This window comes from Thunnus maccoyii, chromosome 4 (genome assembly GCF_910596095.1).
Source record: "Thunnus maccoyii chromosome 4, fThuMac1.1, whole genome shotgun sequence".
In the NCBI taxonomy this organism is placed as follows: Eukaryota; Metazoa; Chordata; class Actinopteri; order Scombriformes; family Scombridae; genus Thunnus; species Thunnus maccoyii.
This window is the reverse complement of record NC_056536.1, coordinates 28,474,184-28,760,924: the sequence shown is the minus strand read 5'-3', so window position 1 is coordinate 28,760,924 and position 286,741 is coordinate 28,474,184. Positions and strand designations below refer to the sequence as shown.

The following is a 286,741-nucleotide window of genomic DNA, read 5'->3' as shown; positions in this document are numbered from 1 at the left end:
TCTTCCTCTATCTTCTCTTTCCTTTTCACCCCTACACAAAAAAGCATCCATTCCCTGCTCATTGGTGTTGAAACAGTCCTGCCGTTAGTTTTCCTGATCACATTCATGAAGATACGGGAGGTTGTGCAAGGAATGACTCTTGACATCTCATAAATCTGTTTTCTTATCAGATAACCCTAGTTTCACTCTTATTTGCACTACACTATCATGTTTGGAACAACTGCACCGCAGGCTATAAAACCATAAATGTGTAGAAGTAGTAGTAGTGGTCACAAGTCTGTGTAGAAACACGTGCAGTATTGTGAAACTGGCTTTTTATCAAAGAGGAGAATCCCACAAAAGTGAAATAACCAATAAAAAAATACCTGAAACATATTTTAATTCTCGGCTTTTGTCACATGAAGCCCAGTTCAATTCCTGACTGATGAAACACCTTTTTCTTTTCAACCTCCATCATATCAAAAGCGTATTATTCTTCAGTCTCTCCTTTGATCCACAGCACTGCATTGATTTCTCAGTGGCACAATTCCTGCCTGTCATACTGGTGGAATAGATTTGGTTTTCAAACACTGCACCAAGCCTTTCAACCTCTGTCAGATCAGAGCAGGGTACAATAGGAGCAGGCTCTAGTGGTCTTTTTATTTGCTGTTTTGGGTCTTCCCACATATCCCAGCTGTTTTTATACTCAGCTCAAATCTGTCTGAGTACCTATTTAATATGACAACACCGAAAAATCCTTATTTATCTCCATATTCTATGTCAAATATGTCTTTTTCACAGTTCCATTAAGTATCCAGGGCCATAGCTGGATTTTAGAAATACAGAAGTCAGACTGCCAAGAAAAAGAAAGTGACATCTTATGGTTATTTGTGTTTTTCACATTTCATTTATATTCAAGTTCCAATTCAATGTTTCAAATATATTTTCTATACATTTCACTTTCCTACATGAAGGTCTAAATGCTGTTGTCTTGTCCACACTGCTTTAATAAATTCTGGTATTAAAAGTAGTGAAATTTAAACCTGTAATCAATTGTCATACTTGAGGATTTGGATTAATTATTCATACATCAAGCAGCAGCATTATCAGTCATTTGGAGTTGTGTTTCTGTTCACCTGATGAATGTGAGTCTAATATTCACTCTCTTTTAACTCTGTTTTGGTCTTCACCAACTCCTGAGGGAAATATCTGTCTCTTTAGCTGCTAAATGCTAAATGCACCATGTTCACCAGCTAGTCACTAACTTTGTCTGTCTGCTGTGTGGTGCCGAGCAGGTAGCGTACAGCGGATTTTTAGAGTTTTTGTTTGCTGAAAACGATGCTGATTAGAGCAGTGAGAGTTAATCAAAACTACCTGAGTTAAAAGACACTAAAACACTTTGTAGAGTTGAGGGCAATTGATAGGTTAGTTAGTTCATTACTACTTATTACACATTACACACATTACACACATTCATTTGATCCATATTTTAATAAAACTATTGATTAGAGCCACTTTAAATAGGCTATGTCATATTATTACAATACCAATACCCACCAATTCTACAATACCCATTGTAGAATGAAAAATTCCTCCTAAACCTTTCGTATAACCTTCCTTAAAACCCCTTGAATTAAAAAAATATGGACATGACCTCAGTGTACTCAACATGAGTTATGGCCCTGTAAGAATCCCAGAGAGAATGGGAAAACCACACACTTAAAAAAAACAGACTTATTTCAATAAATGAAGATCAGTGTTTCTGCAAACCGCCCTCTTCAGGATGAAATACAACAGACATCTGACTGGTCGAGTCAGGACAGGTGCTACACATCAGGCCAATCAACCTAAGAGGTCAATCTAAGGGAAGCCTGAGACCAAACACGAGTCCACATCAATCAAAAAATCAACTTATACAAACCAGAAAAATACAGGACAAAGGTCAAGATAGAAAACATCTTACATTCAAGTAAGAAACTACACAATACAAATCTATATCTATGCAACAATGCCACAATTAGATAGTAAAGGGAAAGAAGGCAAGATAAAATGTATCACATATTTGAAAATTATGTGAAAAATAACTTACGATGGCAAAATGGCAAAGCAAGCAAGTATATACATATAAAAACATGGGTATGTGTATATATAAATATTAGATATAAAACATGTCATTACAGTACATTAACATTTAATCTCACCTACATGAATCCCCACATGAACCTGTTATCAAAAAGATGTTTAAAAATTATATGTATATACAGTAATGTACAATTTTTTGGGCATTTTAGATGTTTATATTCTTATTCATAATGCAATACTAGGCACACGAGGTGTCTGATCGGTCCCAAATTTATTCTGCAGCATGACAATGAGCTCAAACATTCAGCCAAAGTCATAAAGAAGTATCATCAGTGACAAGAAGAACAAGGAGTCCTGCAGCAGATGGTTTGGCCTCCACAGAGCCCTGATCTCAACGTCATGGAGTCAGTCTGGGATTACATAAAGAGACAGAAGCAGCTGAGACGTCTAAATCCACAGAAGAACTGCGGCAACTTCTCCAAGATGCAGAAACAACCGATCTGCCAAGTACCTGAAAAACTGTGTGCAGTTGTATCGAGGAGAACTGGAGCTGTTTTAAAGGCAAGGCTGCTCACACCAAATATTGATTTGATTTAAGTTTCTTCTGTTTACTGAACTTTGTATAAAGTTAACTAATGAAGAAAAACTATTCATGGCATTATTTTTGAAAGCATATTCAAAATATAACTTACAAAAAAAAGCTCAGAAAATCTAAAGTCAAGCCATCATTTAGGCCTTGACTGTATATAAAGATCGATTGAGATATTTTGGCTCCACTTCTGGGGAGCTCTCATGTCGTCCATCTTTATATACAATCAATGAGCCTAAAAACTTCTAGCAAGGAGTCGGAGCACAGGAGTGATTTAGGAAAACTCTCAGAGCAACTCTGAGCAAAGAAGGGACAGAAACTTTTACCTTAGTGAGGAGGTGTCATTGATCCCGTTGGTATGACTTTATGACTTGCTCTTTTAAAAGGTGTGATTGGTTGATCAAAAAAAAAGAAAAGAAAAGAAATAAAAATGCACTCTTAGTGATAATGTGCATAGAATAGACAGTGAAATCGACAGGCCTAATCATAGAATATTTTAAAGACATGGTGTAATTATGAATACTAATTTATGTAATGAACATCTGTTGAATAAGTTGTGAGCCATACTTTAAAAGTAGCCTATGAAATGTTTTAAAACACAAGCTTCCTTGCTCAGTAGCCTATTCACATACTGATAGTTATTATATTTATATTCCTTTGTTTATTTACCATGCTGGTCAGTACAGTACTTAATCTATTTGATATTAACAGGGGAACAATGGCTCAGCTTTTATCAGTTTCTGTGACTGATGGTCAGCCTATATAAGCATTTTTTTTCCCAGATGACAGCAAATTCCAAATTTTTCCATTTGCAAAATATCTTAGTGTTGTGATCACTTTAATTTCTTATAGCTGTATTGTGTTGCACTGGAGATGTGAGCACATCTCTAATGAGATCAACCACAAACATTATCCCTGCATGATCTAATCTGTAGCCTTTCATTAACTCACTGTCATTCAGTGTTTGGAGAATATTTCTCCCGCCTCTTTGTCTTTCTGCCATTTTCTCCTCTGCTTAAGAAACTCTTAAGCCTCTTAGAAGTCCTCCTCCCTACTCCTAACAGTTTTTCACCTTAGGAGTTCTCTTAAGGTCTAAGATGCTTTTAAATAGCTTTTATCTTTACCAGGATCTCGTCTCTGTAAGGGGAAATTTTTTGTACTCTTTGCACAAGGAAGCTTAATGACTACGGCCACTGAATGTGATAAACCCGCCATAAATGTTATTAATTACTACTGTGCTAAAGGTCATGACATCAAAATGTATGCCATGAATAAGGGGAGGATCAGATTATGTGTTAATAATTGTTTTAAATATGATAAGTTTCACGGACAAAGCTCTCTTGATACATGTAAATTGATGTTAAGGGACATTTTTTACTGCAGTACATGGATGTGTGATATAAACATATGAAATTTAAGGGATAATAAGGAAAACAGATATGAAACACTGATAAAATAAGAATAGTAATCAGTAAGTAAGTGTGTTCATAGTTGAGTTCAAGCAGCTATGATGAAATGTCAACTTTTCTGCATTGTAAACTACCCTTACTTGACCACTGGAGGTCTCTCTGACCATATGAAAAGACACTGAGCAGCATCTGGTATATATATCATTATATCATATTATCAAAAACAAAATCATTATATTCTATTGCTTACTGGGTCTGGTTACTAAAAATGTTCATCAAAATGCAACCTAGAAAAAGGAACTTTATCCCCATATATATATTATTTCCACATCAAAATATCCTCATTGTAAAAGGGTCCACTGTGTGGAGCCCATACTGCACCAAACAGGCCTGTATGTCTTATCAAGAATACACAGTTTCAGTGCTGCTTGGTGCTATTGTTTGGAGGGAAACTCAGACTTATTTCATAAACATAATACTCCTGCAGATGTGTAGCTTCATATATAAGAAAGAAAGAATATTGGTCAGAGTTTCTGTTTTTGTGCCTCTCAGTGTTGCAGTAAAACAAGGTTGCTTCCCTTCTGTACCTTATAAGTACATTTACCAAAGTACTGTACTGAAATGCAATTTTGATGTACTTTTTACTTAAATATTCCCATTTTGTGCTACTTTCATACTTCTAAGCCACTAAATTTCAGAAGGAGATATTATACTTTTTCCACTACATTTAGCTCACAGCTTTAGTTATTTTACACATTAATAACAAATAAATAATAAAATCCACCTCACCTCAGATCCGCCTCGACATTACATGTTAATGCATCAATCATAATAATCTAATATAATATAAAATGTATAATAATAAGAATGTAATGCTGAGTGCTCTTACTTTTGATACTTGAAGTACATGTTGTTGCTGATACTTACATACTGAGTAAAATCTTTGGTTTGGAGTATTTTTTTTTACAGTAGGGTTTTGCTACTTTTACTTAAATAGAAGATAATTGCTATATAATCTGGAGCAGACTGAGAGGAAGTGTTGAATGAAGACATGTTTGGGTGAGATCATCCTCATCTTTCTGTATTTTGGATAATAACACATCAATGGCGGCAAGTTACACGATTTTAAACAAGTCTCTCAGCATTAAAACCTCCATGACACATTCACACACATATTACAGGATAAAACTCTTTACTCAAACTAAACTAAAAAAAAAAAAAAAATCAAACAAACATTGTGAGAAGTTACAATGCACGCTTGACTGTTTCCAAATTACCACTGGGAAAGCAACAGCACATCCTGACTACTCCCACACGTTGGCAACTGCAACATCATGCCATCACTGAACCATTTCACCTTATAATTCGGTTTTGGAGCGCTGTGCTGTGTCCAACACCCGATGTTTATCTCAGAGCTGTGGTCAGTCTGTTACGCTCAAGGACACTGAGCTGCATTCAAAATGTTATTGGTGTTGCCTCTGGAAAGTTATTGGAAGAATTAACACATGCGGAATTATTTCTATGATGTATCCCCTGGCTCCCAGAAAGCAGATAAACCGATCAATCCTGTGTTGTGATGTGAGCAGAATTCTTTCTAAATTAGTAGAAATGTTCCTCCAACATTCCCTCATGAGTCATGTGTCGCATGATGTTATTCTCAGTAAGCAGTACTGTAAAAATAGTCTGCAATTACATCCTGTCTTCATTAAATTCACCAGAAGAGACTAGCATGATTAAAAAATCCTCAGTGGTCTTCCAGTGTCTCAGGTGTCTCCAGCTGTCTGCAGAATATATCTTTCCTTTACCTGAAGTTAGCGCACAATCTCAGCTAAAAATATTGACACTGTGTACCATGGTAGGAAGTGGTTGTCTACATGACTTGAGTCCTTGTTCCTTATTTATTTGTTGCCATTTATTTTTAGTAACTGAAGCCAGAAATGAATGTGTTTTTTGGTTTAGGTGTGTCCACGAGTGCAGAAGGCTATTTCTACTCTGTGTTGCTGCAGCTCTCCACAAACACCTCCTGAACCCAGACTCGGACGAAAAAGTGTGTATAATGGTGGGGATGATATAATAAAATCCAAGTCAGGTCAAGCCGATGTCAAATCCAATGGGCTTTGCAACAACAGTAAGACCTAACTCAGAATAAGGGCTCTATACAGACAAAGAAAAACTCTCCTCTGAAAACCTTACATAAATATAAGTGAGAAAAATGGAAAAAAAATCTGAGGGGAAAAGATTCAAATAGATCCTTTATACTGCGGACACATCAAAAATCCCCATTTCAGCACTATAATTTGACTCCTAACCAAACTCACCTATGAAGAAATACAGTTTAAAGGGGACATTTCATGCACATTTCCAGGTCTTTATTTATATTCTGGGGCTCTACTGGAATATCTTTGCATGATTTACAGTTAAAAAAGCTCCTTATTTCTCATAATGATCCTTTATGCAGCCCCTCAGATCAGCTTGTATCTGAAACAGGATGTTTTAGCTCCTGTCTCTTTAAGGCCCCCCCTCTCGATGAGTCCGCTCTGTTTTGATTGGCCAGCAGCTACATAAACAAACAGTAGCATTAGGATTTCACTTCTTTTTCTTGTTCTTTACTTAAAATGGAAACTTCTTAGATACATCCTTACATGTTCAAGCCCAAATCTGATCCGTAATATATCCATGGACAATGTAAACAACCCGTGGAACAACCTTAGCAACAAAGGCTACAGATGGCTGTTTATGGGCATGCACGAACAATCTGATGTCATCACAAGGAAGAAGTAGAGGTGACATTACAAATGAAGTGGTCAGAGCAGGCTGAGTCTTTGACCATGTTTAACACAGATATACAACATCATAACAGTATACAAATGAAAGATAATTACAAAAAGCAGGGTATGTCCCCTTTAAGTAAGCTGTCATTTGATACTTGAGCAACATTCCTTGGGTTTTGATACAACATGTGATGCCGTACAGACAGTTGTTTCTACCTTTGCTGATACGTCTATCAGTGCAGCTGTCATGATGAGTAGGTGCGAATGAATGTCTGGACGGTGCGTGCTTTTCTTTTGTCGTTGTAGACACGGCAGTGACCTCGACCCTGTGTACGTCAGGAGGCGACCTTTGGTCAAAACGATGTCCTTATCGACGGCTCTGGGTGTTCCTGTGGCAACACTGTGGGATTTTCACACATTGAGCTGGAATGCCTGGAATTTTAGGTGTCAATTTAGGGAAAACATTTTGGCCGTGGCAGGAGTTATCCATGTTGGAAGAGCCCTGGTGTGTGTGTGTGTGTGTGTGTGTTTGTGTGTTTGTGTGTGTGTCTCTTACTACATCTGGACCACATCTTGACACATGAATCATATTAGAAGCAGTAATGTGCACATGCACAAAGACCTTACACAATCAGTTCTTAAAAAAAAAAAGAGAAAACATTCTCTGACAGGTTTCCATTTTGTGGTTTTCAATTCAGTCCTAGGACATTTTTAGACTTTTAGTGAGGAATTTAGGTAATTACTGTATTTAGTCTCTGGCTGAGTGGCTAGGTGGAATTAAATCATGTCTCAGTCCCTTGTTTTGGATATATTTAGACCACTAATTACTATTTAATATGTATATTACGTAATATAACAGCGGTGCACCTGTAGTATTTCCTCTTCAGTTTTGCAAGAATGGATTTCAGAGGAAACACCTGGACATGTGAGGGTACGTTTGTGGCTGTTCAGTATGTTATGTAAATGTTCAACAAATCTTCCATCTGCTTGGACATTTAGCTCTTCATCTTGTCTTTTTCCTCCCTATTAAAAATTTTATGACTTAGTTTGTTTAAAAAGGCACTTACTCTGCTTTTCAGGCTACCGCCCAGATTCATACCAGTGTGTTGGATGAAAATGGATGACTTTAAGACCTCCTCCAGTCACATTTTAAGACATATAAAAAATATCCTGCCTTGAATAATGATTTATGTCTAATATGTTTTTTCCACAAAGAAGTTCAATCACCTCATTAGAAATTCTTAAAATGAAGTCTCCTCCTTCTCCCTCACTAAAGAATCTGTGAATATGCAAATATTTTTTTTCAAAACTAGTTGTGATGTCCACAAATCATGCTCATAAGTACACCTTAAACTGGGATTTAAGGTGAGCACAGAGAAACTTTCCTTTTTCTGCAGATGAATGTAAAAACATCCCTCTAGTGTCAAACTACACTTACATCATTCTGCACAGTGAAGCTCAAACATCCAGGTGAAGTAACAAGAAGCAAAATACATTTCTGAGTGACTCAAAACTTCTTGCTCTACGTCCCCTACATGAAAAATCTGACCAGAAGTCTGAGCCAATGTTAATCAAAGACAACATTAACTACAGTCTCTGTAAGAGGAAACTATTTGCCCTGAGGTGTGTTGAGGGAGACTCACAAGGAAAAGACGGAAGAGAAGCAGACAGAACAGACACAGTGCCGTTTGAGTGTTTATTGTGTTTTAAATGGATCAGGATAACTCAGTCTGTGACCTCTACAGGGTGTGGTGGTGATCCAGTGATGCCCGTCAGTACATTACATATCCAAAATCCTTACTGGAATAATGAGTCAGTATAACTCAGTACATCAACATCGTGAACAGACAACAAGTCACACATGCTTTCTGACTTTAGGCTTCGGAGTTGGCTCACTTGCCTGTTTTTTGCTATTTCTGACTGTTCCAGCAGTCATGACTAATCTGCCGTCTTCACTGAAAGGATACCTGCAGATCTGGCAGAGCCAACCTGCCAATGACCGGAAAAATTTCAGCGACACATGGTGCCAAAACCTCAGACACCAATTACCAAGTGCACTTGGAGCTGCTCTGTGTGTTATGTGTCAAATATTGTCCTGTGAGAAGATTTGAGTATTATTTGTGGCTGTTACAGACCACAGCCTGTTTATTCTGGGTTACACTCAAATCAGTCACAGCTTGTTGGCACCACCTGAACCCACAGACTGGCAGACTTGAATATTGTCTGGGCTTGCTAAGGTCACAAATGTTGGGGGTATGAAAATGGACTTGTCAGAGAAAGCACTACCCAAGAGCTTGGTTGAATGTCATTTGGTTGTTAAAAAAATTACAACAGCCAAAAATCAACTCCAGAGAAAATTTAGAAAAATTATACACATTTACACATATTTAATCTGCTTTTTTGTCTACGCTAGCGGCTCGGCTCTTTGACAGTTCTGTTTGGTCAGTCAGTTCATTAGTTCATAATTAACTGACTGTTGGATGAAATTTTGTACAGACATTCATTGTCCCCAGAGGATGAATCCTACTGACTTGGATGATCCACTGACTTTCTCTCTAGCGCCACCATGAGGTTCACATTTGTGTTTTTTTTGTGAATTGTCTCAGCAACTATTAGATAGTTTGCCATGAATTTGAAAAAAATCACTTTAATCACCAAATACCTTAGATTAGATTAAATTAAATTAGATTAGAGTCGATTCGATTCGATTACATCACATTACATTACATTAGATTACATTAGATTGCCATGAAATTTGGTACAGACATTAATCCCCGTCAGGAAGAATTGTAATAACTTTGGTAATCCTTGAAATTTCCTGTTGCATCATCATCAGGTCAATGTAGTTTGTCCAACAGAGCCTTTAGCATGGCAGTAGACTCTTACTGGTGATCAATATCAAAAGAAAGACATCAAAACCGCTACTGAAGCTTTAAGTCTGTTTAAACCACACTGACTGCGACCTCCATCCTCCATTCTAAACTGTCTTTACCAGTCTGACTGATATCAGGAAGCTCATAGTGACAGTGGGCCTCGATCAGTCATGACAGATAGCCTACCACTAATAAATTTACAACATATAAACAACAGGAGATTTGTGGGAGCTGTCTGTGGAGATTACACTTCACTATGTCGCGCCAGAGTGAAAAAAAAAAAAAAGATTTGGAGTAAAAAAATGAAGGGGGTCCCAAAGTGATGAATGAATGACCTATGTCTCTGAGTCACTGTGGATCAAATGGAAGCAGATCTATTCTGTGGTACGTGGGTATAAAAAAAAAAAAAAAAAAAACGCTTCAAAAACACTTTTGTGTCCAGATGTGATTTAATACCAGCATTTAACTGCCAAACGTCCCAGAAGACAAATAACTTGTAAACTCTATTTACAATAGTAACAGTTACCTAGCTAACAACAGAAACACAAGGATGAATCACATTTATGAAACTACGAGCAACACAATGGTTTCAAATCACACAGATTCAGAAAAAGTACGTTCTGCATGACTAAGTGTGGTGAAATTGCCCCTATCGCTTGAGACAGGGGGCGATTATCTCTCTCCCAAGGGAGAAATTTCAGCATAACGTCAGCTGCTGTTATTTCAGGGACAGACCAGAGGCTAACAGACCACTTACTGGCATAGTCACAATTGGAGAATTTGTGGGCGTAAAGATTATGTCACGTCTTGGAGAGACGGGTGCATTACACCCTTTCAACATCTGGATAATGCATCTAAAATCACCTCCCAAGTTGGTTTTAACAACTGGATTTGAATGAGTCTCAAATGCTCACTGGATGCAGTTACACTGTTGTGATTAATACGTGTAAATGGGATCTCAGTCTTGTTAATAGATTTATTTTTAACAAGTTCTCAAATCTATGTTCCATATATCAGCGCTGATTTCTGCCGATGATCAATGATTTTACTTGTTGAGTATAACCAATTTCAACAAATTAAAGAAAAATATGTCAAATATACAGTAGTAATAACAGAAATTAATAACATTTATTAATCCTCCTTTTGGCAGCCTTTGGATATTCAATGAGCATGTTACTGTTTGATTTCACTGTGAAATGAATCTCAGAATATCAGAGCAGAACAACAAAGTTTCACATCTGTAAATGTCACTTAAGCAGTGCATAACTTCAGCAGAGTGTCACCTTAGAGTATCGTTACAGCAGTCAGAGTCTACAATGTATCATCTGCTACTTCCACATTTTTGCTCCATAGTGACAGATTTGGTAGAACAATTTTCTCTACTCTCAGCACTTAGATCAATGCATTCTTTCCTAACATTTACAGGACAAATAATATTTTCCTTACTTTGCCATGCAGTTTATGCATGCATGAATCAACAAGGGATCCAGTGGGATTTTCCTACATACCATCACATACCAAAACAATATTCACTCAGACTGAAAGGGAGTCATTGTACAGGATTTTGGGGTTTCTTCAAAAGAGAAGTGTCCACTGTTAGAGTGATACTTTACTGTCTGGGAGCTTTCAAACATCTGTGTGCTCGCTGGAAAAATGAGTCGAGCCTTCTGTGCCTCTCTAGGTTTGCATTGGCAGATATGATTTCACTATGGCTGATACTGGCTGCAGTTGTTGATGTTATGACTTGGCTATATCCTTTTCACACAGTAGTTGCTCATGGACAAGCACAGTGAATCTAGTATTCATGCAATGGGTCCTACCAAGTATAACTATGTAAGTATAACTACGGTATGTTATAGTAGGCCTGTTGCATGTTATAATGCAATCCTTCCAGCTTCTGTCATTCTTGGAGAGCATGGAAAACACATGTAGAGGTGGCCAGGAAAGCATAGTTTTCGGAGAAATCTGAATCTGAAGCCTTTCAGTACTCTAGACTGGCTGGCCACCTGGAGGCCACCTGCCGGGACACACATACTTTCCTCTTTTCTCTATCTTTCTGTCTGTCTCCTTCTATTTATAACTCATCACTGGATGTCTTTACTGCCCACTTAGCTCTGAAATTCAGGAATCTACTGTTACTTTCGATGGAATTCCTTTGACCATGAATAGTTTAATTCCTGTTTCAGTGACTGCAATCTTTTTACTTTAAATATTTTTGTAGTGTCATTTTATGAGTTTTTATCGGCCACGCTGTAGAAGCATGGCTTTATGGACGGTCTGTTTGCCCACTACTTTGGTCTAGACTGAAACTTCTCAACAACTACTCTTTTATTGCCATAAAATTTGGTACAGACATTCATGTTCCCCAGAGGATGAAGCCTCCTGACTTTGGTGATCCTCTGACCTTTCCTCTAGCGCCACCAGAAGGTTCATATTTTTGGTTTTGAGTGAAATGTCTCAAAAACCATTGGATGGATTGCTATGAAATTTGGTACATACATTCATGTTCCCCTTAGGATGAACTGTAGTAACTTTGATGATCTGCCTTTTCCTCTAGTGAACAACCTATCATCGGGTTGAAATTTCAATTTACCCAAAATGGTGATCAAATTACATCCAAAGTCTTGAAAGATTATATATACTTTTTTATCTTGTGCACAACATGTGCTCACAAGTTTTTAATACATGCAAAGAAGATCCATATCTTGTGTGCACAAGATAAAGAAGTCACATCTTTAAGGACTTTGAGGGCTCTGTACCAAATACCTGCATGACTAATGACTTCCCCTCAGCCTCAGCTGTACTTTGTGTTCAGAGCTTATTAGCAAATATTAGCATGCTAACATGCCAAACTCATATGTTGGACTTGGTAAACATTATACATGTTAAACATCAGCATGTTAACATTTCCATTGTGAGCATAAGCATTCAACTCAAAACACTACTGTGCCAGCCTCACAGCGCTGCTAGGAAGGCTGACTCTTTTGGTTAATCACAACAACAACAAACAAACTGTGTGGTTTAATGAAGATGGCTGGTACACCGTGTATCCTGAGCTGAATCAGTCTCGTTGCCAGAACTGCTGCCTGTGCAGCAACTATTTGGTAATGAAGCAGCTCAGTTATGTCTTTGTGGCCTCTGAGGAGTCCTTTGAAACTGTTTGCTTCCAGGTCCCTGTTTGAATTCTCTTCGGGGGGAAAGCTTTTCTCTCACAATGGAAGAGATCATGATGATTCAAGTTCATGCTAACCTCAGACATGCTGCCCTGACACCATGGAAACCAGGGGGAAGAGGAGGATTAAATCTCTTTTAAGTCTGGCTTCAGATGTATTTTAGGTTACGGGATGAGAAATTAAATAGTGGAAATATCTGATTCATATTCGTCCGTTCAAAAGATCAGCTACTATATCTGACTGACCATACAGCAGCAGCAGCTTGCAAAAACATCAGCATGATAAAATCTCACCGCCTTAAATCGGAATCGTCACCACAAAAGCCCCGGAGGTTGTTTGACTTATAGACAACTGGGTTTATGTATTTTTCTCCCCTCAGCTCGTGTTAAGCTGTGTAAACTTAGAACGCCACAAGACTGGAAAGAGAGGGAGGAGAGGAAAAAGAGGGGGACGAGTGGAGGTGAAGGGGTGTGTGTATGTGTGTGTGTGTGTGTGTGTGTGTGTCTGGAAGTGGAAATGGGCAGCAGGGAGGAGGAATGTGAAACATTTCTGACGCTGATCCAGTGGCTGTTTACACGGTAGTCAGCCCGTGACATCAGAGTCCAGACTTTATAAATGTCAGCAGGCGCAAGAATGAGCAGTTAGCAAACAGCTGCACTGTTAGCACCACATCGTCACACAGGTTAGTGAGACAGACTGACTTCGCCCCCATGGACTGTGTGATAGCTTTGGCTGTACTGCTGTGTGTGGCAACACAGGTGAGGCCTGTTCCTTCTTATTTACAGTAGTTAGTTCTGAATGAGATGATTCAAACAATGAAGCTTATTTTCCTGTGATTTTTCTTGGCTCTTGTAATTGTTAGAATGTTGATTAATATTGTGGAAGAAATCATAGAAACAGGGTTTTAGTGTGGTCAAGTAATGATAAATGATAGTTATTTCATGTTTGTCCTGGATGCTTGTCTTGAGTTGAAAGGAAGAGTGATCATAGCCATCACATCTGGGCAGAAGTAAGTTTACAGACAGCCCTGTGTTCAAGATATGCAAATATGATCTTTAAAATAAGTAGGACTGCAATGCAACTAACAACTGTTTTCCTTATAAATTAATCTGCCAATTGTTTTCTTGATTAGTGGATAAAATATTTGGTCAATCAAATGTCAAATATTATTTAAAATGCTCATCACAATTTACTAAAGCCCAAGGTGATCAAATCATCTAATGTCTTGTTTTGTTGGACCAAACCCAAATATATTAGTTTATGATCAGATAAGACAAATAAAAGAATAAAAGAAGCTAATCCTCACAACTGAGAAGCTGGAACTAAAGATTTTTTTCATATTTGCTTGAAAAATTACTTAAATGATGAATTTATTAATCAAATGTTGCTGATTAATTCCATCTCAGCCCAGAAGATACTTGATTACTCAAAATCATGTTGACATACAGAACCAGTCAAAACTTTGGACACACCTTCCCATTCAAGTGAATGGGAAAGTGTGTCCAAACTCTTAACTCTTAAGACACCAAATTCAAGGAAACACTTTTCTCTTCCACATTGTCGTCTTGCTTCTTGGTTTAAAGTTGATTAACAGTAAATCTGTGTACATGTTTGTAGATTTACGGTAGAGTAGCATTATCTTGTTGCATGAAAAACAAGTTGTGGACTGTATTTGTTTACATTTTCCTTGTATAAAAGCAATGAGGGGATTATTCTCCTCTGGTTAAGTGAGGTTTGGCTGGTTCAGCAGATCTGGCCTGCGTTTTGGCTCCATCAGATACATGTAGGCTAATTGAAAACAGTGATGTGGCCTGACAGTGTTGGATACCAACGTGCAGCTTTGGAGAATACCAATAATATTTTCTCTGCTCCTTCACATAATACGAAAATGTGGTCAAGAGGATAATCATCTGGATGGTGAAAATTGTTGTGGTGGTGATAACAATGCTCTTCATATTAGAGGCTTTTGTTTTTTGCTCATTCTACTGTAGCCTTCCTCTAACTTATTCCTGTGTATTGTCCCTCCAGGTGTTGTGCCAGCTGTGTGACAGGCCCTGCCTTTGCCCTGGTCCTGTCCCTCAGTGTCCCACAGGAGTCCCACTGGTTCTGGATGGCTGCCGGTGCTGCCAGGTGTGTGCCCGGCAGCGAGGCGAGCCTTGCACTGAGATGTTTCCTTGCGACAGCCAGAGAGGGCTGCAGTGCGACTACAGCGCCAGCTTCCCCGGAAGCCCTGGGGAGTGTGTCGGTAAGTGCCTCTTCTAACAAGCAAACAAGCAGGCCCATGTCTATGTTGGTGAGACAGAGTGGAGGACATACAGGAAGGGTGTGATAGAGCCTCAGTCAGCGCGCATGAGCGGCACAAACAGACAGTTAATGTTTAGAGTCTGCTCAGCCAAGCAGGACTTCTATTTCCAGGGCTGCTGTTGACACATTTTACTCTAATGACTACCTTTTGAGCATGATAGATTGCAGAGACAACACTCATGGATTGAAAACAGACTCCTTGGTTTCTCAGTAGAGAAGCCTGGTTTCCCATAAAACTACATAACCATTGGCAGGGACAGTCACTCCTGTGTCCTCACCCCTCTCTCTCATTTTCCCCTTCTGTGTCCCCCTGCATCCATCCACCTCCCCTCCCCATCACCCAACCTGATCCTCTCAATCCAAGGTGCAGGTGTGGTTGAGGAAGTTAAAGTGGTGTCTGTGCTGTGTATCCGACAGGTCAGGAGGATCTGGGCTGTGAAGTCAATGGCATCACTTACCAGGAGGGCCAGTCCTTTCAGCCCTCCTGTGATGCCTACTGCCACTGCAGAGGTGGAGGGGTGACCTGTGTGCCGGCTTGTCCCCTGACTGTCCGTCTTCCCACTCCAGATTGTCCCAACCCACAATTTATCCGGCTACCGGGGAAGTGCTGCAAGGAGTGGGTGTGTGAAAACCTGGAGAACACAGTCATCCAGGATGCCATCACAGGTAAACCCCACAGGTGGAACTCTTTAAGGAGGAACACAAACATTTCTCTCATACAGGCATTTATTTATGTTTGAGAGTAGATTTTATACTGGCAGCAGCAGTGAGTAGAGTTTAAAGGAACAGCTTGACATTTTAGTAAATATCCACTTTTTAGCTGAGAGTTTGATGAGAAGATTGATAAGAGTAGTATAAATCTTCTCATCCAACTCTCAGCATGAAAGGAAATATGTGTATTTCCCAATATCACAAACTATTCCATTAAATTCTGACACCTGAGCCATACTTTGGCCATATATCTCCATATATCACTGGACTCCCCACTTACAATTGTTGCTCAGTGATTACCAGTCCATATGGCAACATAATACTTCATTTATATGAGCTTTGTCACTGGTGGTCATGTCTGGAAGTTTTTATTGCTGCATTTTGCATTAAAGCGGGGTGTGTCTAGCCAAAGGAAAACTCCCAAAGTCCAAATATAACCCACATTTCTTTGGAAAAGTCAAAACATTTTTGCTTGTTGCACAGTTACCAAGGTCCCTAGTTCATAACAACAACCACGTCTGTGCAAAAATTAAACATACGAAGCCATGTGGAGATTGCATTACTCCATTAAAAGGGAAACGTGTGTGTGTGAGAGATGGAGAGGGAGAGAGGGAGAGGGAAAGAGGGAGAAAGGGAGAGAGAGAGAGAGAGAGAGAGAGAGAATGGGCGTTAGGGACATGAAGCCACTCTAAAAAACATGTGGAATTCCAAACAATGTCTGAGTCAAACTACGTTATGAGAACAGCAATGGAACATTTTGTTCTTGGATACAAAACCTGCTATGTCATGCCTGAAGATCAGCTGATTATTATGACTTATACATGTTGGTTTTGGGAGGAACAAAAGCTTCCAATCCAATCCAATACTTTGGATTTTTATACTTACAAAAATTCAAAGCATTGGATTGGAAATCTTTGTGAACAAAAAACAATCAGAGATCAGAGACACTACTGGAAGTGAATTACTGAGTTGAGTGAGTTCAGTTTATTCATTTCTTATCCCATTTCTATGTTTTCCTCTAGCCATGAGACCCAACAGGCTTTGGCCAGCCCTCCCGAGGGATCATCCTCTAAACAAACTGGTCTCACCTGCCCCCACCTGTATAGAGCAGAGCACCCAATGGAGTGCCTGTTCCCAGAGTTGTGGGGCTGGGGTCTCCACACGGGTTTCTAACCAGAATCCTTCCTGCAAGCTGCAAATGGAGACTCGACTTTGCAAAGTGCGGCCTTGCCATACAGTCCTGCCTGCCCCAAGGAAACCCAAGGTGAGTCTTGCTTCTACTGTCTGCCTATTCTCAGTTTCTGTCTTTACAGAATATCCCATAAAGCTCCAGTCATGGCTTTAAATTCACTCAAATCACAGAAAATGGTTTTGTTTTGTGGAGTTTTGAGATATTAGTCTCTAAAACTTCTGTCATTACTACAACACAATAAAAAAGTATGCTCTCAGAGATTAATATCTCAAAACTTACATAACTGTCTGCATGGCTAGATACAAGGAGTAAACTAAATATATGTTTATGTGGTTGGGGTGAAGTTAAAACAATGCACTTTTTCAAACATTTTTCAGACACAGAGCTGCTGTGCACAACCAACTTTAAAGTTTAAGGTACCATGTGGAGTTGGAGTTCCATGTGGAACTATCAGTTTGACCACTAGTAGTGCTATGGAGCACTGTTTTTACTGTGTGCACTCTTGAGCCTGCACATGTGTGAGCATGCAGGTGACCTGATAAACATTCCTGCTGCTTGTTTCATGCTTTTTCACTGATCAACAGTTGTTGATGGTTATGCACCACTAAACCCAGAAAATTGCTAACAAAGGCAGAAAAGAAGAACTTTGCAAACAGCATGGATATAAACAATGTACAATTTAAAATACATTTTAATATATCTGCTCTGCAAACCTTTCCTTAATTGCTGAACCCTGATGTAAAAAGGCAATAAATGAATTAGAGTTTCCATAGTCATGAAGGTTGTGCTGTGAAATGTGAAATTAGTGATATGTCATTGCCACTTCTGACCAGATTGTCTTCTATGCCATTCAGACTTACTGGTTAGTTAAGCTGACCAGTGAATTTCTATCTTCCTCGATAGCATCTCTGCAGCTCAGATGTGTTTATATTACTACACCTGTACTCTTAGTAAAGCATTGATGTTGCAGGTCAAAAGACATTATGGAGTCTATGTAAATAGTGGGCTAAATCTGGGTGAGAATTCAATAACAATAACAATAATAATACATTGGTAACATATATAACTGTAAACTTTAACAGCATTTTAATGACTATATTTTAAAATGTAGTTTGCACCTACTTCACAATAAAATATTGCCACTGAAATCCTCTTAGACGTCTAAAAAATAACTTTTCAAACAATTGAAGCCTAGCTTTGACCTAGACATCTAGACGTTTTCTGCATTAACGTGCATCTATGTCTGTGCGTGTGTGTGCATGTTGTTTTCCCAGTGGGGACGGCAGGGTCAGTGCAAGGCCAGCTACACGTCACCGGGGCCCATTCGACTCGTTCACCAGGGCTGCTACAGCACTCGTGCCTACAAGCTCCGGTACTGTGGACAGTGTACTGACTCCCGCTGCTGCATGCCTTACCAAACCACCACTGCTGAGGTGACCTTCCGCTGCCCCACCGGCAGACTGCTACCGCGAGCTGTGATGATGATCCACACGTGTGTCTGTCATAACAACTGCCCCTACTCTCCGTACAGTAACCCTGCTCTTTGGGGATACCGTCCTTGATTCACTTATAACACTTCAGACTTCACTGACTGACTCTTCATCTCTGAGGCTTGCCACACATGTGGACTGGACATTGAGAGAAACTTTTTGTATCACCAGCTGGATCCACATAGGCATCCTCAATGGACCTTGAAAGAGAAAATGACATTGTAGATAAAAAAAAACTGTGATTGAGTGTGTGGGATGAATCCTGATCTTCACACACAACTTCTGTCTGCACTTATTCACAACTCCAGCCCCTTGGAAAGCCAGTATACTGGTGTTTTTTGAGCATATCTAAGATGCAAAAGATAGAAAGAAAACTTTATTACATAGCACTTTTCAAAACAGAAGTTACAAAGTGCTTTACAGGAAGAAGGAAAAGGGAAATAGGGAGACAGAGGAGACAGAGAAGACAATATATAAATACGAAAAGGTTATAAAACCAAGACAAAGAATAAGTAGGTTTCAAGATGAGATATGCACTGATTTGGCTTCTCTGAGACTTTGCATAATCACCTTTGTAGTTTTCAGCATTGACTTTGAAACAGCATCCAAACGTCCCTGCTGTGAGGAACTGAGGCTTCTCCCATACCGACGTGCCTGATCATGTAATGCCTTGATTGTCAAAGGTAAAGTTTCGAAATCAGTCATTCAAGAGACAGGGATCCAGTGCAGAGAGACAAAAACTGGTACAATGTGTGATTTATGTTAGGTTTCTGCAGAGTTCTGCACCTGCTGGTGTCAAGATAGAGAAGATTTGCTTGAGCAGCAGAACAAAGTGTGACATGATAAAGGAAGGATAAGGAAGATTCTGGTTCATGCAATGTTCCTTAGTTCATTAATTCCTTGGTTAGAAAGCAGGACTGAACCCGAGATTTCATGCGGACGAGGCTGGGATCAAAAGTAATCCAAAGATTTTTCATACTGGGTTTAACATTTGGGGAAAGCAGGGCCATTAAACTGTTATAGTTATTTGCATAACAGTATCTGGGCCAATAAAAAGAATTTCTGTTTTGACACAATTAAGCTGTGGAACGTTTTGAGACATCCATTTGTAGGAGAAACAAAAAATGTGATTTTTTTTCTCATAACATTTCATAATACTTCAAAAAACTAAACAATGACTTGATGACATTCAGACATGGTGTCAATTTGGTTGTAAATACAGCTTTAAAGACACATTTACACAACTGATCTGTAAATATGTCAATAACAAATTTCAATGATATAAAAGTATGTACTTGTATCCCACAGAATGATTCCAACCTTTGTGTTGACAGATATTATTTCCTGATGTGAGCAATGCAATTTTTAACTTGTACAGTTTTGTCTGTGTGTTTGTAATTAGATGATGTTGCACTTATTTCTTCATTTTCTGTTTTGTTGTAAATAATTCTGAACATGTCTCTTATGTACAGTGAAAAATATTTCAATATTTTACATATGGCCTGCATTGTTACAATGATTTCTTTGTTTTTGGTTTATATTTTTCTTTCGATATTACATCATTGCTTCATAAAAACATTTTCTTTTTCATTTAACTTCATTTAAATCATATGCATCACATTAGTTTTACCTCAATCTGTACATACTGCAGCTTTTTACATATCTTTCCCAAATATTATACTTCATTATTGATCAGTATTTGTACAATTTTCACCTTGCAAATGAACTGTTAAAACCATTTTTGAAGCACCACATATGCCACTTTGGGTATTTGATATGAAAAATGAAAACAAATTAATGACTACTACTAATTACTATTATTACTAAGTTTTTGGTTTTTTTTTACAGTTCTTCACTATGAACAGACCACAAGTCAGTCAGACCACACAATCTTTTTAAGGCATCCTGACATCTAGTGGACTACAGGGTCTACTGCTGAGACTAAAGGCAGTGCAATAAACATATCACCAGCATCATTAGAACATAAGACAACATTTTGAAGTAAAGACTGCTTGTTATCAAAAGTAATCATTTTGAGGGTCGTTGTAATGTATGGTTGTGGGTTATTATCTTAGATGGAGGACTGTTTCAAATTGTATCTTGTCCATTTCTGCTTGTTACCATATGACCTTATCAATGGTGGCTGAAATTCAACTAGTACACTATTGTCAAACAGTCAGGTCAGGAAATGAATTTATAAATATAAAGCAGAACAACTCAGTTTGTAGCGTATCAGAACGCACTTGAAATACACTTCAGTAAAGTCATTCTTCAACAAACAAACAAACAGTCACAGTCATGCTAGCAGCTTTGTGGAGTTGTATTTAGGCACAGCACTTTGAGTTAAATGCAAATATTAGTATACTAACATGCTCATGCTTGGCAAGTATAATGTCGACTATGTTCACATGTTTAGCATGCTAACATTTGCTAATTTGCACTAAACCAACAAGCCCTCCAAATTAAATGAACAAATATGTTGTTTGACCATGTGCACTCCTGAAGGACACATAGGAGCTTTTTCTAATCTGGCGCCTCTATTGGTAGTGCTTTCCAAAACCATAACAAATCACTGTTAAAAAATAATTATGTTTTATTATGTGACAACTGGTTAGGTTTAGGCACAAAACCATGCTACATCCTTAAAGTTATTGTAACCTCTGTTGTCATGGCTACAATAGTAACAATGAATTTACTGCTAGGGGACAATTGTAGTTACAGTAATTGTAGTTGGCATCCGTCACTCAAATGTAACAATAGGTTGTTTTGGGGTGACTGTCACTTTTCTTAGGAGAACAGTCTCTACTAAACACAAAATACAGCTCAGGCTGATGGGAATGTCTTAGGTTTTGCAGGGTTTTTTTTAAAAATCATAAACCAAAATACTAGACAAATCAAATTTTTTACCTGATGATGGCGCTAGAAGAAAAGTCATAAAGTGATTACAGTTATCCTGAGGGGGACATGAATGTCTGAACCAAATTTCATGGTAATTCATTCAATAATTATTGAGACTTTTCACTCAGTACCACAAAAGTCAACCTCATAGTGGTGCTACAACAAAAAGTCAGGGGATTACAAAAGTCAGTAGGATTCATCCTCTGGGAGTCATGAATGTCTGTACAAAATTTAGCTGCAGTCCATCCAATAGTTGTTGAGAGATTTCGGTCTGGACCGAAGTGATGGACCAACCGTCCGACAACAGACATGAGCCATACCGCTAGTGTGGCTAGAAATCTACAGAGAAACAGTCTCAAGTCTCAAGATATTAGACCATTATTTTTGAAAGATGTATTCTGTAACTCTCTTTATTCATTATTCACACATAATTTATAATTGCTATAGATTGGAAATAGGTCATTTCCAATTACAAGTACAATATTTGGGTTGTCAGTTTTTAAACAACATTTTTGGTTGGAGTGTATCCAAACCAAACACTGTTATTATTAAAAGGCTTATTACTGATCTACAAAGCTAAATGATTTGATTGTCAGAAAATAAAGCTATTAACGACAACATTTGAGATAATCAGAGGTATACTGCCATACAAATCAAACATGTCTTGTTATATTACTATATATTGATAACATATCAGAACAGTACAATCAACTCACCACTACAATAGAAACATGCTTTACTACAGGAAGTGGTAAACATTATGAAACCCTGCCAGATAGTAGATACTTGACACCTCAGGTTACTCTAATAGCTTAAAAGCTTAAGTAAATATTTAATGCCCTCATGTTAGAAATGGTGCTACACACATAGGCTACTAAACTAGAGTTAAACTTCAGTTTCCATTTATCAAAAGGTATTGTCAGAGGAGTCACAAAAATAAAGACAGACAAGTACATATTAGCCTGTCATTGCAGTCTAAGCTGTGACTTGGTTTGAGCATTGATTCACTTTCTATTTTCAGTTTTAAAAAATGACAAACGAGGCAACCAATGAAATTTTAAGGGTCCATTTCCTGTAAACTCGCAGGTGCAGAAACCCTTATCTAGTATTCAGAAGCCAAAGCTTAAAACAGGAAGTCTTTTCTGAACTGCTGAACTGTTATTCTGTTTCATACACTCACCGAGGGAAGGAATTACACTAACAATGAATAACACAACTTGTCAACGTGTCAGCCTTGAATTTACAGACAGATTCCTGCCTCCTGTTTTCATCTTAGTATTCATCGTTGGCCTGGTGGCTAATGGATGGGGACTGAAGTCTTTGCTGCACAACTGGAAGAAACTGGGGGACATCAACGTTTTTGTTCTGAACCTTGGTCTTGCAGATATTTTGTATCTGCTCACACTCCCATTTCTGATGGTGTACTATTTTATGGAGAAGATTTGGATCTTCGGAGACACATTCTGCAAAATCACAAGATTCTGCTTCAACCTGAATTTATATGGCAGCATTGGATTCCTTACTTGTATAAGTGTGTACAGGTACCTGGCCATTGTCCATCCAATGAGAGTGAGGGGAAGATTAACTGTCATCCACTCTGTGGCTATTTCAGTGATGGTTTGGCTGTTGGTGAGTGTTCAAAGTCTTCCGGACATGTTCTACACCAAGACATCTGAAAACAAGACTGCATGCTACGATACCACCAATAATATATACGTTGAGGATTACCTGAAATACAGCTTCGGATGGACACTCACTGGGTTTTGTCTCCCATTCCTCATCACACTGGGCTGCTATGGACATGTGATTGTCATTCTCTGCCGCCAAAATACCACTGACAAGGTACTGAAAAAGAGATGCTTGAGATTATTAATCATCTTGATTGTTCTCTTCTCTGTTTGTTACATCCCCTATCATGTATTTAAGAACCTCAACCTCTGGTCAAGAGTTTTATCAGAACAGCAGATATGCCGTGAATGGTCTAATGGAGTCTACATTGCTCAACAGATAAGTCGTGGACTTGTGTGTCTGAACAGTGCTCTCAACCCTCTGGTTTATCTTCATGCAAATGAAGATATTCATTCTCAGCTCAGACAGCTGCTCCAGCGAGCTCGTCAAGCTGTCTCGCGGCTGTCCAGCACCCCTACTCAGTTTTCCCAGTAAGTTGTCTGCTACGTGAATGAATTGTATTGCATCATCTGCAACTGTAAAACATTTATTGTACTGGGTCAGTGTTTTGTCTTATATGGTTTTATATTTTGCTGTTAACATGCTAAAAAAAAGAAGAAGCTAAGATTAGAAAATGTACTGAGACAATTCTGAAAACACCACTGTTCACTGTGATTTTTTTTCTCATAACATTTCATAATATTTTTTATACCTGAAAAAACTAAACTATGACTTGATGACATTTGAACACGGTGTCAATTTGGTCGTGAATACAGCTTAAAAGACACATTTACAGCACTAATCTGTAAATATATCAATAACAAATTTCTAATGATATAAAAGTATGTACTTGTATCCCACAGAATGATTCCAACCTTTGTGTTGACACATATTATTTCCTGATGTGAGCAATGCAATTTTTAACTTGCACAGTTTTGTCTGTGTGTTTGTAATTAGATGATGTTGCACTTATTTCTTTCTCATTTTCTGTTTTGTTGTAATTAATTCTGAACGTGTCTCTTATGTACAGTGAAAAATGTTTCAGTATTTTACATATGGCCTGCATTGTTACAATGATTTCTTTGTTTTTGGTTCATATTTTTCTTTCAATATTACATCATTGCTTTATACAAACATTTTCTTTTTTTATTTTATTTCATTTTAATCACATGCATCACATTAGTTTTACCTCAATCTGTGCATACTGCAGCTTTTTACATATCTTTCCCAAACATTTCACTTATTATTAAGTAAAGATAGGGGAGGATTAATTGATATTTGCATGGAATCCTTGATCAGGTTTGAAGAGAAATTAAATTATGGCTATGTTCTAATTGATGATATTTCATTATTTAATACCCTCATGTTAGAAATGGTGCCACACACATAGGCTACTAAACTAGAGTTAAACTTAAGTTTCCATTTATCACAAGGTATTGTTAGAGGAGTCACAAAAATAAAGACAGACAAGTACATATTAGCCTGTTATTGCAGTCTAAGCTGTGACTTGGTTTGAGTATGGACTCACTTTCCATTTTTAGAGTCAACCAATGAAATTTTACGGGTCCATTTCCTGTAAACTCACAGGTGTAGTAACGCATATCTAGTATTCAGAGGCCAAGGTTTAAAACAGGAAGTCTTTTCTGAACTGCTGAACTGTTATTCTGTTTCACACACTCACCGAGGGAAGGAATTACACTAACAATGAATAACACAACTTGTCAACTTATCAGCTTTGACTTTAAAAACAGATTCCTGCCACCTGTTTTCATCTTAGTATTCATCGTTGGTCTGGTGTCTAATGGATGGGGACTGAAGTCTTTGCTGCACAACTGGAAGAAACTGGGGGACATCAACGTTTTTGTTCTGAACCTTGGTCTTACTGATATTTTGTATCTGCTCACACTCCCATTTCTGATGGTGTACTATTTCAAGGAGGAGATTTGGATCTTTGGAGATGCATTCTGCAAGATAACAAGATTCTGCTTCAACCTGAATTTATATGGCAGCATTGGATTCCTTACTTGTATAAGTGTGTACAGGTACCTGGCTATTGTCCATCCAATGAGAGTGATGGGAAGATTAACTGTCATACGGTCTGTTGCTATTTCAGTCATGGTTTGGCTGTTGGTGAGTGTTCAAAGTCTTCCAGACATGTTCTACACCAAAACATCTGGAAACACCACTGAATGCTATGATACCACCCATGATACATACGTTGAGGATTACCTGAAATACAGCTTCGGATGGACACTTATTGGGTTTTGTCTCCCATTCCTCATCACACTGGGCTGCTATGGACATGCGATTGTCATTCTCTGCTGCAGAAATACCACTGACAAGGTACTGAAAAAGAGGTGCTTGAGGTTATTGCTCATCTTGATTGTTCTCTTCTCTGTTTGTTACATCCCCTATCATGTATTCAAGAACCTCAACCTCTTCTCAAGAGTTCTGTCCAAACAGCATATGTGCCGTGAATGGTCTAATGGAGTCTACATTGCTCATCAGATAAGTCGTGGACTTGTGTGTCTGAACAGTGCTCTCAACCCTCTGGTTTATCTTCATGCAAATGAAGATATACCCGCTCAGCTCAGACAGCTGCTCCAGCAAGCTCGTCAAGCTGTCATGCAGCTGTCCATCACCCCAACTCCGTTTCCCCCGGTGTAAATTGTCTGATATGTGAATGAATCATATTGCATCATCTGCCACTGTAAAACATTTATTCTATTGGGTCAATGTTTTGTCTTATGTGGTTTTATATTTTGCTGTTAACATGTTAAAAACAACTAAGATTAGAAAATGTACTTAAACAATTCCGAGAACTTCAATGTTCTCTGTCAGAAAGGTTTGCAGAGAAAATAGGACGACTTATTGTGGTTGTGGGGCGGGGCTCAGTAATCAGTGTGATGTGTATGTATAAAAACAGGAAGTTCACTTGTGAATGTGTAAAAATAAAAAGGATGCAAATTATATGAGCTTCACTGTTTTCAACACCTCTGCATGAACTGCACATCACAGGTGTAAATAGCACAGGAAGCTAGCGGTACAAGCAAAGGTCACACAGTGTTTTCAAACTCACCAACATTACTGAGCTACTGTGTGACTATTTTATACAGGGAGTTAGGATATTTCCACTGCATTTCCCTTTCTCTGTCATGACCACAGAGACGGGTCATGACAACACACAGACTAGTGGCTGAAGACTTTTCTGTTTGCTGCTGCCTTTCATTAAACCACATTAAGGGTTAATATGTTACACTGCACTGTTACTTTTATTCTCTTGTTTTATCTGTCTTATTCCCTTTTTAGCTTCTTTTTTATTTCCAGATGTAAAACTTTTTTAATTGTTATGTCTTTTTACTTGTGTTGCTTTTATATTCTGTTTTAATGCCTTTTATGCTCTATGTAAAGCACTTCGAATGGCCTTTTTGTTGAAATGTGCTGTACAAATAAACTTGCCTCACCTTGCCATGTGACAGATGTCAGTGTTATTACCGTGTTTTGGGACTTGAAGGTTAGTGCTTCACAACTTTTATAGTCAAGTAGGCAAACATCAACAGTGACAAATAAATAGGGCCTTTCTCTGAGCTCATTTGCAAAAGATAAGGCTCTTAGTCAAATGCTCTCCACAAACCACCAAACATGCATTATGCAAACCCTGGGTTCTCTCTTCCTCTAAATTAATTCAAAATGACTAATTTGAATTATATAGTATACCTTACATTATAGCATATACTTATATAATAAGATAATTAACTGTAACTAAACCTGTGAAAGTATTTGTGGTCATGGATCTATAAGAAGCCATTCAAAGAGCTGATGAGGCCTTTTACCAAAACATAGGCTACACATTATTGTTCAGATTAAATAAGAACAGCAAACATTATAATGATGATTATGATAAGCCAATGTATGTTATGATTTGGGGATGATATCAAGGCCTATGACTGATGTAGTAAGAAAAAGCAGTTAAGGGGGATTCCGACCTTTTGATGAGATGATGAATGACGAATGATTCTTTCCTGTATCTCTGACATTTCTGCCTCTTCCTGTCAGAGATACTGTTGTCAGTTCTATGTATAAGGAACATATACAAACTAATTGGCTTTCTCAACAAGTGTATGGAAATTATAGATGTGGAAAATACGCACGCTGTTCAAACACATTAAATTAAATAAGAACAGCAAAAATTATTATGATTATTATGATAAGCCAATGTATATTATGATTTGAGGATGATATCAAGGCCTATGACTGATGCAGTAAGAAAATGATGCCTTGTTGATGTGCCATCAGAGATATCAGAAACATAGATGAGAGAACAGTGCGATGTCAACAACAGCACAAGCAGCACTTCTATGTGACAGTTATAGCATCTGATTAACAAGCGCAGATATTGTATAGTATTTGTATTTATCTCTTATCTGGATCAAACAAGTGGCATGTTCATATCACCAGCACCTGTAATAATCATAATCCAGAATTTACAGACTGTGAGAAGAGGAGTGTGGACTTGAGCAATTCCAGAGTCTGATGGGGCCCCAGGTAGAAAATCCCACTGGGCCATTCTGACCAACTTTCGCTGCCATTATGTTTCCCAGAACACCTATTAAATAATCAGATATTAATCAAAAAGCATTTATAGAATCTAAACATTTGACACATTTGCTGAAAAACGAATGTAATAAACTCCTTAGTTACAATATAAACAGATAGTTTGATATTAAAGAAATAAGGTAAACATAAACAACTTAAAAGTATAAAAGTAAAATTAAGTAAAATTAAGTCTTTAAAAAGTTCTTTCTCTTTGGGAACGAACCTCACATTATGAGATCAGTGCTCATCAACATCTAGCTTAAACATTTTTCACACTAATGTTAGCAGAAAAAACAAATGTAACAGTCTGTTTCTCTGACTATTTAACAGTAATAAATCAACTCCTTAGTTATGGATCTTGGAGTTGCTGTTGCTAAAGTACCAGAGATGGTGGAACTTGATGGACCTCATAAGAAAAAAAATAAAAGGAAACATATTGTCATGATGATTTTAGAGGACATGGCATATCTCATCAGTACCATTAGGATGCAATTAACTCACATTCATCAGTATCAGGACCTGGAAGGGCGGCTTGTTCCCTTTTTTTTGTTGATAGGAACTTCACCAATGTTCCTGTGGAGAGATAAGAAAGGGCTAAGCCCACACTATGTAACTAAGCAGCAATAGCATATTCACAAAGTATATTCAGGATATATTCAGGCCTTATTAATTAATATTATCCTATCATCTTTTTAAAATGTATTCCATTTGGTTTACTTTAATCAGTTTTACAGGCGGGTATCACAAACCTTAACAGAGCTAAAACTATTTATTAAGTTTACATTAGATTTTAATTAGTCTCATACTATATAATCTCAAGGTAAATAGCTAGCAGGGTAAATTGTTAGCTTGCTAGATAGCAATATCAAGTTCTTGCATTTTTAAAGATCTATGCTGAATTTGACAATATAATTTATAAATGCAGCCTCCTAAAATCTTAGCTAGGGGAGTTTCCTAGTACTGGTTGTTTCTGCAATGGTAAAGCAGTTAAGGGGAATTCCCACCTTTTGACACAGTGTGAGTCAGCCCTGGAGGGGGTGGGGGTGGGGGATGGCCTGAGGGCTGACTCACCTCTGTCAACCATACAGACATATTGTCTCGGTTGGTAGAAACAAATGTGCTAGCTAAACACCCAGCAATCAGATTGTAGGTGTGGCATTGGCCACCCTGGCCACCCCTTTGAAACCGTGCATGCACATCACAAAAGTTTAATAACTAAGACTGAGGTATTATTTAACATTACTCCATGTATGAAGACCTGAGGTTCAAAACACAACATTTCACAAAATGGAAAAGGTAGGGACAACAAATCTAGTTTGTGACTGGACAGAACCAAAGTCAATCCAGAGTTCAGTTAAGATTGGTCAGTGATACTGTAAACTCCCAGGGATGCACTGACTGGCGGTGAAGGTATAGTGAGATGCTACTGGGCCTTTGTCTTCATTGAAAAAGCTATCAAGAGAACCTTGCTGCAGACCAGGTAACCAGGAGTTCCCAGTCCCTGATCCACAAACCAAAATAATTGGTACTGTACCGTGAGGGAAACATATGATTTGGTAAAAAAAGCTGAATAATAATTTTATCACTTTATAGGTTATTATAGGTTAATTTGGGGGTAAATACCTTGAACTCGGTGCAGTCTGTGCTTCATTTTCGTCATCACACCCTGTCAGGTCATGCCTCCCTGTCGATGTCTCTCTCACTATCTCTCATGTACACAGTCTTGTTCTCTGTCTGTGGTGCACGGTGAAATGTCTTTGTGTGTCATGTTAAGGTTCTGGTCATGCTAGAAAAGCCCCTTCACACAGTAATAACAGTATGTGCAAACTTTCTTAAATGCAGTATAAACACTTTACACATTTACCACATTACTGATTACCATAATCAACACTACATTCACGATTAGTGTTTAGTTGAGTGCTATGCCACTGCTATGAGTGACCCTTTTGTTTAAGTCATAAAAATGAGGATGTGAGATTTTACCTGCGTCAAGGATTATTTGTTATATCTTTTAGTTTGTATATTGCACCGCCATTATAACCTTGTAAACAGTGTTTTATTCAGGATTTCTGGAAAATTACGCTCCAAACTGCAAATCATTGACCAGGCTGGACTAGTTGAGCTGCTGCTAGTGCAGTTGAACCGTTATCTCATAACATTACATTAGAAAGGTACATTAGAAAGCAATAAAGGGTTGTGCTCCCAGCAATGTAAAAACAGGAAAGCTTTGACAGGTGCTGCATGCTGCAATCCACACTAGGTGCCATGTCACTGTTATGGGCATGATCAGATGAGACCTGATAGGCTGACATTTTGATTTGCACTTTAAAAAAACATTTTTCTTAAAAAGAACATAAAAACACCTCTGTACAATACGGTGGGAAATTCACACTGAAACACTGATACTGACATGTAACCACTGGTTTTCACATTCTTATCATCTCTTATCACAGTGCAAGAAAAAAGAGAAAAACATGATTACATGCATTCTGTGATATCATGTATTAATACTTTGCATGGTCATGGTTAACATTTTAACATTGTATCTAGCTGCTTCAGGAAATCAAATGAACATTTTCTGTTCACTCCCACAGTGATAACAGTCCAATGAACGATCACAGGAAGTATTTTTAATGACACATTTCCTCAATTATTTCCACGTACCATAGCATACTTGCTTTACATTATTTGCTGCTTTTCAGGAGACAACATGATGAACACCTCCTGTCCTTGTGTCAGCTTTGAATTTACAGGCAGATTCCTGCCGCCTGTTTACTTCTTGGTATTCACCATTGGTCTGGTAGCTAATGGATGGGGATTGAAGTCTTTGCTGCAGAAATGGAGGAAACTTAAGATCATCAATGTTTTTGTTCTGAACCTTGGTCTTGCAGATATTTTGTATCTGCTCACACTCCCGTTTCTGATGGTGTACTATTTTAGGGAAGAGATTTGGATCTTTGGAGACACATTCTGCAAGATAACAAGATTCTGCTTCAACCTGAATTTATATGGCAGCATTGGGTTCCTTACTTGCATAAGTGTGTACAGGTACCTGACCATTGTTCATCCAGCGAGAATGATGGGAAGATTAACTGTCACCCACTCTGTGGCTATTTCAGTCATGGTTTGGCTGTTGGTGAGTGTTCAAAGTCTTCCGGACATGTTCTACACCAAGACATTTGGAAACAGGCCTGGGAAATGCTATGATACGACCCACAAGAGATATGTTGAGGATTACCTGAAATACAGCATCGGAAGGACACTCACTGGGTTTTGCATCCCATTCCTCGTCACACTGGGTTGCTATGGACATGTGATTGTCATTCTCTGTCGCAGAAATACCACTGACAAGGTACAAAAACAGAGAAGTTTGAAGTTGTTGCTCATCTTGATTGTTCTCTTCTGTGTTTGTTACATCCCCTATCATGTATTGAAGAACCTCAACCTCTTCTCAAGAGTTTTATTAAAACAGCAGGTATGCTATGATTGGTTTAATGGAGTCTACATTGCTCATCAGATAAGTCGTGGGCTTGTGTGTCTGAACAGTGCTCTCAACCCTCTGGTTTATCTTCATGGAAATGAAGATATTCGTTCTCAGCTCACACAGCTGCTCCAGCGAGCTCGTCAGATGTTCAAACGTCCACCTCAAACAGACTCTGGTAGTGTGCCCATGAATCAAATCACAGATGAAGTTTAATACATGAAAAATGTGTTCTTACAGTGACATATTAGACATTAGTATATATCTGTAAATGTTTCTCAAAAATAATGTTTTTAATTTAAATTTGTCCCTTTAATTTTCATTGTCCCAGCAGTATGTTGTGTTGTTGCTGAAATGTGCTACATAAATAAACTTGCCTTGCCTAGTAGTTCTGTGTTTGCAATATGCAGCTTATGTAACCACCAAACCTTTGACTTTGCAACAGATTGCAAGTAAGATTTCATTCATGCTAATATTTAACTTTATGTGATATACTGACACAATATTTAGCATAAAAAGACAGTTTACAATGAATAAAATAACTAAAGGTTAATCAAATAAGAATACTGTTCAAGTTTATATATGACCATGCTGTTGTTGTCATCTAAGTATAATTCAGACTTGTACATGTGGAAAATTGTGTTTATATATGCAGAGAAAAACTTTTAAAATCATGTAAATAATAAATCCTCTTAATGTTCAAGTCTCAATATGTTATTATTTGAAAATCAAAATTAACCACCGCACACTGTAATGACTTTATTGTGACTTTATTAAGAGCGAACTATGCGTTTCGCCTGTAGCTTCTTCAGGTTTGCTCAGTACATTTAATATTTACAGTTAATAGCTTCGTTTTCTGGTGACCAAATCATTAGTCATGTGACTCAGATGTATTTATCACACCTGTGAGTACCTGTGAGCAGTTGTACTGAGTGAACCTGAAGAAGCTACAGGTGAAACGCGTTGTTTGCTCTTAATAAAGTCACAGTAAAGTCATTACAGTGTGCGGTGGTTAATTTTGATTTTCATCTTATATGTTCCTCCAACCGACCAGCACCTGACTGAAAATACTGGCTGTGCATGGGGAGTTCTGCCCTTTGATGTTGTTATGATTGTTCAGAAAGGCTTGCAATGTTTTCTCTGCAGTAGGAACCACCAGAGGGAGACTCTTACCTTCTCATTTGTGTGGGTGAAAAACTGGATCACCCAAACTGTTTGCACACTTATGAATAACATCTTTCATGATATGCATAACATCATACAACTGTACTTTAAGTGCTAAAAGTGCACTCCAAAAACTCTATTTCCATGTAAGTGAGATAATCTTATATTTTGATTTCAAAACTTATCTGTCTTGTTTTGAGTACAAATTAGATTATGCTGGCTATGCAGGGGTGTTTGACCTAATTCAACTAAATATCACTTGCCTTGTCTTAATTTGCCATTTTTATCTTATTTGCGGTGTAATGGTTTCTGCTTGACAGACAACTGGTACCCCCTGCTGGACAAAACACTAAGAGACATAGTTTTGTCACAGTATAGTATACGAAAGACAGTGCATATACTTAAGACTGCATGTATCTGCAACAGAGGTTTTATAAAACCACATGGAGGACAACCACACCCCGTGTCTACCGCCTCCGACTGGCGGCCTCTTCACAGCTACCGCCTGTGTGACTGTGACATGTCACAACACTTCACAACGGCTTCTTGCTGGAGACAGCATCCTTCCTAACAAGAATTTATCAAACAGCTAAGTAGAGGCCCCAGGTGGGTGTGTGTAACTGGCATCACCCCTTCTGCAAAATATCACATCACAAGAAAAATTAAACAATAAACACAGGAAATTAATCAAACAGTTGTCACAATGATCTATCTTAAATGTAAAACATGTAAGAACTTGCAAAATAAAACATGAGTATGAGTATGAGTGGCTAGAAATCTACAGAGAAACAGTCTCAACTCTCAAGATCTTAGACCATTATTTTTAAAAGATGTATTCTGTAACTCTTTTTATTCATGCTAAAGACATAATTTATAATTGCTATAGATTGGAAATAAGCCATTTCCAATTAGTACAATATTTGGGTTGTCAAATTTTGAACAACGTTTTTGGTTGGAGTGTATCCAAACCAAACACGGTTACTATTAAAAGTCTTATTACTGGTCTACAAAGCATTACTTAATGATTTGATCACCAGAAAACAAAGCTATTAATGACAACATTGAGATAATCACATTTCTTGTTATATTACTGTATACTGATGACATATCAGAACAATACAATCAACTCCCAGCTAAAATAAAAACATGCTTTACCACAGGAAGTGGTAAACCATACAAAACCCAACCAGACAGTAGCAACCTGACACCTCGTGTTACTCTAATAGCTTATCCACTAACACAGTACCCATCTGTAATACATAAATTGAGTGCAAACTAGAAGTTTATTCATCAAGTGCAAATTTTTTTATTTCATTTCATTTCCGTAAATATGCTCACGGCACGAGACTATTGCAGGTGATGTCTTTTTCCTCACTTACACTTCTTATAATTACATAGAAGATCTCTAACGTTGTGTTTTGCACCGTGTTTCAGCAAAACATCTCTCACTCCCAGTCAGTCAGCCCCACCGCCATCCCCTGCTGTATGTACGTGCACTTGCTCACATACAAACACACACAGAGGTTCCTGCTGCATTGTGGCTGCTGGCCAGTGAGAGCTATGCTGCTAGTGTGGCTAGAAATCTACAGAGAAACAGTGTCAACTCTCAAGATACCAGATCATTACTTTTAAAAGATGTATTCTGTAACTCTCTTTATTCATGCTAAAGACATAATTTATAATTGCTACATTTTTGGTTGGAGTGTATCCAAACCAAAAACTGTTATTATTAAAAGGCTTATTACTGATTTACAAAGCTAAATGATTCGATCACCAGAAAATGAAGCTATTAACAACAATATTTGTGATAATCAGAGGTACACTGCCATAACATTCAAACATTTCTTGTTATATTACTGTATACTGATAACATATAAGAACAATACAATCAACTCACAGCTAAAATAGAAACACAGTTTTACCACAGGAAGTGGTAAACCACAAAGAACCCAAACTTGACAGTGCAAACTATAAGGTTTATTCATCAAATGCACATTTTTTAATTTCATTTCATTTCAGTAAAAATCTCTGTCTTGGTGGAATCTACCCAAGTAATGGTAAATAATGACTTTACTGAAAGTGAGTAAAATTATCATGTAGTCCTGCACTATAGAACTTCTGCTGACTACATGATACAGAAATAATTTCCAATATGTAGTGTGAAACTTTGTGTGGTCACTAGCAAAAACTGCAGCCTTTCTGATATAAAGTGGTGAAATGTAATGTACTAAACATTTCCAACTAACTTTCTCAGTTTTAAATAAAGATAGAGGAGGATAAATTGATGTTTGCCTGGAATTGTTGATCAGGTTTTAAGAGAAATTATATTATAACTATGTTCTAATTGATTAATTTAAATATTTAATGCCCTCATGTTAGAAATGGTGCCACACACACAGGCTACTAAACTAGAGTTAAAATTCAGTTTTCATTTATCAAAAGGTATTGTTAGAGGAGTCACAAAAATAAAGACAGACAAGAACATATTAGCCTGTTATTGCAGTCTAAGCTGTGACTTGGTTTGAGCATTGATTCACTTTCTATTTTCAGTTTTAATAAAAATAACCAACAAGTCAACCAATGAAATTTTAAGGGTCCATTTCCTGTAAACTCGCAGGTGCAGAAACACATATCTAGTATTCAGAGGCCAAGGCTTAAAACAGGAAGTCTTCTCTGAACTGAACTGTTATTCTGTTTCACACACTCACCGAGGGAAGGAATTACACTACCAATGAATAACACATCTTGTCAACGTGTCGACTTTGACTTTTCAAGCAGATTCCTGCCAACTGTTTTCATCTTAGTATTCATCGTTGGTCTGGTGGCTAATGGATGGGGACTGAAGTCTTTGCTGCTTAACTGGAAGAAACTGGGGGACATCAATGTTTTTGTTCTGAACCTTGGTCTTGCAGATATTTTGTATCTGCTCACACTCCCATTTCTGATGGTGTACTATTTTATGAAGAGTACATGGATCTTTGGAGACACATTCTGCAAGATAACAAGATTCTGCTTCAACCTGAATTTATATGGCAGCATTGGATTCCTTACTTGTATAAGTGTGTACAGGTACCTGGCCATTGTCCATCCAATGAGAGTGAGGGGAAGATTAACTGTCATCCACTCTGTGGCTATTTCAGTCATGGTTTGGCTGTTGGTGAGTGTTCAAAGTCTTCCGGACATGTTCTACACTAAGACATCTGGAAACAAGACTGCATGCTACGATACCACCCACAAGAGATATGTTGAGGATTACCTGAAATACAGCCTCGGATGGACACTCACTGGGTTTTGTCTGCCATTCCTCATCACACTGGGCTGCTATGGACATGTGATTGTCATTCTCTGCCGCAAAAATACCACTGACAAGGTACTGAAAAAGAGATACTTGAGATTATTAATCATCTTGATTGTTCTCTTCTCTGTTTGTTACATCCCCTATCATGTACTGAAGAACCTCAACCTCTGGTCAAGAGTTCTGTCCAAACAGCGGAAATGCCATGAATGGTCTAATGGAGTCTACATTGCTCATCAGATAAGTCGTGGACTTGTGTGTCTGAACAGTGCTCTAAACTCTCTGGTTTATCTTCATGGAAATGAAGATATTCCTGATCAGCTCAGACAGCTGCTCCAGCGAGCTCGACAGATGTTCAGACGTCCACCTCCAACAGACTCTGGTAGTGTGCCCATGAATCAAATCACAGATGAAGTTTAATACATGAAAAATGTGTTCTTACAGTGACATGTTAGACATTAGTATATATCTGTAAATGTTTCTCAAAAATTTATTGTACTGGGTCAGTGTTTCGTCTTATATGGTTTTATATTTTGCTGTTAACATGCTAAAAACAACTAAGATTAGAAAATGTACTTAAACAATTCTGAAAATTTACTGCTCTCTGTCAGAAAGGTTTGCAGAGAGGATAGAACGACTTATTGTGGTTGTGGGGCAAAGCTCATTAATAAGTGTGATGTGTATGTACTGAAACAGGAAGTTGATGTTTGCTTGAATATGTATAATAAACAGGATGCAAATTGTATGAGCGTCACTGTTTTCAACACCTCTACATAATCTGCACATCACAGACGCACATAGCACAGGAAGGTAGCAGTACAAGCAAAGAGCAACACAGTGCTTTAAATCTCACCACTATTACTGATCTACTGAGTGACTATTTTATACAGGGAGTTAGGATATTTACACCTCATTTCTCTTTCTTTATCATGACCAAAGAGCTGGGTCACAGACTAATGAGATATTGTCAGATTGTATTATCTGGGACCAGTGTTACAGTGTTAAACATAAATGTTACCATTTGATGTACTGCACCAGAGTTAGCTTATAGCCAATTTTCATCTGCAGTCCCTTCGGCAGATCACAATTAAAACATATAACAGCACAATAACAAACAAAAAAGAACACAGGACACATAATACAAAATACAAAGGTACACATAATACCACATCACATACACTCACAATGTCAACTAGATATTAATAATGTAAGCTTTTCAAATTAAAAGCAAGATTATTTGTGTTCATGAGAAGACCATGAGATGAAATTTAGAGTCAGTGGTTACAGAGCTAAGTAGTTTTTAGCAGCAGTTTTTTCAAATTTGGTTTTGAATGTACTGATGAAACTGCAACTCTTCATACCATCAGGTAGGACATCCCACTGAGTTGTGGCTTTCAGAGAGAAAGCTGCCTGCCCAAATGCAGTGTGACAAAATGGTATGTTACAATCTTGTATAGAGGATATTCTGGAGGATCTAATAGAAATTACTGAACAAGTGTACACAAAGTCACATAGTGGAGGAGGGGCCAAACCATTTAAAATTTTATAAATAGGCACAAATTTGAGAATAATCTAAAATTCTCAAAGCTCAGTAAATTGTATTTCTCCAGTACCCTACAGTGATGGAAATACATTGGCTTTTTTTCCAGAGTTTGTAGAGTTTGTTTGTATAGGGAATCAAGAGGTCTTTTGGCTGTTTCTTCAGCCTGCCCCAACATGTGATAAAATAAGACATATGGGAAAGAATCATAGCATAAATATCTTGGCTGTGTTGAAAGAGAGACAGTTTCTAATATGTCTAAAATTTGCTAAGTTGTACTTTACGGTTTTTAACAATTTTTCTAACATGTTTCTTAAAGTTCAAATTTGGATACAGTGTCACACCAAGATATTTAAAATCAGTGACTATGTCAATTTTTTCACCTTTGATGAGAATATCAGCATTAGGAGGCTGTACCATGGTTTTAGAGAAAAACATACCCTTTGTTTACATTTAGACTCAAACATGATTGATCAAGCCAATGTGTGATCCTTTCCAACGCAATAGTTAGCTTAGCAGCAGCTAACTCAGCTGTTTTTGCATGTGTGTACACAACGGTATCATCTGCATACCTTTGCAGTTCTACATCATGACACTGTTGAGGGAAATCATTAATATGTAGGCTAAATAATAGGGGACCTAACACTGACCCTTGTGGAACACCCATTGTGCACTTCATTTTACTGTGCAGTGCATCACAAATTTTAACACATTTTATCCTATTAGATAAATATGAAGACATCCATGCCAGTGCTCTAGATGAGAAGTTAAATATATAGAGTTTCAGTATTATAACATCATGAATGATTGTGTTGAATGCCTTACGCAGATCTAAAAATACAGAACCAACTACTCCTCCTTTATCAAGTTTTGATTTAATTTGCTCTATTAAGTGCAAGGTAGCAGTTTTGGTTGAATGATTGCTCTAAAGCCAAATTGCATACAATGTAGACCAAAACTGCTTGTATTAAGAAATGTTGTTCAATGACAACTTTCTCAGCAACATTTGAGAGTACTGGCAGTATACTTATTGGTCTGTAATTACTGGCTTCAAGGCAGTCTCCAGATTAAAAGATAGGCGTGACAATGGCACATTTCCAGTCATCAGGAAAGGAGCTGTGTTTAAAAGACAAGTTAATTAAATGAGCAATATGGGAGTGTCAGTGTTATTACTGTGTTTTGAGACTTGACAGCTGGTGCTTCATGAGTCGAACTTTTTAGAAAAATAAAATATGACTACAAATAGCCTAACTATGAAAATAATAAGTATATCACTTTGTAGGTTATTAGTCAGGCAAGTTTATTTGTATAGTACATTTCAACAACAAGGCAATTCAAAGTGCTTTACATAGAACAAAAAAGGCATCAAGACAGAATATAAAAGCAACACAAGATAATAAAAAATACATTTAAATACAATTGAATAGTATTAAATTGGAAATAAAAAATAAGCTAAAATAGAATAAGACAGATAAAACAGTAGAATAAAACTTACAGTGCAGTATAAGATATTAACCTTTAAATTTTGTTTCGTAAAATGCAGTGGCAAACAGAAAGGTCTTCAGCTGTGATTTAAATGAACTTAGAGTTGCAGCAGACCTGCAGGTTTCTGGGAGTTTGTTCCAGATATGTAGAGCATAAAACCTGAACGCTGCTTCTCCATGTTTAGTTTTGAGTCTGGGAACAGAAAGCAGACCTGTCCAAGACGACCTGAGAGGTCTGGATGGTTCATAACGTAACAGCAGATGAGAAATGTATTTTGGCCATAAACCATTCAGTGCTTTATAAACCAACAGCAGTATTTTAAAATCAATTCTTTGACAGACAGGAAGCCGGTGTAAAGATCTGAGAACTGGACTGATATGATCCACTTTCTTAGTCTTAGTGAGGACTCGAGCAGCAGCGTTCTGAATCAGATGCAGCTGTCTGATCAAATTTTTTAGGGAGACCTGTAAAGACTACATTACAGTAGTGGAGTCTATTGAAGAGAAATGCATGGACAGGTTTTTCTAAATCCTGCTGAGACATAAATCCTTTAATGCTTGATATATTCTTCAGGTGATAGTAGGCTGACTTTGTCTTAATGTGGCAGTTGAAATTCAGGTCTGAGTCCATGAGTAAACCAAGATTTCTGGTTTGGTTTGTGGTTTTTATATCTAATCTAATCTAATCTAATCTAATCTAATGTAATCTAATCTAATCTAATAAAACATAATATATTATATATTATATAGGAAATTTGGGGGTAAATACCTTAAAGATGGCACAGTCTGTGCTGCATTTTCCTCATCATGCTCTCATGTCATGCCTCCCTCTCACTGTCTCTCTCACTATCTGTCATGTACACAGACTTGTTCTCTCTCTCTGGTGTGCAGTGTCTGTTTTGTGAAATGTTTTTTTCATGTGTTGTGTTTAGGGTTTGGTTATGCTAGAAAAGCCCACCTGACCCCCCCTCTCCCCCATTTCACACAGTAATAACAGTATAATGAGAAAAGAGTGCTGACATGTTTGGAGATTTTAGATTGAGCAAACTTTCTTAAATGCAGTATAAACACTGTATTACTGATTACCATAATTAACAGTACATTTGCGAGTGTTTAGTTGAGTGATTCAGTTTTTTGCACATTGAGGGTTACCTGAAATACAGCCTCAGAAGGACACTCACTACATTTTGTCTCCCATTACTCATCACACTGGGCTGCTATGGACATGCGATTGTCATTCTCTGCCACAAAAATAGCACTGACAAGATACAGAAACAGAGAACAAACAGAGAAGTTTGAAGTTGTTGCTCATCTTGATCGTTCTCTTCTGTGTTTGTTACATCCCCTATCATGTATTGAAGAACCTCAACCTCTTCTCAAGAGTTTTATCAAAACAGCAGGTATGCTATGATTGGTTTAATGGAGTCTACATTGCTTATCAGATAAGTTGTGTGCTTGTGTGTCTGAACAGTGCTCTCAACCCTCTGGTTTATCTTCATGGAAATGAAGATATTCGTTCTCAGCTCAGACAGCTGCTCCAGCGAGCTCGTCAGATGTTCAGATGTCCACCCCCAACAGACTCTGGTAGTGTGCCCATGAATCAAATCACAGATGAAGTTTAATACATGACAAATGTGTTTTTCCAGTAACATATTAGACATTAGTATATATTTGTAATTTTCTCTCAAAAATAATAATATTTTTAATTTCATATTTGTCCCTTTAATTTTCATTGTCTCAGCAGTAGTAGTGTACTTTGAATTGGTTTGTTGCTGAAATGTGCTACAAATAAACTTGCCTTGCCTAGTAGTTCTGTGTTTGCAATATGCAGCTTATGTAACCACCAAACCTTTGAGTTTGCAACAGATTGCAAGTAAGATTTCATTCATGCTAATATTTAAATTTGTGTGATTATACTGACACAATGCTTAGCATAAAAAGACAGTTAACAATGAATAAAATAACAAAAGGTTAATCAAATTAGAATATGGTTCAAGTTTATATATATGACCATGTTGTTGTTGTCATCTGAGTATAATTCAGACTTGTATATGTGGAAAATTGTGTTTATATATGAAGAGAAAAGTCATAATCATATGTTATTATGATTGTTCAGAAAGGCTTGCAGTGTTTTCTCTGAAGTAGGAACCACCAGAGGGAGACTCTTACCTTCTCATTTGTGTGGGTGAAAAACTGCCCCTGAATAACCCAAACAGCAAAAACTCCATGTAAGTGAGATAATCTTATATTTTGATTTAAAAACTTGTCTGTCTTGTTTTGAGTACAAATTAGATTATGCTGACTATGCAGGGGTGTTAATTTGCCATTTTTATAGTTTGACCTAATTCAACTAAATATCACTTGCCTTGTCTTAATTTGCCATTTTTATCTTATTTGGGGTGGAGTGGTTTCTGCTTGACAGACAACTGGTACCCCCTGCTGGACAAAACACTAACAGACATAGTTTTGTCACAGTACAGTATATGAAAGACAGCACATATACTTAACACTGCTTCTTGCTCGAGACAGCATCCTTCCATATGATGCCCCATATGACGTTGTCTTGAGGTAAATTCATAGAGGCTCCATCAGGGAGCTGCAGGTTTTTCATGATTTGGGCCATGCCATCTCACTATGGCACATTCAGCTCTACAAATCATGCATTCACCAGGTGCGTATAGTGACCACTCCAAAGGTTTCAACTGCTCCTCTCTGAGGTATCCCTGTTTAGCCGTAGCCTCTCCTTGGAGGGCTCTCCCCACCATATGAGACGCCTTGCTTATCCTCAGGGCCACAACTAACAAACCTCCAAAAGTATGTGTGTGTGCAGTCTTTCCCCCTAATTTGTGAAAAATGTACTGGACCGAATTTTTCAAGTACTGCTGTGTTATATGTATTTACCTCTACTATGGTGTCTTCCCCTTCAGTTTTGGATTTAATAGCTTCCTTATTAGGATTCACTTCCTCTCTGCTCACCCAGATTCTATCACTGACCTGAAAAGCAAAAGGGCCTAGGTTCCTTAAGTTGATCAAGTCCCCTAGCACCAGGTATGTCCAGACCTGTGCTCTTTAACCATTTTACCACCCTGTCTCCTCATGACCAGATAGACATCAGTAGATACTCTGATGTCCTGCTTGACAAATTCTACTAGTTTGAATCTAGAATAAAGCTTTCGCTTCTTTTTTCCTTTAGCTGTATTTTGAGTGTCTTGTGCTGCAGAGCGCTGCTCTGTGTGGTCTTGGTATTTAGTGAGAAAAAGAAGGGTGTTGACTTCCTTTTGCATCCTGCAGCTGCTTGGTGAGAGATGGCTGCTTCACTACTCATTGTCCCACGGAATATTTGTGGGTTTAACATGTTATCAGCTCGACTATTTGGTGTTGGTGGCCAGCTAAATTGGGAGCTGGTATCTGTGGTTAAGCTTGGACCCTTTTCTCGTTCCCCCCTTCCTTGATCGTTTCTATATCACTGTGCACTTGTGACCAGCTTTTAGGGTGCTATAGGATACTCTAACGGATACATCAATAGTAGAACTGAGAGGTGCTCTGCACCAGGTACCTTAAAGGCTTAGATTGCTTGGTAACTATCAGCTCCCAGTCATTCCACAGCTTCTAAGTAACTGTGGGGTGCTGCACTCCCGTAAACTGTTTAAGGGCGACCCCTATATTAATGCTGCTACTTTCGTAGGTAAATGTTCGAGTGACATGTCTAACATGGTAGAGCTTTTAAAATCTGGAGACCTCCGAGTTTGCTTTTAACTCTACAGATGTCCGTGGTCAGGCACCATGTAATGGTTTCTGCCTGACAGACAAGCGATGCCCCCTGCTAATGCTGGACAAAACACTAACAGACGCCTGTCCTCTACCTCTGACCTAGATATCGAATGGGTTCCCAAAATCTACATGCAAGACCATCTTAGACTGCTTGGGAACGAGAGTTCAGCCTGGTTTCTATAATCACCAGCTGTTGCTGAACCACACTAATGGGCCTATTTAGTCAAGTATGTCCTGACAGCCGGGTCACAATGAAGGTGTGTGGGTGCAAATAGGTGTTGGAGGTTTGAAAGCACTCCAAGATGGCTTTCTAACAGGTCATCACTGGAGGAGGCCCACTCTGACGGTCTGAGGGCACTCACCCGGTTTTACAGGGCGGCTTCAATGCCCTGGCCCTAACAGTTTAATTAAACAAATATAATAAACCCTTCAAACTGATACTTTATTGAAATAATACTCCTATCACAGATGCATCAGATTGATTACAATCAACAACTCTAAACCTTCCAAAATCTGATAATTAATAAACATTGCATGTTTATCCTTAGCAAAACATCATTATTAATTTTTAATGCATTTTGTTGAAATGTATTAAAATTTTTTAATTTTTAATCTACCCCAGGGGAGGTGTGTATTTTGATTATCTTGGGGACTATGAGAGGACCTTAGAGATGTGCACAAGTCAGGAACTTTGGTTGGAGTGTATAACAATACAAACCTTTACAAAAGTGAGTAATACAAAATATAAAAAGGAGAATACAAAAACTTGAGTATAAAAATGTAAACAAGAGAAGACCCTCTCCAGGACTTAAAGAAGTTATAGAAGTTATAAAAATGCAAAATAAGCAAACTGGCAAAAAGACTTTACGTCACGACCCCAAAAAGAGCTCCCAAAAAAGGCCTTTTGGCTCTCTTGTCTTTACTGACGTCTACTGACTGTTCACTCCTCTATGAAGACTTTTAAAAAATATATGTCTACTTTAAGAAATGACCACAGTTTCCAAGAACCAAGAGACCACATCTTCTGTGGTACGTCATAAATATTTTTCTTTTGTGCTTTTCAATTGATATGATAATGAGCAGTGGTTGTGAGCAAGGAAGCAAATGGACAAAGCATGCATGCACGCCTTTTGCTGTTTCTGATTGTGTGCAATTTTATGAAGAGTAAATGGATCTTTGGAGGTGCATTCTGCAAGATAACAAGATTCTGCTTCAAACTGAATTTACATGGCAGCATTGGGTTCCTTACTTGTATAAGTGTGTACAGGTACCTGGCCATTGTCCACCCAGTGAGAATGATGGGAAGATTAACTGTTACCCACTCTGTGGCTATCTCAATCATGGTTTGGTTGTTGGTGGGCACTGGTATAAATTGTCTGCTATGTGAATGAATCATATTGCATCATCTGCTACTATAAAACATTTATTGTACTGGGTCAATGTTTTGTCTTATATGGTTTTATATTTTGCTGTAAACATGCTAACAAAAAAAGCTAATATTAGAAAATGGACTTAAACAATTCTGAGAGCTTCAATGTTCTCTCTCAGAAAGGTTTGCAGAGAGAATAGGACGACTTTTGATGGTTCTGGGGCAGGGCTCAGTGATCAGCATGACGTGTATGTATTAAAACAGGAAGTTGATGTTTGCTTGAATGTGTACAAATAAACCCGATGCAAATTGTATGAGCGTCACTGTTTTCAACACCTCTGCATCAACTGCACATCAAAGGCGTACATAGCACAGGAAGCTAGCGGTACAAGCAAAGGTCACACAGAGTTTTCAAACTCACCAACATTACTGATATACTATTTTATACAGGGAGTTAGGATATTTCCACTGCATTTCCCTTTCTTTGTCATGGCTGCAGAACTGTGTCATAACAACACACAGACTGGTGACAGATGTCAGTGTTATTACTGTGTTTAAAATAAAATAAAATATGACTACGAATAGCTTAACTGTGGACACTGACAGTAAATAAAACTACTTAGAAAATGCTTAATCTGTTTGATCTGCTGCTGACCAGCTGTGTCTGCAAGAATTTTTAACTGGGGTGGCAAAGGGATGTCTAGAGGTCGCCACAATGTGTTGCTAATGTTCACACACAGCACGAAGAATTTTTTTTTTATATGCATTAATATTCTACTAATAATAGGCTAAAACATAAATTAATAGGCTACATGCATACACATAACTCTTGATGGTCAGTCTCCTATTTTGCAGAACCTTTATAGTCGAGTAGGCTAACATTAACAATGACAAATAAATAGGACCTTTAGGACTCTTAATCAAATGCTCTCAGCAAACCACTTAACAAAAATGCATTATGCAAACCCTGGGTTCTGTCTTCCTCTAAATTGATTTATATAATATACCTTACATTATAGCATATACTTATATAATAAGATAATTGGCCTGGACGTTTTTGGATAAAGAATAAAAAACAGGCTCTGACCATATTTAAGGCTGTTAAAGTCATAAACTTTGTTCTTTTGTGCTTCATGGAAGTGAACTTTTTAGACAAATAAAATATGACTATGAATAGCCTAGCTGTGAAAATAATAATTATCACATTATCACTTCGTAGGTTATTAGTGAGGCAAGTTTATTTGTATAGTACATTTCAACAACAAGGCAATTCAAAGTGCTTTACATAGAACAAAAAAGGCATCAAGACAGAATATAAAAGCAACACAAGATAATACAAAATACATTTAAATACAATTAAAAGCATTAATTTGGCTAAAGTAGAATAAGACAGATAAAACAGGAGAATAAAACTCACAGTGCAGTATAAGATATTAACCTTCATATTTGGTTTATTAAAAGGCAGCGGCAGAAAGGTCTTCAACTGTGATTTAAAAGAACTGAGAGTTGCAGCAGACCTGCATTTTTCTGGGAGTTTGTTCCAGATATGTGGAGCATAAAACCTGAATGCTGCTTCTCCATGTTTAGTTTTGAGTCTGGGAACAGAAAGCAGACCTGTTCCAGACGACCTGAGAGGTCTGGATGGTTCATAATGTAACAGCAGATGAGAAAATGTATTTTGGCCCTAAACCATTCAGTGCTTTATAAACCAACAGCAGTATTTTAAAATCAATTCTTTGACAGACAGGAAGCCAGTGTAAAGATCTGAGAACTGGACTGATATGATCCACTGTCTTAGTCTTAGTGAGGACTCGATCAGCAGCGTTCTGAATCAGATGCAGCTGTCTGATCGATTATTTTAGGGAGACCTGTAAAGACACCATTACAGTAGTGGAGTCTATTGAAGAGAAATGCATGGACAGGTTTTTCTAAATCCTGCTGAGACATAAGTCCTTTAATTCTTGATATATTCTTCAGGTGGTAGCAGGCTGACTTTGTAATAGTCTTAATGTGGCTGTTGAAATTCATATAATAGAACGATGTCTGTTTTGTGAAAAGTTTTCTTGTGTCGTGTTAAGGGTTTGGTTATGCTAGTAAAGACAACCCCCTCACTTCACACAGTAATAACAGTATGTGGAGAGAAGAGTGCTAACATGTTTGGAGATTTTATATTGAGCAAACTTTCTTAAATGCGGTATAAACACTATATTACTGATTTTTGTTGAGTGATTCAGTTTTTTGTACAGGCGTGACAGTGGAATTATTAAAAGGGGAAGGGGAGCTCTTTGTGCTATGCCACTGCTACAAGTGACCCTTTTACATAACACTGGTCATTTGATCTATATTATGGTATAAATACTTATTATAGCATGTTTAAGTCATAAAAAATTAGGATTTCAGATTTTACCTGCATCAAGGATTATTTGTTATGTTCTTTAGTTTGTATATTGCACCACCATTATAACCCTGTAAACAGTGTTTTATTCAAGATTTCTGGAAAATTATGCTCCAAACTGCAAATCATTGACCAGACTGGACTAGTTTAGTTGCTGCTAGTGCAGCTGAACCGTTATCTCATAACATTACATTAGAAAGGTACATTAGAAAGCACTAAAGGGTTGTCGTACCAGCAATGTAAAAACAGGAAAACTTTGACAGGTGCTGTATGTTGCAATCCACACTAGGTGCCACATCAATGTAACTGGCATGATTAGTCGAGACCTGATAGGCTGACTTTTAGATTTGCACTTTTAGAAAACATGTTTCTTAAAAAGAACATAAAAATAGCTCTGTACGATACTGTGGAAAATTCACACTGAAACACTGATACTGACATGTAGCCACTCGTTTCCACATTCTTTTCATCTCTTATCACAGTGCAAGAAAAAAGAGAAAAACATGATTACATGCATTCTGTGATATCATGTATTAATAGTTTGCATGGTCAGGTTAATATTTTAACATTGTATCTAGCTGCTTCAGGAAATCAATTGAACATTTTCTGTTCACTCCCACAGTGATAACAGTCCAATGAACGATCACAGGAAGTATTTTTAATGACACATTTCCTCGGTTATTTCCAGGTACCATAGCATACTTGCTTTACATTATTTGCTGCTTTTCAGGAGACAGCATGATGAACACCTCCTGTCCTCGTGTCAGCTCTGAATTTAAAGGCAGATTCCTGCCGCCTGTTTACTTCTTGGTATTCACCATTGGTCTGGTAGCTAATGGATGGGGATTGAAGTCTTTGCTGCAGAAGTGGAGGGAACTTAAGATCATCAATGTTTTTGTTCTGAACCTTGGTCTTGCAGATATTTTGTATCTGCTCACACTCCCATTTCTGATGTTTTACTATTTTATGAAGAGTAAATGGATCTTCGGAGATGCATTCTGCAAGATAACAAGATTCTGCTTCAACCTGAATTTATATGGCAGCATTGGATTCCTTACTTGTATAAGTGTGTACAGGTACCTGGCCATTGTCCACCCAGTGAGAATGATGGGAAGATTAACTGTTACCCATTCTGTGGCTATCTCAATCATGGTTTGGCTATTGGTGAGCATTCAAAGTCTTCCGGACATTTTCTACACCAAGACATTTGGAAACACCACTGGGAAATGCTACGGTACCACCCATGATACATACGTTGAGGAGTACCTGAAATACAGCCTCGGAAGGACACTCACTGGGTTTTGCATCCCATTCCTCATCACACTGGGCTGCTATGGACATGTGATTGTCATTCTCTGCCGCAAAAATACCACTGACAAGGTACAGAAACAGAGAAGTTTGAAGTTGTTGTTCATCTTGATTGTTCTCTTCTCTGTTTGTTACATCCCCTATCATGTATTGAAGAACCTCATCCTCTGGTCAAGAGTTTTATCAAAACAGCATAAATGCCGTGAATGGTCTAATGGAGTCTACATTGCTCATCAGATAAGTCGTGGACTTGTGTGTCTGAACAGTGCTCTAAACCCTCTGGTTTATCTTCATGGAAATGAAGATATTCGTTCTCAGCTCAGACAGCTGCTCCAGCGAGCTCGTCAGATGTTCAGACGTCCACCTCCAACAGACTCTGTTAGTGTGCCCATGAATCAAATTACAGATGAAGTTTAATACATGAAAAATGTGTTTTTCCAGTAACGTGTTCAATGTTACAATGTTATTTGTAAATGTTTCTCAAAAATAATAATTATGCTTTTCATTTCATATTTCTCCCTTTAATTTTCATTGTGTCAGCAGTATGTTGTACTTTGAATTGATTTGTTGTTGAAATGTTACATAAATAAACTTGCCTTGCCTATTAGTTCTGTGTTTGCAATATTCAGCTTCTGTAACCACCAAACCTTTGACTTTGCAACAGATTGCAAGTAAGATTTCATTCATGCTAATATTTAAATTTGTGTGATTATACTGACACAATGTTTAGCATAAAAAGAGAAATAAAAAAGAGAATAAAAATAACAAAAGGTAAATGAACTTAGAATATTGTTTAAGTTTATATATGACCATGCTGTTGTTGTCATTTGAGTATAATTCAGACTTGTATATGTAGAAAATTTTGTTTATATATGCAGAGAAAAACTTTTAAAATCATGTAAATAATAAATTCTTTAAATGTTCAAGTCTGTGTTATTATGATTGTTCAGAAAGGCTTGCAGTGTTTTCTCTGAAGTAGGAACCACCAGAGGGAGACTCTTACCTTCTCATTTGTGTGGGTGAAAAACTGCCCTTGAATAACCCAAACTGTTTGCACACTTATGAATAACATCTTACATGATATGCATAACATCATACAACTGTACTTTAAGTGCTAAAAACTGCAAAAACTCCAAGTGAGTGAGATAATCTTATATTTTGATTTAAAAACTTGTCTGTCTTGTTTTGAGTACAAATTAGATTATGCTGACTATGCAGGGGTGTTAATTTGCCATTTTTATAGTTTGACCTAATTCAACTAAATATCACTTGCCTTGTCTTAATTTGCCATTTTTATCTTATTTGGGGTGTAATGGTTTCTGCTTGACAGACAACCGGTACCCCCTGCTGGACCAAACACTAACAGACATAGTTTTGTCACAGTTCTACACCAAGACATCTGGAAACAAGCCTGGGAAATGCCATGATACCACCCATAAAACATATGTTGAGGATAACCTGAAATACAGCCTTGGATGGACACTCACTGGGTTTTATATCCCATTCCCATTGTCATTCTCTGCCGCAAAAATACCACTGACAAGGTCAGGCACGTGCACAGATAGACCTCAAAGGGGGCTTGAGCACCTGCCTGTTTGGCCTCTTAGAGAGAAAGTGTCCCTTTACTGGGGAGTTTTTTTTAAAATAAATAAATATATTCCTGTTAATCCTGCTACATCCAGTGTGACACAACAATACATCCCATGCAAAGCAGGTATGGATCAAGTGTGGGCATGTTAAATAAAAAATAACAATGTTTGACATCCATACATTCTTGTCACATTATGCCACGTTGTGATAAGAATTAAAGGTTCTGTATGTAGGAATCAGAAATTCCTTCTTATTAGTGACATCTGTGGCCATTAAATGAGCTGCAGTCAACACACTGGTGCTCGCAGAACAAGACTGCTACAGGTGATGTGTTTTTCCTCACTGACACTTCTTATAATTACATAAAAGAACTCTAACGTTGTGTTTTGTACCGTGTTTCAGCAAAACATCTCACTCCCGGTCAGTCAACCCCACCGCCATCCCCTGCTGTATGTACGTGCACTTGCTCACATACAAACACACACAGAGGTTCCTGCTGCATTGTGGCTGCTGGCCAGTGAGAGCTATGCTGCTAGTGTGGCTAGAAATCTACAGAGAAACAGTCTCAAGTCTCAAGATATTAGACCATTATTTTTAAAAGATGTATTCTGAAACTCTCTTTATTCATGCTAAAGACATAATTTATAATTGCTATAGATCTGAGATAGGCCATTACCAATTAGTACAATATTTGGGTTGTCAGTTTTTGAACAACGTTTTTGGTTGGAGTGTATCCAAACCAAACACTGTTATTATTAAAAGGCTTATTACTGATTTACAAAGCTAAATGATTTGATCACCAGAAAATAAAGCTATTAATGACAACATTGAGATAATCACATTTCTTGTTATATTACTGTATACTGATAACATATCAGAACAATACAATCAACTCCCAGCTAAAATGGAAAAATTCTTTACTGCAGGAAGCGGTAAACCATACAAAACCCAAGAAGACAGTGGAAACCTGATGCCTTGTGTTACTCTAATAGTTTATCGACTAACACAGTACCTGTCTTAGTTATGTTAAATAATTACTTAACTGAAAGTGAGTAAAATTATCATGTAGTCCTGCACTATAGAACTTCTGCTTACTACATGATACAGAAATAACTTCCAATATGTAGTGTGAAACTTTGTGTGGTCACTAGTAAAAACTGCAGCCTTTCTGATATAAAGTGGTTAAATGTAATGTGCTAAACATTTCCAACTAACTTTCTCAGGTTTAAGTAAAGATAGAGGAGGATAAATTGATATTTGCAAATAATCATTGATCAAGTTTGAATATAAATGAAATGAAATGAAATTATAGCTATGTTCCAATTAATGACTTTAAATATTTAATGCCCTCATGTTAGAAATGGTGCCACACACATAGGCTACTAAACTAGAGTTAAACTTCAGTTTTCATTTATCAAAAGGTATTGTCAGAGGAGTCACAAAAATAAAGACAGACAAGTACATATTAGCCTGTCATTGCAGTCTAAGCTGTGACTTGGTTTGAGCATGGACTCACTTTCTATTTTCAGTTTTAATAAAAATAACCAACGAGTCAACCAATGAAATTATAAGTGTCCATTTCCTGTAAACTTGCAAGTGCAGAGACACATATCTAGTATTCAGAGGCCAAGGCTTAAAACAGGAAGTCTTTTTTGAACTGCTGAGCTGTTATTCTGTTTCACACACTCACCGAGGGAAGGAATTACACCAACAATGAATAACACAACTTGTCAACGTGTCAACTTTGACTTTACACACAGATTCCTGCCTCCTGTTTTCATCTTAGTGTTCATCGTTGGTCTGGTGGCTAATGGATGGGGACTGAAGTCTTTGCTGCACAACTGGAAGAAACTGGGGGACATCAACGTTTTTGTTCTGAACCTTGGTCTTGCAGATATTTTGTATCTGCTCACACTCCCATTTCTGATGGTGTACTATTTTATGAAGAGTACTTGGATCTTTGGAGATGCATTCTGCAAGATAACAAGATTCTGCTTCAACCTGAATTTGTATGGCAGCATTGGATTCCTTACTTGTATAAGTGTGTACAGGTACCTGGCCATTGTCCATCCAATGAGAGTGAAGGGAAGATTAACTGTCACCCACTCTGTGGCTATTTCAGTGATGGTTTGGCTGTTGGTGAGTGTTCAAAGTCTTCCAGACATGTTCTACACCAAAACATCTGGAAACAAACCTGGGAAATGCTACGATACCACGAACGTGATATATGTTGAGGATTACCTGAAATACAGTCTCGGAAGGACACTCACTGGGTTTTGTATCCCATTCCTCATCACACTGGGCTGCTATGGACATGTGATTGTCATTCTCTGCTGCAAAAATACCACTGACAAGGTACTGAAAAAGAGGTGCTTGAGATTATTAATCATCTTGATTGTTCTCTTCTCTGTTTGTTACATCCCCTATCATGTATTTAAGAACCTCATCCTCTGGTCAAGAGTTTTATTAAAACAGCATATGTGCCGTGAATGGTCTAATAGAGTCTACATTGCTCATCAGATAAGTTGTGGACTTGTGTGTCTGAACAGTGCTCTCAACCCTCTGGTTTATCTTCATGGAAATGAAGATATTCCTGCTCAGCTCAGACAGCTACTCCAGCGAGCTCGTCAAGCTGTCTCGTGGCTGTTCATCACCTCTAGTCAGTTCTCCCAGGTATAAATTGTCTGATATGTGAATGAATTGTATTGCATCATCTGCTACTATAAAACATTTATTTTACTGGGTCAATGTTTTGTCTTATATGGTTTTATATTTTGCTGTAAACATGCTAAAAAAAAGCTAAGATTAGAAAATGTACTTAAACAATTCTGAGAGCTTCAATGTTCTCTCTCAGAAAGGTTTGCAGAGAGAATAGGACGACTTTTGATGGTTGTGGGGCAGGGCTCAGTGATCAGCATGACGTGTATGTATTAAAACAGGGAGTTGATGTTTGCTTGAATGTGTACAAATAAACCCGATGCAAATTGTATGAGCGTCACTGTTTTCAACACCTCTGCATCAACTGCACATCAAAGGCGTACATAGCACAGGAAGCTAGCGGTACAAGCAAAGGTCACACAGAGTTTTCAAACTCACCAACATTACTGATATACTATTTTATACAGGGAGTTAGGATATTTCCACTGCATTTCCCTTTCTTTGTCATGGCTGCAGAACTGGGTCATAACAACACACAGACTGGTGACAGATGTCAGTGTTATTACTGGGTTTAAAATAAAATAAAATATGACTACGAATAGCTTAACTGTGGACACTGACAGTAAATAAAACTACTTAGAAAATGCTTAATCTGTTTGATCCGCTGCTGACCAGCTGTGTCTGCAGGAATTTTTGACTGAGGTGGCAAAGGGATGTCTAGAGGTAGCCAAAATGTGTTGCTAATGTTCACACACAGCATGAAGAATTTTTTTTATATGCATTAATATTCTACTAATAATAGGCTAAAACATAAATTAATAGGCTACATGCATACACCTAACTGGTCAGTCTCCTATTTTGCAGAACCTTTATAGTCAAGTAGACTAACATTAATAATGATAAATAAATAGGACCTTTTTTCTGAGCTCATTTACAAAAGTTAAGACTCTTAATCAAATGCTCTCAGCAAACCACTTAACAAAAATGCATTATGCAAACCTTGGGTTCTGTCTTCCTCTAAATTAACTCAAAATGACTAATTTGACTTATATAATATACGTTACATTATAGCATATACTTATATAATAATTAGCCTGGATGTTTTTGGATGAAAAATATAAAACAGGCTCTGACCATGTTTAAGGCTGTTAAAGTCATAAACTTTGTTCTTTTTTGCTTCATGGAGGTGAACTTTTTAGACAAATAAAATATGACTATGAATAGCCTAGCTGTGAAAATAATAATTATCACATTATCACTTTGTAGGTTATTAGTGAGGCAAGTTTATTTGTATAGTACATTTCAACAACAAGGCAATTCAAAGTGCTTTATATAGAACAAAAAAGGCAGCAAGACAGAATATAAAAGCAACACAAGATAATACAAAATACATTTAAATACAATTAAAAGTATTAATTTGGCTAAAGTAGAATAAGACAGATAAAACAGGAGAATAAAACTCACAGTGCAGTATAAGATATTAACCTTCATATTTGGTTTATTAAAAGGCAGCGGCAGAAAGGTCTTCAACTGTGATTTAAAAGAACTGAGAGTTGCAGCAGACCTGCAGATTTCTGGGAGTTTGTTCCAGATATGTGGAGCATAAAACCTGAACGCTGCTTCTCCATGTTTAGTTTTGACTCTGGGAACAGAAAGCAGACCTGTTCCAGACGACCTGAGAGGTCTGGATGGTTCATAATGTAACAGCAGATGAGAAAATGTATTTAGGCCATAAACCATTCAGTGCTTTATAAACCAACAGCAGTATTTTAAAATCAATTCTTTGACAGACAGGAAGCCAGTGTAAAGATCTGAGAACTGGACTGATATGATCCACTTTCTTAGTCTTAGTGAGGACTCGAGCAGAAGCGTTCTGAATCAGATGCAGCTGTCTGATCGATTATTTTAGGGAGACCTGTAAAGACACCATTACAGTAGCGGAGTCTATTGAAGAGAAATGCATGGACAGGTTTTTCCAAATCCTGCTGAGACATAAATCCTTTAATGCTTGATATATTCTTCAGGTGATAGTAGGCTGACTTTGTAATAGTCTTAATGTGGCAGTTGAAATTCATATAATAGAACGATGTCTGTTTTGTGAAAAGTTTTCGTGTGTCGTGTTAAGGGTTTGGTTGTGCTAGTAAAGACCCCCCCTCACTTCACACAGTAATAACAGTATGTGGAGAGAAGAGTGCTGACATGTTTGGAGATTTTATATTGAGCAAACTTTCTTAAATGAGGATTTCAGATTTTACCTGCGTCAAGAATTATTTGTTATGTCCTTTAGTTTGTATATTGCACCACCATTATAACCCTGTAAACAGTGTTTTATTCAAGATTTCTGGAAAGTTATGCTCCAAACTGCAAATCATTAACCAGGCTGGACTAGTTGAGCTGCTGCTAGTGCATCAGAATCGTTATCTCATAACATTACATTAGAAAGGTACATTAGAAAGCACTAAAGGGTTGTGGTCCCAGCAATGTAAAAACAGGAAAGCTTTGACAGGTGCTGTATGTTGCAATCCACACTAGGTGCCACATCAATGTAACTGGCATGATTAGTCGAGACCTGATAGGCTGACTTTTAGATTTGCACTTTTAGAAAACATGTTTCTTAAAAAGAACATAAAAATAGCTCTGTACGATACTGTGGAAAATTCACACTGAAACACTGATACTGACATGTAACCAATGGTGTTCACCCACATTCTTTTCATCTCTTATCACAGTGCAAGAAAAAAGAGAAAAACATGATTACATGCATTCTGTCATATCATGTATTAATACTTTGCATGGTCAGGTTAACATTTTAACATTGTATCTAGCTGCTTCAGGAAATCACATGAACATTTTCTGTTCACTCCCACAGTGATGAAATTCTAATGAACGATCACAGGAAGCATTTTTAGTGACACATTTCCTCAGTTATTTCCAGGTACCATAGCATACTTGCTTTACATTATTTGTTGCTTTTCAGGAGACAGAATGATGAACATCTCCTGTCCTCGTGTCAGCTTTGAATTTAAAGGCAGATTCCTACCGCCTGTTTACTTCTTGGTATTCACCATTGGTCTGGTAGCTAATGGATGGGGATTGAAGTCTTTGCTGCAGAAATGGAGGAAACTTCAGATCATCAATGTTTTTATTCTGAACCTTGGTCTTGCAGATATTTTGTATCTGCTCACACTCCCGTTTCTGATGGTGTACTATTTTATGAAGAGTACTTGGATCTTTGGAGACACATTCTGCAAGATAACAAGATTCTGCTTCAACCTGAATTTATATGGCAGCATTGGGTTCCTTACTTGTATAAGTGTGTTCAGGTACCTGGCCATTGTCCACCCAATGAGAGTGAAGGGAAGATTAACTGTTACCCATTCTGTGGCTATTTCAGTGATGGTTTGGCTGTTGGTGAGTGTTCAAAGTCTTCCGGACATGTTCTACATCAAGACATTTGGAAACAAACCTGGGAAATGCTATGATACCACCACCAAGATATATGTTGAGGATTACCTGAAATACAGCCTTGGATGGACACTCACTGGGTTTTGTCTCCCATTCCTCATCACACTGGGCTGCTATGGACATGTGATTGTCATTCTCTGCCGCAAAAATACCACTGACAAGGTACTGAAAAAGAGATGCTTGAGATTATTAATCATCCTGATTGTTCTCTTCTCTGTTTGTTACATCCCCTATCATGTATTTAAGAACCTCATCCTCTGGTCAAGAGTTCTGTCCAAACAGCATATGTGCTGTGAATGGTCTAATGGAGTCTACATTGCTCATCAGATAAGTCGTGGACTTGTGTGTCTGAACAGTGCTCTAAACCCTCTGGTTTATCTTCATGGAAATGAAGATATTCCTGCTCAGCTCAGACAGCTGCTCCAGCGAGCTTGTCAAGCTGTCTCGCGGCTGTCCATCACCCCTACTCAGTTTTCCCAGTAAGTTGTCTGATATGTGAATGAATCATATTGCATCATCTGCAACTATAAAACATTTATTTTACTGGGTCAATGTTTTGTCTTATGTGGTTTTATATTTTGCTGTAAACATGCTAAAAAAAAGCTAAGATTAGAAAATATACTTAAACAATTCTGAGAACTTCAATGTTCTCTCTCAGAAAGGTTTGCAGAGAGAATAGGACGACTTATGATGGTTGTGGGGCAGGGCTCAGTGATCAGCATGACGTGTATGTATTAAAACAGGAAGTTGATGTTTGCTTGAATGTGAAAAAATAAAAAGGATGCAAATTGTATGAGCATCACTGTTTTCAACACCTCTGCATGAACTGCACATCACAGGTGTAAATAGCACAGGAAGCTAGCGGTACAAGCAAAGGTCACACAGAGTTTTCAAACTCACCAACATTACTGATATACTATTTTATACAGGGAGTTAGGATATTTCCACTGCATTTCCCTTTCTTTGTCATGGCCACAGAGCTGAGTCATGACAACACACAGACTAGTGACAGATGTCAGTGTTATTACTGTGTTTAAAATAAAATAAAATATGACTACGAATAGCTTAACTGTGGACACTGACAGTAAATAAAACTACTTAGAAAATGCTTAATCTGTTTGATCTGCTGCTGACCAGCTGTGTCTGCAGGAATTTTTAACTGGGGTGGCAAAGGGATGTCTAGAGGTGGCCACAATGTGTTGCTAATGTTCACACACAGCATGAAGAATTTTTTTTATATGCATTAATATTCTACTAATAATAGGCTAAAACATAAATTAATAGGCTACATGCATACACCTAACTGGTCAGTCTCCTATTTTGCAGAACCTTTATAGTCAAGTAGACTAACATTAATAATGATAAATAAATAGGACCTTTTTTCTGAGCTCATTTACAAAAGTTAAGACTCTCAATCAAATGCTCTCAGCAAACCACTTAACAAAAATGCATTATGCAAACCCTGGGTTCTGTCTTCCTCTAAATTAACTCAAAATGACTAATTTGACTTATTTAATATATGTTACATTATAGCATATACTTATATAATAAGATAATTAGCCTGGATGTTTTTGGATGAAAAATATAAAACAGGCTCTGACTATGTTTAAGGCTGTTAAAGTCATAGACTTTGTTCTTTTTTGCTTCATGGAAGTGAACTTTTTAGATAAATAAAATATGACTATGAATAGCCTAGCTGTGAAAATAATAATTATAACATTATCACTTTGTAGGTTATTAGTGAGGCAAGTTTATTTGTATAGTACATTTCAACAACAAGGCAATTCAAAGTGCTTTATATAAAACAAAAAAGGCATCAAGACAGAATATAAAAGCAACACAAGATAATACAAAATACATTTAAATACAATTAAAAGCATTAAATTGGCTAAAGTAGAATAAGACAGATAAAACAGGAGAATAAAACTCACAGTGCAGTATAAGATATTAACCTTCATATTTGGTTTATTAAAAGGCAGCGGCAGAAAGGTCTTCAACTGTGATTTAAAAGAACTGAGAGTTGCAGCAGACCTGCATTTTTCTGGGAGTTTGTTCCAGATATGTGGAGCATAAAACCTGAACGCTGCTTCTCCATGTTTAGTTTTGACTCTGGGAACAGAAAGCAGACCTGTTCCAGACGACCTGATCTGAGAAGTCTGGGTGGTTCATAAAGTAGCAGCAGATGAGAAAATGTATTTTGGCCATAAACCATTCAGTGCTTTATAAACCAACAGCAGTATTTTAAAATCAATTCTTTGACAGACAGGAAGCCAGTGTAAAGATCTGAGAACTGGACTGATATGATCCACTTTCTTAGTCTTAGTGAGGACTCGAGCAGCAGCGTTCTGAATCAGATGCAGCTGTCTGATCGATTATTTTAGGGAGACCTGTAAAGACACCATTACATTAGTCGAGTCTATTGAAGAGAAATGCGTGAACAGGTTTTTCCAAATCCTGCTGAGACATAAGTGCTTTAATTTTTGATATATTCTTCAGGTGGTAGCAGGCTGACTTTGTAATAGTCTTAATGTGGCAGTTGAAATTCATATAATAGAACGATGTCTGTTTTGTGAAAAGTTTTCATGTGTCGTGTCAAGGGTTTGGTTGTGCTAGTAAAGACAACCCCCTCACTTCAAACAGTAATAACAGTATGTGGAGAGAAGAGTGCTGACATGTTTGGAGATTTTATATTGAGCAAACTTTCTTAAATGCGGTATAAACACTATATTACTGATTTTTGTTGAGTGATTCAGTTTTTTGTACAGCGTATCAGTGGAAATATTAAAAGGGGAAGGGGAGCTCTTTGTGCAATGCCACTGCTACAAGTGACCCTTTTACATAACACTGGTCATTTGATCTGTAGTATGGTATAAATACTTATTATAACATGTTCAAGTCATAAAAAATGAGGATTTCAGATTTTACCTGCGTCAAGAATTATTTGTGTCCTTTAGTTTGTATATTGCACCACCATTATAACCCTGTAAACAGTGTTTTATTCAGGATTTCTGGAAAATTATGCTCAAAAGTGCAAATCATTGACCAAGCTGGACTAGTTGAGCTGCTGCTAGTGCAGCTGAACCGTTATCTCATAACATTACACTAGAAAGGTATATTAGAAAGCACTAAAGGGTTGTGGTACCAGCAATGTAAAAACAGGAAAGCTTTGACAGGTGCTGCATGCTGCAATCCACACTAGCTGCCACGTCACTGTTACTGGCATGATCAGACAAGACTTGATAGGCTGACATTTAGATTTGTACTTTTAAAAAACATTTTTCTTAAAAAGAACATAAAAACAGCTCTGTACGATACTGTGGGAAATTCACACTGAAACACTGATACTGACATGTAACCACTGGTTTTCACCCACATTCTTTTCATCTCTTATCACAGTGCAAGAAAAAAGAGAAAAACATGATTACATGCATTCTGTCATATCATGTATTAAAACTTTGCATGGTCAGGTTAACATTTTAACATTGTATCTAGCTGCTTCAGGAAATCACATGAACATTTTTTGTTCAGTCAAACAGCGATAACAATGAACGATCACAGGAAGTATTTTTAATGACACATTTCCTCAATTATTTCCACGTACCATAGCATACTTGCTTTACATTATTTGCTTTTCAGGAGACAGTATGATGAACACCTCCTGTCCTCGTGTCAGCTTTGAATTTACAGGCAGATTCCTGCCAACTGTTTACTTCTTGGTATTCACCATTGGTCTGGTAGCTAATGGATGGGGACTGAAGTCTTTGCTGCAGAAATGGAGGAAACTTGAGATCATCAATGTTTTTGTTCTGAACCTTGGTCTTGCAGATATTTTGTATCTGCTCACACTCCCGTTTCTGATGGTGTACTATTTTATGAGGCGTAAATGGATCTTTGGAGATACATTCTGCAAGATAACAAGATTCTGCTTCAACCTGAATTTATATGGCAGCATTGGATTCCTTACTTGTATAAGTGTGTACAGGTACCTGGCCATTGTCCATCCGGTGAGAATGATGGGAAGATTAACTGTTACCCATTCTGTGGCTATCTCAATCATGGTTTGGCTGTTGGTGAGTGTTCAAAGTCTTCCGGACATTTTCTACACCAAGACATCTGGAAACACCACTGGGAAATGCTACGATACCACCCATAAGAGATATGTTGAGGATTACCTGAAATACAGCCTCGGATGGACACTCACTGGGTTTTGTCTGCCATTCCTCATCACACTGGGCTGCTATGGACATGTGATTGTCATTCTCTGCCGCAAAAATACCACTGACGAGGTACTGAAAAAGAGGTGCTTGAGATTATTAATCATCTTGATTGTTCTCTTCTCTGTTTGTTACATCCCCTATCATGTATTCAAGAACCTCAACCTCTGGTCAAGAGTTTTATTAAAACAGCATATGTGCCGTGAATGGTCAAATGGAGTCTACATTGCTCATCAGATAAGTCGTGGACTTGTGTGTCTGAACAGTGCTCTAAACCCTCTGATTTATCTTCATGGAAATGAAGATATTCCTGCTCAGCTCAGACAGCTGCTCCAGCGAGCTCGTCAAGCTGTCTCGCGGCTGTCCATCACCCCTACTCAGTTCTCCCAGGTATAAATTGTCGGCTCTGTGAATGAATCACATTGCATCATCTGCAACTATAAAACATTTATTGTACTGGGTCAATGTTTTGTCTTATGTGAATTTATATTTTGCTGTAAACATGCTAAAAAAACTAAGATTAGAAAATGTACTTAAACAATTCTGAGAGCTTCAATGTTCTCTCTCAGAAAGGTTTGCAGAGAAAATAGGACGACTTATTGTGGTTGTGGGCCGAGGCTCAGTGATCAGCGTGATGTTTAAGTATAAAAACAGGAAGTTGGTGTTTGCTTGAATGTGTGTAAATAAACCCCATGCAAATTGTATTAGTTTCACTGTTTCCAACACTCACCCATGAAGCCATGCATCAGCTGCACATCACAGGCGTACATAGCAAGAGGAAGCTAGCGGTACAAGCAAAGGTCACACAGTGTTTTCAAACTAACCAATATCACTGATCTACTGTGTGACTATTTTATACAGGGAGTTAGGGTATTTCCAATGCATTTCCTTTTCTCTGTCATGACCACAGAGACGGGTCATGACAATACACAGACTAGTGACAGATATCAATGTTATTAATTCTGTTTAAGATAAAATATGACTACGAATAGCTTAACTGTGGACACTGATAGTAAATAAAACTACTTAGAAAATACTTAATCTATTTGACCCGCTGCTGACCAGCTATGTCTGCAGGAATTTTTAACTGGGGTGGCAAAGGGATGTCTAGAGGTGGCCACTATGTGTTGCTAATGTTCACACACAGCATGCAGATTTTTTTTTTATATGCATTAATATTCTGCTAATAATAGGCTAAAACATAAATTAATAGGCTACATGCATACACATAACTGGTCAGTCTCCTATTTTGCAGAACCTTTATAGTCAAGTAGGCTAACATTAATAATGATAAATAAATAGGACCTTTTTCTGAGCTCATTTACGAAAGTTAAGACTCTCAATCAAATGCTCTCAGCAAACCACTTAACAAAAATGCATTATGCAAACCCTGGGTTCTGTCTTCCTCTAAATTAACTCAAAATGACTAATTTGACTTATATAATATACGTTACATTATAGCATATACTTATATAATAAGATAATTAGCCTGGATGTTTTTGGATAAAGAATATAAAACAGGCTCTGACCATGTTGAAGGCTGTTAAAGTCATAAACTTTGTTCTTTGGTGCTTCATGGACGTGAACTATTTAGAAAAATAAAATATGACTACAAATAACCTAGCTGTGAAAATAATAATTATCACATTATCACTTTGTAGGTTATTAGTCAGGCAAGTTTATTTGTATAGTACATTTCAACAACAAGACAATTCAAAGTGCTTTATATAAAACAAAAAAGGCATCAAGACAGAATATAAAAGCAACACAAGATAATACAAAATACATTTAAATACAATTAAAAGCATTAAATTGACTAAAGAAGAATAAGACAGATAAAACAGGAGAATAAAACTTACAGTGCAGTATAAGATATTAACCTTCAAATTTGGTTTATTTAAAGGCAGCGGCAAACAGAAAGGCCTTTAGCTGTGATTTAAAAGAATTCAGAGTTGCAGCAGACCTGCAGATTTCTGGGAGTTTGTTCCAGATATGTGGAGCATAAAACCTGAATGCTGCTTCTCCATGTTTAGTTTTGACTCTGAAAACAGAAAGCAGACCTGTTCCAGACGACCTGAGAGGTCTGGATGGTTCATAATGTAGCAGCAGATGAGAAATGTATTTTGGCCATAAACCATTCAGTGCTTCATAAACCAACAGCAGTATTTTAAAATCAATTCTTTGACAGACAGGAAGCCAGTGTAAAGATCTGAGAACTGGACTGATATGATCCACTTTCTTAGTCTTAGTGAGGACTCGAGCAGCAGCGTTCTGAATCAAATGCAGCTGTCTGATCGATTAGTTTAGGGAGACGTGTAAAGACAACATTACATTAGTCGAGTCTATTGAAGAGAAATGCATGAACAGGTTTTTCCAAATCCTGCTGAGACATAAGTCCTTTAATTCTTGATATATTCTTCAGGTGGTAGCAGGCTGACTTTGTAATAGTCTTAATGTGACAGTTGAAATTCAGGTCTGAGTCCATAATATAATATAATATAATATAATATAATATAATATAATATAATAGAATATAATAGAATAGAATAGAATAGAATAGAATAGAATAGAATAGAACGATGTCTGTTTTGTGAAATGTTTTCATGTGTCGTGTTAAGGGTTTGGTTATGCTAGTGAAGACCCCCCCTCACTTCACACAGTAATAACAGTATGTGGAGAGAAGAGTGCTGACATGTTTGGAGATTTTACATTGTGCAAAGTTTCTTAAATGCGGTATAAACACTTCATTACTGATTTCCCTAATCAACACTGCATTTGCAAGTGTTTTGTTGAGTGATTCAGTTTTTTGTACAGGCGTGACAGTAGAATTATTAAAAGGGGAAGGGGAGCTCTTTGTGCTATGCCACTGCTACGAGTGACCCTTTTACATAACACTGGTCATTTTATCTATATTATGGCATAAATACTTATTATAACATGTTTAAGTCATAAAAAATGAGGATTTCAGATTTTACCTGCGTCAAGAATTATTTGTTATGTCCTTTAGTTTGTATAGTGCACCGCCATTATAACCCTGTAAACAGTGTTTTATTTAGGATTTCTGGAAAATTATGCTCCAAACTGCAAATCATTGACCAGGCTGGACTAGTTGAGTTGCTGCTAGTGCAGCTGAATCGTTATCTCATAACATTACATTAGAAAGGTACATTAGAAAGCACTAAAGGGTTGTGCTCCCAGCAATGTAAAACAGGAAAGCTGTTGCATGTTGCAGTCCACACTAGGTGCCACGTCCATTAGTGCTTCTGTGCTGTCCTTCAGTCCAGCCTTTTCCAACCACTGGTAGGATTTCTTGATATCAGCAACTTCTTCTATCTGTCTGTGGTACATGCCGTGTAGGGGCTTGTCCCTCCATGATGGTTCCTCCTCCACCTCTGCATCATCGGGTTTCTGCTGCCTGAGGTATTCACTTAGCAGTTCATCTTTGGGGGCCATCTTCCTGATGTATTCCTGGATGTTGGTTGTTTTGTCCTGGACAGTGGCTCTGACGCTCATCAGTTCTCGGCCTCCCTCGTTCCACTTAGTGTACAGTCTCAGGGTGCTGGACTTAGAGTGAAACCCTCCATGCATTGTGAGGAGCTTTCTTGTCTTGATATCAGTGGCCTCTATCTCCTCCTTTGGCCAGCTCATTATACCAGCGGGGTATCTGATGACTGGCAGGGCGCACGTGTTGATGGCCCATATCTTGTTCTTCCCATTCAGCTGACTTTTCAGGACCTGCCGTACTCTGTGTTGGTATTTGGCTTGTGGCCTCCTCAAGGTTCCCATTTGCCTGCGGGATCCCAAGGTATTTGCAGCTGTCCTGAACATCTGCAATGCTGCCTTCTGGTAGTTCTGATCATCTTCCCTCTCTTCAATACCATCCAACCACACTTATCCAGTCCGAATGACATTCCGATGTCGTTGCTGCTGTAGATCCTGGTGAGGTGGATCAGTGAGTCGATGTCTTGCTCATTCCTGGCATACAGCTTGATGTCATCCATGTAGAGGAGGTGACTGATGGTTATTCCACTTCCGAACCGGTACCCATAGCCACTCTTTGAGATGATCTGGCCTATGCAGAACAGCAGCGGGGATAGTGCATCTTGATGGTAACTTGTACAATTGGCTTTGAGTTGGCCTCCAGAGTTGTTTTCCACAGCCCCATTGAGTTCTTGATGTACAGGCATTCCAAGCATTTCCAAGCATTCCAGTATCATAGCAGTCATAGGCCTTCTTGTAGTCAATCCAGGTGGTGCACAGGTTGGTCTGCCTGGTCTTGGGTGACTGCTCTATGGCCCTGGTATTACTACCTTTCAGGGCCCTGCTCATGTATTGGGCCATGTGCCTATTCATCTTAGCCACTTCCATGTTGTACAGAGGCAGGTTATTGGCTGGTAGTTGAATGGGATTGTGCCCTTCTGGGGGTCCTTCATGATCAGGACTGTCCGCCCTTGGGTTAACCACTCTGGGTGCGTTCATTTGTGCTGTGTTCATGGTTCATGGTTCATAGTTCATGGAGTCTTTAGATCATGTCCGGGCCCGGTGCTGTCCAGCTCCTCATACCTGACACTCGTTCTTGGATGTCTACCATTGTAATAGTTACTGGATCTTGTTCTGGGAGATTGCTGTAGTCTGCTCTTAGATCCACTAGCCACTGAGCATTGGTGTTATGTGATGCCTCCTTCTCCCGTATGCTCTTCCAGTATTGTTCAGTCTCAGCCCTGAGAGGATCTGTTCTTGTGTTATTACCTTGCCACTGAGTACACTTTGGATGGTTCGGTGGAGAACATCCTATTTATTCTCCTGGCACTCCTGTGTATCTCTTCAGGCGGGTAGCCAGAGCTGTGAGTCTTTGCTTGGCAGTCTCCAGTGCCTCAGGTATAGACAGCTTGTTGTACCGGGAGTCGCTGTTGTACTTGTACTTCCTAGGTATCCCTTTCATGTGGTGCTGTAGCTGATTGGTCTCAGTTACGGTCTAGTAGGGATAGTATGTAGCGCTGCATTCACTTCTGACTTTCAGAGGGTACTTTGGGTACTTGGCACGGGGGTCATGATAGTCAGTCTTAGGTCAGTTGCCCTTGTGTTAAGGTCGTAAAGGACCCAATCTTAGGGTGTGGGGAGGATGATGATATCTCCCCTCTGACCTGTTGTCCTGGCTCCCCTTTGCTGTAGCATGTTCGTTGTACCTCATCAATCTCAAGCTAGTAGTTGTTTCTTTGTAAGCTTAGATGTTGGGTTTCCCACAACCTCTGCATGTAGCCCCTCTCAGCAGGATTACTTGTATAGTAGCATTCCAACAGATCCCTATTCTCTGCCCTACTCCATCTATGTCTTGTTCCAGTAGCCCATTTCTCATTAGGATGTCCTGGTTCCCCAACATCTGACACTCCTTGACCCGGGCGATGGGTGGCTCTCGAATTTGCGGTTTCACTCATGCCAAGATAGGCCAGCAGCGAGAAGGACCTTGCCTAAAGGTCCACACTGGATATGTCGAACCTCCGACCTCCTGCGCCAAAGTCAGCAGTGTTGACCACTGAGGTATCCAGCTGCACTAAATAGATATTTCTTTGTTCATGCATAACAGCAGTTTATGTCCTGTTGCCGCCAAGATTCTAGTGCCTAATGGTGATTTATTTGTTATTCCAGACTGATGACAATACTGTGTTGAATATATATATATTGAATATATATTGAATATATATATATATATATATATATGTATATGTGTGTGTGTGTGTGTGTGTGTGTGTGTGTGTGTGTGTGTATGTATGTATATATGTATAGATAGATAGATTTAGATATAGATAGATAGATAGCACCAAATCAAACCACCACCAAGACTCGTTCAAACATAAATATATCAATAGGTATTGCAGTGCCCATTTTTAACAGAACTGGACAGAACCTAGAGTTACATACAAATGAGAATATTACTCCTCTGAGAAATAACCAAACTTCACACATGTATCATTGACCAGGTCACATAAAGTACGATGGCGACACCCTTTGGTTAGATGGGGGTACTACATAATGCACAACCACACAGAATAGATTTTTCCTCCCCATATGGAGACATTATTAACTTAACTTCACAACAGCATAAACAGTACTACTTCAACTTAAACATATGTAGGATCACAACAACTAACTTAATACTTCCTCCAGTCAATTACACCATACGCATCTTGACAATATTGGAAAAAATTCTCATCATGCTGGGCACATGTAAATACATGGTTAACATTATGAGATATAAACATAACAACAAAGTAACAGATACTTACTTCCCGTCATTGACTCAGTACTTGGAACATCACAAACTGGATTGCACAGGAAGAAATAAGGATGATAATCATCACAGGTAAGTGGACCTAAACCATAATGTGGTGCACGCTGAACTTGAGCGCTCACTCTTTCCACACACAATGGCAAAACACTAGTGGGGTACATACGTCATGTCCTATAACCAGATAATGTGAGTATTAAAGTGATATGCACCCAGAAATGTCAGAGCCTTTCAAGCAGTGGTTCAAAAGTTTGGTGTAAAGGCTGATTGTGAGTCAGAATATGAGCAGTGTATGAAAGCCAAGGTTGGGCAGAGCAAATCCTGTGATTCTTAAAAGGAAAAAAAAGACCAGGTAGCAGACACAGCAAATACTGTGACTCTTAAATGGAAAAGATAGCAGGCAACAGCTAACAGACTGCCATAAATTGAAAGCATTGAATTGGAAACCAGGAAAAAGAAAGGGTCTGCATAGAAGTGATGACCTATTGATAATTACAGAGTATTTACAATTAGATCGTCGAAACATGGGTACCAAAAATAGCAAACAGGAAAAAGAACAAAGTGATGTGAAAAATAACAATCTCACCCATAGTTGAATATATGCTGAAGACATATGGTGAACAAAGCTGTAGTCAATTTGAGGTCTGGGTAAAAGATTTTGGCTTCCTTCCAGAATGGCAGGTCACGACAGCTGGAACAATTAAAAAAAATATGGAAAAAAGGAAAAGGAATATGAAAACAAAGCAAAAGGGATGTCAAATAAAGAAAGGAAGAAGTTCACTTCATTTGGAAAGCATTAATGATGTGGCAGGAAGAGGAAAATAAAAGAGATGAGAAAAAATGTAGGAGCAGCAACACAAAAAGCAATAGCAGTAGAGGCTGCAGTATGTCAGGGAGGGGCCTCTAACAAGTCTGTGCAGTGTCTGACCTAGATCCTGACTTAGGCATGGCCGCACTGTGACATCTTCAGCCACAAAACAAGGAGAAGAAGGCCACAATCCTCCACCGTACCCCGGTCCTGGCATCTATTTTGACTTTACCGCCTTTGCGGAATACTCCAAGTTTCTTGAGCCACCGCCACCAACAAGGATAAAGAGTCCAAAGAGAGGCACCAGAATACCCCCTACGGCACCTCCAGTGCAGGTAAACCAAGAGCAAGGACTGCCATATATGCACATTAGAGGCAAGACACAAGACTCCCTCCCAGGGACAGAGATGCCAACAATGTGATCTTCAGAACAGAGGGTGTGTTAAGACCATGGACACACAAAGACATGGTATGGGTGGGAGAAGAACTGCCAAACCCACTAGAAGCTGGAGGAACTGCATATGCACAAGTGCTCCGCCAAATTATTGAACAATATCGCCCCACTACTGGAGAAATCCAGCGCCGGTTGCAGTGGCACTTGAAACTCAAATGGGGAGCAATGCAGGGAGACTGGCCACCAGTTGACCTGAGACCTAAAGAAAATCACAGCCTGCAAACAAGAACCAAACCAAGCAGTGGCAGATTACCTGGTGCGTCTGACCAAAGTGATGCAAAAAGCAGTCTCACAAAACCCACAAACAACTAAGATGACTCGACATGGGAAGCACATCTGAAATCCTACTTCCAAGAACTGCTTCCGGGGATATAGTCCAATGTAAGGAAACATTGTATTGATTGCAACACAGGAAGATTAATAGCTGTTGAAAGATTTGCCAAACATTCTAAAAAAAGATTCAGAGAGAAGGAAAAGAGAAAGATCGAGTAGAGCGAAGACACAGCAGTAAAGATTCAGATGGTGCAGCTGACCATGCTCCAAGGCCAGCCACAAGGAAAGATGACAATGTATCACGGACAAAGTCATAACCATGGCCGTGGTAGGGGATAAGCCAGAGGTGAAGGGAATGGCAAAAGTGGCAAAAAATGTTTTATCTGTGGAAAGTTTGGACATTTCATCCCTGACTGCAAACAAAACCTAAACAACAAAGAAAAAGGTGGAGACTGATGGTGTGCAGGGTCAGGGAAAGGTCGGGACCCTGAAGTCCAGAGGGACAGTGAGAACACAAACACAGACACTCACATATACACAGACATCCACCAATTAATACAAGAAATTATTGAGAAATTAGAACAAAAACAGAGAGATGAAAATGATTAAAAAAAAGACAGACCCACTTATGAAATGTCCTCACACACAGCCTACGAAGCCATGTCCACACTGACACTACAGGTCTTAGACCAAGAGATTGAATTCTTGGTCAACTCAGGGGCAACAGAGTCAGTAATAAAGCAATTTAATCAAACTCCAACTCCAAAAATGAGCGGGAGAACAATGTCAAAACACAGCTCCCTTATCAGTTGTGGATGATGAGGGGAAAAGATTTAAACATTCTTTTCTCCTCTCTTCATTAATATAATAATAATAACAACAATAACAATAACAATAACAATAACAATAACAATAACAATAACAATAACAATAATGTTGCACAAGAAATGCAACTCAAAGTGCTTTACAACAAAGCAACACCAAGTGCTTCACATGAAAGGACATAAAAAGAACATAAAAGCATGTAAAAACATTAACCAAAGATGGAAAATAAAACCCACACCCATGACATAAAATTAGAATATTAAAAATTATAAAAAATAATACATCAAAAATAAAATAAAACAAAGATAGAATGCGTACTTCAGTGCTGGTAATTTGAGACTTATGAAGCGAAAACTCAGAAAGTATTTTGCCACGTGTACACAATTTGTAAATCGGTGCTTAGGTCTCTGAAGCCATAACCAATAAGCAAACAGAACCTCCCTTTACCCAACGGTCACCACTGGTCTTGATGAACCGAAATAAGCTTCTTTCAGCTTACCCCAGAACGTCTTCTCACAGGTTTAACCTCACTGTAGATCTTATCAGTGTCGGGTACAACTGAGCTAACCCAGAAAGAAACCACCATTAGTGGTGCTGTGGGTGTTAAAACCACACATCACAGTCTTCTCTCAAACGTATACACATTTTTTTACAGTTCATATTCATATGCAATCCTTTGCACAGGCTGTAAGTCAGTCAGACCACAGTCATTATTGATCAATATTTGAACAACTCTCCCCTTGCTAATGAATGGTTAAAACCATTTTTGAAGCACCACATATGTCACTTTGGGTATTGACCACACAACCTTTGTTAGGCATCCTGACATCTAGTGGACTACAGGGTCTACTGCTGAGACTAAGGGCAGTGCAATAAACATATCACCAGCATCATCAGAACATAAGAAAACATTTTGAAGTAAAGACTGTTTGAGGGCAAACGTGGCCTCTATTGTTATCAAATGTAATCATTTGGGGGTTGAGCATCATAAGAGCAAATCATTGTAGTGTATGGTTGTAGGTTATTGTCTTAGATGGAGGATGGAGGCAGTTGGAAATGATCACTACGGCCGCTAGATGGCATCTGTCACTCAAATGTAACTAAAGGTTGTTTTGAGGTGAGTGACATTTTTCTTGAGAGAACAGTCTCTACTAAACACCAAGTACAGTTCAGGCTGATGGGAATGTCTCAAGTTTTTGTGTTTTGCAAATTTTTTAATCATAAACAAAAATACTGGGCAAATTTTTTACCTAACGATGGCACTAGAAGAAAAGTCATAAAGTGATTACAGTTATCCTGAGGGGGACATGAATGTCTGAACCAAATTTCATTGCAATTCATCCAATAGTTATCAAGACTTTTCACTCAGAACCACTAATGTCAACCTCATAGTGGTGCTACAATAAAAAGTCAGTAGGATTCATCCTCTGGGAGTCATGAATGTCTGTACAAAATTTAACTGCAGTCCATCCAATAGTTGTTGAGACATTTCAGTCTGAACCAAAGTGGTGGACCAACCGTCCGACAACAGACATGAGCCATACTGCTAGTGTGGCTAGAAATCTACAGAGAAACAGTCTCAAGTCTCAAGATATTAGACCATTATTTTTGAAAGATGTATTCTGTAACTCTCTTTATTCATGCTTAATACATAATTTATAAACAATAATATATAAACAACATTTTTATTTGAGTGTATCCAAACCACACACTGTTATTATTAAAAGCCTTATTACTGATCTACAAAACATTACTAAATGATTTGATCACCAGAAAATGAAGCTATTGACAACAACATTGAGATAATCACAGGCACACTGCCATATAAATCAAACATTTCGTGATGTATTACTGTATATTGATAATATATCAGAACAATACAATCAACTCACAGCTAAAATAGAAACATGCTTTACTACAGGAAGTGGTAAACCATACAAAACCCTACCAGACAGTAGACACCTGTAACCTCGTGTTACTCTAATAGCTTATCCACTAACACAGTACCTGTCTGTAATACATAAACTGAGTGCAAACTACAAAGTTTATTTATCAAGTGCACATTTTTTATTTCCTTTCATTTCAATAAAAATCTCTATCTTGGTGGAATCTACCCAAGTAATGGTAAATAATGACTTTACTGAAAGTGAGTAAAATTATCATGTAGTCCTGCATTACAGAACTTCTGCTGACTACATGATACAGAAATAATTTCCAATATGTAGTGTGAAACTTTGTGTGGTCACTAGTAAAAACTGCAGCCTTTCTGATATAAAGTGGTGAAATGTAATGTGCTAAACATTTCCAACTAACTTTCTCAGGTTTAAGTAAAGATAAAGGAGGATAAATTGATATTTGCCTGGAATTGTTGAATATTCTAATTGATTAATTTAAATATTTAATGCCCTCATGTTAGAAATGGTGCCACACACATAGGCTACTAAACTAGAGTTAAACTTCAGTTTCCATTTATCAAAAGGTATTGTCAGAGGAGTCACAAAAATAAAGACAGACAAGTACATATTAGCCTGTTATTGCAGTCTAAGCTGTGACTTGGTTTGTGCATGGACTTACTCTCTATTTTTCGAGTCAGCCAATGAAATTTTAAGTGTCCATTTCCTGTAAACTCGCAGGTTCAGAAACACATATCTAGTATTCAGAAGCCAAGGCTTAAAACAGGAAGTCTTCTCAGTACTGTTGTACTATCACACATTCACCGAGGGAAGGAATTACACCAACAATGAATAACAAAACTTGTCAAGATATCAGCTTTGACTTTCCAAGCAGATTCCTGCCTCCTGTTTTCATCTTAGTATTCATCGTTGGTCTGCTGGCTAATGGATGGGGACTGAAGTATTTGCTGCACAACTGGAAGAAACTGGGGGACATCAATGTTTTTGTTCTGAACCTTGGTCTTGCAGATATTTTGTATCTGCTAACACTCCCGTTTCTGATGGTGTACTATTTTATGAAGAGTACTTGGATCTTTGGAGACGCATTCTGCAAAATAACAAGATTCTGCTTCAACCTGAATTTATATGGCAGCATTGGATTCCTCACTTGCATAAGTGTGTACAGGTACCTAGCCATTGTCCATCCAATGAGAGTGAGGGGAAGATTAACTGTCATCCACTCTGTGGCTATTTCAGTCATGGTTTGGCTGTTGGTGAGTGTTCAAAGTCTTCCGGACATGTTCTACACCAAATTATCTGGAAACAAACCTGAGAAATGCTATGATACCACCAATGAGACATATGTTGAGGATTACTTGAAATATAGCCTCGGATTGACACTTACTGGGTTTTGTCTGCCATTTCTCATCACACTGGGTTGCTATGGACATGTGATTGTCATTCTCTGCTGCAAAAATACCACTGACAAAGTACTGAAAAAGAAATGCTTGAGATTATTGCTCATCTTGATTGTTCTCTTCTCTGTTTGTTACATCCCCTATCATGTGTTGAGGAACCTCAACCTCTGGTCAAGAGTTTTATTAAAACATCAGATTTGTCGTGAATGGTCTAATAGAGTCTACATTGCTCATCAGATAAGTCGTGGACTTGTGCGTCTGAACAGTGCTCTCAACCCTCTGGTTTATTTTCATGGAAATGAAGATATTCCTGCTCAGCTCAGACAGCTGCTCCAGCGAGCTCGCCAAGCTGCGTCGTGGCTGTTCATCACCCCTACTCAGTTCTCCCTGGTATAAATCGTCTGCTATTTGAATGAATAACATTGCAACATTTATTGTACTGGGTCAATGTTTTGTCTTATGTGATTTTATATTTTGCTGTTAACGTGCTAAAAAAAGCTAAGATTAGAAAACACACTGAAAAAATACAGGAAGTTGATGTGTGCTTGAATGTGTATACTTAAATAAACAGGATGCAAATTGTATCAGCGTCACTGATAACAACAACCCTGCATCAACTGCACATCACAGGCATACCACAGGAAGCTAGTGGTACAAGCAAAGAGCAACACAGTGTTTTCAAAATCACCAGTATTGCTGATCTACTGAGTGATCATTTTGTACAGAGAGTTAGGATATTTCCACTGCATTTACCTTTTTTTGTCATGGCCACAGAGCTGGGTCATGACAACACATGGACAAGTGAGAGATGTCAGTGTTATTACTCTGTTTTGGGACTTGACGGTTGATGCTTCACAGAGGTGAACTTTTTAAAAAAATAAATATGACTACGAACTACTACTGTCGCTGTCTCGCTCACTATCTCTCATGTACACGATCTTGTTCTCTGCCCCTGGTGCACAGTGAAATGTCTTTGTGTGTCAAGTTTAGGGTTTGGTTATGCTAGTAAAGCCCCCCCCCCCCCCCCCCCCCCCCACCCCCCCACCCCCCCCCTCCTTCCCTCTTCACAGTAATAACAGTATGTGGAGAAAAGAGTGCTGACAGGTTTGGAGATTTTACAGTGTGCAAACTCTCTTAAATGCGGTATAAACACTTTATTACTGATTACCATAATCAACACTACATTTGTGAGTGTCTAGTTGAGTGATTCAGTTTTTTGTAAAGACATGACAATGGAAATATTAAAAGGGGAAGGAGAGCTCTTTGTGCTATGCCACTGCTACGAGTGACCCTTTTACATAACACTGGTCATTTGATCTATATTATGGCATAAATACTTATTATAACATGTTGAAGTCATAAAAAATGAGGATTTCAGATTTTACCTGCGTCAAGAATTATTTGGTATGTCCTTTAGTTTGTATATTGCACCACCATTATAACCTAGTAAACAGTGTTTTATTCAGGATTTCTGGAAAATTATGCTCCAAAGCGCAAATCATTGACCAGGCTTGACTAGCTGAGCTGCTGCTAGTGCAGCTGAACCGTTATCTCATAACATTAAATTAGAAAGTTACATTAGAAAGTACTAAAGGGTTGTGCTCCCAGCAATGTAAAAACAGGAAAGCTGTTGCATGTTGTAATCCACACTAAGTGCCAGGTCAATGTAACTGGCATGATTAGTCAAGACCTGATAGGCTGACATTTTGATTTGCACTTTTAAAAAACATTTTTCTTATTAAGAACATAGAAACAGTTCTTTACAATACTGTGGAAAATTCACACTGAAACACTGATACTGACATGTAGCCACTGGTTTTCAACGACTTTCTTATCATCTCTTATCACAGTGCAGTTCATTGAATGGGGTGGCATTTTACACCTTAAGAGAAAAACATGATTACATGTATCCTGTCATATCATATATTAATACTTTGCATGGTCATGGTTAACATTTTAACATTGTATCTAGCTACTTCAGGAAATCACATGAACATTTTCTGTTCAATCCCACAGTGATAACAGTCCAATGAACGATCACAGGAAGTATTTTTAATGACACATATCATCAGTTATTTCCAGGTACCATAGCATACTTGCTTTACATTATTTGTTGCTTTTCAGGAGACAGAATGATGAACACCTCCTGTCCTCGTGTCAGCTTTGAATTTACAGGCAGATTCCTACCGCATGTTTACTTCTTGGTATTCACCATTGGTCTGGTAGCTAATGGATGGGGATTGAAGTCTTTGCTGCAGAAATGGAGGAAACTTAAGATCATCAATGTTTTTGTTCTGAACCTTGGTCTTGCAGATATTTTATATCTGCTCACACTCCTGTTTCTGATGGTGTACTATTTTAAGGAAGAGATTTGGATCTTTGGAGACGCATTCTGCAAGATAACAAGATTCTGCTTCAACCTGAATTTATATGGCGGCATTGGGTTCCTTACTTGTGTAAGTGTGTTCAGGTACCTGGCCATTGTCCATCCAGTGAGAATGATGGGAAGATTAACTGTTACCCACTCTGTGGTTATCTCAATCATGGTTTGGCTATTGGTGAGCATTCAAATTATTCCGGACATTTTCTACACCAAAACATTTGGAAACACCAATGCATGCTACGATACCACCCATGATACATACGTTGAGGATTACCTGAAATACAGTTTCGGAAGGACACTCACTGGGTTTTGTATCCCATTCCTCATCACACTGGGCTGCTATGGACATGTGATTGTCATTCTCTGCCGCAAAAATACCACTGACAAGGTACAAAAACAGAGAAGTTTGAAGTTGTTGCTCATCTTGATTGTTCTCTTCATTGTTTGTTACATCCCCTATCATGTATTGAAGAACCTCAACCTCTGGTCAAGAGTTTTATTAAAACAGCACATGTGCTATGAGTGGTCTAATAGAGTCTTCATTGCTCATCAGATAAGTCGTGAACTTGTGTGTCTGAACAGTGCTCTCAACCCTCTGATTTATCTTCATGGAAATGAAGATATTCGTTCTCAGCTCAGACAGCTGCTCCAGCGAGCTCGTCAGATGTTCAGACATCCACCTCCAACAGACTCTGCTAGTGTGCCCATGACAGAACTCACAGATGACGTTTAATACATGAAAAATGTGTTCTTCCAGTAACATATTAGACATTTACATTTGTAAATGTTTCTCAGAAGTAATGATTATGTTTTTAATTTCACATTTGTCCCTTTAATTTTCTTTGTCTCAGTATTATTAGTGTGCTTTGAATTGCCTTGTTGCTGAAATGTGCTACATAAATAAACTTGCCTTGCCTAGTAGTTCTGTGTTTGCAATATGCAGCGTACATGAAACAGAGATGCTTGAGATTATTGCTTATCTTGATTGTTCTCTTCTCTGTTTGTTACACCCCCTATCACGTATTGACGAACCTCAGCCTCTGGTCAAGAGTTTTATTAAAACAGCAGATATGCCGTGAATGGTCTAATGGAGTCTACATTGCTCATCAGATAAGTCGTGGACTTGTGTGTCTGAACAGTGCTCTAAACCCTCTGGTTTATCTGCATGGAAATGAAGATATTCCCGCTCAGCTCGGACAGCTGCTCCAGCGAGCTCGTCAAGCTGTGTCGCGGCTGTCCATCACCCCTACTCAGTTCACCCTGGTATAAATTGTCTGCTATGTGAATGAATAATATTGCATCATCTGCCATTGTAAAACATTTATTGTACTGGGTCAATGTTTTGTCTCATGTGATTTTATATTTCGCTGTTAACATGTTTAAAAAAAGCTAAGATTGGAAAACACACTGAAAAAATTCTAGAAACTTCACAGTTCTCTGTCAAAAATGGTTTGCAGAATGGATAAGACCACTTACGGTGGTTGTGGGGTGGGGCTCAGTAATCAGTGTGATGTGTATGTATTAAAACAGGAAATTGATGTGTGCTTGAATGTGTATACTTAAATAAACAGGATGCAAATTGTATCAGCGTCACTGATAACAACAACCCTGCATCAACTGCACATCACAGGCATACCACAGGAAGCTAGTGGTACAAGCAAAGAGCAACACAGTGTTTTCAAAATCACCAGTATTGCTGATTTACTGAGTGACCATTTTGTACAGAGAGTTAGGATATTTCCACTGCATTTACCTTTTGTTGTCATGGCCACAGAGCTGGGTCATGACAACACATGGACAAGTGAGAGATGTCAGTGTTATTACTCTGTTTTGGGACTTGACGGTTGATGCTTCACAGAGGTGAACTTTTTAAAAAAATAAAATATGACTACAAACTACTACTGTCGCTGTCTCTCTCACTATCTCTCATGTACACAGTCTTGTTGTCTGTCCCTGGTGCACAGTGAAATGTCTTTGTGTGTCATGTTTAGGGTTTGGTTATGCTAGTAAAGACCCCCCCCCCCCCCCCCCCCCCCCCCCCCCCCTCACACAGTAATAACAGTATGTGGAAAAAAGAGTGCTGACACTTTATTACTGATTACCATAATCAACAGTACATTTGTGAGTGTCTAGTTGAGTGATATTCCTGCTCAGCTCAGACAGCTGCTCCAGCGAGCTCGTCAGATGTTCAGACATCCACCTCCAACAGACTCTGTTAGTGTGCCCATGTCAGAAATCACAGATGACGTTTAATACATGAAAAATGTATTCTTCCAGTAACATATTAGACATTAGTATACATTTTTAATTTTTTTTCAAAAGTAATGATTATGTTTTTAATTTCACAGTTGTCCCTTTAATTTTCATTGTCTCAGCAGTATGTTGTACTTTGAATTGCCTTGTTGCTGAAATGTGCTACATAAATAAACTTGCCTTGCCTAGTAGTTCTGTGTTTGCAATATGCAGCGTACATGAAACAGAGATGCTTGAGATTATTGCTTATCTTGATTGTTCTCTTCTCTGTTTGTTACACCCCCTATCATGTATTGACGAACCTCAGCCTCTGGTCAAGAGTTTTATTAAAACAACAGATATGCCGTGAATGGTCTAATAGAGTCTACATTGCTCATCAGATAAGTCGTGGACTTGTGTGTCTGAACAGTGCTCTAAACCCTCTGGTTTATCTTCATGGAAATTAAGATATTCCCGCTCAGCTCGGACAGCTGCTCCAGCGAGCTCGTCAAGCTGTGTCGCGGCTGTCCATCACCCCTACTCAGTTTTCCCTGGTATAAATTGTCTGCTATGTGAATGAATAATATTGCATCATCTGCCATTGTAAAACATTTATTGTACTGGGTCAATGTTTTGTCTCATGTGATTTTATATTTTGCTGTTAACATGTTTAAAAAAAAGCTAAGATTAGAAAACACACTGAAAAAATTCTAGAAACTTCACAGTTCTCTGTCAAAAATGGTTTGCAGAATGGATAAGACCACTTACGGTGGTTGTGGGGCGGGGCTCAGTAATCAGTGTGATGTGTATGTATTAAAGCAGGAAGTTGATGTGTGCTTGAATGTATATACTTAAATAAACAGGATGCAAATTGTATCAGCGTCACTGATAACAACAACCCTGCATCAACTGCACATCACAGGCATACCACAGGAAGCTAGTGGTACAAGCAAAGAGCAACACAGTGTTTTCAAAATCACCAGTATTGCTGATTTACTGAGTGACCATTTTGTACAGAGAGTTAGGATATTTCCACTGCATTTACCTTTTGTTGTCATGGCCACAGAGCTGGGTCATGACAACACATGGACAAGTGAGAGATGTCAGTGTTATTACTCTGTTTTGGGACTTGACGGTTGATGCTTCACAGAGGTGAACTTTTTAAAAAAATAAAATATGACTACAAACTACTACTGTCGCTGTCTCTCTCACTATCTCTCATGTACACAGTCTTGTTGTCTGTCCCTGGTGCACAGTGAAATGTCTTTGTGTGTCATGTTTAGGGTTTGGTTATGCTAGTAAAGACCCCCCCCCCCCCCCCCCCCTCACACAGTAATAACAGTATGTGGAAAAAAGAGTGCTGACACTTTATTACTGATTACCATAATCAACAGTACATTTGTGAGTGTCTAGTTGAGTGATATTCCTGCTCAGCTCAGACAGCTGCTCCAGCGAGCTCGTCAGATGTTCAGACATCCACCTCCAACAGACTCTGTTAGTGTGCCCATGTCAGAAATCACAGATGACGTTTAATACATGAAAAATGTATTCTTCCAGTAACATATTAGACATTAGTATACATTTTTAATTTTTTTTCAAAAGTAATGATTATGTTTTTAATTTCACAGTTGTCCCTTTAATTTTCATTGTCTCAGCAGTATGTTGTACTTTGAATTGCCTTGTTGCTGAAATGTGCTACATAAATAAACTTGCCTTGCCTAGTAGTTCTGTGTTTGCAATATGCAGCGTACATGAAACAGAGATGCTTGAGATTATTGCTTATCTTGATTGTTCTCTTCTCTGTTTGTTACACCCCCTATCATGTATTGACGAACCTCAGCCTCTGGTCAAGAGTTTTATTAAAACAACAGATATGCCGTGAATGGTCTAATAGAGTCTACATTGCTCATCAGATAAGTCGTGGACTTGTGTGTCTGAACAGTGCTCTAAACCCTCTGGTTTATCTTCATGGAAATTAAGATATTCCCGCTCAGCTCGGACAGCTGCTCCAGCGAGCTCGTCAAGCTGTGTCGCGGCTGTCCATCACCCCTACTCAGTTTTCCCTGGTATAAATTGTCTGCTATGTGAATGAATAATATTGCATCATCTGCCATTGTAAAACATTTATTGTACTGGGTCAATGTTTTGTCTCATGTGATTTTATATTTTGCTGTTAACATGTTTAAAAAAAAGCTAAGATTAGAAAACACACTGAAAAAATTCTAGAAACTTCACAGTTCTCTGTCAAAAATGGTTTGCAGAATGGATAAGACCACTTACGGTGGTTGTGGGGCGGGGCTCAGTAATCAGTGTGATGTGTATGTATTAAAGCAGGAAGTTGATGTGTGCTTGAATGTATATACTTAAATAAACAGGATGCAAATTGTATCAGCGTCACTGATAACAACAACCCTGCATCAACTGCACATCACAGGCATACCACAGGAAGCTAGTGGTACAAGCAAAGAGCAACACAGTGTTTTCAAAATCACCAGTATTGCTGATTTACTGAGTGACCATTTTGTACAGAGAGTTAGGATATTTCCACTGCATTTACCTTTTGTTGTCATGGCCACAGAGCTGGGTCATGACAACACATGGACAAGTGAGAGATGTCAGTGTTATTACTCTGTTTTGGGACTTGACGGTTGATGCTTCACAGAGGTGAACTTTTTAAAAAAATAAAATATGACTACAAACTACTACTGTCGCTGTCTCTCTCACTATCTCTCATGTACACAGTCTTGTTGTCTGTCCCTGGTGCACAGTGAAATGTCTTTGTGTGTCATGTTTAGGGTTTGGTTATGCTAGTAAAGACCCCCCCCCCCCCCCCCCCCCCTCACACAGTAATAACAGTATGTGGAAAAAAGAGTGCTGACACTTTATTACTGATTACCATAATCAACAGTACATTTGTGAGTGTCTAGTTGAGTGATATTCCTGCTCAGCTCAGACAGCTGCTCCAGCGAGCTCGTCAGATGTTCAGACATCCACCTCCAACAGACTCTGTTAGTGTGCCCATGTCAGAAATCACAGATGACGTTTAATACATGAAAAATGTATTCTTCCAGTAACATATTAGACATTAGTATACATTTTTAATTTTTTTTCAAAAGTAATGATTATGTTTTTAATTTCACAGTTGTCCCTTTAATTTTCATTGTCTCAGCAGTATGTTGTACTTTGAATTGCCTTGTTGCTGAAATGTGCTACATAAATAAACTTGCCTTGCCTAGTAGTTCTGTGTTTGCAATATGCAGCGTACATGAAACAGAGATGCTTGAGATTATTGCTTATCTTGATTGTTCTCTTCTCTGTTTGTTACACCCCCTATCATGTATTGACGAACCTCAGCCTCTGGTCAAGAGTTTTATTAAAACAACAGATATGCCGTGAATGGTCTAATAGAGTCTACATTGCTCATCAGATAAGTCGTGGACTTGTGTGTCTGAACAGTGCTCTAAACCCTCTGGTTTATCTTCATGGAAATTAAGATATTCCCGCTCAGCTCGGACAGCTGCTCCAGCGAGCTCGTCAAGCTGTGTCGCGGCTGTCCATCACCCCTACTCAGTTTTCCCTGGTATAAATTGTCTGCTATGTGAATGAATAATATTGCATCATCTGCCATTGTAAAACATTTATTGTACTGGGTCAATGTTTTGTCTCATGTGATTTTATATTTTGCTGTTAACATGTTTAAAAAAAAGCTAAGATTAGAAAACACACTGAAAAAATTCTAGAAACTTCACAGTTCTCTGTCAAAAATGGTTTGCAGAATGGATAAGACCACTTACGGTGGTTGTGGGGCGGGGCTCAGTAATCAGTGTGATGTGTATGTATTAAAGCAGGAAGTTGATGTGTGCTTGAATGTATATACTTAAATAAACAGGATGCAAATTGTATCAGCGTCACTGATAACAACAACCCTGCATCAACTGCACATCACAGGCATACCACAGGAAGCTAGTGGTACAAGCAAAGAGCAACACAGTGTTTTCAAAATCACCAGTATTGCTGATTTACTGAGTGACCATTTTGTACAGAGAGTTAGGATATTTCCACTGCATTTACCTTTTGTTGTCATGGCCACAGAGCTGGGTCATGACAACACATGGACAAGTGAGAGATGTCAGTGTTATTACTCTGTTTTGGGACTTGACGGTTGATGCTTCACAGAGGTGAACTTTTTAAAAAAATAAAATATGACTACAAACTACTACTGTCGCTGTCTCTCTCACTATCTCTCATGTACACAGTCTTGTTGTCTGTCCCTGGTGCACAGTGAAATGTCTTTGTGTGTCATGTTTAGGGTTTGGTTATGCTAGTAAAGACCCCCCCCCCCCTCCTTCCCTCTTCACAGTAATAACAGTATGTGGAGAAAAGAGTGCTGACAGGTTTGGAGATTTTACAGTGTGCAAACTTTCTTAAATGCGGTATAAACACTTTATTACTGACTACCATAATCAACACTACATTTGTGAGTGTCCAGTTGAGTGATTCAGTTTTTTGTAAAGACGTGACAATGGAAATATTAAAAGGGGAAGGGGAGCTCTTTGTGCTATGTCACTGCTACCAGTGACCCTTTTACATAACACTGGTCATTTGATCTGTAGTATGGTATAAACACTTATTATAGCATGTTTAAGTCATAAAAAATGAGGATTTTCAGATTTTACCTGCGTCAAGGATTATTTGTTATGTCCTTTAGTTTGTATATTGCACCACCATTATAACCTAGTAAACAGTGTTTTATTCAAGATTTCTGGAAAATTATGCTCCAAAGTGCAAAGCATTGACCAGGCTTGACTAGTTGAGCTGCTGCTAGTGCAGCTGAACCGTTATCTCATAACATTACATTAGAAAGTTACATTAGAAAGTACTAAAGGGTTGTGCTCCCAGCAATGTAAAAACAGGAAAGCTGTTGCATGTTGCAATCCACACTAGCTGCCACGTCCATGTAACTGGCATGATTAGTCGAGACATGATAGGCTGACATTTTGATTTGCACTTTTAAAAAACATTTTTCTTATTAAGAACATAGAAACAGTTCTTTACAATACTGTGGAAAATTCACACTGAAACACTGATACTGACATGTAGCCACTGGTTTTCAACGACTTTCTTATCATCTCTTATCACAGTGCAGTTCATTGAATGGGGTGGCATTTTACACCTTAAGAGAAAAACACGATTACATGGATTCTGTCATATCATGTATTAATACTTTGCATGGTCATGGTTAACATTTTAACATTGTATCTAGCTGCTTCAGGAAATCACATGAACATTTTCTGTTCACTCCAACAGTGATAACAGTCCAATGAACGATCACAGGAAGTATTTTTAATGACACATTTCCTCAGTTATTTCCAGGTACCATAGCATACTTGCTTTACATTATTTGCTGCTTTTCAGGAGACAGCATGATGAACACCTCCTGTCCTCGTGTCAGCTTTGAATTTAAAGGCAGATTCCTGCCGCCTGTTTACTTCTTGGTATTCACCATTGGTCTGGTAGCTAATGGATGGGGATTGAAATCTTTGCTGCAGAAATGGAGGAAACTTAAGATCATCAATGTTTTTGTTCTGAACCTTGGTCTTGCAGATATTTTGTATCTGCTCACACTCCCGTTTCTGATGGTGTACTATTTTATGGAAGAGATTTGGATCTTTGGAGACGCATTCTGCAAGATAACAAGATTCTGCTTCAACCTGAATTTATATGGCAGCATTGGGTTCCTTACTTGTATAAGTGTGTTCAGGTACCTGGCCATTGTCCATCCAGTGAGAATGATGGGAAGATTAACTGTTACCCACTCTGTGGCTATCTCAATCATGGTTTGGCTTTTGGTGAGCATTCAAATTATTCCGGACATTTTCTACACCAAGACATTTGGAAACACCACTGGGAAATGCTACGATACCACTCATGATACATACATTGAGGATTACCTGAAATACAGTTTCGGAAGGACACTCACTGGGTTTTGCATCCCATTCCTCATCACACTGGGCTGCTATGGACATGTGATTGTCATTCTCTGCAGCAAAAATACCACTGACAAGGTACAAAAACAGAGAAGTTTGAAGTTGTTGTTCATCTTGATTGTTCTCTTCTCTGTTTGTTACATCCCCTATCATGTATTGAAGAACCTCAACCTCTTCTCAAGAGTTTTATTAAAACAGCACATGTGCTATGAGTGGTATAATAGAGTCTTCATTGCTTATCAGATAAGTCGTTGCCTTTCGTGTCTGAACAGTGCTCTCAACCCTCTGGTTTATCTTCATGGAAATGAAGATATTCCTTCTCAGCTCAGACAGCTGCTCCAGCGAGCTCGTCAGATGTTCAGACATCCACCTCCAACAGACTCTGTTAGTGTGCCCATGTCAGAAATCACAGATGACGTTTAATACATGAAAAATGTATTCTTCCAGTAACATATTAGACATTAGTATACATTTGTAAATTTTTTTCAAAAGTAATGATTATGTTTTTAATTTCACAGTTGTCCCTTTAATTTTCTTTGTCTCAGCATTATTAGTGTACTTTGAATTGCCTTGTTGCTGAAATGTGCTACATAAATAAACTTCCCTTGCCTAGTAGTTCTGTGTTTGCAATATGCAGTGTACATGAAACAGAGATGCTTGAGATTATTGCTTATCTTGATTGTTCTCTTCTCTGTTTGTTACACCCCCTATCATGTATTGACGAACCTCAGCCTCTGGTCAAGAGTTTTATTAAAACAGCAGATATGCCGTGAATGGTCTAATGGAGTCTACATTGCTCATCAGATAAGTCGTGGACTTGTGTGTCTGAACAGTGCTCTAAACCCTCTGGTTTATCTGCATGGAAATTAAGATATTCCCGCTCAGCTCGGACAGCTGCTCCAGCGAGCTCGTCAAGCTGTGTCGTGGCTGTCCATCACCCCTACTCAGTTCTCCCTGGTATAAATTGTCTGATATGTGAATGAATAATATTGCATCATCTGCCATTGTAAAACATTTATTGTACTGGGTCAATGTTTTGTCTCATGTGATTTTATATTTTGCTGTTAACATGTTAAAAAAAAAGCTAAGATTAGAAAACGCACTGAAAAAATTCTAGAAACTTCACTGTTCTCTGTCAAAAATGGTTTGCAGAATGGATAAGACGAGTGGGGTGGGGCTCAGTAATCAGTGTGATGTGTATGTATTAAAACAGGAAGTTGATGTGTGCTTGAATGTGTATACTTAAATAAACAGGATGCAAATTGTATCAGCGTCACTGATAACAACAATCCTGCATCAACTGCACATCACAGGCATACCACAGGAAGCTAGTGGTACAAGCAAAGAGCAACACAGTGTTTTCAAAATCACCAGTATTGCTGATTTACTGAGTGACCATTTTGTACAGGGAGTTAGGATATTTCCACTGCAGTTCCCTTTTTTTGTCATGGCCACAGAGCTGGGTCATGACAACACACAGACAAGTGAGAGATGTCAGTGTTATTACTCTGTTTTGGGACTTGACGGTTGATGCTTCACAGAGGTGAACTTTTTAGAAAAATAAAATATGATTACAAACTACTACTGTCGCTGTCTCGCTCACTATCTCTCATGTACACAGTCTTGTTGTCTGTCCCTGGTGCACAGTGAAATGTCTTTGTGTGTCATGTTTAGGGTTTGGTTATGCTAGTAAAGACTCCCCCCCCCCTCACACAGTAATAACAGTATGTGGAAAAAAGAGTGCTGACACTTTATTACTGATTACCATAATCAACAGTACATTTGTGAGTGTCTAGTTGAGTGATTCAGTTTTTTGTGAAGACGTGACAATGGAAATATTAAAAGGGGAAGGGGAGCTCTTTGTGCTATGCCACTGCTACGAGTGACCCTTTTACATAACACTGATCATTTGATCTGTAGTATGGTATAAATACTTATTATAGCATGTTTAAGTCATAAAAAATGAGGATTTTCAGATTTTACCTGCATCAAGGATTATTTGTTATGTCCTTTAGTTTGTATATTGCACCACCATTATAACCTTGTAAACAGTGTTTTATTCAGGATTTCTGGAAAATTATGCTCCAAAGTGCAAATCATTGACCAGGCTGGACTGGCATGATTAGTCGAGACATGATAGGCTGACATTTTGATTTGCACTTTTAAAAAACATTTTTCTTATTAAGAACATAGAAACAGTTCTTTACAATACTGCGGAAAATTCACATTGAAACACTGATACTGACATGTATTCAGTGGTTTTCAATGACTTTCTTTTCGTCTCTTATCACAGTGCAGTACATGGAATGGGGTGGTATTTTACACCTTAAGCGAAAAACATGATTACATGCATCTTGTGATATCATGTATTAATACTTTGCATGGTCATGGTTAACATTATATTTTTTATCTACCCACTTTCGGAAATCACATGAACATTTTCTGTTCACTCCCACAGTGATAACAGTCCAATGAACGATCACAGGAAGCATTTTTAATGACACATTTCCTCAGTTATTTCCAGGTACCATAGCATACTTGCTTTACAGTATTTGCTGCTTTTCAGGAGACAGAATGATGAACACCTCCTGTCCTCATGTCAGCTTTGAATTTACAGGCAGATTCCTGCCGCCTGTTTACTTCTTGGTATTCACCATTGGTCTGGTAGCTAATGGATGGGGATTGAAGTCTTTGCTGCAGAAATGGAGGAAACTTAAGATCATCAATGTTTTTGTTCTGAACCTTGGTCTTGCAGATATTTTGTATCTGCTCACACTCCCGTTTCTGATGGTGTACTATTTTATGAAGAGAAAATGGATCTTTGGAGACGCATTCTGCAAGATAACAAGATTCTGCTTCAACCTGAATTTATATGGCAGCATTGGATTCCTTACTTGTATAAGTGTGTTCAGGTACCTGGCCATTGTCCAACCAGTGAGAATGATGGGAAGATTAACTGTTACCCACTCTGTGGCTATCTCAATCATGGTTTGGCTTCTGGTGAGTGTTCAAAGTCTTCCAGACATTTTCTACACCAAGACATTTGGAAACACCACTGGGAAATGCTACGATACCACCCACAAGAAATATGTTGAGGATTACCTGAAATACAGCTTCGGATGGACACTTACTGGGTTTTGTCTCCCATTCCTCATCACACTGGGCTGCTATGGACATGTGATTGTCATTCTCTGCCACAAAAATACCATTGACAAGGTACAGAAACAGAGAAGTTTGAAGTTGTTGTTCATCTTGATTGTTCTCTTCATTGTTTGTTACATCCCCTATCATGTATTGAAGAACCTCAACCTCTTCTCAAGAGTTTTATCAAATCAGCAGGTATGCTATGATTGGTTTAATGGAGTCTACATTGCTCATCAGATAAGTCGTGGACTTGTGTGTCTGAACAGTGCTCTCAACCCTCTGGTTTATCTTCATGGAAATGAAGATATTAGTTCTCACCTCAGACAGCTGCTCCAGCGAGCATGTCAGATGTTCAGACATCCACCTCCAACAGACTCTGGCAGTGTGCCCATGTCAGAAATCACAGATGACGTGAAAAATGTATTCTTCCAGTAACATATTAGACATTAGTATACATTTGTAATTTTTTGCAAAAGTAATGATTATGTTTTTAATTTCACAGTTGTCCCTTTAATTTTCTTTATCTCAGCAGTAGTAGTGTACTTTGAATTGCCTTGTTGCTGAAATGTGCTACATAAATAAACTTGCCTTGCCTAGTAGTTCTGTGTTTGCAATATGCAGCTTATGTAACCACCAAACCATTGAGTTTGCAACAGATTGCAAGTAAGATTTCATTCATGCTATTATTTAAATTTGTGTGATTATACTGACACAATGTTTAGCATAAAATACAGTTAACAATGAATAAAATAACAAAAGGTTAATCAAATTAGAATACTGTTTAAGTTTATATATGACCATGCTGTTGTTGTCATCTGAGTATAATTCAGACTTGTATATGTGGAAAATTGTGTTTATATATGAAGAGAAAACTCTCTATGTTACTATGATTGTTCAGAAAGGCTTGCAGTATTTTATCTGAAGTAGGAACCACCAGAGGGAGACTCTTACCTTTTCATTTGTGTGGGTGAAAACCTGCCCCTGGATCACCCAAACTGTTTGCACACTTATGAATAACATCTTACATGATATGCATAACATCATACAGCTGTACTTTAAGTGCTCAAACTGCACTGCAAAAACTCCATTTCCAAGTAAGTGAGATAATCTTGTATTTGGATTTAAAAACTTGTCTGTCTTGTTTTGAGCACAAATTATATCATACTGACTATGCAGGAGTGTTTGACTTAATGTAGGTAAATATCACTTGCCTTGTCTTAATTTGACATTTTTATCTTATTTGGGATTATGTTTTTACTTAGATATATCTTATTTTTCTTGAAACAGCATGATATGGTATATTATCAACTTTATATTGGGGAAAAATATAAAATTTCAAGGTTTAAACTTTTGCAATGCGTTCACTTTTTTTTTAACCTGTTGTATTCCATTCCATAACAGTAGCAGTTCGGATCGTTTATGTCACATTCAGTATATTACATAACTATAGTCAGAATAATCAGTAGACCTAACACTTTTCTCTGATGATGAAAATAATATAAACCAAAATAGCACATATTGTACATCTACAGCACACGTGGGAACAGACATTAATATGAAGTAATTAATCATTATTGGTCAAACGTTTCATCAAAGTTGATATTTTATTAATGACCAATAAACAAGACTAGGACTCTACAGCCATGCTAGAAGCTCTGTGAGGCTGTGTTTTAAGATAAATGCTGATGTCAGCATGCTTAACATTCTAACATTTTTTAAAACCAAAGTATTGAAATTTTGTCCTGATGATGATGCTAGATGAAAAGCCAGGATCACTAAAATCAATGAGAGTCATCCTCTGGGGATCATGAATGTTTGTACCAAATTTTGTTCCAATCCATGTAGTTGATATTGAGATATTTCACTAGATACATAGAAACTTTTGTCAGCTGGTGGTGCTAGGAGTAAAGTAAGGGGATCACTATTCATTCAGATTCATCCTTTGGGGACCATGCATGTATGTACTAAATTTCATCCCAATCCATACTGCAGATGTTCAGATACTTCAGTGTATAAGTGCAAACTTTGTGGCGCTAGAGGAAAAGTCAGAGGGTTACCAAAGTAATTGAGATTCTTCCTCTTGAGACCATGAATATCTAAACAGATTTCATGGCAATTCATCCTATAGCTGGCAAAATAATTTCACTCAAAACCAAAAAGGTCAACTACATTGTGGAGGAACAGCCAGGGCATCACCAAAGTCAATGGGAGACATCATAAGGGGAACGTGAATGTTTGTACAAAATTTCATGGCAATCCAACAGTTGATAAGATATGTCAGTTTGGACCAAAGTTATTGGTCCACTGCACCAGTAGTCAGTTGACATGTTGGCTCAGTGCTTAGTGTGCATGACTCTATACCGGTATTCCCTGTGTGATGTTTTGTTGTTTTACCTTTTTTAACACTTCTGGTAATTGGACATTTTGACTCATTTTAAGAAAACTATCAAGTGAAAATCACTGACTGCACTGGCAGCCAAATTTGCTTATTTCAAGCCAAAGAAAGCTCATATCCAAAATGTTTTCATTTAAATTTGACAGGGCATTTTTGCAGCATGCTGTCAAATAAGGAGGTACATATGGAAATTCTGACTGTAATGTTCAACCTTAAAATGTTGTTATATCATGGCACTAACTATATAAAACCATGTTTTACACTTAAGCAGGTCATGTGAACGTCCACTGTCTGTTCACTCCTGTGTAAAGATTTTCAAAAGATATGTCTACTTTTAGAAATCACCACAGCTTCCAAGAACCTAGAGACCACATCCACTGTGGTATGTTGTAAAAAAAATTCTATTGTGCTTTTCAAATGATATGATAATGAGCAGAGGTTGTAAATAAGCAAATGGACAAAGCATGCACGCATGTCTTGTGAAATTTGGCCCACAGATTAATCTGTGATCTCAGATCTGCATGTGAAACAGCAATGCTTCAAACAGGAAGCCTCATTTGAATATAGTAGGTCATGTTCTCTTCCACCTCTTATAAGGAAAGGGTTTGAACTAACTTCTTTTCAGAAGACAGAATGAATAACACATCTTGTCCTCGTGTCAATTTTGACTTTGAACACAGATTCCTGCCTCCTGTTTTCATCTCAGTATTCATTGTTGGTCTGGTAGCTAATGGATGGGGATTGAAGTCTTTGCTGCAGAAATGGAAAAAACTGGGACATGTCAATGTTTTTGTTCTGAACCTTGGTCTTGCAGATATTTTGTATCTGCTCACACTTCCATTTCTGATGGTGTACTATTTTATGAAGAGTAAATGGATCTTTGGAGACACATTCTGCAAGATAACACGATTCTGCTTCAACCTGAATTTATATGGCAGCATTGGATTCCTTACTTGCATAAGTGTGTACAGGTACCTGGCCATTGTCCATCCAATGAGAGTGATGGGAAAATTAACTGTTACCCACTCTGTGGCTATTTCAGTCATGGTTTGGATGTTGGTGAGCGTTCAAAGTCTACCGGACATGTTCTACACCAAAACATTTGGAAACAAACCTGGGAAATGCTACGATACCACTCATAAGACATATGTTGAGGATTACCTGAAATACAGCCTCGGATGGACACTTACTGGGTTTTGTCTCCCATTCTTCATCACACTGGGCTGCTATGGACATGTGATTGTCATTCTCTGCCACCAAAATACCACTGACAAGGTACTGAAAAAGAGATGCTTGAAATTATTGCTCATCTTGATTGTTCTCTTCTCTGTTTGTTACATCCCCTATCATGTGTTGAAGAACCTCAACCTCTGGTCAAGAGTTCTGTCCAAACAGCAGATATGCCATGAATGGTCTAATGGAGTCTACATTGCTTATCAGATAAGTCGTGGACTTGTGTGTCTGAACAGTGCTCTCAACCCTCTGGTTTATCTTCATGGAAATGAAGATATTCCCGCTCAGCTCAGACAGCTGCTCCAGCAAGCTCGTCAGATGTCCAGCCATTTGTTTCTGTCAAACTACGGCTGTGTGCCTGTGGCACAAACTACAGATGAAGATTAATATCAGTTAAGATTTTAATATCAGTTACTTAATAAAACAAATATCTCAAGCAGCTGTTCTTCCAAGCTTATCAAGTAGCTGCCCATCACAACAAGTGCCATTATATTACTACAATATGAATTAAATTGTCAGTCATTCTCTTGTTGCATCCTTTGCCTGGGTATTACTTCTGCTGTGTCAAGTAACATTTTTGATTTTGTGGTTGTTGTGCTGTCATTACCACGTGCAGAAAGATCTTCCAAATAAACAGGAAATTCAGACAACCACAGCTCTTTCATGTGTCACTGTCTACTTTCAGAACACGTTTGTTTGTGGAGTGATTCTGATCATGCAATATGTCAAATGGTGGGGAAACATGGTTCCACACATGCTCACTATTTGTTTAAGACAGGACATAGTTTGAGAAATTAAAATGTCCTATTGATACACAGCTGAAATGGAAACTTATACTCTTATGCTATTGTCATAAGATTGTGTTATTCTGCTTTATAGTCAAAAGCACATTGTAATACTTCTTCTTCTCTGCTTCTCATGTGAAAATGCTCTTAACAGGTACCAGCAAAGGTGAGCTGTGGGGCTCAGTCACTGCAACGTTACTGTACTGTAACTTTACTCATTAGACAGAGGCAGAGAGGGAAAGTTCTTTAGGAGGAAAGACAGTCAAGGATTCGGCTTTCAACTCTTAATTCTCAGAACACCGCGAAAAACTCCCCAGAGAGATTGTAAACTAATTAAAAGAAACATATTAGGATTATGAATATGGGATGATTATGATGCATATGGCTGTATGTACAAATACTGACACTGAACTTCGTACAGCATCTCTTCAGCCTAGCAAAGCGGGGGACCTGCATTACTAAATGTGAACTGGTTATTGCAATAAAACTCTGAAAGACAACTTGCTCTCTGAATTTCCACAACAATTCTGGCGACGAGGATGGGATTTCAACATGTGAACCAGTGGCGGCTCATCGCTGAGGGAAAAACCATGCACGGCAGAGGTCGAAGAGTCCAGTCTGACCCACTTTCACATTTGAGAGCAGTGAAACGCCTTGAATACTTTTCTCATTTGGCCTGATAATGTTGTGCAGCTGATATACACAAATTGGGTTTTCTGGGTTAAATTCAACCCATATTAATCAAAAGGCACCATTCAAAATTGATTTTGTTTTTTACATTCATTGAAATTATTGTGGCTGTCAGTGGCCTGACAGCAGACCATAGTGATATGGTGTGTTCTGAAATAGATAGAAGTGAGAGCCAGTGTGTGTGGTGTGTAGGAAAGAGAGGAAAAATGGAGAAGGAAAAGACAGGATGGGTCGGGTCTTTTCATATAGTGTATTTCATCAGCGGGGCAGTTCAAAGTGTTTGTCATAAAAAATTAAAAGAAAGAAACACATTACAAGAGGATGGTCTTGTTAAAGAGTATGGTCTTGACCTGCTCTACATGAGGGGAGTCATGAGACTGCTTTTGTTGTGATTTGGCACTGTATAGATGGAGCTTGCTTGACTTGATTGAAATAATTAAAAGCTATAGGACAACCACTCAGTGTTTATTGTGTTCATTTGATAACAGCATTATACTATTGACATTTTGATGTAAAGTAACAGCAATTTGTAACAGTGCAGCTGGGAAAGTTGTTTCGGTCTGAATTTGTGCTTATGTTGCCTATGAGCACATTGTGTCATCAAAACATTCAAAATTTAATGAATATCAATGGATTTGATTTATTACAACTCCTACACTCTTTCTTAAAAAAAGGAGTAGTTATAGCAGACTGTTCTTGTGTGTGTATGTGTGTGTGTGTTAGCTAATTAGGTAGGGCTAGCTCGTTTAGGTTTGGCAGTAAACAAGGTGGTGTATCAGTCAAGACACAGGTATAAAGATGAGGAGAAGTAATCTCTTCTCTGAACTGTATTGTGTTCTAACAATATTTAATGGCACAATTCAACACCCAGTATTGTCATCAGTCTAGAATAACAAATAAATCACCATTAGACACTGGCATCTTGAAAACAATAGGACATAAACTACTGTTAAGCATGAATAAAGAAATGTCTATATATATATACAGATATATATTACCAAATAAAACCACCAAGACTCATTAAAATATAGATCTATCAATAAGCATATCTCTCATCATGCTGGGCACATGTAAATATGTGGTTAACCTTATGAGATAGAAACATATCAATGAAGTAACAGACATTTACTTGTTGTCATTGACTCAATACTTGGAATATTACAAACTGGATCACACAGGAAGTAATAAGGATGATAATCGTCACAGGTAAGTGAACCTAAACTATAATGTGGTGCACGCTGAACTTGAGCACTCACTTTTTCCACATACAATGGCAAAACGAGGTACATACGTCATCTCCTATAACCAGATAATGTGAGTATTAAAGTGATATGCACCCAGAAATGTCTGAGCCTTTTATACAGTGGTTCAAAAGTTTGGTATAAAGGCTGATTTGACTGCCATAAATTGAACGTGTTTAACAGCGAAATTGGGAACCAGGAAAAGGAAGGGGTCTGCATAGAAGTGATGACTTATTGATAATTACAGAATAATTACAATCAGACCATTGAGACATGGGTACCAAAAATAGCAAAAACAGGAAAAAGAACCAAGTGATGTGAAATCACTTGTGACTATGCTTGTGACAAGTGACTATGCAAATTACCAGGGCCATATCAATGCACTGCTCACACAAATAGAGGCTAGGTTCACTCCACAAATGGAAACAAGAACCAAACGAAGCAGTGGCAGATTACCTGGTGCATCTGACCAAAGTGTATGATGCAAACAGTGGTCTCACAAAACCTGCAAACAACCAAGATGACTTGCCATGGGAAACACATCTGAAATCCTACTTCATCCAAGGACTGCTTCCGGGGATATAGGCTGGCCTTTGGCCCTCAACTAAATCATACACCACAATTTGTAAAATATGATCCAAGAGATCTAATGTATGCGTATGAGTGGCAGCTGAAAGGAAAAAACCCAAGGGCTGTAAGAGCAGAATTAGTGTAAAAAGCACAGACACATGAAGAGATAGGACATACAATACATGAAGTAATAGGATTTTCACTGCACCACACACATCTCATATGAACAGGACAAAACATATGAACAGGGATGGCTTAAAACAGGTACACAAAGTGACAGATTAAGTATGAGGTGGCTGTATTGGAAAGAGGACATGTGCAGGAGGAGAGAAAGTACTAGAAGACCATAAATACTGCTTTTTCAAAATGCATGACTCAGTTCCACATTTTTCTTTGGCAAAAGGGTCAAAACAGGATCGGAAACAGGAGGGAATTAGGTCTGTGGTGAAAGACTGTGTTGAATCATCATTCTTATCAGAAACAAGCAAGACTTTTAGTCATTGCAACAGCTGACTCCCTAGAGCTGACAGATATTCCTACAACTCTCTGGGCGAGAGTAAATACCGTAAAATGTTGGTCTGATTAAGCATGTGCAACCAACTGAAATTGTTGATTTGGCTAATCCATTTTTCAGTTTTCTTGTGCTCATAGATTTCCAGTACTGGCTTTGCCTTCTCCTTTAAAGGGAAGACGTACAGCTGGACCAGATTAGCACAGGGGTATTGTGAAAGTACAGCAATGTTTTCTGCAGCATTAAAAGACAGGGTTTAACCTTACTCTCTTACAGTATGATTGATGACTTAATGATCTGTTCACCAACAGAAGAGGCCTGTGAAAATAATACAAAAAAATTGTTGCAACATATAAAATGATATGGTAATGGTCACCAAGCTAGTCTTAGCAAATTGGTGCAGCGACAGGTGATCTTTCTGGGGCGTGACCATAGAACAAGGTAAATCCTTATATCCAGAACATGTAGCAACTACATATACAAAATATTCCAAACAAACAAAGAAGCAGGTGATGCCATTTCTAGGAATTACCTCATACAGTACCAGTTAGCAGTCATAATTTATGGTAGAGGACTGACTGCACATAAGAAAGTGACATGGACTTTTACATACTTAAAACAGCTCTACAGAATACAAAGATATTCGGGCTACCAGACATGACGAAACCATTCAGACAGACAGTTGATGAGAAAAATGACCACATGTCCTCCGTGCTACTACAAGAGCATGGAGACAGATAAAGACCAGTTGCATACTTACCTTAATTTAATGGCACAATTCAACACACAGTATTCTCATCAGTCTAGAATAACAAATAAATCACCATTAGACACTGGCATCTTGAAAACAATAGGACATAAACTACTGTTAAGCATGAATAAAGAAATGTCTATATATATATATATATACAGATATATATTACCAAATAAAACCACCAAGACTCATTCAAATATAAATCTATCAATAAGCATATCTCTCATCATGCTTGGCACATGTAAATATGTGGTTAACCTTATGAGGTAGAAACATAACAATGAAGTAACAGACATTTACTTGTTGCCATTGACTCAATACAGAGATCTAATGTATGCGTATGAGTGGCAGCTGAAAGGAAAAAACCCAAGGGCTGTAAGAGCAGAATTAGTGTAAAAAGCACAGACACATGAAGAGATAGGACATACAATACATGAAGTAATAGGATTTTCACTGCACCACACACATCTCATATGAACAGGACAAAACATATGAACAGGGATGGCTTAAAACAGGTACACAAAGTGACAGATTAAGTATGAGGTGGTTGTATTGGAAAGAGGACATGTGCAGGAGGAGAGAAAGTACTAGAAGACCATAAATATTGCTTTTTCAAAATGCATGACTCAGTTCCACATTTTTCTTTGGCAAAAGGGTCAAAACAGGATCGGAAACAGGAGGGACTTAGGTCTGTGGTGAAAGACTGTGTTGAATCATCATTCTTATCAGAAACAAGCAAGACTTTTAGTCATTGCAACAGCTGACTCCCTAGAGCTGACAGATATTCCTACAACTCTCTGGGCGAGAGTAAATACCGTACAATGTTGACCAGTAGCAGCTGCAGAAAAAACCATTATGGCTTCCAGAGATTTGGTAGATAATCAAAACTTGACACTACTGGTACCACATTCCATGTCAATTATTCTGTTGGAGCAAGACTGCTCTGCCGCTAGATGGATGATATATTATGCAATGTTGTTGGAAGCGCCTTACTGTGCTATGCCTAACCCTGCAACTCTTATTCCCACTGCTGATTGCATGGTGGCAACAAATGAAATGTGCAGTCCAAGGTGAGACCTTAAGGACACACCACTGGTTAATGCAGCACTGGAGCTTTTTGTGGACGGATCAGTAGCAGATTTGCTGGATGCTGTACTAGTACCCAAACAGGCAATATGTATAGCGAGGCGCACACAAATAACACAGACTCTGTTTCAACAGGAAATGCAAGAGCAGACGCAGTGGCAAAGCTCTAACCTCTTCCTCTTTACAGATGTTGTACACAGATGCCACTACAGCTGACTTAACAGATTTACAGAGCTACATGGGGACAACAGATGCTGCAAAGCACACACCCTCTGCAAAACGAATCATTTGAACGCCTACAAATGGACTTTATTGAATTAAGTCCAATTGAAGGGAAGCAATACTGTCTTGTCACAGTAGACATGTTTTCCAAATGAGTTGAGGCCTTCCCAACAACAAAAATGAATGCTAGTGACAGCGCAAAGATGCTGATAAGGGAAATAATACTCAAATTTGGTATTCCAAGAAAAATCAGTGGTGACAATGGCACACATTTTGTGAACAAAGCAATCACTTTGCTATCTGACTATTTGGGAATTTACCTAAAACAACACTGTGCCTACCACCCATAGAGTGGAAGGGTAGTAGAGAGAGAAAATGGCACTCTCAAAAACAAACTGACCAAATGTGCTGAGACAGGACTAACCTGGACAAAGGTTCTTCCCCTGGTGTTAAGAGCACATGTCAGACTCAGAATCAATCTCAGTCCTTTTGAAATCCTATTTGACAGACCAATAAACAAAGGTATTGGACCAGCTAAAAGACAACTCCCTGGCACAGAGGAATGTACTAATGAAATGCTGAGGTACTGTGCAAACTTGTCCTCTGTTCTTAGTGCAATCCACACACAGATGAAAGCAGCGCTTCCTCAAGAAAGGCCAGGCAACCTACATAACCTCGAGCCTGGAGACTGGGTGGTGATAAGGACTTTTGGAGAAAATGTTGGAACCAGACCAGGTGGCAAGGGCAATACCAAGTCCTCCTCACCACCATCTCAGCAGAGAGTCGCAGAGAGAGCCACATGGTTGCACACCAGCCACTGCAAACAGGTAAAGATGCCCCACTCAAGACGGAGGCCCAAAGAGATCCTTTACATGTTCCTCTAAAATGATCAAGCAAGCACCTCAGAGCCTGATAACTGAACAGAGAGAGAGATACCCCGAGCTCTGACAGAACACATCTTTAATTACCTGTTGTACATATTGATTAAGCAATGCTGCAATACCCCAGCATTCAAAGACTGCATCTTGAAGGAAGATTTATACGGACTGTTTCTTGTGAGAAACTTTAATGTGACATACATACTAATGAAATATAGGACTCACCCATGGGGGTGCGAGTGATTGTACACACCCAAAGTGAGCATTGATAATTTAGACAAACCTTAAGCACTCACTTGTTTTAAAGAACATGCACTCACAGGTGTTATTTCAGTAACTGAGTTTAAAGTGAGGTATTTCACTATTTAGTCCACACATCCCCACATAGAACTGACAGAGTAACTGGAAGCAGCTAAATTCAAGAATGATTGGCAGATTTTTTTTTCATGTCAGGGAAAACTGACATGATAATAGGCATGATCAGCATTCATATGAAAGTAAGAATCAGTTCCTGCCTTTGTGAGAGGGTTGGCTTTAGATTTCCACATAATCTTCCATTTTTAAACACTGTGACGACAAATTCAAGAGAAGTCTCACCCACAGACTGTAAAGGAAGTCCTCTCAGAAAAAAGTCACATTTTTCTTTCTCTCACTATTTATTCACATCCCATTTCTATAAAACACCAGCACACTCAAAGAAGGAAGGATTTGGACAATGAATTACACATCTTGTCAACGTGTCAACTTTGACTTTTCAAGCAGATTCCTGCCTCCTGTTTTCATCTTAGTATTCATCGTTGGTCTGGTAGCTAATGGATGGGGTTTGAAGTCTTTGCTGCACAACTGGAAGAAACTAAAGATCATCAATGTTTTTGTTCTGAACCTTGGTCTTGCAGATATTCTGTATCTGCTCACACTCCCGTTTCTGATGGTGTACTATTTTATGAGGAGTAAATGGATCTTTGGAGATACATTCTGCAAGATAACAAGATTCTGCTTCAACCTGAATTTATATGGCAGCATTGGGTTCCTTACTTGTATAAGTGTGTACAGGTACCTGGCTATTGTCCATCCAGTGAGAATGATGGGAAGATTCACTATTACCCACTCTGTGGCTATCTCAGTCATGGTTTGGCTTTTGGTGAGCATTCAAAGTCTTCCGGACATGTTCTACACCAAAACATTTAGAAACAAGCCTGGGAAATGCTACGATACCACCCACAAGAAATATGTTGAGGATTACCTGAAATACAGCCTTGGATGGACACTCACTGGGTTTTGTCTGCCATTCCTCATCACACTGGGCTGCTATGGACATGTGATTGTCATTCTCTGCCGCAAAAATACCATTGACAAGGTACAGAAAAAGAGATGCTTGAGATTATTGCTCATCTTGATTGTTCTCTTCTCTGTTTGTTACATCCCCTATCATGTGTTGAGGAATCTCAACCTCTGGTCAAGAGTTTTATTAAAACATCAGATATGCCGTGAATGGTCTAATAGAGTCTACATTGCTCATCAGATAAGTCGTGGACTTGTGTGTCTGAACAGTGCTCTCAACCCTCTGGTTTATCTTCATGGAAATGAAGATATTACTGCTCAGCTCAGACAGCTGCTCCAGCGAACTCGTCAGACACTCAACTCTAGCAGTGTGCCTGCAGCACAAATTACGGAGGGGGTTTAACACAATTTATTAATAGTAATTCTGTAAACATATCTCCTAGTAATTCCAATTGTGGCCCCTCTAGTTTGTTATTATGTTATGATGTATCGTGTGTGTTTTTTTAATGTCACATTGAGTTATTATTTTTGTCATTATTCTAGTGCAATTCTAGTGTGTGTGTGTGTGTGTGTGTGTGTGTGTGTGTGTGTGTGTGTGTGTGTGTGTGTGTGTGCGTGTGTGTGTGTGTGTAAAATGATAACTTATTACCATTGTGGTCCTCCATATATTTATCCTTTATGTTTTAGAGAGCAGAGAGTGTTTTCTTTTTTTATATTCATTTATAGAGAAAATACATTCACAATCACTATATTATGATTTCATGTTATCTAAAACAGGAGAACAAAAGAGCTATAATTATTTATATGAATTTTATTGAAAGTGAAGGATGCAACAACACTTTAAAACCATAAATCAACTCTGCCTGAAAACCACATGCCCTCCTTTGTCAATTGTACACAATCAACTTTGCATTGAGTGTATTAGTCATAAAACAAAACAACACAATGGTTTGCAAATTTCAAAATAAACAAAACTACAAAAAACACTACTTTTACCAACCTTTTTTGTCATGCAGAAGTTGCATCTCCCTCTCTTTTGTCCCCTTGTGACAATTGACTGTGGTACTGCAGATTGATCAGGGCAGGATTAGAGAAGTCACAAGGGCCTCTCTCTCATTTCCTCCATGTTGTCATCCTCTTCTAATACTTCCTCTTCAACTCACTGTCTTCTTTTTCATCCCCTCCACTCTAGGGAGGACTGTGTTGGGCAACCACTATGTTGGTTGTCTGGGATTTGATGAGTTTGTTACTTTGTATGGGCTTGCTTTCAGGTGCAGATGCCCACCTGGGTGGGAACCCTGGCAAATGTAACATATGTAACAATATGGTGGGATCACAGGCAGTTCTTGTGACAGTGTCAAAGTTCCCTTGAGCTCTGTACCCACTGTCCCAATGACAAAAATATACAGACATGTCAGTCTATAATTTCACAGTTTCAAGATTCCACATAACTATCCTTAACCTTGATTTGACCTCCTCTAGGGATTTTAAAATCCTTTTGAATAAATACAGGTCAAACTTGACCCAGAACACCCTATGTAGAAATATTTATATCAGCTGTGCAAAAATAAACAATTTTTAAATATTTCCATTTCTGTACATATATCCTGGGCCACTTTAAGAAAAGTCATAACATTTTCAGACTTACAGAATATCACTCAGGGTGTCTTCACTGCTTTCAAATGTCAAATGGGTTTGCCCCAAACATTATGTAAGGGTTAAAATACTAATAATTTGAACATGTTAAAGGTGTTATCTAATTTGAATTTTCAACACTTTCTCATTAATATATTAATTTTAGTCCTGTATATTGCCCCCTGTTGACATTACATAGTGTATTTTCCACTGTAAATTATGGCCCTTTATTATCTCATTTTTATCAACTTTCTCAAGATTTATTTATCATCAAGTTATCTGTTCACTCTTGGACTTGGATTTGGTCCTTATCAGATGTCGAATGAGACATTTTGTTCTAAAAGAAACCCAAACTAATGCCATGATTAGCAAAGAAAATGCTACAATGACTGCTATCACATCCCCACAGTGATAGGCATACTTATATGACTTGTTGTGCAGTTGTGCTGCACCCTTGTGTCTCATGACATACTCCATCCAAAAAAAATTGGCACTGTCGTTCGGCTATATTGGTTTGTCATGATAACGTTTTGAGAGTTTGAGCATATTTTGTTTAAAGGACTTTTCTGGGTCTAAAATATTCTTCAGAGCACTTGTCAGAGACTTTACATCCAGTTTTGTCACGTCAATCTCAGCCACTCCCCAGGCCTTCATACACGCCATGTTGTCGTACTGGTCAAAGATGAGAGGAACGCCCAGAACTGTGAAACCATGGTAGATGGCCTCGTAAAGGCTGTTAGTACCCCCATTTATGACAAAAACCTTGGTTTTAGAGTGACCTAGTATATCGCAGCCATTCAACTAGCATGGTGTTGTTTCTCAGAGTGACAGGTCTTTCCCTCATGTGTCTCCAAACAACCCTGAAGGAGGTTAGCAAATGCTGAGATGAAGATCTTCGATATCTCAGGGCCAAGGTCTCTAAGCAGGGTTCCCAGAGTCATGATGATCACCCCATGTTCACCAGAATTCTGCATAAATTCCTCTAAATCTAATGGAAGAGGTTTGGAGGGCTTACACTGAAGCCCTCCAATGTAGATGACATTGGGCGTGGTGAGGTGAGGGGACTTGAATGTAAAGTCAACCCAAATTAACCAGAGATAAGCTCCCTGGATGAGAGACATGACGCTAACATCATGTCCAAAATAATGATTGCACACAGCCGGATAAGGTGGATTGGAGACATAGTGGTACATGTAAACCAATACGCTATGATAGATTGTATTATTTATTCTTTGAAAAAACTCAATTTTGTTAGAGAAATGGGAAAACAATTACTGGAGATTGTGTGCCAACAGCATTCCACCTGAACTAGATCATATCCAGTTTCCTTCAGCTCCTTAATTCTCATTCTCAAAGATGCTGATGGCTAGTTTTGCCACAACTTTCTGGTTTTCCCCTATCATGTTGAAAAGGTTCAGAAATGCCCACAGCGAGCCTTGACACTGTCTCTATAGACCTCTTCAAGTGGTCATGAAGGCTTGGCTCTCTATGTTTTGGGACTGCTCCTGGGTGACGGTGATGGAGGTGTAATGGGGTGAGAATTCGGAAATGTACCAGCTGGTGGAAGAATGCAGCACTGTGATTTGATGTCCCTGAGAATGAAGCTCTTCTACTAGGATTTTCATGTTAAGCCAGCTGTTCCATCTATGGGTTACACCATCACAACTGCCGCACAGAGTTGCTGAAAATAGCATGACGAATGCCAAGGTTGGATATGACCCCATCACTGTGGAAGAGACAGAACTTACTGAACAATTAATTGCAGTTCATAGTCTTCAAACTAACCAAGATCTCTTCCTAATCTGTTTCCAGTTTCTCTTGTAAGTATGTTACTTGTATATATATATAACAGCTGCCTGTTGCTGTTGGTAAAAGGGTTAATGAGAGCACTAATAATGATGAATTCAGAGAATGTGCAGGTTGTAAAACCAAAGCCAGTGAGCCAAAGAGGATAAAAAGCCTCATAGAGCTAGATTTGGTTTATAATTCTCTGTGGGCTCCTAATTCCATTCGCATAGTATAGGTTGTCATTTGATTCATTGTTGTTATAAAAAGACTAATTAAGACTAATTCAATACAAAATTCTACACAGAGTACACTGCAGCCAGTATAAACTGCACAAAATGGGACTCACAGAAAATGACACATGCCTACACTGTACAGCTAACACCACAGATGACAAAATTCACGCAGTCTGGCTCTGCCCACTCATACAAGCATTCTGGACAAACATCACACACAAATTATCTTCTATCTTGGGTCGCAGCATCCCACTCTGCCCCTCCATCTGCCTCCTTGGTGACCTTTCCCAACTTGAACCGCCACTGAAATATGAGCAGCCCACCATGGTCACACTAGTAATCACTAAGAAAACAATACTACTCAACTGTAAAAATAGAAATAATCTTACAATATCCCAATGGCTTGATTTACTCTCTGAATACCTATCAATGGAAAGGCTAAAGACAGAAAGAAACAAAAGCAGAAACAAAGCAGAAACATTCAAAAAGCTATGGATTCCTTTCATTCTCACCATCCGTAGGCCCACAAGCACTCACTCACACACTCACCACGCACAAAAAAATGAACACACATACCACACAATACTCAACCACACAGCACATGCACAAATAACCAACAGCATGCCAGCGATGCTAATGCATGTCTCTTTGCCTTCATTCATTTATTTGTTTTTTGAGGTTTTTTCTCTAATAATTTGTTTTGTCTGCATTCTATTATTAGCCTCCCGTTTAATAAGTCTGTCTGTATTTGTTGATATATGTCTCTCCTTGTCTCACCTTGTCATGCCTTGTATGTCATGTCAATCACTTTTTTGCGTATCCTAAAAAAAAAATTTAAAAAAACAAAAAGACATATTAGTCTTTCTTGCTGCCTTTTTACTGTTTATACTTATGACAAAACTGTATGCTCTTTGGCTCAGAATAAACCTTTGACAAACATGTGAACTACATGTCTACATGTGTTTCTTTTAAAACTGATAGGGGTCACTTTAAAGAACAATGTGTGGTATGTGTGTGTGTGTGTGTGTGTGTGTGTGTGTGTGTGTGTGTGTGTGTGTGTGTGTGTGTGTGTGCTTGTTTAAATGCCTGTTGAGGTCCGTGTGTATCGTATTTTGAGCATTCTCAAGTTGATCTTCATCCAGCTTTTCTTCTCCAAACGTTGCCAACATCTACAATATTTATTTAACTTTGAATCTATTAGAGTTATGTTTATGTTCGGCCCTCTGCCACATAGTATGCCTTGTTTCTCATGTCTCAATTAGTTTTTAGGGGTTTGTGTGTGTGTGTGTGTGTGTGTGTGTGTCATGCATCCGTTCTTTATAGTGTGCACAGCATGATATTAAATGTCAAATGCTAAAATTATTAGACCAAAATTGGAGCAAACAAATGCAACATCACAAAACACTCCAGTGTGCAAATCTGTGATTCATCTGGTTTGTACATTTTGTCTATGTGGCAATAATCACCACATCTAGTAATGTAGAGCACAACCACACACCCTTGCAAAAAAGTACGCAGGATATAGCAAAACCACAGATGCACTCCTCACTGAGCTGTCATATAGACTCAAATGTCAAGTGAAGAGGGGCCTGATAGCTTTTGAAATAAATTTAAATGTGTGGTTTTAAGCAGATACAACATATTGTACAATGAAACAACATGTTGTTCTGCAGGCCTGTTTATGTGGTGTGATGAAACGCATCTAAGCAATATTTTCTATTAAAACCACATTGTGCATAAAATGTTTAAAACTGAGCACACAAGCAGAAACACAGAATTTGTCAGTAAAATAGGTCTTCGCGGCCTCTGAGGTTATCATTCGACAGTCCTGCTGAGTCTCTGGTTGAAAGGCAAGTGTGCACTGCAGTTTACTGCTTCTTTTGCACTTCTGGTTAGATGCTAAGCTGTATGTCGTTGTCTCAGTACTTGTACTCTGTGCAATGACAGTAAAGATGAATTAAATCTAATCTAATCTAAGTTAATGTATAACTCTGTATGTCCCTAGCTAGACAGGTCCTTTCTGCTGCCTTTTTATCCAAATAAATCTAATCATGCTGAGGTCCCCCTCTGAACCCTCTGTCCTGATTTTTTGCTGTTACAGCTATTTTGCTTCTCTGCTCAAACACCATCTAGATTTTACAAACTTCCACAATGCACAATTTTAGTGAGCTATTAAATATTAAATGTGCAATCTCTCTATCACTGCGCACCAAAGTAAGTATTTAATATGCTTATTTAGTAAAAAAAAAAAAAAAAAAAAGTCCAAAAAAGTAAAAGATATCCCTCTCTCCCATCTTGAATGAAGAAAATAGAAGAAACAAAGGCATATACTTTATAAATAATTTGTTATGCTGTTGTCAGAAACAATGTTTCTTCATTAAAGAGTACAGTGTTGATTTGGTAATGAATGTAATGTTCTCATGTTGTAGATACTGAGTCAGAGTATATTACCTCACATGCACGTCAGCCATTGGTAAACATTTGGCACATCTGTATTTTTTTCTCCATTGCTTGCAGATTACAGAAGATAACCAAGTTTATCTTCAAACCTGATGGTTTCAGATCAGCACAAAACAGTCCCAAGATAAGAAAGGCACAGACAAACTCAAAACACAGACTATTAGATAGGATCTGCATTATTTTAACCCACACAAGTATGGGCAGTTCCACATGCATGTATTAGTGTCTCTGCTCTGACCTACATGTTTTACAAATGTCTAATTGGGTATTGTTAAACCGGTCTTAAGGTGTGTGCATGATCCATTTATATCTTAGTTTTTTTTAAAATTCATTTATTCACCTTTATTTATGCAGGATGTTTGATTAAAGGGGAACTCCACCACAATTGCATATGTGGAAAAAGTTGTATTGCTTGCATGATCTAATAAATTCTCTTAAGTAACATCACTTGAGTCATTGGGTTGGGGGAGAAGACTACAAGTATATATAAAAATGAAATCTGGGAGTGTAGAGTTAGAAAGAAGTATAGGTGGCTCCTCATCTCTGCTTGAGGTTATAGCAGCTCCAGGCTACATTGGCTGCCTGCTATTAGCTTAACACACCCAAATATCCGACTGAACTGTCGGTAGTCAAGTTGCATTGTGGATGATATATTACTTCCAGTACTTTTTTCAAACTGTCCATCGTGAGTCCAACAAGGTGCAATGTGAAATTGGTGGAGTACTTTTTTAAGAGTTTGTTACTCTCTTTTGCATGTGCACCCTGTGTGCACAGAACAAGAAAAGCAGGGGTGTTGAAAGAGTCTCAAGTTTATGTCTAAAATCCTTGTCATGTCTGGCATGAGTTCAAGTCTTGAGTGTCAAGTCTACAGCTCTGCCAAACTAACACACTTATAGATTCATGTATATATTCTTGAGGAGGCACATTAAGAATATCTCTACGACGCGTTTGCTGCCCCTAAAGACAAACAGCTGCAGGCAGCAGAAATGAAGATCCCAGGACTTTTAACATGATTATTGGAAGACCACTTTTGGTTGTCTAATACAATACATGATGTAGCAGGTATTCAAGAGTCTTTTTCTTCTAATCATCAGTATCCTTTTGTATATCGAAGTCTATGGTCACAATAGTACATTTAAACCATGATTGTTCCATTCTAGAAAGTATAAATACAGTAGTGCATCATTTCAAAGTCATGTCTGGACTTTCAAACTCTCAAATATCACACCCTCCCCACTGAACGTACACTGCACAGCAGACAACAGTGCTGTTACTGCTGTTCTTTAAACCAGACATACACGTTGAGTGAAAGCAGTGTGTAAGCATAAATGTAGCCGTGTCTCCATGTGCAACAACAATCACCTTCTTTGCGACCTTTGCACTTGTTATGACCCGCCCTCTGAGAACTGCTTCTTCCTCGGCATGTGTGTACGTTGTGAACTCTGGCTCTGGCAAACATTAAAGGACAAGCCCAGTCTGCTGCTATCATATGTCTATGTGTCGTGAAAAGAGAGGGCTCGGCGGGTTGGGGGGAGAGGGGGTGGGTTGAGAATACTTTGGCAGAGGGGTTTAGTTTCTTTAAAAAGAGCATCAGTTCTGTTGCCACTGGCCACATTATCCTGTGTGTCGATTGTGCCGATGGTTTTTAGCTGCTTTGCTGGTTTGGTCTGGTCATTGGAGTGTTGTACAGAATGGAGCTTCCCCAGCTGGAACATATGAGGCTCCGCAGGTCAAGGTGTGACAGCGCAGGTGAGATCACCGATGAACTGCCTCCGCAGAAAGCAACCGATATGTAGAGGAAACCTTACAGCATGTTGTCACAACTGTACAGGCCATAGATATGTTCATACTGGCTGTATGTGCAACATGGTTATGAAAGAGTAAAAACAGACATGTGTCTTTATTCAGAAGTGAGATAACTTCCTTGTTGAGTGTAGCAACTGCAAAAGTAATTGGTAAATATACAGTATCAGTCAAAAGTTGGAACACACTTTCACATCCAAGTGAATGGGAAGGTGTGTCCAAACTTTTGACTGGTACTGTAAGTAATAAGAACTAAACAGGAAGTTAAGAGATAAGTCTGTTTTTAATGCTATTTATAGACTTTTCTCAATCTTTCTCAGTTTCTTTGTTTACAGGTAATACATTCTTTGAACACACAGTTATACATGAATGATAACAAAGTGGAGTAACTTCATGGGACAGTGAAAGAGACATGTTGTATTACCAGGGACTGCAACTCACCTCACACAAAAACAAGTGCACAAATATGTAGACTTGATCAGTATGCAATCTGATCTCCAGTTGCCTCTGCAGGTCTCATACTTGGTGTGATTTGCTCACAAGCATTATTTATAGTCCTTGGAAAACTCCTCTCATGCTGTTACGTGTGTACAGTATGTGTGTGTGTACGTAAGAGAGGGGAGACAAATGGGAAGGAAATGTCCCAACTCTAGTCCAGGGACTGCTGTTTTAGGGAGGACGTGCTGAACGCCTGCCGGGGCAAGCACCCAATAAAATAGCATGTACCATCTCTTAGTGGTCAAGTTTATTCCAAAGCAGGAAACACTGACCATTAGTGGCTATTATTGCCGTGATAATGACTACCCATGAGTTAGACTTTGAACATAGGCCACAAACTGGGTATATAGTACTGTATGATGTTCCCTGTTTGAAGTATGGGTGACATTACAGTTTGAGTCGACATAATGTGATGAGTGGTCCTGTCTTTTAAGATCAGGCAAGAAATATTTTAATGAAAAATTTCTTTCAGTTTTCTTGTCTCATAAACAAAAATATTACTATGATTTCCAGTATTTGTTGCGGAAACGTGTTGATTTGACGGTTGTCTGTCTACTCAGACAGCTGATATGTCTCTGGGCATATCTGGTGGTGTAAATTAAACAATCAAATTATGTGGAGTAACCAAATGCATTTATTAAAGTGCTGTACTTAAAGGAAAGGTTCAACATTCTGATGGAGAGTTAGATGAGAAGGTCGAACTCACTCTCATATCAGTCAGTTAAATATGAAGCTACAGCCAGCAGCCACTTATCTTAGATTAAACTGCTTAACAGTTTATAAATAGTTCAAATGCTCCACTTGTTTAAATGTTGTTTATATCAGTAATTGTAATGGTACAATAGTATATTATATACACTCTAAAAGAAACTAATGTGCAGAACTTTTGATGCTTATTGTAAGTCTATTTGCTGATTCTAACACTGCATTTAAACTTAATTCAAATTTCAATGCAGTAATCTATTTTTGTCATTATTTTTTCCCCAGAGTTTTAAAAACAGAAGCCTTTACTTTACAGATATGGAAAGAATTAATTAACTATCATTTGACTGTAGCAAATATTAAGATAACAATAAATCGAAGAAATTCAGTGAGGTACGGAAGTACATTTACGATGCCCTATAAGGCCTATAAGAACTTGTGGCAAAGCTGGGGAGGGGGGCCACAGAGGGGAACACAGGAGAGAGAACTAATATGTCCATGTAAATGTGTGTATTTATATTCATAGAGGGTAGGGGATGGGGATGAGGGGTGTATGTGTCATGTGTAAGGTTGTAATAGTACTTAGAAGTGTGAATGTACATATATAGTATGTCTTGTGTATGTGAATGTATCTACATTTCATGTTATCCTGACATCATTCAAGGATATGTATACATTATCTTGTATATGCAGACATTAGTATTTATCTCAGTTAGTAAGAGATTGATAGCAAACCCCCAAAGTGGAAGTAATATATATATGGTGGAAGTACCTGGTAATAATTCTACAAATATATTATACACAGTATATAGTACTGCGCCAAAGTTTTAGGCACGAAAAGTAAAGTAAGGATGTTTTCAAAAATAATGCCATGAATAGTGTAATGAAATATGAAGTTGATCAATTAACTTAATGCAAAGTTCTCAGTGCACCTGCACACAGTTTTTCAAGGTACTTGGCAGGTCTGTCGTTCCTGCATCTTAGAGAAGTTGCCACAGTTCCTCTGTGGATTTAGGCGTCTCAGCTGCTTCTGTCTCTTCATGTTAATCCCAGACTCACTGATGATGAGATCAGGGCTCTGTGGGGGCTGTACCATCTGTTGCAGGACTCCTTGTTCCTCTTGTCACTGCAGATAGTTAGACTCTGGCTGTATGTTTGGGGTCGTACGATAAATCTGGGACTGATCAGATGCCTCCCTGATGGTGTTGCATGATAGATGAGAATCTAAACAAAAAGTGAAGTGCTAAAGTCTAAGTCTAAAGTGCTTAAACTTTTGTACAGTACTGTATCGATTGAAAAGTAAATGATCTGAATACTTCTTCCACCTCACACTATATCACGCATTGACTTGCCAGTTTATCAGGTACAACTAGATAAAACTAATGCAGTATACAACAGCCCTAGTCTACCCTATCCTCATTCATATAAATGGGATGGACAAAATAATAGGAACCTATCTCAGTATAACCCAATGAAGTTCAACTGCACCACAAACTACAGCCTCCAAAATGACCATAAAATAAATCCATACCTCTCTAATACAAATGAAAGCTGAACATTAAAATCGTTATGAAAATAGGATTTATTGCAGGGCTGTATTATACTGCATTAGATCTATCTAGGTGCTTATTCCCACAGAGAAGCAGGTGTTCTAGGTGTCATTTCACATAAGCAACCTCTCTGTTAGTTACCTGCTTATATGAATTACTGGAGAAGTAAATTGGCTGATTACCCGGATTCAAACAAGCCCAGTTTCCACATGCACACTACATCAATAAAGTATTTTATAGACTTTGGTATGACTAACTAACTTTTATCAGAGCAGAGACTCTTAATACTAACTATCACTTCCTGGAGTATCCCAGATTCAGATTAAGGCTTAAACTGCCCTCTAGTGGCAAGAAAGAAGAAGCACCACTCCACACTTCACAGAACAGCTTGTGCAGTACAAACTGTGCTCATCTGAATTCATGAGAGGTTCCCACCTCTGTTACGCTTGTCTGAAATGTCTTGACTGCTCTTATTCTGACTGAGAAACCAGCTGTGTCACCACAACAGATGTACAGTACAGTGGATTTGGATGCTTCCCTGCTGTCTGACATCACCACAGAGACTTTGGCAGCTCCCCTCGGGCCTTTTAAATCATGAAACAGACGGAGAGGCAGACAAGCAGGATGGCCTCCAGTCCTCCCCCTCCTGCCTACCAAGTACTTCTCCTTAGCAACAGTCAGCTGACCTGCAGTAGGTAGTGTTCAGTGAAGCACACACATGCACACAGATAGAGCAGTGTGCCTCAGCCGCTCACACTCACTCCTCCGCCTGCCACCTAGGCCTCATGGCTCTCACCATTAACACATCCACAGAGCAGAAAAGACTCACACAGACTCCTCTGCTCAAGATCTGGGTGCCATGGATAGGCTGCAACTTGAACCGCAGGAGGGCATGTAAGTGCAATAAAAACCCAACTCAGCTTGAATAGAAGAAGAATACAATACATTACTTATTCTGTCCTCCTGCTGTCTGTTCTGCCTCTACTTTAACTCAGTTCTTGTTTCAACAGATGAAGCTTTTGTTTGCATCATTTTGCATCAACTCCTCCAGCAGTCATAGTGTTGCATACTGACTGTACTGGATCCTCAGCATGGGTCCCCCTCCTGCTGTTGCTTCAGGACTGGTCTCAGTCCTGTCGGGGCATGCAGGTAGGCAGGCACCAGTCTGAGAGAGACAGAGGAGTCAGTCATGGGATACCAGCCAGCCTGGACCAAGCCAGGTCCGAGCTGGCTCTCTGTTCAGTCACTGACGTGGTCCTTTGAGCATTTTGCTGATGCAGCATACTCCATTCATAATCGAACAGCCTGGAGGCTGACACTCTCCCTGTCCCTGTATAGACACACACAGACCATCCGGGTACTTTGGGGGTACAGCTAACTGGCAAGCAATCCTGCAGTGTGCCTTATAAATTACTGGCATTTTTGACCACAGACAGACAAGCATGAATCAACTGAGTGATGACTGGGTAAGAAACGCACAGAGCTTTGAGGTTTGTGTGGAAATGTATGAGCAGGGAAAGCTATTATTTATCTCAGAGGTCATTCTCACAAAGAATAGTTTTAGATAATTGCAAGAAGTGATGCAATCTGAACCGAGGCCTTAGATTTGTCCAGTAAGAATAGTGGTTTTATACTGAGAACATTGTTGTTTTCTGTTTAGTTCTGAGCCGATTTGTAAACATTTGCATGGCAGAAACTGACATATTAACACACCTGTGGATCAGGAGTGTCTGGCTCTTGTTATTGTCAGCCATATGGTGCAATACACTGTGCTGCTCAGGTTGTTTCCAATATGTGACTACCTGAGGAGAAGAATCTGGTACACGTTATTCCTCACTTGAGTATGTATTGCACATTGTTTGCAGAGGATTATTTCATTGTTTTAATGTATTTATGCATCTGTTTCTTTGTTTTTGTTGGTGGTTGGTCTGACAGTTTTCTGTGTGGAGACGTACAGCCAGATATACCCTTGTTTACAGACATTTGAGCTGCACCGCGGAGCTCTTACTCTCTCTCTTAATGAAGATTACCTTGGCAGAGACACCCACACGGCACATGTCCTGCAGCTCAGAACCTCAGAGAATTTTGTGTGACTCTGGATTGCGTTTGACCATTTGCACGAGGCCGACGCTCTACTGCTTAATGATGCATCACATGTGCAACAATAACGCTTAAATTACATCAGCAGCAGCACTCAGTAACTATTGCTTTATGTTATTTTGTCTTTGTTTCCATCTCAGCCTCAGTGCCACAGTTCTGTAACTCTCCTACAATGATTGTGATGGTGGGATTGCCAGCTAGAGGGAAGACCTACATCTCCAAGAAGCTCACTCGCTACCTGAACTGGATTGGAGTCCCTACAAAAAGTCAGTGAGTCCTTGAATGCTGATCATGTAAATGTACAAATGGGACAGGACATGTTTTAATGCTAACTGCAGTGTGAATATTCTGTGAGGAAAAAGAGGAAACATTTTTTTAACCTCTCTGTTGTTCCATTCCCACCAGTGTTTAACGTGGGCCAGTACCGCCGAGAGGCTGTCAAGACCTATAAGAACTTTGAGTTCTTTAAACCTGACAACGAGGAAGCCATGAAGATCCGCAAGTAAGTACAATACAGACCTGATTAGTCACTTAATGATGAGAGTCATTATGGGTAATGCTGATTTGAGTTTTATACCTGTGATATGATTTTTCTTCCTCTATAATTTTCATGTCACATTCATCATTCACTCATATTTTGCAGTGTTTGCTGCTTTGTCTATACCAGTGTAACTTTTCTCTCAGGGCCTGTGCATCAGCCGCCCTCAAAGATGTGACTGCCTACTTCACAAAGGAACACGGACAAGTAGCCGTGAGTAAGAGGACAACTGAAACTGTCCCTCCAATCACAATACAACACAGTGCTTCATTATGCATTTTGTTTTCTTTTACTGACTCCTTACTCAGTCAGGTCTCAATGTGATTAAGGTCATTATGGAGAGGAGGAGCATTTTTCTGCATTAGTTACTTAGTATATTTCCACATAACTGTAACACTGTGTTGTTAAAAGAGACATGAAAGAGAACTTTGATTAAAGAATTAAACCTGAGAACAAAATACACTTTCATAAACATTTGAAAAACTGTGGTGCAGTTAGAAGTCAAACATGCCGGTAGCTATTCGGGAACATGATGAAAAGTAGCCGCTTGCAACCTTGTAAATGTAAATGTATTACTTTAAAATTAAATGGTAGACAGAGAATATAATTGAGATGAGACATTATTAAATTAAAATATGACATTATGGAGCTTTGTTGACATTAACTCTTTGTTTGTTGTAAAATGCAATACATAAAAATGAGACTTTAACATAGTAGACAAACATAGTATGTTGTCTTATAAATCAGATGCTTGATTGTTCAATCATTATGCCAATTATGAATGGTGTGCATAGTGTAAAGTTGTATTGAATTGAATTGAATACTATAAAAATGTACTGATAACACATGTGTCCTGTCCCATCCAGGTATTTGACGCTACCAACACCACCAGGGAGAGAAGAGCAGTCATCATAAGTTTTGCCAAAGAGAAAGGCTACAAGGCAAGTACAGATGTGGACACAGTGATGTTTACACAAAAAGATGTTTTCCAAATGAGACATTTTGGGAAGTATTCACTTATTCACTTTCTTGCAGAAAGTTAGATGAGAAGAAGATAGGTTGGGGAGAACGGCGTAACATGAGCCACTTTTTACATTTGATGATTTTACTGCAAAATGAAAGTGTATTTGTTTCAAATAATAGTAACTATATATACCTCAGGTTGTTGTGTACTCATGGAAATTAAAACAAGTTATCTAATTATTATGGTTTTAGAACAATGAACCATCAAAAAAAGTTAGTCCTATGGCACAACTTACCCCAAGGTAGGGGTAAAATGAGCATGGGGATGAGGTAAATTGAGCATGGGAATGGGTAAATAGTGTTACCATTAAATACGGATATAAAAATTACACAAAATCAAACAAATTTGAGATAATTTCAAACTTTATTAATGCCATCAATTTAACAAAGGCAAAAACTCATACTTTTCAGTAAAATTATATGTTTGCGCCCTGTTGTTCAACATGTTACCTAAACACTTTCAGTAAAGATTAAACTGTGAGCTTTGTGTGTTAGCTACAGAAAGAATGTGTGTGTAAATGTGCTTTTGTTTATACAGACAGGTGACAAATTAAAGGAAAAGCTGGTCCAGGTCTGAATGCTTGACCCCTACAGTGAGGGGATCTGGTGGCTTTGTTATGCTGTGGGGGGCATTTTGCTGGCATGGTTTGGGTCCACTTGTCCCCTCAGAGGGAAGAGTCACTGTGAATCAATACAAAGTTGTTCTGAGGGATCACCTTTATCCTATGATGAAACATTTCTATCTTGAAGGGAGTTGTTTCTTCCAGGATGACTGTAGTGGAAATTTAAGATGAATTCACAGTGAGCAAGTTGTCTTTCAGAGTTTTATTGCAATATCCAGAATACATATTTGCAAGTCCAGATCTCCCAGTTTGCTAGGCTGAAGAGATATTGAATGAAGTTCAGTGTTGTTACTTGCATATACAGCCACATGCATCACAATCATCCCATATTCATCACCCTAACAGTTATTTTTAATTAATTCACCGTATCTCTAGGGAGTTTCTTTCGGTCTCTGCTTAGAATTAAGAGTTGAAGGCTAAATCCTTATCTGCCTTTCTGAGTCCCACACCTCACTTTTGACAGTACCTGTTAGGAACATTTTCATACGGGAAGCAGATCATAAAGTCTATGGATATGTTTCCATTTCAACGACAATGCCCGCATTCAAAGGACACAAGGGGTCACTGAATGGTTTGATGACTATGAAAATGATGTGAATCATATGCTAAGGCCTTCACAGTCACCAGATCTCAACCTATTTGAACACCTATGGGAGATTTTGAACCGATGTGTTGGACAACGCTCTCCACCACCACCATTAAAACACCAAATGAGGGAATATCTTTTGGATGAATGGTGTTCATCCCTCCAGTAGAGTTCAGAGACTTGTAGAATCAATGCCGAGGTGTATTGATGCTGTTCGGGTGGTCCAACACCTTACTAAGACACTTTATATTGGCTTTTCCTTTAATTTGTCACCTGTCTGTATGTACAGCATGTTTGTGTGTGGCTTAAACTTAACATCAATCAACAATTAGGTATTTATTCATCAACATTGTAGCACTTGTAACATGGATCAAACATTAACATGAACACCGTCTCTAGTCTCTAGAATATCAGAAAATATTTTGGGGGTAAATTGAGCCATTGACTCAACTTGCCCCAACATCACTGGCACATTTTACCCCACTACCTCCATTTAGACAAAACTGTTTCACACAGTGGTTCAGATCCACAGTTATGCTAAGTTTATGACCTTGTTTTGTAGCTTACACTGACTTAAATTAACATGTAATAATGTCCAAAACTTATCTTTTTTAATTAAGATACAAGACTGATGAATTTAGTAACATGATGAATAACACTTGGCATGACAAAATGTGCTTGGGCCCAAGATGGATTGAGTAATGTGAACTATACTCTCTTTGTGATCACATGATTACTTTTGTTTATGGTTACCAAGATAAAGGGGGTGGCTCATTTTACCCACTGGCTCTGTTTACAGCATTCTCCCCTACCACTCTCATATCTGTCCTTTGGATATGGAGCTACAGCCTGCAGGCAGTTATCTTAGCTTAGCATAAAGACTGGAAACAGGGAAACAGTTGTCCAAAAATAACAAAATCCAACTACCAGCATCTCTAAAGCTCATCAATAACATGTTTGTTCAATCCGAAATATAAAAAAGCCAGGCTAGCTGTTTCCCTCTGTTTCCAGTCTTTATGCTAAGCTAAGCTAACCTTTTGCTGGCTGTAGCTTCATACTTAATGGACAGATATGACTGGTATTGATCTTCTCATCTTTTTTTATTTAGTGAGATGAAAAAAAACAGGTGATACAAGACATAACAAGACAGAACGTAATCCAACGGATGACATGACAGGATTTGCGTGATAAGACAAACATGCATTGAGGACTTACAGCTGTAACAGCAGAAAAGAAAAATTCAGATGTTAATACTTGTGATATGAAATGTGTGTATTAGGGCAGGTGTAGGGCAGTCTGTTGTACAGGATTGCTGTGTGTGTAGGTGTGAGTGTGTATGTAAGTGTAGAAGAGCAATTGGGGCGAATGGTTGTAAAAAAAGATTAATAATAATGATGATAACAAGTAAATAAATAAAAATAAATAAATAAAAAGGGAGAGGAATGGAGAAATTTGATCTCATCTAAATATCTGCAAGGACGAGATTAAAAACACAAACATGTATTGTAAAATTATTTTAATAAATCAAACTTCTGAATGGCCTTTTATACGCAGGTGTTCTTTGTGGAATCAGTCTGTGAGGACCCTGACATAATTGCGGAGAATATCAAGGTAAGAAGCTCCTTCACACCGTCAGTCAAGGTTGTGTTTTTAATATAAATGCTTACAGTGGCTGGCATGTAGTGTTCTCAACTGAATACAACAGCTGACTGTCCTTTGCAGCAAGTTAAATTTGGGAGCCCGGATTATGTGGATCGTGACATAGATGAAGCCATGGAAGACTTCATCCAGCGCATTGAGTGTTACAGGGCAAGCTACATGCCTATAGATGATGATAAAGACAGGTACTGACCCATGATGCTTTTCTTCATGTAAGATTAAAAAGCAGAATAGATTAGTTATTCCCTAATTTCTGTTAATTTTTCCCCAATGCTGACTTTTAACAGGAAGCTTTCCTACATCAAGATCTTTGACGTGGGCAGTAGATACCTGGTGAACAAGATCCAGGACCACATTCAGAGCAGGATAGTCTACTACCTCATGAACATCCATGTCACACCGAGATCCATCTACCTGAGCCGCCACGGAGAGAGCGAGCTCAACCTAACAGGTCGCATCGGGGGAGATTCAGGCCTGTCCCCCAGAGGACATAAAGTGAGTTTACTACACCAAAGTTCAATCCTTTTATGCAAACGTCGTTTTAAAAGCAGAAAAAGATTAATTCAAAGCAATTTTTTAAAATGTATAATTTGCACTCATTCTCTCCAGTATGCCAGTGCTTTGGGAGTCTTCATCAAGAGTCAGAATATCAATGACCTGAAAGTGTGGACGAGCCACATGAAGAGGACCATCCAGACTGCAGAGGCTGTGGGAGTCCGGTATGAGCAGTGGAAGGCTCTCAATGAAATAGACGCTGTGAGTTTACAAAGTTCACCTTACAATATAATCCTTCAGACAGAGACTCGTGTACAGTTATTTTTAGAAGTTTTCAAATATTAGCCTGCCCTCACGGTTGAATGTATCAGAGTTGTGTATCTTAGGGGGGTGGTTGTAATACAAAAAGTATTCACACTCCAAATGATTTGGTTTCACTTTTCCCACTAAGGGTGTATGTGAGGAACTAACCTACGAGGAGATTCAGGAGAAATTCCCAGAAGAGTTTGCACTGAGAGACCAAGACAAGTATCGTTATCGTTACCCCAAGGGTGAGGTAAGTACTCCCCAGAATATACTGGGGCATGTTTTGAACCTTTATTTAACCAGGGAAGTATCACTGAGAGGTTTTCTGGAACACGCTGTTCACACTCACACGTTAGACACACATTTCACACCTGGAAGCTGTCCAGTACAACCACATTCAGATCTGTTGGCCGCTGAGCAGCTCCACTGGGGCAGTTTGGAGGTTGGAGGAATAGTCTGACATATTAGGAAGTTAATTTCTTTGCTTTCTTGCTGAGAGTCTGATAAGAAGACTAATACCATTTGAGGTGGAAATCATGAATTGCTCTGCTGATTTGAATCACTTTGTTCAGTTAAGTTTAAAGATTTGTAGTCAATGACTATGTATGGCAGTAAGTGAATGCATTTCTCTTCATATGGCCCGACATCCAGCACTGTATCTGACTGTCTGCAGTTCAGTAAAAAGGTTCAACTTGTTGCTAGTTCAAGCTGTCACATCCAGTTCACTACAAAACTAACCTATACAAGCACTGCACATAAATTAAATAGCTCAACAGCCTGTTGTTTAAACCAGAGTTATCAGGTTATGATTGTTCCTGTGGGTTTCATGGTCTTTCAAGGTGCTATAATGAGGATGTAATGCACTCTGAATCACAGCTGAGCTAACAATGGAGCTCTCAATAACCAGTGAGGGGAGCACTGCTGCTAGAAGCTACTGATTCAGTCAGTAACAGTATAGTTCAGTATAGTTCACTTTGAAGATTTGTTTGTACATGTACCGAACACCTCTAGATACCACTGTCATGTCTGTATAGTCAAACCTAAAGCTACCTGAGCATACAGACTGGAAACAAGGGGAAACATTTAGCCTGGCTCCAGCCAAAGGCAACAAAATCTGCCTACCAGCACCTCTAAAGCTCACGAATTTACAGGTTTGCCCAATCCATACAGTTTATGTTTTTTAGGGGGTTTTGTGTGGGACTATTTCTTGGTTGGGTGCGGTGAATACCTGGAGTCTACACTGGTTATCACTGCATTTTTATATAAATTAAACAAACCAGATATAACGTGTTAGTTGGTTGCCGGTAGGCAGATTTTGTTACTTTTGGACAGAGACAGACTAGCTGTTTCTTGTCTTTATGCTAAGCTAAGCTAACTGTCTCCTGGCTGTAGCTTTGTATTTAACATACAAATATGAGAGTGGTGTCAATCTTGTCATCTAACTTTCAGCAAGAAAAAAAAAAAAAAAGCATATGTTGAACTTTTCCCATCTGAATCTATCCTTCCAGACATATTCATTATAAGAGATTCTGACCAAAGTCAGGACAGAAAGAGTCTGGTTGAATAATTAATGAACCCTTCAATTATTCTGTCTCTTGCACAGTCTTATGAGGACCTTGTCCATCGTCTGGAGCCAGTCATCATGGAGCTGGAAAGACAGGAAAACGTTCTGGTCATCTGCCACCAAGCTGTAATGCGCTGCCTGTTGGCATACTTTCTAGACAAACCTGCAGGTACACAAAACCAAGCTCCACCTCTGCAGGGGCTGGCTGCTCTTCTACTTGTACTAATTTGCTTCGTAATACTTTAACAAAATAACTCAACCATGATATTTTCTTCCTTCTAAATCATCAGATCAGCTGCCCTATCTAAGATGCCCCCTTCACACAGTGCTCAAGCTCACGCCAATAGCCTACGGTAGGTGGTTAGTGCTTGACTCTGTGACACATCCAATCACTGTAAATCTTTCCCTGACAGTCTGGCTTTCTCTTCAATTGTAGGGTGTAAAGTTGAGTCATTTTTCCTCAATATTGAAGCAGTCAACACGCACAGAGAGAGACCAGAGGTAAGTTTCCACAAGCACACATTTGTCGTAATACACACTCAGCTTTGCCAACTATTGGTCTGTGGTGCACCACATACAGTACGTCTCATGGCAGCAGTGGTGGAAAGTAACTAAGTACATTTACTGTACTTTAGTACAATTTTGAGGTACTTTGTTCTTTACATGAGTATTTCCATTTTATGCTACTTTATGCTTCCACTTCATTACATTTCAGAGGGAAATATTGTACTTTCTAGTCCACTACATTTATTTGACAGCTTAGTTACTTTTCAGATGAAGATTTGACACAATGGATAATATAATAAGCTTTTAAAATACAACACATTGTTAAAGATGAAACCAGTGGTTTCCAACCTTTTTGGCTTTTGACGTCTTACAAAAAGCAGTGTGTAGTCGGGGTCACATTTCAGATGTCTATGAGTTGTTAACAGCTCCACCAAATAGTGATTTTTCCCTCTAAACTTCTCACATGGTTTCATTTCAATAAATGTTAAAATGATCCAATATTTCACCAAAAATCAAAGATTAGAGAAAAAGTCCAAAAACTGAAAACATATTTGTGTATCAGAACTTCTTCTTTCCTCTCCTATTAATCATCTCATGACCCCTCAGATTAATCTGGTGACCCTTCATAGGGGCCTGACCCCTGGGTTGGGAACCGCTGGACCAAACTAGTTAACTGTATATAAAGTAGTTCAAACTAGCTAGCACCTAGCACCTCCAGCAGCTACAACAGTAACATGCTTTTTACACACTGAACTTCAGTATTAATAATCTAATGATGTCATACATAATAATATATCAGTCAGAGGGACCAAACCACTGCTTTTACTGCAAAACTTTAACTACATCAAGCTGCTAATACTTATGTACTTTTACTTAAATAAAGGATCTGAATACTTCCACCACTGCATGGCAGGCAGTAATGTTAACCCTAACCCTACATATTAATGAGATGAATTTATACGTATAGCAGTGGGAAATTAGCCAATATACAGCTGAACAGATCTATTTTCTTTTTTGTCGTTTTAGAATTTGGAAACAAAAATTTTTAAAAAAAATCACCACCTAAACAAATTGAGTATTTGTGTTGTTGTTGTTGTTGCAGAATGTCGACGTCAACAGAAACCCAGAGGAGGCCCTGCAGACTGTTCCTGATCACATATAAATGCTGTTTTGGGGAAACAGACTACAACCATGTGAAAATGGATGTGTTGCTACTGATAAGCTAAACTAAATGTTCAAGATGCACTCCAGTTAAAGGTTGATTGTGTGGCAACAGAAGTCAAGGGGGCTTCAAGGCAGAAGATGACAAGATGTTAGAAAGTTAAGTTACTTCTGAAGCACACAGATTCCTCCTGCAGTGACTTAAGCTGGTACAGGATGTTCTGTTTTAAACATGTCTGTCAGTTGTTCCTGTGTCTTTTCTGACTATATTACTTTGTGCAGAATTTTGAAAGTGACATTGTTTACAAATGATTTACAGGGGGGGAAAGTACTGTGTATTGAAGCTGAGAGAAAAACAAAAAGATGTAGGGATGTTGTCATTATAACTTGGTCCTACATGCACATGTAACTGTTGTACAGATACTAAAATGTGTTGTTGATCATGTAGGAATCAGCACCATGGACAGCACCCAAACAAAACAAAACTAATTGTTGTAGATTTGACAACTTGGTTGTAACATTTGTAATGTAGATAAGTTGCCAAACTTCAGGAGGGATTGAATGAAATGTATGTATGATTGAATGTAAATAATGTAAAGAAGAAGAAGAAGAAGAAGAAGAAGAAGAAGAAGAAGAGTCACCTCAGAAAATAAATTCACTATACGAGTAAGTGTTCTGTTTGTGGTTTTCTTGGCAGCTTTGTAATGTTGCTCACTCTCCCACGAAGAAGATAAAAAGTTAAATTTAACAACATCATTGCGCAACAGACCAATGTACTGTTCCTTTCAGCCAGTAATGGCTTCTTGTGTGAGAACACTCAAGGGAAATAAAAACTCGCATTTGGGAGTAATTTAAGATGAATTTAAGCACGAATGAAGACTTTTAGGGGCACTAGAGCGGAGAGGAGGAGGAAGAGGAGGAGGAAGTGTTTTGGTCGCGGGGTATTTTTCCCCAAACAGTTGAGCAGGGGTTAATAATCCCTCATTTCCCTCATGGACCTCGGTGGCAGCAGTCCGCGAAATTTCCAGTATGCATGAACACAAGCTGGGAGCTGCTTTCTTCAACCCAGTGGGACTGACGCAACTTTCAGACTGAACTTCACGCCTGTTCGCCTGTTTTGTTTTGTTTTGTGACGGATGTTTAACTCTTATCAGAATATACATTTTTGTTGTCATCACTGCAGTGGAACCGTTTATATTAAGCGGAGGGAGGGGAAGGACTGCCCCGTGCAATAAATAACTTGTGTAAAATGTGAGGTGTGCACCGCGTCCTGCTGTACGAGCCGCTTCAGTCCCGCTGACAACGTGACACCACCGGGAAACTCAGTTTATTTTGGAGCCTAAAACCTGTTTTAAATATGGACACAATGTGTTTAAAAATTCAGTGCATTCTAGTTTTCTTCACTTTTTGTGTGCAAGAGGGATTATCAGCGGATTATGCAGCGCGCTTTGGAGAAAATATACTTTTACAGGTAAGAATATTCTTTCAGTTTTGTGTCAAAAGTCGTCTCTAAATCAAGGCAAATGGGTAATGTACTAATATAAAGCTAAACTTTACTTTGTATTTAATACAACAAGAATACCTGTCAATCATATCAGTCACAAGTGTATGGTAGAACATACAACATACTTCATAATTTTTTTTAAATATTTTTGAAATACCAGGCCCCCCAATAACTTTTTGCAGTACTAATACAGTCAAAACAGTATCATGAAGTGTTATTTGTCATATAAAATATGTGATTTTTATTTTGTCTTTTAAAGGATTTCCATTCTTAAAGTTATTTGTTTGTTCCCAGTAATGTCCAGGATATGTGGTAATGTATTGACACAGCAATGACTTGTGTGCAAAATTAACATTTGAAACCAAACCGTGCACCCTCACCGGCCCTGTGTACAGTGAAAGCATTTATTTCCAGTTCCACTTCCCCTCCATTCATGAATGGCTTTGATTCAGGCTATTTTGACACAAAATCTTGACCCAACCCTCACATGGGCAGATTGTGGAGATTACTTCAAAAAGGAAGCATTTTGATCAAACTGTTTTGCTGAGAAATGACATTGTGCACCGTAGAATAAGTTTCACATCATTGTTTTTCATTACAACTTCTCCTTTTTCCTCTTTCTTAAAAGCACTCACCAAACATTTTACCAAATTACTCAAGCACTTGACCACCATGCTGTCTTGTTTCTCTTCCAGAGAGTAAAACGTCAAAGCAAACCAACAAAACCAGTGGTAAGTTTTTGTGTTACGACACTCATTGTGCAAGATTGGAACTCCTCATGCCACAAAAACACAAGGTTCTCCATTTAGAAAATAACTTCTTAATTTCTGGTGAAGTTTTTCTATTATATGTGCAAATGCATTTGCATGTGATAGCAGGAATATAGAATGAACATAGCTACTTAAACAAAAATTTTAAAAATAGTTGAATTATAGAACTGCTGTATCATTTGGTCCTGGTGTTGCCCCCCCTGTTATACAAAGTGAACTACAGAACAAGCTTCACTGACAGGGAAACAACCCTGAGCACCTCTCAGGGTATCATCAGTAGCTCCACTGTGGTTTGCCCTGGGTTTGCTGCAGTTCCATGAACACATTCTGTCTGTATAGCACAAACCACAACCTTCCTAAATACCAGCGAGCTGGAGGGCTGATGTGGCTTTCTTCCTCATGCCTGTCGCCTCGTCCTGCAATAATGTGGCCAGCACTGACCAGATTGGTCCCAGCAGGCGCCAGCGTTACCCAAGTAAACAAGAGGAGGGAAGAGACACCATGCAGGGAACTGCTTTGTGTTGTTTCGTTGACTTGTCAGAGCGATGCAGACCAAACTGTGATATGGAAAAGAAAGAAAAACAGTCATGTGTGAAGTTTATGATTGTGTTTTTCTTGTGCCTCAGAGTAGTACAGCATTCATGGCTATCTGTTATAGTCAGAGTTGATTGATGGTGTCACATCAGTGTATAAATGTGGCATGAACCCACAGTTATTATGGATCACCCCAGCCTTTTTTTGGATCTAAATAAATTTAATTAAAAAAACTGATGCACCACCAAGCCAGCCTTTCCTGCATTCAATGGATCAGAGTGATGTGTGTTGTCCTTCAAAGTAGAACTTTCACCGATGTTGGCTCCAGTATGTGATAAGAATCTCCTGATCTCTTTTAATCTTTAAAGTGATTTGTCATGTATCTGTTATGTTATTAGCTGAAGGTGACAGACTACCACGTGAAGTGTTCGGTGGTGTCCCGCTACGCTGTTACCACAGTCCAGAGTTCAGTATGGAACCAGCTTGCCATCACTAAAGAGGCTGCCTTTGAGGTGGACCTGCCCTCCTCTGCTTTCATCTCCAACTTCACCATGTAAGTCAGTTCGTCAAGTCTTCCACAATCTCTCTGTCTGTCAATTACAGTATGCGACAGTACATCACCGCTTCCTGCATTTCTTTATGAGTGTGTTTGAGTGTCTCTCTTTCCATCCTTTACGTCTAATCTCTTCTAATCTCTAAGATCACTTTGAATGTCAGTCGTCTCAGTTACCATGTTTTAGATTACAATTCCTGACAGATAGTGTGCACTTAAAAAAATACAGATAAAGTATCTTTCGAAGGGATCTTGACCGTAGGAATAATATTTCCCTGCTATATGGTGATAAACTGTAATAAATATAAGTAACGTTCTTATTGATGGGCAAAATCCAGAAATAAAACTTCAGAGGAATTATGTAAGGAACTAGTATTCTGGTCCAGAGGAGGTGCTTAATTTGATTACTAAGAGGGTCGGTAACCACTCTCCTTTAAAAATGCTAAATATAAACAAAACAAATAAGTCAACATCACAGGCCAAGAAGCAAGCGTGGAGCTGGATTTGGGAGCGGAAGCAGGTCAGGAGGAGGGGGAACCTGAGGGCAGATGAATACCAGGCTTTGTAAATGGAAGTCAGAAATTTAATAGAGAAAATGACAGGAGTTTGCCTAGTCTCCCCTTCTCTCCCCTGCACAGTTTACCGAGGCACCCTGCCAGTTTAGATTTGCTACATGCAGCACACACATGCTTACATCTACTGTATATATGCGTGCCTACATAGGTGCTTGTAGACTTAGATTTTTTAAGTATGTGTGAGTCTGGAACTTGTACAGCTTTTTTACCACCATAATCCTTCACATCTCTCTTTCTCTGTCACTCTCTTTCACAGACACACACACAGCTACGCTTATACATATTTTCCCACACACTCCTATACGGCCGTCTGCACATCACCAAATACCCAGAGGAAAAAAGGCAAACGGATTGCGTTAGTTCTTTGGCATTTCTGTTTCTGAAACTAAGAAGTCTGTGTTCTGTGTGTAGGTCACTGATGTACAGCCATTCCTTTACCCCCTCAGCCAGCCACACATATAAATACAAGCGCCTCCATTTTCCACTCTCCTCTCTCATGCCATTTTGCTCTGTGTCTCAAACAAGACCCGTTTCAAGCCTGTGGGTTTATTTTAGTTAGCCTTGATGTTTTTTCTCTTTGGGTATATTTGTTCAAAGGACTTGACCTGAATTTAGCACCTTGTCATGTGACATAAGAGGCCACCAAAATCTAGGAAGTGCACCTTGTGAATTGGATCACGCTTTTGAGCGTTGGTTTTGGTTTGGATTTTGCTGGGTGTAGCACACAGCGGCACTCCCTCGGAGCGTCACCGGCCTGCAAGATCTCTCTTCATTAATCCTGTTTTCAGAGGGAAATTACTCTTTTCCACTTACCCTGTTTATGACCCGACCTCTCCTTCACATGGTGTGAACGCCATCTGTAAACAAGCATGATGTGTGTTTGTGAAGCGGCTCTGTGATAGTTCTGGAAATACAAGGAGCAAAATAAAGTAAATCATGCCTAACAACTCAATGCAGGCCAGGCATATTTCTGAAATATAATCTAACTACTGTGAGTCAAACAGAGACCTATTTCTTCTTCTTCTTTCCTCTATCCCATCAGCACCTCCAATGGCAAGGTGTATGTGGCCCAGGTGAAGGAAAGAGCCGCTGCCAGGAAAATTTACGACGCTGCTAAGAAGCAAGGAAAAACAGCCGGACTTGTCGCTACCAAGTTAGTCGCAGACAAAATTAGAACTTTTTTTACACCTCACTGAATAAAACCTGTAATGTTATTCCCTATCTTCAATACGCTGTATTATGCTGCATGATTTGTAACGCAAATACAGTTTTTTTTAACATTAGATCGGCATCCCATACATTATTATGAGTTTTTCTTTCCATTTACTCTGCGGTGTTCCAGAGAGAGGGAGATTGAGAAGTTTCGTGTGGCAGTAAGTGTGCCGTCAGGAGCTCGGATGTTCTTCTCCCTGTCCTATGAGGAGCTGTTACTTCGCCGACTTGGCCGCTATGAGCTCAGTTTGGGTCTGAGGCCAGGACAGCCTGTCCAGAACCTCACATTAGACGTCAGTATAACAGAGCGAACAGGCATCAGTTTCATCAAGGTCTTTCCGCTCAAGACAAGCCGACTGCTCTCCAACACCGCTCAAGGTAAAAACGGATCAAGATATAGTGGAGACATTGTGTTATGATGAGCAACTTTCAAAGGACAAAATCATCCGTGAATAAGCATATTTCCCAAAATGTCAAACTATTCCTTTAATGGAAATTATATAGATTATTACTTTAACCATTTTCAGTTACTACTACATAGATTTAACTGACATGTTTAGATGCACCTCTTTCCTACAGGTGATGCAGACGCCCCCGCGTCCACCCATGTTGAGCGGAGTGCCAGCTGTGCTCGAGTTCACTACAGTCCCACTCTGCAGCACCAGAACAGCATCTCCTCTAAGGGTCTTGATGCAGACTTCATCATTCACTATGATGTAGACCTCAGAGACCCCATGGGTGATGTCCAGGTCAGCAACATTCATTTTTGGCTTGTCAAATACACTTAATGTGCATGCATGTGTTAACACAACTGTGAAAGCATCACAACATAAAAATGTGTTTTTGCTACCAGTAAAGGTTGCATTCTCTCAGCTTTTTATTATTCTCTGCCTCTCTTAGGTGCATGATGGCTACTTTGTGCATTACTTTGCACCCAGAGGACTTCCTGTGGTTCCTAAAGATGTTATATTTGTCATTGACGTCAGTGGCTCCATGATAGGCACCAAAATAAAACAGGTAAAGTGGGCAAGAAACCTTCACATAAACTCATGGACTGCCAAAGGTTAGCGCTTTAATTAGAAGTTTTCTAAGATGAGGAAACTTGCTAAACTATCACAATATGGTGCTAAAAATAATGTACATTTTCTGTTAATAATTCTAATCATTTCTGTCAGTAGACCAAGCAGGCCATGAGCACCATCCTCGGGGACCTTAGAGAGGGAGACCACTTTAACATCATCACCTTCTCAGACAAGGTTCACACTTGGAAGAAAGGACGAACAGTGCGGGCAACTCGGCAGAATGTACGAGATGCCAAAGACTTTGTAAAAAGGATTATTGCAGAAGGATGTGAGTTGAAATATGATATTATCTGAGGAAAATGTATCATTGTATCTTTTTTCAACTTCCTTATTATTTGTTTGTTCAACACTGATCGTCCTCATTGCTCCACTCTTTTCTCAGGGACCAATATCAATGCAGCTCTGCTTTCAGCTGCCCAGCTCGTCAACCCAACATCCTCTGGCTCTTCCAGCCATCTCTCATCCCGTCGTGTCCCTCTGGTCATTTTCCTCACTGATGGGGAGGCAACAATCGGAGTTACAGCCGGTGACACCATCCTAAGTAACGCTAAGAAGGCGCTAGGCTCGGCCTCTCTGTTCGGCCTTGCCTTTGGAGATGATGCAGACTTCCTTCTTCTGAAACGTCTGGCTCTGGATAACCGAGGCGTAGCTCGGATGGTGTACGAGGATGCAGATGCAGCCTTGCAGCTGAAGGGTTTCTATGATGAAGTGGCCAGCCCTTTGCTATCAGACATCCAGCTGTCCTACCTGGATGAACAAGCGTTTGACATCACCCGCTCCCTGTTCCCAAACTACTTCCAAGGCTCTGAGTTGGTGGTGGCTGGGAGAGTTAAACCAGGGCTCAAGGATTTAAAAGTGTCAATGTCCGCCACTGATTCAAAGCAGCGTGTCAAGTTGGAGAATGATGTGTTGATTTCTCACACAAAGGGGAATGGGACAGCAGATTCACTAGACTGTTCAGGACGTTTAGAAGGAATTTCCAGCTTTGTGCATCGTCTCTGGGCATATTTCACCATCAAAGAGCTGCTACTGGCCAAACTGAATACAACTGACCCTGCCACTCAGAGGTTACTGGCAGACAAGGCCACAAACCTCTCCCTAAAGTATAACTTTGTGACACCGGTCACATCTTTAGTTGTAGTTAAGCCAGATGCAGATGAAGCAGCTCAAACTCCAACCACTGTAAAACCCACCACTGCAGCTACTATAACCACGACGGCAACTACTACTGCTATGTCCAAAATATCAGCTGCTGGTGCTGCAAAGAAGCCAAACTCACCCTCTAACACAAGGCCAAACAAAAAACCAGACCCTCCTCAGCCACCTCCCAGACACCCTACACCACAACCGAAAAAAACATCATTGCCACTTTCCCCAGCAAAAACCGTGGTTTCACCATCCAAGAAAACCACAACAACTTCAAGTCCCGGCTCCACCAAAACTGCTCCAGCACCACTCTCTGGTAAAAAGCCCACTCCTTCCCGTAATGATTCTAAAACTGCCTCTCCTCCTCCTGCTGGGAAGATATCCACCTCTCTGCTTAATGCTCTAAAAACAGCGTCGCCTCCTGCACCTGGAAAAATCTCCACCCCCCAGCCCATGAAAACAATCCCACCCTCAACAACAACCACCACCACTACCACCACCACAATGCTAACATTCAGCAGCAGCACCACACCTCCTCTCAGTTCAGTCAGAACTGACGCTGCACCCCTGCCCGGGAGACTCCTTACTCCACAGCCCAGTACAGTGAGGACAGCTCTGCCTCTTGTCAAAGCGGCTGCGTCCTCCATGGAGGCAGAGAACAGCACCACACCCGCCACAGGTGTTCCTCAGCCTGAAATCACCACCACCGCTCTGCCCGAGCTGTTGTCTCCGCTCACCCCTCCCACCCCGGCTCCGGCTCCGGCTTTGGAAGACAACAACACAATCTCAGGCGTGGATGTAGACCTGAGCATCGCCACCCTGGTGTCGGCTACTTTTGCTCCCATGCCTGGTGTAACAGATGGGCCAAGACTGTGGGAGGCAGCAGGGCTTCTGGGTAGGTTGTCATAGCCTTCCTGTAGACTGCAGACTTTGTATTTTTATTCCTAATTGAATGTTCTTTATCTCTCCACTAGATGTCTCTACCTCCATTCAGATTCAGAGAAAAGGTGAAACTGAATTTCCTGTTTACATTTTTCAGAGCTTTTAAATGCATTTCATCTGGTACAAATGACTTGAAATGTAATAAGGTACTAATCAACTACATGACAGCATTGGAGATGAATGTTGGGTAGTAATTTTATGTTTCTATCTCTTTTCTGTTAAATAGATATTGACCTTGTGAAAGGTGAGTATCACTACTAATTATTAATGTTCTGTCACTCCCTCTAAAATCAAAATTTCTTAGTGAGCAGCAGAACATGTCCTAAACTTATTCTCTCATTGCTTGCTTCCATCTCCCAGACTATGATGCAACCTATGACTATGACTACGATCTCAGCTATGATGCCTGTAAGTTTTAAATGCTTTTTGGAGGCAATTCTGCACTGTAGCTGCAAAATAGAAAAGTTTCACATCAAATACATGTCTCTGACCTGTTTTCAGGGGATGATAGTGCAGACACGGGATCATTTGGTGAGTATTTAGTGGGTGTTATTTGCAGCTGCATGTCTTGAATAATGTGTCATTTGTTGTAGAGACACTGCTTGCAAAACATGTCTAGTCCTGTGATTGGTTTCAGTGCTTGGGAGTGAGGAGGACTGTCCTTTAGTTGAATGTCTTATGCTTTTAGAGCCTCCGTCCAGGCTGAGCACCATCAGGGTCTTCTCCTCATCAGGTCAAGAGCCTACGTTTGATTTATTGGTTTTTAATTGCATCCTTAAAGTCATTTAAACATTCTATGTACTCATGTCATATCTCTACTCAATGTTGTCTGTTGCAGTCGATGGAGATCCTCATTTTGTGGTCCAGTTGCCAAAGCTGCATCAGAACCTCTGTTTCACAGTAGACGGCAGGGCTAATGACATTCTCAGACTGTTAGAGGACCCAAAGAGAGGTATGCATGTCAATAAATTCAGTTTCAGGTTTATATATATATTAGGATCAGCTAATGCATACTGTCACAAATACTTTTTGGGTGGATTACCAAATGTGAATGTATCGCCTTCCTCTTTAAGGGCTCATTGTGGATGGTCATCTAGTGGGGGCTCCCCCCAAGCACGGCTCAGAGGAGCGCCCCCGAACCTACTTTGACAGGCTCACCATCTCCTCAGCCACGGGCGACTCTGGTGACATTATGATCACACTCTCATTGGACGCTGTAGTGGTGGAAGGGGAAGGGCAGGATATCCTCCCCATCAATCAGCAGGGATCAGTGACAAGGCAGGGTGTGACGGTTGCTGTGGACAACCATCGGAGCTGCTGGATTGAGTTGGCCAAGGATGTGCGCTTCCTGGTTCTGTTCCACCATTACAAACACCCCAGCTACCTACAAATGGCTCACCTGGGTTTTTATATCACACATGGACGTGGGCTGTCTGCCTTAACCCAAGGCCTGCTCGGTATGTGCACATCAACTTAGGGGCTGCAACAAACAGTTATTTTCATTATTAATTATTTTCTTGATTAATCGATTAGTTGTTTGGTCTATAAAATGTCAGAAAATGGTAGAAAAATATCAATCACTGTTTCTCAAAGCCCAAGATGACATCCTCAAATGTCTTCTTTTGTCCCAACCAATAGTCCACAACTCAAAGCTATTCAGTTTACTGTCATAGAAACCAGAAAATATTCACCTTTGAGAAGCTGGAACTAGAGAATTTGGACATTTCTTTCTCAAAGAATGACTCCAAATGATTAATTGATTATTAAAACAGTTGTTTCACTGATAACTTTCTGGTCTCTTTGTAACTATGCATCTCACTCTCTGTCCTCTATCTACCTATAGGCCAGTTTCAGCATGCTGACATGAGCATAACAGCAGTGAACGATCATCTGGATGGAGGTGCTCACCGAGCTAACAAGGAGGGAATGTTAGCCAATTCTGGGATCCTGAGGTGGGGATCGGAGCACATGCCAGTCACTTTGCAAGACAAGACGCTCAAAGACACGGTGCGAAAACGCCACTTAGGAAAGTGTTGGGTGGTGCCCAAGGCAGAAGTAGAGAGACTACTGGGTCATCCGTATGAGAGCTACGTGGTGGATCAAGTGTAATTCTAGCTGAGTCAGCTTTGCCTTGTTGCCTCACTGCCGCACAGCTCAGGTCACAGCAATTATTACGGCATGGTTATTGGACAAAGGATGAGCAAGAAGTAGGACTCCACGGGTCTAAAATGACATGTTGCCACAGTGTAATATTCTGTAAGGAGCAGTGAAACACAGGTGTGGTTGCAAAAGAAGAAAAGTGGGGGTGACAGATTAGAGACTACAGTGAAAGACAAAGCTGCAAATACAGGAATTACGAGGATGGTTGTATGGTTCTACATATAATATGGTTAAGGACTGAGCGATGCCGTTGTGCCTTAACCATCACTGAATTTGAATTAGATTCAAGCTCTGTGTTTCTGTGTATCTATGACAGAGACGCAATGTTCTCCTGTTCGCATGGCAACCACAAGATGTCTATTTGTGTTGCAGCAGTTTGCTCCCAAATATCTTGCACACTAATATTGTTCACAACTTCAAAGATATCCGTCTTATATTTTCATCATGCAGTGATTATTAGGTAATGACAGATTTTTCTATTTCAGAATGATTTGTAATTAAAAATTGTATCATTTTTGTGAGTTGTATTTTTAGTACACAAGTGTATATAAGCTATTATTGTATGTATGTAAAGATAATCTTACCCCTAAAAGGTTACTCACCTGGATGTAGTGATTGCATCTTCAAAAAGTAACAAAATCAGGGTCTTTCCAGGTTTGCCATGTGCTTTTTATTTTTCTATCATTTCATTCGCAGTTTAATTCATTTTATTTGTTACACAAGACATTAGGCATTGTTCACATACTAGTGATCAAACAAGGACAGTAAGTTTTCTACTACTCAGCCTGAACTATTTCTTTTGTCAATTTCAAGGGATATTGTCAATAGTGGTTTTCAAAGGCCAAACTGGATGGAAATTAAAACAGTACAACCACACATGAGGCTTTTTGTTTTCAATAAATAAAAAAAAGAGAGGACAGTATCTGATGTTGAGGAAGGGCGGGGGAAGGAGGGAAGGCTTCAAATATATCTATGTTCAAAGAGTAAACAGTATTCCAGTTTTTATCAGATAACATGTTTCCAGGATGAAGACCACACACAAAGTTGAACGATGCACAGTGTGAGATTGTTGTGAATACACAGCTGTATCGATTTTCATTTCTGCTCGATGCTCAGACTGCTGCTGTTATCCTTCCATCAAAACCTGTTTCTTAAGAATGCTAATAATCATATTAAACCATGATGCAACACTGGAATGATCACTGAATAAGGTAAACATAACACATAACACAGCAAATAACAAAACGAAAACAAATAATTTCGGTGTGCATCACTTTTTTTTTTAAAATCCATTTTATCATCAGAACATAAACTAATAGCATAGCATATTCAGCATTTGACGTAAACCTTCCACAATACGTCAGTGAAATTCGAATAAATAGAGCATAACAATAAGACACGTCAACACCCCAAACACGCAATAACTTTGTTTAGAGTTGTTAAGGGATTGGTCGCGGTGGATAAAGTGAAATGGAACTGCTTCAGTGTTTTAAAAAGGAAACTATTAGATCGTCTCATCTGTTGTTGATGTGTAACAAGCCAAGCCAAAGATCAATCCGGCTGTTAGGGTGCAGCGATATGAGGAAGTGCCTCGACTCCGTTGTACAATAACAGCCCTGATTTGGTTGAAAACAATATCCCTTCTATAGTATTCAGTCAGCTTTACAGAGAAACATACACTACTTAACTGTACTTTAAACGTTGTCAGCAAGTTTTGCCAATAACAGCAACACCATTTTTGGCACAAGACAGACCTGCCACTAACGGTTAGATAAACAAAGCAGTCAATTTTCTTTTTTTTTAATAGGGCCCAAACATTTGAACAAGACCCCAAATTAAGGCTACAACCAATCAAAAAAAAGCTTCTTGGTTCATTCTTATGGGGTGGCACTTGTAACTGTGGCTTCGTACTTATGCTATGCTACAGAATCTTTTAAAGTTAGGGGAGCGTCCGGCTTTTCACTCTATTTAACAACTGCAATTTTTCATAGGATTTTGTCTCTAAGGGATCGACTTTATCTCAATGACATACACAAGGGTTGAAACAACCAAGACACAATCTGGTGCTTTCACTATTAGCCGAAATTTCAGTCTTCGCCCTCTTCACTCAAAAGTGAAACTTTCCAAATATCAAATCCAAAACATTCCCCACATACATTCTTTCCTCCACGGCACACCTTCTCGCATCTCGACAACTTCAATCAGCCGTAATCAGCCTCGTTTCCATCACTCGTTCCAAATCTCACCGAATACTTCACTGAAAGCCTCACCTGACACTAGACAAATCCATTCCCATGCCTCTTTTTGCTCCTGACATTCCCTTTTTTTTTTTAACTTGAAGACCACAGTTTAAACCTCAGCTCTGTAAACGTCATAACTTCAGCCAGTGAAATGTGCACCAAATATATAGAAATAAAACTCTTCAATAATTTAAAATGTTAGAAAGTAAACTATTCAAATTTAAAACTGACATCACACAACAGAGATAAAACAAAGGAACTGTTTTTTGTTTTTTTTTTGAGGGTGGAGGGGTGAGGTGGGGTGGGGGTGGGGGTGGGAGGGGTGACAGTTAATAGCCACTGGTTAGCTTGCCTGCTAGCACAGGGAACACAACAGCATTGCAAAGTGAGCACTATCAGTTGACAGAACAGCCCATTTATATGTAACTTTTCATCACATTTTTTTTGCCTGACCAACAGATTTTGCCAAAAGGAACGCCGTCTATTGAATTAACACAGGTAAAAGACCAAGTAAGAGAAAAGTGAAAGCAGGGTTGACAGGAGCGATGCGTGGAATGGTCCAGCCTTCATACCGCAGTGTCGTTTAAGTCTATGTACAATACTACTGTGTGTAAAAGATGCATGCATGTCAACTGGAGGTGACCCTTCCAGAGGATTCTACACTAAGCCATAATAGATCTCTCATGTCAGAGCTCGCCGTCGATCTTTGCTTCATCCACCCAACCTCTGATATGAGGAGAAAGACGTTACAGAAAGAATGAAATGCTATGAAAATCGGCAACAAGTAATAAATTCACCTCTAATGATCATAGTTAAGACATTAAGACATGATTATAGATTCTACGATGGAATGAAAGACCATATCAACCCTGCTTTTCGGTGACAAAGATAGGGAGTGTAAGTATTTGAACAGTGTGTGTGTGTTTGTGAGCGTTAATGTGTTTGAACGTGTGTCAAGAGAGAGAGGGACGTGAGGAAAAGGAGGCAAACGGTTGAAGGCAGGCAGAGCCCAGAGACACACCCTCCACCACGCTCACACTTCATTGTTTTGTTTTCCCCCCCACCCACCCTGCTCAGGCAGCGTCCCCACCCCCGCCCCCCCCCCCTTTCCCCGGCTCCTCTACCAACAGGCTCTGCCGCCGCTTTCGCCCCCTTTTTAACCCCCGCCTCCTCTCCCGGCCCCGCCCTCTCTCGGAAGCCCCTCTACCGCTCACTGCTCATCCTCCCCAAACACATCGTTCTGTTTGCGTTTCATGTTCTCAAAGTCAAAGTCGCTCCCAGTCATACGTTTGTAGATGTCCTTGATGTCGTTGCAGGTGGTCTCGAAGTGAGTGGTGGCATCGTAGGAACTTGAGGCAAAGATCTGGGAAAGATGAAAGTTTATTGTCATTGTCATATATGTTAGAAGCAGTGGAACGAAAAAGCTCAGGCTAACTCCCTACAATGCACAATAGATGTGCAATTAAACACAAGAATGTACATACACACACAACCGTAGATATGGGGCAAACAATATATAATAAATAAAGATTTTACATACAATATATATATATACATAATTCAAAATACCACCCTGATGTTAACTAAGTGAATAAGTGAGGGTTGTGTCCCTAAAAACAATTGCTTTTTATAGTTTCAATGTTGTTGGAAAAGAAATTCTCTCACCTGGCTCTCAGTACCATCATCTGTGGGCTCATAAAGGTCACTAATAGCCACAAACCTGTAAAAAAAATCCCACATAGTTTCAATAAACTTCCACTGTAATTCATCACACAGGCTCACACACACATTTTTTCTATCATATAAATCCATGAATGATGGCGGTGACAGTTAAATGCGGGACTGACTTTTGGTCGATGGGCTCCAGCAGCTCCAGGGCCGGCTCGATCTCAGCTTCTGGCTCGCTGGTTTCCACTGTGGTGCTGACGATGGCGATGTACTTCCCCTGGGCAGCCACGTTGTGAGCATAGGAGATCATGCACACGTAGATGTCTGGAGAATGGACAAAAGGGTTAAGAGGAGGAAAAAGTTAAGTCAGTGAAAGTATACACTGCTAGTAAGTTATGACTGGTGTATAATATGGAATCTCTTGAGTACAAGCTGTTGTTGTTAACTATGATACAGCTAATAGGGAACATTCTGATATGAGGACGCTGCTGTAATTCAAGCCTGTTTTTCTAAAAAGGACAAACTGAAGAAGTATTTTTAGTCAGGCTTTAATATCAAAACCATTAAATATAACAGAAAAAGGCATTTTTGTGCCATGTCTAAGATCTAAAAGCTTATCAAATTGCATTTTAGCATTTCGCTGACAATGATCCTCACCTGAGTTGCGGTTAACCTGATTCTGAGGAATGATGATCTGGCAGGAGTTGGCGTCATTAGTGTTTTTTATGGGGTGGCTGAGGATGCAGATCACACGGATCACCTGACCCGCCTTACGGACACGGTCCGGGATGTAGCTGGGGTCACAGATGAGCTGCTTACAACGAGCCACCTGCAGCAGCAACGAGACAGCGATGTGCATTATGTATATTTAAGATTTACTTTCTTATCCCTTCTGGATGTGCTTCTGATAGTTAATACTACTAAACTGAATAAATTGCCTGAGCAGCCTTTGTGGATATGTAATACCCATGAAAGAGCTGCAACAATTAGTTAATTCATTAATTTGTGGATTAACAAAAAATTAATTGGTCACTAGTTTGATAATTCTGGACTGTTGCTCGGACAAAATAAGATATTTAAAAACTTCACCTTTGATTCTGGGAAATAATAATGTGCATTTTCATTATTTTCTGACAAAATAAGTGACAGATTCATTGATAATGAAAATAATTGTCAGTTGCAGACCTATTCCACTCTAATGTTTATTATGGCAACGTTGAATTTGCATGTAATCAGCAAGGCCGTACCTCGCCCTCAGACTTCACTCCAATCACATGACCGCCTTCCATCACTATCTCATCCACTGGTTTGTTCAGCATGTAGGTTCCTCCGTAGATTGCACTCAATCTAAGGTGACATGCAAATAAGAACTGTTAAATCATAGAGTGGATTTGTATTTCTTTATTTACTATCGAAGACAAATATTGAAGATAATTTTCTATAAAAAAATGAACAAAAATGATTAAAACACCTGGCGAATCCCTGTGGCAGCTCTCCCAGACCGTACAGTGGGTAGAGGTAAGGGCTCTTCCCATACCGTGCCAGCGATTCACTGTACAGTTTGATACGATTGATAGTGTCCAAACAGGGCACATCAAGGTAGCTGAGAAAGTGAGAGAAAATGACAAAGGAACATAAATATAAACAGGAATAATTAAGCACAGAAATAATGTGATATATCTAATTCTGCATGTATTCACAGCCAAAAATATGATCCTGATCTACAAATATTTATGTGAAAACAAAAAGCTACTCATTGCTGAGTTGTCAATTTATTAGACATCAGGTAGTAAATAACTCACCCACGTTAAAGCATATATTCCTCAATAATTAATTACATGTTAAAATTTTAAATACAGCTGTAAAGTTCAGAAAAACAACGTTATCAAAGACTTGATAGGAGGTTATGGATAACATTATGGTGTCCTTCGCTGTTCTTACTCATCTGTCCTGTAGAGCGCCAGGGCGTGGCCAGTGAAGTCAATGACATCCTGGCCGAGGTCAAACTTCTTGTAAACATCCCTCATCGTTGTGGTTTTGGGGTCCACGCCCTCAAAGGTCTTGGGGTCATTCTCATCAAAGTTAGCCACAAAGACTAAGAACTTCCTAAACCTTCGCTTCTCGAACATTCCCATCAGATCTGGAGAGACAGACAAAGGATTGATGCTGTGATACCTTCCTGATTACCTTAATGTGATTTAATTACTGTCCTTTAGATATCTTCGCTTACAAATTGTGATGCGACATATTTGAGGGGCTTACTTGAAGCTAGTGCCTCGGTCTCGGTTGACGGCACCTTGTAGATCTTTCCTCCTTTGTAGACAAAGCTTCCCTCCACGACCTTAAAGTCCAGGTACCGTGTCACTTCTGTGTATAGCAGCATCTTCACAAGCTGACCTGCGATCACATGGACGAACATGTATTTCATCTTAATATCTGTCATCAACCTTTAACAAAGCACACATTCTGCCTTGACAGTATTAAGATAGAGAATAAAACTCGATCTGCGTATAAGTAGTCTAATTAGTTCATTCTTTATTCCTGGGCCTTATCAGTTATACTAATAATTATCCTGAGAATATGACGCCAGAAAGTTATTAGTTATATATGTGGGACTGACCATTGGCCATGAGAAACTTGGGGATGAGGTCAACGTTCCAGTCCCTTCCTCTGCCCATTGATTCAGGCGGACTATCTGGAAGACTGAAGCGCTTGTACAGCTGAGGAAAAGGACAGGAGGGTCAACAACGTGCTGTGAAGCAGGAGTCTACATAGCTCACAGAATCTAAAGCATGATGGAGGATAAGGCATTTAGCGCATGCAGACAGTAAAAACAGCAGCTGGTGCACCGTGGCACTGGAGGTAAAATGAGATGTACTGGGGGACATAAAATATATTGATTGCTTTTATGTTACCTCCTCCAGGGGGGTGATGGAAGAGCTCTCCCCACCATAGTAAGGGTTCCTGTCCATGTGCAGAACCTTTTTCCCATTCACAGACATGATCCCGGACAGGATGCATTCCTGCGCAAAACAAGATTTAATAACGGACATCAATAACATAACATCACATTAAACTCGGAAATGAATGGACACAAAATACAAATGACTTAGGAAAGATGTCTCTCGGGAGGAAAGAGAGAGACGTGAATGCAAGTTATGAGGTTTTGACAGACGGCTGCAGGGAGGACAGAAGGAACGTAGTGCGCATGCGCCAAAGGATCGTTTCACCTATGTATCTACTGGAATAATAATAATCATTATTGTTATCATTAAAATAATAATGTGCATTTGAAAGAAAGATACAAGAAAGATATTATCACACCAGAAAATACTAAATATTACAGAGATGGATTTAAAAATGAATATTAGATGCATTTTTTTATAAAACTGCCTAAATGTCGACTTTTTAAATGCGAATGCTGTGCAACACTGTGCAAGATCACGATTGAGATCACATTACATGTATCAGGCCCATTCGTGCCGCATAGGGTGTGATAAAGTGAAGGGAAATGCGGCGAGAGTAGCAGCAGTGAAAGGCTCAGTCATTGAATAAAAGCCGTGCTCAGGCCTGCGCCAACCTCAGGATGGAGGCCTGTCTATGCAAAGAGGACCGTCACACAGTGTGGGGTTACGCCTAAAAGATGCTACAGGGTGTAACACAACACTGAGCCGGCTGCGAGAATTAAAAAAAAAATCTTTCCTGGAGCATTATTTGCTTCCTATGATGCACAGGCAGGTCGACAGGTGCATTTGGAGACATTTCTGAAGCGCATCTCTTGTCACAATTTAATAATGTCACAAACACACAAGGAGCCTTTCACTCCTGGGCTCGGACAGAAGGTAAAGGGGCCTAATTGTCCGCCTTAAAAAATCCTTTTGAGAGGTCACACAATCAGTGTCTGTGCAGAGCAAATGAAGCTTGACTACTTACTGTGAGTCCGGTGCCCAAAACGATCACATCATATTCCTCATCCATGTTGTATCACCGCCTCTCCCGTCTCGCCCTCTTTTTGCCTTGAGAAATGAAGGGTATTGAAGGAAAGAATGCCAGTGAGTCCAAAAACCGGGAATCGGTTCCGTCTCTCAGCCCAAGCGCTTTAAACGGCTCGTTCAAAGTTAGATATTATTTATTAATCATTAGGCATTAATGACCAATGGAATAAACTGTCCACACTGTCACCGGCGAGGACGACCAAAGATGGCCCTGATCGTGGAGCACTCTAGAACAATGTCGTTGCGCGTCGGCAAATAGTGCGCATCCTCCTCTCTTCCCATCTTGCCACACAATGGACTCTTAACTGCTGTGTGTATTAGGAAACCCTGCTGCAAGCAGGCTTTATCGAGCGATTATGCACATGTTCCGTTTGGTTTTAGAGTTTGGCTTGTAGTTTAACATTTTTTTTGACATTTTTAATAGCCTTTTTATGCAAGTCTGTGTGTTCTCTATTCTCTTTTCTATCCTTCCTTTCCAGTTGTAGGCGCAGCGTTGCGTGGATGCAGGCAGTGTATCCCTCCGCCACCACAGCTGTGTGGATGGGAGTTGCTTTCACTGACTGACTGAACCACGTAGGCCTTTCAAACAGAAAAAAACTGTCAAACTATTGACATGCATGGTTTTTTTTTATTTTTATATTTTTTTAGCTTGTTTCTTTCTGTTTTATAATGTTTATTCATGATTCACACGTGGACGATGAGATGATGACACAAAAGAAGTAGTGAAATGAAATTTAAGAGTATCAGCACCATGGACAGTTGCCAGGTGTAGCTGGCATTCATAGTTCAGCCGCATTAAACACATCACGTCTGTTTACGGCACTTTCCGGTTTATTATTGCACAACTGCATTTTAATGTCATAGCACCAAATGTTCTGCTGAGAACCGCGATGAAGTATATTCCTACTAACATTTACAGGCATTACAGCAACAGGAAACAGTCGTTATCTTTATCCAGACAGGCAGAAGTTAAACTCATTCTTGAGTTTTGGACCAGAACAAAAAGTGGGCAAAACTGCGGCCCGTGGCTCTGCTGAAAGGCCGATGATGCGGGCAGGGCAGGCTGCGTGAAAGAAGCAGGAAGTCCTTTCTTTAGCTCGGCTGACTGCACATGACTGTCAGCTGGTCTGCGTCACGTGACCAGAGCTTTGCGGAAAAACTAAACGAAAATGGCAGGCTCGAGGAGCTCGAGTCAAGTGCGATTAATGGCTTTTATTGGCGTTTTGTTCGCCCTTTTCGCTACGGGGAGCTCCACCGCTCAAGTGCCACTTCTAATATGGTCCAGTGACGGGTAATATGTCGATTTAATTTCTTATTTGTCATGAAAGACTCACTTTAATAGTCATCGCTGGCCAGCTGTCTGCCATGCTAATGCTAACACTTTTAGCTAACTGGGTTTCTACTTTTATCCAGATAAAACTAGTTGGTCGATCTAGCTTAAATTAATAGGCTAAAGTCTAAAATTAAAATATCTGGTGATTGTTTTGACTGAAAACGGACTGTTTTCTCGGTTGCTTTGGTGCTGTCGTCGAATGAAAAATTCTCAAAACACTGAGATTCTCAAATCTAGTTCATTTTCTCACTGCAGTAAATTGATTTATTTTGCTTTCACACATAATTCAAATGATCCCGTGATGCAGTGAGTTAAATTGTGATAAAAATGGATTTCACTGCTTTTCTAACGACCGTGACTATCGTCATGCTCAATTATCACTTGCAAAATATTTTTATCTGCAGCCATATCCTGCCAAACATATCTAACACATTGTAAGTAATCAGGTAGTGTTATTTATCTAAGTGTAAACTAAAGTAATATTGTTACTGAAATGCATTTACACTACAGTTGGTGGAATTTTATACAGGCAGTTTGTAAATATAGAGACATCAAACAGAGCAACGGCTGTGAAAGTTTGGTGGTTTGGTCAAAGGAAGAGGGCAACAAAGACTGCGGGTAAATCACAGCCACAACTAGGGGAGGGTTACACCATGCTTACAGATTGTGGTGTCTTTCAAATGCATATATACACACTTAAGTCAGTTATATAAGTGCTGGCGTATATAAGATCATACATACCATAGACATATATCACTTGTGGTGGCCAGACACCACAACTCACAAGATTTTTTTTGTATGGAGGCATTTGTCTTCATCATACAATGTTATGGAAGCTTTATTTTTTGTGTTATGTAGGGCTGCAACTAACAATTATTTTCATCGTTGATTAATCTGCAGATTATTTTCTCGATTAATCGATTGTATTATCTGTAAAATGTCAGGAAATAGTGAAAAATAGCTGTTATAATTTCCCAAGGTCAAAGGTGACATCTTTATATGTCTTGTTTTGTTGGACCAGTAGTCCAAAACCCCCCAAAAAATCAGATTACCATCATGTTTGGCTAAGAAAAGTATTAAATTACCACATTTGAGAAGCTGAATCCAGCAGATATTAGGAAAAAAATTATGAAAACGATTATTTGATTATCCAAATAGTTTTTAATTCATTTCTGCCAGTTGACAAACTAATTAACTGACTAATTGTTGCTGCTCCAGTATTTTACACTGTTATTCTAACTGAGATTACAGTAGAAGTACAAGATGCACACTAACAGTAAAAAATGTCATGTAAACCCTTAGTGAAACTGGTGCTTCTGACAGGAGTTTTGATGTCAACTGGATGTGGAGGATATTTAACTTGACTTATCAAATAAAGTGCTGCACATAGTACAAACCAACGTGATGTTGTACTTGATGTTCTGAGAACTGCAGCAGTGTTTCATATAACATGCGGAAGCAATCGAGAAAAACTATATTCAGTATCACAGTTTATTTCTCTTTTCCATGCATGTTTAGTTTACCACCACTGGCCTCATCTTCAGCTGGTCACATCACGTCAAAGGACCAGTTGACTGCCTACCTCACCTCTGCCTTTGGCTCCGGCCCCCACACCGTGCTGCTGTTTCTACAAGACAAGGTCAGTCTCTCAGACATGAAAACTACATCCCTGCTCTGTGGCAGTTAAGATTTTACACTGAATTTAATAGATTTCACCATTCATCTGTTAGAAAGAAAGGAAGAAACCATGTTGAGTAAAAGAGGGTAGTAGTGAGTCATGTGTAGCCGCACTTCAGTCCATGTGACACTTTAGTTCAGTATTCTCATTCTGGTGTGACAATGAGCTTTGGCATTACTTCCCATTTCGCTGTTCCTCTGTAACACATTCATCACTCAGGTCTGTTGAGACTGATAAATGGGATAGAGTTTTTGTTTTATACTTCTATTTCATAGTTTCAAGATACTTATCTGTTTCCACTTTTCTGTTGATGAATATTTTATCGTCCTCGTTTGTGTCCAGCTGAGCAAAGATGACTTCACAGTCTACGGTGGAGCTTTTGGAAACAAGCAGGATAGCGCCTTTCAAAACCTTGAGGTACGTTTTATAACTGACACGCGAGTCTTAAATGATGATGATTTATTTTGTCAGACCGGTAGGACTGATGATTCACACCTCTCGCTCCCCTCCAGGCCGCGCTGCAGTCTTCTTCCTCGTCGGTGACGCTCCCGGCTTTAGAGTGGTCGAGCTCCACGGCCATCCTGTCTCTGCTGCAGGAGAAGCTCGGTGTGTCGCCTTTGCTCGTAGACGCCGACACTCTGTCGCATCTCAGCATCAACACATCCGCCAGCAATCTGCTGCTCATCAATCTTCCTTATTGCACTGGGTGAGACTTTTTGTGCTCTGCGGCGTATCAGAGAATGGAAGTATCATCTTTATTTTTAAATATGTGAAAACTAACATTTTGTTAATTGTTTTTATAGGTCGCAAAAGTCTTGCAAGGAAGTCCTACATGACAATGGTAAGTTTGAACTGTTAAGGCATTTTAAAGTATAAAAAATATTGTTGTAATCATGGACAGATTTGTGACATGTTTATATGTAACTCAAGCGTATTTTGCTTCCAACAGATGAAACCATCGGGAAAGTTCTGAATATGATGAAAGCCAAAAATGTCCCGTACACGGCGATATACACAGGACTCCAGCCATCACGAGTAAGATATTATAATTAACCATAGAACTGACCGTGTAATAACCATATACAGTAAGACTTCAAACACACACACTCTGTTTTACTGGATGTCATAGAAGGATATAAAGCATTTTGATATTCATTTTTGATAATTCATCTTTTGCAGGTGATTTCAGAGACTTCTGTGTCTAACCAGCCTGTGGGCCGCTCCTTGCTCCAAGCAGCTGAAACAACTGTCAAACCACCGATCATGTTCAATATGTCCGGTAGCACTTGCATAATGCTCTGGGCTCAGAATCTCAGTATCAGCACCAATAGCACTTGGGTGGACCTTGCTACACAAACACCTTCCCTGTCAGGATCCATGTGTAACACCAGTAACTCACTGTGAGAAAGCTTTTCCTTATTCAGTAGAAAATGTACAGCATGCAAGTGTCATTGAAAGTAGGGAAGTTATTTTAAATGTTTTCTTCTTTTCTCTCTGTAGGCTTATCCTCAGTTATTCTTCAGGTATTACTCTGAGGTAAGACAATCAATTGTTTATTTAGTACAAAGTTTGATGTAGCTAGAGCCAGCAGCTGGTTAGCTTAGCTTAGCATAGAGACTGGAAATAGGGGGAAAATGTTAGCATGGCTCTCTTGGCCAGACGCAGTGACTCCCACAAGTCGCTGAAGTCACTTTGCTGGGGCCAAGAAATAATCCAGCACATAATCCATAAAACCACAACATGTTGTTTTTACACTTTGGTTTATGTACAGATTAAATGAAAGAGATATAGCATGTTAATTTGTGAGCTTTAGAGTTGCTGGTAGACAGATTTAGTTATGTTTGGACAGAGCAAAGCTAGCTAGCCAGCTGCTGGCTGCAGCTTAATATTTAACCTACAGATATACAGAGAGCAGTATCGATCATCTCAAAATGTCAAACTATTTCTCTTATAATTTGTTTAATCTCCAATAAGGCTAAATCACTGGTTCAGACCCTGCAGAATTGTAGTATTATTGTATTAAATATTTCATTAGTACAAGTGTGCCAAGGTAGTGCCATGTACTGCTGTCTTTTTTGATCCTACCACTAGGAGAAGCCAAAGTCCAAAATGTTCAAATTCTAGACAGGGTTGTAATGAAGTGAACAATTAAGCCATAGAATAATTAATAATAATAGTAGCTATTTGTCACAATACTAGCTATGAATTCTAGTCTTTACACACTGATACGCCGTCATTAAGATACTCAGCACCCTTCTTTTCTTGATCTCCAGGTTTGCCATGAGTCAGCGCTTGTATCCCGTGTCTGCACGGAACTGGTTCACCCTGGACTCTGTGGAGCTACAGTTTGGCGGTCAGACCGCGTCTTTCATCGGGAGCCGCGGCATCTACGCCCCGGCGGAGTATTCCTTCCACTGCCAGTCGGTCAACAGCTTCCAAGATGCTCTGCTAGTGCCAAACAACACCAACCAAAACACAACACAGTGGAGGCTCAATTTTGTTGACTTCCAGGTACAATTACAGCGCTTTATGTTCCATTCCTGCAACAATGCATCAAGTACTGTTTTCATGGGGAGTTTTTGTTCATAATCAGGTGCAGCACTGCTCGGTCATTGAATGCTTTCCTGTTTTTTCCTTTTTTTAACGATACAGATTCAAGGCTTCGGTTTGTCCAACGGAACAAATTTCTCCTACGCCAGCGACTGTGCAGGCTTCTTCACCCCAGGGATCTGGATGGGGCTGCTGACTTCTCTGCTCATGTTGTATATTTTCGTGTACGGTCTGCACATGATCATGCAGCTCAACACCATGGATCGATTCGACGACCCCAAAGGTCCGTCGATTTCAGTGCCTCAAACGGAGTGAAACGCTCCCAAAACACACACACACTCCTCATTCCTTCAGTGCCTCCCAGGAGAAGCCTCCTCGTCATCTTTGGTTTTGCAACACTTCGGCCTTCTTCCTTTTAAGATATTTGTCAAGGCACATCACCCTTTCCTCTGGTATTCTATCCTGCAGTTTTCTTTCCTGAATCCTCCCACAGCTGTCTTCGGAATACTGTTTTTCTCGCAAGGCATATTCCATTTTCATCTCCCTACATTTGCAAGTGCCAAAACGGATACACCTTTTAATATCTGAGTTGAATTTTGAGTGCATGTGTGAAAAGAGTTCATGTCTTTTGTGCCACGGTTTGTCAAACACAGTGGATATTTTTCTTAAAATAAATTGCACTCTTGCCAGAGAATGCCTTCCGTGCCAAGGTGAATGTGATTGCTGGATGCTGTAGGACCGTTTCAGACCTCAGTTCTTGACTTTTTAATTTCTCCAAACTCAACTGTAATTTTAAGACTACTGGTAATGAAAGAAGTGCCTGTATATAAAGAGCTGATTTGTGACTGTGTTCTGAAATATTGCTGTTTTGGAGTTGCCTAATAGAAGTACGCTAATACTTTATGTTGACTTAAGTTCTGTTCACATTTCTCACGGTTCAATCAATACATAAGTGCTACCACTGCAACCCAATGTTTTCCTAACTTATTTATATGTATAAAAAGAATAACCTGCCTTTTGAAAGTTTACTTCAGGTTCATCAACATACATGGCAGTGATTCGGTTCTGCTTTTGTCAAACTTATTGATGTACAATTGCCACGACATGTCTTTAGTTGCAAATAAAGATATCTTTAAACTACGATTAAATCATGTTGTTTAAAGTCCCCCTCCGCTCAAAAATGTGTTCTGCTTTTTGTTACTTCAGTTGGATGTTAGAGTTTCACTGTGCAGGATGATGTAGGTGCAGAGTTTGACACTTGAAGGCTGTTTTCACACATTCGTCTGCTGAAGGGGGAAAGTTCCTGTAAGTTTAAGAGGTGTAGGTACCAGCATTATTTTTGACATCACAACTAGTTTGGAAGCCAATCGTGTGCAAATTACACAATTGTGATATGAAAACAGGAAGCCTCCAGTGCATATACACTGAGATGGACTTTTCAGTGAAGTTGGAGACATCTTGTATCCAGCTGTTTTGGATTTCTTTATTTAGGGAGAAAGAGTGGATGTAATTTTAAGAATTTTAGGTTAATAGAACTTTTTAGTCGTAAAAAAAACAATTCAAAGCAGAGTATTTTTATATATCTCTAAAACATGGGAGGATCTGAAGAGGATCTTTAATGTTTTGAATGCAAACACAGTACACTGAAACCGATTCCCTTCATTTTTTTTATGTTAAAATTAAATTAATTCACCTATTGACTGATTGAATCAATGTTTTTATTAATGAGTTTTAAGGAGATAGTTAATGGACTAATAAGGGGTTAAAACACAAGAAAAACACCTATTTATACCTAAAAATGCCTTGAATTTCAAATTAAAGAGACAATTCAGGAGTTTTGGTTCATTTTAATGGATACTTTATCCTTTAAATCCTGACTCTAATGGACAGATTAAAGGATCTCTTGCTAATCCTTGTTTCGTTGTGGCAATCTTGAAAGCAACAAGTAAACGCAATCAACCTGCATATAACTAATAAATGAGCTCGGTTGCCATGGTTACGTCGAGTCAAAACACTCTAAAGGCACGTAGACAGAGACGCAGCTAAACGTGTGCAAGCGAGACTTTTACTTGTCGTTCAGTTTCCATTGCTTCACGGGTTGTTTCCAAGATGTCAGCAGCTCCAGTTCAGAGACTATTTTTTGGCAGCACTCAGGAGAGGAGACTCTTTCCCCTCCATTATGCGCCAGACCGGCTAGGAAACCAAATGTCACGACAGGAAGCGCCACATGTCGGCCCTGGCTGCTATGACAACCATGAGGTTTGTCTCTTAATAAGACAGTATCTGTGTTAGCTATGGGGAGAAGGTGATTTACAGATCATTTATGCAGCATGTTATTGTCCATGACCACCTGTTGTCACAGAGATCAATGTGTGTCAAACCATAATTCTTTGTTTACTCATTATATGACATGAGGCCTTGGTTAAACTTTTCCATTTCCTTCACAGTTTGGCACCATTATGTATAATTCAAAGAAGACACCGGGGAGTAAGAAAGGATATGGGCTTTCTGCAAGGACTGCAGCACGCTTTCCTCCCTGTAGCAATGTAAATGCACTCACACATCATCAACACATTTACCACAGTTACCCAATCAATCATCCACATTTAAATAGTCTGACAACCTTTTCACATGCTTAAAGGATAAGTTCTCATTTTTTCAAGTTTGTCTTGAAACAATTACCAGGTACCAATATTAAACTCTTGCTAATACTGACCATGAAAAGATCCCTTCCATGTGTGTTTACAATGTAAGTGATTGGGGACAAAATCCACAATCTTTGTTGTGTGCAAAAATGCTTTTAAAAGTTTATCTGAAGCTTATATGAGGCTTCAGCAGTCTGAGTTAGTCATATAAAGTGGATATCTGCTACATTTACAGTCTTCTTACCATCAAATCTTTGTGTTTCCTTGTTGAGCTGTGGTGGAAGTATAGTAACAAAAAGAGGGACTTTGGCATTAAATAAAGACTGTAATGTTGAAATATATCTACTTAATTTGACTCATTTGGACAGCTGAAGCTTCATATTCAGATAAACTTTCAACATTTTTGCACAAAGGGAGGACTGTGGATTTTGGCCACCATCACTTCCATTGAAAATGCATTAAGAAGGGATCTTATAATGGCCAGTATGAACAAAACAAATGACTACAGCAGGAAAAAACAGTTTCAATGTTCATTAGGGCACCTGACTGTTATGTTGCATTATGGGAGCTGTAGGATCCAGGGTTATTGGGCGCTTGAACCTTTTCTGTCTCTGCAGCTTTGAGTCTTGTTCACATCTGTCTCTTGTGAGCCCCCAACTTTATGGAAGTGCAACACTAAATCGCCGTAATACACCTTTAACAAGTCTGATCAAAGCATGTCTTTATAATCTCTATCATCAGACAGCGACTCCTTCACCACAGCATTACCAGCAGATTCAAAGCTGGTCCACAGTCTCCCCTCCTAGCAAAATACCTTTCAACTCAAACACACAACGGTTCAAAACCATGTCACGTACAGCTGAGGACAGCCCAGGGTGAGACACAGACACACACACACACGCACGCACGCAGCTCAAATGTAGCCGTGCTGCACTGAGCTGATGAATGTTATTTTGTGAAGCAGCCCTGGGACCTACACTCATGACACAGTGACAAACAGGAAAGTGAGCTGGCCGATGTGCTTTGGCAGCCCGGACTGGTCCAGACTGCCTCAACTGGAGAAGAGGTCACTCGGGGTGAAGGTGGGTAAAGCAAAGCCCAGGCAGGACTTAATCTCTCCGTGTATTAAAACCAATGGAGAGAGGCAGCTGGTTCAAACCCATATCCATTTTCAAGCTAAAACAAATGATACCAGATTAACAAAAAATAGAATATTTTCTTCTGACTTTGTAAAAAACTACAGCAACTCCTCCCTTGGTGCCAAAAACTGGGCACACTCATTTGATTAACATGACAAAATATGGAAATGATCATAAAACATTGTTATTATACCAGATAAGGAAATATGTTCTATATGTTGTAGGAACTAAACATGAACAAACATTCCTTTAGTTTGCCAAAAAGTTATTCAGACAAAGAAATGTGCAGTATGTTTTCCTACATAGTGACCATCTTTATGTTTGGAGCCAATTGAATGTCTTGTAAACAAACTGTTATAAAATTCCAACAACAGAAATCCAAGTAGATTATTAGATATGAAGCTTATTAAAAATCCTTTGTATTTAACTGTGTTTTAGAGCTGTGATAAGACCCCAAACTGAATTACAGTAATGTCCCATTTTCTGAAATATGGCATCAGTTTAAAATCACAGAGGAAATTTTAAAAATGTGTCATGAAGTCATGAAGTATCGAGGTATGTTAAGTATGTTTTTAGAGATGTTACAGAGGTCCGGTGAATTCCAAGAACTTTACTGCTGGTTTTGTTTTTCTTACACATGATCTTATTCAACATGGCTCGTTTGATGTGGCCATAAAAACGTTTAGAGTCGTTACGTTGCTCTCGATCCTGTATCCTGCACAACATGTACATATTTACACACAGCTGTTGCTAAAAAGCACGATTTCCCTCAAGGGATTTCCTTTCGGTGGGATAAATTCATAACGTGTCCTGTTATATGGAGCAACATCTGATGCTCATTTGGTTTTTTTTTCTCTCTTCAGCTAAACAATGACAAGGAATTCCTGAAGCAGAGGAGCAGACTGGCCTATCTAAGTTTGTACTATTAACCCTAAAGCTCTGGATGAAAACCCACCATGACACATGAACATGTCTATGTCTTATCATTTTTCTGAACTCTTACTGTCACTAAAACAACGGCAGAAACACTTTTATGTACTGAACTAAAACTGTTAAGAAATGTTGCTTAACCTCAACAAATTTTAAAAAAGAAACTTATTTTTCTTTATTCACAAAATGACGAGATTCCTGTGTGGTTTGTATATTACAATATGATGTTACTTACAAAATGATATCTCACACATTTTAAACAAGTGAGTGCTTGCTGACAAAAATGACAAAAAAGAGTTATCTTCAATAGAAGTCAGTCGGTGTGCCAAAGTGAACGGCAGTGCTGGTTCCAGCATGGAGGAAAAAGCAGCCTCTGGTTCCCGCCTCACACAGCGGGCTTCAACACCGGGCTGCTGCTCCTCTCTCTGTGGAGGGAATCACTGACCGGACTGCTCAAAGCACCAACCGCCGTGGCAAATGTGAGTCTGTTGGGTCCGGAGGGTCCCGGCTCATTTCTTCCTCCTCACTTTGGGTTTCTTGACCGGCCGGAGGTACGGGTTGTCGATCATGTTGTCTTCGTTGGCTTTCGCAGAGGGAACGACGCCACTGGGAGGAAGCATGGAGTTCTCTTTGTCGGCTCCTGGATCATCCTGAAGGACGGAAACAGAAACCGAGATGGATGTGAGAAATTGTTATAAGACACTCACGTTTAAAGGAATAGTTTAATAGACATTTTGGCAGAGATGCTTTCTTTTTTGCTGAGAGTTGGGTGAGAAGATCGATAACACTCATGTCTGTGGAGAGTGTTATCAATCTTCTCATCTAACTCGAGAAGAAAGTGAATAAGTGTATATCCCCAAAATGTCCAACTATTCCTTTAAGTTCAACCAAGTCTCAAAGATTGAAAAAACAAACAAACATGAAAATTGACCTTGAGCATTTAAAAAGGCAAATAGGATTCTTTAAACTCAGATTTACTTACGTACGACACCTGAGAGTGAAATGCTTACATATCAAGCGTACTCTCACTACTTAATTTGGATTTGGTTGAAAAAATTCCCACGTACAGATTGCAAAAGCCCTGTTATGGACATCTACAGTGGATTTGAGCGCCTGGTCATATAAATCTAAAAAAAAATTGTTGCACATGTACTGAAACAAAGACTCCTTCTCTAAACCTCATTGGTGCTACCGACTGTTGTTGCCAAATACTAAAGTCCAACTTTGAAATGCCGCTGTTGTGGTAATAAAAACTGGATTAACCTTTCACCTGCGGTAGTTTCTGATAATCTCCAACAGGTATTCTTTCTCTGCCACTCCACATAGTAATAAACTCAGATCGGCCCTTAGATGGTCACAGTCAGACAGACGTCTTTAAACTGAGAAATCTGACTCACAGTGATGTTGTTTCCTGCTGTGTTCTCGCTGTCTGTCTGGTCGTCCTGCTCAGATGAGTCCGTTTCTTCCAGAGTCTGCAGTTCCAGCTCTGAGGGCAGGAGGGCGCTGAGATATGGGATGGTGGTCGGCCGTGCTGCGATCACTGAAAAACACAGTGGCAGGGATTAGAACTCATGCTCTCAGTAGCATAACAGACATGCAGGCGTACATGCATCTAATAATCTTTGAAATACAGGTTAGCTTGGTCAGAGTCACTCACATGGGAAGGCAGTGATGTCGTCTTTGAAGAGGCTCTGCGTCTCTCCGGTCTTGGCCATGAAGCGTGTGAGTGCTCGCTCCACGTCTCTCCTCTGACTGGCTGCTTTCTCTCTCACCACCTGGTAGTCTGACACAGGCTCCCTGAACGTCTGCAGAATGGAAAACACACTTCACTATCAAAGGGAATTGGTAATACAAAAAAATTACATTATTCCAGGTTTTGTTTGAGGACCTTTATAAAGACTGTGACTCACAGGTGTTTTGATGTAGGTGTGAGGGTCGGGGAACTCTGGGAAGTGGCTGGGGATGTGAGACGGATGTGTGCGTTTCTGTCCGGCCGACAGTGCTCTGGGAGTCACGGGGGGGTTCGTTACTGGAGCTGGAATTCATAAAGAAGTTCACACTATGTTATGAAGGTAATTTTTCTGTTATCATATTTAAATCAATGTAAAACAAAGACTACCATAATCAATTTCATTCCAACAGTGGAGAGTAGAACGCCTACTTACGTGCAGTTATAACCATCCTCTGTGATCTCTTGGCATAGACAGGCAGAGTATCAACATTGAAACCTGCAGAGACACAAACAGATTCAATTATGTCAGTTTTATTACATCATCTTAGCTATCTATAATTAAATGTTGGTGTCCTCCAGGACTTACCCATTTCAATGAGTGTGACCACTGTGTCCGACAGGGTTGGGACACTTCTGGCTGTGTGTTCACAATAAGATTTGGCACTGCGACCTATTTCTGTTATATCTGAAAAAGGGACAAAACATTGTGTTTTAGACAAGTTTCTACTGATGGACAACTTGCAAATATAATTAAAAGATGGGTCATAAATAAGATGAGATTTCAATTCAGTTTGCAAGAACCACCAACACATAAACTTTATCATACTTTTTAGTATCTATATACATCATTAAATTAAGAAGTGAAGGAAAACAATAATGATTATAGGTAGTAGCATAGCAGTAGGCGAGTCACTATAAAGATTTAGAGCTGTGAAAAGAGGCTGCAAAGTTCAGATATAAATAAGAGAATAAATGAAACATAAATGTTACACAGCAGGAACCATAATGCTAAATGGTGTTCACAAGGATCCAGCTATGTCTATAAACAAAGAAGATTTGCATGAAAACATTTGAGCAGATTCCCAGGAAGTTCAACAGAGGATCTCCATCCCTCTACTGACATGATTACTACAGATCTGCAACCTGTAGTAATCATGTCAGTAGAGGGATGTTCAAATTAAAACATGTCACACAACTCTTCATCCAGTGCCTTAAAATACCTCAGACATCACTCTGATGAATGTGACATGTTTTAATTTTGATAACACCAAAATATTCAGATATGCAGCTCTTGAAATGGATGCGGGCACATCCTCCAGTAGATGGAGGCTTCACTTTAGGGTTTTAACGTACAGCTCTGCATCATCTCGGTGAGTGTTTCCACTGCTGCCTTCTCTGCACTGTCGAAGCCACACTCTGTCAGCAGGGCACTCACTACCACCTGCAGGGTGCGGCGTCGAGCCTGGTGGTAGTTCTCTGCTGGGCTGGTGGATGCTTTACCACCACTGGAGCGCTGGGAAAACACACAAAAAAATACAACAGAATTGTTATTAATGATCCTAATGAGGAAAGTGGCTCATCATAGCAGGAATCAAACAAAATAATACTGAGTGCTGAAGATACTAACCCCTTAAAACAACCAAATAAATGAAGTCTATTAAAATTTTAACACAGTTTCGCCATCTTAGTTGACAGACTTGACTTAGAGGTATGAGACACATGTGCACAAACATTAGCAGGCAGAGAGACACGCAGAAATGCATCCAGGCTTGCATATTTCTTATAAATTGCATGCTATTCACATTATCAGTAGGTAAAGGCGTTGTTGAGTATGTACAGAAATGTGCCCACAACGTGTAAATAAATTTCACTGTTGCACATTACCTGACAGATACATGTAGCTAATACACATTAGCTAGCATCATTTCGAAATGAATTCAAACGAGTAAAATTAAGTAATTTTACTAAATAAACGTTAACGTAGCTGACCGTATAGTCCGCAGCGAAGTGCAGCAGGTTCATACTTGGTTAAACAGTTATTTTAAGTTTTTGTTTCTCTTGAGACGAGTGTCCAGACTGGTCTGATTTCTTAAGCTAACAGCTAGGTTAGCTAAAAACCGTCGCATGACGATGAGTATAAAAACATTTTCTCACCCCTCCTGCATTCAGTGAACCTCCCGATACCACTGCAGGGTCCGCCATCCGTAATTATTTGGACTCTCGCTCGTTTGATAATACTGATTTATACTGACAGAAACGTTATTTGTCCGACGACCGTTTAGCCGCCGTTAGTAAACACGGTGTGACTATATGACGTATTTCCGGAGGTGGAATTATCCGTCACCAGTTTTACTGCTGCCCTCCAGTGGTTGGATATGGAATTACAGCTGTTACATTTTCAACGTGTCAATAATACTGTATTTACTGCCCACCAAATAAAGGCTTGTTGGAGGTGATGGAGCTAGAATACAGAATATAATGAGAGGTAAAGCAACACATGAATATTGCATGAGATATGCTTTTCCTCTCATTAGTAAATTAAACGGTAAAAGAGTGAAAGAGCGGTAGTATACCAAGCATTAATGTGTCACGTGATGCATGTTCCTTGAATCTATATTTTTCTCTTAAAGGATAGGTTCACAGCTTTTGAACTCTGTCTTAACACAGGTGAACAGGTGTCCATTTGAACTCTGAGAGAGGTTTTCCTCACTGTAATCATTCCTCCTGTTTATACTGGCTATTCAAAGATCCCCTGCAAATGTCAGTGTAAGTGATGAGGGCCAAAATCCACAGTGTGTCCACATAGTAATTTTCTGCAAAAATGCATATTAAAAGTTTATCTGAAGCTTATATGAGGCTTCAGCAGTCTGAGTTAGTCATATCAAGTGGATATCTGCCACATTTACAGTCTTTTTAGCATCAAATTCCCTCTTTGTGTTTCCTCAGACAGTGTTTCCCTTTTCAGCTGCGGTGGAAGTATAGTAACCAAATGAGGGACTTTGGCACTAATAACTGTAATTCTGAAAGATATCAACTTGATTTGACTCATTTGGACAGCTGAAGCTTCATATTAGCTTCAGATAAACTTTTAAATACAATTTTGCACAGAAGGAGGACTGTGGATTTTGTCCATCACTTAAAATTTAAATGCATTATGAAGGGATCTTCTAATGGTCAGTATGAACTGGAGGAATGATTATGGCAAGAAAAACTGTGTCAATGTTCATTTGGCTTGACTTGAACATTTTTGAACCTGTTCTTTAATATCCAAATTATTACTTATTATGACATCTATTTGACAAATGTCTTTGTGCACTATGCACAAAGGGCTATAATGTAAAATCATGTCCTGAATCAGTTACTATTTGAAAAATAGGTTTATTGGAGTGCAAAATGAGTTAAATCACACGCATTCCTCTCCACACACACTTATCACAAAGTTTCTGCTGCTCAGCAGCCAGACATCACTGTAACCTGCAGCTTTCACTTTATCTGCTTATCTTTTTCTCATCTGTCAAAAAGGGCAAATTGCACATTTAACTAAATCTGCAATAAAAGAATGAACACAAAGTGACCGGTTCAACATCGTGATTTAATTTATCACTGTTGCCATCAATATTGTATCTGCAGTGTCCTTTTGCATCAAGAGATGAGGGTTTCTTTAAGAGGCATATAAGCGGTTGGCTGAGCTTCTCTGCCCAGTGATCACAAGATGTTTGGCCTTCGCCTCGATCCCTACTGTCTCCAGCACGTCCGCAACATCAGAGCCAGTCAAGGTAGTGTGCGACTTCAGCACCTGCTTCTTCTCCTTCTTCTCCTCCATCACCAACTCTACTGGTGTGTCCTCGGCAGTGTCATACTCCGAAAAGGGCAGCATAACCGTTTCCAGCAGTCCACCAACCACTCCAAGCACGGCCAGAGTGGAGCCAAGCATGTAGATCTTCAGCATGCCCCGGTTGGGCTTCTGGTTCAGCATTTCCTTAGCAAATGGGATAATCTCGCCCATGGTTTCCATTTTGTGTTGTTTGGTGAATCTGTTGAAGGAAAAGAAGAAATTCAATGTTTAGTCAGACAGAATTGTCCAAGTTTTAGTGTTGATAAACTGCAATCAATCTCTCTAGTATACACACAAAATGCTGATACAGCAACGGCAAATACTCACTTTGAAAATTCTGAGTTTTCTCAGATTTCGGCCCAGTCAGGCAATCGTAGGCAAAGACACAAGGGCAGATTCTGCAATTTAAACACAAGTGGTGCCGGGTCAACCCCCACAATGACGACAAAATACATATTCATGAGGTTGCTGCAGTTGCTTTTTTGGAGATGAGGGCTTGTTTGGGTAAAAGGGCATGAGTGTCCAGAACAAGAAGTGAAACAAATATTCCTTGTAGGTGAAAATGTGTACGTGACATCACACACGGTCTTTGTTTGTTTTGCAGCAGATACAATAACACATACTACATTATTGTTATCTATTTCCCTCAAAAGGACCTCCAACCACGCAGTGATCCTGAGTGCAGAGTAAGTATTAATCATGCAAAACATTCATATACTGCATGTCACTGATCATTGAAACATGAGTGGTTGGTTCTTGTCGCGTGGCTTGTTACCATACACATTGATCCTCATCAGGAGAGCCTGATTAGTGTCCAATCACCGTGTGTGAGGCTGTGAAGTCAGTCCCACTTATTGGCTGACAGGCCGTCTTTGACAGCTGTTTGATTATACATGGAATACCCCATATTGAACACTGTGAGATAAAGTTCATTAGAAGATAAGGTTCAATAGAATTCCCCTAATCATGCAGTCCTGAGCTGCGCTGTCTGACCATGGAGCTGACAGTAAAGCAGAGATCACAGGGGTTAATGTGCCTGTATGTGTGTGTGTGTCTTCACCTGCCCTTTGACCTTGTTCCTCACTGCAGGAGAGCAGAGAGTGAAATCAGGCAAGTGAGTTTTGCAATGTGTCTGATCTTTGTCACAGAGAGACATGTGTTATCAGCGCTCGGTGACAATGACAAGTGGCCAACAAGTGGCCCACATCATGAGATGTCTGCATGTTGGTACAACATCTGCACACCAGATAGATGATGAAAGATAGACGCTTGGCATCATAACGATTAATCCGGTTTGACTACCAATGCCTTGAAATAAGTGGAGGGTCTGAAAATTCAAAAACATCAACAAAAGCATCACTTATAAACAAAAACACATCTTTTCTACTGTATAAACTATCATTACACCTCAAAATGTCCATGTCCATCACCTTAGTAACATATATTACAAAACAACCCAAAATTGCAAAATATGAAAAAAAGTAAACAATTTCAAAATACAGAAAATAAACTAAAAAAAAAAGTACTCTTCGACACAATTCATGGTGTAATTACACTTTAAGAGGTTTATTGATCAACTTTTGAACTTTTGCTCAGCAGTGATGAAATGTGGCTAAACTCAACAACAACCTTTCCCCCGTGTTTGTGAGTTTGGTTCGTGTTTAGAACGCAGACTTTCCACAGACATTTCTGGCAATATGTCTATAATTACGCTGTAAATAATGTTCCTCTTTGAGCAACTCCGTTTGGATTCAGCACATTTATATTTGTCCCTGCTGGGAAAAGGTTGAGACTGTTTGGAGACCTTTGCCCCATATTTCTGGGTTCTTCTGCTTGAATGAACAGTCTGTCTTTATATTGGACTTCACCAAGTCAACCATGTTGTGGTTTGGGGTGTGGGGGGGCTAAAAGATGTAAAACTCTTTCAACAGGAGCTCAGGGGAGAAAAGGGTAAGTATACATAGGTTATTTTATGATGCTTATAGAAAATAGTGTAGAAATCAAAAGGAACAACGCACAGTTTTTGGTGGTTGCTGAGATTTACAGTTAAATCTGAACCACTGAACATATAATCTGTTTTTTTTACCATACTATTTAAAATGTTGCTTTTTCTATTGTTCCTTGCTTAGCAAAGTCTGGTGATTAAAGACAAGGGCTTAAAGTAAAATACAGGACAGGAAAAACTGAATATAATAATAAAATATATGGCTGTTATGACAACATATTGGTGAGGAATTCCAGTTTCTACTCCAGAGTCGCCAGTTATGATAAAAGCTGAAACTGAAACCAGTTAGACATGTTTTGAATCTGCTGGTTTACAGTAATTTACTCCGGCTGAAACCTGCTGCTCTAAATACACTGCACAAGGTAATCCTGGTTGTGCCAGGATGCTTAAGAGCTGATGTGTCATCTAATCTATTGAAGAAGTACAGGCTGGTAATTGGTTTGGAGGGTAGTTTAATTAGAGATACCAGTCAGGTCACAGAATCGGGTACAAGGAGTTATTGCTCCAGTCAATAGTTTGCCTTGTTTTAATTGCACAGAGCAAGTTATTCAAGGAGTAAAAAGAGAATTTCATTTAAAAAAAACAAACAAACATAAAATGTGAGTAAATAATAAAGAGTGGATGGATTCATAATGGCTTAAAGTTGGATTATGACTCATCATAAACATTATCCATTCTCCTGTTGAAGGTGCGTCATCACTGAGCCAATGTGCAATTTTAGGCTACGTTTTCTTGCCATAACCCAAAGAATATTCAGCAAATATATCTTGGGATCACTCCCACTACTGCAATCTTGGGATTCATTTGCATGGAAATCTAGATTTCCAATAAACTTCACAGTAAAAATCACTGGGTTAAAATTTTACAGAGTTTGGGTCAATATAGCACCAACACAATGTTCCCCAGAAAGCCTCTCAAGACAGGTTTTTTTGTTTTTACCCAGTTTTAGTGCTTCTTACAGTATCATCTACTCTACTCTTTTTAAACTTACATGTCACAGTTTATTATTGATGTTTACAACTTGTGTATCTGGGTCAAAATAACAGATTATTGTGTTCTTGTGCTATTTTGACTCAAACTGGGTAAAGTTTTAACCCAGTGATTTTTAGTTTCATTATATATAAAAATCAGCCCAAAGTTCATCAGCCTGGGACGTGACTAAACTGTTTGTTCTCCAGCATGCTACTGTTTGTTCTGGTCTTATTTTTGCAATTCTGTTTGGGGAAAAAATAATTTTCTATCGCTGTTCTTTCCAAGTAATTGTATGAGCAATGGTACAGACATTTCATTCTAAGTTTCATTCTCAATACCTTTTTTGAGCTCAGGTTCCCATTCCTTTAATTACTGTCTTGTGCCATAGTAGCAATAGCTTGATATATTTTTGTTACTGATGTACAATTAATTATTCCGATCTGTATATCAATTATTTTTATGTTATTATTGTTATTTTTCATGGGTGATAAGGAGTCGTTTCTCCAAGACAAGAGAGAAACAGAGTAAAGTACAAAGGACAAATAAAATGGCAACAAAATTAATTCAGATTCTGTACAGGCAACTTTATTTATGAGCATACAGGGATCCCAGTATAATACATACAGACTAGGTCAATATCTGTTGAATGCATCAATACAAAGTCACATATAGCTGGAGAGACAAAGAGAGAAAACTGCCCAGAATGAACCAGAAACATTTATTACAGTAAATATAAATGACATTTCATATCCTAACAGGTTGATGGCATGTGAGAGCTATGAAATTATTGGCAAGTTATGGTTATACTTGTGGCCTTAATGTTAATGATTTGTCAGTTTGAACATATATTGTTATATATCATATAATTTATCATAACATATTATATGATCTATAACAAATCATAGCTATATGGATCTTTTTTTTATTTATTTTTTTAAAAAAGGAAGGAAAAACTTTAGAAAAAATAAAACTCAACACAAACAGATTAACATAAGGAATGTAATAAAAATAAGAAACAACTTTATCAGAATAAATAATATTAGTATGGCTTAATGGAAGCAGGAAGCATGCAGTTTTTCCATAATCTATTGTACTTACAGGTGCAGGTTAGCTAAAGGAGAACATTTTACACATCAACAATTGATGAAGCACAATAATGTTCATCTTATTGCATTGTGTGTATTTTCTTAAACAGCATGTGACAACGATCTTTATACACTTGTACACTGAGTGCCCGGATTAAAATAAACTCTCCTTGATCAAGAGCTGTGATATAAAGCCTTCACGACATCAGAGGTCAGGGATCAACTTCACCATGAATGAGATGAACATTCAAGTGGAGCTCAGCAGCAGGTAATCCCATCACGGCCCCTTTTAGGAGAGACAATCCTTTGAATACTGTCTGAAGTCTACCCTGTGCATCGGAGCTAAAGTGTGTCTTGTGTGCGTGAATGTGATCCGTGTGCTTCTATGTGGTTGTCGGGAAGCTTCATAGGCACTCTTTCCAAAATAAATTGTCCCACTGACTGTGGACCCTCTCAGACCAATTAGGTCCGTCAAAGGGATCAACCACTTCTCGTTCTCAGAGTACTGGTAGGGGAGCTGCTGACACAAAACAGCCGCATGCTGAGTCAGCACCGCAACACTGACCTGCAGAGGGCAGAGACACACACACAGGGTGAGAAACACACATTTGCCAGCTGTACTAAGAATCAGACACAAACAGGCACAGAAAGATCTTGACATTTTGTTTGTGTATTCTTTTGTGACAGGCTTTTACTACTAATAATCCCTTAGGAAACAAGCATGTGCAAGTATTTATTCTGCTGTTTTTTATGAATGTTTTTTGTTCTCAGGTCTCTCTTGAAAAAGAGATCTCAATCTCAGTGAGACTACCTGATTAAATAAAGTTTAAATAAATAATTTCCATATAGTATTGTCTCAAATTGAAGGACCTGCTGAATTATTATTATTCTGGTCACCAAACTTCACACACAATTAATCGTTTTGAGGCATTTTTAAAGAAAAAATGTCCAAATTCTCTAATTCCAGCATCTCCTAATGTGTATACGCCCATTAACATCATGGGTGAGGATCTAATCTAAGTACCTGGGTGTCCAACACTGACACTGTGTACAAGAAGGGGATGAGCAGACTCTACTTTCTGAATGTTTTACTTGAACCTACCAACTAAAATACTGTTTTTCCATGTAAACTTCATGCAGCCTTCACATGACTGAACAAACTCCAGTCTGCACAGGCTTGTCGTTTCTGTTTTTACCATACCTGAAAACAAAAGAGAAACGTTTCGTCAGTCCCGCTGCGGTATCAGAAATGTAAAACTCAAGAACATCAGGTGAATCAGGTGAAGCTGACACTGACCCGTTCAGGTTGGCTGGCTCCGAGTGGTAGACGTGCTTGCCCTGCTCGGCGAAAGTGGGCGTGTGGTGCGTGCCGCTCTGACTCTGACTGGCCTTCAGTGGGTAGTAATGGCTCTTCAGTTCAACATGGTTCATGGGAAGGGGCATGTAATTTGTCGCGTGTACGTTCCCATTGACCTGCGGCGCCTTGGGGTCCAGCCTGTCAGAGTTGGGATGTTTGCAGTTATTGTTCTGCAGGGACACGTCGATCACCTTGATGTCTGGGATGCTGGCCTGCCTCAAGACCAGCTCTGAGTGGGCCAGCTGCAGCTTCTTCATGTGGTTGATGGCTACGGCAGCGTTGAAGGCTTGCTGTGAAGTGATTATAGACAAGAGGTTGGAGAACAGATCTGAGAGCCATAACATAGCTTGAGTTTATGATGATGTATAGGAGATAGGACTGACATTGAGAGACATTAAATCTGAGCACACAATCGACTCATTTTTACTGCTGAAAAATCAAGTGTACTTTGGATTGGTAAAAGCCCTACATCAGCCTTCAGTGGCCTTGATTACAGAACAATATCTACTAAACTGTCCTTAATCAGGAAGGATTTAGGTAGGCGTCTGATTAATCCACTATAAACTGCCGGCCCTCAATGAGATTACCACCTCAAAGCCAAGAAATAAATGGGGACTGACCTTCCACTTGGACTTAGCAAAGTTCTTTTGGATCTGAACGCTGACGGAATAGTAGATGTCCTGGCTCCGGGCCGTCTTCCCGATAATCCTGGAAAACAGATGACAGAACGGGAGCTCAGTTTTATTTCTAGGTACAGTAGAGGTTAATCCTGAATCCATCTGTGTGACCTGACACTATGTGGATTCATTCCAACATGCTGTATTACATCTATTTCTTTCATCAATGAGTCTGTCGTCTCATCAAAATGTTATGAAATGAAAGAGAAAGTCCCGTTTCCTTTTGTACTGTACAAATTCTGATGATGTAAGTTAATTTCCCATGAAATGGCTCGACAAAACCCTTAAAAATATTCTGGTGTAGAAACGATAAGAAATTTGAATGGCTGTTATGGCAAGTTAATTCATATTTATTGCAGTTTCTCCAGTTGTATATACAGTAGCAGGCTAAATGATTTTATCAGTGATTTATGAATTTTGTTGTAGACAATGACGGTCTGAAGATTTGATTAATAAAGTTGTTTAAGTTATTTCTCTATTTTTGGACTTTCTCCGTTGTGTGGAACTCTGGTTTATATGAATTTATGGTGTCTTAAAGGCCCATGTGTGACTGTTATAGTTATATGATGGCACAATAATTAAAAAATCTTTGTTTCATTGTTCACTTATCTAGGAGAGCAACTACTTCTAACTGGGATTAGAGCTATTTAGTGAAAATCAATACTAACAAATTATTAAATTTGCTACATTTATAACTTTCAAGACATGAAATGAATCTATTGTTACATGTTATGTTAACTGAGGTACAGTAGCCTGCAGTACAGATGGTGAAAAACAAATGTAAATGTATTGCAGGAAATTATTAAAATGCTCCAATGACACAAGGCTGATGATTGACACTCACCAGGGATGTCTGAGCGCTTGTTCAGTTGAGTAGCGCATGAGGGGATTCTTCTGCATCATGTTACGTATGAAATCTTTAGCTGCGGATAAAAAAAGATGACGCACATGTTAGAGCTCTGTGTGGAGGAATAAAGCAGCTGCGGTGGACTACACAATATGTCTGTGCTAATGCTCGGCGTGTTTACCGGATTCAGAAATGTCATCCCAGAAGGGCGAGTCAAACTCATACTGAGCCTTCATGATCTTGGAGAAGAGTCGAGTCTCACTTTCTTCATAAAAAGGGGGATATCCACAGAGTCTGTAAAGAAATGCCCCACAGTAAGATGCATGTGTTCATGTGTGAAGAGCTGTATGTATAGTAGATGCTCACTAGGTGGTGCTATGACTCAGTCAGTGCATCATTATTCTGTATTTAGGTAACTGTGTCATGCTAAACACATGCATGACCAGCAATGGCTTTTAATCTGACAATCCTGCTACTTAATAAAGAAAAAACTGGAGCAGATTTACAATGTTAGGCGTCTAATTTTGACTGAAACACCTCTTTCCTCTCCATATATCTATTTACTAAAGTATGCACCACATTCTCCATGGTTTATACTCACAGAATATAGGTGATAACTCCAATAGACCAGCAGTCCACTGCATTGCTGTAGGGCTTCTGTGCCAAAACCTCAGGAGCTGAAAGTGAGGAGAAGATGTCAGAGCTCTGCCAGTGATTAGTCTAATTAGTGTTCAGAGAAACAAGGGTATAAATATTACATCTCGTCTGTACTGTCTGGCTAAGTTACACCCCTACGTGTCTTACATTTCTATGAGCCTCAGTAAGTATCCATACATCATTCATTACTTACCTACATATCCCGGAGTGCCGCAGGCTGTCGACATGATGCCGTTGTCTACCATCTTTGAGAGGCCAAAATCACTGATCATGATCTTGGAGTCCTCGGCCTGACTGTAGTACAAGATGTTCTCTGGCTGCACGGAGACAAACAGACAGGAGAGATGTTCACACACTGATGTCCTCACAGTGTTACCTCACCTGCGGCGGAACAAAATCTTTCTGTGAAAGTGTAAGAATATCAATGCTGTAAATGGAACATTACCATTAAAAGTTAAAGTCTTGCAGTAAAATATATATTTAAGTATACAGGCTATGGGTGTATAAAGAATGAGATTTGAACTTAACTTTATAGTTCAATATTATGGAAAATATGCTTATTTGCTTTCTTGGCGAGAGTTAGATGAGAAGATCAATACCACTCTCATGTGACAGTGGTATCAATCTTCTCATCTAACGTCTCTGCAATAAAGCAAATAAGCATATTTCCCAAGATGTCAAACTATTTCTTTAAGCATTAAAAGTAAAAATTCTGAAAAGCAGAGTAGGCCATTTAAACTCTGAGAAGTTTTAGTTTATTAATTTAGCGCATTATTCTACCTAAGAGACAACTGAATTATACAGTATCAGACAAATAAAAAGTCATTAAATATGATGTAATGGAGAAAAGGTATATATTTTAACATTTCATCTAGGATCCAGTAATGTGGCTTCATCCTGACAATGTATTTGGGTAAAAATATTTTGTATTATTCAACCTTTGAATGTGAATATCTGTGTTTTCATGATGTTGTCTGGTTTATACCTTGAGGTCACGATGCACTATGCCGTTTTGGTGCAGATAGCTGACGGCCTGCAGAACCTGCTGGATCACCCTGCTGGCATCCTTCTCTGAGTACACGCCCCGGTCCAGTATACGGTCAAAGAGCTCCCCGCCTGAAACTCTGGTAAGGAGATAACACTCGCATCAATATCTCATCTCAGAGCACCCTTCACGTTTGAAAAATCCAATTTTAATTTTCCAACTTGATTTTTTTTAATAATGTTTAAAAAAAAAATCATGTAAAACTCACAGCTGCATGACAAGATAATAATGAGTCCGACTTTCGTAGAAATCGTCCATCCCCACGACGTTCTCGTGTTTGATTCTGTTTAAAGAAACAAGGTGCTTTAATCATGACATTGCTGTCATAATCCCACAACATTTACACAGTTTCAACATAAAAAAACATCTCAAAGAGAAAGCAGATCAATGGGATTCCTTCTTACACTGAGAACAGAGAGAATGTGAAATGAAAATTGAAGGCTCATGAAAATTCACTTGTGATTTACCTCCTCAACACGGCAATCTCATTCTCCAGATTGAGGTCCCTCTTCTGTTTCTTCTTCACACACTTCATGGCAAACATCTTTCCCGTCTTCTTCTCCTTCACCATGTAAACCTCGGAGAACGCCCCCCTGTTAATTAACACATAAGCACGTCGTAAATGAGTTGTGTGTTGATGCCATCGCTGATTGCTTTGAAACATCACAGGAAGCGATAACAAGCCGCCCCCAGAGAGAGGAAATGAACCTCCTCTCTTATTAGAACGAGGGGGCATTGTTAATAAAATATGATGACCTCAACGGCTCAGAGTGTCGATCAGACACAGCTATGGTTTGTTTTCATTTCTTCAAATTTTGAGTCCCATTTGTCTGTATGAGGATGTTAAGCAAAACATATTTTGTTCACTCTTAAATTGAAATTTTCTTTAAATTTGTGTTTGATAATTACCTCTGATGACTTCAACTTCAGACTTAGTTTCATGATGTTATTTCAGTGGTGGAGGCAGTATTCTAATATTATTATTTACGTACAAATAGCATCATACCACACTATAAAAATACTCCATTACAAATAAAAGTATTGTGTTAAAACATCACTGAAGTAAAAATGTAAAAGAATATCTAAGTATTATCTGCAAAATGTAATTTAAATATCAAAAATCATGCAGAATGAGCCATGTGTCTGTTATATTATTATATTATTGGGTTATTAATAAAAGTACAATAATAAAAAGTACAATATTTCCACTGAAATGTAGTAAAATAGAAGCATAAAGTTGCATAAAATGAAAATACTTCAGTGAAGTACAAGTAACTCAAAATTATACCTATGTAGAGTATTTGAGTAAATGTATTTTCCACCACTGTGCTATTTCTCTTTGCCTAATTGTGTCTCACATGGATAGAAACTGCCTGATCTGAATTTCTTGGAGAGCTTCAGAATTAAAATAAACACACAGCAAAAATAGCGATATCTAGGGGTTCAATTAAGGTCCACTTAAGATCTCTGTGGCTTAGCTTTTCACATGTCAGAGGCTTGTTATTCTGCTCTATGCTGTCCTGTGTCCATGCTATCTTCAGCGTTGTCTGGGAATAGTTGTTCTACCAGGTGGATTAGGCCCTTTATCCCTGACGCAATGGAAACAGTGGCGGGCTGTGGGCTTGAGGCGCAAAGGTCAGAAACTGAGCATGTGCGGCAGAGATCCTTGGGAACAACAAGCTCTTGGATATGGTACAGGGCCAGGTCACAGACAGGTGTCAAGGGTAGAGGTCTGAAATGGGATACCGCAGCCCTGCCCTCCGTCTGTAAGGTGATGACACTGACCCTGAAGGATGAAGGAATTACGTCTAATGAACACTCAGGGCTGCTGGAGAACAACAAAAAAAATGATGTGAACTACTTTCTGTTTTTCTTCCACATTTTGCATATTTGCTAACATGTGTGTCACATTTAGCAGGCAATGTCAGACACACACACACACACACACACACACTGCCTCATGCTTGCTCAGTAGTGAGCTGCCTCCGCAGCATCATCACAGCACTTCACATCCCATTGCTCATCTGATTTCTCCTTGGTTACCACAGCTCATTTTCTTTGTCGGATCTCCTCGAAGCTTATTGTGACCCTCAAGAGAAATCATCAATCAAGCCTTGAACACAAATGCCAGGCAGCAGCTTTTTTTTTTTTTCTTAACATAAAAAGCCGAAGGACAATCAGAAATCACTGACGCGCTAACTTGAGTGTGTAAATTTGCAAGCTTAAAACTCCAAAAGCTGACCAAAACGAAATTGCTCTGTGCTTTCTGGGACATTCTCGGGGTTACTCTTAAGCCTGAAGAGACTTTCGTTCTGATTACCAGGAAACCATTAGAGTTTTGTTTATGCTATGTGTGATTAGGCCCTATGGGAAAGACTTATTTCCATCCCTGCTGGTTTCTTTTCCTTTTAGTATGACGTACAACAAAAAAACTACTAAACCGTACACCTGAGAGACAGCAAAACAGCTCAGTGAGTTCACTCTGCTGACATCTTCAACAGAAATAAGAGCAGTCCAGCAAAATCAGACAGTAACAGTAAACTTTCAACATCCTTTTGTGTCTCTGTTTTCGTTCCTTGTGTTTACATGTAATTATGTCTTGTTTTTTTCAGGCTTTCGATTTATTTCTGATGCTTCTGATGATCCGCAATAGAAATAAACTTGACCTATCACAAAAACTTCATCCACTTTTCCATCAAAATCCTGCTAAGCGTTTGGGGAAATAACAGTAATTGCTGCAAACTAATTGCACCACATATTAGACCTCGCAGCATTTTCATAACGAGGATGTGCCGCACCCAGGAGGACCTCGCCTCCTTCACAGTCCAATCATCACCAATGTGTTCAGCTGAAACTTCTCTCCAGCCCTCGACTAAGATCCGCTTTGTTTTCCCGCAACATGCTGACATCACACCGGCAGCCCTCATTTCCTCACACCTTTATTTACTGTTGGCCTCTGATCTGCTCTTCTCCGGCCGCTCGCTCAGTACTTAAGAGCTCTAGAAGACCATGATGACCTTATAAAATTCAGGCCAGCAAAAGAGACCAGTGTGCACAGTAACATGCTACGAAACTTTATCTTTAGCTGGATTTTAATGACTATTTCTTTAAATTACCGCAGGTGAATTTGACACCAAGTGTTTTCATTCATTTCTAATTAGATTTTTACAGTTTCTTCTCTTTTTTGTGAGTAGGATTGTCAAAATCTACACTGACTACAGAGAAAACAATTTCGATCGAAGATGTTATTGTTGTTTTTTTGTGAATGAACTGCTAATCTGATTCCTCAGCCAGACAAAACCCTCCGACAGTGTCTTGCAGTCTAAGACTTTAGTAAAGTAGGCCTCCTCGTGTCAATCCAATCAAACCAGTAATCTGTCCTCCAACACCTACAACACATTGAGGTCTTTAATCATGCCATGTCCTAGTATATCAAAGTTTTACTGTAGTTCCCTTTGATATCACTAAAGCAAAACATCCAGCAATGCAAAATTTCAGGGGTTCTGAGAAATACAGGAAGAAATAGTTCAGTATGTACAAAAGCTAACAACAGGAAATTAAACGTGCTAAACCCGATAAACAGTAAGATAAACATTAGAATAAATCAATACTATGCATGTAAATGAATGGTGTTATCTTGAAATGAGTTAAATTTACTTACGATCCCAACTCCTCCATGAAGTCAAACACCTCCTGGATGTTTTCAGTGTTTTTCTTCCACACATAGTCGGCCTCTTGACGACCCATGTCTGCAGAAGCTTCAACGGGGATTTCTTTCAGTGGCAAAGAGAAAGAGAAAACGTAAGAATAGACGTCACTTAAGGCAGAAGTGACACGGATGACAGGAGATTCCTTTGCATGTGTAATTTCTGCATGCATTTACAAAAAAAGGCAGCAATAATCCTGAGCTTAATGTCCAGACTCTCTCTTCGTCATAATCATACACAGACAGACAGTCATTCGGGATTATTAAAGAGTCATGAGAAGGCAGGTGTGAAGGTTGGTGCGTCGGCTGCGCTGCTCAGACTGTCTGAGGTCTGCTGGAGGACGCAACAGATGACAGACATGAGTCTTTGTCTGGCAGACAAAAGGTTGACGCACTAATCCGCGCTGTAACTAGCACACAGGAAGGTACAGCCGTGCCAGGACTGGCCCATACTGGACCGATGCCAAATGATATGATGCTGCTGTGTATGAATACAGCAGATGATGATGTCAAACGAAAAAAAAAGGAGGAAAGTAAAGGGAATCTGTCGCCTGATTTTTTTTCTGCATTTGCCAGAAAATGTGTATTTGAAAATTAATTAATCATCAAAGCTATTCCCAAAATTGCAAACTTAAGATTTCTTTACAGAGCTCCTTGAACAATTCTGATGACCATACGGTAAGATCAGCAAAATATGAGGCATCGCTGAAATAATGAACATCTATAGGGATTAAGAGGTGGAAAAGAATGACTTATCCAATAAAACTGAAGTCTCTGAGAAGGATTAGGAACACTTTGAATGAGCAGGTTACCCAGTTTGGTCTCCTGCCCTCTTTTCTCTTATATAAGGGATTAGTAACTCCTGATCTGGAGACCTGACCTTGTCACAGGTAAAAAGCCTCAAGCATGTAACTTTAAATACTAGATAGATGCATGAACTGCTACCAGAAAACACTTGTTGAACATATAAGTGTGTAAGAATGTATGAACAACAGATGAGGATTTTTAAAAAAGTCAGTTTTTGAGCCAATCTCACTTTCAATTTCTTCTTCATTAACTAGAATTCTGCAGCACAAAACATTTAAGACATCGGTATACTGATGTATCTCTGAGTATCCACAATGATTCAACAACATCTACTCACTGACTCATTATCTCTGGGGCTTTTTTTTTTCTTTCTCAGCAGCAAAGGGTCTCGCACCTTTTATTCCCCTGTTGCCCACTCTTGCTTTCCTCTCCTGCAGTAATTCTTTTTCTCTCACTGCACTGTGTTGTTATTTAGAAGCACAGGTCAGAGAGGATCTCTGGTGCACGCTGCTGTATCTGACACACACACACACACACACACTCTCATCCGGAGGAAAACAATGGATGCCGGAGGATGTGTACAAAAACCACAAAACAGCAAATGCACATGTAAAACCTGCAGCAGTGATCCAAATGAGTTATCTTTTTTTGAAAACACGCCAGCAGAAATTCTTCCTGCGCCCTGCTCTCCCTTTACCAACCGATTTACAGTCGAGATTTTACAATGATGCGAAAAATACAATGCGAGGATAATAACACGGCGTGACAGAGAGCAGAGAGACTCGTTGCTCTGACTGTGGATGCTCTCATGCCACCAGCTGGACCAAGTCGGCTGCGGCATCCGCGGAAAGATCAAACTGCGGCAAAAGGGGAATGATCAGACATTCAGTTCAAGCTGGAAGCACACAGCTCTCAAGCCTGAGCGAGAAACGCAATCAATTATGTTTTGACCCATAATATGACTCATGGTGCTAAATGTAACAACGCACAAAACTACCAACATTACGAATGCAAATTAGACACCACTGGCTCCTCTACCTGATTCTTGTCCGTAAAACACGTCTTCAAACTGCAGATCTACACATTAAACACCAGTGGTTTTGAGTCATCCAGATCCAAGAATTCACTTCATTCAGAAGATGTTCATTCAGCAGCAGACTGATTCAGACTTACCTTGAGACTCTGCGCTGTAGGAGCTCTGTTCAGACTCTCCTACCAGAAGCTCGCCGAGGTCTGGACAGATTACTTTGTCTGGGACTTTACTAATAGCCTACCTGTTGTCAGGTCGGAGATTACATCCATGGAGAGAGGCGAGGGGAGGGGCTGACAATCTCACAGGTGCTCATTGAGAGTTGAGTCACAGACTTCAGGTTGTTGCTGCTCTTTGGCTGCACAACATTGAGGTTTATGTAGAAAACGTCTTGCGCAGGAATGGGCAGATTTTTTTTTTCTCCAAAACTGCCTGATTCAAAACAGTTCAGGCCATGTGCACGCGCATGCGCAGGTATGCGCACAGCTGTTTGGATTTTGGTGTATCAGCACTAATGACTTATAAATCAATGAAAGCTACCGAGGCTGGGTGAATACTTTATATAAGCACTGTAGTAAATAATTAAGATGATTTATAGATCAGTTTGAAGCCATTAATAATGCTGTGAATAATCAGTTTAATGGTGTTTATCATAAAAATGCATTTATAAATGTTTGTAATGCATTACATTATAAATACACGCCATCAAGTCTATGAGTATAAATGTACATAAGTCATTAATAAAGGGTTTTTATAATGACAGTATCAGTTATTAATACATGGTAAAATGTGCCACGAGACCCATCAATGTTTGACAGTTAATGAAATTGAAAACTGTAATTTATTTTTTAACAGATTTCTGCACTCCAGAGGTGTCAGCTGAAGCTACAGCTAAATGTTAATAAACTGTTAATAAATAAATGTTGGTCCAGATGCTTTGCAGCTCTGGAACTGAAACAAACCAAAACAACACAGCAAATGTCCTGCTGGAGGAGGATAAACTATTTTGATATTTTTTAATGAATTAATTGACTATTAATGATTAATGAACCATGATGGAAGTCACTGGTTACATTCTATAAACTCTTTATGAAGGGTGTCTCATTAGAAAGTTTTGCAGATTAACGTATTTGGAAACTTTGTTTTCACATCTCCTCAGCTTACGCAGGGGTCACAGACCTCGATGTACTACACTGCTCTAGACATATGTTGCATTACACACCGTGGTCTTAAGAGACATCTTTTAACAGGCTTATGTATTAATCTGCATCAGGTGCTCATTTCACCTGCCACACAGGGAGCCACACAGCGTGCAGCGACATGGGACAGGTTATAACACAGTTGGCCTTCTCTGTTCATGTGTTTACTGCACACAAACTCAAAGGACACCAAACAAGTCTGCTTGTGCCATGCAAAAAATTAATTATCCACAAGCACAAAAGCATGACAACTGCAGATACTGAGCTGCAGTCATGTCATGCTTTTTATCTGCCAGAACCTCAAAGGCTTCAGTGTTGATCTGGTGTGACTCTACCTGCTCGGATGAGTTTCATAGCTTCACAGCTGCAGCCTACCTGAGTATGTGCTGTAAATAGACAGAGAGAATATCAATAGCTGGACTCATTCATCGTGTTGTCATGGATACTGGTTCAAGAAGATGTCATGGTCATCTTCCATTTCAGATTTTTTTTTTAGAATCAGAAAGAGAGGTCCTTTACAATCAGGAGAGAAGATATCAGGTCTGCAGGAGACAGTAGCTTCTGTAATGAGAGTGCCAGGTTTGATGACGGATGTTAAACTGCACAAAAGCAGCAAGTGTTTGAGCAGCATTAAAGAACACTGATAAAGAGTTGTGCTTATAACCCAGACTATCATGCAAATTATTCAAAAATATTAAACCTAACAAATCTAATACTATATTTTCATAGCCGTGGGGTTGAATATATAAGAGCGTGTAAATGTATAATTCAGTGATATAATGATCACAAGGCTGTTGTCCTTGAAATCCTCTTCTGGTATATATAAATTATGGACTACATTATTGTAACAGCTATTTTGTTAGTGCTGTTCCTGATTAGCATTATAAATAGCTCACAGTATAACACACTATAATTAAACTTGCTAGTTGTAAGCAGAAGGACATTTTTAAGTCTTAATGTAGAGTATTTGTCAACAGTTATAACCTCTCTTATGAAGACTTTTTTACTATATTGTCATTCATTATTTGTTTTTACACCAGCCTCCACGTATGGGTGCCTACAGGAGGAGTTATAGTTGTTGACAATTACATTATAGTGTGTTATAAACCATTTAATCAATGCATATAGTATACTGCTAATAACAATTAAAGTTTAAAGTGGGATTATATGTTAATTTAGGCAAAGCTGCAACATAATCTACATTTTCTTTTTACATTTTTATCTATATTTATTGTTTTACATGAGATGGATTTTAACACTCAAACAGTCAACTTTTTCATGATTTATAGAATAAACATTTCAAATCACATTGCATTGGGTCTTAAGAGTGTCTGTAATTTCATATACTGATATAGTGATGTAGTACAAATCCTTGAGACAGCTCATGGATAAAAATAACCGTCAGGAATATTTATTCTGGTGAATTAAATACGTGACAAGTCAAGGTGCTTCATCACATTGATGCAAAAATTACATATAAATCTGATATTTCCATGAAGCAGTTCTGCTCGTTGGCATCACACACCCAGATATTACAGGGATATACATCATAACACAGCATTAACATCTCTGATGTTTGATGAATCTATATATTATTATCTCAATTTTCTCCTTTTACTCATCTACATCTGACAGCTGGAATTACTGATTACTTTGCAGATAAAGATTTTACATACAAAAATCCTTAAAGCCTTATTTTAAGGTGACAAGATCCAGTAAGAACATGTTTTCAATGCAGACTTGTTTAAAGTATTTCCCAAGTGTAGTATAGGTTTTGGGAAATACTATACAGTAAGTATAGTATTCTTCCTTATTTCTAGATACAGAATTAAATACATTTCTAAAACATTTTTAAGTTTAAGGTCGATATACAGTATTAAAGCACTGGTTGATTTTTTGTCACTTGATAAATAATAAAGTTTTAGGGATCAAATATACAGAAAAGTTGATTGCAGATTAAACTGTTCAGCAGTATTGTTTAGTAAGAATAAGCCTACTTTTACATTGTAGTACTGATTTTACTGAAGTAAAGTATTTGAGTCCTTTATCCTCCATAAATCACTGACATCAGGCCTGACTCGTGTAACCTTACTTCACCAGCAGGATAACTGTACATCAAGAGAAACAACAAGATCAGTTTGAACTTTTTAACCACCCGCCAGCGGGATTATCCAAGAGTCCACGTTCACTTATGTCATGAACGTGATGTAAAACAAAGCTGTCCATTCTCCTCAGAGAAAAAAACTAAACACTTAACACCATCTCAGGCTCTTAAGATCCATTGCGACTAAACTAATGGCCGAAGGGATTACACTAAAGGGATCAGGTAGATGTTCAATGCCTTTTATAAACCGGTTGGTTAATGAACTGTTCTGAAGTGTAGCAGCTCACATGTAAAGGAGAAAAGTTATAGCAGACATTTATATTTATTATCTACAGACTTGCAATCAGGATTTAAATCCAGAGTTATTTTGGTGTAAAGTATATAAAATGTTACATAAGATGATTTAATTGATGCGAAAACTGCTCATTGCTCACATAACATGAGATTAACTTTACCGCTACTGCTTGCAGTAAATTAATGACCCGTGTTTGATATCTGAACACAATCAAGGTTATATAAAGATATTAATCCCTGGCTCCAAAAAAAGTGTTAAAGAGTGTTATACAATGAACAGTGTTTAGAAACAAGTGCCTGTAATCATCTATTGTATTTATTATTCACCTTTACACTTCATTTCACAACATCCAGAAATAGTGCTGATCCTCCACAGGCGTCCACCGTAAGATCATAAGGTCTGATAAATATTGGCAGTGAGTCAACAAACAAGCATTTGTATTAAAAAAAAAAGAAGAAGAAGAGGCTATTTCTGAGGTGAAAACAATAACCATTTTTCTGTTTAGATGTTTTGAAAGGTGCCCACACACATACAACCTTGTTTTGCATTTGAAAGGTTATTTTTCTGAAATAGCCCTTTAAAAAAAGTAGCTAACTGAAGTTTATCATCCAATTTCTGCACATTTTGAGAAGTTGAATTTTATGCACTGGCTTATTTTGCATCTTCATTCTGTGCTATATGTCTTCTCCATATGTAGAAACTAGACATAATGTGACTTCATATATATTTTGCTCTGACTCATTATTCTGCATCACTTATCCTGCCAAGACGGACTTGTTGGCTGTGGATTCAGAAGAACGGACATCTTTCAGCCTGATTGAAGAGCTGACTCAGATGTGATTGAGAGACGGACGTCACTGTGCTCTCCTCAGCTCCTCTGAACACAGTCAAGCAGCATCTTGTATCTGCCAGTTTTCTTTTTTGAAAGATGAAATGTTTATTGGAAATTTACAGGATTTTGATTCTACCACATTGTATTTACTTAAAGTCCCCTCCACTCCACAGTTGGATGTTTGAGCTTTTAAATGCAGAATGATGTATGTGCAGAGTTTAACACGAGAGGCTATTTTCACGTCACCCTGCTGAAGGAGGAGAGTTCCTCTGTGCTCACCTTAAATCTGAATTAAAGGTGTTTACCTTGGAGCATGTTTGTTACATCACAACTAGTTTGGAGCCAATCGAGGGCCGGTAAACAACTTACGCAAGTGTGATGAGGAAACCTCCAGTGAACATACACTGAAAATTGATTTTACAGTGAAGTAGGAGACCTAGGAGACGAAGTAGGAGACGTCTTGTATCTAGTCGTTAAACTTTTGAAATGAAAAATATTTGCATATTTATAGATTCTGGATTTTCACATGAGAGACGGAGTAGATGTCATTGTAAGGATTTTTAACAAGGTAACTGGACATTTTTTGTGGGAAAAAAAACACATGAGACAACTTACTATTGTAAGCGCATTATTTTTTATATGTCCTAAAACATGTCTGGAGGGGTTTTTTAAACTAGGTCAGTGAGCTTTTGTGGAAAAAATATACCAGCCGTAAATTATCATTCCAAGCAGACTATCTTTAAATATCTTAAAATAAATTATGAGGCGCTCTTTTAGTAAAGGGTCTGAATAATTCTTCCACCTCTGATTGGAATTTCTCCAGTGTCACTGTCTTATAGAGTTACAGGCAATGTAGAGGGACAAGTGTGCACTCTAGAGGTTAGAAGGTAGAATAGCAGGAGCAGTCAAACCCTTTATAACACTACGGTATATAGTTAATGGCAACATATCCACTGGCATAGAAACACTTATGAAGACCAAGCATGCATTACTGTACCTACACCGCTGAATGTATTATAAAAACATGAAAAATAAAACAAAGTGCATGATCTTTATTTAATATATTGTGAAGTGCTGTCCAGGTGGCACAAAATGGCAGTAAAACAATGAATATATAAGGCTCCTTTTCACAAACAACAAACTGGTCTTTGTCTTGATTTTGGATACTCTGCCAACACATGAATAGGAACACCTGCAAATGATAAACAATGGCGTTTATAAATAGATTAACCAGTCCATTCAATCTCCTTTTTTTTTTTTTTTTTCTTTTCCATTCACCCCGAATCCCCTGTGTTCATATAATACACCACCACTCGGAAGAGCAGCTGACTGTTGAAGGCCATCGGTGAAAACTCTGATCCAAGAGGACTGAACAGTCAACCCCTGAGATTAACTATCCAACATGCTATCAGGAAACGACATGGTGAACAGCAGGAAGTGCTACGAAATTTATAACATTCATAAATGATAATTAAAATAAATCATAATCATGATCCAACTGAACTGAATAATTCTAATATTTTAACTACCTATTAGTTTTTTTTACCTCCACCATCATATTTCTAGATTTTATTCTTTATACAAATAATATTCTGATATCTGTATTATATCTTTGTGTACAGTAGCACTTCATGATGACACGAGTAAAATCAACATGAACATCAAGCTATTTTCAAAAACGTGTTATCAACCTAGATCTACCTCTAAGGCTTCAAAGCCCAACTACTGCAGGTTGTTTCTCATCACTGTAATTTTATGCTGCTTCGTCTTGGCTTTGCACTCGAGTCACATGTTTATGACACCAAACCGGGTCAGGTCCCACGCTGTGTAATGATTATCTGCTGTAAAGTGGTAATTCAATAGTGCAGCAGACGCTAGGGGGTCCTTTTTCATATGTGGTGGTGTTGTTGTTGTGACCCCTACCATCACGGCAGGCAGGGTTTAGCCGGACTCATCAACTCAAAGCCTCAGATCTCCAGGCTTATGTCTCCCTCTAGGGGGAGGATTGCAACGGATTTCCATTCAGCCGCTGTTCCATAAGCTTGAACTATTTAACCTAATCACTGAGGGAACCCGCTTGTTGTGCGTTATCCTCCAAGACAGCGCAGTATCATCTTTGGCTTTGCAAAAGTTTCAGGTTCCAAGTTTGAAAGCAGCAAGTGTCACATACAGTAGATCTAAGGGCATCTACAGTACATACAGGTCCATGTTGAGTGTGTGTGCGCCCCAAAGCCTTACTCCCAGTGAACCTGAGCTCCTGCCTTCGAGTGCCGTTTAGCCTCCATGATGGAGAAGACTTCTTGCTCCTCACTTATCTCCTTCAGCCTCTTCTCCTCCAGAAACGACACCAGAGAGTCCCTCATGTCCACCACCTCAATCATCTGTTGAAGGACGTGATCTTCTTCTGCTTGCTGCTCTGGTGTCTTGTCTGCCAGAAAAAAAAAAAAACACAAATACACATTTAGTGCTGAAAACGAAATTACAAATACCCACTAATACAAGACATGTGTGCAGCAAACACAGAGATACATGTAGAATACTATTAGGATACATAAAGTCCCACCTCTACTGTGGGAGGGTGGTCTCACTTCAGAAATATATAAGACGACCCTGATTATAAGAAGATCTGTCTTTTGCAACACCTTATTTGGATACTTTTTGAGAAGCATTTTCAGAGTTGTTGACTTGTTGGGAAAGTCTCCCAGAGACACTTGTTTTTAACTGTCAGGAATTTATTTCCTCCATGGCTGAAAAAACTGTTACAAAGCCATCGGAAACTCCTGTAGGTTAAACTGGGATTTCTAAGCATTTTCAATCAATCAATCAATTTTTATTTATATAGCGCCATATCACAACAAAAGTCATCTCAAGGCACTTTTCACATAGAGCAGGTCAAGACCGTACTCTTTAATTTACAGAGACCCAACAATTCCCCCATGAGCAGGCACTTGGCAACAGCGGTAAGGAAAAACTCCCCTTTAACGGGTGGAAACCTCAAGCAGAACCCGGCTCTTGGTGGGTGGCCATCTGCTTTGACCGGTTGGGTTGATTTTTAGGGATGACTAACTCTAAAAGACTGTAAACAGACTTAAAGGAACTAGTGTTATCCCCATACAGTTTCCATTCAAAAAGAGTATTTGATATAAGGAATGAAGAATTGTCTAGTTCTCAAACAAAACACCACCCCCCGACTTGACTTACAGTACCAGTCAAAAGTTTAGACACACTTTCCCATTCACTTCAATGAAAAAGTTTGTCCAAACTTTTGACTGCTACTGTATATATTCGGGGAAATACACTGATGATACACAGGAAAACTGTCTTGCTAGCCTTGGCTAAATACAGCTGCTACTTGCTGTGTGGCTCTCTTTTAACTGCATCAAAATCAATAACCCTCTTCAAGAAACAGCAGATGTGTTTATACATGCAGAGCGAAGAACACACCATTCAGGTCCATGTATTTTCTGAGCTCCAACTCCAACATGCTCTGCTTGTCTTCGAGTTCCAGCTGTCGAGACCTGAGAGAAAAAACAAATACCAGCTGAGTCGTGTCAACATTACATCCTACCGTAACTGCAGGTCATCATAAGGTCATATGACAAATAGGGTCTGTCTGTAAAGAAGACTGGTTGCTACCATGGTGAGAACAACCAGTAACCAGTGTTTTGAGTTTTGGACCCCGCAGCTACACTGTCACTTCTACTCTGCACAAAAGCTGTGTTGTACTCCCAGTGTGACTTCACTGGCTTGGACTGCGTGTTGCTGTTTGACTTTATGAGCGAGCCAAAAAACGTGCACACTTACGCCACCATAAGGTCAGACTCCTCAGAAACCAACGCGTTCTTCTCGTGGACGAGCTGGATCCACTGCTCGATCATCTCAGGAGAACCGCTGTTGCCTGGAAGTGGAAAAATACAGTGTTTGGAAATATTTGTGCGCTGGTAAGTAAAAAAAAAAAGAGGAAGAAGGGTTTGTATGGAAATGACAGATATAGTAGTGTGGAACAAGATTGACAGTGACACAACATCCATGTGATTCAGTGTGTCTAAAAAGAGATTAACTACTAAATACCAACATCTGGAGGCTGCTCTGTTCCCTTAACTTAACTATTTTTAATGCTATTTACATATATACAAGGTTTTACTATTTGTGTGGTCATAAAGCCCAGTCGTACAGAACAGTATATCTAGTGTTCATTCATTTCAGTGTTTACTGAAAAATAGTTTTATTTGTTTATTGCCTTTGCATTTGCAGCCCCTCAGAACCCACTCAGGAGTTTAGTTTTGTACTCAACACCTCGTTTGTTTTCTCCAAAATTTTCTCTTTTAATCAACAGACGACCTAATTTACTGTAAACTACAGTAGTCAGCATCTTCTTCCAGCAGGACACAACTTTTGGTTGCATAAGGATGTAAAATCTGTGTTTAAAAGGGTACTCCATCGATCTAGCATTGTACTGCTATAACATTGTCGGACTAAAATCAATGCAGACGACGCGCACGTTCTTCCACCAATGCTGACTCAAGAGACAAATATATTTGGGCAATCTATCAGATTTCACACAGCAGCCTATAGATCCATAAAAGGCTTAGTTCCACTTTTTCCATATATGCAGTAGCACTCCTCAATACATATAAACTGGCTTTGATGTGTAAGATTGAAATTCCCTTTTAAAATGTTTTGCTCCTTGGGCATTTTTTAGTATAACAGGTATGAAAACCATGGATGTGCTTACCAGCCTCCCCTCGCAGAGTTCGTTCTAGCACAACACCTTTCTCCTCCAACTCCTTGAAGGTCACCTCAATCTCCTCCAGTCTCCTCTGGATGGACTGTTGACAACAGAAACAAGAGAGTAAGAAAGGTACTCAAGCAAATTCTAACAAACATTTTCATGAAATCAAACCCCCCATTTTGATCGCCATGTTTTCTGTAATAGCTATTTAATGTATTTATATTCTGTGATCACCTCTCTATATAGTATGTTTCATTGTTAGTGGCAGACACACGGGAAAGACGCGGTCATTTTCAGATCAGTTTTAAATACTGCAGGAACTGATGGAGCGAGAAGGAGCAGCCCAGTGAGCTGTTAGATTAAGAGCTGCAGGCATAAGGCTGCAAACCTCAAACTCTTTAGCAAGATAATCGACTCTTTTTACTGTGACCACTGTGAAATCAGGTCGTGGTTGCTCACGGCATATTGGAAAAAGGCCAATTATTGGCTGACTTCTCTATTAAAACAATGCGAATTTGTTTGGCTGTAAACAGATAAACCAGTTGCTCTTCTGTTGTATTTTGAACATTTCTTTCTAACAATAGTTGCTGTAAACCTGTAGTATTAAACAGCTCTTGCTATTACCACCAGTATCAGCAAATCTGCCAGGAATTAAATTTTAAGGATTATAACTTTAACATACAGAAGATATTCTGTAAACAGAAGAAACTGCAACACTTAAACTCAATGTTATCAAAGTTATTGCTCCATGGAGTGAAGTTGAAGAAGCTAATGACAAACAGAAACATGGATGATCTATGACTTTTGTAACACAGACAGACACTGACCTGAGCTTTACGCAATCGCTGTAATTCGCTCATCTTGGCTCGCCGCTCCAGTGTCCTCATCTTCATCAACTCCAACTTCTCAGCCTCAACAGGGTCTGATGGCACCGTCTGAAACTAGAGGTAACGTGTTGTTATCATGAGTGTACTCCTGGTTAAAATATAGCAGCTCTACTACTACCATGTAAAATTAAAATATCAGCTCCTTACTTTCTCATCAAATAAGTCAATGTCATCTTGTACAAACATCTCATCATCGTCATCGTCGTCGTCATCGTCTCCATCATCTTCATCGACACCCTCTTCTGAGGCGCTGTGAACATGTCTGAATGTTGTTTCTGTGGGTAAAAATGCAAGAAAAAAGATGTTGGAACAAGTGTTTCAGTAAACTCAGACTTACCAAGAACTTACTTTCTTCTTACTTCATCCAAGATTGAAGAGGAGATGAATCATTAACTCACCCACTCTGCCTGGATGATTAATGAGGACACTAAGCCGGGTGTCTCTGCTGATCCTCGGGGAAGAGAGATTCCAGGGGGAAAACTTGGATCGTACTCTGGACTGCCCGCTCGGCATCTCTTTCCTCCTGAAGCAGCGTCGATTCCTCTTTTCCCGCATGTGACCAGCGGTGCTCCCGCTCCAGTAGCCCTCCTCTTCTTGACCATCTAGGCCCTCTGGTTTAGGAGGGCTTGGACCTCCCGCTGTTACCGAGGAAGAGGAGCAGGATGAGGATCCCCCGGGGGTCTCTGAGTCAGAGTCTACGCTGAGGCTCTGTAGATTCACCAGCTGGCTTTTCTCCTCATCGGTTAGCTGAAGCTTTCGCAGAGACTGTTTAGGACGGGAGTCTGGAGCTGTCTTGGAGATCCTCTGTGTTGCTGTTGGAGATTTTTCTGGAGTCGAGGGGTTAAAAAGGTGGACTGTGCGAGGTTTTGCTATCGGAGGAGAGGACACAGGGCTCGGTGTGGTCTGCCGAGAGAGGCGTGGCTTGGGGACCGGGTAGGACACTGCAGGAGGTTGTTCCTCCGTCTCCTCTTCAGTTGGTGCTGCTACCTCAGTTATAGACTGAGAACGTGTGGAAGTTTTCGATGTCTGTTCCTCTTCGCACTCTTTCGATTCAAGTAAATGCTGGTCCTGTTCAGCAGGTTCATGTGACTCTACTTGTATAGAGGGACCACAGTCCAATGTGTGCTCATACTCCTCATCCGATGGAGATGGAGTGTAATCATCACTGGAAAGCCCGTTTGTCCCCTTGTGGTCTCCTTTGCTGTCCTAAATAGAGCAATATGGAGAAAAACTTCAGCCATTTTCAAAAGAATACTGCACAGATTTTATAACATTGTCAAAATCAATGCAGCAGAACCAGAGACACGTTCTGTTTTTATTCCACACATTACCCACAATGCAATTTAACTTGCTTCACTCAACTGTACATATTCAGGAGTGTGGGTGTGTTATGCTAATAGTAACTGATATAGCATCAAGCTACTAGACTCAAGCAGAGGTGATGAGCGGCCTACAGAGGTCTGGTAATCTCACCTCTTTTTTACTACACACTCCCAGACCTTTTTTCATTTTCATAACTTCTTCACGTCTTCAGCCCCAAACAAGTGGCAACTACCGCGGCTTGAGGCTGAAGTCGGTGTGGAAGTACCTTAAAGTGCAATGCCACCGACAGCCGCTAGATGCTGGCTCCAATTGACTCCCATTCAATAAGTGCCAACTTCTCTCTAGCAATTCTAAGTCAATCATTTTTTCAATGAGTCATTATGGTCTAAATCACTAAATTCAGGCCCTCTAATAAGTGTGCTGGTGGTAATTTTGGAATTATTCCTCTGTTAACAAGATTTGAAGACTTATAGTAGCTTTGATGTCTGCTGTGTTTGACAGGTGGCTCGCCTGCTGCTCTCCCCAGCTCTGGCACTCACACCGAGTCAGACTATTGTTGCAATATTTCAGTAAGTTTAATGTTACTTGATTATGATACCTGCCCTGTTAGAAACATTTAGTTAAAGTAGCTAACGTTAGCCCAAGTGTGCAGCACTCATTGCTCTCATTAAGCTAGCGTTTGCTTCGGTCTGAGGTAGTGGGGGGTGTTTCCTTTCATGCCCTGCACTCCTTATTTGAAAGGTCCTGGCTGCAAACGGAAAAGATGTTGCCGACCGTAAGCTGCAACTCTGGGCCTCTCTGGGCTTTAAGTACTGTGAAGTCAGCTCTCTCAGCTCTCTCTGATATATCATGCAACAGAAGACTGTGTAGCCCAAGCACTATAATCACAAGGATTCAACATGGAGTCTGAAGTCTTCAGCAGTAAACAACAGAATGCTTTACATCTGTTCTGCTCCGTGACCCACCTCATAAGAAGATGTTCCAGTCCCGTTCTCCAGCTCCAGCTCCTCAGAGTGCAGCTCACAGTAAAATCTCCCTGAGGGGACATCGCACATGAAAACAATAAAAGGAGTTGAAAAGTCAGAAACAAGTGAATGGTGACGTGCTGAAAAAGAAAAACTCTGCTGTTTTCTTAAATTATTAATCTTTCAGTCTAAATGGAAAACCTTTTTAAAAAAGGGTCTCAGTGCAAATTATTAATTACAGAAATGAATAAATAAGTGGTGCTTCACTTATTGCAGCAAGATCTTATCCTAGCTTTAAGAGAAAACATTATACAGTGGAAACCACTTATAGTGATCACGCTTATATCAACTTCTTATATAGATCACAGAGGTTGGGACAGAATCATTCCTATACAAATGCTGCTTAAATAATTTGCTTGTATTACATATTATAACTATGGTAATTTTTTAAACTTTACTCCCATGATACACGTATGATATTTAGCGGCTGCTGCACCATTATTGCCTCGTGTTAACCCGTCTGCTTCCAGCTGGTTACCTGAGCCTGGTGCTGTGTGCACATTGAAATCATGACAGTCTCTCAATGAAAAACATAGTCTCTTTGAAGCTTATGACAAACTGCCAAAAACGAACCAACGAGATGCAGCAGCGAAACAACAAACGTTTGAAACAGCTGTTCTGTATTTCGAAACAGTCAATAAAATTCAGTAAACAGTGATGCTGTCATGTAATAAATATACAAATGTCAAAGGTAGAGAAAAAGAAATTCAGTTATAATAATCATCCACTTATAATGATCAATTTGACCCAGACAGAGGTGATCGTTATAAGCGGTTTCCACTGTACCACAGATACAAGAGCTGTTGAAACCAGAAGTACTTAATACAAGCGCCTCCATCGAGGATCGGTAGACTAGCAAACAAGATGTTGCTAAAAAATGACCAGAAAATATAGCAAACATGGGCAGTACTTGTGAAACTCAACAATTTGGGTTATATGCATAGGCCGGTCTCATTGTTTGTAGACAGATGGTGCTCACCTGTGGTCTGGTCGAAGGTGTAGCCTCCCAGTCTGAGCGTGATACCGCACTCGTGGCAGGTGAAGCAGCTCCGATGGAAGAATTTGCCTTCAGCGCTGATGCGCTCCAGCACATAGACCCTCTGACCACAGAAGTAACACTCCTCACTGTTCATCATCGACATCGACACAGTCTCAGACTCGGGATCGGGTTCGGGTTCGGGCTCCGGAGCAGGTGAAGGATTGAGCTCAGGCGATACGGGGGACGCCACCGTCTGGGGGAAAAGGTAAGAAGGCAGGAGTTAAGCTCAGCAGCAGAAAAGCAGCAAAATATGGGGGTTTTTTAAGATTTATATTGAAGAATCACGAGAAATTAGAGCAGAAAGTGCTTCCAAAGTTGAATTTGATTAGTTTAGCACAACTCACACTGTCCTCATCTCCCATCCTTGTCTCTTTTTCTTTTGCTTGTTTCTCAGCTGCCAGCTTTTCCTGCAGAGCAAATAATGCAAACTATTGATTATCATATGACCTGATTATGTGGAGAACATTCACAAACAGGATTAGAACATTTTTTATGACTAACTAGAAAACAACTAACTTAGAAATAATGCCCAACCTTTTGCAGCTAAACAGACATGTGAGTCACAAACAGCTCAAGAACACTGATTGAAAGGCCCAGATGTGAACTCCGGCCAACGGGCCAGCGTGTTTGAAAATATCTTTATCAAACATTTCTCTGTGCTGTGTAAACAGTGAACTCTTGTCACAGTGGGCGTACCTTGCGTCTTTGCAGGGAGTTGTGTTTCAGCTTGTTTAGGAAAAAGACAGCCGACTGTGTCTGGGAGAGAGTCAGAGGCTTGGACGATGGCAGGAAGCCCGCAGGTTCTGTAGCCAACAGGAAAATAAAGGAAAACATCACATTCAGTTTGTCTTAACATTACACTTAAGGGCATACCTGGAAAACACCTGGATGTTGGCCTACTTACATACAGCTGCTTAAATGTTAAATATTCTCACTGTACCACTTCATGGTGTATCCTTTTATGTTGTATACTCTGTCAGAAATGTAAATACTCCTTCTTACTTGTATTTTCTGTAGCGTCACAGTGGCAGCAGCTGAATTTAACTTGTCAATCCATATAAAAACTCTTCAGCTCCAGCTCTGACTCTACCACTCCCACTCTTTCATCATTCAGATAAGGTTACCGGAGAATGACAGCTCCCTGCTGCCTTCACATCAGTCAGCGGATCCCGAGCAGAGCAGCAGAGCAGCACAGCATCACAGACACGGACAGCGTATATCACACCCACTTCAGCTCATTCAGTGCCTCCAAATGCCGGGGCTCACATTTATGCTGCACAAAACTCCTAATGTTACCAAGACAGTAAAAAATACCTCTGCTACAAACGGCCCTGGAGAAAATCCTCCTTCAGTGCAGGAATAGCAGATCTCCTTCAAGAGACGCTAGTCCCATCAGACCCTGATAAGCCAGCTCTACACCGTGACTGTTTGCTCTGTCTGTCTGCTTGCTGGGCTGGTTTAGTGCAGGAGAGCAGCATCGCCAGTAGAGGCTGGCTCTGAGCGCAGCACTAGACACTTAAGCCAAATGAATTCTGGGTAGCAGGCTCTTAAAGAGACAGCATCGATTTGATCGCTTATCAACACTAAACACATTTCAGTGGGAGGACAAAAGCACCTGACCCTTTTAAGATGATGCTAATGCTTTGCAGTGTCTAAGCAACAGTTATGCAAGAATTATGTTTCTGTAGCTAACAGCCATCGTCAGAAATATATTAGAACATTAAAATGACATAATTAACAGAAACCTTCTCTGTGTCCTAATTCAACTCTACAGTATATATTAATTGTATACAGTTCATGCTAATCTTCATAATATACTGTTTTTTTTGCAGTTAGTTTACAGGAACTTAACATACTACTAAGGCTGCAACCAATGTTTCATTATAAATTAATCTGCAGCTTCATAAATTAATCATTTTGTCCATAAAATTAAGAAAATAGCGAAAAATGCCTGTTATAGTTTCCTAACAAATTATTATTATTTTGTCCAAACAGTCAAAAACCAAACGATATTCACATTATTCAGCATTAAATCATCACATTTAAGGAGCTGAAACCAGCAAATATTTGTCATTTTTGCCTAAAAAATTACTGAAACAATGATTAGTTTATCAAACAGTTGCAGATTAATTTTCTGTCAATCATTGCAGCTCTACATACTACATTGTTTTATACGTGAAGGGAAAAATGAAGGTTTTTTTTAGTATGCATACCAGCTGCTTTGAGTATACTTAATTATACTTATTTTCAATATGTTGTATGGATTTGGGACACTGCTATAGACTGTAGTGGTATACTGCTTTTTGGCAATTCAATTTTGCTTTAGTTTACTTTTTTTTTTTTGTAACCTGTGCAAATAATAAATACCAAAACTTTTACCTTTTATTGGCACGGTGAAGGCATTTTGGACCTGGGTGAGGTAGAGGACCATGGACAACTTGTCTATCTGACTACTGCTGGCCAAGTCAGTGGCAGACATGACAGGTGGGATGCCCAGCTCCCTCTCCAAGATGCTGAATGCCAGTTGGTAGTTGTGAACAGCATTGGACTCATCCAGGGAGGTCATGTCACTGTGGAGGAATTAAAAGCAGGATCACTATACAGTCTTTTTACAGTAAAGATGATTAGTTACATTATCTGTTTGGTAAGCCATGGATTTTATTAGGTAAAATATGAATACCTGATGCAAATTTCTCTAAAAAATTAGGTCAAATTAACACCATTAAACCACTACATAATTACACAGCATCCTACAGTGCCTCATTAGTTGTGTTGTCGACTGCCAGGGGATCGACTCACATGAGCTGAGGTCTGAAGTGGTGGATCAGAGCGCACAGAGCCAGCCCAGACTTCCAGGATTCGGTAAAATCTTTCACATTCACATTCTCATATCCCACAGTATGTTTCTGGCACCATTTCAACAACTCTTCAAAACCACTCACCGAATCTGAGAGGACAAACACAGAGAATTCATCAGACAATGCTCAACAGCCTTTTTGTGGTTCAAAAAAACAAACAAACGTCGATCTGTGATATGTAAATATGATGTGAGTGAATTCCTTTTTTTTTTAAAATGATGTGTCAATGTTGGCCGCAAAAGTGCTTCCTATTTAGCTCAACACAACTAAACATAAAGCCAAAGAATAACCAGAAAAAGCGTCGTACAGACAGGCCTGACTGCCTGTGTGATGAAGAGCAGCTGACCTTGACGCATGGTAGACCATCTGTTCTTCAGTTTCTTGCTCAGTGAATTGGATTTATCAACATCGTACAGGTGCTGCACCTAAATAAAGTCATGAATGAAAGGTAGATTAGTTCATTAATACATCCAGAGAGCACAATCCCAAAGAGTTCATCAAATATTAAACACATGTTTCTTGTAAATAATATTTAAAAAAATCTGGTTTAATGCAATCAGTATATTATTTGTTATTTCCTGTAAGCCATCCATTGCATAATAATCATTATACTTTGTGTGGAAATAACTGTCTAGAACAGGAACTGATGAAAACAACTATGGATCAGTTTCACATGTGTTTATCTCTTTAGCATTACAACAGAAAGTCTATTTTGTTAACATTGCTTTACTATTTATGAAGCTCTGTCTAGCAGACTGTAATCTACTACTCTGAACGACCTTCATGAGGACAAACATGACTGTGATTCAAATCTCTGTTGAGTAAATAAAGGATAAAAGTTCTGACCTGGTTGGTCTGGATGGAGGAGAGGTTGACTCTTGTGTACCGTGTTTTGGGGTCAATGCTGTAAGCAGCATAGTTTTTGCTGGTATTTTCAGGTGTGGTCTGGGACAGGAGCTGGTAGATACTTTCTCTGTAATTTAAAGCCAAGCACAGCCTCAAATCAATAAACTCAGAGACACGGAGATGAGATGCACTAAAATAGAAGAATTGAAACGGATACTAATATAGAATGAGTGATTATATAACTGGGTGAGTTTAGAGATCACTCAACCATGCACGTTCTGACTACACACTAGATGACTAATTAACTGAACAGAATAACTGCTCAAAATAATTTTGGTAACAAGCAAAAAAAGTTTGTCTGGCATTAAATTATAAATATGGAGTCTGCACTACTCTTATTTTATTTTATGTGCTAATCATGCTGGCTGCAACATAATTCACATATTTAATCAAACTCAAAGGCTTTTTTAGTAACTTTTCAGTGGAGTCTTTTATAGTACAGCTCAAAATTAGCACATTTTTATGGGTGAAGCCAGACTTTTTTTTTTTTTTTCAAGGCTCATTGTTTCATTCTTGTCACATCAAGTAATCAAGCTGAAATAATTTATAAACCTATGCAATCAAAACAATCCATCACTCTAATTAGCTCAGGATGGGAGGTGTTGCTAATGAGGACATCTACTGGCAAACTGATGAATTTTGTAACTATATTTTAATATGCTACTACTTTTAGGGCCATCCATTTATTTTCTAAACATTTAAGCTCTCACCTAGACAACTAAATATTCTAACCAAAGTTTAGTTTCAGTTTACAAAAACTGAGAGTAACAACAGGAAGCAGCTGCATCGTAAACTATAGAGTGTTTCTCATAACGTAAATATGAATTTTGGTTGTCTACACTTTGTGCTGCTTGGTATTTTTAATGAAGCTGGCTTACCGCTCAGCCAGGACCTTGAGATGCGGGACCCCCATGCCCCAGCTTCTCACCATCCATGCTGTGTCAAAAGCAGCTAGAAACCCACGGGCGATACCCGTACCCAGAGGCCAGAAAGGCTGCAGAGAACAGAGCAGAAGAGTTTATTAAAATCAAAATAATGTCACAATTAACAGTAAGTGGAGTAAACACATTTTATGCAGTTATTGATGATCACTCTAAGAAATATTTCACTTTGCTTGAAAGTGTGTCCAAACTTTTGGCTGGTACTGTATGTAGAAAATGAATGAATTATGGGAAAACGGTGCCAAAGATACTGTAAAATGTCACTTCCTACCTCCACCAGGCAGTCTCCTACGAGAGCCATCAACAACTTTTTCCCCTTCCTCTCCCTGACCAGTGAGGCGTTCTCTGCACGGTGCATGCAGGTGAAGTCAAACATGGCTACGTCTGGCCGGCCGACATGGTTCTGAGCGAACTGGAGGTCAGGCAGTTTGCCACCTGTGGAGAAGTAGGCAGCATCATGGGCATAGCGGTACAAAGCCTCGTGATCCACGTTCGCAGGAGCCAGCAGATCCTCTGCATCGCTGTAGTCCTGTAGAGAGAGAGAGCGAGATGAGTGATGAGTCATGGCACCTTTTCTGATGCGGAGTGACATGTATTATACTTAGGTTTGCTCCATTGAGGTCCAGGTTTCAGGAAAAGAGGAGATGAATGACAGTATATCTCTTCACACAGCACCTGCATGGCTTTTTTCATCCATCTGGTTTGTTTGTTTCTTTTCATTACTGGCCAGAAATACAGCTGGTGCCAATAAGAATCAGACTTTTTCTTGGAAATGGATGTGCTTCTGCTCACCTGTTTAATGACCCCCTTCTTCAGCAGGCTCTTCTTCTTGGCAGTCATGACGAAGTAGTGGGTGTCGTCTTTGTAGTAGACGATATTCTCCAAATCAATACCTGGAAGGGAAAATGGAGAGAAAGAACGATGGGCATAATTTATATATAGAGAGAGAGACAAGTGTAGGAGAGGGGGAGAATCTGGAAGGCTGACAGTAAATACATCACTTTTTTTCCTTTCACTGTGATATTTTCCTATGTCATTAGTTGTCTGCTTATGCTTTTCTACTGGTTTTACTGGGAGGGAGTAGATGGGGACACAGGGAGTGAATTAAAAAGTTGTTCAAATGGGTGTGATCAGGCTTGACAAATATAATTCCTGTCAAGTTTCTTCAAAATGAGAGTGCAGTAGGTGCAAAGCAGGTCAAACAGGAAGGGTGGATTTCTTCACACTGTCACAGGAAATTAACTGAGGATTTGAAACACAGATTAACAGCTTTGCTACTCTTTTCAGACTTTACATTGAACCCGTCCCGAGTGTGAACATTCATTTCATGCCCTGAGGGATAGGTTCAGTAAGGCACAGCAGAAGAACAATAAAATGAAAATAAGAGCGCTCTTATTAGAAATGTCATGGTTCCGTGACTCCATTTCGTAATACATGTTCTCACTTAAGTTGTGGTAAAAAATATGTTAATCTGAAGCAACTGATTTCCTCTTTTCTTAGTAGTAAGCAGGAATAGAGCAGACCACTCCTTCACTTTAATTTAAGATGTCCTCTTGCATCCAGCTGAGCATGTCTTGATGTGGATTCCTACCCGTCTCAGTGAGCAGATCTTGGAAGAACTTCTGGTTGTAGATGCGGGCCACACCGCTGATCTCTGCAACATGGGCCTCAGCGGCCGTGTTTCTGTTGACAAAGTTTGCTGTGATGCCAATAGCCAGTTTTCCTCTCAGCTCCTTGTGCTTGAATCCTGATTTGTTTGGGAAATAAGAAAAGAGGAAACTGGGCTGATGAAAGCTCACATATTATTGAACATGACTGCTGGAGGAAGTTTGTTTTGTGACTTTGTGCAACAACCAGGTCTTGCAATAGCTGTTTGTGCCCCCCTGTTGCAACAGCGGGAACAGAAGTGATGCATGCAAGAGTGCATATGTGTTTGTCTCACCATCAGGGACAAACCTGCCTCCTCCAGCAGAGATGAAAACATCAAACTGAAAGGTTGCAGCAGGATGAGACCCAGGCTTCAGCTTGGCCATCCATCCTGTCAGAAACACATCAAACTTTTATTTTCCCTGCGCCTCAGCAGATTTCATTATAACTTCACTCCTTTACATACAGCTAGCTCATAAATACTGTTGGTTCATACAAACAACAACTGATGTCCATTTGATGATGTACTGAGCAAAACAAAGATTGGTTGCTGGTTGGCAAACGCAAGTACCGTTTTCTCCTGAGGGTTCAATCAAACCCTGGTACTCCACTCCGGTGTGCACCTCCACCCCGAGGAGAAGTGACACTTTCAATAGAACCAACTGCAGCTGACGGATGCCTGCAAATACACACATGTATATTTCATTGGAAATGTGTATTTGTGAGATAACCAAGATATCTGATATGCAGTCAGTCATGCAAACAGAAAGTTAATGTAAGTGAGGACTGTAAATAATTTTCAAGTCAAGTCAAGTCAATTTGATTTAAAGCTATTTAAATCAATGCTACAAATCACTAATTTGTCTCAAGTGACTTTACAATCTGTACTATCCTTAGATCCCTCAATTTGGATTAAAAATGGAAGAAACCTCAGGAAGAGCAACCGAGGAGGGATTCCTCTGGACAGACATGCAATAGATGTTGTGTGTACAGAATACACCAAAATAGCATAATTTAAAAATGAAATATCAGGAAGACAATTTTGTAGATAAAGATTTTCATTAATGATTGTTGTTATTGTTATTTTTTTAATAATCTATTAATCTTTTAGACTTTAAAATGTCACATCATTATCTCCAAGTCCAATTTGATGTATTCACTTTTGTCCGAACAACAGCCCAAAACTCAAATGTTGTGTCCAAAATCACTCTACTTATTTCATCGTGCACTATGTTTACTGTCCGCCATTATATTTGAGTGTTTGAATTCTGAGTGTGTAAATGTAAGATCTGTCTGGTGCCCTCAAAAAATCTGCAATGTAGACAATTATAGATATGAAAAGTAGAAGCTATTTTGCCTGATAATTGAATTAGAATATAAATAAATCACCAAAAAAATGTTATTCATTAATTTGGTGTTTATTGACTAATCACTCACTGATGTGATCCAGAGAACCGGTGCAGAATTTGCCGTAGAACTTCTTGGCACCGAGGCCGCGGAGGTCGGAGATGGTGTAGGGCCACAGGTGGAGGACATTGTTCCTGGAGAAAGCCTCTCTCTTCTCCAGCAGCACCACCTGAGCCCCCAGCAGGGACAGTTCGATGGCCGTTCTCAGCCCACACGGTCCGGCACCCAACACGAGACACTGAGTGGGAGAAGGAGAGAATCAGAAAAATTGCCGGCATGCATGACATTATGCAAATCAAAGAACGTTGAAATCATATAAAACAATCCAAATGGAGCCATGTGATGGATACGGGTTTAAAAAAGGTCTGTTTGATTCAAGTCTTGAGCCTGAAAAATTATGTATGATGGACAGGAACTGATTAACAGTCCCTTCCTAATTAACTGTTGCAACTGCATGGCAATAAATTACAGTTTGATTGATTGTCTGGGCAGAACTGCAAGAGCTATTCTCACTGTTGTCAAGGACATTTTGTACCAATATTTCTTATTTAAATCTGATCATTTTCTTTCCAAATAATAAGAAAAGCCAAAACATAATATTTAGACAATGGCAATAATGGGATAAAAAGTTGACCAATGTCACCATTTGGCAGTTGGTTAAATTATTTATTACACTGTTATTGTGAAGAAGTTATGAGTTAAGTTGTGTTAAAATCATGACAGGTTTTACAAACTGTTTCAGACTTTTGTTATAAACTGGGGGCAAGCAATTTGACAAATTGGGACATTTAACAGATATGGAGGGTTTAATGAAAGATGAATGTGAGTTGCATAATCACGATTGTAGGAATCAACATTTTTTGATGGAACTATACATCAGGATGTCTCGGCTTCTGCTGTAAAGATGGAAATAAATGGACCTTGTGGTGAGATTGATTCTCAAATGTTTTAATGCAGCCGTGGTCTAGAAAGGAACATCCATCATTTTGGTACTAAAACGACACTGTCAACTCAACCAAAGGCCAAATAATCTACAAAAAAAAGACAATCACAAGTCAAAACCTTCCATATCCTTTGAAAACAGGTAGAGAATCACAGGTTGTTGGTACCTTAGTTTTGGCGCAGGCTTTTCTTTGCTGGTAATCTGGGTGAGATGCCCTTTTGTCCAACTTTGTCCACAAGGCTTTGGCCTTCCAGTAGTTCAGTCTTTCCTTCAGCTTGGTGTAGAAAGTTCTGAAATCCTTAGGATCGATATCCAGTTGCTTACAGAGCTCAGCAAAGTGGTGCTGCACATCCTTGCAGGTCTGGGCTTGGACAAAGAGGTCAAACACAGCATGTGAAGGGTTGACAGGGTCCTGGCTCGCCATAGTGGAGGCTGATGAGTTGACCCGGTCCTTTGGTTACTGGGTTTGTTGGTTAACTGTGAAAGAGGAGGTTATAACATGGTTTTTAGAACTTCATGTCTGGAAATAACTGGGCTATGGGGATGGGTTTACTGTAAATGATCAAAGGGTTACAAAGTCCTTTTTGCCCATGTTGTTTGCATTTATAGGGGTGCCCAAGTCTTCTAAGTCTTCTTCCTACTGTGCAACAGGAAGTGTCCTTCTCATGTTTTCCTAATTATAGTCTTTATAGATCTTTGTCACCTGGTCAGCTGCGTCATTACCAACTTCCTCAATGTGGTTTCTGTGTTCTCTTCATATCTTTTCTTTTTACAACCGTTTCATACTGAACAGCCCGCCCATAGATGATGTGTCAGTCTCACACTGCCTCAGGACGTGTGCCAGTCATTCAGTTCAGCAAACACAGTTCAAGAGAGTATACACAGTTTCATGGAAACTTATGGCTTCAACACATAGTGAGAATAGAACTTTTTCCACGTTTGAACTGGAATAACGGTAGTGGCTGTTCTGTATAATCTCTTTAATAAATGACAAGATAATCTGTTTGCTACTTCACATTGGGTAATGCAGCTGAAATTAATATCACAGTTTTAATAAGAATAAATATAACAATATGATAAATGCATCCACAACCACGTATAGATTGTAATAGGTAGAGACCAGACCTCTGACTGATCCATATTATTTTCAGTAACTGAATAAAAACTTAATATCATGGAAGACTAAGTAAACCAGCAAATATCTGCATTTAAGAAGCAGCATTTTTGCTTAGAAAATAACAATTAATTGATTATCAAAAGGTTGCTAGGTCATTTTCTGTTAATCGATTAATCACGTCGGCTCTAGTTTCCAACTGACGCCACCAACTCAGTTTTCCCCGGCCTGAGTTTACATTACATTACATTTACGGCCTGATTCTGATGAGTGTTATGCAGCGAGGTATAAAGATTTTGAATTTGGGAAAAAATACGGCACTGGTATTGGACTGGTACTCACTAATGGCAAATAACATTAGTTTAGGTATCTGAATCAGTATTGGGGAGAAAAAGTTGGATCAGTGCATTGCCAATAATATCTAAATTAATTTTTAATGCATTGAACCACCATGCTTTTTTTCAAGATAAAACAAACACAAGTGTAAAACTATATCTGTAGCCTTTAATTACAATCAGCCAGGAGTGGAAGTTGGAACAACAGAACTTTGTAAATGATAGTGAAAGTTGATGAACAATGAATCACCTGTAGTAAAGTTGATAGTACACAATGTCTAAAAGCATCCATAGAAACAAACACAGCACTGTCCTACTCATGTAGTTACATTTTAAAATACACGTGGTATACAGTTTATGCTCACAACTCAATCCATTAGTCAACATTTACTTTAGGTGGGGTTATTTTCAAAAGCCTGTGGCATCGCAGGCAACTAATCTTTTAAGTCAGTATCATACTGAAACAATAAAATCAAGCTCTCTGAAGTACAAGACCGTACAACCACATTTGAACACTTTTCTGGCAGCATCATGAAACGCAGGAACATGTGTCAACAGTATTTGCTATAGTTGACATTTCCTGTAACTAAGGGCTATGCATCATTTCCTGACGATAACCTCACAACAGCTTCCCCCTGCTGCTAATTCTGCACCCTCTGCTCTCCACCTGAGACGCAGACTATAATTACAGTCACAGACCACTGCAAACTGTGAGTGACTTGACTGCTTTGTGTGATCGTGTGAAACATGATGGAAACCGAATGTAAGACCAACATTCTTCCCTCACATTTCTTTTTTAGCACTGATTATCTTTTGTTATTTCACTGCAGAACAACATCATGATAACACAACTTTTTTTAAACAAACATGACAAGAAGCTAAAACTCCCCCTGCTCTTCTTGTGTATTGTGTTGCTGCCTTTCAGTTTTTAGAATGTGGTTCAAATCAATCAAGCATGTTACTACCAAAAATAAATCCAAAGACAAACACTTCTGGAGATGTGTGTTTGATAAACCTCCATGGTGACCTGAACAATACAGACCTTAACACAAAGGTTTCATTGCATTTGTTGCATTGTTGAGACCTATATTTCCCACAAGCATCCAGAGGCATGTTAAGACTTGAACTCCTTGAGGTATAATATTATACTTTTAGAGCTGCAATGATTATAATAACCAATCCATTAGTCAATCTACAGAAAATTCAACTATTTTGATAATAGATTCATTGTTTAGATCATTTTTTAAACTAAATTGACAATTATTTGACGGTTTCACGTTCTCAACTTTGAGAATTTGCTGCTTTTCTTTGTTTTACGTGATGAGTAAAAAGAATATCTTTGAGTTCTGGACTGTTGGACAGATAAAATAAGAAAGTTAATAACATCACCACACTGACATGTGGTTTACCTGTTCATTAACGACAGTGTGGACATTAACAGGGCAAACAAATAAGCCTCCAGGGTGCTGTTACTTTCAAGATTGCATCATTGAGGGCAAAGTGTCCTAACAGGCGGCAATTGGTGCCAGTCTTCAATTAGAGGAAAAAACAACCTTAGTATACCTAGTATGAGGAGGCCTGTGAAGACAAGACAGTCTGTCAAAACTAAAAATAACTCTGAAGATCATCTTAACACTTTCATCTAATTCTCAGGAAGGTTGCTGTATTTATAATTTGTGCTATATTTTGTGTTTTAACTAGCTTCAAAGATGTAGGCTGCAGTAGAATTGAAATGAAGGCAAAAACAAACTAGTTTCCCATGATCAAGATTATCTTTTGGGATGTTACTAAATATAGTTTCACGCTGGTCATGCTGAATGCACAGTCAGTGTCAGTGTATCTGTGACAAGAGTACACACACACACACACATACTCATCATCATCTGACTGTTGTTAAGCAATTCCAAGGAGGAGACGAGTCTAAGCAGGAATGTTGTGGACGGGATGAGACAGGAGCAAGCAGGCTTTAAAGGAGAATTGACCTGATTTTCCTCTGAGCTGGTGGATTGGATTGGATTGACCCACCTTATTACATGTGTAAGCTCCGCACGGTGTGTCTGGCAACGCTGCGTGTATCAGGATGTTGGATCACACACTGATCTCCAACCTGGCAGGTTTTTTAGAAAGGGATACAGAGAAAGAGAAAAGAAAAAAAAAACAGAGGGGAGATACAGAGAGAACGAAAGGTATAATTTCCTGACTTTATCGGGCTCCAACAGACATCCACACATAAAGACATGCCCTTCAGAGCTCACAATTATAGGAAGCTGACAAATGAACAGGAAGGTGTGATACTGAATGTGATCTGCTGTGACAAAGCAGGTTGCAGTCACAGCATGTTACCAAGTGTGTACCAGCCAGATTTATAGGAACACTCATGCTGTGAGAGCTCGACACACAAAATATGGTTTACACTGAGCTATACAACAGACTAAAAATCCATTCATTCCATTCATTTCACATGAGAGGTAAACAAGATAAGAGGGAGTGACTGTCGCCAGAAAGCTGTAGCACTTCTTTATGCCACAGCTTTATGGCTTTCTTTATGCTTTAAAACTTACACACAAAATAATAAAATAGTCTCCCCGCACAGTGAAAACAAAGGAGCCACACACAAACATCATCTTACAAGTCGAATATGAACAGTGTGGAGCCCTGAAACGCGTCTTGAAGTTATATTACCTGCGGTGAAGTTCAGCTGTAAGCGAGAATCCGTCAAACTGTACGCTGAGTGTTGTATCCATGTTTGTTCTCTTTCTCTTTGTTTACAGGTGAAGAGCGCGCGCCGGCTCACCTGCGCCTCGCGCTCGTACTGCACTAGTGGAGCCTCTTCCGGGACTTTCTGGTAGAGCAGACACAGCGCGAGCAGCAGCGCACGTGACAAGCGGGTAGGTGTTTAGTGATGAGCCCTGAGGGCTTTATTAGTGATGGTAGGCGGCACAATTACTGGCAGAGGTGAGTGAGCACATCCCTTCTCCAAATATAATAAGAACAATAATAATAATAATAATTTACATATTTTATGTCTGGTTTGCTTTGCTTGCAACGTAACTAACTTAAGAAGGTTATTGTACGCTACTCGAGTACAATTTTGACGTACTTGTAAATGAGTATTTTCATTTTATGCTACTTTATATCGTACTTCAGCTATAGTTACTTGTATAGTTACATTAAATAATAATATAATAGTAACCTTTGACCTTTATTACAGTGGTTCTCAAAGTGGGGTCCAGGACCCCCAGGGGTCCTTAAGGAGGTTCAAGGGTGTCCCCAGCAAAAAGGGGAATAAATTATTTTCACCATAATTCCATCCATAAGTAACACAATGACAGAATGTAGGACTATTTGGACTATTTTGGACATGGGTTTCATACACTTTCTGTAATAAAACATCTAAAAGCAAAAATCTCATCAGATGGGAGACCCTGGGACAAAATCTTATCAAATGTGGATCTATGGTCTAATTTGTGTCAGTTTAGGGGTCCTTGACATGAAAAAATTGGAGAACCACTGCTTTATCTAGCACTTTTCAAAAACAAGTGTACAAAGTGCTTCACAGACATAAAAACAGAAAATACGACAAAACGAAAAAATGAAAACTCTAATTAAATGAGTCTTTAAAAGAGGACACTGAGGTTGTTCCACAGTTGTGGACTCCATAAAGCAAATACTCCACTACCCTCTGTCTCTGGCCTTGTCTCTTGGCCTTGTCCGAGAACAACAGCTGTCTGCAGATCTGAGACTACGAGCAGGATAATGGATGAGAGGACATACCTTTTTGACTCGTGACCTCTTACAAAAAGCAGTGTCTAGTTGGGACCCCTCGTCACATTTCAGGTGTCTATGAATGAGTTGTTTGCAGTTCTACTGAAGAGGCTTTTCCCCTCTAAACGTCTCACATGGTTTCATTTAAAACTAAACTAGTTAACTGTATATTAAGTAGTTAAAACTAGCTCCACCTCTGCCAGCTACAACGGTAAAATACTGCTTACACACGGATGCTTCAGTCGGTTATTAACAATCCAAAAATATAATATTAATAATATACAAGTCACAGAGGACATTTTTCTGCAGAACAAGCACTTTTACGTGTACATTTTTGTTGATAATTCTGTACATTTCAGAAGCAAATATTGTGCTTTTTACTCCACTACATTTATCAGACAGCTATAGTTATTCAGGTCTCACATACTAAACATGTGATCAGCTCAAAAACAAAAATGCATTGTAATGCATTGAGTATGCAAAACTAAAACGCATTTTGCATACTCAAAAGTATGTAAAGTAGTTCCAGTTAACTCCTTCTTGACCAGCTACAACATCAAAATACTGTTTACATGTATCAGGAGTCATGTACTACATAGTGAGCACTTCTATTTCTCTATTGTAAGTATATTTTGCAGATAATACTTATGTACTTTTAACTAAATACTTCTTTGAAAAGGAGTTTCTTTAAGTTTTGTGGTATTGCTACTTTTACTTAAGCAAAATATCTGAATACTTCTCCCACCCCTACATTACTGTTCTACAGTATACTGCCTCATGATTGGAAAACATATGAGCATATCAAAATATAAAAGTATGTAATATATTGTTACACATGATGTATGCATAATTAGAAGATACCAATACTATATGATCAATAAAAACTGATGAAAACCTAACTTTATAGTTAAAATTATAATGTTAGTTTGTGGATTTAACCTGTTTAACACATTTGATATGTGTATTTTTTCTTCTGTTATATCACTATACTATTCCTACGTGTGATAATATCAAGGTCACCTTACAAAACTCATTGCAAGACCTTTGCATATCTGTAGCTGTACGTGGGAAACAACTGCTAAAACTTCTCACCTTTGCTGAGGTTATTCAGCAACTAGTATATACACAATGAAAGTAAAACACGTCTCTGTTTAATGGTTATGACCTTTGTTCACACTGATATTGATTCACTTTCAGTAAGCCAAGCTCAGTGAGTGTTTCCTGGCTACAGAAACACAATTCATTCACTCATTAACAAAAAGGATACGATACAGTTGGCAATGTACAAATTTTATTCAAATGTACTTTCAAATTCGAATAATATTCAGTAGGATTTAACAAAGACCTATTCATCTGAAAATTCCCATTGAATACAGTAGAAAAGAGTATACTATAGGAATATCACAGATTAAAAAAATATCTGCATAGCCAGAAAGAAGACCCACAGAACCCAACAGGAAATGTCCTTGGCCTGTTAGCAAGCCTGCATACACACAGATTGACCCTTTCGTGCACCTTTTTTGCTCATAAACATTCACTGATACAGGTCAGGAAGGGGACAATGCCAGACAACTCGACTACATCCATGCAGCTCAATGTAATTATCATGACATAACCCATGTCCACAGGACATAGTATATGCTGCATAGATATCAAGCTCCTTCCATTCACTGTGGTCACATCATCTTCTGAATGGAGTTATTTAACCATAATCAGCAGTGCTTTATGAAATCTAAACAGAAATGTTTGGATGTTGACATGTTACCTGCTCATTTACCAGCCTCTGAAGCAGCACCAGAAAGATTTAAAGATTATCGTGATGTAAACATTTGTGGTTTTGATTGTATTATGTAATGCTGGTAGATGATCAGTATCTGGTAAGACAGAACTGTTTTTTCTCAAAAAAGGTGAGGCGTCAGGGGGGGAAACAGAGCAAGTTTTCAGCTAAGCAGTTGTCCTTATCAGTTTTGTCACATTGAAAATGTACAAACAAAATAAGTTTCACAGAGAAACGTGCACAAATAAACATAGTTCTAATGTAAAAGTGTTTCTATAATATATATTTATATCATTATTGTCAGATGTTATTTAACCCATAAAAGTACCATAAACATTAAAGTTTAAATGATAATTGCTGAAAGCAAAATAATCAATTGGGTTATTTTAAAAGGAATAAATTATAAAGGTGATATATATACAAAATATAAGCATTAAGGATATTTACAATTAAGTTTCAAGATGCCAATTTCTTTGCTATACATGTCGTGTGTGGGGAAAGCGTTCTGGTCTGCCCCCTACAGGTTCTAGGAAGGCATTACCACACAGTATCACCCTGTTGCCTATTTATCATCTTCACTGAGAACAGAAATATGACAATATCTCCAGTGTATGATTGTGCTCAAAGATGCACTAATAAGGGAAATACTGAGGCTGATTAAAAATATGAATTCATATTAACAAAGGTCAGAATTGAAAGGAGGCATAAAAGAAGATTCACCTGATTTTAATTTGAAATGCTTGAAAATAAATCAGCACGTTGAAACCATGCCGTCTGTTGGTCGGTACTGTACACAAATGCAGGATCTCAAAACCGTGGATTATCATTTGAGAACAACAGAGTCTCTGCTTACATAAGTCAAACTTCACTGTAAGAAAGAGTTCAGAGTAGTAAAATACACTTTTACACAGTAGAAGAGAATACAAAAGAGATTTTCATTGGCACAAAAATCCTTGCAGCAGATTTCTAGTCTTCTCGATCCTGAGATGACTGATAGTGATCAGTAGCCGTTTGTTTGTGAGAAAAGTCACAATTAGAAGACGTCACACAGAGAGGCAGACTCTGCGTCTTCTCCTCTCCTCTTTGTGTCGAGCTGTATGTCGGTCACAGCGATAAACCAATTGGCGAGCGAGACTACACACTCTGATGGGAATCGAGGGCATCGCTCTCATAGAAAATCCCAGCAGTTGGGGAACTGGCCTCAATGATGCACGAGGAAGCGTGTTTAAAAAGAAAAAAAAAGAAAAACTTGTGAAAATTTTCCAGTTGATCCAGGTTCTAATAACACAATAAAAAGTATAAGATCCGTGATATCCTCGTTAATTACTGTAGATCCCAAACTGCTGGTTCTCAAGAGGAAAATCTGTGTTTGAAAAATGGAAGACAAAGTCTAAGAATCCCAAAGAAAATGTAGTAAAAAAAATGGCATCATGAAGTGAGCTTTCAGCAGGACAATACTTGTATCCAACAATCATTCTCTGGACTCCCATTTTTGACCCATATGCAGTCTTATTAAAAGACGTACTCTGGTGTCACTCATAGCGTTAAAAATAACAAAATACAACGTCAGACAGGTGAATTAACACAGGAAGAGCGCGTGAGGAATGTGTATTTATAAGGGCGCCTTACAAACACTAGGACAAACATGTTTGGCTGAGTAGGGTGTTGACTGAACTGGCAAACAAAATGATAGTGTATAATAAAAGCAAAATAATACCACAGTTTAGTCCCTTCCTTTGAAAATAGTCCCTCAGACTAAAATGGAGAATATGACAGTGACTTTGGAAACTGCGTGTTGCTGATTGGTTCGAAGTCCTGCTGACAGTCCTTGATGCCAGAAAATTACTGATTGTACCCAGAATGCTGTCGGCTTTCTGCCCCGTTTTACTGTACACACATACTGGTCCATGCACTCTTAATCAGACGCGCATGTTCATTTTTGCGCATGCATAATTCATGCACGTATACACGTTCAGCCTCGTTACAGGTTCTCTCCTGGCTGGTACTGAGGCTCTGTGGAGGTGAAGTAATCCTCCAGGAAGCCCTGCAGGTACTCGAAGGTGGGCCTCTCCTCGGGTTCTTTCCTCCAGCAGGTCAGCATCAGCTCATGCATCGATTCAGGGCACTCCGCAGGGCACGGCATCCTGTAGCCACGCTCCACTTGGTCAAGCACCTCCCGGTTCACCATTCCTGAGAGAGCAAAAACAAATATGAAGTTGGAAAACACATGATCACAGTTTGAATCACATGAATGTTTATGACTAATAGATTCCAATCTGTCAGCTGTTGAACGGGTGGAGCATGACGTCAGTGCCAGAGTCTAGGTAATAAAAGCACTATGCACTTAAACAGATAAACAAGTTTATTTCCCAGAATGTTCCTTGCCTGGATATGGCACTCTGCCTTTGGTGGCCAGTTCAGTCAGCAGGATCCCAAATGACCAGACATCAGATTTAATGGTGAAGCGTCCGTACAGAGCAGCTTCAGGAGCCGTCCACTTAATGGGAAACTTGGCTCCTGCAAAACAACAAGTTTGTCAGCAAGTTAAAATAAGATCACTGTAGCACACACTGAGACAAAAAGTATTTCAAAAAGACCTAAGTGTCCTGGGGACTAACACTTTTTAATCTCAGGTGCCACGTAAACAGACGAAGCTGACTTGCTTACCTTGCCTGGCAGTATATTCATTATCCTCAATGAGGCGAGCCAGACCAAAATCAGCCACTTTGCAAACCAGGTTATCTCCCACCAGGATGTTTGCAGCTCTCAGGTCTCTGTGCACATAGTTCATCCTCTCCACATAAGCCATTCCTGAAGCAATCTGAGAGAGAGACAAAGTTTTGTGATTGTCTACACTGAAGAAAAAACAATGTAGATACCACAAAGAAAAGTGATGTGGTAGTAAATTATTTGTGCTGACCTGAGAGGCCATATCCACCAGCTGAGGGAGGCGGAGCATCTTACCCATGTCCCCTTTCAGGAAGTCCAATAAACTACCTGTTAGCAAGGACACATAATACAGATTAGTATCAATGTTGGAGCAGTCGCGGTCATTATCTGGACCTTTATTTCCTTATGTGTGGCAGCATGAAATCTTTACAGGAACACTTTTTTTAATTTAAAATTTCTTCTGTTTTGTATACATACACAATCAAGTGTATTTAATTTCAGAAACTGTCAAGTTTCATTTGGTTGTGATCAAATTTAACAATTTAAAAATATCTTTGTCTTTGCACACAGTAAACCTTTGATTGGCTCCCCATCCTCCCAGTCATGCAGGTTTTCAGCATTTCACTAGTGAGCCTCCATTCAGTTGGTTTACCTCGACTTAACTAATGAAGCCAGTCAGTGCTGAACTAATCTTCACATTTACTCAAAACACAATTTTAACTACGCTAGAATACTATTTGTTTCCTGACGCATACTGTAAAGTACAAGTACTAGTTCTGTTTTCAAGTTTACAAGTGAAACTGTGAAAAGTCCGTGCTGACCTTGCCCCATGTACTCAGTGACGATGTAGATCGGTTCCTCAGACACTACAGCGTAGAGCTGAACCAGTTTTTCATGTCTCAGTTTCTTCATGACCTGGGCTTCCTGGAGGAAGGCCTCAGGGGACATGGTGCCGGGCTTCAGAGTCTTGATCGCCACCCTTGTTGTACCGTTCCATGTTCCTGATAAAAGAAAAAAATAGTTGTGGGTGTCAATAACTGTTATAACTCAATCAAATATCAAATTGATTTGATCATTCGGCACACTATCCAGGACCATGAACCACAGTATTTTCTCTAATGAGTGCAGAAATATCAGCTACAACAGAAGGAGACCCATGCACTTTTCTGGTGGTGAAGATTTTGAAAAGTAAGAAGGGGTAAAACTTCTTTATGCACTTTGGTCCTAACAAACTTTAATATTTTACTTCAAGCCTTGAAACTTTATTTTTCAGTGAGCAATAAGAGCATCTTCAACAACTGTCTCCTCAGAAATAAAAGCCACCAGAAGCACTTTTTCTTCTCATCGTTTTCAGGATTGGAGATACGGGGTTTGCTCATGAAATAGATCAAAGCACAGCTTACCCATCCAGACCTCTCCAAAGCAGCCCTGTCCAAGCTTAAGGTCAAGACGGAGGGACTCTCTGGGGATTTCCCAAGCATCCTTGGCTAAGCCCTGAGTCTGAGGCTTCAGCACAGGACAAATGTCTGTTAGACTGTGACACAGCCCATCAGCATGCTCTGGGGAACACAAGGGAAGACAGGGAATGTAATCAAAAGCCAGGCTCCATGGTTACCAACAAATATTCTTCTGATAGCGCAGGAAACAAAGGGAGTAACAAACTAAATAACCAAAGAAAGATATGAGTATGACAATCTCTTAACTCATCTTTGTCATCACCAGTGAATCACGAGGGGGGGTGGATGTGAAAGGAAATCAAGTGTTTTATTTGTGTTGAACTCACTGCGATAGTGATTAACAAGTTGCTGCAGGGTGCTGAACTGTGTGCGTGATGTGATGTAGAAGCCTCCGCTGTCCAGCTTCCTGATCTTGTAGTGCTTCACATTCAGCCCTTTGGTGTTGTCATAGTCCAAAACAGACAGACAGTAGGCACCTGGAGAGAATAACGAAGGAGAAATGTACTATAATATTTAATTCTTTGAGTCTTTAATTAATCTTGAATTTGAGTCCTTAACACAAAAGAACTGAGGGCAAATTACATTGGATTATAAAATTGTTTGCATGGATATAAAAAGGAAAAATCGGATTTCATGGACAATGTGCTCATTACACCACCAGAGGGCAGCGTCAGTCAAGTGAAAAAACAGTCTGAGTGACCCAAGGCGATGCCTCCCCCTCCTTTTAATGTTTGAACTGGGCGATATGGCCTGTGGTTGTACAGCCTCAGCTCCACACTGACCTAATTCTGTCTGGCTTACCCACCCAGTACCTCCACACTGTTCCTGCTCATCAATCTCCTCCCTTTCTCTCCATCCCTCCCCACCCTGTCCCTTGTCTCATTCTTTGCAGAGCTCATGCTGTATACATATCCTGTAATAGGAACCAACACAGAGCCAGCTGAACCCACAGGGACTGTGCTGCTGCAGCAGAGCAGCTGCCTATCAGAAGTATCTCCAGACTGAATCCCACAGGCGTCACATCCAGCCTCCCCCCCCTCCCCAACCCCCCCATCTGCCTAATTCGTCTCTCCTCTGTACCCACACCGCCACACGGCTGACACGGCGCAGCAGGGCGCACAGTTAACAGCAGGATATCATGTCTTACTGCTAGAAAGAATTTGCTTTCTTCTCCTTGGTGCATTTTTTGTTAAACATATCATGAAATTCAAACTGATCTTCATGCTGAGATTTGAATATTTTATGAAAAAAGTTCATAAAAAAAAGGAACATGAAGAAGGGCACCATATTTCAAAAAAAAAAAAAAAAAAAATCACCGTATAATGGTATAAAAATGAAGTTGGAGCAAGTATGTTTTTTTTTTACTAACCCACAGGACAAAATGTTCTCTGGGTACAGCTGCTGATCGGCACCACTTTAAGAAATATCTGGGCTGTTGTTAAATGATGCCAAAAGCTATAACACTCACAGAGCCCCTTTAGTGTAGTTATACTGTATCATAATGCTGAGTATCATTAGAGATTTATCCAAACAGGTGCAACACCATACCTCAGTTTCAGTAAAAATCTCAAAACCTTTTCCAACTACAATCAGACTTTGTCCATCGCAAGTTGCTGGAAATTTTTCTTAGTTTGAAAAATATTAACATATTTTTCCACAAAAACCTGTTTTCATTTAGAAAAATATGCCAAACTTCTCAATGCGTGAGTGTTTATCATCTAAACACAAGCATCCGTACAAGAATCCTGCCAAATGAAAATTGTCTTAAGTACGTTATGATTTATAAAATTCTACATGAGTATTTGGAGCCAACTTTCCATATTTGATGCTATTGGCACATTTTGGTCAAGACTCAAGATATATTGAAGTTTGATACACAGCTCTTCTGTCTAGAGAGGCAGAGTGAGTGATGAGTCTTTTTGTATAAGGGTCCACAAACTTACCTTTGGTGGTCTCACTCTCTCTCACCAGGAAAGTTCCTCTCCTGTTCTCTAAACTTAGCAGCAGCCTCTCAGAATCACGGCGTGTGATTTTGCCAAAGTACCACCTGGTGAGGTTGAGACAGAGAACATGGGACACATGGGACCAGGTTGGTGAAGGGGAGAGGATGTACGTGGGTGGAAGAGAAGGAACGATTAAGCGAGGGCGAGTTGTTGCTCACAGTTTCAGAAAGTTTAGTGAAATTAGATGCATTCCTGCATACTAATGCCTACAACGGCGGCTTACCTGGACTCTAGAGTCAGTCTGAGATGACTGGACAGGAAGGAGGCAAAGGTGAGAAATGGAGTTGTTACATAAGATTAGTTTGTGCTATCTTGCATAAGCAAGCAGGTTAGCAAGTAAAGATTAGCAGTGCATGCCCTTGAGGAGTAGAAAGCAGTAAATGCAGTACAGTCGTTAAATTTAAAAAAATGGGAAATATGCTAATTTCTAATTCTTGCTTAGAGATAAGAAGATTAATACCATTCTAATGTTTTTTTATGCTAAATATGAAGCTACAGCCAGCAGCTGGTTAGCTTAATTTAGCTTAGCATAAAGACTGGAAGCAGGGGAAACAGCTAGCCTGGCTCTGTCTGAAGAAAATGTGCAGGACTATTTCTTGGCCAGGTGCAGTGACTTCCACTTGTTGTTTTCATATTTCAGTTTTTGTACAATTTAAACAAACAAGATATAACATGTTAGAGGTTCTAGTAGCCAGATTTCATTATCTTTGGATAGAGCCAGGCTAGCTGTTTCTCTTTGTTACCAGTCTTCATTGCTAGGCTAAGCTAACTGGCTGCTGGCTGTGGCTACAAATGTGGTATCAATAACCGCATTTCCCAAAACGTCAAACTATTTCTTCAAGTGCAGAGATCCCATTCAGACGAAAAGCAAGAAGATTCTTAAATTCCTATATTCAAGTGATAATTCTTTCACATGCTCGACAGATAAAAGAGAGAGAGGGCAAAAAGAAAAAAAAAGCAGGGTTTTTACTCTTCTGCCTGGATGGAGTCGGATGGAGCCACATAATTACTGGGGATGTAACCACTCTCTCCAGTGGTCAGGGAGCGCGCCAGCCACCAGTCCCCTTCTCTGCAATGATGGAACGATAACACACAGCTTCACAGAGGCTCATAACACATCCACAACACAACAGAAAAACTATCTGTGACTTTTAGGGCCAGTGTTTATCAAGTGTCTCAAAGTAAAAATGAATTGATGCTGATCATTTTTACATTTTCTGCACCCGCTTCAGTAGTTTAGATCATGTAGTCACGGTATTTGAGCTCTTGGCACCTGGAGAAGCTTGATAAATGCAAGCCCAGTTATCTCTGCTGTTACAAAATAATATGTGGAAGTTATGTAACGATAGAAAAACATGCATTCATGTAGGTATGACAACAGGAGGGATGATGGTGCTTGTATGCTACACTTTATGAGGGAGTGAGCTGGTGTAGCTTTGCAGCACTAGATTGAAGAATCAGAGTGAAATTTTGGTTTGTTTACATTTTTTTTCTTGGAGTTGACCTGAGATGATTATAGTGCTGCAAGGCTTCGCACAAACTTCCCTTTACTACTGAGGGATCATGGGGCACGGACAAGAGTTATGTGATTTGTGCCTTTCTAGTGGAGTGGTATTATAGTGCACATGAACGCGTCAGGTTACACAAACACGCAGGCAGACAAACGGCACATTCAAATACTGATTCCAGAGAAGCTTCACAAACCTGCAGTTCACCTTCCTCCTATAAAAAATGTGATGGTTTGTGATGAAGAAACAAGAAAAGGAGAGATGAAATGGAAATGATGAAAAAGAAGAGGGTTAAAGAAATACAGAGAGCATGTTATGAGCAGTGGCAGAATAGTAGAGTACACAGAACAGACTGGTAATAGCTATGATTTTAAAATATTCAAACCATTACATAACTTGGAGATAAGGGAGGCACAATTATGAGGCAAAGGGAGGTTTAAGGGAAAAACAGCGACATGCAGAGGGCACAATATTATAATAAAAGCCTATAAGGTCACTATGCATGGCTGCGTTATTACATTTAACTGGACCAATCAGAAAGCTACAACAAGCCTGACTGATAATTAATTGGACTGTGATAACCCGTTAACTAATCTTAGGGTCGGTTCATAGAATCTGGGTGTACTTGACCCAATAATGATCCAGGTCTTTGGCTTAAGGGGCCAGATGCAGCGATAATCCACTATTGTACTCAGCTTCTGCCTTCTAGGTCAGCAGTTTGTTAGCAGCACGGGGGTGCAGCACTACAGTATATGGTTCACTGCACCTCTATTGATTCATGGAGTAAGCCCCTATTTCCAAAACAAGCATTACCCCCCCCACCTCCTCCTCCTTCAAACAGGTTAGATTTGTACTGCATAACTAGGTCTCGCACTGCATCTACTTCTCAGGAATTACAAGTAGCAATAAAAATAGCTATGACCTTACTGAGGTGGACTGAGCAGGGAGACGTAATCAGTCTCGGAGAGGCATTTGTGAATGAAGCGAAATGTGTGCAGAAACGTGTCAGTTGACACACAAAAAAGAAAAATTAAGCCAAGCTGAGGAAAGCCCGTTCCCATGGTTACGGGAGGTTTCAAAGAGACGACAAGTGACATGCATTTCGGGGGTACAGGGCAGCCAAGTCAGACAACTGAGCGATAACTCAGACAGACGAGTGCCGTCCCCGTCAACGTGCAGTTATACTTTAGCATTTCACACAGTGTATGTGTATGAAAAGAAACATTCTTGTAGCAATCTTGAGTTTAATTGTGTGCAAATGAGAGAGATGACAGAGGAGACAGAGATTGATAGGAAAAAAAGTGGGTTTATTGTTTTATGTATTTTCCTTACGTGTTGTTGACTATTTGGAGGCGTTCGCCCTTCCTGAAAGACAGATCTGAGGCTGTTCGAGACTCATAGTCGTACAACGCCACGAAGGTTGTCACGCCACCTGTTAGGAGAGGAAGGAGAGGAAGTTAGGTACAGGGTATACAGTTAAAAAAAACCCACAACAAGACTGTGGTTTCGAACAAATGTTCTCACCTGCTAGTGTGATTCTGTTTGGAGAGGTGACGCTATTATTGTCCACACCTCCGAACAGGGCCAGCTCCGCGTTATTGCCCACTGATTGATTACCACCAAGACCTCCATCCATAGTAGGGCTCCGATTGGGTGTTAAGGACTGATGAGTGGAGTTGAGGTGGTGGCCGCCAGCCCCTCCTCCGGAGATGAGGTTTCCATCGAGGCTGCGGGTTCGCTGGCCTGCATCCTTGGGCTTACTCTTGGATCCCCCCATTGCCAAGGGCCTGTAGCGGTGCATTCAAGGAAAAAGAAAAAAAGTCTGTGAGACCGCAGAGGCACTGTAAAAGATAAATTACTGTACATAACAATTTTGCATCGAACAAAGTTGCTTTCCTATGTCATTTGTATAGAAAACATTCTCTAGAAAAAATTCCTCTGACTGCCACAAGACCAGATGCAGAAACCAGAGATAGACTGAGGACCACGGTTCTAAACCCACCGAGACACAGTGTTATGCAGACCTTTTGAAGCAAAACCACCCCACGGATGGTGGAGCAGCTGCCACTCCTCGATTTCAACACAAACATGAGATCCACTTCACCCCACAGCCACCAACAGAGCACACACACACACACACACACACACACACACACACACACACACACACACACACACACACACATATTGCAAATGCCTGTATGCACATGTGTCAGACACAGATGCACAGGCTTTTTTTCCACTACTCTTACATTTTATAGACTAAACTAATAATTGATTAAAGAAGAATTTATCAATTTTTTGGCCAGCTGGCGGCTGCATTTTGGCCTCCACTAACTCCTGAGAAAAATATCAGGCTCTTTAGCTTCACATGCTAATTGCTAACTTTCTCAAGTTCAGTAATGGTAAAATTAAGACGCTGCACCATGATCTTATGAGAACAGACTAAAAGGTCAAGAGGGTACTTTTGGATTGTTGTAGCTTTCCTCTGTGTATGTTCATCTTTTAAGCTTCTCTGGCGCCTACTCAGGCTCGTGAGGTAGCTCTAATCACAGCTTAGTGTTGGGAAATGATCACACTAAGCCAAGGATAATTTTAGGGACTCAAACCCTTGCTATCATGAGTAGATATAGCCACGGGGGGTCTGCTATCAAATGCTAATTTACAGAAAAACACTAAGGTGGGGTGGCTCGGGAACCCTTCTGATAAGCAGACGAGGATCAGAGTGCATGTCAGGCTACTCAACCTTCTGCTGATATCCCCTCGCCTGACTGCTGCTATTTAGCAGCCCGTGCATCTGTTGGATCTAATACTGGACTCAGCCAATTCACAAGCAATGACAAGCTAATACACAGACTAGCAGGCACGTTTGCAGTCACAGCAATGCAGTGACATATGGTGGAAAATGTGCGGCACAAAGAGGAGCACAGTTCGCTAACCATGCAGGGGGAAATTACCGAAGCTGTCACTGATACTTGTCTGTCATTCTGGATGCTTCCTCCGTGCCCCCCCTTTTTATTTCCCAACAGAGTGGCAATCAGCCAGCAGAGAGGGGGAGCAGAGGCAACACAAGAGGAATACTGGTGTGTTTTCAATCCTTAAGAGATTCCTATAGATGTACAATATGTGGGCTCATCCAGAGAAGCAGTAGTGCAGCTCAGAAACATAACAGGGGGTGGCGGTGGGAGGGGGGCATTTTTAATAGGCATCATGAATGAATGAGATGGGGGGATGAGCGGAAGGAAGTGAGGAAGTGAGAAAGGGTCAATGAGGTCGGACAGCCAATATCTCCCCTCGGGATATGTCTGCATAAAGGGGGTCGCATCCCAGCAAGTGTAACAGTGCGTGCAGGTTAACACACAGACACAAGAGGGCAGACACAAAGATGACGGGTGGCTCGGGGAGCTGCTCTTTGTGTGTTTTGTGTTCTCCCCGAGCAGACCGGGTGCATAGTTAATAAGCCGTTTGAGGCAGAGCACAGCAGAAACGATGCCTCTCTCTCTCTCATCTCCAGTCGCCTTCCCCCCCGCTCCAGACAGATTACACTTTCACTTACGGGATGTCAACTTAATGAGATAACTGAGATGGTGCTTAAATAACACATTATATGTACGTATGTATTCTAAATATGCTTGATGGATTCAACAGCAGTTGTGCGTGTAACATCTGATGAGGTGAACAAATAAAAGAAACCGGTTTTAGCCTCTAACGAATTTTAAGGTTGAATAGAATTCGGTTCCTTTGGCAAACAGTGTCCTGATACTCTAACCCAGACAGTATGCCCAGACAAATACACCGAAAACTCACAGAAAGGAGATGACTGAACCGGGTAAACACGAAACAGGGCATTAAGAGAGTCTCGGGCCTTTCTTCACACTCCGTTTCCAACAAAGCATCTTTTGTCAGCTCACAGCAGGCAGCATAAACAAGACACAGAAGTGGCCTGTGGCTTTTTGAGCTGCCAGATCCTAACGTGTTTTAGCTCTAACAGCCAGTAGGAAATATGGAAATGAAGGAGGTCATGAAGCCAAACAATGTCATGTTTTGCAGGAAAGCGCGTGTATCATCCGCAGTAGCTAATAACGAAAGGCTGAGTCTGGCCTAAAAGCGCTGAGGTACTGTAACAAGCACCTACTGTCTAGCTGGCAGAGATGCATGAAAATCCCTCTGGCAAGGCGGGGGTGTGGCTGGGTGGGTGGGGGATTTGCTTAATTATGCATAAGATCTAGCAATGAATTCCAAATCCTTCAAGTCTCCTGGGCTTTGGTTGAATGGGAATAGTCTTTTAATATTGCTGCTGGGGCTGTTCCCCCCCCCGACCCCCCCACAGGATGCAGCATATCCCTATTTTGCTTGCTTTTTTCATTTCATTTGAAAGGAAAACAATTAGAATCTGTGAATGGTATTCCCTCATTGAAATAATAGAAAAATGTGTGGTGGTTCATCCATTAACAGGCTGATAGGATCATGACTCTGGTCCATTTCCCTCAACAACACAGGCTTTTGTAATGAAGTCTACTGTGTTCTGGCTCATTTTTTTGAAAAAAAAAAAACCTTTTCATCTTTTAGGAAGGATCAAACAGTCATGAACATCAAAATTGAACAAGCTTGCTTCAGATGTTCTGTGTGCAGGCTTAATGAGAAGAGATTTCCCACTACGAAGCTGAAGCAAACTCAAAGTAATACTGAGAGAGACGGCGAAACTCTATGCGAGGAGGCAAGTTCGGACTCGCACGTCGAGATGACAGCTACAGTAGACCCTTCGCTTCAACCCAGTAGTGTTTGTTGCTGTTGGCCTGCGGTCTAATACATGGATCGGGCATGTTCTGACAATCTACCTTCAGTCTTTAATGCCCCGGGCAACAGGTTAAAGGTCACAATTAAGCTTTAGCTGCAACAGTATCATTACAACAATGGAACTGTTGTGTTAACACTTTGTCACATTGTAGGAATAACAAGTTTTCCAACTTAGTGAAAGTTCTTTGATTTCTCCCCGTTCACCAATCATGATGGATCAGTGAGGGCAAGCGACATGGGATTAGTCTTTCAAAGCTGCTGCGGTTTTTCTATGATACCACCTGAGAAAGATGAAATATATACAGAAGAATTCATGTAAAAGGAAAAAAAAGATTCTGCCTGTTTTATTAAGATTAATTTTTACTTTTATGTATCAATGGCCATATAATTTAACAAAAAGAAATGAGTCTATCTCTAAAGTTATTCTCTGACTCGGTTCTATATAAGGTTATACCTGCAAAGCTCCACCTTTTTACCATGTCATCTAGCTGCTTGGTGACTGAGATTAAAAGGACATGAAATCAATCTCAAAATTGGAGACAGCAGCTTGGTTTCCATCCAAATTTAATGCAAATTTTTACCGAATATCCATCCATTCTATCCACTGCTGTTTTTGCCAATATTTAGAGTTGGTTCATCAAGATGAACAGCTGGTGGCGCTACCTCTCCAGCTGGAGCCATTAAGCCATTTCAGAAGAAGCACGGAGCAATGAAATACCTTAGTTAAAATACTGCTGGTCAAACCTCAAACTTTGGAAAATAACATAGATAACATGATGGAAATACGGCATCTCTACTTGTTTCACATATTCATTTGAGGAGCGTTACAATCTTCTCATCGCTCCACACAGATCTGATGTTTTCATCTGCCGTGATTTTTCGTCCCTTCACTGGAGGGGAAATATAAATTGACATTTAAGTCACATGCTTCATTTATTCGCTAAGTCTGTTTCCATTGAACTTTGTCGCATTTTGCTTCTATCAATAAGCCGACGTCTCTACCTCAGCCAAGTATAATAACTTTTGAACCCTGAATGTGGCCACTGTGTCGGACATGTATACACAGTATAACAAAGACAAATTAACATTTAGTCACCATTGGCCTCCTCTGCACATGCTTCCAACAGGTGCCAGACTGCAGAGAGATAACAATCTGTTTTCATTGCATTTGCATAAGCAGACATCAAACGTTTAATACGGTATGTGTGTGCGCCGGAGAGTGTGAACTTAAAGTAGACAGACTCGCAGGCTGTATTCACTCACAGTCAAAAGTCAGAACACTGCAAACAAACTCGATCACAACCCGATTCCAAAAATGTTTTCTATTTAAAAATCGCTGCATGTTTGGGAGACAGCTGATAAATCCCAGTCGTTTTGGGGTTTTTTTTAAGCATTCATGTCACTGGAGTGAAGAGGGAAAGGAAACTGACGTAGTTCAGGGAATAGGAAGTATGTGTGTGTGTGTGTGTGTGTGTGTGTGTGTGTGTGTGTGTGTGTGTGTGCGTCTACAGGGGAATGTTTGCACGTGTGTCTGTGCCTGAGTGGGCGAGCGCATGTGATCCTAATGTCAGCCTGGTGGATGTATTCCTTCATCTTAATACTCTCTATGTAATTACTACGGGGGGGGGGAGCGGGGAGGCTTTGGCTCCTGCGTCACCAGCCGCCAATCGTAGCATAATCCAGCCGTGCTTGTTCTGTCCAGATTATCAACATCTATTTCCTAATCGTATTCGCCAAACGCAGTGATGACATTCCATCTGGGGCCCGCAAACAACACGGTCGCTGCAATGACAAGACAGGATAGACCGGTCAAACCACTGCTGCGGCCGCTGCTGCTGTTAGTCCTCCGAGCACTTCTCTTATCCTGTCTCAACAAATCCATCTGCTGTGGGAAAACACCAAAAGATATCCACTGAGAACACCTTGAGCAGTACTAGTTAGTCATACAGTTTGATTGAGTAACACAGATTCACAACAGGTAGGATGGTTCCTGGTTTTGCTGTCATTTTTTTTTTCTCTTCTCCTTCAACAAACACGAATAGAGGAAATGGCTGCTTGGATGTGTTTGCACAACCGACACACAGGTTTCAGCAACTGACCGATATCCATCCACACTTCCCATTTAGTTAGCCATTATATGAATCATGGGAAAGAGCCGAGATAAGCAACACAGCACAGAGCATGTCATAAAGCTTCACTTCGCCCCTTTCGTGTTGTCGACACACATTGAATTAAACTTTGAACACCGCCGAGCCAGAAGTCTCCTCCATGTTTGGAGGCCTGAAGGTAAACACACGCCTCCGATGGGAAGACTTCGCTGAGTCCTGGATAAAGTGTGTGTACCGACGTCCCCCCCCTCCCTCTCCCCCCCCCCCACCCACCCACCCTTTACTCCTGTCACGGACAGACACTGGGATGGGGAGGTGGTGAAGTCAATATTTACCGCTCCACACACACATACACAGCCCGGCCGTTGCCATGGAGGCGATTCCAAGCATTCCACAAACCAACAAACTGCACAGATGTAGGATAGTTGCACACAGACTTTCTGGGCCAAAACATTCAGAGAACACTGCATGCCTATCTGATGAAGAAAAAGGCAAGATTAGCAGAGGCTCACTAAATTATGTGCAATGTCTGTCACTTCCTGAAAGCATTTGGGAGAAAAACAGAGGGACAGTATGGGGAGGAGGGGGGAGACAAGGGGGTTGTGTTGTGTAGAAAGACAAAGAGACAGACAAAAAGAGAGAGAAGGTGAGATCACCTGAAGAGATTCTTTCCATTGTGATGCTTTTCGTTACAGCACAGGAAGATCCCCATAAAAACATTGTGTTTACCCATTTTCCCCAGTCTCTCGGGAGCCTGCAGTGCTTTGGCTTCTATAATAGGATCAGAGGCTGTGAGCCCTTATCCCTTTCACTGTGTGCTTGTGTGTGTGTGTGTGTGTGTGTGTGTACATTTCTCACCACTGGTATTTTTTTGCTAAAAAAGCAACTTATGTTCAGATCACCTTTTGTTTGCCAAACAGCACAGCTAACGTGACCTTAAAAAAAATCATATGACATCTCTGGACTTGTAGAGCACTGAGCTGAGCAGCTGGCCGCTCTATCTTAAACCCCGTGCTTACAGAGGAATTTTTTTTGTCCACTTCCAAACAACAAACAGTGCTGGCAACGACTGCAGGTTCATGGATTTTCTGTTATCCCCTGTTCCTAATCTGAGTATGACATACATCAAATTATTTTGGGATTGAGGCTCAGTAAGAAAATATCTGGGCCATTTTAGATGAGGTGATCTGTTGGCTTTCGCAAAGCAGTTAAGGGAGTGACCTACTCAAACATGTATTTTAAAAGGAATAGTTTGGGCAACGCTTCCATTCAATAACAGCCAGCAGCCGGTAAAAGGCTGGAAACGGGGGAAAACAGCTAGTCAGGCTCTGTCCAAAGGTAACAAAATCCACCCACCAGCACTACAAAGCTCATTAATGAACATACACACAACTTGTTTGTGTAATTTGTACAAAAACTGAAGCGTAAAAACCTCAGTTTGTTTTCTTTGCTGGGCCATTTCCTGGCTAGGAGCCGTGACTCTGACAATTTGGCATTTTCTAGTTCAGTTTAAACAAATTGACATGTTATCTAGTGAGCTCTGAAGTGCTGGTAGGAAGATTTTGTTACCTTTAGACTAGGGATGAACGATTCATCGAAATTTTGTCAATGTGGCTAATTGGCCTCCTGCAGTACTCAAATCACAGGAGGTGCAATATTTGTTAAAGGCAATATGTGTCTCAAAATACCATTTTACATGAAATATTGTCGTCCTGCAGAGATGTCCTGGCCTACACATCATATTATAAACATCTTTGTTTGGTACAGATCCTCACGAAAATCACACCATAACCAGTTTATTATGTTTTTCAATGAAAATGAGAGTAATGATGCAAATATTATCATTCCCTCTAATATCACAAATCATATCACAATCTCTATATCAGTCAAAATAATCTCAATTAGGTGTTTTTTCAGAATCGTTCAGCTCTACTTCAGATAGAGCCAAGCTAGCTGCTATTTCCCTGTTTACAGTCTTTATGGTGAGATAAGCTAACCGGCAGCTGGATGTAGCCTCATATTGAACGGACATGATAGTGGCGTGGATCTTCTCATCTAACTTTTGAAAAGAAAGCAAATAAGAGTATTTCCAAAAGTGTCAAAACATTCATTTAACAGAACAGAAAGAGATCTATGAGACTCTAAGAGTGTCCATTTCCCCCTCATTTTAATTCATCTCAACCTCTTAATCTCCTAGTTTTTTTCCAATCTTCCTTTTGTCTCCTTCGACTCATCTGGAACCACCTCCACCCACTCATGCTCCTACAGTATGTCAAAGCCCACACGGCAACATTTGTCCCCAACACTTCCCTGTTCCACAGGCAGCACTGTGATTAGAAATGAAGAAGAACTTGGACAGGAAGTCTATCATCTTACTACGGTGCATAGTAAGAATTTGTTTACACCTGTTAGTGAGTGAGTTTATGAACTGGATATCTTTATCATCACCGCTAAGATGTGAAGCCCATTGCCACTAGGTTACCTAGGTTACAAAAGCAAACACCTGATTTCACTGAGACCTTTGCCTAACCTTCCCTAGACTGGGTGTGACAGGCACGGCTTAGATGAGACAGACATGAGGACGTGACTGTAATTTCCTTTCCACTTAGCTCATCAGGTTCATTGCAAAACAGCAAATAAACTGTAGCACATTAACCAACAGTTTCCATTACGTTGAAACGTCACGGCGTTTCTTGTTCATGAGGAAGAAAGCATAAAGCATAGAATCAAACACCTAAATGTCAAATGGAAGATAAACAAATTGTGAGCAAATGAAGCTCATGTTAAAGCGCATGTGCTGTTTTATGGCCCAAGGACTCTCAGCTGTTCCCATCGCCACTTGTGACGAACACAGACACACGTTCGACAGCAGCAGCAGCAGCTATCGCTCGTCCTGAAAAACTACGAGGCATCTGTGGTATGCGCGGTATCGTGACTGCCGTGACGAGACCCGCACATGTTCAGCGTATTGTGTCGGTAGTGTGATAAGCCCTGCATTGTTCCTCTGTGGCGTATTAAAGCCTAAGAATAGACGGAACGGTTTACAAAACTATATTGTTGAAATCTTCAATACTCTACTCTGCTCCTGACTTACATCCAGGTTTTTTTTTTTTTGCTTCTGGGCTTTCCTCCGACATCAGCCTCATATCCTTTTTCTCTCTCTCTCTCTGCACCCCTGCTCTGCTGCTCCCATCTAAATATGGTCATTATGTGAACGGAGACTGATGAGCTGCGGTCATGTGTTCAAACAAGAAGTGGCGAAGAGAGAGAGAGAGAGAGAGAGAGAGAGAGGGAGAGATGAAGGAAGGGAGGAGAAGAAAAAGATAATCTTCAAGGGCTTTGGTCCCCCCCCCCCCCCCCCAACCAAGTCTTACTCCCTCACACTCAGTCTATCCCCCCTTTTGCACTCTTTCCCCATTCTCTCTCCAATCCTTTCAGGAGATTTCCAGTGGGAAATGGTGGAAATAAAGAATTTCAATTCCTCTGATGTATCAGCCATAAGTCACGCAAGGAGGAAAAACATCCTTTTTTTTTTCTCCAAATATTAACCAACTGGTAGTCGACTCAAAGAAGTGCGGAAACAGTCCTACTGAGACAGCAGAAAATGGACCAAAAAAGCAAACTCTTTGACTCGACATAAAGATATCAGAGATTTAGCATTAAAAAAGCACATCAGAGAGGACTGCGATATCACACAGGCCTATATTTTAATGCTTCAGAGCAGCTATATGTCACCTACAGTGAACTCAAACACTGTGATAACAAACCCTTAGATTCACCCCTTTCTCATCACATTTCAAAGAGGCAGCATTTGATCTGCTCGGGTCCACAGAGACCTCATGCTTCAGTAACCGAGGGCTTTCACCGTTTAACTTCTCATCTACACAGCCAGGCAGCGAGAGAGAAATCTCTGCAGCTCTGAAATCTAAGGCCTAACCCGGCGGGGAGGAATATATACTATACACATATTTATATAACGTCTAGAAGAGCAGTTCTGCAAATCAAATGGAACAGAAAACGCTGGATCGATAGCGGCACTAAACTAACCGTGGAGTTCAAATATGAAAAAGTAAGCCAGGTGTGCATGTGTGTGTGTGTGTGTGTGTGTGTGTGTGTGCACGTGTGCATTGTGGCATTCCCAGGTTTTGTTGCAGCAGTGCGACCGAGCCCAGTCACGGTTGAGGAATGCAGAGCGGAGGACAAGGCGAGTTTCAACTCCTCTCCCGCTCCACACAGCCCAAAGCAGGAATGTACGGGGAGCAGGTAGAGACACCGTCCTCCCAGGATGTTCAGATGCACAGGCTGCTGCCCCCTCGAGCCACGCATGCCACCCACCCCAACGCATTCCCCTTTCACCGTCTGTCAGGGAACAGGAACGCAGCGTCAAGCAGCCACATTTCACACAATGTAAGAACAAGAATGCGATTCAAGGTCGCAACACACACACACACACACACACACACACACACAGACTGTGGTTGTTCATCCTACCGCGAAAAAAAAGCTCTGGACCAGATTGTGTTTACTGTCAACACAAAATTAAATTCATGCTAATTGTCATAGGCTGCGACTGATTATCAGCTGATTCTAGCATTTCTGTGTCTCCAAAAACACCTCCGTTATTATTATTATTATTAAAAAAACACATCCTCGCTGACAAAACAGAATATTTAAGTGTGAAAGAGAAAGAGTCGAGGCGAATCATCCTACAAAACATTCTCAGAGACGCTGACATCTGTGCTCATGTGCAGATGCAGTGGTATAAATAAAGCATAGTGTATCAACATTTCTATAGCTCAGCTGCTTTGGTTGAATCGAAAAAAAAAAAAAAGGCACAAAGATTCCAGTATTTGAGCTGTGCTTCCTTGGAGATAGACAAATAAGAGCAGCAGAAAAGCAGAAACACCCACCGGGGTTTGCCATTAAAATTTTAAAATGTGCCCATGTCACGCTTCATCATCAAAACATAACTGCTCCCTGCCATGACATTTCCATAACAGATTGGAGGGCGAGGCCCCCAACACTGTAGTGATTTCCTCCATCGCTTTTAAACCACCCCTTTGTTCAGCAGGCCCTGATTTCAATATTCAAATGCGGCTCGGCGGGGCGGCGAAGCTGCGAACGAGACGCTGCGAGGCAATCAGTAGAGAGCAGAGAGTCGCTGTTGTGGCTGGAGCTTTCATAACACACAGAAGGGGTGGGTTCACTAAACTGGCCCCCGCTGAGAAAGAGGACGACACCCCCTTGCCACCCCGTATCTCGTCCTGACTGGCATCGGGACGGACAGGTTTGACTTCAGAGGTCAGAAATATGGATCCTGCGCTTCCTACAACCTCTCTGCCGGTGACCACTAGAGAATTGCAGGTCACTGGCACAGGCGTGCTGGCCTGAAATCAATGCAAATAGTCATAAAGTCATATTTTTAGATCAGAGATAAGGAGGGTAACAAACAGAGCTGAGATGCAATACAAAAAGGTGGCTAAAAAATACTGAAATAATAGTATAGCTTCTCATTTGAATTTGTGTTAACAGCCAAAATGTTTTGTTGTGTTTGTTGCATCAATGTCCATCGATTAACAGCTAAAAATAGGAAGGAGAAAGTAAGCATATCTGGCAACACTAATGGGAATACAGTTTGAGCTGAAAGCCAAATTTTAAAGTGAGAAATCACAGCAGTTGGCAAAGTAATCACTGAGTCATTGGTATTGTTTAGCAACCTCCCACATATACTGTATATATTATGGTAATTCTGTGATATGAGACAGTAAAAACAACCTTTAACAAAAGATGCTAGACCGGGAATCTAAACTACTTACATACACCAAGTAATTTGAGTGGTGGCATGACCATGGAGGTTTTGAAATGCCTTGTGTGACTCAGTGAAAGGATGTGAAATTATATTGTGTACCCGCATCCCTTAATGCATATTTTGGTTAGGAAATTCTACACAATTATGTTCCTGTTATATGTTTTGGGTCGGGTTGTAACATCTGCCTGGGCCAAAGGTTGAGTCTGACAGGGTCCATCATCTCTGCGTGTACATGATCCGCATAAAAAAACTCCCCGTTCCAAACATATACTGCAGTGATTCTCAGAGGATGGCGAGCCTCACGTTTCAGGAGGGAGGGGTAGTGGTGGTGGTGGGGGGGTGTGGGGATGGGAGGGGAGGGGGGGGGAGCAGCATGTGCTCTTCCCAGCATCTCATCATCCTGACCGGGCTCGCACAGCTGCGCCTACACAAAGCCACACATAGAGGCATCTTTCTAAATGCCAAAGACGTTTTTTTTTTCCTGTCACAAGGAACATGCACAGAGCGATGGGAATGAGGGTGTGAGAGTGATAGCTTTTCCACAGAGGCAACAGTGGGTGGATTGAGTGGAGATGCATGGCCTGTGTCACACTGGCCTGTTCCCAGAGTAGGGGGGACAGGAAGTGGCCAAGGATCCTGGGAGGATACAAGTCCTCCTCTGTTTGTCTGTATCAAACCACTATCAGATACTTCATTCAAATGGCCGGCGAGCACAGGCCCCTCTGACAGAGAGCTTGGAGGGAGAATGATATGTCAGAGTGCTTCGGCTCTGCGTCCTTATTATTCGACTGACTTTGCTGCGTGCAATGGACGGCTTTGTGGCTTGATGTTTAAACGATGTAGTCACACATTTCTCTCTTATGGTCACTCATTCAGGTAGTAATCCAATATACCGCGGGCTATAAAGTAGAACTAGCACAGAAGTGAAACACACGACCTTGAGGTTAACGTCCAGCAAAGTGCACACTATAAAAAAAAAAAAAGGCGACATCAAGGTTCTACCAACTAACACAAAACTAGGCCACTGACACATAAAGCCTAAACAGAGAGAGACAGAGAAATAAAGCGTGACAGGACGGGAGAGATGTGAGACCGAAAGAGAGAACGAGAGAACAGGTGGCACTAGCATTCCCATGCCCGACCGTATGCTCTTGAACATAGCTGGGCACTAATTAGCAGCATATCTGGGCCAGAGCGACAGAAGTTTAGTATCTGCCACATGAAAAATTCAAAGGCCTTTGTCAGCGGGAAACCATCACAAATCTCATGCCCCCCTTTTGTGTATACAATCCCTCTCTCTCTCTCTCTCCCTTTGGAGTCTATTGCACATCTCATTGGCAAACTGAAGAGGGGTTGATGCTGGCATCAGACAAGTGTTTTGTTTGTTAAGTACTCCAAAGCCAAAAGGGAATAATGTGTTGTTTCAACAAAGCAGAGGCACACAACCACTACTACTACTACTACAACAAGAGACCCCGGCTCATTTACAGTCATCCTCCGTCCTGCCGTTTGTGAGCCCTCTTTTTTTATTTCTGCTCATCTGGCCAATAAGCAAGCTCCTCTTTATAATATCATATACAAACTACAATATGTCCTCCATTGCTCACTTGCCAATTAATCCTCATCTGACCTAAAGTAAAGTGGGACACTCGCTAGATCAAATGATGATCTCAGCAAACCGCCAGCTAAAGCAGAGTCTGTTTAGTGCAACCGCTCAGTTCGCTTCAGTGCGGTTCAATACGGAGGCGAACACACACACATCACTATCGAAAGGCTTGGCCGGGACGCTTGAGAAACAGTCTCTCGTTAGACCACCCATAAATGTCTCCTTTCCATCCTTCTGAATAGGTGTACAAAGGCAAATTTTGAAAGTGGAAGCGACTTGTCTTAAAGCCACTGATTCTCCCGGGCTGGATGGCTGCGGAGGAAACAAGCAGTTCATTGATGCCAGGCCCAGTGTATCACCCTGACAGACAGACCACTCCACTATAAGGGTGAACAAAGGGGCCAGTCCACAGCCGTGTTGCCAATTAGCAGGAATTTCGGCCTCAAGAGCCACTTTCCTACCAATCTCATCAGGGCTGACATAAACATCTACGGCTTTCACTGGAAGGCATTCATGGGATTCCAAGGAGCATTAGGTCCCCCTCTGTGGAGCCTGAAATCTGGCAAGTAAGAAAAGTACAATGGACCCATCTCGTACCACTTTGAGAAACACTTCTCACTCGCTGGTTGGCTGCATCTGCCGGCGCGGGATGCATGCTAATAGGCGGCTGAATAGGCGGCAACATTTGCCTCATGGCTATAAGGTGAAAGTGTTTATGACAAACTTTGAGAGCAAGTTAGATGTGTGGATTGAGCAGAATGTGTGATAAAAAACATGCAGCAATCATCAGGCATGTTTGTCATTGGTCCAACAGTAAATTTAAGCATATTGAATCCATGGGATATTATATGTTTTTGCCCGCCTGCTGCCAAACATCCTAATTCCTTCAGGAAAACACAGAAAAAAAAACACACCAGCCAAATCTGTGGAGGATTAGTCTAATGCACTACTGATAATCAAATAGAAATTTTCATTTAAAAAATATCGATGCCTCTCTCAAATACGTCTCTGATGAAATGTTTCAGACTTCAGACGGGATTACTGAGACAGAAAAAGAACCGAGTCGGAATCCGCTGCAGGTTTTAGACACAATATTTAGGTTTGAGGCAGATCAGAAGTCTGAGACAACACACCGCAGTAGTGGTACAGCAGGTTTAAGCGTGTGTGTTTCGAGAGTACAAAGTGTTTTATCTCAACTGTCAAGATAGCGAATGTGGCACACGGCCGAGTCTCGCACAAACTGATATTTAAGTGTCTGAGAGTCGATCTGGTCTAGACGTTAAACCCGGGTTGAATTTTCTAGATGAATGACTAAGTTAAAGGATCTGTGAGGTGATCCTGGATCAGCAGTCTGGCGCAGAGAGTCAGGACTGATGTGTATAGTATATACAGGGCCAACGAATGGATACAATGTTAAGACATTATGGAAGAACAGGGACTGTATCTATACGCTCAAGGACAAGGCTTTCCTCGATAAATCACAGACTATGCAATTACTTTGAGGTGTGTGCATACCTTGTCTTTTCTATTATTAGATACCACCACATTAGAGTCAATATTTGTCTCTTTTTAGTCATACTGAGTGGGAGAGACTAATCCTGAACATATGACAAGCCGTGTCCTTAAAGTGTGTGTGGGATCCTGGGAGGAAGGAAAAATTGTGACATCCTGGATGAACAAGCAAAATTATTTACAGTGTTTATTTATAAAGTCATGCAGTTTATCTTTATTAAACCTACTGATAAAGCAGGTAGCTCATAAAAACAGGGCGGCTACGGCTGCCAAGTTTCGGTTTATCGTGTGAAGACTTCCACCAAGGGAGCCACTTCCCTTACAATCGAGGATCAGCTGGGTGAAAAGTGCTTCAAAGTTCACTAGATAAGCACTGGTAGATCAGGAAGTGAACAATATACAGCCTTAAACCCAAAGCTGCAGTTTGTATTTTGGAAAAACTTTGATAAAACACAGACTTTTATAGTTGCAACCAGTGATTTTGGTGGATTACAAAGTAAGAAAACTACAGTGTGACTCCCAGCTGCTGGTTAACAATTATTATGACTATTATTATATATTATTATATCCAAATATCTTACATACTGAGGAAGAAGTTCAGTATAGGTCATAGAGATGTGAAATGAGAGTAAAAATGAGAGTAAAAGAAGCTTTTATCTCGTCAACACATCCCATCCATCCATCCATTATAGTAATTTGCTGCACTGTTGGGATCATTCATCTTTAATTAACCCCTTGTCTGACCGCCTGTCATTAACTGAAGTCACTAAAATAACAAGTTTACTTACCCTGACGCGCAGGCTTCCGGAGATTTGGCGTCGTCGCTCTTCTGCCGATCAGACAGGAGGATTTCGCATCAAACCATTCATGAACTGATTAAAGAGACCAAGAAGCTCACGGATCCTAAAAATCGGGGCTCGGAGCGACAACAGCAGCAGCAACAGCAGCAGCAGCAGCAGTAGAGACAGTCGGTGCCTGATCGAGCGATGAGGGATCCCATTCAAGCGGAGGGGCGGCCCGGTGAGGTCATGACGGGGAAAGCCTCCGAAGCTAAGAAAACATTTTTCATTCACAAACGCAGAATCAAGTAGATTAAAGCAGAAGGAGAAATATAATCGGTCTACTGGGGATGTAAGTGTAGTTTTCCGTGTGGCAGCAGCCGACAGTCTGCCACTAATAAGCGCAGGAACATCAAGTCATGATCAAAACACCGGGATGTGATGTTAGAGGCAGGCGGAGACTCCAGCGTACTGTCTCTGCTCTGATTGGTGGGATTGTTTTTAATGCATAATTAACCTCTGCTTTAGTTGAATGGCGTTTTACGGAAGCTCCTCCTCACCTGAAGGTGCAGGTCTAAACGAGACTCGGTGTACATATCACTATAATAATGCGGGCTGTGCTGGATTTTTTTGTTTGTTTTTGCGCAACATTCCAGCCATGAATAAAATCTCGGGTTTTGAATTGAGAGGCTTTGATTCTTGCATTCAAATGTTGACCTCAAATCTGAGCTTCCTTACTGTAGACATAATGTCATTAATAGAATTTAAACAAATGAAATGCAACGTATGGAGAACATTTTTTTACTATTTGTGTGCTGATGTGAGTGAATGTGAGACGAAGTACGAAATAAACAGGTTTTTCTTAGTATTTAAATGTGTGATAAAAATCAAAGATCATGTACTGAAGGTTTTGTTGTGCTCTCATTTCCCTTCTGTCACACAATGCTGCCACCTACTGGTCAAATGTTCACACATGCATGAGTCGCAGACACATTTTTTTTAGTTTTACACATGAAACTCTAAGTATTCATAGCAACACCATAATGTTGCATAGAAGAAAGTATTGTCTTTTGCTGTATTACTCTTATCATCAGTGTATCATAAATCATCGTGCTGTTTATCGCTGTCAGTAGTTTAAGGAGTATTCAGATCTGTTACTTAGGTAAAAGTCTCGGATTCAAAATCTCTTAAGCAAAGTAAAGTAAAGTTAAAGTACAGAAGTATTTTGCATTATAACATTACATTACATTTATTTTTCTCATAGTGTAAAAACCTGTAGATATATATACAGTATATACTATTTGTATGTATAAATGTAACTGGTATCTTAACCTTTGGCGTTTGAAGTAGGCAGATGTAAAGAGCAGCACTTATAGAAATATTTATAGAAAACATGTGGCAGCTAAGATACTGTATCCTTCTTAATAGGACACTTCTGTTATATGAATTGAATCTTTTGAAATGTTGTCTTTTTGAATTTGTTGAATTGTATATCATAATTTGTCATGTGACCATCCTGGACACTTAAATAAACAAATAAATCATTACATTAACAACTTTATATACTGTTGGGTAAACCTGAAGGGTTTTCTTTTTAAAATCCTGATCTAAAAAGTAACTGCAGCCGTCAGATAAATGTAGTGGTGTGAAATATTTGCCTCTGAAATCTGGTGCAGTTGAAGTGTACAGTAGCATTAAATAGAAATTCCTTAAAATTATACTTAATGACATTACCATATGTATATGCTGTTACTGCTATTGGGTGTTTGCTATGTTTGGACTATCTTTGACTGTTTATATTGTCTCCAATTTTGTGCTCGCACTGCAAACCTGAATTCCCTCTGGGATAGAAGAGAAGTTAAAATGAGAAGCAACAATGAAACAATAATATGCACAAAAGAGAGATTTCACTTTAAATCCACTTTAAGGAGAGAAATGTAATTATAAACAGCTATGCACAGCAACCGCAGTAATTACAAGCACAACAGTAATGTTATGTTCAAAATGTCCAAAAGTATTCAAAAAATTGCATATGGAACCTCAGGGAGCAGAAGAAGGACAAGTAATACATCACCATTAATATGTTGATGCCGGCAGAGCCAGAGGGGGGAAATATTAAAGAACTCAACATGTTTAGTAATTCAGAAAATAATTGTTAATGCTTCAGTGAGACTAAAGGTCACATTTTTAGCTCTTTAGAAATTCCATTTAACGTTTAGGATTTAACAAAAGCAGAGAGCATCTTTCATTAAATTACACTCCCAGGAGCACATGACATCAACAAATCCATTAAAACGTTCAAAAGTGTTTTTAACGAAATCAGAGACAAAAAAGACTATGTTTTTGGATCATATGAGCACTCTTCAGTTATTTTACTGTAAATTTCACGTCTGAATTATATGACCGTTATATGACTGATATATATAATTAATATGCTCATTTATAGTGTTTTAATTTGATATTCTGTGACCATGGTATAATGCATTTTTTCCAGAGATAATTAACTTTTGAATGGCAACATTTATTTCTAATCTTCTCCTCATCCTCTTCTCCTCTCTGTGTATCCTTCATGTCTATCTAGAAGTTCACTGCTACACAGAAAGGCTGCATCTATGGGAGGAAGAGAATCCCTTTCTCCTCTTTATCTTGCTTTCTTATCCCACCATCCCTCTCTGATACTTTCTTTGTCTTTCTCTCCTCCTCACAGCTTCACTCTCTACTGTATCCTTCCTCTTCTTCTCTTTCAGTCTTTCATGCCCTGTCCCGTCCCATGAGTCTCAGTCGTCCATGTCCCTGGTGTCAGACGACCCTATTGGGAAAAGCATATCACTCTCTAAGGAGAGGTTGCTGCCCAGGCTGGCCATGCGGCCCCGCAGCAGAAAGTGTGTCCTCCTCTGCAGCAGCCTCTGCTGCTCCTGCTTCAGCTCCACGTAGGACCTCGAGAAGGTGTGGAAGATGGAGGTGACGGGGAAAGCCATGAGGAGGATCCCACTCAGGATGCTGCTCAGAGCCACCACCTGACCAGGGATGCTCCTTGGCACCATGTCCCCATAACCCACTGTCGTCATGGTGATAACAGCCCACCAGTAGGTAGCAGGGATACTAGTGAACTCCTGAGTGGCGGCCATTTCATTCTCAATCAAGTACAGCAGGGGGGAATACAGTGCAATGGCCACACACAGGAAGAGGAGGAGCAGTCCGAACTCTCGTGTGCAGCGGCGTGCTGTCAGTCCCAGAGTCTGCAAGCCCAGGGAATGGCGAGCTAGCCGCATCACATAGAGGATGCGCAGGGCTCTCAGGACGCGCAGCACCAAGCCCACTTTGTCCAAGTAGCTGCTGCCAGAGCCCAGCCGCTTCTCCCCTTTAGAGGTGCTGTCCACCAGCAGTGTGATGTAGTACGGCAGGATGGCCACCACATCTATCAGATTCAGTGGCTGCCTGAGGAAGGTCAGCTTGCTGCGGTCTTGAATGAAGCGCAGGGTGAACTCCAGGGAGAACCAGGCCACACAGACCGTCTCCACAATGAAGATGTTGTAGCACATCTGGGAGCATGTGCCCTGATAAAAAAAAGAAACAGAGCATCAGCATGTGTTAGTGGCAGCTTTAATCACTAGAGGGAGCCACTTCAATGTGGAAACCAAGATCTACAATCACTGCAATCAGTTTGGGATGATGTAGCACTGAACAATCCAACTTGCAAAATATTTCTTCAATCAATAACATAAGAAAAACCCATCATAGATCAAATGCACAGCCAAACTTTCTTTAAATATTTGGGCAAATGTAGAAGCAAGTGATGTTTTAGTCAGTTGTGATATACATGTATAATGTGTGATTTCCATAAAGACGTTTAAACTGTTCTCTCAAAACCTCTAAAATGTTCCTGCTGTTCTTCATGACACACATTTTAAGCTTTTCTGGAAAGGAGGTTGTTTTTTTTATGAGAAGCGGTAATGACTCTGATTCAGAGCGTGGCTGAGATAAGGTTCAAAACATTTCAAAGCTCATATTACATGGCACAGAGCCTTTGAATGCAATGCAGATATCAGGAAAAAATATCATTATGAAACACACTCCCACAGAAGGGGGAGATAGTTTGAGTTCAGCCTTCCAAGCACCTAAAAACTCCAGCAATAAACTTGTTCTCAGTCAGAGACGGTAACACTTAAAACACTTTTAATGCAACACTCTGCCTGTGATAAATTCAAGGTGGTGGAGTTGTTAGAATGTGATTACTTGCACTTTTAATTGAACAGCTTAATTCAGCCATACTGAGACACTGAAGTGTGAAGACAAAACAAGCGTGTCAAGTCAAATATGATACTTTACCTACATCAAATCAAGTGAAGTCATGTTATTCCTTTTTGATGTTCCCAGAACATCAATGCATGTGATTTTGTGATAGTACAAGAGATGATGTTTAGCTCATCCTACATTTAATTGCTTTATGTACTGGAGCGCCAAGAAGCCACATGACTAAATGAGACATATAGAGTCACAGTACAAAGTTTAAGTCAGGTCACTGGATCTGAAACTTGAGATTTTGGTTCTGTCCTCCTCCCACCTACCACACACGCAGTATCTGTACTTGAATTACTGAGTAAAAGTACTCACATTATTTCTAAAATAGAAACTAAAGTAGTTGCAGTTTTACTCTTCTTCCTTCCAAAAAGACAAAAGCATCTGAGAGAAATGCACAACTCCATAGAATATTTTATATGTGGCTCAAATATTCCATTTTCTTTTGATTTGACTAGAAAGAGGCCAAGGTGCTAATTATAACAGTGATTGAAGTCAGACATAATAATGAAAGCATTTCATGAAAGCAGACTGAGGCGTCTTCAAATATTTCTTCAAATCTGGCAAAACAACTGGTACACACTGAGGCTCTCTGCAGTCTCCCGTTTCTCACTGCGAAGAGAGGTTTTCAATGACATGACAGACGAGACACGCCGTTATTAGGATTTCTTAATGACTGCTTTTCAAAGTAACATGTCAGTTTATCTCAGTTTGAATACGGCTCAGCTGAGGATTGCAGAGCAACCCATTCTCAACACGGTGTCGGGTTCAAATGTTCATTGTCAACACTGTGGTGTCTCTTTATAAGATGAAAAACATGGAATACAAGACACATTCCCAGCAGATGATAAAGACATGTTGTGTCATGTCTTATTTTTTTACTTTTCCTCATTGACATAAAAATGCTCATTGAATTATTTAGGTATTATTAGGCATCCATGGACCAAACTGACTTAACATAAGCTTCATCTTGGCAACATGTTTTGTATGCAGTGACTTTTTTCACCACTATGTGATTAGTTTAATGCTATTAGTCTACTCACCGCCTCCTCCTCTTCCCTCATGGCAGGCATGGTGCTGATGGATAGGTTGATGGCAGTGATGGTGACAAACAACACTGACAAACAAGCAAAGATCTTCCCCGGGAGGCCCGAGTGAGGCCTCTCCACCATGTCTCTTAACTTTCCCATGCATCGATTTAGTCTGGACTCTGCTGGATGCTCCCTGTGGCCACTGTCTGAATCCAACAGATCCTCCAAGAGTCCCTCCTCCTCCTCCTCCTCTGCTCTTTCCATGGCTTCAAACTCCTCCATACGCTGCAGCAGGCGCCGGCGACAGCACCACTCCAGGCTCTCCTCAGGGACCCCCCAGTAGAGCAGCTCCTCCCTGAAGGAGAGGGCGCACATCTCCCTGAGGGACCGCAGCTTACCCGCCCTCAAGAAGGTCAGGATGGTGCGGAAGGCACAGGGGCTTCGGTCGAAGAAGAACTCATTGTTTGTAACGTCATAGTCATCACAGATGCGCATGATCTCATCAAAGCTGCTGCAGAGGTGCAGCTGGCCCAGGCGAGACAGGGGGAAGTCCTCTAAGGTGGTCCAAGGCAGCTGGTAACGCAGACCACCCACGTTGATGATGGCGTGGAGTTTTCGGGCGCTGGACAGTGGTGCGTCATCATGGATGGTGCTGAGTTCAGGGGCACACTGAGCCCTCTTGTAGAAGGCTCCCTTACGAGCCTCCACTTCCTGTAGGGGAGGCGGGTTGAAGGAGGTATCAGAGACACAGCTCAGGGCACTGTAGTCATAGTCAGAACCATCACCCGCCAACAGGGTCATCTTTACTGGTCCGTTACATCCCTGTGCTCAACCTCCCACCAGCATGCCGTCACCTTCAGAGGGAAAGTAGAGAATGAAGAAATTTAGATATAAATGTTGCATCCGAAACATTTGTTTGTAACAATTCAGTGGAACAAGTTTTACTGTTTATGTTGTATTTTATAAAATTAGTTAAATAAAAAGAAGTTTTCATTTATTGAGGAATATCCTTTAATAGATAAATATATGTACAGTAAGTAGACTTAGATTGACAAGGACTGTGGGAATGAGTTGCAACAACACTGACACTGTTTATTTAAAGATCCCTTCCAGACATGTTTTAAGACACGTAAAAACACTCTGCATCTCCCACAAAAAAGTTCAATTACCTCGTTCAAAATTCTCAAAAAAACAACATACTTCTTCTCCCTCACTGAAAAATCCAAAATTAATATGAAAATATTTTTTCTTTTCCAAAGTTTAAGTGTTGGACACAAGATTTCTGGAGGCTTCAAGTTGCATACTGGACCACAACTGGCCTCCAAACTAGTTGTGATGTCACAAATAATGTTTGCAGGTACTCATCTTAAAGTGAGATTTAAGGGGAGCACAGAGAAACTTCCACATTCAGCAGATGAAAAACGTCTTCTAGTGTCAAAGTCTGCACATATTTTGCATAGTGAAGGTCAGACATCTGAGTAACTATAAGTGAAATACATTTTTGAGTGGATGGGGACTTTAACATTATGACACTACTTTCAAAATTACCACTAAAACATCTACAGTTGTTATCCAGAGGTTAAACTTTCACCCGAGAATGAATACAGTGCAGCATTATTGCTGCAGGAGGCATGTTGGTTTGCATTTTAATTCAAATAGCATTATGAGAAGGTATAGCTCTATGTAAACAATTCCTGCCTCCAGAACAACAAACTCATTGAAGAAATGTAATGAAAGCATAAAACCTGCTTTAAATATTCCACCACACAAAGCAATTTCTGATATTGATACAGCAGGGAGCTTCCAGTAAGCTACATATTATCATTAATGATTTCCGCTATGCTTATTACTCTCATTTTATTATTCTGTCAGGCACCATGTTGCTCTTTTTCCTGATCACTCTTTTTTTCTTTTTGACTCCTTTGGCTGTTTTTTTTTTTTGATTCTGCAAAGTGCTCTGACACATGCATGTGAGAAAAGGATGGCTGCCTGTGAACTGTAAATAACTTACAATATGCACCATTTGTCCAACATTGTCTAAATAATGATGGCTGATGATTGACTCGACAATCCTGTTTCAGTTATTGTATCAAACTTGGTGGTCACCAGTTGCCTGGCGATGAATAGCTTGTGACTACATTATGGATGGGTTGAGAATTTGTTTGTTGGTCTTCCAAATGGAATGTAAATCCAACCCTGAACATCAACAACTTCCTACAAAATAACCTAAAATAAATAACTCTTAAACAAACTGTATTTTCCTTATGTATTAAAGGACCAATGTGTAAGTTTTGCTGCAGACTGCAATCAACTGAATACCCCTCCCCTCACCCTTCCCCTTCTAAGCATGTAGGAGAACCTTTTCCAAAACCCTCTCCAGAGCCAGTGTTTGGTTTGTCCATTCTGGGCTACTGTAGAAGCATGGCGGTGCAACATGGCGCCCTCCGTGGAAGGGGACCCGCTCCCTCTGTAGATATAAAGAGCTCATTCTTAAGTAACAGAAACACAACAATTCTTATTTTCATGGGATTATACGCTGATTAAAACATACTAATGAAAATTATATTCCATTTCTGCCAAGTCCGTTCCGTTTGATGCCACTAAATTCTTCACACTGCACCTTTGAGTCTTCTGGAAATCACTTGGTTAAATCTTGCTTGTGTTAAACTTGCAGCATCTAAATAAGCAGCAAGTAAATTTATATTTAAATGTCAAACTATTCCTTTAATCTTGTACAGGGGCCAGAGGCTGACAAAAGAGATAACACTGCTAACAAAAAAGTTGTAAATATTTTCAAAATTCAAGTCAAAGGCTGGAGAGTTTTACTGCAAAAGAAAATTATCTCTGCACTTGTGTCACTAATCACTCCCACGAGCCAACCAACTGAAAATGAAATTAAGGCTTCTTTACGTACAACCCATATCCACAAATTACATTATAAAACAGCATGTCAGTGCCATTATCTTAGCAGTATGAAAATGCCATTTATGCATCATTAAACATGATCACTGATCTAGATACATCAGGCATCGAGGGGATAACAATTCACTCCCAACAGTGTGCATGAGCATCTGTTCCCCACAACAGCCTGGGAATTATAAATAATGGCCTGATGTTATACGAGCTGTTGTTAGATAATTCACTGATGTAACTGTTTTGCACAGCTACTGAAGAAACTATATTTAAACACTGAAAAAAGTGCTTTTTAAATCTCTTAAGTGGCTTTAAAACACCTTTGTTTCAGTTAGGTGTTGGTTGAGGTGTGTGTGCTGACTTGCAATCAAACTGTTAGGATCTATTGAGTGCAAACACACATTGACGCCAATATTTCCAGTATTTGTTCTGGGTGTTGACATCTTTTTGTTTTCTTTGTACAAAAACTAAACAGATAGATCAATAGAGAAGGGGAGACATATAGCAAAATCCAAAAAATGAGAAGGAAAGAGAAAATGTTTACTGTATATCACCAGTGAGTGCAGTGAGGTCCTTGTGGCCTGTGTCCAAACTAATTTAATCAATTACAGTAATTTAGGGGGAGGCAGGTTAGCCAGTGGGGAATTAAAATGTCAGTGCCTGGATTTGCTGAACCACTAATTCTGGGTCAGAAAGGAGGCCTTGGCTTCTAAAACGGGCATGTGAATGTGTCACTGAATGGTTATTAGGCACCTGCACTGCCAGCCTCTGTCAGCCACTGATTACAGTTAGCACCATCTTCCTCCCATGAAATTAGAGCATGGGAGGAATTAACCTACGCTACTCCCTGATGTTTGCTTCATTTTGGACATCTTTGGATAGTTCACGTGTGTAAAGTGCATCGAGGTCAGGACGTTTCACTGTTCATGTTTGTAGGACAATAAAAAAACAAACATGTAGACCAACAAAAGATGCACATTCACATCTTCCCTTTTTTCCATATTTTGAGTATAAATATTGTCTATTAAATCAACACTAGTGCCTATCAACAAAACCGAAACACAAGAATGAAAATTATTTCTCAAAACTGTGTAAAATCCCTCCTTTTTGCTGCCACAAATCTGTAAATTCTCACATTCTCCCTCCATGCGATGGGGGTTATCGATACGCCTACAGTGCATCACCAGTGTGGATGTGCACAGGCCTACACCACTCTCCTACTAGATTAAATCACACTTAACCCCTTGAGGCTGTTTGATTTCTCACATTGCCTTTAATCGATTGTGCTTTTGCCTCTCCACAGTCACAGCAAAAAAAAAAAAAAAACTTGTGTTTTTTTCTCTTCTCTGCTTTGTTGTGCCTCTGATGCCTCCTCAGGGGGACAAAGTCTACCTCGGAAGAAGAGTTGAAACACTGCAAAGACAGCGAAGGCTTTTCTCCCCACCAGATCGTCTGAGGTCTGGCCTCTCTCTGTGCCAGCGTTTTCACAGCTAAGCCACAGGGCATGTTCTCCAGATTGCCTGGTGAGTCACTGGGTTGTGAGTCACTGTTGCCTGAATGCATTGTGCATGCATTTCCCACAGTGCCCTCCTTAAGAGCCTATGGAGAGCTTCACTACCACTAATATTGATTGAGATGATTTTAATAAGCACAATGACAATAATGATCACTGCAAGGTAGAAACAGAGCAAATTTCCAAAGAATTCTGAAGTGTTTAGTTAGTTAAAAGGTAATTTAAAAAAAAATCTGTCTGCAGAGGATTGTGTGCAACCTTCCTGTTCAATATCTTTCTGATTGATACAAATCTACTATTTAAAAAGAATAACATTTTTAGAGTAGTGTTGCATTGAACGAGCAGGAAAGAATAACTTATTTATCAATGATGACTATTTATAGCTTCCTTTCTGCATATTGGTGTTGTGCAATTTATAAAGAATTCAGAATTGAACAGATTATTCCAATCTGTCTCTGAATAATTAAGGATTTGCACTTCATCTTGACTCAGTCTGTGAACACACATGGTAATTCTATGAGTGATCAGTATTTCTGATGAAAATCTGAACCTCAGAGACGTACAATTAACGTGAAACATATGTAACAGTGGGTCATTCTTATTTGATGACAGCTGTTCAGATTGCACAGTGCTGTCTTATTTTCTTGCCCGTAGCCTGACAACCACACTCAGTAAATCAAATAAAACAAATCAATCCTATGCAGTAATGTACCATTTTAAAATAAACGTTCTTTATCTGGATGAGAATGATAGATGTCACCTGAAAATGGAGTCTATCCTGTACTCTCTCTCTCTGTCAGGCTTAACGACCATTCAAGCCACACGATGTCCCTTTGTTCTCCCCAACAAGCAATTCTCCTCCTATTCCCTTAACAGCTCACTGTTCTCTAATGGACTATAAGAGCCCCGGTGTTTCCAGAAATGGACTTGAAACCACAAGAGCTGCCAAGACCCAACTCTCTCTCTCTGTCTCCGTCTCTCCCCCCATCTCTCTCTGAAATCTGGTTAAACACTGAAACAAGCGAAGACCTTTCCTTACAGTAATTCCAGCAGGAATAGTTGTAAACAAAAATGTTTCTTTTTTGTTGTAAGTGGGTGGTATTAATGCATACTGAAAACCCTGGAAGAAGCTATACAGCGCCTCCAGGGCAATAATTGTCTCCCTAACTCTGTCAGTGGTCCACCACAATGTGCTGCTCTGTTTCTGAGGTGCAGAGAAGTAAACTGCAGAGATAATACAGCTCCATAACAAGCCATGTTAGCACTAATGGTTGTTCATTTTATGTTCTGTTAATCAACTGTAATGCAAACCATGTGCGCGTCTAAAAGTGTAACGGAAACGATACATCTTTCTAACACACTGCCCTTCGTTTTAAGCTTTATGATCATATTTGAAATACTAAAAAGACAGTAACCTTTTCAAAATGCCATTGAAGTTTGTTTTTTTTTTTCACTTCCCTCTTTGAGTTAAATGTCTCCCTAACAAAGAGCAAATGATAATCATCACACCTCTGTCGTTTCCCCGTCTGTCCTCTGTCTGCCCGTCCTCTTAAAGCACTCTGTCCTGCAGACAGGGTGTGATCTAACCCACCAAATCCCCACATTTCTGCATCACTGCCTCACATTATGCCTCAGCACTCCCCATCCTCTTAGCCTTAGAAAACTCTGACATATGATATTTACTCAGCCCCCTAAAAGACATCTCACCATCACCTCAACTTTACACCTAAACGCTGACATTCAACATATGACAGCATGTTATTTTTAATTCCTCTTCTTTCCGTAGCATCCCAGGCATTTTTCACTCCTGAGTGGATGATTGTACACTCTCAGCATCCGTGAGTGTTCGACTAACTTGATTATATAAAGATTGCATAACATTAAGTTCTCTGCATTTTCTGTGTGCATTAACCAACACTCACTTCTCATCTTTTGATGCCCTTTTCCTGCTGGGCTGCAATCATCTGACCACCTCATCGCTGTGGGCTATGTAAACAGTTTCTTTTTCACAGGCAGCTGATAAAAGTGTTGCTGAGGCCAGGCATGTGTGCAGGCAGGAATATCCTCGTACGGGTGAAGATCTGACTGTCTGTCACTCTAGACAGAGTGTTTCAAAGGGTATCTGCACCAGGTCCCGGTGCAGGTCCCTGCGGGATTAGGTGACAGAAGGTACAAGAAGCAATGACTGATCAAAGATAGGCGAAGGGACTCGAGGAGAGAAAGAAAATCCATTCTTAACACTATTACACACCGTGAGTGAAAAAGTGCTTTAGTTGATGAGATGGAATAAATGGACCAGACAAACAACCACACGGGGCTTTCTTTTTGGCCGGGTTGATGGATGTGTGAGCTTACATGAAGAAATAGGAAATAAGATACATCCCTTGATGGGCAGTAAATGTTTGGTGTTGGGTGAAGAAAATGAGGATGTGGCATGTGATGCCATATAAACAAGGTGCACTTTGCAATCAGAATTTGGTGATTTTTTTTAATTAACTGCACATTATGGATTGGTTAAAATCCTTAGCTCAATTTAAACAGGATATAAAAGAAGCAAGAGCTACAGTCTAAGCTTTTGATAGACTCAAAAGTCTGTCAAAAGCTGTGATTGCGGAAATCCAGAAAAGAACTTAATCCTATTCACACTTTCAAAGCACATCCCTGACTTCATTTGTTTTGAGTCTGAACCCTGACTGAAGATCTCTTTGTGTACCGTCTGGTGCTCTGGGAAATGGTGTTGCTGATGGGACCGTGACTCTTCGATCTGTTCTAACGACACTGGAGGATATCTGTCTCACATTCTTTACACATAAAAACACCTGGGAATAGCAGATTATAATTACTTTGCTGGCCCTTTTTGTGGAGGGGAATGAGATAGTCACTATTAGCTGTTAGAACAGGAAAAAGTCATTAGTTCATCTCATTATAGACACAATTACCTGGGGGAGGGAGAGAGGATGATCTATTACGTATCATATATCACTGATCCACAGTCGAAGGCATTTGCATTGTGGATTCATAATCATATTATGGCCCATAATCTAACATCATCTTCAAAGTGAGAACATGTGCTGTATTGAGAATGATCTCCTCTGGATTCACTGTAATGTAACATCAGCCATGATTCACTGTTTGAGGACCTGAAGTGGCTCTCAGATTCAGAAAGTTTCTCTTACATTAATTTTCATATTTTAAAAAGTGGTTGCAATCGGCAAAAAAACCCAAAACACTATATATATACAGTATATCCCTGCCTGTATGACAGCATGACAGAGATAATGTCTCTCTACAACACTGAACCTTGTCTCTGATGAGATATCAGTAAATGTTGACAGATCATAACACGCTGCAATGTAACTGCAGCCTTGTTACCATGGAGTACATGCAGTGTATCCAGTATGCAAATCACTGTCATCCGTTAAAGACATATTGTAGATGGGTTGATAGATCCAAAATAAAATAATAGTCACTTTTAATCAAATGTTGGCTCTGCAGGAAGCCTCTAATCAGCTCAGTCTTATTAAAACTGACCCTTCTGCCGCACCTTTCCAGTTGGTTTTAGAAAGAGACTGACTGCTTGCTTGCACACATCTGATTATTTCTGCAAAGTGGGAAATAGCACTAGATAACACAATAGAGATCTCCAATAACAGTTGCAAAGTAATTGGATTACCCAAACAATGCTCCCAATATCCACCCTGCAAAATCAGCTGCAACAGTGTCAGAGTCAGCTCTGTCATTTCCAACTTCTTACCATGGAAACAAACGCTCGGCTGCATGTCACAAACTCTCAAAGTCTGACTTAGAAAAGGAAGAAAGAAAGTGTGGCGTACTGTACAAGAAACCTCAAGTTTGAATACATAAAAAGAAAGAAGCAAGATACTCACTGTGCTCTTGAATCAGTTACTCAGCAGCTGTTAGTTTGCTGAAGGCGCTGAGATGAACGCACATGAAGGAACATGTGAAATGTGTTTGAGCTTCTGCTGCTGCCTCCTTTAACTCTGCTCCATCTATGTACAGGCTCTAGGCTTGTGGAGTAAGAGGAGGTTATTTGATGATGATGAGCAACAGGCTGCCTCCCCCTCCCCTCCCTCCCTCCCTCCCTCCCTTGTTCCCTCCTTCCCTTCCCTTTGCCCTCATCTCTCCCTCTTCCTCTCTCTTGCTCTCTCAACTCCCCCCCACCCCACCCCCCCCTCCTCAAGCACTGACATCAGAAGTGGGATGTGCCATTATACCAAAAGCTTTTGAGAGAAATCCATGGCAACCACCATCTAGAGAGCAGTGCTTCCCCACTGTCTTTTGATTGTAGATTCACACAAAGGTTTATATTTGTCCGGTGGGTTACCCAGCGGAGGGGAGGGGAGGGGGGGGGCTGGCTCAGACTCACCGGGGTGTCCAATTTTAGACAAGTGGTGGGAAATGCTATCATGAGGTATGGAGGAAGGCATGGCTCATACAGAGAATGAACGGTTTGTTTGTTTTTTTACTCCACTGAGGTGTCTTGTCTTTAGATGATATTTTTCATGACAGTACACCAACACCAGAACATGAAGTCAAACTCAGTCTTCAAACACAGTGTTCACATTCAGAGAAGGACAAGAAAAAACGCAATTTCACAGACAAACTCAATATAAATACCTAACAAAACATCAGTATGCGTGGCTTGTTTGGATTGTGTCCACTGAGCATTGCCTCAAAATTGTGGTGCCTGTGTTTGGGTGTATTATGCCTTTATTGATCTACCTGTCTTGAACTAAAAGGGAACTGCAGAAGTAAACGCACGTGACAAGTCAATCTCAGTGTATTATTTCTACCTCAGTGCTGTTATGACCCATAATGGCGCAATGGAAACCTAAATGTTCATCTTTTTTTTTTTGGTGTTGGTTCAATTTTCTTTTTTTTTCCCCAGTCAGCTGTGTATGACCAGAGCGGTTAAAAAAAATTAGCATTATTTTACGAGTGTACGGACAGGGCACTTGACTGTATGTTTTCAAGGAGAAACATAGCGGAAAGAAATGGAGGCGTGTAATTGCTGTGAGCTATCATCTCTTCAGAACAGAGCTGCTTCCTGGTTGGGTGACTACGGGCAACTGAAGATAATGATAGGGAAAACAATGAGAGAATACAACAATCACAACATTTCCTGGTAAGAATGAAAAGAAGATACATAATAAAATATACTCTGTGGTACAAAATGATCATAATGACCCTGTCATATGGGTGTTTGAATTGAGAAATGGTGATTTTATTCGGAGGGATAGGAGACATATGGTCCTTGTCAAAACAAACAAACAAAGTTAAAGGATTATCATCTGTATGCACCGCTGCATTCACCAGGCTGCATGTCGAAGTTGTTTTAACTGAGCTTACGCAGGATAAAAGCAGGCCACCATGACGAAGCACAGTACTGTATATGATTATGTCCCGTGATATACAGTTATTATATATGATTAGATAAATAGTTACTAGAAGTGCTGTAATACAGAGATTGCTGACATCAGCACACTAATTAGCACAAAACGTGGGAGGATGGGAATGTTAAGTAGTTTTTCAGGCATTCGGTTATAAACAAAAATATCTGAAAAATTAAAAGTCTGATGATGGTGGCACTGGATGAAAAGGACTCACCAAAGTCATTACAATTCATTCTAAGGGGGACATGAATGTAAGAATTTGAAGTGTTATGTTTCCTTGTATTAAGGCCTTGGGCACCTTTCATCTCCCACATAGTGACTGAAATTAAAAATCTATTTTATAAAAGCTTGTGGTTCTCATTAACAAAGCCTTCTGATAATCATTTAAATGCTTCCGATGTCTTTGGCTCGACCAAGTGACATTTTAAAGGGACAGGACACCCCTAAATCAAAAATACATGTTTTTCCTCTTACCTGTAGTGCTATTTATTACAGGTGTACCCGAATACAAATGCATTATTCGGCAAAGCACAAATAGTGTTTTTTTTTGTTTGTTTTTTTTACAAATATTTGTTTCATACTAATTTTTTTTTAATTGTTTGTTTTCAGGAAGAAAAAAAACTCATATCAAATACCAGTGCACAGGTTTCTTACATCGCTATCTCAGTCTCTGTCCTCTGCTCCACTGTCCACGTCTATCAGCAGTTCCTAATGAGGGGAGTCACATCCACCTGCTACATGATGCACGTTTCCTAATTTGGACGTCACTCCCGGAGTTCCCCAGAGATAAAGCTGAGCTACTGACACACACAAAGTGCTCCCAAGGGACTCTCCATTACCTGTTGTTCCCCTTCTCCTTTCCGCAAAGTTAAGTTGTAGAAAATAGGCAATAAATGAAAAGTGCAAAGCAAGAATCACCTTGGAAGTTCTTCCCTACATGTTATACGGTGTGCTGCCTCTGTGTTATGGGTGTATAAATGGGTGGAAGTCTCTCTGCAATGAGGCAATGACTAAAGTTTTAGCTTAGTAGTCAGTGCAGGACCTCCTTCACAAGGTAGTTTATTCATGAACACTTATTGTAACATTTGAATTTTCCAAAATTTAAAGTGTGATAAACACAAAAACAGGATTTTTAAGCCTCTTTCCACTTTTATTTGAATACAAATACAAATAAAAAATACAAATACAGATAATTTTGCTACCTCAACGAATACAGATACAGATACAGATACAGATACAGATACAAATACAAATACAAATACAAATACAAATACAAATAATTTTGCTGGCTCAATAAATACAGATACAAATACAAATACTGGGCTCTCTGCACATCCCTACTATCTATCCATCTAGATCGTTTTGGTGTGGGTTGCCAAGATATCGGCCATAGAGATATCTGCCTTCTCTCGAATACAATGGAACTGGATGGCACTTGGCTTAAGGTGCTCAAAGCTCCAAAAAATGCATTTGAAAAACTCAACAGCAATGTCTCTTTACAGACATCATGACCTGGTTACTCAAGTTAATCCACAGACCTGGTTGTGAGCAGTTTCATGTAAGAGCTGTTTTCTTTCTGAGTAGATGCACGCTCTTCCATCTGCACAGTGAGACGGCTGGCGTCAATGTCTGGGGATTATCTTGAGTAACCAGAGTAACTGAGTCTTTGTTGTTTTAAACGGCGCCTAAAAATCCATTAATATCAACAAGTCTTTTTATAGACCTTCCTTCTTGTTCTCATGTCTTGTTTCATTTCAGTTTGGTCTGTTTCTGTCTGTGCCGGACTATAATTTATATTGTAAATTACACTATTTTGATATTCTATTTGTTTTAATTTTGTATGTGTGTGTTTGTGAAGTTTTTTTTTGTAACTGTATGTTTTAAAAAAAGGGCTATATAAATAAAGCTTTACTTACTTACTTACAAACAAACAGGATTTAAATATATTCAGAAATCACATCAGTACAAATTTAACCTTTTCTGTATTTGCAATTCATAATTTAATCACAGAACATTAGGATTCAGGCATGCTGCAATGCTATAAATCAGGTACTATCCAGAAAAGAAAAACATCCAAAGATTACAGAAGAGGAAAGAAATTTAATAAGCAAGAACTGGATGTTTAGTGGATGTCAGCACCAGCTGTGATTATGCCTAGAAGTGATGATTGTTGATTGCTAATTACTGATACAATTTTAACCTTTTTTTTTTGTTCAGAGGATTGATGTCGACTCTAACACTGCACCCTTTTCACCACCAGTTTTCTCAGCGGGTAATTGCTGCCTTTCCTCTGTTTCTTACTGTTTAAAGAGGCCAAATGTTCAGCCTTCCCTGAAGGCTCTTTGATCCTCCTGTGCTTAATAATCAAATACCAATTTCAAAGGTACCTTTTATCTTGAAAACTCCAGAGATGATGTTTTTGGAAAATGTCAGTCAAGCGCTCTGTCGTCCTGATTGCTATGAAACTATATTACTTATAAAGGAGACATATTATGCACATTTCCTGGTGTATATTTTAATCTAGGGCTCTACTGGAATATCTTTGCATGATTTACAGTTCAAAAACTCAAAAACATTGCAAAAAGCGATCAGAGCAGAAACCCTGGCTTTTGACTTGCAGGTAACATTTCTACATAGGTTAACCTCAAGTTTTGGAACTTTGACTGTGTTTAATTTAGATATCCAACATCAGAGCAGTATATCAATAACATAAAAACAGAAAAAAACATAATATGTCCCCTTCAAGGTTACAAATGAAGAATACGGATGTCTATGTCTATTGTTAATCATTGTGTTGTTGTTCCTTCACCAACTGCTGGCTGTAGCTTCATATTTACCGTCCAGACATAAGAGCAGTATGGATCTTCTAATTTAATTCATCCACAAGCTACAAATGAGTGAATTTCCCAAAAGGTCAAACTATCCTTTTAACTCCAGTCATTTTTAAGGAGGTTTGTGTACGGTTTTATTAACCTGCCTGTGTTTTCCTGTCTTGATGAATATTGTTTTAAAACCACCTATGAACTTTTCACAGCTATTTTTATGGATTTTTTTGTGTTTTTTTAGTTATGTGGCCGTATTATGATCAGACGATGTGGCAGCCAACTTTCCATTAACTGTATTTCCACTTTAAATCCTAACACATTTCCTAGCAGTGGTGCATTAACAGCACAATATATTGTACCACTGTCCATCTAGAGCCATCTTTACTTTCTGTTTATTTCCCACAGACATCCAATCCCACAGCCATCCCACATCCAGTCTCATGAGCCTTGGATAAAAACTATATGATCGGACTGAAAAGCACTCGGAAGTTAATCTTGACTAATTATTTTACAAAGTAGACACACTGCTCACTGAAATGAAGCCAGTGATTTGTGTCGAGATACTCCCAAATGACAAAGACTTCTTTGGAGTCTCTCAAGAAGTCGAGTTGTGATAGTCACTGCTTATGTGCTGGCCTTGACTATGTTGGTGCCCTCGACAAGATTTTAGATTGGAGCCCTCAAAAAATGCAACAATAGCACCTCAAGTACAAGAAATTCAAATATGAATTCACACTGAAATTAAATGCAACAATGGCATCTCCAGCCCAGACAAAGTTGTCTCAGTCCTACAGATAAAAAGGCAAGTGTGGGTCAAGGTATCATTCAGTGAGTGTTTGGTGGTCTGGCCTGTGGTAGCTGGAGGAAACTAACTGACCAGTAAGGCTTTGAAAAACAAACCAGATTGAAACGCAAGTCAATGGGTAAAAAAGACAAAATGCTAAGAAAGGAGCACAAGTGCATATTTCCAAAAGTTGTGGACAAGCACAGCTGTCAGTTAAAAAAGTTCCCACTCATTTGGTGACCTCGGCGACCGACTATGCGGCCTATGCCACAAGCTGCCCCTGTATAAAACTGTAGCACTAGAGTCACAATTTCACTTGAGGTTCATTGATGTGGATCATACTCTCCTGCAAACTGACTTGTAACCACAGTAAATGCAAAGATATCTCCCACAAAGTATCTAGAATTAAAAATGTGTCTCATAAAAGCTTGTGGTTTTCATTAACAAAGATAAGATCAGATAAGATAAACTTTATCGTCCTGCAGGGAAATTTGTCTTGGGCCCATTATAAGATACTTTATTCTCCTGCAGGGATATTTGTCTTGGGCCCATTAGCTGCATCACACAACACACTTGCTAACAACGTAACAATGCACAAATATGCATATATACACACATACACTCATGCATAAATGCTCTTAAATTCACATGTTGAGTGTGAGAAAGTAGTTCTTTAAAATAATAAAAGGTAATAAAAGGACAAAGCCTGCTAATAATCATTCAAATGCCTCTAATGTCGCCGGCTTTACCCAGTGACATTTTAATATTTAACTGGACTAGCTTGAGCTCTCATGAGATGCCAGAGATTAATAAAAGTCATCCAATTGCTGTTTGTCTCCACTGTTCAACCGTGAAGAGAGAAATGAGGAGAATACTTTGTGGGAGGAATTCTATAAATACAAATGGACAAGTTCTTTTTTTTTTTTTCCTATGCAAACAGACAAACAAGCTCTCTCACTCACATAATTGCATGGATTTGAACAGCTGTTGTTCTCTACAATTGTCATCAGTATTGTATCTGAAGTGGCTTTCATTGTCATTAGCAGCTCTTGGTTACGTGCATAGTTGATGCTCGTCACGCAGCAGTACCAGTGACATTAAATAGAAAAAGTCATCTGCAGCATGAGTTAGACAAAGGCCTTGAAGATCTTGAGAATCGTACTTGTTATATGGCGACATTCACTAGGAATTACTACTGCTTGGGGTACTGACATTCAGCACGCCCTACGAAGGCTCTGACAAATTAAGAAACTGAATGAGTGTAGGAGGCAAAATGAGACTGATCATCTAATTTTCTCATTAGCTGACCTGTTGCTGCAGGAAAAGTATATGTTACTCTGCCGGGAGCAGCACAGAGGTCGATACAACAGCAACAAGGTAATTGCATTTCTATGATGTGTGATTCCCAGATACTACATTGCATGTGTTATATCTGGTGACTGCTGATGCAATGGTCTGGAAAATAGCTAAAAAAAAAAAAAAAAAAAGATGCATGATTTTCACCATCTGTCAAAATCTTAACCAAACTGAGGTTCAGGCGCCAAAGAGGAACAGCTGTGTGTATGTTTGACTGAGATCATTCATACTCTCAACGTTGCCTTGTAAAAACAACTGACTTCATTTGGCATTGCAAGTGTCAATATTGTAACTTCTTTCCGTGTGAGGGGGATAAAAAAGATAACCTCAGTATTCGCTGGAATCAGAGTAGCAAGACCTGTTATCAGTGAGCGGAGCGCAGTTACAACACAATTTATGACAGTGTGGAAACGCGTGGGAGGCGTCTGTGACCTCAGCCTATTTCTGACAGCTGTCAGGTCACAGCGTTTGCTCAAACAATGCACTACTCGTGCTATTCACATGTGAAAAACACTGAATACATCCACGGCAAACGGCTATATGTTCATAGCAAAGGTATGTGTCTTTATGGATTTCTGTTTGTTTTCTGTTTCCTCGTATTAAATGTTCAGAAATAAAACATTTAAAACACTCTTTGATTGTTTGTGTGGTGACAAACTTGTTCTCCTCACCTTCGATCCCATGAAATGTCAAGTCGTCCACCTGGATGCTCTAAAAATGGCATCTTCCAGAAGTAACCCAGGGATCTATTTCAAAACCACTTTTGGCAGGTATAGTGCTCCATCTGTTGTGTGAACCAGTTTGGATTGTTTCTAAAATATGAGCTCTGGTTTTTGATCATTCTCCTCTTGAAATAATGGGTTATTAAGCAAAAGACTCTGTTGGCTCAAAAGGCTTAAAAGCAGCCTGATAACCCTGGCTGAAGCTGAAGAGGTTTACAAAGAGGTTGATGGTGGAAAATACTATGATTCATCTGATTCAAGTGCAGGGTTTTAAATTAGCTTGATCAAAGCTGTGTGTTATACTAACAAGCACAGATCTGTAATGTCGAAATACATGACATCCCCCTTCCCTCCACACACACACACACTCTCACACTCACACACACACACCTCTCCGGTGAGCATTTACACATGATTTAAAATACCTTTAGTAAAATCTCAGTCATCAAAGTGGAAAATAGCTCGTTTTAAATAGTTTTCTCATAATCCATATCTAACATTCATCAACACGACCAACCGGTGCCTCCGATTTTATTGCTTTTTAATGGAAAAATTAAAGTGGAAACTGGAGAACCAGAGAGATTCCCCATTTAAAGGGAAAGTGAGATTAATTACATTGCAGGGTGGAGGCAAGGGTCTGCCATAATCTCAGTCTAAAATCAGTCCAACTATACAGTTTCTGATGGAGTAATTAAATCTTACCTCATTGGAAGTATTACCATTACTGGAATTACTAATATAAGCACCACTTTTTAAAATTTATTTCAAAGGAGAAGTTTGGCACATGGCAGTAGGTAAGCTTTACATAATTTCAGGTTCACTTAAGTTAAATAAACAGGCAGTTTGTTGATTTTTATGTGAGTAAAAAAAAATATCCCATGAAGAGATCCCATCTTCCAAACTACCATTCAGTCTACTGATTGCATTGACCCAGTCATTTAAATCTGGAGCTATTTTCCAGTGCGTTAAACCTGCAATAACAATAGAAATAGACTATGAACACAGCAGTGACATCCTCCTCTGTTGATATGGTTGAATTTACAGTTTCCTGTTAACACATCCAGCAGTTACGGAGCAACATGCCCTCATGTGGAGTCATATTTCTGTCCAGTATTTACTCTCCTGTCAGCTTCGCTTTCGGTCTCCATCAGCTCCTGAGAAAAATATCTGGCTCTTTAGCAGCTAAATGCTCCACTATGTTCACCAGCTAGTTGCTAAATGTGTCTGTTTGCTGTTAGGTGTTGAGCAGGTAGTGTACAGTGGGCTTTTAGAGTCATCATATGAGAGCGGCCGAAACAGAATGGACACTGCAGTCGGGTAATAATTCTCTGTGGGTTCATCATTATGAGCAACCCCTTTCATATTACGTGTAGTAATTGCATCAATTGTTATAATAAAAATATGGATTATAGCTGCTGTAAAATCTTTCTTGAAGCTCTAATCAAACTAAACCACCTAAAATGAACAGAAATCATGATATATGTATGGATTTGAGATCTGTATCCTAGTGGGATTGTTGAACCGAGCCGTCTACACAACAGCAACAGAACCTTGATCCAGAGTGGTCAGACTAATGTACATTCATATATACAATACAGGAAAGTTCCTACTTTGCACTTCCAGCATAGATTTTCCTTCATCAGTTTTATTTCATGGAGTCTTAATGAAGTATGAGATGAAATGTTTTTGGGGTTTTTTTTTGTGGGTAAACTTTCTCTTTGCTTCCTTAACATATTTACCACATTCTGCCAAAATACCAAAAAGTCCTGTGTCATAAAACAAAACAATTAAACATCAATACAACTTCACTCATGTCTGATGGATTAAGCATGGATGATGCATTCTCCACAAGCCCATTCAAGGAACAATTTCATATTCTGATGAGCGTAAATTTACACTCCCTCTCACACATCAATCACAGTCATTTTTGAACATGTGTGTACGGCGATGAGACCTCTCTATCACCAGAACATCACATGTTTGCACTTATAGTGTGAACAGGGGGATGTAGGCCTATTCTTGGATTACAGCGGACTGCATCATTATCATTTCAACGTACAATGCCACGCTGTGCCATGTGGTTTGAAAGCTCAATAGGTGCATTTCATCACACACTGACAATGAAACAGGATACCTGGAGATTGATTTTTTTTTTTGCAAGGAATTTAGAAGAATACCCTCATATGTGATAATACAGAAACCTCCCACAGTTACAAGCATTGTCCCTGCTCTTTAGTTTCACAGTATGACTAAGCGCACCTTCATTTCCTCTCACCAAACGTGGAATGTTTTGTCAGTCGGGTAAACAGAGGCCTGAAGGTAAAAAGAGGAAGTTTCCTTTTCTTTGATCGATTCTTCAAAAGGAAATCAATGAAGAGACCAGGACATTTGAGTCACAATGAAGAATTCAAGCAAAGGAGGTTAGCTGTGAAGAGAAGAAGCAAAAGCACAATAAGCAGAAGATGTACAGTATATATCCAGTGTAAGACTCTTACTGTTGCCTTTTTCGCCTGTCAACACATAAATTCAAAATTACCATCACTGCACAGAGAAAAATGCTGAAACATACTATCATCTGATAATATTTGACACTGTCCACACTGAATAAAAGCGTCCATCCCACAAGATCACATTGCCATCTACCTCTCCCACTCTGCAGAGGCAAAACCTGCGCATGTAATCTAGCTGTCATATTGCACTTGACAAGCTGCAGTGAGTGCACTACAACACGGGTCTCTCAGGTTTTCTGTGGGTGTTTCTGCAAAGTAAGATGAGAGTTTTACTGTCATTCAGAGAACAGGAGAGTACCACCTGCCCATGCTGCAGATGACAACTTCCAGCCAGTTAAGGGAGACATGTCTCTGAGTCATATATATATATATACATTACCACAGCAACACTTGTCAAGCAAATATTGTAATTTCAGAGAAAATGTTATATTTGGATGGTGGATGCAAGGAGAAGAATGTGTCGAAAAACGAATAATTTTATATGTGAACTCCACCGGGGGAAGTAATCTTTAGTTGTTTACTCCACAGTGTTTCCTATGTAGGTAAGGTAAGGTTTCATTTGTTACATACATATTATACAAGACAATTACAGTGAAAAGATTAAAATGAACCAAAGCTGTATCCATTTTGACCAAGGCACATTTAAACAGATGAGGGGCAGAATTAGAGAGTATTATATTTAAAATTATTTGTGCAAAAATGCTACATGAAGTACGTACAGTCACTGCTTTTCAGCTTGTCTTAAGTTACTCTTTAAGGCACTTTTTAAAAAAGCGTCTGCAGTGTCATCTGCAGGTGAGCATATTCATGCAGCTTCTGCAGAAACTGCTAAAGCACTTAAAATTCAGCAAGAACAACAGAACAAAATCATCTTATAATTAGTGCTTCAGAGTTAAATGAAGGGTGTAATTATAGAATAATCCCATTCCATGTGTTTCATGCTTCTCACCACCAGAAGAATAACACACAATTTAACTATATTGTCCAGCATTCAGAAGTCTTTGGGCCAACGTGATAGTGTACCAGAGATTGTATTTAAGTGCACCCATGTTATATCATTATATCACCGCTTCACATAAAACAAAGTAGAAAACTCTCTGGAAAGGATAAAAACACAGCTGGCATGGTAATATCATATCTTCTGTATCTGCAGCTTCACTATCACACGTTCATATGTCAAGAGTTCACATGACACGATACCAAAAATAGCTTGAGGTCTTAGCCTGGCATACGATTTTGTCAAAATGATGCTGCAGCAGCAGAATAATGATTCCTGTGTTCATTGTGGTGTTATTAGTGGTGTTGTTGCCATGGACAAAATGTCTCTTTTCCTTCCTGCTCCCTCTCCAGAGACGGCATGTTCAGTTTGACCAGCATGACTTCACCCTTAATTCCCTTAGCAGGCTAATCTTAGTACTTAAATGGCTGTTAAAGCACAAAATTCCCATTAGCAGGCTGATATACGGACTGCGTCTACCGTCTATATCTGCCAATATTATTTCTTACATTTTGGTTGTATCAGGACGTGTCTCAGGAATATCTCCACTTGTATCTGTCAGAGATAATGATGATAATCAGCAGGTTTTGGATGTTGGACAGCAGGAAAACTGTGATACACTCTAATCCTTATTTGTATACATAAACAAAGATCTTAGCTCATGCCAATTAAAATCTAAACTATCAAAACTCTGGGACAATAAGAAGTTGTAACTTTAACTAGCAAGTTAACCTTCAGTTAATATCTTATAGATTCCATTCCATTCTATTCTATTCTATTCTAGAATAGAATGGAATGGAATGGAATCGAACTTCATTGTCCACAAAAATGCTGTCTTTGGGCCATTTGTTCATTTCATTTGTTTTGATGTTCATTGAAACATCAAAACATACACACACACACACACACACACAAACACACACACACACTGCATGAGAACAACACTGACAGTATGACTTCTCCAAATAAGAAAATACAAAACACAAAATTTAAGTCGAGCACCTTAAGAAAAGAAAGGAAAAAAAAGATTAAAATTCAAAATCAATCAAAAAGTATTCATATAGCTCAATTCATACAGTTGAAGTCATTCAAACTGCTTCACACAAAAACATAAAGATGAAAAATGTAAAAAAAAAAAAATGCAGCAATAAGTAATAAGTTAAGGATGAAAGAAAAATACAACAATAAAAACAATATAGAGTTCCTGACTTATAATAAAAACAAGCTAAAAACCTGATTATTAAATTAAAAACCAATAAACTTATGCATTAATTAAGTCACTATATACGTTCTTTGTTGCCAGAGGTGTCCTGTGGTGCCTTCTAGCTTCTCATAGCTGGAGAACAGAGGATGTGAAGGTTTATCTGAGTCTTCCTCCTCACCCTCTGCTCTCCCCATAACCGACTCTGTGGCTTTCTGATTAATGTACTGGTCACACTGATGACCCTCACCACCTCGTTCCTTCATTTACTGTTTGGGTTACTGTACCATGCAGTGATTTCTTATGGACCTGCAGGCTCAAGCCAAAACCATGAAGTTGCTTGAGAAAATAAATACATTGCATACATTTCCTCAAACATATTCCACACTCACAGAGAAACTAAGATTATTCCCAGATGCTTAAAGCTGTCTATACAGTTTCTACTGGCTGATCACTGACTATGATGGAAAATGAGGGAAATCTAGGTTTCAACTGAATAGAAAGGCACGGAAATTATTAAATCATGAAGGCAAATCGGTTTTATTCAGCATAAAATTAAGATGCTATAAATTAAATCAAATTTACTCCAATATTATAGACCTTTTCATGCAAATGTTTTGACTTGTCACAGCAGGAAAAGCCCAGGGGGAACTAATAACATTAACCAAGCGTAACAGCCCCAGAACTGGAAGAACTAATTAGATGCAGCTATTATTAATGTTTTTAATTACACCTCTGCATTTTCTGCCATGACATGTCAATATATCTTCCATAAAACCGGTCTATTAGTGTTGGAGAAGAATTGTATTACACTCTAGTGAGTTATTTGTGTCTTTGTTACTGTGATTTGTGACCTCTGCTGGGACCATTTGGAGCTGGTTATATCAGCCATGAGGAAACAGAAGGTGGTTGGCCACACGTTACTTCAGATCAGCGGCTGTTCTGTTGTTTAACCTTCTTACTTTGCTTAATAAATCTTATTTTTACATGCATAGATTGTCTTGTGAATAATTCCATGACAGTGTGCGTGCTGGAGCTAAGGTCACTCGTATCCTCTCAGTTTTACGTCAAGTCTAATGTGTGTGTTGGTAATGGTAGAGTGGCTAATTTCATCAACAGAGGTCGTTATTTTCAAGACAAGGAAGGAAAATTGTCATTGCCACTCAAAATCTAAGCACAAATGATACCATTTGGGATATTACAGTCTGAATTTCCACCCTGACAGCTTTGTGCTCACACAGGTGTGTATAGCATTTTGCTAATTAGAGTTCTCTACCCTGAAGTGTTTTCACACAGGTGTTCCTGCTATCATCTCTCACCCAATAATTTAAGTTGGCTGATTGGAGATTTTCAGTTCCTCTAAAATGTAATGAAACACAACCACCTGAAATTACATTCACTGTTCTTCTGTTTCACCTTATATACATTTTTGATATTGTATATTTGAATATTGTATATAAATTAAGTCACACACTCACATGTAAAGTAAAAGAAAAGAAGGGGAAATAGAGGAGTGGGGAAGTCGGGGGAGTTAACAGTTTCCAGACATCATTATACTGTATCAACATAACATTTGGGGAGTCGTAGGGACAGTCATGGCATAATTTTAGTCTCTGACATTTGGCATTCTTTCACTCAGAATTATTGGTATGATTGTGTAAGCCGACTTATTTGGACATACTGGTTGTCTCTGCTTGTCATTTCCCCGCTGGATATGAGCCCTTTCCTCCATCTAAATTCTTTTTCCATTTCTCTCTTCAGTGTGTCGTCTGCTCTCGGCCTGACCATTTTTGGACCGATCATTTTGGTGCATTAAGTAACACAACACATGGCACACAAGAGTTGCTAGTGTAATAGCCTGTGATCTTATTACATAGACAATCAAGTGATGTCAGTCAGTCAACTGGCATTGTTTGATTGAAATGTTAAAGCTCAATCATGTATTCACCATTTCTCAGGAAAAATGGCTTTCTTGAGAAGAACCTTCTTTACGCTGGAAAATGTGGTTTCCAACTGTGCTAGCGGCAGCTTTTAAGACTCTCATCCTACTGACGGTGAGCAGCTGATGACCTTTGGCTTCGCAGAGAGCAGCAACACTCATCCCTGTGGAAATGCTGTCATCTGATCGCTGGGGGAAGTTGTGAAAATGAGAAACACATACTGTACATCCTCTTGAAAATGGCATGAGAGTTTATTCTGGCGCGGAGGTCAGTGACCAGAACTGGAGACCGACTGTATTCGTAAAACTACCTGGGAAGTTCCTGAAGAACAAGTTGTTCAAAAGCACATCCAGTGAAATGGAGCAGCCGGTGCACTTGACATTCTCTGTCGTGAGCAGCATATTGATCTCTGTAGTGTTTTCATAATGACATGAATCGATGTGAGACTTGATTCTGATGTAATTATGCAAGCATTACTCTTTATTTGCATGATCCGCGGAGGGTGAGCCTAATTTGTGACTGGATCAGAGCAGCGGCTCCCAGGACTCAGAGCCCTGCTCACCTTCATGCAGCCATCTAATCAGTATTCTGTATTCAGGATGTGAGGTGGGCACAATTATCGAGCTTGAAGGATAGAAAACAGCTGTATCTTGAATCCTGAGGATCAGAGCTGCAGACCACTGGGTTAAAGGAACTTCACTTATTCAGGCTGCGGGGATTAATGTACCTGTGTATGGGAATAATTGCAACAAGACATTTTTATGCTCAACAGTCAGGTGCAGTCAAGCTACTTATGAATTCCTTTTCAAGAATTAAATTTCAGTCTCAACTTTTAAGCCCTTACAGGGGACACATCATGCTTTTTGTGATTATTTTTATTTTTATACTGTCATGATGTCAGATGTTACACATGGTTAAAAGTCCAAAACTTGAGGTGAACATATGTAAAAATGTCCCTTATAAGACAAAAGCCAGAGCCTCAGCCTGCCCTGACAGCTTTGTTTGCAATGTAACCTCTACTTCCTCCTCATGATGACATCAGATTGTTTGTGCCCACAAACGGTTGTCCATTCCATAACCTTTGTCGCTAACGTTGTTGCTAAGGTTGTTCATGCTGTCTCGCATATTTCAGACTGGATTCATGCTGGAATATGTATAGATGTGTTTGAGAAGTTTCCATTTTGAGAGTAAAGAATGAGGGCCTTAAAGAGCCTGTTTCAGACAGAGGCTGAACTGAGGGGCTGCATAAAAAGACAGTATAAGTTAAATAAGGACTTTAAAACTGTAAATCATGCAAAGATATTCCAGTAGAGCCCCACAATAGAAATGAAAATGGTCTTGGTACGTCCCCTTTAAGGTGCTCAGAAAAACTGAAGCTCCAGCAGAGCTACTGAATGGATCTTGTGGTGAGATTGTTTTGTCAACTGCAGTTTCCAAGTTCAAGAATGGACTTTATTCTTGTATGGCCATGTGTGACAGAAACTAAAGTGTCCGAGAACAGACCATCCTCTCTGGATTTTAAATATGATTGTTGTATAATTGGTACAGGACGTCTCTGAGTGCACGTGGCAGCTCCTCTAACATTGCAAAGGAAAACACACGCAATTAGCTTTATCATCCGTTCCTATTTAAAGAATTCTTGTCGCAAGAAAATAAGATATAAATACCCTTTGTTTTAAGTTTAATTCAGTTTCTATGGCTACCACATTGTTGCTATGTGACGGAGTTGAAAGATGAGTTGGAGAGTGTATGTGGCATGTAAAGGCATGTGATACATGGACAGTTTATATATACTTATGACAAGGGGAAATACATTGCTGTATATATATGACAGTTGTTTCTAAGGCAACAATAGGGGACATTTATTTTGAAGAATTAGTTGTTTGGAAGCTCTTCTTACATGTGTAGAGAGAGATTTCAGTATTTATCAGTGCTGTTAGGCCATTTTATAAATATTTTATAGACAAATCCATGTGCTCAGTACTGCAAAATTATACACCTCAGATTTATAATTACACTGAAGTCAATGGTGAGGATTAACTATTCCATTTAGGGTGAACACTGAATATCGCCTGTTTGTCAAAGGGCTTGGATTAACTCAATACCCAATTAGTCAAGGTCCATTTATTCAGTAAGGCTGGTTCTTGCTCTCCTCTTGTTTACTGGAGCCTCTCTGTAGTTTTTGTGATTAAGCTTCACAGAAACACATAGCGATTAAAGAAAGGATTGAATTACAGGAGGGGGAGAAACAATATAAATATGCCAAAAAAGTCTATTTTTTTCTCACTCTCTCTTTTTCTTTCTGTCCTTCTGTTCCGCCTCTCTGTAGTCTGTCTACTTCAAGTGTGAGAAGTCAACGTCTGCTGTCAGTGTTAAGGAGATGTCAGCTTCTAGCTCAGCAGGTCTGTTGATCACTATGGCTTTGATTATAGCTGTGCAAAAACAGCTCCCTTCTCAGTGCAATCTGTGCAAGCCTTCCCCTATCTGCTCTGCTGTATGCCATTTAATGGGGTCCTTTGTCTCCGTGATGAATTTCCATGATAATTGGTATTATTAGTAATGTATTACTGGTATAACAATCCTCTTTCTTCAAGTTGGCTGCTTGGTAATTACACCCCAAAGCTTTATTAATGAACAAGGTATTTCTAATTTCTTCCTTCACAATTCTAACAAAACATTATTCAGCTCATGCGTCAGTGTGGAAATATCATGGTGATAAATAAGATGATATTAAAATATCATCATTCTTATCAGCATTTCTGTAACTGACACACACATCTGCATCTTTGTCCAGCTAAAAACAAGACTGTGTGCTGCAGAGGAGTCCTTGAGATGTGAGGATTTAACTCAACAGTGATCATACGTCATAATTTAGTCACTAAATTATTCTAAATTTGAACTCTGTGGCGTCCATTAATTTTGTTTTCACGCTCTGACTGATGGAGATCTCCCATGGGAAGTTAGCAAAAGCTATTTAATTTCTTTCCAAACACAGAGGTTCTGACCGTCATTAAAATGTGATATTTCTTTCTGGTACAAGGTTACTCACACCCGTTGGACTCAGATTCATGCTATTAGACACAGTCTCTGCTGGAAGGAACAGGAGGCCTTTGGTGTCTGTTCTCAACTTGGCAGATGGATTTCTTTCCCTTTTTTTTCAGTCTTTTCTCAAAGACAATATGGACGTTCAGAAAACGCTAACATGGGCAGTTGCATTCATATTGAGAAAAGGGTTCAAATATGACAGATTCCAAAAATAATACATACATAAATACTGAGGGTTTACTCTCATTGGTATGATGATGTCATTGCAATTCAAACCTCAGACATGGAGCAAAGGGAGCCCTTTGTGAAGAATGGAACAAGTTTGAAGGCTTCAGCTCTCTTATACTTAGAGGAATTGTTCATCAGATGGAAGTAAAGCCATGAAAGATGCGTCTTCACTTTGTTTCTAGATTGTACTGTTCAAAAGTTGTTTTTCTTCCAGTCAATGAGACTTTTCATATCTGTCAAGTTCAGTTGCTGTAGATTTTCTAGGTTATGTGAAAGAAAATTAACTATTGTTTATCATTTGATGTGCTCCAAATGCCTTCATGCTGTGTCTGTTCTAAACTCAGCTCCTTGCTGTGTAAAATGAGACAGTTGATTGTTTAACAGTTAGTTTATGTTGTCTTAGCCGGTACTAAGACAAATTATAGTTATGTAGATTTTTATGTCTCTTTAATGTGTGGTTTTTACAAGCTTTTTGAGGACAGCGTTGTTTGTTCTTAATCTAATGTGATAGCAATGTTATTTTATGATGCTGCTTTGATCCACACCCGTGTGCTATCATTCTGGCATATATGGTCATGAGGAAATACTATTCCTGGGCTAGCTGAACTCTTGACCTTTGTTTCTATCTGAGGGTTGTTCACTAACCTGTGAGGTTAACTATAGATATTTTCAGATTATGTGCCAGAGTATTGAAGGACTGAGGAATGCCAACTTGTTAGACAAAGAAAAGATAGCTAGGTGGTATCTTTGTCTCTCAGAAGTATGATCTATTGTGCTTCTGATTGTATTATTTGATTACATTCTGTCATATCCTGACGATTTGTGTGTTTATTGAGTGATCAAGCAATTTTCCACTGCAGTTCAGAGATTCAGGCAGCTTTAGGACAGAAGAAGAATATTAAAGAGGTCTACAGCCAGCAGCTTTGTGCAGCTGTGCTGAGGCACAGCAGTACTTCAAGCTGAATAATGAACTGATAATGAAATGCTAACATGCTTATTATGACAATGCTAACTTGCTGATGTTAAGCAGTACTTAATGTTTAACGGCTAGATGACAGGTTAATGGATCACCAAAGTTATTGCAATGAATCCTGAGGGGAACATGAATGTGCGTACCAAATTTCATCCAACAGTTGTGGACACATCTAACTTAAAACCACATATTAATCTCATGGTGATGCAGCAGGAAAAGTCATACCAAGGTGCAGTAGGCCTCATCCCCTGAGTAACATAAACATCTGTACTCATGGCAGTCCATCTAAGATATTTCAGTCTGGATCAAATTGGTACGCCCCATTGCTTAACCATGCTGCCGCTAACATGACTAATAAATAACTTGACTTGATTTTTGATTTTTGAGTCTGAAGAAGACTTAAAACCCACATTTTATTTGAAGCAGAGATGATATCAAGGAGGCTTTTATAAGGCTTTTATAAGGCTTAAGGATTCATAAGATTGAATTTGAATAGGCCAAGCAGGAACGAGAATTATGGATTTTACATTGTCATAAACCTTTAATGTGGTGTAGCAGACAACTTTTCTACAGTTTACAGTAGGTTTTCTCTTTAAATTTCAAACATGCTTGTGTATGTGTGTCGGTGATGTATTGTGAGTGTGTGTATGAGGCAGAGTGATGAGGACCGTTGTTGGTCTGCGGATGAGACGAAAGTAATTGGTAAATGGTTTGATTTCTGAGATGAAACCAGTGATGCCATTTACATTCCCCTCTGAGACGTCTGAGCTGAGCTGAGTGCATGTGTAACCTGAGAGGCCATGAAGACAGATATCCATGTAATTTGACTTACTGGCACTGAAAACACTCCCTATAACAACAGTTAGACGGTAAGATGCATAAAAGCACCCTGTTGTGAGCAATCACCTTCACACCATCAACATAATCCTGCTTCTATGATATGCAGAAACAAGATATAGTTGTAAACAAACAACAAATACAACATTGGCTACAGATGATGACTAAGATACAGTAGATTGACAGCTGTAGCGGTAAGAGCTCTTTGTCAGTATACAGTATGTTGCTTCAGAGTGGCATGATTTAATGACTTTTAATGTTAAAATCTTTAACATCTATCTCCTCTGCCGCTACGTTATTGTAGAACTGTTTGTTTGTGTGTCACATTTAAATTGCAAATACAACTGAGCTCTTGATGTGCAATATGATACATTTCTTGGTGGATAAACATTTGATATTTTTAGTCACCTTACAGTCATGCTAACATCTTCATGAGGCTGTACTTAGGCAAAACAGTGCTATGAGCTAACTGCTAACAGCAGCATGCAAACATGCTCACAATGATGTGGCAATGTCGAGCAGGTAATGTTTACCATATTTAGCATCTAGTTTAGCATGCTAACATTTGGTAATTAGCACTAAACACAAAGCAAGGTTATTTATATAGCATATTTCAAACACAGGGAAATTAAAAGTGTTTTACAAACTGCAAAAGAATATGAGAACAAGAATAAGAACAATGAAACTAAAAGTAAAATTAATAGAACAGTAAAAATACATAAAATTAGATTTAAAAAATAAAGACGCATTAAAAAGGCAGTTTAAAGAATAAAAATATGAAGTGCAGCTTCAAAATTGAATGAAAAGCCATGTCAAACAGATGTGTCTTCAATTTAGATTCAAAAGTAGTCGATATTGTGACTATGTGAGTACAAATGATGTCATTAGTTTTGCAGGTATTTGTTGGACAAATAAAATTTTTGACCTGATGATCACGAAGGTTATAACAATCCATGCTGAGGTATGACATGATGTACATGAGTGTCTGGACCTCACGGTAATGTGCCAGTTAAAGTCCGGATCAGGATGCACTGTTTAGGAATCACGACTTACGCAAAATTTTGTGCCAATCCATTGGATGGACGATGACGTATGTATATTTCACCGGATAAATGAAAACTTTGACCTACTGGTGACGCTAGAGAAAAAGTCAGGGGATCACCAAAGTCATAGGGGGCTCATCCGATGTGTGCCATGAAAGTCTGTATAAAAATGTCATTGCAATCCAGTTTTTTCAGGCTGGACCAACCGACCTTGCCATCCTGGAGCCATGCAAACAGAGTGGTTTAAAAAAAAGCAAGAGCTTCTGTTTAGATAATATGGATAATACTTTCCCCTTGCTCCTTTCAAGATATTAATCATGCTGGGATCCTCGTTTTTCTCTTTTGTGTGTATGTGTAAGTTGTATTTACTTACTTATTTTAACTTTTGGCCCCTTTACAGTATGTTCTTCCTGTTATTGTTGTTAAACTCAACACCAGTCGTGCTTTTGGTTGTAGATTTTACGTTTTCATCTCAACAAACATTTGATCACAAACAGCTAATTTCTCCAGGCACAATACAATGCAGTTATAAGCTACAGTAGGATGTGTGCGAGAGGCGAGGCCGACATCATACGCACGGGCACAATGCTCACAAACTAGTCGACTACCTTGCCTGCACCCACACATACGCCCACCTTTGACTGCAAGCAACAAGTTCAACACCCGCTGGTAGTTTCTGAAAGTCAGTCTGAGGAAACACAGGAAATTACAGAACAAAGTGAGGAAGCAATATGAGACATGTTTAGGGGAACTCTGTATAGCAAAAAAAAAATACTTGAACTCCTAAAATAACTCAAGATAGGTAGATTACTGACATCATGTTATTATTCCTTTAGTAAAAAATAACATGTAGCCATTAAATTTAAAAAATCAGCTCATGCAGCAGCTTTACAAATTGCAACTCTTAATAATATATTTGCTTTAAAATTGTGCCTTTTATATAAATACAGAGATTTTCTATATCCTTGCATATATATACATATATATATCCTTGCAATTACTCCTCTGTTAGTGGACCACAGTGAGCAGGAAGCATTATGTAAACGCAGGAACTCTGACACCGGTGCCGATGGAGGGAAGTATAGAAATGAACTATGGAGCAGTATGTTGCTCAGGTTGTTGTTGGTGGGCGGCAGCTGTATTTACCACTGGAGCCTGTTGTTTGCACTGATTTAATGAGCATCAGGACCACTTCAGAGCTGATGTCACCGTTCACCTCAGAGCAAGAGTGAGATTTCACCACATGGTTATAATAGATAATAATAAACTATTATACCAGTTTGGACAGCGTGTGCAGCTCTACACACTTTGAGCTGTTGTTTTGAATGTGTAATTGTAACGTAAGTGAACTGGTGCTCCGCATGAGGACATTTCATCATTTCACATTTTATTGTTTGTATCTAAAAATAGGTTTGGACTGCTTCTATGACAGGTTGTGAGTGGTTTTGGTGATGTAGCTGCGTTCCTTTAAATCAAGGCTTAAGACTTTTCTGTTTGTCGCTGCCTTTTTAAAAATCAAATTTGAGGTTTTTGATTAATATCTTACACTGCAGTGTAACATTTATTCTCCTGTTTTACTGGTCTTATTCTATTTTGGCTTATTTTTATTTCCAATTTAACACTTTTTAATTGTATTTAAATGTCTTTCTATATTGCCTTGTGTTGCTTTTACATTCTGTCTTGATGCCTTTTATGTTTAAGCACTTTGAATTGCCTTGTTGTTGAACTGTGCTATACAAATAAACCTGCCTTGCTTTGTCATTTACTGTGCTCAAGTACGACTTTGATGTACTTCTACTTTACACTACTGTACACGTCAATGGAAAATATTGTACTTTTTAACCCACTACTGTACATTTATTTGAGAGCTGTAGTTATTAGTTACTTTAGAGATTTTAGTGTAATCAGCTCATAAAATATGATTTACAGTTAAAATCTATAGTTAAAATTAGCAGCACCTCCACCAGTTACAACAGTAAAAATGCTGCTTACACATTAATGCATCAGTAACAATCATTTAATAATATAATTAACATCAATATCACAATCACAGGAGCTGTTTGTCTGCATGACCAATACTTTTGATATCTTAAGTAAATTTTGCTGTTAATACTTCTGTTCTTTTACTTACTTTACTTACTTTTACTTGACTGAAGTTTTGAATGCAGGATTTTTACTTGTAATGGGATATTTTTACTTTGTTGTATTATTATTTCTATATAAGTAAAATATCTAAATACATTTTCTACCGCTGTAGCTTGCTGTGCAGCTGACTAAAGGAACAGATTCCACAGTTCATATCTGCTCCTTTATATTATTTCATTCTTCTTCTTAATAGAAACGAAACTGAGCTCCTGTCAAGGCGGCATTATTAGTTTTTACTTCCTCAATCAACACTTGTATTATATTAATAGCACTTTGTTGGAATATTTGATTGCATTTATTCATTACAATGTATGTTAGTCGGTTCAAGTAGTAGAATACATGCAAAATTCCTTTAGGAAGACTAAATAAAGCATGCAGCTGTTCTGTCAAAGAACCTTTTGTAAGCTGCTATGTGCTTCATTTGATTCAATTTGCAATTCGGAAGTGACTGATTTTGCTGGTTCACTGGTAAAAATACTCTGCGGTGAAATATTCCCATCACTCCACAGAGACACCACTTCTTCTGCTCCACGATGGACCTCAGTTCTGGTCTCTTGGTTCCAGTTTAGTGCTGTTAAACAGCTGCTTCTGGACTACATTCACAAGGTCTTGTCTCCCTCTGCAGGACATCAGCAGAGCTCACTGCTTATGTTTAGTTTCCTCTTGTTACACTAGTAGTCACTATAATACAGGGTATGAACTCGGTTGCACACACAGTATTTCCATGTCTAGTGTTTTGCAATTCACATACAAGTTATAAGGAACGATCATCAGACTGCATCCTGTGTATTCCCTCCGGAGTTGATTTCTCAAGCTGTGTGTCTGGTGGATCGAGGTGATGTTATGTTTTCAGTTTCCCCTAAACGAATAAGAAACTGAAGGTATGTTTTCTGAAACAAACACTGCTGAGCATTCAAAGTCTAACACTGACATGTTTAACCTTTTCCTTTTATTTGGATAACGTTTTCATGCAAATTTCTTCCATCTGTGCTCCACCCAGCGAGGTTAATAAGACGACTTGCTTCAGCATTCAGAGGAGCATTTACACACCTGAAGCCCAGGAAACTGACTCACGTCTCTGAGAAAATGATGATGAGTTTTCAAAGTGTCTGCAAATGGACAATGTCATCTTTATTCCACACAAACAGCCCATTATACTGTTGTTCAGCAGCTGACACTGTCACTTTTTTTATTTTACTTATTTATTTATTTTCATATTTTAACACTATATAAAGAGTGGTGAAAATAAAAAAGGTTGGTATAAGACGTAATACAGCCAGTTCAGCTTTGGATTTATGTGTGGGGTTTAATTTAATAATACCGTGACCAGTTTTAAGCTCTTTGATCAGGATGAGTTCAGTGCCGCTTTTTTTTCGAAATACCACAAAAAGCGAGCTGAATGAAATGCCAAGCTCATCATGTATTTCATTCTTGTCCGATATCGTACAGAGAATCTGAATGTGGTCCGAACTCATTACACCATTGAGTGCTAAAGGGCGCATGAGTCATCACGACATATCTGTATGAGTGGGCTGGAGACGGCTCATGCAGAGAGAAGCCCACGTGCTGCTCTTTCATCCGAGGTGATGTCATAACCAGAGACTTCCTGAACACAAGGTTCATTCACACAGAGCCCTCCTCCCGACTCAGGGACCAAGCACCAAACAAGCTGTCTCCATAGTAACTAGAGCCTCCAGGCATGTGAGTCCCCTTCTTGTTGTTGTTTTGTTATTCGAGGGAAGGGATGGAGTTTGAAACCGTGTCTGTGCTTATGAACGTGTGTGCCTGTGCAAATAACTGATAATATCACCGAATCCAGCTTTAAATAGTGAGTATTTTTATGCCGCATTAATTATAAACAAACCTGTTTCTGTGTCTGCCATGAGACTTGATGAGTCACTGTCTACTGTGGCTCTGCTAATTTTCAATTTTCCTCTCATACTAGGCACCATAGAGAGTGAAGAGACACCTTTGAGCTGTCTGGACTGCACCGACAGCTGCTCTCACAAACCATCCAGAGACGAACCACAGCAGGACATGAACCCAGATGATCTCTTGTTAACACGATGTAATGTTTTATTCATTTACTGGTTTGTACATTAATACACACATACATCCTACAGATTTCCTTGGTCTGCGGGTAGATGATAAATTATCTTTCAAATTGCACGTTGAGGAACTGAAGTTAAACTTTCCGTATGTCTCTCACCCAGTCACTTCTTCCTATCTGTACTCGACTATGGTGAAATAATTTATATGAATGTTCCACCATCTACACTCCTTGAGACGTTCTGTATCAAAGCGCTTTAAGATTCATAACAGGTGACAGCTTTAGGACTCATCAGTGTGACTTGCACAAGAGTGTCAGCTGGCTCTCTCTGTCGCTCTTTAATATTTATTTATAAAGCTCTTTGCGGAAAACAGCCCAAAGATTTTTAGATTCTTATCCATTATGCAACACCATTGGGGGAGGCGTCCGATCTTTCCTAAATTTATCCTGCAGCATGACAACGAGCCCAAACATTCGAGCCAAAGTCATAAAGAAGTATCTTCAGTGACAAGAAGAACAAGGAGTGCTGCAACAGATGGTACGGCCCCCTCAGAGCCCTGATCTCAACATCATGGAGTCAGTCTGGGATCACATGAGGAGACGGAAACAGCTGAGACGCCTAAATCCACAGAAGAACTGCGGCAACTTCTCCAAGATGCAGGAACAACAGACCTGCCAAGTACCTGAAAAACAGTGTGCAGGTGTACCGAGAGGAGAACTGGAGCTGTTTTAAAGGCAAAGCTGCTCACACTGCATATTGATTTGATTTAAGTTTCTTCTGTTTGCTGAACTTTGTATGAAGTTAACTTGGTAAATAAAAAAACTCACTTTACTTTTAGTACCTAAAACTTTTGCACTGTACTGTATCTCACATCCCTTCTGCAGTTTGGCACTGCTTTATTACAGTAGATCTCAGGAAACAGAGCTTAGTAAAAAGGCCTTTACTGCTGCAATGGTTTCTGAAACTGGATCAGCTGGTTTCTTCACCTGTTTTTAAAGTTTTAATTGAGTCCACCATTGATTTTACTTGTATCTGCTGTGGTCAGATCTGACTGAAGTATAGATCTTACAGATTGGTTGTTTTTTTATCCCTTATTGTTGCATTCAAGTGTATTTACTGCTGGATTACTCCTGTTTTTTCTTATCATTTACCACTGTATTATTATCTCTTATTGACACTCTAAATTGTCTTCTGTTTGTTAGCGTTTCTGCTCTCATTGGACCACCTAGTATTCATAAAGGGTGAATGAATGAATGAATTCATGGGGAGTTATTGCAGAGGAGTCACACATTAAAACAAGGACAATCATGAAGGTATGTATATGGTTATTATTTATTGCTACTTTTAAGGATACAAAAATAGCATGAAACAGAAACTGTTTAAGAACGCAAAAAAAAGTCTGGTAGACTCAAAAAAGAAACAAATACATGACAACTATCAACACAGAAAATAAAATAAGACAGAATGAATAACCTTTTTTTCTTTACCAAAGATTTCTTTAAAGTAAAATTATAATAACAAAACGCATAAACAAAAATAAAAACTATTAGGGGGATAAATGGATCATAATTCCCTTCAGAAAAAAAAACACATTTTTACCTTGTAATAAAACAGATATAATGATAACTTTGTGTATACTATAAACACAAGAGACAGATAAAAAGATGCATGACAAACAAATAATTTCTGTTTTAGTCTACTTAAACTTGAACACATGGACAATCACACTTTGTATCTAATATTTACAAAAAAAGGGGAAAAACTAGTTAATATAGATTACATTCAAGAAATGTCAAATGCACTTGTGCTGTACTGGCTCAATGGGAAATATCATTAATATCTATCAATATTAGCTTTATTAATATCACAAAATAAAATCTTGTTTTCTTTAAGATAGGTCCATATCAAATATTAAAAGTTGAGATTCAGTCTTACATTTTAATTTCTGTGTTTTTTACTTCACTTGCAACAGTTTTTTTCTTTACAATCATATTAGCGACACTTGGCACTTTTAATGTACTCCAATTCACTCAGTGAAAATTTTACAATGTTACAAAAATATATTTTCAAACTACTGCTTTTTTTTTTTCCATCAAAAGCAAGTTGTAATAGCACGTCAGTTATATCCACACTGTATATCCCTACTGTGCTCACAGTGTGAAAAGGTATAATGGCAGTTACAGAAAGAAAAGTATGCCGTTTACATTGGCAAGCATGAAGCTTCTGCATAGGCAGGCACTTAGCTTTGAGTATACTGATTGTCATTGCGGATGGACTCAAAAATTTTCAGCTATACACAAAACAATACACACAGTAAAAGCTTTGGATATTTTAGACTGTGGAAACAGCCACAGATGTTATTACAATCATCTTTAAGAGAAATACAAATAAAAATAGACAAAAAAAATATCAAATAGGTTTTGATAAAAATAAAAAAAAAAGCAAGACCACCTTTAAATCTGAGTGTACAAAATCTCTCACTTCAACTTGCATGAGCAAAACTTATGATATATTTCTAAATTATTTCCAATGCAAGATTGAAAAAAACAAACAAAAAGTCAAGCATTGAAATCCTTTCATAAAACTAGACCCACGCTATCACTGTAGCATCACAGGCCCTGTGAAGCCACTTTGGCATATCACCTGAATATTATGTAATGTATATTTTATGAATATAAAATGTTACATTATTCACATGACTCAAATATTATATAAAAAAAAGGAATAACATTGACCCCCTGTTATTGAAAACAGTGCATATTAGGAGGTCTCACAATAGTTCATTTGTATATGGTTAAGGCAGTGTGCGCTTCACTTTGATTAGAAAACTGCACTTAAAATGAGATGATCAGCATGTGAGCTTTGGACGATCTTTTTTCATGTATAACTGCATACAAAGTTACAGACAAAATACATACTTTTGTGCGAGAAGAATTTAAAAAAAGATGGCAAGCTTCAGGCCATGAGAAATAGCTGAGCATCATATTCGGGCAGAATTTTTGGTATGTGATGAAATTTCACAGATTTTATGTGAAATGGCTGCACGCTACATCTTTCACTAGTATGAGGCAAACAGGTGTGAGTTTATTGCCTGGGCAGCAACTTTGGGGACAAGTATATTTCCCATTTTATGTCTTTCTTCTTTTTTTTTTAAAGCAATGTATCTGAGTGTCAACCCCAGGAGAAAATAAGGCACATTCGCCTGTTGGTTCTTATTTGGTGCGATGGAAACCTTCTGGGTGTTGGTGACAGACATCATGGGTCAAATGAATTCTTCTGTTTGCCCAGTGAAACTGTTTATTGCAGGAACATGTCCAAAGCAAACACAGCAGCCAGTAGCTGATATTTCTATCTTTATGGATGCAGAAAATGAGGAAGAGAAGGTATGATTGTTGGTGGAAGTGCGTCACCACACTGGAAAGTTGAAGCCTACGTGTGTATGTGTGTGTGTGTGTGTGTCTGTGTCTGTGTCCGGCGGTGGTAGGGGGATATGTTGTCATTTCCCTCTCAGGTTTGTCCTCTATGTCTGTCCTCTAGCCTGAACACCCGTCAGATCCTTTCTTATGATCTCATTCACTGTAAAGGAAAGAAAGAGAGGAATGTTAGACAGTGAAAGTCGTTCACAACAAAATTCCAAAAAAAGCAAAACAGAACCTTTCCGACATGATTAAAGAGTGACGTTGATTATATTCCTGAGATACTGCACTGTCTGATTGAGGTTTCTGTGCAAGGCATTGATAAAGGGTGGATAAGTGCTGCATTTATGGCGAGTAACCACTAGAGGTAGAGCTATACAAGAGCCTATAAGCAATTCCTGTTGCTCAGCCGATTACAACTGGGTGTATACACATCAACAGAAGAGGAAGGGGGTTGAAATGGAAACTTTCACGCTGTCATGGTTCTAAAAATAGAATCACCATGCGTAGGGGGGGGAGGCATAGTAGATGTGTGATGCATTGAAAATAAAATAAAATGTTTTTAGATTGAATAATTGAGATTATATATACCTGTAAAAATGTAACCTATAGGTTTTGAGTGTTTGAAGCTTTGTTCTCTATCTGCTGATAAAACAACCACCGACATCCGAGCAGTAACTACCAACCAGTACGTCTGCTCACCTCCGTTTAAACACAGTCAAAAAGCCACATTGTCAACAGGTAGTTCTGCATACAGCGGGAAGGAATGTCAAGTATGTGTAACATGTCATCTCTCCAGATATGCCACACCGCCCGTGTTGAGCTCTGGTGTTTATCTGGGAGCCCCGGCCTGGAAGCCTACTGCGTGTCTGTCTGTGTACACTGGCACTCTGAGACATTATAGGCCAGTGCCACTGCTTCCACTGTGCCTCTGGGAACTCATTAGGCCCGATGAGTAATATAAGTATTTCAAAGTGGGCCAAAAAAGCTTTTTGCCTATAACATGTCATAGAACATGTCATGTCTGTGATTTTGTAACCATAGTAATGGGCTACACTTTGGGATTGCGCTATTCAACTGCGGTTACAATGCTAAAATTTGATTATTATTATTGCTTAAGTTGTGTAATGTTTTTTAAAAGGTGTTATTACTGTTTTGTTCAGCAACACATCTGCCGAGAGTTAGATAAGAAGTTCAATACCACTCCCATATATGTATGCTAAATATGAAGCTACAGTCAGCAGACGGTTAGCTTAGCTTAGCATAAGACTGGAATAACAAGTCCTCCAAATTAAACGCCTGCATAGGTCGTTTGTACAATGTACTCCAGAACGACCCATTGGAGCGTAATATGCCGCTTTCCAAAAGTGTTACAAATCACTGTGGAAAATAATGAAGTTTTATGGTGTGACAACGTTGGTCTGGTTAGGTTTAAGCACAAAACCCACTTGGTTAAGGTTAAGGAAAGATCACAGTTTGGGTTAAAATGATGACTGGAAGTACATTTAATACTTCCTTAAAGTTAGGCAACCTTTGTTGTCACGGCAACAGTGAACACCACCACAATACACATGGTTCTTCAAAAAATGTCCCAACTTGCGGTCGAAAACACAAAACTCGCGGTTGAAAAGGGGAACAGTGGTTGAAACTGGAAGTGAATAGTGGTCTCCTGCAGCTAAGTCCACTCGTTGCCAACTAACTATCCAGCCATCCGTCCAACTTCTCTCTAAGAAGGAAGTCACCTTAGATTGACTTCATCCGACCAGCGCCACTTCCCCGGGTCATAATTACTACAGCCACTAGATGGCGTCTGTCATTCAAAGTGACTATAGGTCGTTTTTAGCGACTGAATTTACGAGCTATAGTGTTGTTTTGCTAGGAGAGGACAGGTCTATTAAATAGTGAGCTTTAGATGTGCACATCACCTCATGCTGGAAAAATGTCAACCTAAAGTACTTCTTTAAAGTCAACAGGACTAAATTGGATAGATTAAAAAATGTTAAGATGAACCACCAGCTGTCCAAAATACTAAATATCACCACCTTCAACTGCTTTATTTTTAGAGGCGGAGAAGTGATATTCAGTTGGCTTGTGTAAGCTCTATTTAAAGCCCTGATTTACATAGTGGTGAGGCAAAGGGTGCAACTATTAAAACACACGTAAAATGAAATCAGACACTATCTCAACCACACAACAGCATGCCCGCGCAGATGACAGCTCATGACAAAATTACCTAAAAGAGGTAACTGTCTCAAGGCGACAGCGTGTTCTTATTTAAGACTAGCAGGGTAGAGCTGTGTATAAAAAAAGTAAGAAGATTCATTAAGACCAGGACAGAAAATATGATTTCTTATTAAAATGACGAACTAGCACCCACAAATGCATTGAAGTGTTTAGAAATCTAATTAAGCAATCAGACAGACATGCTCTTCCATCCGACAGAACAATCTGTCTCAGACTCCCTTTCTACTCCGTCTCTGCTGCTGCTGCTGTTCTATCTGATCATTTGCAGATGTGAAAGAGAAACAGCTCAACACTGAGCACATTTTATAGCCAGAGCAGCATCTGAAAGTTGCAAAACGGCAGGAGCAGCCAAACTGGATGCTCTGCTGTCGTCACAACTTCGGCGTCCCTGTTTATTTTAGTCTGTAGTGGAATTCCCTCTGACACCTAATGCCTTAAAGAAACTTTCATCTCCCCAGCGGTGCCACAGGATTTTTCCTGAGCATAAAACGAGCTTAGAGAAGCAGCAGGAGCGCCGCAGCGGGGCAACATACAGTGGGGCTTTACTGAATCTAATGAAGGGTTGGCACGGACCGGCTATTTGAGGCTGGCCCAGGGAACACTCAGGCTAGTCTGTTCAATAGGTGAGTGTCTGGCTCCTGAGTTCTGCACCAATGAGCTGCACTGTTTACCAACCGGAGGGTGGGAGGAGAGAGAGAGAGAGAGACACCCTGTACAGTAGCTGACTCAGTCGCTGCACACTGCCTGCTGCGAAGCTGGACTGAGTATGTTTGTGCGTCTGCATGTTCATACAGTGTGTGTGTGAGTGTCTGTGTGTGTGGAGGGCTGTACGGTACATTCATGGCTTACATATGAGAAGAGGTTGGTGTGGGGTTGTAATGACAAGCTGAAAACCATCGAGAGAAAAGGGAAAGCAGAGTGAGTGGACTCACAGCTAACCACCAGTCTAACCACAGATCCGGTGTGTCAGTACTTGAAGGATACGCTCACAGTTTTCAAGTGTGTCTTAAGACGATACTCATACATCCGCAATGTATGTACACTAACTGAGATATTGGTTGTTGCTCTTCATTCATGCTGGCTGTGAAGAGATGCCAGTGAACCCAGTAGAAGATGGGGATATAATCAAATTCCTCCACCTCCATCTTACCTTGAGAATACGTTTTTGTACAAAACGAGGAGTATTCTCTTTAAGCCAGTATGGAGAGAAGGAACAATTACTATTTTTAAGACAGGCTTGAAAAAATAAGAGCCTACCTTAAATCTCCAATACACGAACGAACTCACTGAAACGATTTGTACGTTATAAACGAAACAATATAAGTGTCTTAAAGCAGTCGTCATGCACTCATCACTACAGCTCTGGATACAGCTGGAGTATTTGATCAAGCCTTTTAAATGGGATGGAAGTGAGCTGAGACTAATGCGTGTCCACCAGGCTGTTGCTGTGTGCTTTATCTCCTCTAGCCTGATCTCTACCTGCTGGAACAATTTCACCTGCTCCACTGCCTCTGGGCTTTATTCCACACCCACTAAATCTGTCACTCTCGGCCTTTGTAGGCTAAGCCAGTGGCTCTTTTTTTTTTGTTTTCATAAACTATGTGGCATGCGGCGAGCAATGCCAGGCATTCTTGACAGTTGTGGTCCAATGGAAAAAAGCAGGTTTCTACAGGTATCTTTTTTTTTCAGTTATTCAACTAGCCTGATAACATAAATAAATATAAATGTCAATCAACAGTTTGTCTTGTTTGGGCACCAACAGGAGGCATGGAAACTTGTGTTTTGGGCTGAAGATACAAGCCTTTCGCGTGAGAGAGATTATGTGAGCCAAAGTTTGGTAGGAAACCAAATACGTGACTTTCATTTAACTCTCTTCACTAAAGATGACACAGTTAAGGTACCTCAGAGATATGACAGTTAGCGACCACAACACTGTGACAATACCAGGATGTGGCATCACCCTCTTTTTCGACGAATGACTACAGAGTGAAACACATGTCTCGATGAGTAATGTTGACAATCTCACTTTGGTGAAAATGTGTTTGATGGACCCAGTTTTAATTTCTGTCGAGCTCGTACTTTACCCCCCCCCCCCCTTTGCAGTCAAACACAGAGGGATTTTTTTGACCTGTGTTATCTTCTCACCCTTTGTGTGAAAAAATTGGTTTGAATATCGGGAAGTCCCCCCCTTTTTTTCTCATTAAAGCAGCAATGACTAAACTTCACAGTGATGTGGGTAGGTGGATCACTTGCTGGAGTGAAATGGGGGACTACTAAACTGCAACTGTTAATGCATTTTGGTTTTAACATTCAGGGATGTGGTATTATAAAAGTGGCAATCATTATTGTCATAATATAATTAAATCACCTGCAGTTTTTGGGACAAAATAAGGCAATTAAATCCAATCTGCAATTAGTTTTTTTTATGTGATTTCAAAGTAGAAGGTTACATGCTATGTGAAAGAGAAAACTCAACTTGAACAAACATGCAGAGGCACCTTGGGAAGCTAACAGGCCGCCATCAACTTTTGATGATGGGAGGATCAAACAGAGAGACCAGTTTGACTGTTCCTCTAACTCCTTGTTAATTCACCAACTCACAACCCTGTTGCTGTTTACTGCGGAGGGAAACCCTGCAAGTTCCATCCAAAAAACACAAATTCCATTGCTGGCCTTTTTTCTCAGTTTCATTTTTTCCATTGAAACACACACACACACACGCAGCCCCTTCCCTTTTCCTGCAAACTACCCTCCACCCTCCCGCTATCTTACAGGGATCAGGCTGGATTTCTGGAGGAAAGCAGCTGCAAATAGGAATTTCTTGTGCCAGATTGGCAGAATCCCGTGGTCGGAAAAAAAGCTAATCCTCTGGTGGGTTCCCCCACAGAATCGAGGGGCGTAAGGCCAAGGAGAAGCCCTGGCCAACTATAACAAACAAAGAGGCTTTCCCCAGCTCTCCCAGGCAGCCTGTTCCACTGTTTGACAATGGTTGCCATGGAGGTTGTTTTTCACTTCATAACAGTGTCAACATGTCCAGGCGGTCAAGAGAGTGACACTTTTTTTCTTCCTACTTCTCTGTCTTTAATGCAAGAGGGAGAAAAAAAAAAAAAAAGCACATTTCCTGATGTGTGCCAGACGAACCCCCTTCGACCAGCAGAATGAACTTTGTTGAATGGAGCAGCGTGATGACAAACTGTTTTCAAACCTCACCTGACTACAAGAAAGACTAGAAGAAAACCTTTTCTTCAGAGCCTGTCATTTTAACGTATAACATAATATAGTTTAGAGAACCTTTAGCTCCAAAATAAGGAAGAGGTTCAACCTCCTGCCTGCTGCTGGATGTGGCCTAACATTAATTCTGTCAGAGGGTAATGGGGTTGACAAGCATAAGTATAAACATATGACTCATAATCCCTGTTATTTCCACCTTGAGTGGAACATAACTGCACCTCATGGCGAAGATTGTTTTAACAGTGTGAGCTTGTTCTGTTGGCTTTGTTCAGAGCGATACTATAGCACGTAGATCAGACCGGGAATATGTGAAAAGGAGATGGCGCAGATATTGTAAATATCCTTGAATTGTTCTTAGGAAAAGTCATATCTTTGTTGGCGAGTCTTATCATCCATCTCTTTCACAAAAGGGAATTGCACTTATCCATCACTTTGTCTGCCTGCTTTTTTTTCACCTCATTACATTCAGCTGATAAAAACACACACTGCCAATGATACAAGCTATCCCCAGGGTGGGGAATTAACTTTTTAAAATGTGAATATCTACCAGCTGCTGACAGATAAATAATTACATTCACCAGTCACTCAACAGTAAATCATTATTTTGTGTCTGAAATCTACCAGCCACTTTCATATTTCACTAGCATTCGGCTGGTGCTAATTGAGAGTATAAAAGCATGAACTTACACTCACCATCATCTAGGTAGGCCTGGTCCAAGTTCTCCTCCTTGACTGTCACCCTCCTCTGTCCGTCTCCTGGAGCCTCCATCTGCCCCGTGCCGGGAGGAGCACGGCCTTTCTGCTGCCCCTTCTGCACGTAAGGCTGCTGCTGGATCACGGTGGGATACTGCTGAGGGTGAGTCACCACCGCCTGAGCCTGGGGGGGCGTAGGGGAGTGGGCAGACTGTGGAGAGTAGCCATCGCAGTAGATGATCTGCTGGTTGTCAGGCTGCGGAGCACTGAGAGGTTGATGGTCTCCTCCCCGAAGCAGGTGGTGGTTGGTGGGGGAGAACTGGATGATAGACGGGTGCTGGCCTGCACCCATAGGACCTACAGGCTGTGCTGGGGAGCCTGTGTGGACCAGGACCGACCGATGCGGGTCAGACATCATCCCTCCAGTCTGCTGATAAAGGCTAGGGCTGCCGCTCAGACTCTTGCCCCCGCGGGAGTACACAATGGCCGGGCTCTGCTGCTGGAAACGTGCATCTTGGCCTGGAAGGCTGGAGCTGAGACGCTGGCAGGAGGCCATGCCGGAGACCAGGCCGTTGTCTGGGTGGAGGACACCGCGTGGGTTATGGTAGTAGGAATGAGGCGATATGCCCAAGATCTGAGGCACGGCGAAGCCCATATGATCTGCTTCATACTCGTCTATAGGCTCTGTCTTGATTGATGGAGCTGCACGGAAGACAAAAGATCACAGAGATATAAAAGTCTCGAGAGGAAGTAGAGAGTGAATATATTTTCCATTTACTCAGAATAATCAGCTAATCATTTTACTTTTCGAAACCCACAGTGTGATATACAGTCATCATCCCACAGAGAGGCTGAGCAGGATTCTTACATGCCAGTGGTGTGTAGGTGAAATGTTGAGGCTGGCTGCGCTTCCTCTTGCCGTTGATGACGTAGAAGTTCACTTTGACAGAATGACAGACAGACGTGTCTCGGTAGGACGGCACCTCCACAAACAGCATACTCTACAAGACAGAGCTCTATTATGAGCTATACAAGTCTGCAACTGGTCTTTTTTTTTAAATGAACTACTAAATCACGAGGGTTAATGTGTTTATGTGTGTGTATCACTGGTATTCCAGGTTATGTCAGATACTTACTGGTTGGCTCTTATCTTTGTCCACTGTTGCTTCCATTTCCCAAATTTGTTGCCCATCTAGAAAGAAGTAAAGAGATAAAATGAAAACTTAACACTGCAATTTAACAATTAAACACTGCAGTGAGATAAGAAAGGTTGATCTCACTAATCACCCCGAGAAATTATTCTTATTTTGAATCCTTTGTATTTTAAACCAGTAGAGTTTTTAATGTCTACGTGGCACCGTGTGTCCTGTATGATTTAAAATTCACGTGCAAAGAAAAAGCCTCTTTGTGCAGGTAGATAATCATCACTTTTAAATCCACTTCCTCTTACACCACAAAGCACACCTAAAGGTAGAGACGATATGTAGGTTTACACCAAATACACGCGCAGTCAACCATTACTCCAAAAGCTGTCAAAGACACACCTAGTCTGTTCTCGAATGCAACACTGACAGAAGCACGTTAGCAAAGGGGTGTGATGAGCATTCACTGCTGCACGTCTATCACGATTACAGTTCATGTTATGTTACATCACACTTCATCAAGCTACATTTCAGCTGTAATTTAAGAAAAACAAAATGTGCTTGAAAATGTGAAGTCCATGTGTCCAGGCACATGATACGATGTGCTGCAGAGAGTTTTGTTTGAATGTTACTGTAGGTGGGAAACCCTCTGTCAAATTGCAAATTTGAAACACATGGTTTAAATGAGTCAGCAGGAAAAGGGGGGATTCCACACATCTCGCCAACCTCACTTCTTTTTTCTCTCAGTTTTATTTTATGATCAACTCTCTCCACTTCTATTACATAACGTGATGACTGCTTTCTTGGCTTTTGCGTTTGTTTGCGTTTTGTTGCAATTCTACTCTAAGGGATACCCCGACTCTTGTTCGTCCCTCAGGAGATAATCGTGGAGTGGAGGTGGAAAGGGGGAGTGAGGGAGCTGTGGAGAGAAAGCAGAGCAGACTTGACTTGGCCGGCGAAGCTTTCTTTCCCTCTGTACAACCCTCCCCGTCCAAGCGCGAGAGCCAGAGGCAGCTGTCTCTCATTCAGAAGGATTTCACAGCTGTACTGGTCGAGAACTTTGTGTCATACAGAAACTCTCCAAAACAATGGCAATCCCTCTTTGTAAGATTTCTTTTTCCGTCTGTCTTACTAACCATTACTATGGTGTGTCGTAACACAGCAGCAGGGAACCCCGGAGAAGAGAAAAAAAAAAAGAAAAAGCAGCAGGGGCATGCGGGTCCAAGTTTTACTTGAGGTGGCCTGTGAAGTGCCTGCGTTTAAAAAGCCAAACACTCAGACAGTAGTGGACTCAGTGAGTCACAACACAGACAAACACTATTTTAAAAGCAAGAAGCAGAGAACTTTCCAGCAACAGCTAAATGTAAACTATTGAAAACGTGATTTATGGCGCTTGATAAACACAAATCTACCTGCACAATACGACTCACTCTTTTTAAAGATCCTCTCAAGACATATTTTAAGACAAAGACAAAGAAAATGATCTCGTTAAGATCCTAAATGACACCTCCTCTTTCTCCCTCATTAAAAATTTCTGAATCTATTAATATGCAAATATTGTTCAGTTCAAACGTTTAACAGCTGAACACAATGTAAAATCCATTCTCTGTGTTTGTGCACTGGAGAGGCTTCAAGTTTCCATATCACACTTGTGTAAGTTGCATACTGGACCAGAATTGCCTCCAAAACTAGTTGTGATATCCATAAATCCTCCTCATAGATACACCTTCAACTCAGATTTTCAGATGAGCACAGAGAAACTACATGAAAACAGTTTTCTATTGTCAGACTATACACATACATCATTCTGCACAGTGAGGCTCAACTATACAAATTAGGTAATAATAAGCAAAACATACCTTTGAATAGAGGGGGACTTTAAATTAGTTAACAGCTAAGCAACTTATGCCGTCAAAAAGGAGACAAACTCGGGGTTCAAGTAATAGTAGGGTGACTGACCTTTGACCCTGACAAAACATAAATACATCACTTTGTACTAATTATGGTCAAATCACTTCAATTTGGTTTATAAAAGTCAATAGAAGAGTTTAAAAAAAGGGCAATTACTTCAATTACTTCTTCTAAAATTACATAAAAGAAGGTAAAAAAAAACAACATGTATTTAATTTCATAAAGGGACATAAAAGTAAATCCTTCAGCTCCATTTGGACGCATTTAAGTGTAACCTTTCATGTGACAAAACAGAGCTATAAATCACACAACAAAAGCCCCATCTGAGTGATAAGACATCATGGAAGTCAGTGAGGAAGAAAAGGGCAAAAGGAAGTGAGGCTGCGGTGTTATCATTTGGATCATGCAAATAACTCATACAATGATGGTGGTGAAAATGTGAAAGCTATGAACTTGTTACACAGACCGAGCTACTTAGGAGTCATTAGTCATCGCTTGTGTTTAAGTGTTACTGTGACGCTATGTTGTGTAATAACAGAACGAACAGATGCGCACAGATTGTAAAGATTTCAGATTGAGTCATAGGTTTGTTTTTCAGGCAATATATGGCTTCATGGTAAATGTACATGTTGTTGAAAACAGATAATAAAAAAACTGGTCGGAAAAAGGATGTGAGTGATGCTGGGGTTGATGTGATTGGACGCCACTCACCCTGGGTTTTCTCCATAAAAATGACCTTGGAATCAGAGCTGAAGTTCTGCCCAGTCAGGATCATCTGCTGGCCTCCCATAACAGAGCAGCTGTCCATGTCCTGCTTCTCCACCATGGGAAGCTCATGTGCTGAACGCTGAGCTGCAGGGACACACACAAGAGAGGCGCTGCGTTACACCTTTAGCACATAAACCAGCGTATAATGAAAGCGAGAGGACATGTTGCTCTTCGTTGGAAAACTCTGTATTGATTTCTCACAAGTGCACAGATACTAGTTACCAAGAAGTCACCGTGCTTTACAGTAAGGTGATGATGCTGAGTCATTTCATGAGTTTTCAGTATTAATAAACAGCAACATAATTCTGTAAAATGACAACTCAGGAGAGTTCAAAGAGAGGTACCTTGAATCCACATACAGTAGAGTACTGTACAGTGAAGGGAACAAAATAAGATGCAGTCTAGTCTATGTGAAGCTTGAAATGTTACAAATCTTTGTCACGGAAATTTAATTAACCTGTGTGGTATTTTTGAGTTATATTTTAAGGTATTTTAAGGTATTACTGTTAAAAATTGAGAGTGACGTAGTTTCTAGGGCTACAACTAACAATTATTTTCACTATTGATTAATCTGTCAATTATTTTCTTATTTAATCGATAAGCCTTTTGGCCTATAAAATGTCTATACAATTTTGTCCTGATAACAGTCTATAACCCAAAGAGTTTATTATCATAGAAGACTAAAGAAAGCAGAAAATATTCACATTTAAGAAGCCGGAACCAGATAATTTTAGTATTTTTTCACTAAAAATTGCTCAAAATGATTGATCCATTGTCAAAATAGTTGGCAATTACTTTTCTGTAGATCAACTAATTGATCTCTGTGTTTTGTGCTCAACATGCAACGGCCCATTAGTGGGTCAACCATTGCAAACTAATGCTGTGCAGACAAACATTGCTAAAGCCAACAAAACTTCTGTTTGAAATTCTAGCAGAGATCCAAAAATGTCCAAAGTTACCAAATATGTCAGACTGAAATTTGGGGAAATGTGTACAATATGGTTCAAAAGACACTTAGAATATTTCTATTTGATGAATTAGGAGTATAGAGTTATTTCACTCAGTGTAAACATCATATAGTTCGATGATGAACTGAAACAAGCTGATACAAGCGGTATCATTAAGGTGGTACTAGCGTAAAGGGGGAGAAAGTGAGAAAATGTATGTTAAGGGGTTAATGTCATTCATATTATTTCTGTAAAGCGACAGAAATAACCTTAATAGTATCGCTTTTGTAGAAACACTAGATACTTTCATGATGCTGCATTATGTGAAGTGTTGCTTCCTCTTGTTTATTACAGTATCAGTCATTAGTTCAGCTGAAACGGCGCGCTCACTGAGGCGAGCCCTAACCCTGTGACCTTTGAACACAATTGTTCACCCTACTGCGCTGCGAGCGGATAAAACAAAGAGGATGACACCAGCAGGGGCCCTGTCACCTCCGACATACAATCACCGACACAGTCTGCTTTTCAACAGGCCGGCCAGATGTATCACAGGTGTCACTGTGAGCAGCTTTACGGTTGATTGATTTTCACTGACGACAATTGTTGTGCGGTTCATCTTCAGACAGGTAGTGACTATTGTTCTGTCCTTGCTGTGATCGGAAAACAGATGGGAAACGATTATAAAATGATGTTATATTCTGCGTCATTATTTTTTTACAATGAGAGGAGCATATTGCATGCAGCCTGTGTTGCATTAATATGATGAATGTTATGTCTTGAACCAGGGTGTTGGTCAGAGGTAGATAAAGGACCTTCTTGTTTGAGTTTTGATTACACCAGGTGCTTTAATAACACTGTGTACACATACACTGATGTACCCAAACACAGACTTTACTACTGTACACATACAAACAGGTACACAGACACTGAAACATGCTGCGCCCACCTACTGGATGGAAGCCCTGCTAGCATAAAGACATCTTTGTGCACAGGACTCTAGACTATCAACCCAGCTCCAAACTCATTTGAATGTGGGTTCATTTTTTTAATGTTTACTTTGTATTAAGTTTTGTTAACTGATGAAAACATCAGCAGTTTGGCCTCCGCGGGAAGCATACATGAGGAATTCATAAAGTCTGCACTGTAGTAGGACTCAAAACCACTTTTAAAGATGAGGTAAAATAGCACAAAAAGTACATCATGAAAGTGTTTTATGTGTAGCTGCTTACAGCACTCAATAGGATGCGAGGCCACTTGGAGAGAGACGTGCTGTCCTCCAGGTTGAGGTATGTGCACCCGAAACACAAGACGAACACGGGTGTTTTTCCGGCCGACGTCTGTCTCGCCCTTCCTCAGCTCGATGTCGGCGTTCCTGAGTTTCAGGATCCCAGCACAGTCAATTCTGTGAGGAGGAATAAATATGTAAGCACAACAGGCAATGGCAAATTTATATTAAAACAAGACTAAGAGTCTACAGTCGAGCTGCAACAATTAGTCAATTAATCGATTAGTCAATTGACAGAAACTCAACCACCAATTATTTTGATAATCGATTAATTGTTTTGAGTCATTTTTAATAGAGAAATAGCAAAATTCTCTGGTTCCAGCTTCTTAAATATGAATATCCTCTGGTTTCTTTACTCCTCTGTAATAGTAAACTCAATAACTTTGGGATGTGGACTGTTGGTCGGGAAAAAACAAGATATTTTTAATTAAGAAAATCCTCAACAGACTAATTGTTAATGAAAGTTAGCTGCAGCTCTAGTCCTAGACTAGGCAACAGTTATGCTAGTAGCTCTGCGAGGCTGCATTTAGACACAGCACTGCTTTGAGTTGAATGCTAACACCAGTATGCTAACATGCTCATAAATGAAAATACTAGCATGTTGATGTTTTGCAAGTATAATGCTAACCATCTTAGTTTAGTATGTTAGCATGCTAATATTTGCTAATTAGCAAAAAACACAAAGCACAGCTGAGGCTGATGGGAATGTCATTAGTTTTGCAGGTATTTGGGCATAAAACAAAGTATTGGACAAACAGACAATTTGATCCAATGATGGTGCTAAATGAAAAGTCAGGGGATCAATTTTTTTCATCCTCTGGGTGTCATGAATTTGTGTACCAGATTTCACTGTAATCCATGCAATAGTCTTTGAGCTATTTAAATAAAAAACAAAAATTTCAACCTCATAGTGGCACTAGAGGAAAAGTCAGGGGGTCACCAAAGTCAGTAGGAGTCATCATAAGGGGAGCATGAATGTTTGTACCAAATGTACTATTGGATGGCAATCCATTCAACAGCTGTTCCGACACACCACTGCTGGTGGATAAGTCAGATGATCACTACAGTCAGTAGGATTTATCCTCTGGAGACTATGAATTTCTGTACAAAATTTAAATCCCACAACTCACTAAATAGTTGTCAACCTACTTCACTCCGGACCAAAGCCATCATTGCTCAATTTGACTGGAAGATCTTATATTATTCTAAAAGGTTAGGGTGAATGCACATTACAATATTCTCACATTGCTTTCATGTTGTTCTTTGGCTCCAGGGGGATCTCAAGAACTTTGGTGCCATGGATAATCTTCTCATAACTGGTGGTTGTAACCGTCTTGCCAGTGATGCGGTGGACTTGATAGAAGGCGTGGGGCTTGAGGATGCGCTCGTCTGCTGTACCGATGAAGATCTGCAGGCCAAGTGGCTCCTTGCCTCTGTAGCCGTGTAACTGCAGACACGAAGATTAAAACAAAACTGAAAAATTTCTTTTGACTCTGCTAAAAGCTCCTCCTGTCAGGCGATGAAACAGAAACATAAACGAAACGTGTAAGGCATTTTTAACTTGATGTGTTTCTTCATAGCATCTTGTTTTAACTCTGCCTTTCCAGATGTTGTCCCCCCCCCCTCCTCCCCCACAGGTGGCTAATCAGTGTCAGACCCACATGTAAAAGCATGAGTCTTCTTTCTGCAGCCTTGAACAGAAGCCAGCAGAGAGTTCACATCCTACAGCCTTGTACCAGTTCTTTCATAAGTGGAAGAAGAAGTGAGGAAGGGGTCCTTTCTTTCACTGACATGCTTTTCAGATTGAGAGAAGTGAAACTGCCATATGCACAGCTGGCCTGCTATTTGAAACTAGACCTATTTTGAATGATGCAGAAATTAAAAGTAATACAAGGGTGAAGCTTTGAATTGGAGATAGAAAGGCAGAGAGAGAGAGAGAAAGATAGAGAGAGAGAGAGAGAGAGAGAGAGAGATAGAGATGTTACTTTTAACCTAAGACTGCCTCCTGAGGAAACCTGCAAAAACCACAAAGCATCAACTTGCATCTAAATGTTGTTTTTGTGCAAACAGTGGAGTGCATCGCCTTTATCAGAGAATATAACCTAACACTGGTTTCCAGGGTGACGCAACAGACACTACAGGTAATTTCTTTCAAGTAACAATTATAACAATAGCAAAATGTAATTGCAGTAAATCTGCCTGTTAAATAAAGAGGTTGTTTAAAATCTGTTGCACTGCGTTATCTAATGCCTTCTATCTAATGCTTAGAGAGCTGCACAACGTATTTCCCTTTTGATCTTTACATGTACATGACTTTTCCTTATAACTGTGGTCAGAAGAAAACGACATACATCATGTACATCAACCGCATAGTAGAAAAAAATTATCTCAGACTTCACGGCAGCTGCTGAACGTGAACAGAAACTACAGCAACATGAATGACCATGCTGGCTCCATATCCAGGTAGCTGACACACTGAGAGAAACAGAGGAAGCTGCCTGCAAACACTCAACAGGCCATGTGAGCAGTCGGCCGGTTGTCATGGCAGTGGCAGGAGCAGTGAGTCATGACAGAGAGCAGTGTAGGAAAAGTAAAGTGGAGGGTACGACACTCACAGAGGGAGAGAGAGAGAGAGAGAGAGAGGGAGAGTGAGGGAAGGAGAGGGAAAGAAGGAAAAACAGAGAGAACGAAGGAGGAGCAGAGGAAGGGAAAGACGAGGTGAAGGAGTGCAGCCGTGGCTAGCCAGGCCTGACCATCTGATTGGCCTGGCAAACCAGGCAGAACTGACCTCAGGGTGAGGCCTTTGGGGATGGGCAGAAAATGGAAAAGATGCGAGAAGAGGCTTTATTTCCACAAATTCCCTACTATCACCAACAAAAACAGCTTTAAAATGTCACCACGGTAACACAAAGAAAGGGAAGTTGAACCTACTCTTTGACAATATAGCCAGCCATAACTGTGTCACAACAAATTTCAATGTGCTGTGTTTGAATTCCATGTTGTGACCGTAAGAGAAATGTTAGCAAACTTTTTCCCCTCAATCTACAATTATCTTCACCACAGGCAGAATTAATGTTTTTTTTTTACACATGTCTGGAGAGGCTGAGTGTTTCAGCAACCCAGCTTCCTAAAATGAGACAGTCAACAAACCAGTGTGTAAGAGGAAGTCAGGGACAGCATGAACACAGGTCTGTTTGTGTGGTTAAAACCATGGGGGCGAGGGCGCACAACAGCAGACTATTTTAAGCTGGAGGGCAGAAAAGAAAAAAAAAATCAGTGAGGCTGTGTTGCTCACTGACCTGAGTTCAGTTGTGAGGGTTGTAATAAGGCTACAGAGTGGTTACAGTGTGTCATATGTCTGGGGTTAGGCCATGCTGTCTGTTTTTTTGTTTCAGAAAGTGAAAAAAGGGCAAGGTGCTATGAGACTAGCCTACACTCATGTAGAGTAATTTTCATACAGCTGGCCCTGGGCAATAACACAACCACTACTGAGTGCATAATGAGTAGGAAATGCAATTACATGCAAGCCCTCCCATCAGGCTTGCCTGAGGCTCCCAAACTGGAAGGCTAACTTGCCTTCATATGGTTATCCAGCACTTTGAATTGCAGTGCTAAATTGTATAATTTTGTACTGATTTCACTGATAATGCTTTCGTTTTGGTCATACCTGTACGACAGGGTGTCCTCCTGTGGGCGCTTTGACAGCACCCCTGCTTCCCTCTGTCTCATAGTGAGCTCTGTGGTGCGGCTTGGGTTGCACATCAATGTGGAGTTCATACTGGTCTGTGCGACTGGGGATCGGCCATTCCAGCGGGGGGAGAGAAGCCACTGGGATGCTACAAAATATAAAGGATGCAGAAAGGATTATGAATCATGAAAAAAATCGTTTAAGTTGTGACTGAAATGATCATTGGAATATGTTGCTGTATCTTGTGTGTATGTGTAAACCAAAAGAATTCCTGCTAATTTACCTGCAGAGGCTGGAAACCAGCGGCTTGGACCAGATTGGGGGGATAACAAAGAATGGCTCTGCAGCAGGTTTGGTTTTCAAGTCCTGCTCACAGGACACCACGTAGTTCCCCTCTCCGTGGTTCTCTGGGTACAGAGTGTAAACCTGATTGGACGTCTTGACTATTTTAGTGGGAACCAGGCCTGGCTGACTGGTTCCAAAACCATTCATGGCATCAGCAAGGCTGCTGTGTGTATAGTGGGCCCCTATGTTGTGATCTTCATGGCCACTGTGGGGGGACGGACTGCGGGAGCGGTGCCCAGGGATTAACCCTGGATTCCTGTACATGTCGTAGGTGCGTTTGCCCTGTGGGGAGGTGGAGCGGGAGCCAGGCCTGGGGGAGGGCGAGCGGGGTCCCAGGCAGCCGTCCTCAGCTAGACTGGTGCGAGGAGAGGTGCCCGGGGAAGTGCGCGGGGAGCCAGTGTGGATGTTCTGTAACCGGGGGCAGAGGTCTCCGGGGTTCTGGCCGCTGCTGGGGGACACACAGGGAGATGCCCAGGGGGAGTAGCTCTCCGAGTGCCAGCTGGTGGAGGAGTTGCTGCTGGCGGGACTCAGGCACTGGGGCTCACGGTAGGAAAGGTTTTCATGACCAGGAACGGTGAGGGTGGGTCTCGGGCTAATGTTCAGTTGGTGGTTCTGCAGGGAGTCCCGACCATGGTTGTAGTGCTCTCTGGAAGGGGTGATTTCGATCCGCGGGCTCAGAGCCAGGCCTGCAGGACGGGTACTGTCCAGGTAGTTTCTGGCCTCCTGGTTGTCATATCCTGGTAGAACCTCAGTGTTGTGCTCACCGAAGGCAGGACTGCAGGACTTGATGCCGTATGGAGAGGCCTCCTCCAGAGGGAAAGCCTGCTCAGACTCAGGGCTGAGGACTTTATGAGATGCAAGGTTGGGGTCATCTGCAGGTGAAGAAAGATGAAAAATCATAACAATACAACATTTGAAAAACATGTATATAAAAATATATGCTGTCAGAGCCAAATAGATATTTCCCATTATTTCAATAGTAACTTTAACAGCAAATTATCCTCCAGAACTGGATTTAATCACAAAAGTTAAGTGAATCTCTTTAAATGATATCAATCATTTCAAATGTCTGGCTTTTTTAAAATCAAAGTTCATTCTCAACTTTATTTTCTGAATGAAAAACACATCTGTCAGCAGAAAAGACAAAGCTTCTTCATATTGACATCTCTCACATGGCTATTACACATCAGAACCCTCATGAAGCATGTCAAATTTACTTCCTGTTTTGTTTTGTTTTTTATTTACACGAACCTTACAGGTCATAAATTATATTTGAGTACCAAAAAAAAAAGCAAGAGAGGGAGAGGAATGAACTCAGCCTGCCAAAAAGCCTCGGACAAACCTTGATGTCCCCCAGCAAAGTCGCTGCAAGGTGGTTCATATTCAAACAAGTAATCAAACTCCAAATCCTCATCAGGGCAGTTGACTCGTCTGAGCTCTTCCTCCAAATCTTTTTCGTCGTAAAAAGAGGTCATCTGTCTAAATTTGTCTAAAAGACTCCTCGGAGTTCAGGCGAAGCGACAGGGACGCGGCTGAGGTGTTGCGGCGCTGATGTGGATTTGGGGAACCTGTTCAAGTGTCAAATGATGCATCGGTGAAGCGCACAAGTTTCCTGTTTCAGCTCGCCGCAGTTATTTTCAGATGAAGGCGGGTCTATTTTCACACTGAAAGCTGAATTTTCGAGTTCATCTCCAAAGTCTGATCACGCCTACCCTTTTCGTTGATGCGTCGAAGAAGAAAAAAAAAAGCAAAAGTGCGGCTTGGAAGTGATGAATTAACAGATTACTGACTGTTTTGATACACTATGCAGCCTGGTGCTGCCCCCGGGTGTTTGACATGCTGCAGTGACACAGCCGGGTGCTGTCTGAACTCATCACCTGTTAAACAACTGATTTACAACCATCCATCATGAAACGGGGGACATCATTCCAGGTTTATGTGAACATACGCAAGTAGATGAATGAATTGATGGGTAGAGCTAAAACACTTCACCACACTCCTATATCATGTTGGATTCCAATAAATAAAGCAGCCGATATTTACATGCGCTCTTGCATGGTTAATAAAAACGTACTGGTGTGGGACTCCTGAGGGAATCCCAGATTTACGCACGACGCGTGGACGCAGCACATAAACTACAGGGCGTTCCTTCTAGTTGTAGCTTTTACACCCAATGGGCCAGTAGCCTATATGCTCTGTCAGCAAAACTGACAGATGTGCATCATGTGTCCTATAGCAAACATCCTATGTTATGATCTTTACGGTGATGCAAATCCTACCTTGATTTTACCATCGATAATGGGTGAAATTGAGCATGCAACCCCCAAACGCACCAGAACCACTAGCAACAGTTTGCACAATCAGACAGGATATAAATATAAGAAAGTTTACGAGCTGTTACACATAAGTAACAATGAGAAAGTTCTTCATTTGCACCTTTTATGAACCTAATCGGGGACACTCGAGTTAAAATCTGCGCTATAGTCACCCCCGATATACATAGCTATATATACATATACCTATACATATACATATAAATAGAGAGATAGGCTCACGTGGCTTAAAACTATACAAATTGCTCCCCTTGTTCTCATATTACACACTGATGTCATGTAGAGTAACTGTAAGGTTTGATAGTCGCTCGTCTTATAGGCTACTTCTTTTTTTAGTAATCCAAAACATCTCTCCTGTTTTGAACCGATACAATAAAGTTTAGACTGTTTTTATAACCAATCACTATAATGTTATAGGTTGCTATTAAATCTGCTCCTAGTTCTCCCTCTAATATCTTGGTGTTTCGGTGTGATGCTAAGGCACACGCTGTGCGCTGATCAGTTACAGCGCAGCAGCGTCTCTATCCAAACACCAACATCCCGACTATCACTGACATGTTACACAGACAGCTGACAGATGACATTACAGCTCACATCATTATAGACTTAAACACTCCTGGGCAAACACTACTCTATCAATTAAAAATCAAATGGGTTGATTACCAGATAATCACAACACTTCAGCAGTACCTTGATCCATCGACCTCATGGTGTGGTACTGTGCCAGCCTCCAAGTCTCTCTAAACATCTGGAGAAAAAAAGTGAAAAAATAAATAGTAAAAAAAAATAAAAATAAAAATAAACGGATGAAAAATTACCGTCCTCTAAGAACCATAGCAGAAAAAGCTCCCTTCAGTTAAAAAAAATGTTGAAAGGAGACGAAACAAAACTCTTTGAACACGTTCAAAAACTTCAAGCTGCGACACAGCAGCTGCGCGCAAACTCCGTTTCTGTTCAAAAACATGCAGCCGCATCAGCTTCAGCAATGGTTCTGGTATGAAGTCCCCCTTCCTAGAGCTCTATAAGGATTACTTGAGTATCAAGAGCGGCTTCCTTCCCCGCTCTGGGTGTTTATAATGGTCCAATGCTGTAAAATAACGGGATTCCCTCAGTGTTTCCTCCTGTTTGTGCGCCTTTGCCATGGAAACCTGGAGCCGGTCCATCTCGGAGACTCAGGGCTTTCCTGCAAAGCCCCACACTCAGGAATCCATGACGTCTCCGGCTCCTGCGCCAAGGCATTTCTGCGGCTTCTCTCAGACAGTAGCACACAAGAACTTCATTGTGGGGATGAAGAAATTACTGTAGGACACTGTAGGAGAGAGAGAGAGAAAATGAAAAAATAGCTCTGAAGTTTGATTACAGGATACATTACATGAAATTTACTTAACACTGCTAACTAGGCTGCTCTGTCTGGTTGTTTAAATTATCTAAATATATACATGATTGTACACCAGACATCTCTAAAATGTTTCTTGTTTAGAGTAAATTTAAGGGGCCATGTCTAGCTGGCGTTTTGAACATGGAATATAGAGAATTCCATTGTACCCACCGAGGGAAGAAGCTACTACCCATTTCCATTTCCTAATGGAAATCTGCAGCATCTTCTGATACTTGACTGGAAAAAAAAAGTCTGAACAAGACCACTACATAGACTGACCCCAGTTAGTCACGTGGACAAATTCTCCACTGCAATAAAAGTTATATAAGGTAGCATCCAAGGGAAAAAGAATATTGATATTTTGGATTCATCTGAGGTAAACCTTCTTATGCGAGTACATAGTTTCCTATCGGACACCAAAAATACAGACTCACTCTCTCGTTTCCACAAGAAACTTCATCAGCTGCTTGTGTTGTGGAGGGATTTCTGTCTGAGATCACACAGACATTAAGATTTTAAACTGTAGTTTTTATTGTTTATTCCCAGACTGGAACTTCTTTGAATAAATCACATGAGTATCTCTTGTGTAATAGTGAATAATTCTTTCAGCATAGTCTCATACTACTTCAAATCCCTCATTGACTTTACTCTAGTGTTGGTAAACAATCCGAGACATACTGTATACATGTACATGTCTGAGTCATGTTTCACTTGAGCCCTCACTGCTGTATTTGTCAAAATGCCAACAATGATTGCACCATTTTTTCCATCACATAGTTTTTTTTTTATTATTTTGTACTAAAACCCAAGATGTAGAGGATGCCTTCCCTTTGTAACAGGCTGGACATGCAAATATGGAAATGACAATATAAGCACTGTCTAAACACTACCTACAGAAAGGTTTCATGTTTTATATGTTACATGGGCCATCTATAAACATATATATACAGACGGGTGACAAATGAAAGGAAAAACAGGTACAGGTCTGAATGCTTGACCCCTACAGTGAGGGGATCTGTTATGCTTTGGGGGGCATTTAGTTTGGGTCCACTCGTCCCCTTAGAGGGAAGGGTCCCTGCCAATCAAAACAAAGTTGTTCTGAGTCATCACCTTTATCCTATGATGAAGCATTTCTATCCTGATGGGAGTCGTCTCTCCAAGGATGACGGTGCTTGAATTCATAGGGCACCAGCTCTCACTGACTGTTTGATGAGTATGAAAATGATGTGAATCATATGCTACGGCCTTCGCAGTCACCAGATCTTAACCCAATTGGACACCAATGGGAGTTTTTGGACTGACGTGTTAGACAGCGCTCTCCGCCGTCATCATCAAAACACTAAATGAGGGAATATCTTTTAGAAAAATGGTGTTCATGACCCTTGGCATCGATTCTACAAGTCTTTGGACGTCTTCTGGAGGGATGAACACCATTCATATTGCCCAAGAGAGGAAGCTGTAGAATCAGCCATTAAGAAGGGCCAATATCAGTGCTTTTAGTGCAGTTATTGTACTCACACACTCAAATCCAGCTGAGAATCAACTTTCCAAATATTAATCATGTTTAAAGGGCATTTAATACATTTTTCATACAAATATACTCACTTTATTGCTGAGAGTTAGATGAGAAGATCGATACCACTCTTCAAAAGTGAAGTGGTATCGATCTTCTCATCTAACTCTTGGCAAGAAAGCAAACAAGCTCCCAAAATGTTGAACTATTCCTTTAATTATCTTTTCTATAAAAGCAAGCTGTATCATACACTTAACACATGCAGTCCATACTCATATAAGCCTTCTGCATAGCCTCAGTGACTGACCCAGTGCTTACATCAGCCATGCCAGGTCCAAGGCCATTCATAGGAAAATGTGTGTACGTGCAAGAGGGGAGGGGGGGGTTAATCAGAGGATCTGTTTTGGATTGAGACATGGATTAGTCTGAGTGAGAGAGCCTGTGCTAGACTGTTGGGTGAACAAGGTGACTGCAATGAGTCTGTAAACCACAGTGCCTGGAGCCTACGTTTTGGGGGTTACCATCAAGCATCCTCGTCTACCAGATGTAGCCTAAATTCCTCCACAGTTACGGAACGCTTATGCAACTCAAATTATGAATGAGTAAATTAATATGGCACACGCTTAAGAAAGGAAAACTGCCTGCGTCCAGACGGCCGAGTTAGCACTTCCGTTTTTTTTTTTTCTCTCTCTTCGTCTTCTTCTCATAGAGCCCACTTTTTCCAAGGTCATGCAGTATTTTCCATCACTGTAAAACAGCTCATTGAGGTAGAGTTGTCTGGGTTAGAGCATTGCCCTGTTCGACTTTTCCAAGTGTAACATGCGTGATTGAGCTTTTAAACCCAAGCAGTGGAACTTTGATATGGAAATGGTACATTGTATGGTGTCTGATGGAAATCTTTCCAAGGAAATTCAGGGGGGTAAAAGGGAGGCACGGACTCTTACTTTTGATATGCTCTCTTATATGCCAGGTACATTGTACTTTTCTCCTTTGCATCATCTCTAATTAAACCGTCTACCTTTTTAATGATACTTGGACTAAACCATCCATCCATTTATACGTTTTCTATACTGCTTATTCCATTCAGGGCAAGTAAAAATACAGAATCTATGAATATTTCAAAAGTTTAACTGTGGGACACAAGATGTTTCCTACTTCAGAGCTTCAAGTTTCAACATCATACTTTTGTAATTTCGCAAATAAGACCGTTATTGACTATGATGTCACAAAATCATCTGGTACATAGACATCTTAAAGATCCCCTCCAGACATGTAAGATATATAAAGATACTCTGCTTTGTGTCTGATATATTTTCCACAACACATCACATTTGCGTGAATTGCATACTGGGCCATGATTGGCTCCAAACTAGTTGTGATGTCACAAATCCTGCTCATAGCTTCACACGTTAACTGAGGACAGAGAAACTCCCCCCCCCCTTCAGCAGATGAATGTGAAAACAGCCTTCAAGTGCCAAATTCTGCACATACGTCCTTCTGCACAGTGACGCTCAAACATCCAACAGAAGTCACTATCAACAAAACACATTTTTTGAGTGGAGGGGGGGCTTTAAATTTAGATTTAAAGCGAGCAAAGAGAAACTTTCCCTTTTCAACAGATGAAGGTGAAATCAGCCTTCTGGTGTCAAACTCTGCACAGCGAAGCTCAAACACTTTAACACTTTAATATCAGCATTTTTCATAAAAAAAAGCTCTTAATAAATATTAATAGACGTTACACAAGCGGCGCTATACTGTAGCTGTCGAGACGACTACTGACAGGATTTCAGTTTTGGGCAGTGCTGACACGTCATTGTGCAGTAAGGAATCCTATTTCCTTCCTGCCACAACTTGAGATCCATGGAAAACATGTTCCTCCTTTTTCCGAATTGTATGAACTAATAGCGTCGTATCAACATGGAAACTACATACATCTAAGCAGAACGCAACCAACTCATTATGTAACAGGATTCTGATCGATACTCGAATGTTTGTAAAAAGAATTCAAGTGTCCTGAGTCCAGTGGAAAAGTGGCAGACTCGCTCATGGATTTTTCCCTTTTGAGCACAGTATTATGAAACCCCATGACACAATATCAACTCTCCCCCCCCACCACCCCCCCCACCCCTCCTCCGCCGCTCTTGTCGAGGCTATTTTCTGTCTTATCCAGGTTTCCAATTCCATCCTACAGTATTTCATAACTTTAACATCTCTCTGTGTCTTCTATCAGCACTGTATGGAGGCAAACAAGTCAATATTTGGTAGTCAAAACAATGTGGAATAACCTTATTCAGCATTTCAGCTAAAAGAAAACCTCACTCCTCCCATTACAACTTCAGTCTCAACAATCACAATTTATCACTCTTGCACTTAAAGCTGTGGAGGGTGGAGGGTAGAGGGTGGAGGGTTTGTTTAATCCAGTTTTGAAGTGATTTGGGAGGTTTGGTTCAGTTGTTTTTCCAAGAAGGCATTAACCAGTGTCATTAGAGATCACTGGTAGAGGCAGAGAAACACATCTGCAGCTCTTCTTTAACAGTTGTGGGTGCTAAGACAAATCAAAGCATTCCAGGCCCGCACAGCTATAAATAGAGCCAGAGGAGGGTGTGTGTTCATGCTTTGCAATGTTTCTGTGAGCGGCCTGTCATTGCCAAAATCCAGTGTTTACACAGAGCAATAACAGCGTGTAGTAAACAATTCATCTCCGCTAGCTTGTTCATTATTTGGTGTCTTTCCAAATTATCCATCAACTGTTTCTGTTATTTCAAAACAACTTGATGCATCTAAGCAGATAAGCTTAATGTGCTGTATAATCCTAGGAGTGTCATGCAAATCGGGGTTATTGCGAGTGAGCTCGTTAGGTCGTTTAACCAATCGGATGTGACGCAGAAGCACAGCTGACCTTGAGGCCTAAACTGTGCAGCAGGAGTTCAGCGCTCTCTCTAGGAAAAAGTGGAGAATGTCCAGACACCTTGTCGATGATGTGATCACCTTTGGCCTGAAAGGTTGGGTACGGATCCCACATGGTTCCATGCTATCATTCGTATGACCCACTCCAGTAGGGATCATGTGACAGTTTGTGGTAGCCTATATTCTGTAGCACATTCATGGTAGTCTGCGTCTCTCTCTCTCTCTCTCTCTCTCTCTCTCTCTCTCTCTCTCTCTCTCTCTCTCTCTCTCTTGCACTGTTCCATTGGGAGCAGCGTGTAAGATGTTTCCAAGCTGGAAACTTAACGCTTGTCTCCAGAAGTGCCAGAGATGAAATGCACCGACCTTTTGATAATTAGCCTGGATATGTTATGTAACAGCTGTGAGTTAAAGTCTTGAAAATCTAAACCCAGTGAAATGCTAAGTTCATTTTCAAAATTTATTTTGACTCTGATTGGATTGTGGATTTGGCAGGGGACCAGCCTGGGGGGGGGCAGGGGGGGCAGGGGGCCTCCACAGCCGGCTTCAAGAGGGCAGGAAAGACCACGAGCGTTAAGGTTAGCAGGCAGCTCTGTTGATTCTGGAGTGGAATTACACTTTTTCATGGGACTGATTAAGTTAAATGGTTTCTTTTAATGGTATAACTTACGCATTTGGGCAGTGGAACAAGAAAAAAAAAAAAAGAAAAAGTTGGACATATGCTGTAGTTTTAATTTGAACATGCAGTTCTGAGGTGCTTGACTGCATGTTAAAAAAAGGAAAAGATTTTTATGACTGAGAATGTAGTCCAACTAAAACCATCTCCAGGCCGAAAAGCCATGTAAGCTTTAACACTTTTACGACTTGTAACCTACATGGATAATTAACCGAGTTCCTTTTAAAAACTCAAACCGAGCGAGGACATTAATTTCAAAGAAAAATGAAGAAGTATTTTCCTTGTAGTTTTCAGCTTTTATGAATCCATTTAATAGAGTTCACTCATTTTTTAATGAAATAATCTATTTTGTGTTACTACTTTGCCTTTTTTCACTCATGATTACATTTAATGTCATAGATTGAGATTGTGGATAAGCTCATGTGATGTGAGCGTGTGTGGAGGAGAGTGAAAAACACAAGTGGTCTTCAGGCATCAGGGACTCCCTCCTCTGGTGAGAGATCCAAACTTCCAGCCTCTTCACTCTGTCTGAGAGTCCCGTGTAACTCGCACCTCATCAGAAACTGAAGTGGAACACAACCATAATACTCATGATTGTTTTCA

At 39.6% G+C, this 286,741-nt stretch overlaps 26 protein-coding genes, 2 long non-coding RNA genes and 1 pseudogene across 36 annotated transcripts; 20 read left to right on the top strand and 9 right to left on the bottom strand.

Annotated features, from left to right (window-relative positions):
• The first annotated feature begins 13,510 nt into the window (after positions 1–13,510).
• Positions 13,511–20,069, top strand: ccn5 (cellular communication network factor 5). Its single transcript, XM_042409347.1, has 5 exons — positions 13,511–13,634; positions 14,905–15,121; positions 15,598–15,846; positions 16,914–17,155; positions 18,358–20,069. The coding sequence occupies exons 1-5, from the start codon at positions 13,587–13,589 to the stop codon at positions 18,643–18,645; spliced, it is 1,044 nt and encodes a 347-aa protein (XP_042265281.1). The 5' UTR covers positions 13,511–13,586; the 3' UTR covers positions 18,646–20,069.
• A 2,517-nt stretch (positions 20,070–22,586) lies between these two features.
• On the top strand, positions 22,587–23,644 carry LOC121896500 (P2Y purinoceptor 1-like). The gene is made up of 2 exons (XM_042410433.1): positions 22,587–23,313; positions 23,479–23,644. Exons 1-2 carry the CDS (start codon positions 22,675–22,677, stop codon positions 23,632–23,634), a joined length of 795 nt encoding a protein of 264 aa, XP_042266367.1. The 5' UTR covers positions 22,587–22,674; the 3' UTR covers positions 23,635–23,644.
• Positions 23,645–24,843: 1,199 nt separating this feature from the next.
• On the top strand, positions 24,844–36,368 carry LOC121896499 (P2Y purinoceptor 1-like). Its single transcript, XM_042410431.1, has 2 exons — positions 24,844–25,100; positions 35,369–36,368. Exons 1-2 carry the CDS (start codon positions 24,844–24,846, stop codon positions 36,093–36,095), a joined length of 984 nt encoding a protein of 327 aa, XP_042266365.1. The 3' UTR covers positions 36,096–36,368.
• Positions 30,446–31,797, top strand: LOC121896498 (P2Y purinoceptor 1-like). Its single transcript, XM_042410430.1, has one exon. It carries the CDS (start codon positions 30,446–30,448, stop codon positions 31,430–31,432), a length of 987 nt encoding a protein of 328 aa, XP_042266364.1. The 3' UTR covers positions 31,433–31,797.
• A 10,604-nt stretch (positions 36,369–46,972) lies between the features above and the next one.
• Positions 46,973–47,959, top strand: LOC121895730 (P2Y purinoceptor 1-like). The gene has a single exon (XM_042409152.1). It carries the CDS (start codon positions 46,973–46,975, stop codon positions 47,957–47,959), a length of 987 nt encoding a protein of 328 aa, XP_042265086.1.
• Positions 47,960–50,778: 2,819 nt separating this feature from the next.
• Positions 50,779–52,067, top strand: LOC121895080 (P2Y purinoceptor 1-like). Its single transcript, XM_042407910.1, has one exon. The coding sequence runs from the start codon at positions 50,846–50,848 to the stop codon at positions 51,809–51,811; it is 966 nt and encodes a 321-aa protein (XP_042263844.1). The 5' UTR covers positions 50,779–50,845; the 3' UTR covers positions 51,812–52,067.
• Positions 52,068–54,778: 2,711 nt separating this feature from the next.
• On the top strand, positions 54,779–55,993 carry LOC121895083 (P2Y purinoceptor 1-like). The gene has a single exon (XM_042407913.1). The coding sequence runs from the start codon at positions 54,779–54,781 to the stop codon at positions 55,736–55,738; it is 960 nt and encodes a 319-aa protein (XP_042263847.1). The 3' UTR covers positions 55,739–55,993.
• A 2,883-nt stretch (positions 55,994–58,876) lies between these two features.
• Positions 58,877–60,138, top strand: LOC121895081 (P2Y purinoceptor 1-like). Its single transcript, XM_042407911.1, has one exon. The coding sequence runs from the start codon at positions 58,900–58,902 to the stop codon at positions 59,863–59,865; it is 966 nt and encodes a 321-aa protein (XP_042263845.1). The 5' UTR covers positions 58,877–58,899; the 3' UTR covers positions 59,866–60,138.
• Positions 60,139–70,808: 10,670 nt separating this feature from the next.
• Positions 70,809–72,275, top strand: LOC121895082 (P2Y purinoceptor 1-like). Its single transcript, XM_042407912.1, has one exon. The coding sequence runs from the start codon at positions 70,856–70,858 to the stop codon at positions 71,819–71,821; it is 966 nt and encodes a 321-aa protein (XP_042263846.1). The 5' UTR covers positions 70,809–70,855; the 3' UTR covers positions 71,822–72,275.
• A 1,282-nt stretch (positions 72,276–73,557) lies between these two features.
• Positions 73,558–74,541, top strand: LOC121895729 (P2Y purinoceptor 1-like). Its single transcript, XM_042409151.1, has one exon. It carries the CDS (start codon positions 73,558–73,560, stop codon positions 74,539–74,541), a length of 984 nt encoding a protein of 327 aa, XP_042265085.1.
• A 6,922-nt stretch (positions 74,542–81,463) lies between these two features.
• On the top strand, positions 81,464–82,467 carry LOC121896193 (P2Y purinoceptor 1-like). Its single transcript, XM_042409931.1, has one exon. The coding sequence runs from the start codon at positions 81,464–81,466 to the stop codon at positions 82,448–82,450; it is 987 nt and encodes a 328-aa protein (XP_042265865.1). The 3' UTR covers positions 82,451–82,467.
• A 2,134-nt stretch (positions 82,468–84,601) lies between these two features.
• LOC121895728 (P2Y purinoceptor 1-like) lies at positions 84,602–85,606 on the top strand. The gene has a single exon (XM_042409150.1). The coding sequence runs from the start codon at positions 84,602–84,604 to the stop codon at positions 85,604–85,606; it is 1,005 nt and encodes a 334-aa protein (XP_042265084.1).
• A 2,590-nt stretch (positions 85,607–88,196) lies between these two features.
• On the top strand, positions 88,197–89,186 carry LOC121895727 (P2Y purinoceptor 1-like). The gene has a single exon (XM_042409149.1). The coding sequence runs from the start codon at positions 88,200–88,202 to the stop codon at positions 89,184–89,186; it is 987 nt and encodes a 328-aa protein (XP_042265083.1). The 5' UTR covers positions 88,197–88,199.
• A 5,952-nt stretch (positions 89,187–95,138) lies between these two features.
• LOC121895726 lies at positions 95,139–100,146 on the bottom strand (annotated as a pseudogene).
• On the top strand, positions 96,204–97,324 carry LOC121896349 (P2Y purinoceptor 1-like). Its single transcript, XM_042410174.1, has one exon. It carries the CDS (start codon positions 96,252–96,254, stop codon positions 97,218–97,220), a length of 969 nt encoding a protein of 322 aa, XP_042266108.1. The 5' UTR covers positions 96,204–96,251; the 3' UTR covers positions 97,221–97,324.
• Positions 100,147–104,532: 4,386 nt separating the features above from the next.
• LOC121896347 (6-phosphofructo-2-kinase/fructose-2,6-bisphosphatase 1-like) lies at positions 104,533–118,672 on the top strand. Of its 3 annotated transcripts, none has more exons than XM_042410172.1 (14): positions 104,533–104,682; positions 109,727–109,852; positions 109,992–110,088; positions 110,271–110,337; positions 110,991–111,065; positions 113,911–113,967; positions 114,079–114,200; positions 114,303–114,510; positions 114,625–114,771; positions 114,962–115,066; positions 116,420–116,549; positions 116,671–116,733; positions 116,817–116,881; positions 117,990–118,672. In XM_042410172.1, exons 1-14 carry the CDS (start codon positions 104,625–104,627, stop codon positions 118,047–118,049), a joined length of 1,380 nt encoding a protein of 459 aa, XP_042266106.1. In that variant the 5' UTR covers positions 104,533–104,624; the 3' UTR covers positions 118,050–118,672. The 3 variants fall into 3 exon arrangements, with proteins under 3 accessions (XP_042266106.1, XP_042266105.1, XP_042266107.1); XM_042410171.1 differs by lacking the exon at positions 104,533–104,682 and adding an exon at positions 107,943–108,380; XM_042410173.1 differs by lacking the exons at positions 104,533–104,682; positions 109,727–109,852; positions 109,992–110,088; positions 110,271–110,337; positions 110,991–111,065 and having other exon boundaries at positions 113,955–113,967; positions 114,062–114,200.
• Positions 118,673–118,864: 192 nt separating this feature from the next.
• On the top strand, positions 118,865–131,067 carry itih6 (inter-alpha-trypsin inhibitor heavy chain family member 6). 2 transcript variants are annotated; one of them, XM_042410181.1, is made up of 17 exons: positions 118,865–119,519; positions 120,248–120,283; positions 121,255–121,409; positions 123,027–123,137; positions 123,327–123,574; positions 123,776–123,945; positions 124,097–124,213; positions 124,375–124,546; positions 124,661–126,319; positions 126,399–126,431; positions 126,593–126,610; positions 126,727–126,774; positions 126,868–126,897; positions 127,055–127,099; positions 127,205–127,318; positions 127,440–127,823; positions 128,210–131,067. In XM_042410181.1, the coding sequence occupies exons 1-17, from the start codon at positions 119,406–119,408 to the stop codon at positions 128,473–128,475; spliced, it is 3,720 nt and encodes a 1,239-aa protein (XP_042266115.1). In that variant the 5' UTR covers positions 118,865–119,405; the 3' UTR covers positions 128,476–131,067. The 2 variants fall into 2 exon arrangements, with proteins under 2 accessions (XP_042266115.1, XP_042266114.1); XM_042410180.1 differs by having other exon boundaries at positions 127,004–127,099.
• Positions 131,068–131,937: 870 nt separating this feature from the next.
• On the bottom strand, positions 131,938–136,671 carry gdi1 (GDP dissociation inhibitor 1). The gene is made up of 11 exons (XM_042409919.1): positions 136,368–136,671; positions 135,350–135,457; positions 135,055–135,154; positions 134,697–134,831; positions 134,376–134,574; positions 133,906–134,037; positions 133,682–133,781; positions 133,092–133,263; positions 132,614–132,758; positions 132,432–132,486; positions 131,938–132,129 (listed from the first exon to the last, which is right to left on the bottom strand). The coding sequence occupies exons 1-11, from the start codon at positions 136,410–136,412 to the stop codon at positions 131,977–131,979; spliced, it is 1,344 nt and encodes a 447-aa protein (XP_042265853.1). The 5' UTR covers positions 136,413–136,671; the 3' UTR covers positions 131,938–131,976.
• Positions 136,672–137,506: 835 nt separating this feature from the next.
• Positions 137,507–143,130, top strand: atp6ap1b (ATPase H+ transporting accessory protein 1b). Its single transcript, XM_042409918.1, has 10 exons — positions 137,507–137,720; positions 139,281–139,401; positions 139,783–139,857; positions 139,953–140,146; positions 140,244–140,281; positions 140,390–140,475; positions 140,620–140,840; positions 140,941–140,976; positions 141,714–141,951; positions 142,093–143,130. The coding sequence occupies exons 1-10, from the start codon at positions 137,599–137,601 to the stop codon at positions 142,303–142,305; spliced, it is 1,344 nt and encodes a 447-aa protein (XP_042265852.1). The 5' UTR covers positions 137,507–137,598; the 3' UTR covers positions 142,306–143,130.
• An 852-nt stretch (positions 143,131–143,982) lies between these two features.
• On the top strand, positions 143,983–146,738 carry LOC121895696 (protein pitchfork-like). The gene is made up of 5 exons (XM_042409108.1): positions 143,983–144,249; positions 144,438–144,536; positions 145,377–145,510; positions 145,600–145,717; positions 146,638–146,738. Exons 1-5 carry the CDS (start codon positions 144,100–144,102, stop codon positions 146,701–146,703), a joined length of 567 nt encoding a protein of 188 aa, XP_042265042.1. The 5' UTR covers positions 143,983–144,099; the 3' UTR covers positions 146,704–146,738.
• A 120-nt stretch (positions 146,739–146,858) lies between these two features.
• taf8 (TAF8 RNA polymerase II, TATA box binding protein (TBP)-associated factor) lies at positions 146,859–150,765 on the bottom strand. The gene is made up of 8 exons (XM_042409107.1): positions 150,591–150,765; positions 149,790–149,949; positions 149,023–149,121; positions 148,870–148,932; positions 148,615–148,739; positions 148,362–148,509; positions 148,102–148,244; positions 146,859–147,354 (listed from the first exon to the last, which is right to left on the bottom strand). The coding sequence occupies exons 1-8, from the start codon at positions 150,636–150,638 to the stop codon at positions 147,214–147,216; spliced, it is 927 nt and encodes a 308-aa protein (XP_042265041.1). The 5' UTR covers positions 150,639–150,765; the 3' UTR covers positions 146,859–147,213.
• A 1,249-nt stretch (positions 150,766–152,014) lies between these two features.
• Positions 152,015–152,645, bottom strand: g0s2 (G0/G1 switch 2). The gene is made up of 2 exons (XM_042409942.1): positions 152,599–152,645; positions 152,015–152,470 (listed from the first exon to the last, which is right to left on the bottom strand). The coding sequence occupies exon 2, from the start codon at positions 152,449–152,451 to the stop codon at positions 152,098–152,100; it is 354 nt and encodes a 117-aa protein (XP_042265876.1). The 5' UTR covers positions 152,452–152,470; positions 152,599–152,645; the 3' UTR covers positions 152,015–152,097.
• A 3,166-nt stretch (positions 152,646–155,811) lies between these two features.
• camk1gb (calcium/calmodulin-dependent protein kinase IGb) lies at positions 155,812–166,897 on the bottom strand. Of its 3 annotated transcripts, none has more exons than XM_042409238.1 (13): positions 166,704–166,897; positions 164,578–164,689; positions 161,384–161,509; positions 161,125–161,199; positions 160,857–160,995; positions 160,065–160,188; positions 159,816–159,891; positions 159,396–159,508; positions 159,212–159,290; positions 158,311–158,398; positions 157,631–157,980; positions 157,436–157,534; positions 155,812–156,898 (listed from the first exon to the last, which is right to left on the bottom strand). In XM_042409238.1, the coding sequence occupies exons 1-12, from the start codon at positions 166,729–166,731 to the stop codon at positions 157,477–157,479; spliced, it is 1,368 nt and encodes a 455-aa protein (XP_042265172.1). In that variant the 5' UTR covers positions 166,732–166,897; the 3' UTR covers positions 155,812–156,898; positions 157,436–157,476. The 3 variants fall into 3 exon arrangements, with proteins under 3 accessions (XP_042265172.1, XP_042265174.1, XP_042265173.1); XM_042409240.1 differs by lacking the exon at positions 166,704–166,897 and adding an exon at positions 166,603–166,694; XM_042409239.1 differs by lacking the exon at positions 166,704–166,897 and adding an exon at positions 166,468–166,556.
• A 5,029-nt stretch (positions 166,898–171,926) lies between these two features.
• Positions 171,927–192,919, bottom strand: mical1 (microtubule associated monooxygenase, calponin and LIM domain containing 1). The gene is made up of 25 exons (XM_042410404.1): positions 192,729–192,919; positions 192,072–192,153; positions 188,764–189,074; positions 187,685–187,892; positions 186,819–186,926; positions 186,543–186,638; positions 186,192–186,347; positions 185,393–185,493; positions 184,872–185,129; positions 184,538–184,653; positions 183,600–183,726; positions 183,100–183,178; positions 182,695–182,842; positions 182,275–182,465; positions 180,592–180,698; positions 180,240–180,302; positions 179,836–180,088; positions 178,797–178,867; positions 176,907–177,714; positions 176,656–176,783; positions 176,449–176,562; positions 175,625–175,718; positions 174,694–174,787; positions 174,334–174,407; positions 171,927–173,317 (listed from the first exon to the last, which is right to left on the bottom strand). Exons 3-25 carry the CDS (start codon positions 189,019–189,021, stop codon positions 173,124–173,126), a joined length of 3,846 nt encoding a protein of 1,281 aa, XP_042266338.1. The 5' UTR covers positions 189,022–189,074; positions 192,072–192,153; positions 192,729–192,919; the 3' UTR covers positions 171,927–173,123.
• Positions 192,920–196,298: 3,379 nt separating this feature from the next.
• src (v-src avian sarcoma (Schmidt-Ruppin A-2) viral oncogene homolog) lies at positions 196,299–220,689 on the bottom strand. The gene is made up of 12 exons (XM_042410405.1): positions 219,847–220,689; positions 204,751–205,013; positions 204,559–204,658; positions 202,689–202,787; positions 201,659–201,762; positions 200,042–200,191; positions 199,662–199,817; positions 199,080–199,259; positions 198,509–198,585; positions 198,256–198,409; positions 197,974–198,105; positions 196,299–197,778 (listed from the first exon to the last, which is right to left on the bottom strand). Exons 2-12 carry the CDS (start codon positions 205,001–205,003, stop codon positions 197,570–197,572), a joined length of 1,614 nt encoding a protein of 537 aa, XP_042266339.1. The 5' UTR covers positions 205,004–205,013; positions 219,847–220,689; the 3' UTR covers positions 196,299–197,569.
• On the top strand, positions 201,769–225,293 carry LOC121896483. The gene is made up of 3 exons (XR_006096012.1): positions 201,769–201,989; positions 214,274–214,538; positions 225,206–225,293. It is a non-coding gene; the product is annotated as an uncharacterized LOC121896483 (long non-coding RNA).
• kcng1 (potassium voltage-gated channel, subfamily G, member 1) lies at positions 222,419–231,743 on the bottom strand. Of its 2 annotated transcripts, XM_042410407.1 has the most exons (3): positions 231,516–231,743; positions 225,180–226,021; positions 222,419–223,394 (listed from the first exon to the last, which is right to left on the bottom strand). In XM_042410407.1, the coding sequence occupies exons 2-3, from the start codon at positions 225,966–225,968 to the stop codon at positions 222,615–222,617; spliced, it is 1,569 nt and encodes a 522-aa protein (XP_042266341.1). In that variant the 5' UTR covers positions 225,969–226,021; positions 231,516–231,743; the 3' UTR covers positions 222,419–222,614. The 2 variants fall into 2 exon arrangements, with proteins under 2 accessions (XP_042266341.1, XP_042266340.1); XM_042410406.1 differs by lacking the exon at positions 231,516–231,743 and having other exon boundaries at positions 225,180–226,150.
• A 25,582-nt stretch (positions 231,744–257,325) lies between these two features.
• On the top strand, positions 257,326–258,348 carry LOC121896159. The gene is made up of 3 exons (XR_006095930.1): positions 257,326–257,441; positions 257,559–257,681; positions 258,117–258,348. It is a non-coding gene; the product is annotated as an uncharacterized LOC121896159 (long non-coding RNA).
• An 800-nt stretch (positions 258,349–259,148) lies between these two features.
• Positions 259,149–280,727, bottom strand: nfatc2a (nuclear factor of activated T cells 2a). 3 transcript variants are annotated; one of them, XM_042410036.1, is made up of 10 exons: positions 280,358–280,727; positions 277,273–278,206; positions 276,969–277,137; positions 274,546–274,748; positions 273,246–273,418; positions 271,013–271,153; positions 268,385–268,440; positions 268,117–268,249; positions 267,243–267,950; positions 259,149–261,240 (listed from the first exon to the last, which is right to left on the bottom strand). In XM_042410036.1, exons 1-10 carry the CDS (start codon positions 280,413–280,415, stop codon positions 261,185–261,187), a joined length of 2,631 nt encoding a protein of 876 aa, XP_042265970.1. In that variant the 5' UTR covers positions 280,416–280,727; the 3' UTR covers positions 259,149–261,184. The 3 variants fall into 3 exon arrangements, with proteins under 3 accessions (XP_042265970.1, XP_042265968.1, XP_042265969.1); XM_042410034.1 differs by lacking the exon at positions 280,358–280,727 and adding an exon at positions 278,677–279,138; XM_042410035.1 differs by lacking the exon at positions 280,358–280,727 and adding an exon at positions 278,677–279,137 and having other exon boundaries at positions 267,249–267,950.
• Between the last annotated feature and the right edge of the window lie 6,014 nt (positions 280,728–286,741).

Bases quoted from the DNA above. Each gene is read 5' to 3' on its own strand.
- ccn5 (XM_042409347.1), top strand. From the start codon at position 13,587: ATGGACTGTGTGATAGCTTTGGCTGTACTGCTGTGTGTGGCAACACAG. The intron at 15,847-16,913 runs GTAAACCCCACA...GTTTTCCTCTAG, and splicing joins CATCCAGGATGCCATCACAG to CCATGAGACCCAACAGGCTT. The intron at 17,156-18,357 runs GTGAGTCTTGCT...TTGTTTTCCCAG, and splicing joins CTGCCCCAAGGAAACCCAAG to TGGGGACGGCAGGGTCAGTG.
- LOC121896500 (XM_042410433.1), top strand. From the start codon at position 22,675: ATGAATAACACAACTTGTCAACGTGTCAGCCTTGAATTTACAGACAGA. The intron at 23,314-23,478 runs GTACTGAAAAAG...ATTGCTCAACAG, and splicing joins GCCAAAATACCACTGACAAG to ATAAGTCGTGGACTTGTGTG.
- LOC121896499 (XM_042410431.1), top strand. From the start codon at position 24,844: ATGAATAACACAACTTGTCAACTTATCAGCTTTGACTTTAAAAACAGA. The intron at 25,101-35,368 runs ATTCTGCAAGAT...CTTTGGAGACAC, and splicing joins ATTTGGATCTTTGGAGATGC to ATTCTGCAAGATAACAAGAT.
- LOC121896498 (XM_042410430.1), top strand. From the start codon at position 30,446: ATGATGAACACCTCCTGTCCTTGTGTCAGCTTTGAATTTACAGGCAGA.
- LOC121895730 (XM_042409152.1), top strand. From the start codon at position 46,973: ATGATGAACACCTCCTGTCCTCGTGTCAGCTCTGAATTTAAAGGCAGA.
- LOC121895080 (XM_042407910.1), top strand. From the start codon at position 50,846: ATGAATAACACAACTTGTCAACGTGTCAACTTTGACTTTACACACAGA.
- LOC121895083 (XM_042407913.1), top strand. From the start codon at position 54,779: ATGAACATCTCCTGTCCTCGTGTCAGCTTTGAATTTAAAGGCAGATTC.
- LOC121895081 (XM_042407911.1), top strand. From the start codon at position 58,900: ATGATGAACACCTCCTGTCCTCGTGTCAGCTTTGAATTTACAGGCAGA.
- LOC121895082 (XM_042407912.1), top strand. From the start codon at position 70,856: ATGAATAACAAAACTTGTCAAGATATCAGCTTTGACTTTCCAAGCAGA.
- LOC121895729 (XM_042409151.1), top strand. From the start codon at position 73,558: ATGATGAACACCTCCTGTCCTCGTGTCAGCTTTGAATTTACAGGCAGA.
- LOC121896193 (XM_042409931.1), top strand. From the start codon at position 81,464: ATGATGAACACCTCCTGTCCTCGTGTCAGCTTTGAATTTAAAGGCAGA.
- LOC121895728 (XM_042409150.1), top strand. From the start codon at position 84,602: ATGATGAACACCTCCTGTCCTCATGTCAGCTTTGAATTTACAGGCAGA.
- LOC121895727 (XM_042409149.1), top strand. From the start codon at position 88,200: ATGAATAACACATCTTGTCCTCGTGTCAATTTTGACTTTGAACACAGA.
- LOC121896349 (XM_042410174.1), top strand. From the start codon at position 96,252: ATGAATTACACATCTTGTCAACGTGTCAACTTTGACTTTTCAAGCAGA.
- LOC121896347 (XM_042410171.1), top strand. From the start codon at position 108,272: ATGGCTCTCACCATTAACACATCCACAGAGCAGAAAAGACTCACACAG. The intron at 109,853-109,991 runs GTCAGTGAGTCC...CATTCCCACCAG, and splicing joins GATTGGAGTCCCTACAAAAA to TGTTTAACGTGGGCCAGTAC. The intron at 113,968-114,078 runs GTAAGAAGCTCC...TGTCCTTTGCAG, and splicing joins TAATTGCGGAGAATATCAAG to CAAGTTAAATTTGGGAGCCC.
- itih6 (XM_042410180.1), top strand. From the start codon at position 119,406: ATGGACACAATGTGTTTAAAAATTCAGTGCATTCTAGTTTTCTTCACT. The intron at 123,946-124,096 runs GTCAGCAACATT...TGCCTCTCTTAG, and splicing joins ACCCCATGGGTGATGTCCAG to GTGCATGATGGCTACTTTGT. The intron at 124,214-124,374 runs GTAAAGTGGGCA...TTCTGTCAGTAG, and splicing joins TAGGCACCAAAATAAAACAG to ACCAAGCAGGCCATGAGCAC.
- gdi1 (XM_042409919.1), bottom strand. From the start codon at position 136,412: ATGGATGAGGAATATGATGTGATCGTTTTGGGCACCGGACTCACA. The intron at 134,038-134,375 runs GTAAGAACAGCG...TCACTTTCTCAG, and splicing joins GCGCTCTACAGGACAGATGA to CTACCTTGATGTGCCCTGTT. The intron at 133,782-133,905 runs GTGTTTTAATCA...ATGTCACCTTAG, and splicing joins CTGCCACAGGGATTCGCCAG to ATTGAGTGCAATCTACGGAG.
- atp6ap1b (XM_042409918.1), top strand. From the start codon at position 137,599: ATGGCAGGCTCGAGGAGCTCGAGTCAAGTGCGATTAATGGCTTTTATT. The intron at 137,721-139,280 runs GTAATATGTCGA...ATGCATGTTTAG, and splicing joins CTAATATGGTCCAGTGACGG to TTTACCACCACTGGCCTCAT. The intron at 139,858-139,952 runs GTACGTTTTATA...GCTCCCCTCCAG, and splicing joins GCGCCTTTCAAAACCTTGAG to GCCGCGCTGCAGTCTTCTTC.
- LOC121895696 (XM_042409108.1), top strand. From the start codon at position 144,100: ATGTCAGCAGCTCCAGTTCAGAGACTATTTTTTGGCAGCACTCAGGAG. The intron at 144,537-145,376 runs GTAAATGCACTC...CTCTATCATCAG, and splicing joins GCTTTCCTCCCTGTAGCAAT to ACAGCGACTCCTTCACCACA. The intron at 145,511-145,599 runs GTGAGACACAGA...TTTGTGAAGCAG, and splicing joins ACAGCTGAGGACAGCCCAGG to CCCTGGGACCTACACTCATG.
- taf8 (XM_042409107.1), bottom strand. From the start codon at position 150,638: ATGGCGGACCCTGCAGTGGTATCGGGAGGTTCACTGAATGCAGGAGGG. The intron at 149,950-150,590 runs GTGAGAAAATGT...GTGTTTTCCCAG, and splicing joins GTTCACTGAATGCAGGAGGG to CGCTCCAGTGGTGGTAAAGC. The intron at 147,355-148,101 runs GTGAGTCAGATT...TCCGTCCTTCAG, and splicing joins CAGCAGGAAACAACATCACT to GATGATCCAGGAGCCGACAA.
- g0s2 (XM_042409942.1), bottom strand. From the start codon at position 152,451: ATGGAAACCATGGGCGAGATTATCCCATTTGCTAAGGAAATGCTGAAC.
- camk1gb (XM_042409238.1), bottom strand. From the start codon at position 166,731: ATGGATGTAATCTCCGACCTGACAACAG. The intron at 160,996-161,124 runs GTGAGTTTTACA...TCTCCTTACCAG, and splicing joins TATTATCTTGTCATGCAGCT to AGTTTCAGGCGGGGAGCTCT. The intron at 159,892-160,064 runs GTAAGTAATGAA...CCTCACTTTCAG, and splicing joins CGGCACTCCGGGATATGTAG to CTCCTGAGGTTTTGGCACAG.
- mical1 (XM_042410404.1), bottom strand. From the start codon at position 189,021: ATGGCGAGCCAGGACCCTGTCAACCCTTCACATGCTGTGTTTGACCTC. The intron at 185,494-186,191 runs GTAGGAATCCAC...TTTCCCTTCCAG, and splicing joins AGATCTGCTCACTGAGACGG to GTATTGATTTGGAGAATATC. The intron at 174,408-174,693 runs GTAAGTGTGCAC...TTTTTCTCTCAG, and splicing joins GAGTCTGACCTTATGGTGGC to GTCTCGACAGCTGGAACTCG.
- src (XM_042410405.1), bottom strand. From the start codon at position 205,003: ATGGGGGGATCCAAGAGTAAGCCCAAGGATGCAGGCCAGCGAACCCGC. The intron at 198,410-198,508 runs GTCAGCACAAAT...TCTCTCTCTCAG, and splicing joins TGGTGGATATGGCCTCTCAG to ATTGCTTCAGGAATGGCTTA. The intron at 197,779-197,973 runs GCAAGGAACATT...TTGCTCTCTCAG, and splicing joins AGGCAGAGTGCCATATCCAG to GAATGGTGAACCGGGAGGTG.
- kcng1 (XM_042410407.1), bottom strand. From the start codon at position 225,968: ATGACCCTGTTGGCGGGTGATGGTTCTGACTATGACTACAGTGCCCTG. The intron at 223,395-225,179 runs GTGAGTAGACTA...TTTTTTTATCAG, and splicing joins TGAGGGAAGAGGAGGAGGCG to GGCACATGCTCCCAGATGTG.
- nfatc2a (XM_042410034.1), bottom strand. From the start codon at position 278,809: ATGACCTCTTTTTACGACGAAAAAGATTTGGAGGAAGAGCTCAGACGA. The intron at 273,419-274,545 runs GTGAGAATATTG...TCCTCCTCACAG, and splicing joins AAGAACAACATGAAAGCAAT to AATTGACTGTGCTGGGATCC. The intron at 261,241-267,242 runs GTAAGTTCATGC...TTTCCTTTACAG, and splicing joins CTACCTAGATGATGGTGAGT to TGAATGAGATCATAAGAAAG.